Here is a 268,433-nt window from a genome sequence, read left to right as displayed (position 1 = left end):
TAACAAAAATGAATGAAAAGTTAATGGTTAAGGGCACAAAGTTCTGCAGAGACAATTCGATTTTCCAATGCAGTTCAAGCTGGTGGGAATGGGTGGAGAAAAGTGTCAGTCGTACGGAGTGATAGAAGACTTTCAGCCAGAAAGAAAGGAAAGGTGGTGAGACAAGCAATGCTGTACGGGACTAGAAACAGTTGCATGACGAAAAGACAGGAGGCAGAGCTGGAGGTCGCAGAGATGAAGATGCTAAGGTTCTCTTTGGGAGTGATGAGGATGGATAGGATCAGGAATGAGTCTATCAGAGGAACAGCACATGTTGGATGTTTTGGAGAGAAGTTGGTGTGAGTTGGTGTGAGAGAGGAGGATACAGAGAATAAGATTAGATGGAGAAGGTTGATTTGTTGTGGCGACCCCTGAAGAGAAAAGCCGAAACGAGAAGAAGTTTTGTAAAGTTTCCCAGCTTGGGATATGGAAATATTGACATATTGCATTTGGTATATGTATATGGCATATTGTATGGGCCAATGCATCATGAATGTGTGTGTGTTTCTGTGCAGTACATTAAAAGACAACAAACATCCAGCAGTCCTGCAATAAAATAAAGCCACATCCATCCATCTTCTACCGCTAATCCTGTACTCAGGGTCACTGGAGCAAACCCAGCTGTCATCGGGCGAGAGGTGGGGCACACACTGGACTGCTTGGTAGTCAAAAAACAACATCCACTCATCCGGGACAGTTTACCAATTTTTTTCCAATTAATGTATGTTTTGGAGGAAACGCACACAGACGGGTCCCCCTGTCGGAATCGAACCAGGGCCCTCCAGCTGTGAGAACAAATTTACAATGTGAATATGTACATTTATCCATCCATCCACCCATGATCGTGTACTTTTGGCCACAGCTCATGACCATAGGTGAGGTTGGGAACGTAGATCAACCAGTAAATTGAGATCATGATAAAGCCAACAGAAACGCATCATCTGCAAAAAACAGACTCCAAACCGCTCTGGCTGCGCCTGAAAATTCTCTCCGTAAAAGTTATGAGCAGAATCCTTGACAAAGGGCAGCCCTGTAGTGGGGCTGAATGTACATTTAATATAAATTAAATGAGAATAGAAGAGGGCGTCCAGGAACGCAGGAAAATATGAGAAAAAAAAAATCTCGCTGGGAGTGGGCTTGCCTTCGGTTTGGGGCAGAATCTTATCTCCCAAGGAGGAAACTATCCATCTTAAACTGGTTTGTCAGAGGCTGATAAATGTGGGATGTCTGTCATCAGCAATAGATGAACATCTGTTTGCATTCTGAGAATGTTTGTGTGTGTCGGGTTGTGTGGTGGATATGCAAGTATGAGGAAGCTATACATCAAGATCACTCACACACGCACTCCCCGATGTACAAGGGAAGCGGTGTTTCATAACGCTGGGATCGGACCGTGCCGTGTCGTTCTCACACTGCTATTTTCGGAGGGATGTTCTGGGACGTAGACCACGCCTCTGACATTCAAAATAATACGCCCCCACGCCCCAGCCGGTGCTTAAGCCAATCTTAAACCAAATCCGTACCTTAAAGTTAAGTATTAAACCTTAATTATTCCAAGAATTATTGAAATCTTCAGACATGATGGAATTTTTTTTTTTTTTACCAAACCTACAGCCAGTGCTTAACTGAATCTCAAACCAAACCCGTACCATTAAGTTAAATAATGAAACTTAATTATTCCCAGAATTGTTGAAATCTTTAGACATGATAGATTTTTTTTTTTTACCAAACACCCAGCCAGTGCTGAAGTGAATATTAAACCAAATCTATATCTTAAAGTTAAAAATTAAACCTTAATTATTCCCAGAATTATTGAAATCCTCAGACACAATGGAATTTTTTGTTTTAATTTTATCTTTTATTTTTTACCAAACCCCCAGCGAGTGCTTAAGTGAATCTTAAACTAAGTCAGTACCTTAAAGTTAAGTATTAAACCTTAATTATTCTCAGAATTATTGAAATCTTCAGACATGATGGAATTTTTTTTTTTTTCCAAACCCCCAGCTAGTGCTTAGGGTGAATCTTAAACCAAATCTATATCTTAAAGTTAAATATTAAACCTTAATTATTCCCAGAATTATTGAAATTGTCAGACACAATGGCATTTTTTAAATGTATTTTATTTATTTTAATTTTTACCAACCCCCCAGCCAGTGCTTAAGTGAATCTCAAACTAAATCCGTACCTTAAAGTTAAATATTAAACGTTGATTATTCCCAGAATTATTGAAAACCTTTTTTTTTTTTTTTTTTTGTTAAGGCCCTCTGAAAAGAATAGATGCTCTCTCCCGGATCCACCTGGCTGGAAGTAAAGTTGGGGTGATACATTCAACAAGGGGTTTGTGAGTCACGGCTGCGATGACACCGTAAGAGGGCGGGGTGGTGACACTGAGGCGCTAATTGGCAGTGTGTTGCCTTGGTGACCGGGTGAGAGAAAAGGCTGATAGCAAAACAAAAATAAATACAAATTCAATTAGAGGTCATAAGCGGGAAGATGACTCACCTAAAAGTTATATATCCGCAGACATCTAAATGACTTTACTTAAAAAAAAAAAAAAAAAAAAAAGCTATTTTTTTTTCAACTTTTATGGATTATTTTAAAAAGTTTTTACCAAGTTTGCGAGATAAAAATGGGATAGTGCACTTATATGCGATAAGGTGCTCGTCTTTTTCCTCATGTATAGAAGAGCTGCTGATAAACATGAGTGCAAAAAGGAGGGAGGAACTTTGGGCGTGGCTGTGTGTGCTCGGTGGATGACGTTTAAAATGTAAAAACAGGGACGATGGATGACATTTCACATGTTAGATTAAGTGTCTCTGTAAGGTTTGCATCCTGTGACTGAAGGAAGTAAAGTGTGTGTTAAACGAAGCCTGAATCCTGGTGGCCACTCCTTGAACCTCTTCCTGACTAAAACAGAGGCCATGAACCAGGTGAACATCCTGTGAAAACACCCAAATACATTGACCATTGACACACACATGCCTTCATGATGCATCGGCCCATACATTCTGCCAGAATACTTCCATATCCCAAGACGGGTGGACAAAACGGACCGCATCGGATCTCAGCCTTCCATATCATTGAATTACTTTTGCAGAACTTTGTACCCTTTTAAGTATTAATTATCATATCTATGATTGTATCCTTTCACAGCCCTGATTAGAATAATACAGGACACAATATAAAGTGAAAAGAAAAAGAGAATAATCAAATATCCAAATGCTTTTCAATGCATATCTGTACCAACAACTTAAAAAAATGTATTTATTAAATTTCCATTAATGCATAATTTGATACCGAAAATGCTTTATTTTTTATATTTTTTTAATTTCATTTTTATTTTTTTTTTACCCGCTGTCAACAACCTGCTGAAATTGAATTCTTTCCCATGCTGAGTTAATATGTCTCTTCATTTACCGAACAGTCCGAGATGTCATTCTGTGTATTTTTATAACGTACAATGTGTTATGAATGGGTGACAGGTTTTTACTGCAAGTTAGTTTGGCCTGTAACCCTCCTTCCTGTGCAGCGTGAGGCTTGGAATTTTCCTGCTGCACTAACCAGAGATGTCCCTGAAAAAGACATCATCTGTTTGCACATTTCAACATAAGAAACCCTTTCACAGAATGTAAAAAGATAGCTTTTTCTCCCATCACAGATTTGGGCTTTAAGCTGCGAGGGAAGTGGCTAATCTTTTCCTCTTGAGCATGGAAGGTGTCCAATCTATGATTTCCAAAAATAATGCGGGATGCAGATGGTTTTCCACCCATCACAGGAGATATAGAATTGGTTAATATATGGATTTATCAATGATTTTTTTTTTTTTTCTGATAGAATCCTAATCTGGAATATTTAAAAAAATCACATTTTTTTTGCACTACCCCACTACATCTTTATTTACCAGTCTTACCCGTGTAATATTTATATTTAGAAGTATATTTACATTTACATTGTATAGGACTGTCTCAGAAAATTAGGATATTGTGATAAAGTTCTTTATCTTCTGTAATGCAATTAAAAAAACAAAAATGACTTTTTCATTGTATTCTAATATTTTGAGATAGGATTTTTGAGTTTTCTTAAGATGTAAGCCATAATCAGCAATATTAGAATAATAAAAGGCTTGCAATATTTCAGTTGATTTGTAATGAATCCAGAATGTATGACATTTTTGTTTTTGTAATTGCATTACAGAAGATAAAGACCTTTATCACAATATTCTAATTTTCTGAGACAGTCCTGTAGTTAGACATTCTCCAGGACACCTTACTTATTATCATTTAATTTTTACTACCAACATGTCCTACTGGATACCTGTTAATTCTATAGCCATTACCTGCACAAGGCATTTATTTTATTTCTTTTTATACTTTGTATTTTATTGTACATATTGAATATAGGCTTTGTTCATTTTTTTTCATCTACATCCTTTATTTGCATTTTCTTTCTATTAATACTATCAGCACACTTTTCTACTGTGTAATACAGCGGTGGCAATTGAATATCTCTGTTGTGGGATCAATAAAGTCAATCTTATCTTATATAGAAATCTTATCTTGTCTTTTCTCACCATATCTCATCATATCTTATCTTCATATGAATTTAACAGATCCCTAATTCCCTTGCAAAAGCCGGTTAATTTTCATTTCAAGGACAGATTGAAATAACAACGCTTTCAAGGATGATGTAATTTTTTTGCATTTAACAACATGACGTGGAATATTCCACTAATTCCACAATTCTCTCTTTCTCATGTCGCCCATGTCTTGAGTATTTCGGATGTTTTTGCTGGCGTAAAATTTTGAATCGTCTATTACAGAACAAAAGCAATGCAGTTAGTAAGGTTCCATTGTTTAAATCGTAATTTCATCGTTTACCGCCAAAGTGAATGTTGAAATGAATAAACAAATGACATCTTATTTTGTCATCTTTTACATTGTATCCCAACTTTTGTAGAACCCCCATTTTATTTTTAGCTACTGTTTGTTGCTCAAACAAAATCAGAACAAAACACAATAATATAGTGTATCTGGTTTCCCTGCCTCTATCCTCATTACGCAGCCCTGCCTTTCCTTCAAATACAGACAAACAAGTTCAACCTTCATAGAATAAACATTGTTGTTTAGAAAACCAGGAAATAAGAGCGGTACACCACCTTTTGTGTGGGAATTACTTGAACTGGAAACATAATATTACAATGTTATTTGACCCTCTGTGGACTCAGAGGTCCTTATCAAGTTAAACGATGACATAACATTGCAATACAATGCCAAGGATTTCTTAATTCACTTCAATCACTACTGTCATTTACATATGAGATGTTATAGTCATTGAATATTTTCTTTTTGTATTATTTCTATTATTTTGAACAGCAATGTCAAAAGTTGACTGTCTTCTTTCTGATTTTCTCACAAAAAGATGAATTTAATATTTTTACCGAGCGACTTTTCTAGTTGACCTTTGTTTTCAACAAAGGATTTTAAACCCACTTGAAAGTCCCTGAAAATAGTCTCCGGGGAGGCTCAGTTTGCACGGTGGACACAATCACATTATATCCCAATAAAAGGGATGTTATTTATAGAAAGACATGATGTAGGATTCGATGTAAATGGAAGGGGTGTTGTTTCGGAGATGCTGTGTTTTTTTCCATAAATTTGACCAGTTTTTCCCTCTTTCCAGAGACACTGATATCTCAAGACACACCTTTTTAAGTCTTCTGTGGCTCACATTTTAAATGTCCCAGGGATTGAATAACATCTTGATCCTATCAAACAGGAGGGATGGGCTTTCTGACCTTCAAGATCCCTGACATGAAGTTACTGTAACCCTTTACTGCACAGTCGCTAAGACAAAGATATTCTTGCATTAATTAAGTGGGCTCTTTAAAGAAAAACATATCTATTGTCGTATATTATTATTTCAATATAGCTTTGCAGAAAAATAAAAACAGTGTGGGTTGGGGGCTGTTTTTTCCTGCTTATGATTTACATGCACAATTACGTGTGTGGAAGTGGGTGTGCATGTTGGGCTGTCTAACTGAGGAATTCTCGGATATGTTATCAGGGAGCGTGATATATTTCTAGGAAAACAGGCACCAGGCTGATGCAGAACACTCTGCACACTTTATGCACCTAATTCATAATGCCTCTACTTAAAACAAGTAAATTTGACATTTATATTCTAGTGGAACATACTTAGAGATGGTCTTTTTCACAAAAGAAAAAAAAAAAAAAAAAAATCTAAACAAACAAACAAACAAATAAATAGATAAATGAAATGAAATGAATAAATAATAACTTATCCTTCATTAATCACTGTGGGGAAATTTATTTTCTGCAATTCACCCATTATGGATGAACCATGAGCACTAGGCTGCCGTCCATCACCATACAGGGAATCAAACCAGGAATGTTTGATTCAGTTATATATTTTTAGTTTATAATATTATACATTATGTGATATTTTCTACTTTAAATTAGTTACTCAATAATATTTTCTACTTTAAATTAGTTACTGTGTTGCAGTGGGCCTCTCTGGCCCTGAGGTCCTGACTGCTGCAACATTGTGAAGCTCACAAATAAGATGTTTAAATATATAAATCATGATTCCAATGAGTAAAAGCAGTTCAGTATAAAACGGCATTAAAAAGGATTACATATTTAAACACGTAAAGGCCACGGCTAAGAGCAAACAGCCAATATCAGCTTGCACTTTTCAAGATGTTACATCAACTTCTGTCATCTAGTAACCAAAACAAGGTGGTTGCTGGGCGGCAATTATAAGTCACAGCAAAAAATTCAATTTCTTCAGTAAAAATTTCATATTTGAAAAAGTTTAGAGGGAAACGAGTTGTTCTGGTCCTAGCTTTTTTTTTTCCCCACATTTAATCCAGAAATACGAGTAAATGTATACCAGCAGAGTTGAGCCAGTCTTTCCCCAAAATAGTTAACCTGTGGTTTAAATGTTTAATTTAAATGTGCTGTAATTTGAGTTTTTTTTTTAGTATTTGAACAGTTTCCCTCCAAGCTTGGAGAACAAGCACATTGAATGAGAATTGAGGAAACACCATATGACACAATGGATAAGGCTCTCCTCTTATCTTATTTATCTTATCTTATCTTGTGTTAAATATTTTCCCCAACAGACAGGATTATTTTTTGTTTGTTTTTTTAGGAAACACAAAGCCAAGTTACTAAGCATGACTGACAAGATTTGAAAAGCTAATTAAAAAAAAAAAAAAAATCATTTCAATAAACACATATGAAATGACAAAGAACAAGTTTCTCTCCAAACTGAATTAAGTAGTATATTTTTTGTACGTCATAGATTTTATTTACCAAAATGTCTTCTGTCCTGAAATACATCCCAATAGTGCATTTCCTCGAGAAAGCTGGAACAACACTGAAGTCATGCAAGTGATTGACACGCTGCTTTTACATGCCTTACATTCAGTTTCTCCATTTTTTTTTCTTTCAATTTTCTGACCGAACCATTTATTGTAAAAGCATCGGCACTTGCAACTCATATCCCCTTACAATAAAATCTCAATTAATTGTTGGACCCACAAATTGTAAGTAACATGACTGAAATCCTGTTGTCCACGCGTTTGTGCTGCCATCTAATGGTCATTTAATTACTGGAGAATCAGCAATGTTCAAATTTCTTCAGTAATTGATGATGTCATCTTTTCAGGTAACATCAAACTCTTGTTGCCTGTTCATCTGTACAGAGTACATCTCCTTCAATAACATGACACACTTTTACTTGTATTTCTAATCAATGTGAACACAAACTCCATTTATGAGTTCCTTAGAAATTCTAATGTTTGGCATTGCACTCTACGTTTTCTGCTTTTGTCCACGTGTGTGTGTTTGGTCAGATTCCATCTACTTGATGTGCAAACAGAAGCTAAAAACTGAAACCCTGCTCTTTGAAATTATTATTGCAAATGAATAATGGTGCTCATTCATTCATAAAACTGAAATTCAGATTGATTTGTGACTAACTACTAGGCTTTGGAGGGAAGAAATCATATTCAAAAAAGAACTTAGAGTTTCTTAATTCTTTCGAAAGATGCTTGTATGTATTGTTCGTGTTGTGTTTCTTATATTTGTTGTTGGAAATAAGCTTAGCTTGTTGTTTCAAATTGGTAAAGTAATTCGACTGAATCTATTTCTTTATTGACTTCTAATGATAGTCAGTTTTTTATATTTTTTTTCCTGAAAGATTTCACTTCAATGATTAATGATGCCGCTTTTTTATGTGAAACAACAACCAAAAATCTGCCACATAATCCAGGACTGTCACTTGTTATGATGATTTCTGACTACAGGAAGAAAGAATCATTCTTTATTTTTGTATAAGCAATTTTAGCTGTTACATGCAACTATGAAATGATCTGACTGTGCCATGGCAAAATAGTTTTCACTTTATTTTTAATTTATTTAATGCCTGTTTAGCACTGTTAACCAAAGCAAATCCCGAGTAGTTGCAAAATTACTTGGCGAATAAAGCAATTCTGATTCTGATTCTGAAAAGCTATTTTTTTTTAAGATGCTTGAATCCTTTCTCCCTTTCACTTCCTGAACCCTTTAATGCTTTCACCAGGAAAGTTAACCCTGAAAAAAAAAACCCCAACAACTTGGAACTACTTTTGCAAGAGATAAAATAGAAATAGGCCACATAGAAATTGCTCCCACATTGGTTACACATTAAGAGACACTGTTGTAAACAGTTTTTGGCCCTGAGGAAGACAAATACCATCAAGAGTTGGTGTGTTAAAGGAAAGACAAACATCTCTCCGACCGACCACTTCACATTTGGGCGACACGCAAACATCGGAGAAATACTTCTTCAGACTCTGAAGAAAAATGATTCCCAGTACTTTTCCTCTGAGCCATGTCCTGGCCAGCAGAGGCTGCTCTTGTTTACACTGAGATTCACCAAGGTCTCAAAATGTGTCTCAGTCAGTTCAAGAAAGTATTTCTAAGGGTAAGGACTGCAAAGAAACGCATGAGCAGATATAAGTCGCAAAGATGACCTGAGAGGAATCTCAACATTAATCAACAAAATCACGTCAGCTATCAATTATCAGCTATCAACCTTGTATGACAGATTTCTTCTTCTTTTCGTGCCCCAGATCAACCAGCAAAACACATCAATGTGATGTAATCAGGAAACCCCTTTTAAAATTTTGAAGAACTGGATTTGTTCTTTAATGCACAATATTGTCATTTTACATTTTCCAGTATCAATTCCTATAAAAGACATAAAGGTTTTTTTCAGCCCAGTTAAGCCCAACAATTAATGTCAGTGGAATATATGAATTACTTTTTGATTAGTAAATTCTTGATTAATATTTTACAGATACATTTTCACAGGTGAACAACATTTCTAATCCTATCTTGTCATTTTGTCACAGAAATGGGTTTTGATATTTTGATTGGAAATTAAGTAGATTGGACCTTCTCACTGTAGGTGTATGATTGTAGCACTGGATTGTTGCACTTGAAACTGTCTAATTTCTCCCTCCTGATGTTTATTAATGTGCAAATCTGTGCGCCAAGGTCCTCCAATCAGTTCACCAGCTCTAAAGGGCCACCTGTGGTTCCAGTCCAAGCAGTTGTGGACTTCTATTGCTCTCATAAGATTAGCTCCTGTAACCCACATGGTGCAATGTGACTGGAGTCCAACCAAATTATCTTTTTTCAAGAAAAAGGAGAAATGCTATATATACACATATAGTTATTTTGTTTGTAGGGTTCATGGAGTGGCAGAGAAGTATGTCAGACTGGTGCAGGACATGTATGCTAGCTGTGAGACAGTGCTGAGGTGTGGTATAGGTGTAACAGAGAGGTTCAAGGTGCAGGTGGGACTCCATCAGGGATCCGCTCTGAGCCCCTTGTTGTCTGCAGTGTTGATGTTAAGGCTGACAGATGAGGTTAGACAGGAATCTCCGTGGACCATGATGTTTGCAGATGACATTGTGATCTGTAGTGAGAGCAGAGAACAGGTTGAGGAAAATCTAGAGAGCGGTGGAAGTATGCTCCGGAAAGGATGACGATTGAAAGTTAGTTGCAGCCAGACTATATGTGTGTGAATGAGAGGAACTCGGGTGGAACGGTGAGGCTACAGGGAGTGGAGATCAAGAAGTTGGAGGAGTACTTAGGGTCAACAGTCCAGAGCAACGGAGGGTGTGGAAAAAAAGAAAGAAACGGGTTCAAGCAAGTTGGAATGGGTGGAGAAAAGTGTCAGGGGTACGATTTGATAGAAGACTATCGGCCAGAATGAAAGGAAAGGTGTACAAGACAGTGGTGAGACCAGCGATGCCGTATGACCTAGAAACAGCTACAATGATGAAAAGACAGGAGGCAAAGCTAGAGGTCGCAGAGATGAAGGTGCTAAGGTTCTCTTTGGGAGGGACCAGGATGGATAGGATCAGGAATGAGTCTATCGGAGGAACAGCACATGTTAGATGGTTCGGAGAGAAGGTTAGAGAAGCCAGACTGAGATGGTTGGGTCATTTACAGAGGAGGGAGAGTGAATATATTGGTAGACGGATGCTAGAATTGGAGCTGCCAGGGAGGAGGTCTAGAGGAAGACCAAAGAGAAGATTTATGGACGAAGTGAGAGAAGATATGAAGGTAGTTGGTGTGAAAGAGGAGGATACAGAAAATAAGGTTAGAGAAGGCTGATTCGCTGTGGCGCCCCCTGAAGGGAAAAGCTAAATGAAGATGAAAAAAAATATATATATATGTATATGTATATATTTTTTTCTACTGTTTTAATCCCCTGAACACATTGTGAGATTAGTCAAATAAATAAATGTGTTATGTTGTTTCATATCTATGTGAAGCTGCCTCTGTCGGTGTCACAAAAAAAGTCTGCCAGTGGATCTGTGGTTTTAATTTATTTTGATATTTTACAAAATCTGAATATGGTTTGTGTTTTCCGTTTACGCTTTTTTTAAACCTAAACAATGCACCTCTCTATTACAGTGGCCACGTCTCACAATGCACAATGCATTCCTTCACATTCTGTATAGCTGTCAATATGCCAGACCTGTGTTAACCATATATTGCTGTCATCATTCAGAATCATTCAGTCAATTGATTACAGTCAATTGATGCTAAAAACCAAAAAATATTCTACTATGAGTGATAAATAATTATAATATTAATGATAAGGATGATAATAATAATAAAAGACTTCAAGAAGATAGCAGCCAGTAAGGTCAGCGGATGAGAAGTTAGAGTCAGATACTTGGGTGATAATATTGTCAAGGGAGACAAATACAATGAGGATGCCATCAGGAACATGCGCACATGCACACACACACACACACACACACACACACACACACACACACACACACACACACACACACACACACACACACACACACACACACACACACACACACACACACACACACACACACACACACACACACACACACCTTCAGTATATAAATAACCTATGGATGATGTCAGCTTTTCCTGACAGGAGCGATTTACACTCGGAGAGAAGTTGGCTATGCACTGGCATGGTCAAAAAATAATCTCTCACCTTCAAAAATAAAACAGTTTTACCATGTGGCGACACATCTACAGAAACAAACAGCAAATTCTGACAACACCGCATATAACTGTAAAAGATAGCAACAATATAATGGATTTTGTCCAGGGGGAACCAACTGATGAACTCATCTTCATTTAATTGGTTTAGGAGTCTTAGGGGAGAGTTTTGTTTATTTTATTATTTCTCTTTCTGTTTTTCCTGGCGTCTTATGAGCCATAGTTTTATAATCCTGTTGCAATCTTCAGTCCTCTTAAATCCTTTTCGGTGTCATCTCTGTACTCCTAATAGTCAATCTGAATTTAGGGGTGTTTCCGAATGGATATCAAGATGTTTCTCTGATTCCTTGGTTATCATTTTGAGGTGCTACAATCAAAAAGTGTTTTTAAAAAGTGTTTTGATTGAAGCAACTTTGAATATAGGGTACGGTCATTGCAATGTTTTATTAAAACCACGTTACCAACAATTTGCCTACTGCAATTCTATTTTTGAGCTCTATCAAAATGAAACATTTGTGGCTCTGCACCACATTTTTAGACAAACATACCACTTAGGTATGTGTGGAAACCATGTATGTTTTAGGCAAACAAGCACAAATCACTGCTACTATTTATCTTATAAAACCAGTTAAAATCCTTACCAAATAAGGGGCTACAATGTCCTGTACAAACATGGTCCTGGGAATGTAGTCTCCAGATTAAGGTCCTTACAAAATATTGTTATACATGCTACTGTTTTCTAAGAATAGGATTTTTGAAGCATGTGTCTGAATCACCGTTAATAACACGTATCAACCATAAATGTACTTCTAGATAATCCAGTGTGCTAATGAAGGGTAAAACGATGCTCTCCCACTGTTGCATCGTATCACGAAATACTACTATTGCAATGTACCTGAAGCAGTTCACCGCACCAGATGGAGGCAGACAGACATAAAGACGATTTGTTTCCTTAAGTTGGAGAGAAAGTGTCGTGCCATCAGTCCCGACATTTGAGATTTGATTCAACCCAAAAGCACAGTGTGGGAAAGGCACAGACGATGTTAATGTTTCTATGGGGAATTTGTGACATCCTGCGGGCAAGTCTGTGTGTAAATGTCTTTTACACACACACACACAGACACACACACACACACAAACACACACAGATCAATACAACGCATTCATCAGCCATTAATGTTGACCTAAAATTAGCTCAGTCCATAAGATGTATCCTGACAGATCCAGAGCAATGGGTAGATCCAACACTGGGCACTTTCATCTTGTTTAGACACACACACACACACACATTATTATAACTGTCCAACAAAGAGTAGTAGCTTCGCTTTCATAATCAATAGCCTGGTGGAGTTGATGGAGCCAAATTGTCACTTCAAGGCATCTGCAATATAACTTTTTCCTATCACATTGTCATAGAAAGAAGCCTCATCACATTAGGATGCATGCCTTTAGCAGAAAAACTAAACAAAAAAAAAAACGATGCTTGAGTTTAGTAGTATAGTTTCCTCTGCTCTGTCAGAGAACTGATAAAAACCACTCTCCTCTGCAGCCATATTATAAGACTCGGAGGAGATTACGAGGAAATTAAAATTGGGAATTGAGTAAATGTTAAGAAAGAGACAAATGAGAAAAACGGGGTGGGTGGGGGTGGTGGTGGAAAGGGCCGAACTACAGAGATCAATATCGGAATAATTACCCAGCGCTTCCCGGTTGCTAGGAGATGAAATACAGACGGATGACAGAGAAAGAGGAGAAGAGGATGATGCCACAGAGATACGTGGTTAAAAAATAATTTCAGTGTTGACACTTGTGTTTTTAATAGGGCTCACGTTGACATGGTGAAGAAGGGGCGAAGAAGCGGGGATGAATATGCGATAGAGGCGGGAGGGAGCAGCTGTGACGAGAAAGTCAGAAAGGTAGGAAAGTGTGTGGGGAGGCGTCTGAATTCCTACATATGGGATTGAGAGGAAAAATTATGGAGACATTATTTGCTCTTTCTCCATCGCAAGCTGCTCCTCCATCCTCTCTACCAACCCACCTATCCTTGTTTCCTTTGTTTCCCTTTCCTCTCTATCGTTTGTTTCTCACTGTCCTCTTTGTGTCCAGAAACTCAAGATGTCCACCCTCAAAAGACATGTATTCTCACATAAAATATGCCAAGAATTTATCTCCTTAAATTGTAACCAGCAAGAAAAGATCGATAAAAAACAGGCGGCCGGATATTATAGTTTATAAAACGCAAATGCAAAGACGTGCGTTCGTTAATAAGCCCGTCTGATGTTCGAGACTAAATAGACATCATTGCGTCTGTTAATGCACGTCTTTAATAAATGAATTTATTCAGATGCATGAAATGAAAGCCCACTGAGGGTAAAGGAATTGATGCACTGTTCCTTTAAATTGTTGGAGCGAATGGAGGGGCGGAAGGGAAGGGAGAGATGGGGAGACAAGGAGGGAGAGAGAGAGAGAGAGAGAGAGAGAGATTGTAGAAAAGAGGGTTTGGTTTGTGCACTTTCTCCTCTGACTGGGTGTGGGTTGAGTGTAACAAGAAAGATACCAAGAAAGAAAGAAAAAAAGAAAGAAAGGAAAAACGACTTCTGAGGGGAAATTGCCAAGAAGAGGCGCACGTCTTTTGAGGATTGGTTGATTCCTGAAGAGTTTGTAGGGCATGGAGATAATGGCCATGGATGACCTCTGTTAACACCGTCCGCTGACTTTGGAGGACTTGTAGGAATGTGTGTGAGGCCGAACCAAGAGTCTTTAGGGGGCTGCACTTCACTTTTGTTGATGGAGCTTATTACTTTGAGGCAAGGTGGAGACTTCTATATATCCTGGGGAGAGTGAGCGCGAATGTTATCGATATTTAAGGACAAAGAGTGAGCCGCAATCTGAATTTTTTGGCAGTAAAAATCTAGAAACCGGATTTATTTGATTCAATAGCGACGTATATGTACATATATACACTATATTACGAGTCATAAATTCATAATGTCATAAATTCATAATAATCATATGAATAATAAACAGACAGTGATATACTTGTTCACGTTTGAGATTGTCCTACTGCTCTGTTTTAGCAACATTTCAGCTTTTTTTTTTTTCTTTAATATTAATAAGCTTCAACTAGAGAGAGAGGGAAATCATCAGTTCTCCAGCTTACCTGCTTATCGCAGGCTATTTTTAGTCCGAAATCAAAAAAAAAAAAAAAAAAAGAAGAGGACAGAAGACATGGCTCAGAAGGAAGGGGGAGCAGAGCATGGCATGAAGACGGGGGACAACCTCGGAGCCAAAGCCATGCCTGGTGCCCCCCTGGCAGGAGGAGGTGTGGTGGTGGAGGTGCGGGAGAAGAAGGGACCCCTGAGGGCTGCGATACCCACGATGCCTTTTCCTCTAGCTGTTATCTGTCTGTTTCTCAACACTTTCATACCTGGACTTGGTGAGCAACATTTTTTTTTTTTTTTAATTTAATATCTCCATAATTGAGCATCTCTCTCACGCTTGTGTTGGAGTTGTCAAAGGGTCGAGGTGTAAACGTGCATGGGTTTGTGAAATGAGAGATGAAGTTGATGTGCGAGAGAGGCATGAGGAGTCGATAGGTGCAATGGGAGCCGTTTGGAAGTTAAAGCAACACAACAAGCGTTAGTACAAATATTGAATTAGAAAAATAGAAGATATTACAAGTGTATAACCACACATGGTGTCTGTCATATCTCACACAAACACACGCATGCATGCAAACACATAACAACCAAGCTCACAAAACAGACACTGCAAACAGACACTTTACTTCCTTTTGTTCAACAAAGTCAGTGACTCAAAAAAGTGTCCCTAAATATATATATTGACTGGATCTTCAAAAGTAATGTGACAAAATAATATACATCTAATCAACAACTTCAGAAATAACAACTTGTGTGTTCACTTGTATTAATGCATAAACGTGTGAGCGAAGGCTTTCAACAAGAGAGAGGCTGAACAGGCACTCTGTGTGACGTAAAAAGCGCAATGATGGAAAAAAAAAACAAAACCATACAAGCGCCCAGCGGTATACACTCAGTAGATGTACACTAGTTACCATGGGTACAAAAACACTTAGCATCGCGAACGCTCGTTTGCAAAGAATATCAGGTTCATTCACTGCCTCCTTAGAGGATTCTACAAGATGATCATTTAGAGCGTGCCTGATATTATTGGCATTATCTAATCTGCAGGCCCATTATGTTCTGAGCAGAAACACGCATGGAGGAAATGTCCAGTGCATAAACAGATATACTGGAGGTAATTACATTTACAGAAGGAGGCAGTCTTGTATATATCAAACCAGTCTGTGATGACTTCTTCCTTGGAGGAATTTTGAGAGTTATATTTAGGACGGAGGATATTTAGTGGAGCGTCTCGGATTCAACAGGTAACTTATATGTAGCTTAGCTAAGGAAAATAGAGGGATGAATCATTGCTGGGAAAGATGACGTTCCCATCTGCTCTTTATAGAGAACTCATACTTGCAAAAGTACGTTGATCTTTTAGCGCACAACAAACATACATATACACTTGAAACAGCACAGCATTTGTAAATATAAGAAAAGTGAGTTTACCTGCATCCCACCCATTAAAACCTCTACTCAGCTTTTCAGTTTATGTGTGTTTTTCCTCTAAAACACAGGTGTGTAATGAAAACAGGGTCTGCACACCTTTGGTTCAAACATTAGGATTCCACATGTTTTGACACCATTGTTTCCTTGACACACTTTTCTGACAGATTTTAATTCTCATCTAAGTGTGTCTGTGTGTATATGTGCGTGCATGTGTGTTTGCCTGAATGCCTTGACATTTCATTGAATAGGCACAGCCAGTTGCCATGACAACGCACACTAAAGGGAATACAATCGTCCATGTATTCTGGAGCGTTTGGGTGTCTATGCGTCAATGCCATTTGTGTCGAATTGACTGAGACTGATAACTGCATATTATTCTTTTCAACCTCGAGGCCAACAACAATTTAACTATTCAATTCGGACACAAATCCAAGTGGAGCTTGATACCCCTGCTATTATTTGTACACGGACGCACACACACACACACACACACACACACACAGGTGAATACATGCAGACATACACAGCAATTATAATCAATCAAACGGAAAAATATCACACCTTAATGAGTTTTTTTTTGTGTTGTCGTTGGTACGGGGTGTGGAAGCGGGGGTGGGGCGATCAAAGATTAAAAAAAGATTAAATACGATTGGTTAAGATGAAGACTCAATCCCCCGGTCTGATGTGAAAAGGCCCCTATAAACAAAAAAATTGGTTTATAATAAATGCAGCATTCATATACTTGCCTGCCTGAGCTTTGTTTTCCAATATATTTTGGGGGGGAAAAAAAGAAAAAAAAACACTTTTTCACATTCTTGCTGACAGTTTGATGAGAAGATCAATGCAAGCTCTGACGGTTGGGACAATAATTAGCAGTAAATGCGCAGAATCAAGAAAACGTTTGAGAGCCACTTTCTGTTGCTTTTTCCCCATTGGCAGATTCCACTGGCGCTAAAGCCACTGGGTGACGTGAATGTGTGCACGGATCAGGGTGGTGCTTTATCCATCCCAAAGGGGAAGGATCACACTAACATGGGAAAGATTGATGCCCAGAATTTACACTGAAATTGTATCCAAGAATCAATTTCAGGGGCGGCGTGATGCAAGAGGTAGCGCAATCATCTATGGAACCGAACATTCTCCTCCTAGTGTGTTGAAGTGTTGTTGAGCAAGACACCGAACCCCTAACTGGTGCCGACGGACGGCAGGCTACTGCTCATGGTTCATCCATGATGGGTTAATTGCAGAGAACGAATTTCCCCATGGGGATTAATAACGGATAAGTTATATTATAATTTGCCACAATGTGCGGTAATTGACGCCGCTTTGTTTTGACTCACTCAATTTTGCCACTCCGGGGGAGGCTGAGCATTTTAGAGACGTAAAAGATTCTTGAAACCACTTCTCTTCACAGTTCCAAATCTACCTCGAAAACTGTTCACCAAGGTTTTAAAACAAACAAAAAAAACAAAAAACAAAATGAAGGAATCATTGCACATTTGCTTATTTTTCAGCCTCTGAGAGAGGCAGCGCAGCCGTTCCCTCCTGGTTCTAGAATCAATGCTAATCTAAGATTAAGCTTTTATTCTACATATAATGCACAAACAGGGAGACTCTCTCTATGTATGTAATTTTGTTGCATTATACCTTTAAATTGAAACTAACTAAATAAAATTCTAGTTTGCACAACCCATATTTTCAATTCCAGTCAAACCAGATTCAAGCAAAAATTGAACTGCATCGCCTGTATAAATATTCTGATTTTTCTTTCCCTTAGCTAATGAAACATGTACATAATGAGTGTGTGTTTTGACCAAGGGCTTTACAGGCAAACTTATTTGTTCTATATATTAATGTTGTCTTAAATTATGTCACAAGAACAATATTTTTCCCCCACAATATAAAATACCGAAGATACAATCTGCACTGAGTAACTCAGTAGCTGGTATCCAGTGTTCTGCAGTTGCAGGGAAAGTGATAAATCAACTGTTGCCGTATAAATAAGTTATTGTGAGAGACTCTACAGCGACCAGGGAGTGTTGCAATCTTGCCATAACAGGACTGGAAAAGTGTGAGCTTTAACACACAACTAAAGTGAATGTACAATTTAGCTCACAGTGTGGTCGCGTGGGTGGATGTGTGTGTTCACGTGTGCATAATTCAATGCTATGTGACGGTGGGGACACACATTGGTTTAGTGCGTCATGCTAACATCTTGCCTCTGGATGTGTGTGTTTTGTGACTTATGTTATGAGGATCAAAAGACAGTTGAGCAAAAGTTACAGACAGCTTTTGTCCTCATTTATAGTGAATAGATTTGATAGTTAGGAGTGAAGATACTGTGATTTTAAGGTTAAAAGGCTCATTAAGGCAAAGAGATGATATTAGTTTTCTGAGGGTTTATAAAGAAGTACGAGGTGGAAACCAAGTAGAGGTGGTAAAATGAGGTGAGAGAAATCTCCAGAGATAAGCACTCTCTCATTATATCATGTAACATATTAAAGTAAAATTCCACATTTTAACTTGCTGCCATTACCAGTCGAGTGATTCTATTTCCACTTTTCTCCAAGTGCATTTAGTAAAACTCATTCCTCTCCCCAAAACCCATGATTCAAACTAAAATGAGGACATTTTTCACAACAAAACAACTTTTAAAGGAAAACAACTGATAATGTCTCCCAGATCTCTTTGTCTTTCATTTGCAGTTCATATACAGTGACAACAGTGACATTATAATAATCATGATTACATTTGACAGGCAGCAGTTTGAACGTTTATCGATTCAACCACTTTTCAACAGTTTTCAACATTTTTCGACGAAAAAAATAATGCACCCTCATAAATGTAATGGAAGTATTTTACCACTGAAAAAAGATAATCCGAGATCATTTTGAAAATATTATCTTACATAACAGTCTCCCCTTGTTTCACGTTAAAACTGAGTCTCCCTTTAGAATGTATAGTTTAAGATTATGTTTTAAACACATCACCACATGCTCTTTATTTAGTTTAAATATTAGTGTGGATGGTCAATGTATCATTGACATAATTAGTAAACACAAAAAGTCCTAAGATAAAGCCTAGAGGTACTAATAGGAAGGGAATGTAGAGAGGTGGGCTTCCCATGGAAGATTGTCTATTGTTTGAATTGTACCAGCAAAACTACTTTTGAAACTGATATAAACAAGGGTATAGAAAAAAAAAATAAAAAAAAAGGGCTCCAGCCCCTGCGTCCTCATGAGGAGATTGTGTTGTATTCATAAATGGGGAAAAAATAGAATAAAATTCACAGCTACCCCCTCACTGATATTTGCAGACTATATGACAAATGCCTATATTTTTCCTAACAGTAGCTTAACTGCAAATGATGTAAGTAGTAGTTACAAAGTACTAACATCTGAATGCATCAAGCTTTAATATCAATCATCCCTTGACCGAACACTGCGCTTTCGCAAATATTGCAAGGCTGTCCTTTCCGATTTAATTTACGAAACTGGAAAAAGCCTTTTAGGGAGGCTCAACCAATCCATTGTCAGGCCGAGTTTCAAACACATATTAATTTGTTTACCTGCAGGAGGGCTTGCGTGTTCTTTTATGCTACGGAAAAAAAAAATGTCTGAATTGAGATTTTTTTATTCCTCTAAAACCAAAATGTTTTGTGAACACTCCTGTAAACCAACCTGCACTTGACAAAATCTGTCTTATACTAATCAGGCTTCTCTCTATGCTCTAGTTATAATCTTTCTTTTCGTTCTTTTTGTCTTTCACACTCTTACACTCTGTCATTAACCTCCTACACGAGCAGTGGGTGCTTTGTAGAGTTCTCTTGGAAATTATAATCATTAGTCTGGGGGGCATGCGCGCACACACACACACACACACACACGCACACACACGCACACACACGCACACACACGCACACACACGCACAATCTCCCACATGTGACATAGATGATCCAAGAGCTTTTCGCACGCGGTTTGTCTAGATATCTCCCTCACAAAGGGAGGATTTAAGATTCATTACACCTTCATTGTTGCGGGGGTTGATTTGTTGTGTGTGTCTGCTTCAGTAGTACTAAAAGCATTGCATTTACAAGGACAAATAATTTACTTTTATGTGTGGATTTCCAGTTAATAAACCTTACATTAGTGGAGAACCCCCCCCGCCCCAATATATTATTCAATATATTTTTTTCATTTCTTTTTACACTGTTTAATTAACTGTTTGTGTACATTACAGATATAACACATCAGCGGATGTGTGATGCATATGTTTTTCGGGGCCTTAATTTAAAGAATGATTTATCAATGGGAATTAAAGAAAAACAAACTCAGCTGTGATCAACGTTTGAATCAACAGATGCAATAAGGAAGAAGAGGTGGAAGAATTCGAATGTTGTCACCTGACTGAATCTCTAATTAGCACTTCGGAGAGCAGTCACATTTTTAGACTACTGTTTTGTCTCTGTTCTTGCACCTTCATGGTTTTGATGTGCTCCTGCTGGAATAATCGTAAGCACTTTATGGCAGTAGCAGGTGTCTCTTTTTGAACACCAATTGCTCAGGGCTACAAGGCAGATGCAAGTTAGCGATTGGTGAAGAGACCTGCTAACACGCCAGATACTCCCGTAATGAATCAGTGTGAGCAAAAGAACAACTCCAACTCCAATGAGGTTATTCGTTTTGCATTGTATCGGCTAAATTGGTTCAAAAACAATAAAAGCACAGACAACCTTAGTATTATTAGGTGATGTTGTGCCATGGCTGTGCTGCCTACAGGTAACCATTAAGTTGAAATTGACAGTGTAAAACAATTACTCAGATAATGACTAAAGCAGGTAATTTCGCAAACACCTCCTGGATGATATTGAAATGGGTTTGACAGCTACCTGTTTGCAACACCAGAAGATGTAAAAAAAAAAATGTGTGCAAGTTCCCATAAATCCTTCGTCACATGCCAAGAACTCAGATGGGAATATGGTGTAGCCATCCAGCTTGCTGTCAGTCATGCCACATGTCTGGAGGTGGGCAACTCCACCGGCAGCCAGAGCATCTGCTGGTGGGTGGGTGGGCGGAGCCTCTGGTACCCCAAAATAACACCGATGCCCTATCTGTCAGGGAAATGTCTTTTTAGATGTTTTTCCAATTTATAATTATTCCATTTGGGCGTATCAATAGCACCATTTAAAATTGTTCAGACAATTTTAGACAGGGTCATCATGTAGTAAACGTTGTCTACTTTCAAATTTGTAAGGATAAAAGGATATACTGAGTATATTGGTGAAAATGAATTAATCTAGTTCCTCAGACAGTACAGTAATAGAGAAAAGTGGAGAAACAGCCTGAGAAACTCCTACATGAGTCGACTTTGGCTTTTTGATGCTCTTGAGGAGGATGACGCGCCTGGCAGCCTGGACGCTCTTTCTTTCTCCTCCTTTTTCCCACCTGCTCGACTCATTCCCTTCCACAAATATGACAAGAAATGGAGCAAACAGAAAGGGGAGGGTGGATGCAGCTTCTGCCTGACACTAAGTAATCATTGTATTCAGTCTGGCAAACTTTAAGAGAAAAGTTATATATACAATACGATATAATATAATATAATATAATATAATATAATATAATATAATATAATATTTTGAGACTTAATGAGTGAAAAAAAAATCATTTCACATCTTGACAATAAGACTGAATGTATACTACAGTAGTTTTGGTGATATAGATCACAAAAATGAATAAAAGGATTTTTTTTTTAAATTTATACCCATCACAATATCTTTTAAAAAAATTCAGTTTCTGTACTTTATTTACAATTTGGCACAAGTATTTAAAGCTTATTTCTGTGTGATTAATTATGTGATCAGAGTGCATTGTAAAAGTGTCCATATATACGTGCGTCTGGCTATGTAATAATTTTTAAAATCCTCAAAGTCCAACATACAATAATTATAGTTATTGTATCAAACCATAGTCAAGTGAGATGTGGCTGGTTGGTCAGTGAATGTGAATATGTGGTTGAAAATATGAGGGAGAAATCCAACTTGCAGAAGCCTCCAGGGAAAAAAAAAAAAGTTGTCATGGCAACAGGAGGGGCACTGGAAGGTCAAGGTTTACTGATTGCAGGAATGAGGACTGATATTGGATTTCGTTTTGGCAGACAAGTGTTGTCTATGATGAAAGCAAGTGCTCTGGTGTATGATGATCTGGTTTTTTTTCTATTTCAAAGGTCGTGTTTTTTTGTAACAATCTTTTTTCAGTGCCTCAACAGCATTAACCAAGTTTACCAATTTTTATGAAACTTGGTAGAGCACAGATGAAAGCTGAGACAGCGGGAAAGAGAGCGTGGTGGGGGATTAAATCTAAGAACTGATGTCATCTTTAATCAAATATAAATTAAAAGGAATAAACCTGTGACATGTATTAATACAAGCATAACTTTTCTTCATTGAACAAAATGTTGCCTCAATATCATCTCAAATGTTTTGGTCTGCCAGGTAGTTGGACCTCAGTTTATCTACTTTAACAAAACCAGCTGTCAAAACCGAACATAACAAAAACATGAGACACGTAGGATTCTGGAAAGTTACCACCTGAAAAGGAAACAGTCATAACTGGAAAATTTGAAACTTCGGGGAGACGTTTCAGTAAAAAGTTGCCCCTAAAAAAGTCACTGAAATTTAGTAAACTTTAGTAATCTCAAAATGAGCTCGAAGAAAATAACAAACCTTAACTTTAAATGACAAACAAGTTGAAGGAATTCAAAAGTGACCATGATATTTTTCAAAATAACATATTCAAAAAAGCATAAGAATCATAAAAGTAATCCCACCACAAACATACCCTGCAATTACCGGACAATCAACACAATATAACGTGGAAACCGGAGCTGGAAATCACTCTGAGGTTTGAATTTCATAAGAGTTGAATCTAAAACAGCTTTTGATTGATAGTTTGGGAAAACTTGTGACCTGTTCAGCCAAGCAGTGTAATGTTCTATCACGTACCAAAGGGATGTGTATTACAATAATGCACTCACAAAAGACTGTACAAGGGTATTGTCAATTGGACTAAATGTGTCTCTACAATGTTAATGTACTTGCCTTGTGACTATCATAACTATGAATGGATGCCATATTTGTTATTTGTTTAATATATATATATATACTTTTAAGTATAAGCCCTGTGCATTTCTATTCAATTGTCTGGACTGATGTCTGCAGCGCAGTCTCGTTTCAACACCAATGGTGACAACATATGAATGGAGCGATAGTTTGACATCGCTGACACTTAAAAAAAAAAAAAAAAACTCAGACAAATAGATGTTTCCCAACTGGCATTCTGACTTCAATGATGGCACAAAGGTGACATCTAAATTCACTAAAACAAGCACAGCAAAAACAAATCTACACCAGCGTCATAAATACTAATCCTAATGTCTACTAATGTCATTAATTGATATTGAAAGTTCAAAAATGACCTGAATGTCTTGTTCATTTTCTATTTTAGCACCACAAATACCAGGAAAATCGACTTTTAGTTGATAAGACTTTTTCACAGGCCTAGGGTTGCTAGGCTCAGAAACCACAAACATAACAGAACCAACCACCATGCACTGAAAACAAATTTGAACCTCAAGCTGTCTTACCATCACTGTTAGCTCAAACATACCATCATCACTACATCAGTGTTTTTTCTGAACCACCCTCCCCCCCTTCCTATTACATCCCAAATTTCAGAGATGATTACATTTTGACTGTTTCTCCCCCACAGGTACTTTCATATCAGCTTTTACCGTGCTGTGCGGTGCCCGAAGTGAGCTGATCTCAGAGCGAGGCGTTTGCTGCGTTTTCTGGCTCAACGTGGCGGCCGCCCTCATCCAGATACTGACGGCAGTTATCATGGTTGGATGGATCATGAGCATATTCTGGGGAATGGACATGGTCATCCTAGCAAGTCAGTACTCATTTGTCTGAGTTGATCTTGTGTGACAATTGTGTCTATTCTTTTACTATTACTTATTGTAAGATATCAAGAGCAACTGAAGGAATGTTCATTTCATTTGGAACAAACATCCACTTTAAATCAATAAATCAAGTTCATTAAAAGTATTAATGAAATTGAGTAATGAGTGTGTGAATGTCCATGGCTGCTTGTTCAAAAATCTTTATCTTATTTTAAAAGAGAGAAACATGCATATTTACATTTAATACATTGGGGGTGCCTGTCTTCCACACAGTTACCCTTTTAACATAGCTGTTCTGTGCGAGAAAAGAATTATTATTTTCCCTTTTTTTGTATTTTCAGTTATTTTTATCTGTACATTTCTTTTCCATCATTTCCCACCAATTTCTTAAAACTATTTTTAAGCAGAAAAATTAAGTCTACAAAAGGGAAAACAAGTGAGAAAGATTCACGTTGTCTTGAAACAATTATGCCGTAAAAGAAGACAGTGAATACAAAGAACAAAGAAAAAGGGGGAGGTTACTTTTACCTCCTCCACCATTAGAGGACTATCTTCAACTTGGCTGCTCATGTAGTGATATAGTGAACACACACACACACACGCACACACATGCACACACATGCACACACGCACACACGCGTATTCCTTCATTTGCTGAGACATCCTTTGATGCCCTGCCTGCTTACATGAGGTAATTGTGGGTTTTTGTACAAGCAAAGGGACTAGTTGTCTGTGCGCGAACTGCGAGGACGTGTGCAACCGTGTGCAATCGTGCTTGTGCGGTTAAAAAATAAAAAAGTAAATGAGTGTTTGTGTGCATGTGTCTGCGTGGGAGGGAGCATCCCTATGTGCATCATGCACCCCCCACCCCCCGACTCTCCCTGCTTTGCAGGCCTCTGGCCACATACATGCCTTACTCAACTGTTGCCGCTCAAATATATTTCTCTGGTAGCGCACACAACGAGAAGCTTCTTGAATATTTATACAGTACTATATTATGAAGGTAATTTTCTTATTAGAGCTGAGGACCGAGCTCGAACGAAGTATTTGCCAGCACGATGCAAATCCCTGCCGCTGTTGGGTTTAATGCTTCTTTTCAGCCCTTATCGCTTCTATTAAATACGATAATTATTGAACACCAGGTCTCTCTCCGTCGTTTTCATGCTCCCTAATGAGCCTGGGTTCCATGTTATCAATTATTTCTTTGATAACGCTTTGATAAACAACAGAAACACAAGTCCTCTGTTCTTTTCTCTCCTGCTCTCTCCCCGTTTCACCATCCATGTAATGATCGTATTTTCTCCGTCTCGTTGGTCGCCTTCCTCCTGGCCTTTCTTCTCCATCTAATGATTGTTCCTATTTGATCTTGCCATATCCTGGTCTCTCTTTTTCCTCCACTGTAACATCATTTCTCCCCCCCATCCCCTCATTCCCCACTCTCCAACTATTGGCCACCTTTGTTTCTTCTTTTTTTTTTTCCCTTCTCCTGTTCTAACTCCATCTCACTCTGTTACCAGTCTCCATCTCTTGACATATTGATCCAGGAGGCCAGTGTTTTGTTACCCTGTTGTACTCTATTTCATCGTTTACTGTACGAAGAGGGGTGAGGCCAGAATGACAGCTCTTTGGAAATGTTCCACGGAAACCCTCGATTGTACAGCAACGAATGTACATAATAGAAAATGAATCTCTGAAGGTATTGATCGCCTTTAATAACTGGTGCTTTGTCTCTTCTCACCCCTTGTTGCTCTACACCATCGCCGGACGAAGTTTCTGACGGTAGGTATTCCCTTTTTTTTTTTTTTTTTAACTCCCTTGCGATTCTCCAGTGGAGTCGCACAGTGGAAACAGTGAAAGCTCAGATGGTCTAAATATAACCAAGATATCAAGATTTACAAAGCAAGCAAAGGCTTTTCCCAGGATTCAAAATACTTGCAAAAACTTAAAGGCCCAAACTTTCTCATGATTTATTCACAGCAAGTATGTTCTACATGAACTCAGAAAAGTGAATCCGTTAAGGCTGACTGACCTTGGAAACCGCAGCCTTAAAGGTTCAAGACCACAAACATATCTATTATGCACTCGTTGACCCTGACTCACACGTGCCAAAAGCGGCATGCAAAACTACTTATTTAATTTCAAGAGGAAAACAGCCGAAATATGCAATATTTCCCGAGCAGAGGGTCAGTTTAGATGAAGATCTTGAGTTCAGAAAAGCAATGTTTGTAACAAAACTTAATGAACCTCTGCAAAAAATAAAATCAATACCCATTCATTGTCTGAATGTTGAAAGGATAAACCCTCTGATTTTTTTTTCTTTGTGTGTTTTCTTCATTAGTTCATGTTTTACCACCACTTAAGCATTGATTATTGATTCTTTGGGGGGGATATCAATTTTTTTTTTCCTTTTATCGATTCGGAACAACTTCCTATGTGGCATTTGGCCCTATATTTTTTGTTATTATGTTTATAATAGGTTTATCATAGGTTTGTCTTAAATATGTCCCACTCAAATGCTGCATGGACCATAGAATAGTTCATTATGGACATAATATGGTAGTATGATAGTGGAACAATGTTGTGCTTGGTGCTATAAAATAATGGCATAAATGGGAGTGAAATTCCTTAAAAATTCCAATAAAAGTACCTGAATAGCAACATTGCCTTAAAAATTAAGTAAACTTGGCTGGTAACTTAGGTCCAGGTTTAAGACTTTACCAAATGTGAAATTAATATTAAAGCTCAGCCTGCAGACATGAAATGCTAACCCTTTCCAGTTGTTACCACTGTCCATTACTTCAATTATCTCAACTGATTGATAGTAAGATATTAGAAAATACCAGGAGATATTTTACCAACATGTTTTATAAATGCACGCAGTACTTGAATACCTTCTTCGAATGAGATTCTGATATGAAATGGCTGTTTCACTCAGGCTGCAGAGACCAGGGAATTCCACAGGACGTCTGAAGGAGACCTGCTCATCTCTTGGACAGTGTGACCTCCAAATCCTGACAGCTGATGGTGACCTCTCTGACGTCCTGCAGCTGAGTGGGTGACAGAAGGACACGATTAAGATTACGGTAACTGAGAAAGAGGCGACGAGGATCAACTCTTTCTTCGACATATGTAAATGAGCTTTCTTCGCCTGGCCGGGGGCTTAATTTACAAACCAAAAGGAACAGGAGGAGAAAAGAAGCTACCGCCATAAGAGAAACATGATTCAGAAAATAAAACGGATGAATTTTGTCCAGTATCAATGATTTCACAATTGTTTGAGCTTTATCATACATGTTATAATAGAGAAAAAGAGAAGGTAATGGTAAGAAAAACTAAGTTGTATGTATTTACTACTTTTTGACTTGTGATTCTGGTGAAACTTAGTATGAAAAAGACATTGTGTTACTGTGCAATGTAGCTGTATCAGGTTTTCAGCATGAATAACTTTCATATGTATGGGTTCACTACAGAGTTCTAGCCCTTTGTTGGATCTGGTAGATTTATTTTTTAGAAGTTTGAGGATTTACAGAAGAAGAAAAAGGTTGTCCATTGAATTACCATTTCAAGTTTTACACAGATTTTCATTATATTTTATAATTTTTGTTGAAAATTATTATTTTAAACCCAGTGCTTTCATTATGTCATTTGAGGCTGCAAGTGTCCCCCATAGAGATGTGCTGTTTGCAGAGTTCGCAGTCATTTTAATGAGATTTTCACACTTTATCAGTCTCTGAAAGGGTGCTTAATATTGTAAGTGAAAATTTAAATAATTCCACAGTGTTTTAAGTGTCAAAAGCAAAAATCAAATAAATAAATCTTACAGTTACTGATCATGAATCAGTGGCAATTCAAACAATTTCAATTGAAATGAATAATTAGACATCTTGCAGTTGTAATGCCTGTCACTTCATGCAAGGCATAAACACATTGACATACTGTTTCAGAATGCAGCAAGTGTCATCACATGTTTACCTGAGAGTGAAGTAATCCATTTTCTCCGGTGATGATTTTAATCTCAAATGGGAAAATTATATTTTCCACCCAATTATATTGTAAATCAGTTTGATGTGATCAAACTGATGTCAAAATGTCTCTTACAGTACTTTTAAATATAAAGCCTTTGGCTGACTAGAGGATTAAACATTTAATTCTGATGACTTTATATCATCATCATAGATGAATAACCAGCCAGCTTTGCTGTGTATGGGCTCTAAAAGCCTGGTTTGCTTCCTCATCAAAATAAAATCATTCAAAAGATATATGACGCTAATGGCGCAACCAGTTAACTCATATTTATAAACGCGTATGACAAATGGATACTGAAGCATGTTCCTCTTCCTGGTGTATCTTGCAAAATTATTTTTTTATTTAAAGTTTTCAGTTTAATTTCTTGTTTTCATATAATTATCAAACAATTTTCAAGTATGTAGTATTGTGTTTTTAGGTGCTAGATTTTAGGTCATTTTGGAATCGTTTTTATTCAACACATGATTTTTTCTTATTTTGCTGATGTCATCCAAAGGTGTAAAATTGAGTGTTTTTTTTTTCCAGCATAACATTTTCAGGCCGTGCCCACAGGGGTAACGCAAACTGTGCTTGAAATTTCATGCTTTCCTTTTCTTCACTGACAGCTGAAAATCTTATTCTTGCAGGAAACACTGTCTTCACTCTGAGAGATAAACACTTGTGGTTTGGGTTGGATTGGTTGCAAAAGCCAAAAGCAAATGAAAAAGCTCCCACTTTAAACAGCTCTGTTTCCTTTGGTTTACAGTGGAGTTGCACAGCCTTGACTATATCAAAGAACATTAAATTCACCATTTTGTCCTGAGGATACAGCCAGTATTATTCCATTTTTTTTTTTAATTTGGAAGTACTACAACATGTATTCATTTCATCAAAACCATTATCACCAGACTTGCAGTGAAGGGCTGCTAAACTCACTTGTGCCATTTTAACTCACAATAACCCAGAAAAGTATTCATTAAGGGTTTTATATATAAAGAAGTTTTTGATGTAATATGTGAAGTTTCCAAAATTTTCTGGGAAAAAACAAGGTGGTAAAATACCTTCTTTCCTCAGTGTCAGATGTGCCTCTAAAGAAGACATACTCCATTTGTATAAGGAGATGTTACCTACATTTTCGGTCAGATTATTACTATCTATGTAGATACCGTTGTAACAATGACACTTTGCCATAAAAGCTTGACGCCTTTTAAATGTTTGATGCAGTAGTGTGTTCATGGTCTGAGTACAGTGCATAAATGTGAAAGCATTTAGTGTTTCCATCCTAACTGAGTCACAGTTCTGAAAGACAAATCTTTATATGCTTTGATTGATGATGTGTTGGCTGTTTTTTTTTTCTTTAGTTCATTAATTATGCCGTTGTGCGGTTTGTTTTGTTTTGACTGTAGAATGAATATCCTGCCATGTACAGATTTCAGCATGCGTATTTTGGGTTATTATAAAAATATGACATTTCTGTGACAACACTAGTTTTCAATTCACGTGGTTTGGTGGTTGACGAAAGATGTTGCAATTAAATAAGCTGTGGTTGTGATTATATGCCTTTGCTACTTGTTTCATTTCAATTATGGGGCCCGGCCCCTTTTCTGTAAATTGGGCAGGGATAATTTTGCCAAATTAAAAATCATTGGTCTCTTAAAATGAGATTTATTGTAGTGTTAAAGAAGTCACTGCAGCACAGGGAGTATTTCCTGTTTCCTGTGTTCCAGCTGGCTGAAGGATTCAAGGGATTATTTTCACCATGTTAGTGAGTTGTCATCATGGTCTATATGGACTTATGGTGCAAGAGTCTCTGACTGTTCTTTTGGTACGTACAATTCATAGGGGTTAGATGATTTTCAAAATTATTATGCATTCCTAACTTATTACTAACAGCCTATTTTGTTATTTAGAAATAACTTTCTTTAAATACACAAATTCAAGTAATTGTTTTCCATAGATATTTTTTCCATAGAATTAAAATTGTAAATACCAAAATATCAAGATAATGTCAAATGCACTATAGTTTAAAAAAAGGCACAAATAACCTAATAATCAGATATAAATCACTTTTGATCAAACCAAATAGAATTTGTATTTTTGTTTTGTTTTAAAAAAAAAAAAAAAAAAGCATTTTGGTGGTGACACGTTAAATTGATTAAAAGCCTGCTTGAAGATGCAACCCACCCAGTGACAATCAGCTGTGCTCCTTGAGGAAGCACTGATATACTTGTTTCTCTGGTGAATGTAAATATGATCTAATTTTTTTAAGCCAGTGGTGTTGGCTCTTACTAATAAAACCAATGAAAGCATCATTCATTTCCAGACTGCCAGAGAATTTGAAAATGGCTACTAAGGCACCTCTTTCTAAGGTGTCAGAAAGAGAGGAAGCTAAATGACAACAAAATGCATGAAGAATCTGCTATAAGCTGTATAAAAGAATGCCATGATAAGGATTAGTTCTCAATAAAACATCAAAAAAGGATTTACCTAAAAAAGCAGTGTTGAACTTCAAGAGAATATCCTTAGCAATACCATTGTCCCTATAAAGCATAATTTGCAAGAGAATAGTGAAAACATAAAAGAAGACGACACAAGTCTGTTAACATTGTGCCCAGGCTTACAGACCAAATAAGGACTCGTATGCACTTGCTACTCAATCTGTAAACAAAGTGGAGAGATTTTCACCTCAGTAAGAAGCATGATGTGATGCAGGGACAGTTGCAGTTAGAAAACCATTCCCTGCTGAGGACATTGAGCCCTCAACCACAATAAAACCAAATTGTGCTCAAAGTTTGTAACCTCCTTATTAGCTTATTTTGATAAAAGTATCCAATTTTCACTGAAACAATATTTTCAAATCAATTTTAGCTCTGCAAAAACATACCACAGCAGTACGAGAACACAACTGAAAGAGTATTGGAGGTCATAATGTCGGCCCTGGTACTGAAGGTACTAATCCAATTGGCCGTAATTGTTAGATCCATCAGTGCATCTGTTATTTCCCCCTGCCTCTGCTCACACAACATTGTCTGGTGAATTAGACATGATACTAAATGTCTCCCAGTAAGTAACGGAGGCTCCTGCAATCATCTTGTCTTGGATTTGTAATGTTTTGCTTTTATTACATTCATATTTAAGACTATTGCCTGTACTGGAAATGCAACAGCGCCTCCTGTAAGCTTGGTCAGTGAATTACAACAAGAAGATTCTGAGTAATAAGACATACTGGAAGGAGGACTCATTCAGGAAAAAATGAAACAATTTGATCATTCAGGTGGATTTTTTTGTATATTTTGTCCTCTTCTCAGGGGCTCTTTGGCCCATAATCAGTCGTGACAGGACACAATTCTGGCTCAAGAGTTACATCTGTACTACTGGGCATTACCTGCAACTGACACTCATATACTCATACTCCTGTAGCAGTTTATCATCTATTTTTAACCTTCCATTGTTGTTGTCTATGGCCTTTTTAATGTCTCTATTTATATTTATTGTTATTGCTTAATGTCTTTCGTTACCAGTCCCCTTCTCCGTACAGCTGCCACAACTGGATTTCCCTGATTGGGATCAAAAATTATTTTGATAAATTTGATAAATTATCTTGTCTTGTCTTACAATCCTACCCTCACTGGGCAATGCTAAATAAGGCAAGCTGTATCTCTTACTTACTTCATTTTATCTCTTCTGAAAACACTTGTTGGCCATGATAGTGACAGAATGTTGCTATTTACAGAGAAATCCTTTTCCTCAGGCAGTGACATTCTTTTTTTTTCCATTTCCTGCAAGAAAGACTCAGAACACAGAGATAGAGAAGTAAAGATCAAACAGTCAATTTTCCTTATTCACAACTTTAATTTAAGAATATACTTTGTTTAAAAAAAATCTCCTATTCTTCAGTCTTGATACAGAAAATAAAGGTGAGATTTTTTTGATCTCACCAAAAATCTACAGGCACATCATTTTCTATCTCCTCTATATCCGTCCCACAACAGGGATTTTTACAAAATGTATTCACATACCAGAGAGATCTTTTGCAGTTACACACCAGACAGGTTGGGAGAGATTAGCAACTCCAATAGGAAGGTTGAGGCTGTGAGCAGGGATTCAATGATATCATGAGGAGCCTCCTCCATCGTGTTAGTTTCTTTCTTACATAACAAGCAGCACATACATGACCAGTTTAACAGTCCTTTTTTGTCCCTGATCAGGAAGAGGCATGAGTACATGTGACTGCATTGGTACCAGCATACTGACATTTAAACAGAGAAAACAAAGGACATTACACAACTATATAAAATAATTTAAAGTGATATTCAACTCTTAGCCACACGAAAAACACCTTAGTATTTTTCTCATCTCACGTCTCAAAAACTTTACAGGAAAAACGAAGAAACCTAGATAATAGATTAAAATGAATTCTCTTTTCAGACAGTAACTGAGTTCAGTGATGCCAAACAAAGTGAAAAAAAAAAACAATTCTGAACATTATGTGAATGGTCATTTGAACAGAATACTTTTCTTGAAATAAACCTCTGCAGCTTAAGCAGCTGCTGAGAGCAAATTAAAGACAATTTAACATTGATGCAGGAGAACATACAAGACTTGGAATACGGGTTGTTACATTTTTCAACCTCCCGCCCCCACATTATAGATTCCAGAGACTTTTGACTGTTAGTGTGAAATTTCTCAGCTGTGGGGATAATAAGCAATTATCTTATCTAACCTGAAAGTATGTCTGGGCAATATAGGATAAAAAAAACCAACACAAAACCGCACACTGCAGAAGCCTTTCACAGGTATTTAAATAACACACATTTATCACAACATTGTGAATCTGAAATGTTGAGAAATTTCTGGCATTTCTTTACAGATAACATGGCAAATGTTAGTGCTATGTTTAATCTTATTAAATAATTCATTTCTGGATCATTTTAGAATTTAGTTTTGCAGAAAACATGATGGTCAAAATATCTTTTAACCTTAAGCATAACATAGGCATCATATGAATAATGATACTCACTTACTTTGAATCCCTGTAGGTAATAACTTTGGCTTTATTTTGGAGATTAATGGTTTCCCTTTCACACAAAAATTCATGTTACTGGTGACTTTTCTAGATAAAAGCACAGCAAGAGAAAGCATAACAAAATGCAGCAGATCGGAAAAACCTCTACGATTTTACATTCATTTCACACCTGAAGGGCTGTTGCTCTCTTCGTTTCCATCTGTCTCTTAGCCTCTCAAGTCTGTCATATCAGCGTCACTTAATAAGCGGCGGAGAAAAGTCTCCGCGATAATTAGTGCTATGTCACCGTACCATCTTTGACACTAAGAAGTAGTGACTTTACAATGACCTCATTCTAGTGGGATGCCTGTACTGGTGCTCAGTGACAGTTAAAGGAGAGTAACAGGGCCTCAACGGGATTCAACAGATCTGCACAGCCTGACAACCAACCGGCACCTTGCAGTTGGCCCCATGAGCCGTCCATCCATCCCATAGCGTGGGCTCAGGCGGACTGAGAGGGGGGAATGCGCCCCGCCCAGTACTTTTCATAAGCTGTTTGGAACATGTTTTTGCAGCTCAGCTTTGCATTTAGCCGAGAACAAATTAGGAAGGAGCCCCCCATCTTGCGGTGTAGCGAGTACGTCTCTTCGGGAGGCGGGGTGAGCCTATGTTTGAGCATCACTGGGATGAGATTATGAATTCTTTCGGTGGTCGACTGGGAGCCAAAGTCGAAAGCCTCTGTGGAGGCAAAAGCTTCACCGAGGATCATCACTGCATCCACGTGGGCATTCACCATTGCCTGGACATAAGGAGTGGGAATCACAACAACAAAGTTTATAAACATTTATAAAAAAAGGTCACAAGTTAATCCCAATTATTGATATTGGATCTGGGTTGGCTTGGGAAGATGGTTGTAAGGATCTATGTATCTTTGGACACAGGTTAATAGATTTAATAAAAGAAAATAAAAAAAAAAAAACATGACCAAAATAAGACTTTATGAATATCCATTGGTTATGTATGCAACTGCATGGAGGACATTTTTGTGCTTCTTAATGTCTTATTCTCTGAATAAAATTCATGTGAAAATGTAAGTAGACATTTAAGTCAAGATATATTCAAACATACACAGTTTAAACTCTTGAATATCATGTTGGCTCACCATGAGGAAAATTTGAACAAAAACTGCTGCCAACTCTTTGTTCCTCACATCTCCCCCCCCCACAACAATTGTGATGTAGAAAGACAAACAGAATGTTTACCTTGGACTCAAACCCAGTCAGGAACTTCATCTGAATGGATTTGTTTAGCACTCCCTCCCTGTCTCCCTCAGCAGCAGAACGGATCACCTGCCACCACAGAAACATAAGAAAGTCTTTATTCCGTCTCAAGTGCCCCTTTCCCAGCTTTGGGATGTTGCAGTATCTCATTTAAAGCACAGATTCTCATTCCCTCACAAGCTCTCACTAGGCATGAATTTGAGGAGTATGATATGGAATTCAAATTCCGATGGGGTTTCTATTTGCAGTCCAAGAAATACAACTTTTGTATGCTACAATCATAAACAATAAATAGTCTGTTGTATTAGTGAGCAGTATATTTGTACAGTAATGAACAGGGCAAAGTATTGAATAGGACATCACCTCTATGTAGGTATCAGTAAAACTTTGATCAAATCCTCTGGTGGCTCCAAAATCCAATAGCGCCACCTGAAGAGACATTTTGAACCAGTTCATTCTTTGTGACATGCACTCTTCACTATCATCGCTATAGTGAAGAGTGAGAAATATAGCATCAGCTATTGTATCAGCAGGATTCAGGCTTACTCTGTGTGTCTGTGGATCGTAGAAGAAGTTGGACCAGTTTGGGTCAGTCTGCATATATCTGAATTCAAACAACTCTCTGAGGCACAATATCAAGATGTTCTGGCAAATCTGAAGAAAAAAAAATATTGAAAAGATGAGAATTTGCCATTAAGTCTACCACACCAAGGCAAAAAAAGACATATGAAGAGGAGGAAAATAGGAAGAAAAACAATAAGAAGGAAGCATCTTCATTTCCTTCCACTAGAGGCCAGTGTGTGTGTGTATATACATATATATATATATATATATAAAATGATGTTTGAGTGAAACAGCCTCCTCTGACTCTATCAGTAAAACATCCATCCATCTGGTCATCTGCTGTACCTCATCCTTGAGCTCCTGAGTGAGACCTTCTGCCTGGTCTAGAGGAAATCCAGAGACCAGTTCTGTGGTCAGGACGTGGCTACTGCTAAGCTCCTCTATCACTTCTGGAACGTAGAAGAACGGATGGTCCTTAAGCAGCTCCCTGGGTCAGACAAATGAACAGACACATGGTTCAGCATGTAACAGCTTGACAAGAGGTTAACCTATAAGAAAAGAGTCGGCTGGATATATATTTGTCGACAATCATGCAAATGTTTTTGGGAATCCAACATGAGTTACTGGCTGCAATGTGTTGAGAGGGGGGAAGTGGCATCACCAGCTGGGATAAGAATATAACAGTAGAATGATAAGTGCAGTCAAATCATCAGACAAAAAAAAAAAAGTGACACAGAAATTGGGTGTCATGAGTATTAGAGGGTTTAGTGAGTCAGCGAAAACAATATGGTGAGTATTTGAGAAAGTACCCTGTAAGGACCTGGCTAGCAAACCAGATTCTTTATTGCTTAATCTGAAATCATAAACTTTGGAGTTGCTGAAATGTGGTAATAGCTAGTGGTTTAAAAGCAGCAACCACGTGCCGCTGCAAAGCACCTCCATAACTAACTCCTGTATTTACTGTGCTCTAATGAAATCTGATTTGTTTGTTCTCTCTTATCTTTTGAAACTTTCTCTTATGGCTCTACTTCCTCTTTAAGTCACTTAGCACATTCCCCTGCTGTGGGACAATTAAGACTTATCTTATTGCTTTCCCTCTGTTATGGGATTTGTTATCTTGCTCTCATGTGGCACCTTTGATGTGTGAGCGGCCGGATGGCAACTGATTATTAGAGTAAATAATGCTTTCGCCATATCGCAGGCCAAAATATATTAGAAGGAGAAGTTAAGATTTTGTAATTTTGTAGCTGAAGTCATACACCCAAAGACCATTTTTTTTCTTTGGATTAAACAATTCTAGTAAATCAAGAAAAGAAATACAAGCAATCGTTTGCATTTGTTTGCAATGTCTGATACAAGATATATAAAAGCTGCTGAGACCAACTATCGGAAGTGTCACAGTACAACAGCCAAATTTTCAGCCCAACACTCACCTAAATTTTTTTGCGCACTGGGCTTCTCTGATATAGTCACACTCCAATGCCAGTTCTCTTCTCATTACATCAATCAGGTGCTCTGGAAATAAACCTAAATAACCCCAAAAACAATACAAACAGAAAAGGAGAGAAAACGCTTGAAACAGATGCTATGATCTAAATAAAGCGGTAAAGAACTCTGGAGCAGATAGTGACTGTAAAAATGAAATAAAAAGATGAAGGGCATCAGCGTGTTGTGTTTGCAGACACAATTGTGTTTGCAAATCCTTATGACTTGTGGGAACGAGTACCTTCGGGCAGAGCATTGCTCATATTCAGCACGGTCATCAGATTGTTGACATCACTGTTGATACTCTGAGCCACGCCTGGATACTAGGATAGGACACAGAACCCAGTAGAGGGTAAGATATCTTTTCAACAGTTGTATCTAATAAGGATGGAAACACAGAGCTGGCTTAGTTTTTCAACTGAAACGCCAGAAAGTCTCATGCAATGAGGTGCAAGAGGTAGGTTGCTTAGACATTGACCACAACTTTATTGTCAATGTAAAATGTTTTTTGACCCAAAGATTCCACTAAAGATTTTTATGCACATGTGGATAGAAACCACATGTAATCCTTCATTCGTGATCATTTTAAATTAAAAACCCTTTCAACCTCTGCAGTAGAACGATGACTTATCCAGTTCTTAGAATGTCTTCTCGCACAAATGAATTGGTGAGAACATTAAGCATCTTGAAATGATCTATAACAGAATTATTCCCTCAAGGAAGAAAAGTAATGTCTTAATAATTTTAATGACATTTCAGATATTTTATGATTCCACACTTGCTGCTGAGTCAATTTCATAGAATAGGGAAATTTTTAGTGATTTCATGCAGATTTTGGGACAACCTCTTGCTAATTATTATTATGTATGTAAAAACATCAGTGATAAAGGATCCTAGATGAACACTTTTCCATCACAGCAAGAAATCATTAGTCTTTGGCACATTTACTTTTAGAACACAGAAACATTTGAGATCCCCTGCATTAAGTACCAGTATTACCTAGTTGCTGGCTTAGATAGTGCTTAGACAAAGCATGTGTGTCTGATTTAACAACACTCATCTTAAGATGTAAACAAAACGGACCTGGATCAGATAACGTGGTTTCTCTCTGCTTGACAGCTTGACAAACCACTCGGGTGGTTTGCTTTCATAACACAGAGCAGTGCTGCACGCACACGCACACGTGCGCGCACGCACGCACGCACGCACACACACACACAGTTACCTGTATTTTCATGGCCACCTCCCTGCCATCCTTCATCCTGGCTAGGTGAACCTGGCCGATGGAAGCTGCAGCAAAGGGGCGCTCTTCGAATGACTCAAGCTTGTCCCTCCAATTAGGACCCAAGTCGCTGTTTAATGCTTTCTGTGCATGGACAAAGACATGATGAGGAGATGGAACAAAAAAAACACTGTCTTTGACAATCAAAAAGTGAAAACGGAATTTACATATTTTGATTCTGATTTTTTGTCTTGTCTTCCTTTGATGACATGATACCTATGCTTGCTTTAATCGTGATGAATAGTTTTTGTTTGTTTTTTTACATTTTGCTGTGTGCCTTTCTATGGTTCTGGTGTGACAGCTTCAATTTTGTAAGGTCATGCATTTATTCAGCATCATTCAATATTTTGGTTTGTTTTTATTTGCTGTCATTTGAGTTACAAATTTAAAGTCGGTCATGTCAGGTACTTTAGTAATAGGTTGTTGATTAACTGATTAACTTGTTTGGATTAACCTCTGCAGAGCCCCTTAAAATATGTCTGCTGAATTACATAACATTTTACACAATCTTAATCTTGCTTTAAAAAAAAACAAAAATATTACAATATGGATATTTGCATCATGCATCTCAAAATGGAACACAACATTAGATTAATTGAACAGAACAAAATTTTACCGTCATTTGTTTGATGGGCATGAAGTCAGCGCTTTGCCGCACACGCTCAAATATTTTGGCTAGTTGAGGGTTGATAAAAGCATCATCTGAAAAAGAATAATAAAAAGAATTAAATAAACTCTCTTCAAGTGGGTTAAACTTTTACTGTCATAAATGGTCACTGTTGACTGTTTAATGCCAGAAATATCAGAGCCATGTTTCTAGTATGATTTTTTCATCGATAAATGGACCTCACAAAATTCTTAATGATTTAGATTCAGCCTAAAGGAAGCAAACTCAAATACAGGATGAGCAGTTTATGATTAAGTTGCTATTGTATTATCGGTTTAGTTTAATAAAGAACAGTGTAAGGAAATACAATTTCCAGTCTAGTCATTTTATTGGGCCTGAAAGCAGTTCATCACTGCTTTCATGAAAATGAGATTATATATCGTTTATTTATACCAACTACACTGCATAGTGTCAAAGGAAGTGACGGCTGCTGAAGTGGCGTGTATACAAGCTGATATAGTTATATTAGAACTGGAAATAATTTCTCTAACAGAAAGATCATCAAGGAAAAGTGATGAAGGCTACTCCATTTAAGACATATGTTTATAGTATTTAGTTTCACCTGCAGCAGTGACAATAGATCTCAAGTACTAAATGCCCTTCCTTCTCCAAACAGATTCCCTGGATCTCACACAGATGGCTGTTTCTCATAAAACCATCTGTCATTAGATGGGCTTTTGAACACCGAGGTGTGATTTTAACCTGCTGATTTAGAAGACATGTTTTAGTGATCAGATGACAAAGTGTTTCATAGCTTTTGAAGGCCAAAGAGGTTGCCTTGCGTTGTTCAACAACAGAAGATCAACGTGACTTTTTGTCCATGATTTATGTATTATTTTTCACTAGTAGGTCAAGAGGGAAATCTAAGGTTGAAATGCAAAGAATACAAACACCATGCAATGTCTCTTTGCTGAAACTTAATCAGTTAAGTTCCTTCTCAAATATTGTTTCTGATTTACTTCACCAACTACACTCTAAGCTTTGCATAAACACGTTTGTGATGTGGAACAAAGGGCATCGGCCAAGGTTAGGCTCATGGTCCTGCAGTCATAAACAAAAATAATGATGTGTTTACAGCTGTTACCCGACACGACCCTATTCACTGTGCCAGGATGTTTAGTTGACTGCCTTCTTTCCATCACCTGTTTTGGAAGTGTACAGTGTGTGTAGTAAGAGAAAGGACCAAAAACCTAAAATGCACCAACCACAAATGTTGAAAAAAATCTTTTTATAATAAACAAAATCTATACCCAGAAATCAAATGTATCCAGTCATTACACAACATCTTACTGGTAAAGAAAACTCAACAAAAAGTGATCTGCTGAAATTACTGTCCAGTATCAAGCGTTTTCTTTTCTGGGAATCTTCTACAATCCAGAGTCTCATGTGCTTTACAATTTTTCTCAACTGCGTTTTACTGGAATTTGGCACCGTTTCCATTTGGAAAGGAATGTGTGTTTTTTTCTGGAGCTGTTTCTTCCCTTGACTGTTAGTCTCTGGCAGACCAGCTCATAGTTTCTCCTCTGTCTTAATGTAAGTTTGCTGAACTTAATGGAAAAGTTTTACAATCCAGCTTGTTTGAAAAACAACATGCAGTACACACATGTCAGTAAGTTCCTCTTTGGCGAGCTAGTCTTCAGCCAGTCTAAGTCAAGAGGAAGAGGTGAATATATATAAAACAGATACATGATCAGCATTATATTGAAGAATATGGAAATGGTTCATCAGGTGTTTGGCTATATTTGAAACCACCTACACGCTTTTCTCTCTCTCCAACCTTCTTATTATCTGTCTTGATTTCACTCTCAATATGCATCTCTCATGATTTATTCATTTCATTCTTTGGGTAAGTATGCCTTTGGTACTTACCTTGAATGCTAAGCATCTGTCCAAGTTTTAGTGCTGCTCCTCTAACTTTACATAAAGTTCTGACAATCCGTTCAGCATTGGCCTCTGACAGAAAAGGGCTTGAGTCCAAAACAGATTTTTTGCCGTTACCTGCAACAGCAGCAGCAAAAAATAAACAAATACATAAATAAAGCAGGTTTAATTCAAAATAATTCCAGTATTATTCAATAGCTGTTAGCTATGAAATGTACGATAATAAGCTATCAAATTATGGTGCAACATTCAAAGGAACATTTGGTAAGCTGGTAAAGGTATTCATTGCTGACATACAATAATCAGTAGGTCAAAAGTTAAGATATGATTTAGTGTGAATTGAGTCTGTCTCAAATGGGCTTTAACTAGAATTCAGTCTATAGGCATGTACATTTGTGTACACACACTTGAATTAGAGTGTGCACAAACACACACGTGCGCGCGCACACACACAGCAATGCGCCAATGGCATAGACTTGCTGCTTTACACCGTTTCAGCTTAGGTCTGTTTATGGATTAGCAGCCTCACAGTGCAAAGCAGGAATGTCTGGTGAGGTGGCAAGGAGGGGGTAGGTGGCCTAATTCCACCCATAGATTGCATAAAAAAAGCGCACACTGGCTTTATCTTTACTTGCTTACTCATAACAACAGGTATTAGGAAAGGTACACTTTAACAACAATGTTGTTTAAAGGATCTGGCAGCCATAGCCTGGTTGGCTCTTACTTAAGCCCAAGTATTATGCTAAGGCTGACAATTGCAAGAAAAAAAGCACTGAATTTAGAAGGCATTTTAAAATAATTTCAGTGCAAATTTTGGAGTTTCACAGCTGATTTATCCATGCACCCATAACAAGCATTAAGAATCGACTCAATATGAAATGACATAACTGTATATGATCAAATATTTGTATTGAAGTTCTGGATATTATCCCAAGGTGTTACTAAGAAATCATGTTGATGAAAACAGGGCATTGGCAGAGGAAAAATTGGCAAAACAAAATACTTCAAGAGCATTAAAATGCCCCAATATTAATGTAAATGCAGTATGCACTTCTTTTCACTAACTATTACTCTTGGTTAGCATGTTTGTGTTACCTTCTGCACCATTATGTCGGATGGTCTTCTTTGCAACTTCTGCCAGAGCGCCAATACCCAAACCCACGGCTAAACCTTTGGCAAACACAAACAACACTGCAGATCATTTCAAGGTAACATTAAAAGCTATAAAATAACAGCACATGGAATAAAGTGCACATCATCATATACACAGGGATCTCCTCAAATACTTGAGCGCATTCATGTAAGGGCACATGGGACCAAAATGCTAATATAAGAAATGTAACACAACAGATAACTACCTCTATTCTATAGACAAGCACTGATTCACTAACAACTAAAAGAATTGCAATAATGCTGCAGAGCAGATGCACCGAGTAATCAAACTGCTAAAATAAGAGTCCCATACTAATTTTCAGTTGCATGGTGTCCCTATATCAAAATAACAAAAGTTTGACAGATCTATATTAAACAGAATTTGCAAAAATTGCATTACCAAACTTACTTAGCAACTATATTTAAAAACAACTCTTCATTTCCTTGTTCCCAATTTTTTTAATACTTGCAAGAGAGTTGGATTCTTCTTGCAAAGGACATTTTACTGCATGCAGTCCAGGAACAATTCGCTGAGTAAACGCATGCAGACTAATATGGCCTGTTTAAAAAGAAACTTGTCTTTTAGCTGCAGCCGTACTTTCCTTCAGATGCTCGGTCAATCGACTGTGTAGCTAAAAAAAGTTTTTGTTTAGATTGGACACCAGAGTTTTTTGAATTGCAACAGTAAGGTATCCTAGAATTGTTATTATGAGTACTATAAACTGCCATAGTAGGCGATCTTTATATTTCTTCAGACTCAGGGTATTTTAATTCATATGAATACATAATTCAGATGAGACAAACTCAATTTCTTATTTTTGAATAGTTAATAATGAAATATGATACATTTAATGTAGGGAGTACAGGAGACAAAAATCTGTCTGACAGGAACACTTGAGTTTGGGGCTGTTATTGTTTGAGTTCCTTTGAGTCTGGTCAGTGAGTTACATAATACAGCTTTATATAATCAGTTAGAGGGGCAGCCTACAGTGCCACAAACACAAAATGCAACAGCACACGGACAAATCGGGACGTAGTGTGCTGCAGATGCAATACCTATGTTGGCAGTGTATTTCATCATCTGTCAAACAGGACAGGTTTGCTGTCCATGTCCTCTTTCAGCGTGTTTGTGTGTATCTGTACATTATAACATAGTCTTTGTGACTATGTTTGTCTTCCATACTCAGGCTATATTTACCATGTATTTATTTATTCCTCGTCATCAGCATCCACATACTCTAAAGCTATCATTTTATATACACCATACTGTTGTGTATGAACTTCTGTTCTACCCAACATCTCACGTAGAGCCAAAAATGTTTTCGCTGTTCAGAGTTTAAAACAAGAAGATATGTAAAGCTGAAGAAGTTTTTAAAGTATTTTGTATTTGTTGTGTTTTTGCAGTTCATGAATAGCAAAACTAAATTTATTTCTAAAAATTAATTGTCACAGATATATTTAAACAGCACAAATCAATTATTTGCTTCTCCAACATGCATGAGGGTGTGCTGAAATATAACATGGAAATGTCAGTTATTTCAATACGTGTGTGTGTTTGTGTGGCTCCTTTCAAGTATGCATTTTCATGTAATTTGTCTCCATTTCTGGTGAACACTCTTCTCAAAATTTAAAATGCACAACAGCAAATTTCAGGGGGCAAATAAATACACTTACACAGCAGATGAGCCAGCATCAGGTCACCGTATGTAATTGTACACATGGAATACACTCCATACAGTCCATGACTACACCAAGCACAAGTGTCTGTCTATCATTTTCCCCCCAGAGTGGCTGCAGCATTGCTTTCGTCATATCTTGTATTCAGAGCCTGATATATCCAAGTAAATAGTCCTGAGCAAACCATGAGTTTCACTGACTCACGGGGAGACAGCAAAGTATGGTTGCCGTGACCAGTTCTTCAAGGAAACATTTCAAATGAACTTGAAGAGGGTTCTGTTTGAAATATGTCTTAGTAATAAAGGAAAAACCTTGAAAATATTGTACATATGTGGGAGTCTCTGGGCTGCCATGGGAACATTTTTACCACCCCTTCCCCTATTTTACACAATCTGAATGTTATTCCTAGAGCTAGAGATTGTAGGTTGCTTTTGTTTTTGCTGTTTTCAGCTGATGCAAGGTACTTTTTAGCTTATGTAATGTCTAGAATTAGAAAAGGGGACAATAATGAACTCAGTATTCTTTTGCTTAAATTTGTAAATCACTTCATCCAGCTAAGAATAATTTATCTTTGGCCACAACAGATTAACTACCCTGAAAAAAAACAGCAGTTTAGATGAAGTTTTGTGCTGCCTTTAATAGCCTGAACAAATCATAATCAGACTGATAGGAGTCTATTCTGGTGATTGTTAGATACAGCCTGATAGTTTTTGATGTTTTGAATGTTTCCTTCTGTGTAAAAGGAAATTTCTTCGACAGAGGACCTTAATAAATCTTAAGACCAACTTACAGATACAGTGTTACAAAGAGCCAGAGAAACAGCCAGATCATGTTACCTCCAAAGTTAGCCAGCCTGCTGAGTCGGGTCACTGGCACTTTCCTTTCTCTGGCTCTCTCACTCAACTGAACAAGACACAGCACAAGACAGACATTTTTAAAATGTTTTTACAAAAAGTAGAAAGCTCCCTGCTCTCATATGTAATTACCATCTGTTTGTGCGGTTTGCTCTCAGCCCTCTTGCTTTGTCTGGCTTTATCAATGTCTTGAGCAGTTAGCCCCCCCACCGTGGATGGGTCTTGATGGTAGTCTCTCTGTTGCCTGAATGAATGACTGTATAGTCGTCCCCACAAATGTCTGTTCAGATGGCAGCCATAAAGATGATGGTGTCCAACAAAACATCTGCCAGACGAGAAGCAATCAGGATGACCTTCACCCTCAAAAGTGCAGAAAAACCTGAGCTGGCTTCATACCTGGAGTCGTGGTGATAAGATCGGGTCTGTCCTCCAAACTGACTGCTGGGATCTTTGTATCCATCAAACAAGGACTGTTTCCCATTGAAATTGCTATCTCCTGTTGCAAAGCTGGGACTGCCTGATTCTTCATTCTTGCTTGACGGGTGATCTACCATGAAATCCTCCTCCTTGAACTCAGAGGCCTGGAATGCACTGTCACCCTGAGAGAAGTCAAATTCTGACTCTGAGGAAGAGGTTTGGTGCTGACCGGACAGCTCCTAAATAGCAAAAACAAAACACATAAATTCTCTATACAGTAAAAAAAAAAGACTGTAATGAGATTGTTTGCTGCATATACAAGTTAAAATAACGGATTTTTAAAAATACAATTTCGTTTATTTGTGATTTCTCCAATGAAACTTACATTTGAAGGAGACAAAACTAGATTTTGGGAGTGATAATGAATGGAGTTCAAGCCGTACAGGACATAAAAAAATCAAAGTTGTCATAATTCCTATTTTAGTCAAGTGTCATGTCTGCTTACATTGTGTTATAAAATATCTTATCTGACATATTTTGGTCACGTATGGGGGGAAATATAAAACAAATTTAGATACTTTAATAAAAAAAACTTTTAGACAAATGAAATAATACAAATTATTGTTGACTGACCACAACTTGAAAAGATCCGTTATATTTTTTTAAATACTGTGTATTTCCAAAGATTGATATGGCTTGTTGGAGAATGTAACATCAACTTTAAATTCCTTTTACATAGATAAGTGAATTAATTAAGGAAGGACATTTGAATATTGGGGACATGTACAGATGGGTTTCAATTTTGGGAGTTACAGGTAGAATTACATTAGAGACTAAATAAAACTGCCATTCTGCTGAATAGCAAAATGGCTCTAATGTGTAATAATTTGTTGCAGTACTGACTCACAACTCTCGGTTTATTACTATGCAGAGTCTGTGTAATGAGTTAACAGAAGGAGACACACCTGTGCTTTCATCATGGCAGCAGAAAGGCCTTGTTCAGCAGCAGACTGGATGTTTTGAACAGCAGCACCAATACCAGGAACCCCTGAGTTTTTTTGTTCACACACACAGGCTATATTTGGCTTCTTTGCCTCAATACGGTTTAAACAAACAGCTCAAAAAATAATCACAAATGTTTTTTTAACTGCTGAGGGCATCGCAATTACAAACAGGTAGTACTGGATAATATCACCATTAATATTATGACACAAAACTGACAGTGAATCAAATACTTTATTTAATACAAAAAACAAACACAATTTCACCTTCAACATCCAGTCAGGCTTTATTTCATGGTATTCAATATAATGGGAGAAAAAAATTTAACCCAGTTACTAACCTGTCCCAGTGCGCAGTGTGCTGGCCTGTGTCTCAATGATTGCTTGGCTTAACTTGACCAAGCCTCTCATCACTAACGTCATATCACCTGCCATGATGGACTGAAGATGGAGAGGCGGGGGGGGAAATACAAGGGAAAACACTTGACGAATATCAAATCAGTCATGTTATATCTTCATTTATAAATGCAAGGTCTGAAAGTCAAAGTGGGTTCGCATAGTATATTTTCGATCAAGCACGTAATGTTAGACACCTGAACTCATCATAAATAAAGTGAGACAAAAACAGGGGAACAATATCAGTGGGAATATCTGTCCTTGACAAAGTCTCAGCAGCCTTGAAAAACATGCACAGTCACAGCTGTCACATTTTGAGATAGCTTTAATACTTGACTTTAAATACTCATGACCTCTGACTCCTGTCAGCACATGCACGTATGCAAGAAAGGTAGTAGGAATCCTGTGTATGCACGAACACTGACGAAGTGTGAGTGTGAGCCTGGAAAAGATGAAGGAGAGCTATGGATGTCGCTGCTGCTGCCTGTACTAGCTATTTCTGTGCCTGTTTGGCTAATGTGGGCGCACGTGTTTGATTCTCAAAGACACCAAAGCTCCACTAATAGAGCCGAGAGGATGTTACAAGATCCAAGAGAGTGTGGTGCATATTGTTTTCACCTTGTAAATCTGTGCTTGTGTTGTGGGAAATGTTTTGCTGTAACTGTCCTACTGTAGAAGGAAATGCAACAGGTGATTTTGAGTATAAACCAAATTGAGTATGACTATCAATTTTACAGCAACAACAAAAGTTACAACAATACAGTGACACCGGTACATCACTCAGAAAAGGGTTTTATGACAGGGGCAGTCATTTGTATACAGTCAAGTTTTATATTGATAAGAGTATACAAAAAAAAAGCATCTGTCAAGGAATAATACTCTTTCGAGATACTTTTTTTAGGCCAAACTATAAATAAAATATATATATATATGTACATACACAAACACACACACATATATATATATATATATATATATATATATATATACACACATACACACACACACACATATATATATATATATATATATATATATATATATATATATATATATGTGTGTGTGTGTTTTTTATTAACCATAGACCATTAAGGAATGAATCTCAAATGTTAAAAATGTATTGTTTAGGGTATAAAAAAAACAAAATATGAGTTGAATGCCTCAAACAACCATTCTCTCAAGGTGAGCAGGGAGTAACTTCAGTGCTTGCAAACATAGAGCCCAATTATAACTCTACATAAGAAATAGAGACGCAATGCAACAACTTAAGCTAATAACTCCCTAATTAGATATTTATTATAAGCTATTTTCACCACAGACTGGTGCTCATTTCCTAAATTATAGATTTGTTCTCGATAAAATAAACAGGATGATTGGAATCCTTTTCTGCAGGTATGGCAAGCTGTCTTAAGCAGATTGATTCTTCACCGCTCCGCAGCTCTTATGGCTTCTCACATACGGTGACCCTCCCCAGGATTAAAATACTAACATGGAGGAAATCTGAACACAAAACAGGAGTACAGAAACTAAAGGGTGACACCATGTTGGCAGCATCGAATACAGTTATAGGGTGGCCAAAATACCAACAAGTCAAGTGCTAGGATGACGGGATCTATTGCAAGATAGCAGATGTCAATAAGACACCATTTCCCGTGTCAGTCATTTACCAAATGTTATGACAAAAAGAAAAGAATTCTCACAAATATATTGATCTGAATTGATGTTGATGAACAGCGCCACAGGTACATGTTTTTTTTTGCAAACGTTTTTGTAACATGGCAAGCATGCCATTCCACTGCTAGTTTACAGAAGTGAAAACATGCTCAAACACAACACTGCCGACAATTCAGACCAAGCAGGAAAAAAGCTGTTGCTCGAAGGGTTGTCATGAGTCAGTAAGAGACTCATCTACTTCTGAGCAGAGGGGTTTGCTCACTGCAGACTGACTGTGATTGGTAGGAAATGAATGACAGTCCTGCAGAACTATTTTGAAGCTTTTTTGGATGCTATAAAAACTTGTGCTTGCCAGCTTCAGATCTATCACTACCAGCATCACTTGTAGGAATTGAATGTGTCACTTTGTTAAAAGCCCTAAATAAACTGCACCCTCTCGCAAACGTTAGGACAGATTTCTTTCAGAAGTCATGCATTGTTAAATGGTATAAGTCATTTCATCATGATTTATGCCACCATACTGTCTTTATAATGTAATTCTGAAAGTAATGCAAAGTAATAAATGATAACTTAAATTTCAAACCCTCAAGAGAAGAAAAACACGACATGTAATGCATGAAATGAAAGGCACAAGGCAACCCTAGAAAGCATGCAAAACTTTGTTTTTGCAAAAGCTTACTTTTTCTCCAAATATCAACATTTTTACCCAGGTTTTGCAAATTACTGTTCTCCAACAAACTTAAAAACTACAGCTGCTGAAATCAACATGGAGTTAAAGTTAGAAAAGATGATTATTATATTCATAAATGTGATAAATTATATTCATAAATGTGACTATTTTGCTGCACAGGAGAGTTCCTTTACGAACATAGATAACAGCATTTACTCTTTTTCAAGTTAAGATTCAAAATTGGGCAGGAGGTATTTCAAAATGTAGTTGAGCAACTTCCCATTTCAGTGTGACTATGAGTGCCGTTTAAATGCATACACTTCTTCAAAACTGCAAGCAAAGAAACAAAATTGTGGGTCTATTTGGGCCAATATTATATGCACAAAGGACTGACAGTACAAAAATAACTTGAGGCTTGAATGGTTAGACCTTTTCAGTTAAACTTCTTTCAACCTAACATCCTACATATATTATAGGACACGCAAAATGAAATCGCGATGACTCAACCAATCATGAACTTATAAATTCTAATTAATCAGTTCATTGCTCTATCCAAGGGGACATTTGTGCTAACTTGGTAGGAATAGCCTTGATGGGTCAAGAGTTATTGAGTTTCAAATGGAACAGATGTGATTTTATACTGCATTGCCTTCCTTCAGAGCTATCACTGCAACATTACAAATATGAAGTAAAATAAAGTAGAGAGAAGGAAGGGATGAGGAAAAACCTAGTTGTGTTGCCCAGAGGGCCAGAGTCCTCCAGAAGACTTTTTGTGAAAGTGAACTGACAGAGATTAACCACAGTATTGTATAGCAAAAACAAATACACACCTAAAGCCTCAGCTGTTGTGTCAGCTCTGCTGTCATCCCCCAACAAGATGTTGACGGACTCCTTTGAAAATAGTCTTCTGTCTATGTCTGCACAAGGGCAGATATTGTTCAGAGCTCCTTCTGGCAACTGACCTCATTGTAAGGGTCAGGATTTAATAATCACATCCCATTCTGTAGAGGTTTTTTTTTTTTTAGTTTTTCTGCTTGTCTGCGTCTATATCAGTACAAAAATCCAAGAGGCAAACATTCATTTTCATTGCCTGAGTTACTGCCAGCTTGTCGTGGCTTGCAAAATCAAACAATAACCCATTTCAGCAACAAATTATCAGTCAAAACAAACAATCAAATCTTGACTTGGGTTGTAAATGTCCTAGTACTTATAGGCTTGCTATTACGGTTTCTGAAATGCAATATCCAAATACGTTAACACATGGTAAATTTAAAATTTATTAATCCAAATGTCTATCTGACGTTTTATGAGGGGAGATGTACACAAAGTGTAGTATTACCTGATAGGTTTAGCTCAGAGTACAAGCAGTTACATATTGATGATCAATGTGCCTCTATTGGTGTGTCAAAGAGAGAATTAGACACAATAATCACAATCATGCATGATTGATAAGAACATTTAAAGTATTTGCATGAATGAAGATAACAACTGATCAAATTGCAACGTGTTTGAGATTTCAAACGTCATTATGGTGGCAACAATTAAACAGTATAGAGACAAATATATGGTAATTTCTGCGCTTTCACACTTATATACGCTAGGTTAAAAAAAGGAAAAGGAAGGCAAAGTTGATTACCCTGATTCTTAGAAAGACACACGGGTTAATGAAGGTAAATAAACAAATATAGTTATAACATACACTTATCACTTAAAGTTACTTTTCGTGGCTATTTCTCGTGTAACCGTGTAATTTCTCCACATTTTGCTGGCGTATGTGTTTCTAAATTACATAACGAATATTTGACTTTCAGCAATGACAACAGTAAAAACATGGCTCCCCCCAGTTTACTGTGTACCAAAAGGTTACAATTAGGCCAGCAAGCTTTCCAACTCGCGGTTAGCTGCCCATTTTCCACATTACAGAACTGTTTAAATACATCATCAAAGTCATTTATTTAGAAGTTGTGTTAACGTGGGTGTCTTATAAAACAAATAAAAATAAAAATAAAACAAATAAAAAAAACTCCGTGGGCGTGGAAGTTAGCATCCCCGCGTTCAATAACAAGCCCGCTGTTAAGCTAGCAGGGAGAGATTTACCACGGCCGTCAGTCCGGGAAGCCGGACCGTCCGAACCGCTTCTCGCTCGGCGCCGCGGTTCGCACGTCGGCTTGAAAGTTGTGGGAGCTCGGCGTCCATAAACGCCAGGCGGGTCAGCACCGTTAACCCCGGGGGGTTGACATGTCTGAGCGGCTCGGAGTTTTCCACAAAACAAAACCACCGTGAAGGTGTTTCAAACTCTCACCTGCTGCTGCTGCTGCTGCTTCTGTTGTTGTTGTTATTGACCCACTCGTTCCTTCAACTCCCCGACGAGGTAAAACTCAATACACTTATCACTTTATTCAAATACGACAACAAATTGTCGTATTTTACCCCCGGTAGCGGTCAGCTAGCTCGGCGTGTCCCCCCCCTCCCTTCGCCGTGTCTTTGCCTTTTAATCCACAGCGTGTGACTGTGTGGCTCCACGCCACGAGGCGAGACTTATTTACCAACTCCACGCAGCAGCCTGAGCCCAGCGTTAACTCCACCCGCCCACGGTGCAGCCCACATATACGCTCATAGTCTATTTTAGATAGAAACACCCGAAATACACTTCTTACATGCATGATTCGATCATATATCTACCAGGAAAATGATTTATAAATAACGTTTTTGAATGTTTTTTTTTTAATGTTTTTTTACATTTCATTTTGAATGTGTTTTTTTTTACGTAAATGTCTCATCTGGACAAATGGAAATGACTTCATATTCGTTAAAAAGAAAAAAAAAGTGGAAGAGTGTATTTACAAAGACTGTATTGTATTTATGCATGATTCTGGTTTTGTTTCTTTCCCGCCTCAGACTGGCTGTCACTTTATTGACAGGCCAAGCACCGCCCCTCAGTGCTTCTTCATGAAACTGGGTTTATTCCAGTAATTTTGCTTTCGTTGAACTGTCCACCCCCTCTTTTTGTAAAAAAAAATAAAATAAAAAAATAATAATTAAGAACAATTAAGAAGTAGTACAAATAATTTATAATTTTCTGAAAACACCCAGCACTCCCAAATATGGAAACAAGTTAAAATGGCAAGTGCTGCAATGAGCCTCTGCTGCCATCTATTTGTAGGTGGACCTGCAGCCTCTACGCTCCATTAATGTTTTTACAGCTGTAAAAATGACAAGGGATATTAATAGTTGATTGGCAATTTTGTCGATTTATCACGCATAGTGACGCACAGTTGAAGATATGCCAGTTGACTTGCTGAACTAATAATATCCAAAAATTGGTCAAAATTCTTTTTGCACATGAAAAGTTCAAACTCTTTGCTGTCATTGAACAGTAAAAATGTTAAAATGTATTGAATAATTAACGTCACTGAACCTCTTGTCTGTATAGTTTGAGGCTTAAACAATTATGCTGTTTATAGAAAAACATAAACTTAAAGTAGTTATTATGTTCTGTTTTTCTGTTTTATGTTGGCAACATCAGATGAGGAAAGTGATCCACTGTAAATGGCTTGTTGGTCATTTGACAAAAGGTCAGATGTTTCTTAATGTGGTCCGTGTCATTTTGCACCGTTGTTATCAGACTGACTCAAGTTTCACTTAAATTAGTTGAACACCATTTACCACTGTCATACAAAGAACATTAGCTCAAAAATCTGGGATTTTTGGCCATAATATAGTAATACAGTAGATAATATAGTGTGTCTCCCAAATCCCAACATAAACATTATTGTTTGTTTTAAAATATCTAAAAGATCCAATATTAAGTAAATGTCCTTTCATCCTCCTCACAGATAGATAGATAGATGGATAGATGGATAGATGGATAGATGGATAGATGGATAGATAGATAGATAGATAGATAGATAGATAGATAGATAGATAGATAGATAGATCTGGGTTCACTTCTCTTCATCTGTCTCTGGGGTCCCTCAAACAGCGGTCAACTAAAATTGGGGATCAGGGTGCATATTAAATTTGACAGCTGCACTGCATTACGGGGATCTCAGCACCTCGAACATTGATATCTTGTTTCTTTTATCTGAACAAACATATGAACTAGTTCTTGATTTAGAGACACAGGATCATTTTTCAATTGAATAAATAAATTACTTATAGTCATTGCGTCTTGATTAAATAGGCATCCGGTTGCATACCTTATATGCACAGTCCTTTGTTTGCAACACTGTCAGAAGGCGCTGCATGGACTTTATTCACATTTGCATATCTCTAACTCCTCCAAGTATTAAGCGTTCACTCTTGCATTTTAAATGTATGGGTAAGGAAGAAAAAAAACATTTATCAAGAAATGCTTTACTATTTGAAGGAAGAGCACTTTTCTCCCGAACCCAAATTTAGTTCTGTAGCGTCTGGTGCTCCAGAATCCTTTGCAGCTTTGATGACCTTTGGGAGCTTCTAATGGTTCTGTGTAAGAGAACCCTGTGTTATGAATAGTTTTACAGTGTTGTTGTTGATGTGTGACATTAATCTGTACCATTAGTTGTCGTAACAGGGGGTGAACCCTTTGTTTAACTGTTGGTATTGTGAGATGGACCCTCTTGGGTTTTCTCTGTTTGTTGGTTGTTGAATTGAAACAATCTTTTAAAGAGCATTATCCTATGAGTGGTACAATCTTGACTGTCATTTTGCTCTTTGTCATTTTACAAAACCCAAGCTCAGCACATTGGTAGCAGAAGTGAGATCGCAAAATGACGGATGCAGCACTGCCACTAGAGCTCAAGATACCCAGAAGTTCACGAGCAGCATGAAGACCGACGGCAAATGAGAAGCCCGCCACGACCCACGGATGAGTGGAGGTGGCCTGAGGATCAGCAGTAAGATCGGGATCTGCACTTACCACTGGTCCTCTGGGCTGATCGGTCAGGAGTACAGGCATCCACTAAGTGGAAGGGAACTATGCACGCCTAGGGACTTGGTTTTTGGACCTCCGTCTGAACCTGAAGTGGAGGGCAAGCCTGGCTTAAATTACCTCTCAGAGAACGGTTCAAGGGGGTGCACGAGCTAACCAGGCAAGCCCTCAGAGAACCTGGGTCCAAACAGAAAAGGGCCAATGTGGTGGAGAGGATTTCGCTCCCGGGGCACAGGTGGGAGGAAAAAGGGCCTCTCCCCAATGCTAAGGAGCAACTGGGTTGGGCCTTGCACAGTCTTAGGCAAACTGTCACATGTTGTTTATAGGATGAGACTAGTGAAAAGGAGTTGCGTGCAATCCACTATGGTCCACTATGTTGCGTGTGGTGGGGGAGACTGGACGGCGGAACCCCAAAATCCTTTGCGGCTATGACGACATTTGAGAGCTTCTCATGATTTGTTGTCAGAGAACCTCGTTGTAGGAATAGTTGTACAATGTTGTTTTTGATTTGTGACGTTAACCTGCACCATTAGTTGTCGTAACAGGGGGCGCACCCTTTGTTTAACTGTAGGCATTGTGAAATGCACCCCTTTAGGTTTTCCCTGTTTGTTGGTGTTAAAACTAAAGCTGTCTTCTAAATAGCATTATCCTATGAGCGACACATCCTTGACTCTGTTTGTCCTTTTACAAAACCCCAGCTCACCGTGATGCAGTTCCCTGCATGTCCCTTCAAAATAGATGCAATTATTGTTTTTTGGCCACTAGGAGGAAGCACAGGACCAACACATCATCTCAGCAGCCTGAGGCAATTGGTTAAGTCTTTTTCACTTTGTTTATTTACAAATGTAGAAGTTATGGGGGGGATGTAGTCATATAGTTTTTGTCGTATTTGTCTGTCTATACAAATGCATATCTGTTCTTCTTTAGCTCTGTCTTAGAGCATTTTTAGATTCCCCGGGGACAGAGCATAAGTACATTTAAGCAGCAAATATTAATTTAGGGGAATGAAAAATGAAGTCATTGTTTCGCTGCCAAAAAGGGAAGTAAGCGCTCTCTTACAGCGATTCTATCGGAAAAGTAAAGCCTGAGAGTCTAACTGTGTTGATCTCAAGCACATGCTTTTATGTCAAAACTGAATCAACTACTGGACCGATTATTTTATCCTCTTAGTTTTCAAGTTCCCAACTTATTCATCAAAGTTTCTGACTGGCGATAGCAAACATGTACAGTTTTTTTTTTTTTTTTTTTTAACGAACCAAAGTGAGCCAGCGGAAAAGGGGGTTAGTTTATTTGTGTGCATGCTGGGATGTCATTTTAAGGAGGACTCACTTCTCCTTCTGGTCTACTTGGCGCCAGTGAACTAGGCACACAAAATTCATAAATTAAAGTTGATAGGTGCACTGCATCTATGGACGTCTACAGAGGTGGTATCAGCTGATTTTTTTTCAGAGTGGGCTATAGTCACCCAAAGTATTTGAACAATACATAGAATAACTGGAAAGGCATTGCCCGAAGATTTTTGTAATACATTTTTTTTTTTATACTATTGTTTATTCTCAGGGTGCATATTTTCTATACATAGAAATGGTTCTCAAGGACTTTACAGTGACCTTTGCCTAACCTTTAAACTTTTTCAAAATAAATGATTTTATCTTAGTAATTAAGAAAAAAAAACATCTACACCTCAATCACACAGCTGCACATGCAAATCTTTTTGTTTAGTCTGCGGATCCTTTTTTTTTTTTACTCATTCATTCCACACCACATTAGCCGCATACTCGGAACACTTGGACCAGTAATTTAGAGTTAGCCCAAGTGTGTAGACCTAAACACACTTTTGCTACACTTGAGGATGCATTTGCTGTATCAGGACGTTCCTGAGAAAAAAAATTTATGTCCTGCAGTGGCTCAGATGAATAATTTATAATTTTCTATATCCTGAATATCTCGGCTTTCGTGAGCAGCAGAGTTCATAAACTAATCCACAGCAATCGCATCACAAGAAACAGGAGCTGAAAACTCGTGCTTCTTCCCTCATGTGTTCAGCAAAAAGCCAAATAGTTGTTTGTAAAATAACATAATACGATAGTAGCATAGCCGATTAGCATTTAAATAGTATGTCGTTCATCAGTTGATATATTTCACGAGACCTTATTTATACCGAATATCAATATATTTTGGAAAAAAAAAGTTTATCTTAAGTTTTCCAACGAATGGAAATTGCATTTTAACTTACCATGACTTTTGCATTTATATTTTTTCATGAATGTCCAAACCTTCTAATGTGTTTCTACTTTCCGACAGTAAACGTGTGAAATTCACATTGTGCCTTTTTGAGCACAGAATATAGAGTTGCTGAGCACTGCTGAGAAGGGTTTTCTGTGGGGAAGCTTTCGATTATTTGATGGTCAAAATAGCCATTTGCGCTCCCCCCACCATGCCTTCTCTGTTAAACACTTTGGGTTGCCTTTCTATTGTTATATTTCTGGTCCCTTATCAAATCCAGATGGTAAAAGAATCAGTTTCTTTCACTTTTCTTACACTTTTCTGCCAGTGTGTGATCATGATGGCGATGTAAGTTGTGTTTTCCAGCGAGAGGATGGAGGAAAGCGGTGTAGAAATTGGTACTCGGTATAGAGCTCAGGAATATTTCTCGCCATGACATTTTACATTTGAAAAAACATATCGTACGAAGCAACTTTTTCAAACATCGACCTTTACTTTTAACTTATTGATAGCTTGATTCATCAGTCTTATAGGATGGAAAGCCAGTCTCACTCATTATCGACAACAGATCGACCCAAAGTTCCCAAAACTCACAGTATCTCAACAACACAAACTGTATATAATGCTATAAATAAAACAAAGTTGAATTAAGACAACGTTTTAGATAAACATGCACTCTGTTAAGACTATAGGAAGAAAGAGACAGTTTAAACTTGGAAGGAATAAAAGTAGCATTTGCATGTGAGAACACAATTTTAGTTGTCTGACTCGGCTTTGAATATCAAGGCACTATAGAGCTTAAATGTGAATATTCACGATTGTGAGTGTTCCACTGGACGTGAGCACACAAAAATGATATTACAGACTACATAAATCATAATAAGCCTTACCGTCTGTAAATTGTGACAAATCCCACATGTGACAAGAGTGACATGTCAACAAATGGTTTGGCTAGTGAGGCACAATGGACACCATATTAGCTAAAAACATGTCCCAAATGAGAAAAATAAACCCATTTAAAACTGCAACTTTAGTACAATGAGCAATTTATCTATACCTGATTCAAAAGTTAGAAACCGTTAAAGGGCATGTGATGTTTTGCACTGTAAAATACAAGTTATGTAATATTTGGATGAGGTAAAAACACACGTAACAGTGGGAATGTAATGAAGTGCAAAGATGTTTTTGGGAAGCAATGTTTTGATCCATCAGATCAGATTAAGTAACTAACTTCTTGCCGATCTTATTAAAAAAAATTGCAAGCCAGCACCAGGGCTTGCAAAATCACAAATAATCAGGGATGCTTGGGCTTGGGTTATATCCAAGAAAAGGTATGCTGTTTTCCTGTTTGAGATATAAAAACATTTTTTTACAGCTTTATCAATTTTTTTTCTCTAATAAGCACTTTAGAATTATAAACTTCCATCAAAAAGTTAAAAAAAAAATTGATTGACTGCCATTAGCAGCCATCTGAGCTCTATATTAGACTCAAACCATTTTGTTCCTTGCACATAAGAGGTTGTTTTGGTAGTTTTTTTTTTTTTGTCAGGAAATTGGTGATACAGAGAATACCTGTCTGTCTGGAAAATCCTGTCATGGCAGGGAATAGTTGGGTCATACACAACAGGATATATTTTCTATTGCAGAGAAAGAGTCAGGTCAGAAAATAACATGTGACTGATTCTGCAGTGAGTCAGAGTTATATTCTATTTCTCACAGGTGTTCACATATTCACAAAGGAAGTCAGGGGAGACTATTCCAAATAATTAGGCTGAAAATCCTTGGTATTTTAAAGCCACTATTTGCATTACTTTACTGAAATTACACATATAATTGCTACTTTATATGGATTTACTGATTTTTCTTCAGGCAGACTAATACCCAGGAGGACGACTGACAATTAATCACATTGCTGCTTTGAAAGTTGTCCATTGATAATCTGTTTTTTCCGTATTATATGCAAATTCCATGAAAATACCTAAGCCAGTGATGTGTATATAACATCTGTCTGAGTAAAATTAAAGTTTAAATTAATTTCTCCTCGACATTTCTTAAGCCTTCTAAGGTTTGCGTTTGACTTAAAAAACATACATACATGCATATATGTAAATATTTTTTCCCAGGACAAAAGGAACATTGATACATAGTTGATGTCAGTTTCTTCAGAGAATTTGCTCACAATAATAACAATACAGAGTATTCTGTCGTGTCCTTGAATTTAGATTAAACAAGTGATTCATAAGGAGAAGTACTTTCATGAATTAAATATTTTGTAATTATGATAAACCCTTTTTTACAATGACATCTCAAAATGTCATAGCAAGAAGAGCTGAGGTATAATTATTATTTATAAAATAATTGTGCACGCTGGCTAAATGGAACCTCAAGTAATGGAACTGGGCAATTCTTAATGTCACTTCTAATGCTTTTTCCCATTATTGCAAGATAAAATGAAAAGACTTATTAAACCCTGCACTCAAGAGACAATGGACATCAAGAAGCAGGGAATATGACCGGGAGAAATAGGTTTAGCTGAAAACTACATTGAATACAAGTAGAGAACTTTGATCCCATTAGTGGATTCAGCCATGTACCTACTGTGGAACGATCTGGTAGCCGACATGAATATCTACAAAGAAAAAAACCTTGACAGTGTCCGCCAGAAGAATCAGGAATGAGAGTGTTTGCGTGTCTAAATAATTGCTCGGATTAAAAAAAAAAAAAAAAAATTAAAAAAAGACCTAAAACTTTAAGTCTCTGAGGTCAGCATGGATGAAATGATGTCCACCAAACTGTCGAGTCCAGAAAGATAGCCATCTTCTCGGTTCCCCTCTGACCACAACGTTCGATGGGTCAGTTCCTCTCCAGCAGGAAGAGGCGTTGTTTTCCCAAAGTCAATCATCCACACCTTTGCCCTTCCCTTGCTGTCGTGGACGAATAACAAGGAGCTGCCAATCACCTGCAAAGTCAGAAGCAAAAACAACTTCAGTTCATTCAATCATCTGACGTGAGCGTTTTCAAATCATCCCACTTTCTGTTTATATCACCAGGGTCTACACGACTGTCTCAGAAAATCAGAATATTGTGATAAAGTTCTTTACCTTCCATTATGCAATTAAAAAACAAAAATTACTATTTCATGATATTCTAATATTTTGAGATAGGATTTTTTAGTTTTCTTAAGATGTAAGCCATAATCAGCAATATTAAAATACTAAAACGCTTGCAATATTTCAGTTGATTTGTAATGAATCCAGAATGTATGACATTGTTGTTTTTGTAATTGCATTACAGAAGATAAAGAACTTTATCACAATGCTCTAATTTTCTGAGACAGTCCTGTAGATTCTATTTGATATACTGCGAAAATAGAGATGACTTATTAATAATAACTTCTTGATCATGTAGAAATGCAATTTTGAGCTCAACAGTAAACTCATATAAAAGACCAGATTGCTTGATAAATGACATCACATTGCAAAAGCTATATTTACAGTAATGTAGCATCAGGAAACAAAAACATGACTTTATAACAATACTTAACATAAACAGATATTGCATAATTAGGCTTTCTGTCATATCTGATTAAGAAAATCCCAAATCAGATTGTTAACTTAATATTTCTCTTCACTCTAAAATCCATTCAATTAAAGACAATGATGAGTATTTCTACATGCACATTTACCTCATGGGTTTTAAAAAATGGCGAGATCTCCAGTGTGTCTCTGATTTCCTTTAGCCTGGCAAGATAGCTTTTCTGGAAAAAGAAAACACAAGAAGGTTTTATCATTGTTTGCCTCCAGGCCTCAAACCCACACAAACACACACACACACACCCAAAAGAATACAATACATTACATGATCAAATACAAGGTATGACCCGATGTTGAGTGTATTCAACTCTTATTTAGAGTACGCACACACACACACACACACACACACACACACACACACACACACACACAGGGAATACAAATAACACTGACACAGTTAACTTCAGCACTTACCAGGACTTCCTTATTTCCTTGGACAAAGTCTTGGAAGGCCGCGGTGACTTGCTCTCTCGTCTTTGTCTTCTTAAAGTCTCTATTCACTGTCCCGTCCTCTTTCTTACAGGGAGAAGGGAGAAGACAATCTGCATGAGAGCTGATTTCATTGGCACTGACTTGATTTTTTGACAGTTTGGTCAAGTATATCATTATAGGAAGCACTAGATTACCGGTACATGGAAAAAAAAAAAAGTTATATTTAGCTTTGTAAAGGCCAAGGGCCGAGGCAGGGGACCGGATAGGAGCGCTGGATCCAGAGGAAGGATGAGAGGAAGAGCGCAGGATAGGATAGACCAGAAAAAATAGCACAAATAATGTTAGCAGGAAAAGAAGTTAGTAAGGAAGGAAGGAAGGAAGGAAGGAAAGATATTTTTAGAGAATTGAGCAGGGAGGGTTCTGACCGTTTATGGGTCAGTCATATGCAACTAAACCTTTTAAACACATACAGTTGGAACATTGTCACAATCAATTTTTGAAAAATGTTTGTATAATAATAAGATTCCCAACAGGGGGTTATTATTACTTTTTTGCTGTGAAAATATCCATCGTTTACAAGTTGCGATGCCCAAAAACAAATTAACGTTGTCTAATGCAAAAGTAATTAAGCAACAGTGTGACTGTAACTAATATAATTATCTGATCACACAAAAAAAAAAATAATAGACTGACTTTTCCCAATCTTTCCTAGAGACCTTCTTTTCACATGAATATATAATTATCTTATTTTCCATTTACAGTGTCTTCACACAGAATCTCTGATAAAATAGCTGTGGCTTTTCTAAATTGCTGACCCGTGGTCAGTTCAGACCGGTATTATATTGTTTCTGATGTTCTGTTGGCTGCCTAGCAACAAGCTAATACTTTGTGACCGAACAATATTTCCCTTTATGGTTCAGGTCTGGGAACCTCTCATCTCACACGCATGCATGAGCGTGAGCACGCGCATACACACACACACACACACACACAAACTCTCCATTTCTGGGGATAACCCTCAGCGTCATGGCAACAGACCACCCAGAGGCTGTGAATGTCCTTATTTGGCCACAACTCTCAAATAATGACAGAGACAGACACAATTTGTGAGTGCATGTGTGCATGTCTGCATGTGTGTGTGCATGTGTGTGTGTGTGTGAGAGAGAGAGAGAGAGTGAGTGTAATGTCAGTGCCAGATGCCAATGCAAAAAGAGCTGCCACAGACAGGCCTCCTGTCTGACAAAGGAACTGATGCACAACCTTATACCTCAGAGGAAGTTTCTGTTGAAAACAGGAAGTTAGATCATGCCCCTGAAGGACAAACACACTCACACAAAAACAAATACCCCGAGTTGGAAGAAAGGAGGGAAGGAAGACAACACACACACACACACACACACACACGGAGTGTTACCTTGACTCCCTCTATCCTAAAGCCCAGCGTTGCAGTTGAGCTGATGGTCTCCCTCCATTGCATGTATCTGGGCTTGGTCACTGCTTTCTTGTCATTTTCCTCCGGTGATGGCGCCGCCGGATCCACCTCGATCATTTTCTGATACATATCCGGACGTGGGGAAGGTTTCTTACGAGCTTTGGTTAACTCTTCTTCGAGATATGTTCTAAAGCATGAGAAAAAGAAAAAAAAAACAAGAGTGGTGGGTGGAATTTTTTTATCAAAACAACACAGTTGCTCAGAAAAGCTTAAAGATCCCACTGTGAAGTGTGACTATTACTGTTTATCACAAATTGGACAACTAGGTCTATTTGTAGCACCAGCTTTCAAGTTAATCGCTGTGATTTGGGCAAGAATCGTGAGAAGGCCGATTCACATTTTTGAAAAACAACTCCGCTTGTTTATGTTTTAATACAAGATTACGGCCATATTCAAGCACGGGGATCCATCACCCTTCTAGAAAAAAAAAAGGAGAATTTGGAAACACTAAGTCTTTCCATATTCTAAACTGAAGATGTAAGAAGATGTGTGATATGTTGAAATTGTTTAGTTTAGCTACTTTAAATAGACCAAAAAGTGTTGATGAAACATAGGAAAACTCCCGACTGAACCCTGGCTAAAGTATCCTAATGTAATCTTCGAGTAATAATCCTGCTCTATGAAAATAGTTGTAAATAACCAGGATTGAATAAAGAATACTGGCAGCATGTTTTTACCTCACTCCCATCTTGCAGTCCATCACACACGGGAAGTCAAACTCCGCAAGCAGGTCCTCCATTTGATTGTATTTTTGGCCGTCCTTCTCTACATCTCCATGGTAACCAGGCACGTACGGCCGAAGCACATCTCTCATCAGGAGGGACAAACAGCGCTGCTCACATTCACAGTGTTTCTAAAAATAAAATAAAATAAAAAGACACCAACAACTTGTTGTTATTGCTTCACACTGCCGACTGCACTGATTTGCCATGGATATGGTTGGAGACGGCTTTTTTTTAAAAGAGTTTCTTACTTTCAATATGCGGCCATTTGCTCCGGCCTTGAAACTCCCTGTAAAGAGACATTATGGCACAAAATGTAGAAAATTTAAGTTAGAAGAGGAAATCTTTCGGTCTCTCCAGCAGTCCTAAAGAAGTTATTTGGTTCTAAGAAGAGCTGCAGGGGCTTTTCAGGGCCAACATGTTGTCTCATGTTGTCCTTTTTCTGGCCTTGATTTGACCCAAACATTCTTCTCAGTTTCTTTTTTTATGTTCTTTTTAATAAAATCCATCCCTATTTTAAATAGCTTGAGGGCAACACATTTGTCTGTATTTTGATTGATTCATGTTAATATTCAAGCAGTTCTACCTCATATTTGAGCCCCCCTCAGCAAACACATATCACTGTTTGTTTTATCTTTAGCCCGTTCCTTCATAATGTCAAGTTTATTTAAAGGATACATATTCCCAGCAGAGAAGGAGAATTTTCAGCGGATCTTTCGGATGTGGATTAAATATATCTCAAGTGGTGCTCTTTAGAAGAATATCGAGCAACTTAAGCCTTTAGGGTGACTGTAGAATCAATGATAAAATAATGAAAAGATAAATAAACTGGTCATTCTGATTTTTAGCTCTGACAGGTTTGCACCTTTGGAACCAAAAACAAAACACAACAATTGCTTTAAAATAAACCTGCCCCCCTTCCTGACTGGGCTGCTTCCTTGGCTACATACTAGTCAGTGTAACTTCCCTTTATTTTCTTTTAAGGAATACCAATAAGTGGCGGGGATCAGGGTTTGTTTTAATTCTTATCTTTTAAAGACCAACAAAGTTTCAATGTCGTTAAGTAATCTGATAAGTGCATCTTAAAAATTGCGAGATGGTCCATTCTCCGTTTTTTATAAATAATATAGTAGCCAAACCCCATTCACTGTAGGGCAGTGGTTCTTAACCTTATTGGAGGTAGTGAACCCCACCAATTTCTTATGCGCATTCACCGAACCCCTCTTTATTGGGAAAATAAAATGGGATTTTTTCAGATCCAAGACATAGGTATATGTTTTACTGGTGCACAAAACGAACCGTGCATCAACATCACTGTGTGATGAACCAAACAAGTAAAACATGAATTTCACACAAAAACACAAACATAATAATGAATAGGGAGGAATAAGGAAGCGTTCCCTTACTTTTGCCAATGCTAAACTAGAATTGCTCAACCTTGCATTGCAAATCATGCAGTTAGGACGCGTGAATCCATATCGTACATATTCGTCTCGACCGCTTTCTTTTTTTGCTCGACATAATTGGTACGAAGGGATTAAAATATCAAGAAAGAAATCACTCGACGTAATCCATTTTGGTAATCCCTTATGACCATGGAAACTAAAAAAAAAAGTTAAAATCTGCTAGAAGGTCACTGGAGCATTTTGGGGTCACCAGGGTGACGTGTGGGAGAGAAAGGCCATTCAGGTCTTTTGGTGAGAGTAACTTATGCGTCCACATACCTGCATGTCCAGCTAGTTGTATCCAGGGATATTTCTTCTTAAAGGACATAACAAATGGCGACCAGTGAACCATGTTTTTGATCTTCTTCCAAGACTTGTGCTGCAGATGATCACAAACACACACACAGATGCACATATTTGATTATGTTGAAATTTTTGTTGATACTTGAGAGAAACACTATCTCTGAGAAACGTTGACTTGTTTATTTCCATCTCTTGCGGATGATGAAACTACCATCACCCACAAATGTATTTTATTTGTATTTTTTAAATTTAATATTAATAGCTCTGCTCATAAAAAGAGTTTTGATCTGCAGTTTAAAGACCCTTCCAAAGGTCTGGAATGATCTTGTGGTAGTTTTGTTTTATTGTTTTTACAGCTATATTCAATTTCCACAAGCAACACACATTTGAACAATGCAAAAAAAAAAAAAAAAAAAGATCACACCCGGGGGCATTTCTTTTCAATCTCAATCTGCTCACTTCTCCCACAGTGCCGTTCTTTCTTTAGCTGCGGAATATTTTAACTTGGCAGGACTGAACATAGGTTTCCCCTGGTAACACACAAACACACAATGTTTCTCCAAGGGCTCTCCCCGTCCCTGGCAGGGACACACTGAACCGAGGGACTCCAGCCACACACTAATTCACAAAGGGCTGTTTCGAACTCCCCCACCCCCTCACCCTCCGACACACACACACACACACACACACACACATTGCATGTTGTTTCAAGATCAACATTTTTTTTTCTTAGTCACCAAAATGTTCAAGTCCAGTTCTCTTTTTTTTCGGGTGATGGAAAGTCTTGCACTTGACAATTACTCCATGTCTAACCGTAGACAAAATGCAGCTGGACAAATACATGTTAAACAGTGAATTCCATGGAGATACTTGTGGTCTTTATTATGCAAGGGTTGCACAAGAAAAGGGTTGCATTTAACGGGTTCAGGGAAAAAAAAAAAAAAAAACTGACCCGAAGACTTCATTGCACCCATAAATTGTTTCATTTTAGCAGATAAAATTGGTTACTTGTGAATCCACAATGTTGTAGTTGAATTTATGAAGCCGTGCTATCATCACATTAACACTTTGCCTACTTTGAAATAATTATTATACTGCATGTACCCTTACCGACACCATGTTTGGTTTTAGAGCGCTGCAATGTCGACTGGCCTTAAAACCCTTTTAAAGTTGCTCTCATATTTCTTCTGATTTATTTTGTTTGTGAGTGTTATTAACATTTCACATCTTATTTTACTGTATTACAAGTCATGATAACATTGTATAACATAGTGTTATTTTAAATGCTCATTTATTTGAATTAAAAGGAAACCTGGCTAGGGTTCATGCTATAAAGCTAAAATAGGATATGCATAATTCTGCTGGCATCAGTGACAGCAATTGGTTATGATGTAATAATAAATGTACATTACATTACATTGCATTATAGACATTGAATGATGAATGGGGTTTATTTGGAATAAAACTGTGCAGCATATTGTGTGTTAAATTGTTCTATTTAAATTATAGGATTAGGTCTCACACAAAATAATATAACTCCAAATATGATATAAAAGTATCATACAGTGGGAAAAACAGGTCAACATTCAAAAAAAGTTACTTTTAATTCACCACTCAAAACCGGCAAACCGTTAAAATTCAGCAAAGTCTTGTTCCACTCCAGTGCTATTGTAGTGATAATTCTTTTTTTTTTTTTTTTGCGCCAAATCCACTCAAGTGCTCTTAACTGCAAGACCAGATTATTGCAAATACCATTTTAATTGGGTTCAATGTTTAAACACAATGACATCAGATGGGGAAAAACTCCATGTCATCTTCTGTGGGTTTAAACTTTACCTGACTGAAGTGAGAAGTGGAACCAGCAGCACGGGAAATGTGAAAAATATATATGCAGTCACAAAATGACACGGACGAGTTACAACACAGATTTGAAGTTGAGTTCAATTATCGTATTGCATCTATGATATTATATAATGGAGGCGAGAAAGAGAAGAGATGAGAAGAGAAGAGAGAGGAGAGGAGAGGAGAGGAGAGGAGAGGACCATAGAAGGAGATACAGTATAGAACCCATGTCACATTATGTGGACTTGATAAAAATTCATTAACTGATAACATGACTATTTATGGTTAAATGGATATGAGCACGCGCACATACACACACACACACACACACACACACACACACACACACACACAAACACACACACTCATACACACACGTCTATCCCTCCCCTTTGCTCTCTTTGGCATTGAAGAGTCACATGAGGAAAATTTCTCTGCACCAGTGAAAAGCAGCAAAAAAATATACTCAAAACACACACACACACACACATACACGTACAAATCACATGGTGGAAACTAGTGTCAAAGTGGGTCAGCAGAAATGGGTTCTGACAAGAAGCAAGTTTTGACCCTGACATTTTATTAGGATTCTAACTTGTATTTATAGAAGGAGCTCAAAAGTAATAACATAAAGTAAATAAGGTGTTTAATGCTCCTTTTTTTATTTCTTATTTATAGCCTGAATTGTGGCGTACAGGGTTAGATAAAGCGAGTGAAGCTTATGATTTGTACTGATAAGCCTCCGCAAGAACTTGCAGTTTTTACTCCTATAAATGAGTTCAATTTGCCTACAAGCTAATATTCTATTCAGTGAATGTGTATAAATAATCATCTCACTACCATATAATTTCATTGAATTCTTACCAACTCATTGATGTAGAGTGTTACAGTTAACATCCAGTCACGGATCATTCTCTGTTAATAATCTCAGAAGGCTTCCTTAATCATGAGAAAAACCAGGAGTCACCTTAAAAAAACAGCAAAATATTATCTAAAAATGAGTCGGTAATCTGGTATAAAAACAGCAGCCACATACGCCAGTAACTATTATCCATTGAAAACATCATTACTGATAAAAGTTTCTCATCTTTTACATACAACACAACTGGGACCACCAGAATATAATATTTTTCATCTACTTGGTATGAGCAACAGTTTGGTAAGATACTTGTGTCTGCACTTTCTCTGTCAGCGCAGGCTGTCATTCATCTACCATAATGACCACTTACAGCTGGCGTGCGCAGTGTGTGTGAGGGGCAGGTAAAAGAGGGAGCAGAGAAAGTCTGGATTACCTCACGTGTGATTAATAACAGACGTACTCAGAAAAGAGCAAGAAATATTTGTGTTGCTAAGATCGAAGAATTGAAATTAAAAATAAAAAAAAATAAAATTAAATCACTATTAGGCATTATTATGGTATTATAGTATAAATATATGGTATTTGTCTATTCAAGCAATATTACAAGAGCTGTCAAATATAAACATGGACATAATCCAGATTTGAAAAACTCTTTCTGTGATATTCGAGCCTTGAACTGATAAACACACAGTGCTGGCGACGCTACCTGGAGGCGGATGATGGTTACAATAAGGACGGCTACAACTGACACGCCGCGTCACACCGAATACAACCATCCCTCCATCGTGCGCCGTTCATCGTGCACTCAGGGTCACGGGGGCGAGAGGTGGGGTACAACTTTGACTGGTCGCCAGTCAGTTGCAGAGGCCACATATAAAGACAGACAATCATTCACTCACTCATTCATTCATTCATTCATTCATTCGGGGCAATTTTCCAGATTTCTTTTTTAACAATTAACGTGCCGCATTTTTATGGACTGTGGGAGGAAACCAGAGAACCCAGAGGAAACCCACACAGACACGCGGACAACATGCAAACTCCACCGCTTCGCCACGTGCAAACAACCATCCAGACCAAATCATATGACCTGTGGGCTGCTGACAAACTCACAAGAATGACTATCAGCTCAGTTCTCCTGACACTCACCTGAAATGCTTAATTTAAAAACTGCATTCCCTACTTTCTCCCTGTGTGTGTGTGCGTGTGTGTGTGTGTCCAAGAGTTTTAGGCCATAAACAATTTTGGATCATTTGATTGGCAAAACAGAGGACAAACACAATCTGGTCATGCAAATACCTGCAATGGTGAAAACATTTGGAAGGCATAGATGGAGCTAAACAGAATACAAAATGGTGTATTCTATCTTACATATAAACACATCAGACTAAAAATGCTATGGATTTTCAGATGATTGATCTTATGTTTGTTTTTTCCTTAAATACATGAAAGTAATAGTTTAGTAGTCTATATAAGAGATTGATTGTAAAAAATCAAAATGGCAGTTCTTGACTCAATCAAAATCCTGTCATGGCTAAGATTGTTAACCCTACAAATAAAGGTTAGTGACCAAATAACTGATTTAACATGTATTTTTTCATCAAATCTGCAACTTAAATGCCTAATATTCATGTGTTTATATACAGCGAGATGAATGATTAAGAATAAGAATAAGAACAACTTTATTTATCCTGAGGGAAATTGTTTTGCCAGAGTTTCAAGTAAAACATAACAATAATAAATAATAGTAGGAAGGGGGGAGAATAAGAAATGCAAATAAAACTATAAAGTGTCAAAGTCAAGGCTATAAAGTGTCTTTAAGTCTTAAAAAGTACAAAGATTTGAATATTCCCGGCAGCTTCTAGATGATCATAATATCGGAGAAGGGGCAAAAGTAAAAGAAAAATTAAATATGGGCAATTTGTGCAAAAAACCCGTGCACGTAAAAATCCTGCATCAATGTTGTATTAGCACAAGAGGTCTGAAAAAAGGGTTTGTATGCATCTAGTTAGAGAATGAAGCCAGTGACAAAGATACTGTTTGTGTGCAGTCTGTGCATGATCATCTTACTTATGTAAGTGTCTTTGTTTTCTGTCAAATGCTATCAGTACGAGAATTATATTACGCCGTGGTAAAACATCAGATAACAACATGAAGTAGCAAAAAAATTACTCACTCAATGATACATGATATTCGCCCTGAAGTGATATAAAATTTAAATTGATCTCATAATACTACTCCACAAGAATACGATCCAATGAATATCATGAGATATCATGTCATGAGAAATAGTTTTCTAGATCATTTCCAGCATTTTTAGTGATACTTTCAAGGAAATCTTGGGATATTTCTTACTGCTTATTAGCTTACTTATATAGAGAATTACACATATAAATGTGTATGCATATATGGCTCTATGGATGTATACATGCATGCATGTATTTATTTATGTATATATGGATAGATGAACAGATGCTACTCCCTACTCTTGAAAATTATCTATCCGAATGGGAAGTGTGAGAGACATCATATACAGAAATTGATACACCTCTGCTTTTTTTAGACAGCGGGTTATTGATTTGGAAAGCAGTTATGTTTTTTCGTTTGTTTGTTTGACTAGGAGGGGCGAGCTTGCACTGTTTTTTTTACTCGCGAAGCTTACCGTGAGGGGTGTCCTGGACATTTCAAGGGGATATGTGAACCGGCAAATGTGCATGCTCTCTCTCCCTGAAATTCAGCTTGTCTGTCTTTGTCTCATCTCGTTCTGGCTCATTGCTCTCTCACGGCTGCTCCTATCTCTATCCCCAGACTGCCTGGATGAGGATGACAATAGGAGCGCAGGAAAAACAGTTTAACAGTAAAGTTTCCACTGAGAGAGCGAGAAAAAGAACAAGAGAGAGAGAAAGAGAGAGAGACAGGGTGGTAAGCAAAGGAACTTCTTACAGACAGGAAGTGAGGGGGGGTGCCGCTCGCTTCAGCGACAGTATTTTCCACATCCGCCGCTGACTACAAACAGAGGGGAAAAAAAAAAGGCCTTGCCCTCCAGAAAGAGCACAAAGGAAGAAAGTAGCAATGAAGCAAAGAGTATTTGGCCCCCTCATAATTATGTCTGGAAACATGCAACTTTTTTTTTTTCCCCATCACCCACAGTACAAAGAACTCTATGAACCACTTGAATAATCTACCTCTAATCGCATTTGCTATTGATGAGGTTGTTGCCATAAAAAAATAAAAAAAAAAGCTATTGCAATGGATGAAAGTGCAATGACACAATGAATCATATTAGATCTAATTTTACTCTCCTTTTTACTGCGAGGAGGAGTCAGAAGTGAAGAACAGCGAGGATGGGATGTTAAAAACTCGGGGCAAAGGGTATCTTTGGGTTACAAATGTGTGATGAGTGAGGAAGGGAAACACGGATGCAGCGCTGGTGTTTTCAGCCGGGAGGCACTGAGGAAACAACAACTGATATTGCTCACCACAAGGTCCCCTTGCACATACAAATATTGCAACTGTCTGAGTTTGCAAAGTTTACACTGACATACACACACACACACGCATGCGCGCGCAAACAGATGCGCATGTGTGTGTGCGCGCGCGACACCATTACACAAGGGGCGAATACGAATCGTGTTAAGATGAGGGCACAGACGGCGTAGACAATATTTGGTGATGCTTAAAGGGTGCAAAGTAAATTGCTTTGCAGTTTAAAGCAAATGTTTGAAAGATAAGGTTTAATGGTGGCAGTGCCTCTGTTTGACATACATGTTGGTCTAAATATCTAAATCATCTAACCATTTATCATGAATAGATGTTGTAAAAACAGAAATGCATCTTGAAAAATGATAAAATCAGAGACATTACAAGCATTTATATATATACCTGTCTCAGCAAGACTAAAAACAGCATGATAAAGAAGCAATTATTCAACAGTCAAACAACAAAACCTTCATTAAATGCGACCTGTGCGCTGTGTAATGTAAAAAAGATAAGACGTAAGAATAATATTTGATAATTTATTGGTATTTTGAAACATTTGGTGTTTTATTCTAATTAAAAAATATATATAAAAATGTCATAATTTATGTTATGAAAAGAGTGCTACCCTGCAAGTGCTGGTGAGCTTTATCCTGTGCAACATGTCAGTTAGCATTGAAATATCTTAACTCTTATGTTGGACATATGATTGATGATGGATTATTCTGCAGTGTCTTTTGCTAAAACATTAATGTAACTGAGTATCATGATATCATAAACAGCCTGGTGCAATCCAGCGACAAAGTTAGAGTTTTGGTCATGCTACAAACCTCCTTGTATGCATTTATTTTTATATTCTTGCATCACAGTCAGCAGGGTTTCCCTCTGACAGCACTAACAGACTGAAAAGTCCATAATTTAAAACTCTCCCTCAGCCATAACGTTAGTAATCATGATTCCTCCACCTTCAGGGCAACACACGCACACATCTGCATTCCCACCGCTGACCTCAAACACTTGCACGAAATGCAGAATTAACTGGTGTTTCCCCCCTCACAGAACACCAAGTGGCCAAATAAACAAGAATTAGATACACGCTGTTAAACACACACACACAGCTGTGAGAGGGGAACTCAGTTTGACGTCACAACATTGCTAGGCAACTGGCCGCCGTGGTCGTGAAGATTTTCCACTGCATACACAGTGCAGTGTATGTGTGTGTGTGTGTGTTTGTGTTTGTGTGTGCCCCGTTTTTTGAGTACGCTCTTTTTGCCCCGACCTTCTTGAACGGCAGTTATTGCTATATAAAAAAAAAACGTGTTTCCATCTAGTTGGGTCGACTGCTAAAACTCTTTTTTTGGTATTAAAGATGAGAACAGTCACGGCTGGATTAGCGGGAGATAAACCTGGAATGGCGAGGATTAATATTTGGGTCAGTTTGTGATCAAATATCAAAAGCTCATAAAAAAACAGGACATGTCAGGGTGCCTTAACTTGTGTTTCTATATATGTATGTCAATGCTTGTGCAGAAATGTGTTTTGGAATGCAAAGATTGAGAAGCGACACAGTGGTGTGTGTCAACATGTCTGTTTTACAGGTGGAGGTTCAAATAGCCTTGATGCTACACAGGATATGTGTTTACATAAATAATGCATCTTTTCCAGAACAACTGGTGAATCAAAATGAGACACGCACTAAGCATTACTTACAGTGCACGCAACATGGGTAACAAAACACCATCTGCATCATTTAGAGTCAACGTGTGCCGCACTTCCGTTCTACTGTTGCTTCTGCTTAAGACGTCTTCGCTTTTTCATCTCTCTCTTGCTGAAACACTAAAGGATGATGCTGAAATTTCCTTTACTCTGTATGTTGTGTGTGTATGTATGTGTGTGTATGTGCATGTGTGGGTGTGTATATATATATATATATATTTCTTGAAAGGAATGAACCTCTCTGAAATAGTGACTATTAAATGCAGAAGCACTAATACTACAGATGTCATCGCTGAGGTCTTTATTTTCATTTTTGATATCTTCAGTCTTACTTCATGTCAGTTTAACCAGACACAACTAAAGTGCACACATTTTTTCCCTCTGATGCTGCTTCCTTTGATTCTAACTCTTTTTTTTTTCTTTTCTTCACTCTCCTTCTCCTCTCTCCTACATACCACCCACATGATCAAGCATGCTTTATGAGTTTTTGCGTGTTTGCAAATTTCACATATACAAAATACCTTCTTTTTCCTTTACTAAGAGATAAGTTAACAAGCCCCAGGTGGGAACAAGAAGAAATCTATTATTTGACTGGTACAATGGGGCGAATCCAGACATTTACTAGCAACTACAGGCAACATTCTTCATTCATCTGGAAACACCAGAAGGATTCAGATGTGCTGCTTTCCTGGATGCAGTGGAAAACAAAGACCAGAAATATGCAAACAGCAATACAAACACTATTCAAATGCGGCAGTCAAATTCATTTAAACAAATAGGTTGGAATGCAATCCACTCGGCAAAGCGACCCTGGTTTATGGATATGTGATTTAAGTAGGTTGACTGTCGAATAAAAGGGTATTATCATCACAAAGACTTACAGGGCCATAGAAGTCTACTTAAACAACTCTTAAAGACATGACAAAACTATGTGAATCAAAATTAGATTGAACCAAAAGAACCAAAAGAAAGAGAGCATCACTACTAATTTAGCTCTTACTTTGGCTACTTATTCCTTATCTAATTCGTTTCGCTTCATTGAATTTCGTTGTAAGGGAGATCGAGAGAAAAATAATGGTGTACGGCCAAAACTAATTTTTCAATCCAGTCTTTGGACGGGCCATGATGGATCTATAACATTCATGCAATACATGCAAATCAGCTTGTTGTGTAAGTTGAAGAGTTGATCTGCAGAAACTGGGTGTAAAGGGGGGTTGTTATGCTAATAATCTATTAGCATAACAACATAGGTGTAAGGGGGGGTTGTTATGCTAATAATAAAGTAGCATAGCATTCCCCTCTTATGCCTAGTTTCTGCAGATCAACTCTTCCACTTACACGACAAGCTGATTTTCAAGCCGTTGCATACATTGCATGAATGTTGGATCCATCATCGGCCATCCAAAGCGAGAAGAGAGAAACTACAAATGCAACATGTATGCTTTCATACCCCCGTTGCACTTTTTGGGAGTTGCAGTTCTGATGAAAACACTAACAAAATTTCATGACAAGAAATAATGACGGCACACTGGAGTCTATATCTTTAACCCGATTCTGCCTTTAGATGAAATAAGATAAGATAAACTTTATTGATCCCCATTGGGGAAATTCTTTGTCACAGCAGCGTAACATTTATAACGTCAAAAAATAAAAAGGTAAAATAAATATGAATATAATGTACATAAATGTTCACACAACATGAAAACACTGAAAAATGTGTGTGAGAACGTCACAGCTTTCGTTTCGGTGAGGCGGATGCAGTGGAGTTGACCTTTGACCTTCAAAGACTATTAGCTTCCTCTTTAAGCAGACCGAAAGAATTTCCCCCCAAGTTGTTAATTTTTTTTCTGTTTTTTCCTTTTGCGTCCAGAATTATGTAGCGATATCAGATTCAGTAACTGTTGTACATTGTGATGGAATAACATTATTTATTGCAAATTAACAATTAATATGGACAACATATAATTGAACGTGTTGGAGTTTTTTGGGAGTCATATTGGACAACTGTCTTTTTTTAAAAATTCAATCTCCAAAGTGTGCAATAATAAGTGAGGAGGGACAACAATTTAATTGCATGAGAATTTGGCATTTGACCCATACCATGTTGCTTCCCATAATCAAAAGAAATTCATTTTTTGGAAGATGATATCTAGTAAAACATCCAGGGATTTAAAGGGTATCAATCTGAGTCTGGAAGCACTTAAAGGGCTTGATGCTTGTTGGCAGTACAACTAAAAAGATGTCATGTCAACACATTTGTCAAAACACAGAAGATCGGATGGACACTTTTGAGGTAAACGCTTTTGAGAGTGTCAACATGTGGGCAAAAAAAAACTGTTAAATCAGTTATACAATCCTGCAGAAGTGAGATGGCCTTGTGAACTTGTGCTGACTAAAAAAATAAGAACAAATCCACCAACCAGCCTACACACACACACACACACACACACATATATATGCACACATGCATCCAAATGTGTGCGTGGCAGACAATCTTTCTTGCTTTGCCCTTTTTATTTTTTATTTAATCGCCAACACTCTCTCTCACACACACCCTCACATTACCCACACACGAAAACACACCTACACACACACATAGGTCGGGGCTACAGTACCAGCTTTGTTACTTTGAATGTCAACCATTGCTGAAGGAGAGAACTCCAGCCAATTTGACACAGGAGCACCGTGTTACATGCACGGGCATATTCTCTCTCACACACACACACACACTCCAACAGAAACAAATTCAGGCTCCACTGATACCAAAGACCCACGCTAAGACAAACACAATCCATGATCTTGCAGGATTTCAAGCAAGATTACAAATTTGATATGGTTACGTAATGGTTTGTTGTGTTCACACATAAACTTTAACTCTTAAAGAAAAAACACCAAGAGCTGCTTCGGGAACCACAAACTAGATCGATAATCTGTCATTTGTTCTTCAAAAGGTGAAAGTCACTGTAGTGGAACAATTGAGCTTTCCATCATGCTAGAGTCATTATAGCAGCATGAAAGAGAGAAGATGACAAGCTGAGCCACCTTGAAGGCCTAGATAACGAAATTTCCCGTGCACATTTAATAGCGATCATCTGCTTTGTGTTCAGCATAAGCGTCAGAGCAAAACGAAATGGGCCTTATCCAGCGGTATTATAAAATTACTATCGTGATAGTTCTTTATTAGCGGGTCATTCATAGTCTGACTGGCTGGTGAGGCCACATGCGACAGACAATCAGCGCCGATTGCGATCTTTGACATCTATTTGTTATGATAACATGCGGCTCGTGGGCGATTCAGCGATACCGCGGCGGCTATTATACCATTACGTAAGCCGTCTCCAACATTTGGTTTACTTTTGATGCAGGACTACTTACTGCTTTCTGTTGAGAACTGAGGAGCGCGGGGTTAAGAAGCTGCTCCCCTTTTTCTGTATCGCTTGAAATATCCTCTTCCGACTCTTCCCAAGACGATGAGAATCCGGCCGAGGAAACCGACGAGGAAGAAGACTTCCTGAGGGAGCGAATTGAAGGGTTAGCCCCGAGGATTGGGCTAGAGTTCGGGCTCGGGTTGGAGAAAAGTCCCTGTCCCGAGCTGGAGCCTTCGGAAGTATGGTTTTCCAGTCCGTGGTCAGTTATTATGACTGCAGGGATCGAGGGAGGGATGGACGGAGTGTGGTTGGAGGTGTGATGGGTAAAGTCCGGCAAACAAGCGGAGCTTGTATTGCTTCGAGTCCCGGTTAACGCGGAGACTTTTAGTGGCGCTTCCAGTTTGTTCGAGTCTGACTGGAGCGGTGCATCGGGACATATTTGGTCGTCCCGCTTATCTCCCATATCTTTCTGCATCTGTTCTTTTTCATCTCGAAGCACTTGGATATTCTCATCCATCATTAGGTCTGTAAGTCCCTTCTTCTCTTGCAGGTGTTTATCCTCACGTTCCTCCCCGTCTCTTCCCGCGTCCGAGTTCGATATCTCGAGGGAACGATGAGCATCTTCACGTCCATCTGAACGGAAGGCTTGCATCGTCGTCTCTAAATGGCAGCCATTATGACCGACTGGCGTCTCGTTTTTGTCGTTAGTGCTACTTTCTTCCCTCCTTTCTCCCTCCGTTGCATCGCCCTGCCTTTCTCTTCCATTTTGGACGACGGGCAAAACTTTACTCTGCCCTTGTTGAGTCATTAGGCATTCGAGGGCCGTGTTTGGTTGGTTGGGATGGAAAGGGGTTTGGCTTGTCGATCGCCGGGGAGACAGAGGGCTGCGCTGGAGCTCACTGTTTAGAACTTGTGCACGAATTCCAGATATATGGGCCTCAAAAAGGCCCACTTTTCCACGGACCTGAAATGCAGTGGGATAAAAAGAAGGTATAAATGAAGCTGCAGAGACCAATACTTTGGGGAAATTGAGTTATTATTCTATCGCGAAATGACCGATGACATTTGTATTCCGTAGACCGTTGTCATTTGGTATGTAAACTTTAGATACCAATATTTTGCTTCCGATTCAACACCAAATATGAAATGTGATTAATTGAATAAATGTAATAGCGGAGGACACTTGAATATTGTAACTATATATACATATGTAGGAATATCATGCCCTCGGATTGATTAGTATTTGTAACAATGACTTGTAAAAGTCAGTTTAACAAAATGTGCAATTTCCCATTGAAAAATACCAAGAATGGCGTTTTCCTCTATGATTGAAGAGAATTTCTTTTGAAAATTTGTATGTTTCGGTTTTTTTTTGTCAGTTTCATATACAAACTTTAGTTTCCCCCCAGTTTCAGAAAAACAGCTTGGATTCACTCGTCCTTTCCTTTATTCATTGATAAAGTTGCAAATTTGGATCATTACATATGTTGAGGTCTTAAACTCACAGTTTCATGAACCTCGTGACATATTTATAAGAGGATCTTGAAAAAGGAATGCGCAAATACGCAATTGTTCGTAATCCTGCACTCTATGTGATAAGAGTCCAAAACTGCTGAAGAGGATGTTACCCTCCCTCATGTTAGTTTTCTGTTGTTTTTAACACTAAATAAATATCAAGCAAAATGTTCCTCTTTCCTGTGGTGCGTTTCACCTCTCCCTTAAAAGCCTAACGTTTTTATTATTCTGGCTGGAGCCAGAATAATAAAAAGAGACCCGAAGGTCAACAAGAAAGGCAAAACCAATTCAGGAAACTCTTTGCCTTCAAGGAGAGTGATGGGGAACAAAAAAAAAAAAAAGAAAAAAAAAAAGCAAGCACACATTTCCAAGGTCAATAAATAGTCAGGATGTCAATAGAATAGTGGTGATTATGATTTTTTTTCCGGTCATTGAGCAGCTTTTCCTCAAATACAGACAAACAGAAGGGCAGAGGTGGTCCAAAAACACAGGGAAAATACAGAGTATTACACAAGTATCCGATGGTATCACCTCGACATTTTGCAGCTCTTTGTGAATCTGCAACAGCTGCGCTTGACGTCTCTTCTCCTCCCGACTTTCCGCTCCTCCCGCCTCCCCTCTCAGCTCGTCCTGCCTCTCTCCATCCCCTGCCTCCCCTCCACCAGGTGAGCTCAGCCTTCGGACCCGCTGGCCCACGTTAACTCCCAAGAGCTCCGGTCTCCGAGGTGACGGGGAGCGCGCACGGCGGTCGGAGCTAGGGTACGGCGAAAAGGAATTGGGGAAGACGAAGGTGTGACCTAGCGTGCTTGGACTCTATGACCGCACACATGAAAAAGAAAATACAAGTAAAAATGCAGGCAAAGTGAAACAGAAGCAGTAATGGAGTAAAAAGTTGATGTCGTCTTTTGTTTTTTAATTGCGAAAGAGGACGGCCAATATTATTGGATAGCATTTAAAACAGACCTGGGTATTTTACGGCCCGCGGGCCTCATCCAGCCCGTTTTGCTTCTTTTTATTTCAAAATACCAATAAATTATCAAATATTATTCTTATGTCTTATTTTTTTCCTATTACACAGCGCACAGGTCACAGTATTTAATGAAGGTTTGTTGTTTGACTGTTTTCTTGGAATATTTTACTAAGTATTTTCAATCAATATTAAATCTAGAAAACCCTTATTTTTTCCATTTGTTTCATTTGTATGGATGATTACATACAAAATAATGACAGTACATTTATACGACCATTAATTATTTTAAATTGAAATTAAATCATTTATAATATCAATTATTAATATGATTAAAATTATAATAATATTTATTTATAATATTTAAACGGCAATTTTAATTTTCTCCAATTTACATTTTACCCAGTTGGCCCGCAAAAAAAAAAAAAAAAAAAAAATGAAAAACAAAACGTGGCCTGCCAGCCAAAATAATTGCCCACCCCTGATCTTAAAATCATTATTTTCATTTGAGTGTGACAGAAAATATGAGTTACCTTAGGGCTTGTTGGGCTGTAGACGCCTCCACCCATGGCCCCCCCACCCAGCAAATGGCAGTAGGTGCTGCGATCTGGGACGGGAAGCACCGGACGCCCGACCGGGCTGGTTCTGGCTCGAGAGTTAGAACTCGACGAGGACTGAAACTGATTACTGCTGAGAGGAGAGGAGATACCGCACATTGATATTATAAATGCAATATACTGTAATAAAACTTAATGCATTTTATTGATCTGAAGTAAGAAAATAATACAAGATTTGTCTAACCTGTTCATGACTCCAAGGCCGTTCCGGTTTAAGGCAGATGCTGCCATCCCCACGGCCAGGCCTGGGGATTTGTAAGTTTGGTGCACATCTGACAAGCTCCCCTGACGTGGAGGAAAGTCCGGAGAACGGCTTTCACTAATTCCTTAACATTCAACCAGCGGTTGTGCAACAGTGCAACACTTGAAAGTCAGGATCCAACACTGAAAAGGGCAAGAGAAAAAACACAGAATATCACTTAAAATGCTTAACAAATACATTTCAGAGAGATTTATTTTAGGGATATCATATATCAAAAGACCTAAAAGCTCTTTAAAAAAAAAAAAAAAACAGACGGTGGAATTTCACTTTTCCGTTCATGGAAAGATGTGTCTGACTGCGTCATGGACAAAGAAGATTATTCATTTGGTCTCGCTGTTAGCCCAAAATAAAAGAAATCATTGTTCATACCGGGAGGGAAACTAAATAAATCAAAAATAACACAGAGGGTGAAGGAGAAAGGAGAAGAGAGGAGAGACATATCGGGATGCATATGAAACAGTGAACCAACATAGATCTCACTCTCAGGGATTTAATTTACCATTTGTCTTAAACTAATACAGAATCGACACAATTCTTTACAATATCACATAACATCAATTTGATTACATTCCCATGAACCAATCGGTGAGGAACACTTTGCTTAGAGTTGAGAATAATTCTAGAAACACAAAGGTAACATTCTTTCCAGTAAAAGAAAAACTGTAAACCTTAAGAGGTTCAGAAAGAAAAAGGGCCGGAGGGGAGAGGGAGGAAGAAACAAAACATGGATAAAAAGCACCAGTGTGTGATCACAACAAGGGGTAAGGAAAATAAGACGAAAAGCTAAACACAGTGAAAGGGAGAGGACAGAGAAACAGTAAAAAGCCTTCAAGCTGTTAGAGAGATATTTCATTTTGTACTCCTTGTGGAAACTTAAATTCAAAATATTGCTCCACCAGCATGTGAGTGACACAGAATCTAGGAGTCAGAGAAAAAGCATTGACGAATAATACTATAATAATAACGTACAGGAAGACCAACGCATGTAAACGTTCCCTTCGTCTTTACTTTGTGACGAGATAAGAGACCGAATCATCTTTCAAAACCATCCCACGATTTTAAAATCTTATGATAATCACCGCGTTTGCTTTCCGACTTGAGGACTTGCGATCGATTCCAACAGCAGAAAGGGATGTTAAGTGAAGACGTGCTTTCGACTCATTCGTGTCCTGTTTGCAACATGGCTAGAATACACATGTCGGTCATTGGGCCACAATATCAGCAGGTTGCAGGTTTCCTTGTCAAAACAAAAAATAAATATGCAAAGAAGTTTGCTATTGCTACTGCCTGTTCAGTAGATAGCGGTTGTTCAACGCGTTTTCCTAAGTTTCTCGATGGTAGCCGATCCCTGCAGACGTTAAGTTTAAATGTAAAGAAATAAGCCTGAGAGTAAGGGGGATTTGCATCTGTAAACGTTTGCCTATACACACCTCCATGTGCTGCTTGAACTATAAAGTAACCCACCAGTATATGAAAAAAATAAATGACTTAAAACTTGTGGAAACTTCCAAAACCTGGAAAACAAGACCTCTGTTCATTCTGGTCTTGACGCTCATTTAAGCAGACTGGTATTTCTGTCATGTGCTGTTAAGAGCAGGCAGAAACTGCCTCGGGATGCGTTCTGATCTCAGACAAGCCAAGACATCGGATCATTAGCACTGACGTAAACACCGGGATTTCCTTGCTGCGGAGCGACGCAGTTAAAGAGAGGCAGGAAACCGTCTGAATGGCCGGTCTCCCCGTTGGCCAACTAAATGTTGGTGCAGATGTTTTTCCCCCTGAGAGATTACCCCTAAAGTTCAAGAGGAGGAAAGTTCCAGAGAGAAAGTTGGAAGGATGGAATCCAAAATGGGTAAAAAGTGATTTTGCAGGTCATTGTAGCTGAACCAATGTGTTTTGGCAAAATTGAAGCAAACTGGATTTTTACCCAGTCGCCACCGCATCCCGAAAACCTTTTAATAAAGCACAACAGGGTAAATCTGGATTTTGTGCTTTCAAAAATGTCAAGTTTCTCCAAAGGGATTCTCAAAATGTCACTAAATTAGAAACACAACAGAAAAGCTTCTCCTAAAAGACAAATCTCATCATTCTTCCTTAATTAATGGAATACCTTTGCACATGATTTATGAAACATTGGCAGAAGGTTGAAAAACTAGGGCACTTATCGTTTTGACAGCTTCTTGCAATAATGACAAGTGCAATGATGGTACTTTTCAAAACAAATCATTTGTAAGTTCATCGTAGAAGACTCGATTTTGAGCTGCGATCTCTTTATCTGAAGAGGTTAAAAGGCAAAAGGTCATCGCATACATTATTGTAAATCAATATATGGATTGAAATATGATTCATTATGTGAAGGAATAGATGCAATTGAACATTGACATCTATCATTTTGCATTTTACGGCACTGTAAGGGTATCAAACCTCCATTTTTTTTCAACTTTTTTAAAATATATTTTTAGAATTAATATCTCAGTTGAGTTTTTCACAATGATAAATATTTATCAATCACCTCAACTCATATCATGAGAGATTCTGTGAAATTTGAGGTAAAACCTTAAAACTTTACATCCACAAATGCACCGTCAGCGACATATGGACAAGGGAAAGTACAGAAATTCAAACATAACGCAAAAGCATCGGGAAACACCGAAAGCAGCACTTTCTTTTTCATTTCTTCTTTGTGCTTTTGAGTCCCCTTTTTCTCCATGTGTCTGCTCAACAAACACAATCCTCACAATTCAAATGTTCCAAGAGAAAAGATGGTTCACCATCATGAGACAACCAGATCATGACTCGACACTTATCAAAAGACGACATCATCGGACGCCGTTTCCACATGCAAAACTGCCAGTTCTACCAGAAAAAAAAAAAAAAAAAAAAATTAGGAATGAAAGATATTGCTGAACCTGTTGCCATGACGCTGGTAATGCAGCTTGTGGAAGCTCTACCTCTTCTCATCTGTGTTTTAAAATATCAGATGGCGTGGGAAATGTGTGAGAATTAAAACGGCCCACACAAGTAGGCGATAAACCTACACATGTTCAGGACAGAAGAAGGCTGAAGAAAAAAATGTAGAAGGATTTGATAATAAGGTATCTTTCTTTGGATTTCCAAAGAAAGGAGGCGTCATGGAAAACACAGCAGCTGATATAAGATGGAAAAATATCTTTACTTAAAAATTGATGTAATTTGACATCATCTAATGAAGGGTATTAACTTCTTCTTTTTTTTTCTTTTATTCCATAGTTAGGAACAGTAATAAAAGTTGATTTTTTTTTTTTCAAACAGCTTCATCAGCCAGGATTCATGTCATAAGAGGCGCCCCGTGTCCTGAACTTTAAATGAGAAGACTGATGGCAAATTTGAAGGAAATCTGGAAAAACCTGACTTTAGCCTTGCCTCCTGACACCAAAATATGAAATATGCATGTATTTGACTTTCTATCTTTCTATTACACCTCTGGTCTCAGACATGCAGTTGCTGATTTTTTTTAAATGATTTAGCCTAGTTAAATATTTGAAATGCTGGGTTTATTTAAGTGAGGTATCATTGCAGTTTTGGCCCTGAGGCACAGGTAAAGGTGGATTCACAGGATCTACATCTTGTAAATGAGCATAGAAATACTAAAAGTAATAAAGATGATGAAGTTAGAAATAAAACTTTCTTAATCAGGGTGCAACTTTTTGTTTGTTTGCAGCCGGAGGTCCGACCATGCAAGCGGGTCCGGTTGTTACCCACCTCCACGGACACCCGGGTGGGCCGAAGCGCCGACCACCGCCGGTCTGTCACCGCACACCGCACACGCACAGCCCCGCAAACCCCCCCACCCTCCCCTCCCAAAAAAAAAAAAAAAAAAAACTCAATCACCGTCGATACTCCTTTTCATTTCTTGCTCGAAGATCCTTCTTCACAAAAAAAAAAAGTTAAAAATACAAAAAGTAGCAGTAGTTTTCACTTTTCAATGGAAATAAAAGTCCGTCTCTCCCCCGGTGACTCCTTCCTCCGTCCGGGTTTTGTTGTCGGTCAGAAAGTCCCGAGGCGCGCCGGTCCAGACGACGCGGAGCTCCGCGCACTTCTAAGGATCCCCAGTGTTGTGATGAGAGTGCGTGTTCGCGTGCACGCGGACGTTTCTGCAGAACAAACTTGTGTCTGTCCGCGGAGCAGCCCAAGTTGTGTGTGTGAATGTGTGTGTATGTATGTGTGTGTGTGAGAGAATCCGGAAGCAGCAACTCTCGCTCTCTCTCGCTCTTTCTCTCTCTCTCTCTCTCTCTCTCTCTCTCTTTAATTGGAGGTTTGACCCCAGACCTGCAGACCTGGGTATTCTGCAAGCTCTTGAACTCACTAGAGGATTAGGGGCCAAAAAAAAAAACAAAAACTGGATTGCAGTCAATTTTTGAATTCAGATCCAACACTCCAATTTGATTCAAATCGAGTCATAACAATGACAATCTTTGGAAACGAACAAAGTGGGAGTGCGCTGCTCCTTATCATTGTTTTTTTCCAGTTCTTTCATAAACAAGAGGAGCTACGAGTTGCTTTCTGTTATTTTACATGCACTTCTGTCCCGTGCCCCACAAAAAAGTTATTCTTGTAAGTCCCCCATTTTTACTAAAACACGTCTTCTTGAGTATGAAACTTTGCTTTAATTGTAAAACCATTTCCTCTTCTGCTTGCGTTAGTTTCTTTGTGAGTTGCCATTGGTTTCATTATTATCACATTTATGTTATTCCGATCTGATACTGAGCATTAGGTTAACATCGATTTACCGCACTTGATGGATTGCGGAGAAGAACTGTTTTATAATCCAGAACATCCACATCAAATTGACACATCAAAAAAGCTCTTCTTAATTCATACATCAATATGACATTTATTGCCTTCAAAAAATTTCTGCACGTATCATTGCATTGGGTGTTTTCACACCGCTGCATTCATGCTTTAATTAGAAATAACTAAAAAAAATGTTTTGAAAAAAAAGTCAACACAACCTTGAAGGTCATCAGGATTCAAAGTATATATTGTCACGTGCACAGAATGGAAACGTGTCTCTCCACACAATGAAATTCTTTCTTCTCTGTCTGCGGTGAATGACGGTCAATATGAAATAAAAACCAAATAATGCACAATAAATGCGCAAATTTAAAGGAAGCATGTGGAAGATACAGTAGTAGTAGTAAATGATGCAGATGAGGCGATACACTAAGAATACATGAGTATTACGCAACAGTCAGCAATACATGTGCTAATTGGAAAAAAAGTAAAAAGAGAAAACAGTCTTGTGCAAGCGATTCATGACTATTCTTAGGCGGCTGTTTGACCGGTTCGCCAACTCTTGTGCAACATCGGGGACGTTTGCGCTGAAAAGAAAAAAGTGCATATTAAAAATGTAAACACTCAGGTAAAGCTCGTTTGTGAATTTAAATTCCGGTCAGTTGTTTCTGGAATTTGAGGGCAGTGGAGGGGAGTCGGGAGGGGGCTTCTAAAGGCTTCTGTAGCCTTGAAATCCATTTGGTGCTTGTGCACCTCTGGCCTGAGAGCAGAGGTGTGAGACGTCTGTGTTGGGAGTGGGTTGGGTTCTTGAGGATGGAGGTGGCTCTCCTGTGGACTCTCTGCAGTGCTGGATGCTCTGCAGAGAAGCGGGCGCACTTGAAATAACCAGGGATCTGTTGATGAAAAGAATCGGTTGTTTTCTCTCTACAGTATCTTCCACGGTCAATAGTTAACATCGAAACCCAAGGGGGCATTTTATTGGTTTTGCTCGTGAAAGTTTCAAGAACAAGACGTTCTCATCAGCGCGCTCACGGCAAAGGGAAAAAAAAAAAGCTCTTATTCAGTTTTGTCCAGGAACAGTTTGAACTAGAGGCTGTATTGAAGCTCAAACAATCTGAGTCTTTAGTTTTGATCGATTTCTGACGCGATAAAGTGAAGTCAGTGGAAACATCATCGCGCTGACATGAACAAGTGATTGTACAAGTGTCTGGATCTAATTAACAGAAACTGAAAGATCAAGTCATCAGATGATGATGTGATGTTTTTCTTCCATGTTTAGTGCAGCCATGTGATCTAACTCTTCAAGCATTAGCCTCATTCAATGACTATTCAGTGACTTTTTAATGCCACAACAACTAAGGGTTAGATATGATGGGATATTTTCCCCTCAAAGTCCCTTGGTATGGAACACATAGAATTCCTGACATTTTTGGGGGCAAGGCTTTCGGGATTACACTATGTTTTTGTCTGAAGCGCAAAAGAACAAGAGAACAACACTGACACAGATCCATTAAAAGTGTCTTCAAGGAAAACCTTTATTTTCATTTTTACCTCCTTTGCAGTCTGCAGAGAACTCGTTTCTTCCTTTAGGTGTTTTAAGAAGAGACTGGCATGTAAAGGGGAGCTGCTGGCATCTAGTGGCCTCTCAGTACCTTGCATTTCACCTTCCACATATTTTAACATTCACCCTCAAAAAAATTAGCTCCAAAATGCTGATTGTTATGATGAGATGGAAACTGTTACAGAGGGTAAAATCACACACATTCTTGAGAGCTCCCAGTTATAAGTCCATTTGAGTATTTTTATCTGCTCTAATACAAATACAAAGATGGGTTTTAATTTAAAAAATAGTATATTTGACTTAATACACAATGGTGATATAAAAATATTAACAACATAAAAGAAGATGGTTATCACCAAGAATTCCAGTCTGGTATATTTCCATCAGATTGCTGCATTACAAGTCGCAAGTTTCATCTCTCAATTTACAAACAGCTCAATGTTTGGGCTTCGCTGTGGAACAATGCTTGTACTGAGTTTGACACCAGAAGAATGTTTTCACTAAGATTTAGAGATTTTCTGTGCCTATGAGAAGAATTCATGACATCATTATCACAAACACACGGTCCCCACATAAAAAGAGACGTAAGCACGATGAAGACACTTCCAGATCGAGAAACCTTTGTCCCGTGTTCGATTAGGAAAAAACGTTTTGGGCAAGTAGGTAAAAATTTGAAAAGTATTTACACATCCATGGCCATTTTTTTGATACAAAATTCAAAATAAATTTTAAAATTGTGTGTGTGCTTCAATAATTGTGTTGAGAATTTTTTTATTTCCCCCCCTCCACAAACACTCCAGAAATTATCTATTAAACTTTACTTGACTGCACAGAACACCTTGTCATGCCCAGGTTTATTTATCAAGCTGTTTATATTGTTTATATTCTGTATACTTTTAACACTTGTCACTTTTGCTTTTATTTTTATTGTCAAGTAAGGTGTCGTCAATAAAATGCATAACAACAACAATAGCAATTATTATTATTATTATTATATAAAATAAGACCATACACAATATAATATAATATAATATAATATAATATAATATAATATAATATAATATAATATAATATAATATATTAATATTACATATTACATATTATTATATTTCATATTTTATCATTATTATACATATAATATATTATTTTTTTAATGTCATAATATTATCATCATTATTATCTTGATTTGATTTTATCTTCTATTGCTTCTACTAGGTGTCCATTGGGCCTAAAATAACAAATTTTGTTCCATTCTCATCAGAATGGAATGACAATAAAAATCCTTTAATCTTTTCTATGTTGACAATATTTGTGGGTTCGTCTCGCCCCCCTATCTTCGTCTCCGGTTCTTTCTTCGAGCTCTTAATCTCTGTTCCTCACCCTCATCTGTTTGACACCTGAGCCCGAAGTTTAGAATTACCACAAACAAAAAGAATTGTGAGACAGGAACAGAGAGAGAGAGGGAGTGGAGAGAGAGAGAGAGAGAGAGAGAATAGTGAGAGAGGTGCTTGAACATCACAAGCAAACAGGTGAGAAGTGAAAGAGGAGTGTGTGTTGTGTGTCTTGTTGTTTGCTAAGTACAGGTGGAGAGAAAGAGAGGAAGAAGGAGTGGAACGGGAGAATCGTTATTCATGACTGTTTGCTTCTTATCTGCTTTTCAGGTAAAAACTGTCAGCTCTTTTGTTTGCAACATTTGCTCTGTTGCGTTATCACATTACTGGAGGTGTTTTATCTGTGTTAAGGCTATGGCCGACAGTGTTGCAATTTTTTTCAAAATTCAGTTCAAATGTTTAAAGTTTAATGAATCTAATGCGTGATGGTTTTTATTGTCATGGCTGTGTTATTTGGTGAGCAGGTCAAATGAAACTAGATATTTATTTCCCTAAGTAAACATGTTTTTTGCAGTTATATTCAAATACCTTGTTTTTATTTCTTTTGGAAGAAATTTGCAAATTTCTTTATTATGCATTGCTTACACAACAGCAACATAGTTTTGCCTTTTGATTGATATTTCTTGAGAACAGGCAAGCATTCAGGGATCCTTAGACGACTTGTCTGTTGCTGACATGTATTTGCAGATTGTTGGGATGCATTTATTAGCCGTACAAACCAAATGCTTTATATATTCATTCGTTTTCCAAGTCTGTATCAGCAGTGAATGAATTAATCTACTTCTATATGTTTATACAACTTCTCATAAAGAGAAAATTTAAAGCAGCCCCCCAAATAATACATAGATTTTCTGTCTAATAGTGAAATTCAAATTTGCATTGACTTATATCTTTCCAATCATTTCTAGCATTTTGTTGCTGATGATAGTTTTTCATTTGATTCTCATTTCCCTGTTAAGCCCTTATTACATCATAAAATGTTGGCGAAAATAGAAGGGTGATGAAAGCAAACCGGGGTTCCAACAGGTGAAATTTGAAAAGACACTGGGAGTAAATTTATTTTACATATCCATTTCCAAAAAGAGCACGGCTTGGATTGAGAATGAGTTATCGATTTCAGAATAATTGAAAAACGACCCCAAAACTGTCCCGAAACTCTGCTGAATGAGGACAAACGACTGGGCAAACCTTTCTGTGGTCTTTTGACACGAGTTTAAAACTGGATTAAAGGAAATAACAAAACAGAGCTGATGCGTGTGAACATGATCAGCCAAAATTTATAAGACACACCAAACATCTCTTCAGTGAACCTTTGTTAAATATTGGACCAATCTAAGAGTCCAAAATACATAACATTGATCTATCATTATTTTCCCAAAGATTTATCCCTAAATTCTGTTCTTGAAAATAAGAATATTTTTGAGAAAAGTTAAAAAACTGAATGGGCTAATGCTGCCAGATAAAGTAAATGCTATAACGCAAGAAAATTAAATAATATTTTTCCTGTGCAGCGGTTCATGACAACGAACAGAGTAAAAATAGAACCGTACTTTGCATTTCAATACGCTAAACAAATATGACTAACAAACAGGTCAAACATTACAACTTATCAAGTGTTGAGCCTTCTGGGCTTGTTTAACATGTACTCATGTACTTATTTGTTGTTACTTGAGAGAATTTAATGGTATGTTGCCTGATATTTTGCCAGCATTTAACCGGTATCGAGTTTTACGAGATTGTATTACAGGTGAAGGGGAACGGATGTCCGGGGTTTTTCAGAACAGGGGCCAAGAATTGGCTGGGCAGCAGTTAGGCAGTAGTAGGTGGTGTTCTGCTGTCCAGATGGCTACGTCTGGGTAATTCCCCTCAGAAGAGCTCGACTGTAATCCTCCATAGAAGCTGCACTGCTGTGATCTAATGCCTGCATGAAACCTAACAGCCAGCCTGTGAAGGACACAGTTTCTTTTTTAGCTTTACCTCTTAGCTTGTACGATCTACATGGGGACGCTGCCACCCTAGGCAACCGACGCCGCATTGCCAGTCTTGTAAACCGGCGTAAGACAGAAAGACTATCTTGTTGTGGCTTCTTGTTCTAGAGAGGTTTTTTCAGATCCAATCGGGAGGAGATACCAGAAGAGGGAAAAAGAGAGGGAGAGACCGTAGATCAAGTTAGGCTGATTAATTAAGGTGTAGTCTTGCCTTTGTCTTAATCTTACTATGGGAACTATGTTTGCAGTGTAGGACATTTGACAGGTACTTCTTTCCTTTGTTAAATATTTGGTAAAGAATTTGCTGTATTTTATTGTCTCCCTGTTTTGAGCAAATGTTATCATGGCATTACACTTTGTGCAATTCCACAGCACTTGAAATTGCTACAAAAGTGCCTCCTATAGTGTCCATTCCCGAAATTAACGATAGCTAATTCTTTAATCAGTGTTAGCAATGTTTTGATGAAGAATTGAGACCGGTAGAAAATTTGTGTTCAATTTAAGGCCTGAAAAACGAAGTAAAGGACAATAATCTTCATCTACATCAATTCATGTGTGATAAGAATTTGATGTGATTGCTAACATGTGTCAATAAAATGAGACTGAGTCAAATGACAAACCAAATTATAGCAATTGTCTATTTCCTCGTGGCTGTCTGGGGTGATCGAGAATCTACTGCATATTTTCAAAGCAGACTGGATGAAAACTGATTAAATCCTCAGAATATGAGTGCTGTTTGAAGTTGCTATTTTTAGGAATCTTCATAATATGAGCCTCGTGAAATGAACTATGAGGAAAGACTGAAGAAGAAGGTTGACCAAATGATTAGACTTGGAGCTCAGATCGAATTTGTGAGACAGAAATGGATGAAATTACGTAACACCCTGTGATAGCCTCAACCTGATTTTTGACATTCGCGGAATACCGATACAGCTGAAGCAGATGCAGCTCATTTGAAAATCAATTTTGCCGTGAAACTTAATGAGTCTCAGTGTTTGAAGTAATGCCTGTCCTATTCTGTCCTGTTTGTATGTGAACGCTTCACTGGCTGCTGTGTTTATCTGCTGGATCCATGCTACTCTGCTGATGGTGAGTCCACTGGAAAACACCCCAAACACATCTCTTACTTATAATATGACTTTTGATCCGTATGCAGCGACCCAATGGGATGCTTGGGATGATTAACTGTTGTTTTCACATGCTACTACTGACATTTTCTTGTCTTTTGTAAGTTTGTATAAAAAAAAACAAAAAACAAATACGATTTCTATTTAACACCTTTAACCTTTTGGCTCAAACTTGCTTTCATTTATTCTCGTTAGAGTTCCCATGTATATTTTGTATTTCTCCTGGATGTTAAATCTCCAAGTTCTCTTACGCTGTAAGCCAATTCCCTGAGCTAATCTGTGTGAGCGTGTGTGTGTGTGTGTATATGTATGAGTGTGTGTGCCGGCACGTGTGTGAGAGTAACAATGTCAGCGACTGAGAAATGAAATATCAACTGGCTACATGACATGTATCAGTCTTTAATAATGAGAGTTAAACATCAGTAGTTACAATATATAAGCAAAGGTTTCCAGACAGGTAAAATATTTGCAGAAATTTCATTTGGAGGCTAAATGTGCCTCCAATTTGTATGAACATTCACTTCATTTTAAAAAATTCACAATAGAGCAAATATTAGTTTTAAGATTATGGCTCACAATTGAATATTTTGTGGCCCTATTTTATACTCATTTTGATGTTTTTAGTTTGTCATATGCCAAAATTAAACAGAAAATGGTACTTTTGTATTTTGCATCACTGATTCCAGATTTTTACTGCCAAAATCATCTAACAATAACCTTAAAAATGTATGAGACATAAATGTATACCCTTGTTATATCTTCATTTACTCCTGTGATTCTTGAAGCATAAATGTAGAGGTATAATATAGAAAATTAAAATAATCTTGCAATCTTTTCTTTAAAACATTTTCCAGACCCAAAAACATCACACAAACGTATATATATATAATATGTTGGTGGATTCCGCAGACAAAACATTGCAGTAGCATATTTACGCCTCTAGAGGTCGCTACTGTGCAGCGCGGTTGTATCCGCATTGAGCGTCCCTCCAACAGTGATCGACAGTGAAATTAACCAATCACACCTTCGAATCTGATACAGTAATCCCCGTTGGCCAATGATGGGGAGGAAAATGATGTTTTTTCACTCCATGGGGCGGGACTTGAGATGATCGACACGTCTGCTTTGAGCCTTAGCCAGATAGACGGTGTGGAGAGTAGTTGAGATTTTCTGAGACCGAGGCAGCGGGACGTGCTTTATTTTTTGCTGGAGAACAGATTAAAGAGGTCACTTTTGGAAGTTCCCCGTACGCATCGTCGGAAATAATCACAGGTAACACTCCATTTTAACCCCCTTTTAAATCACGTGATCCATGTATCATCAACTGCAGGATTATTCAATGAAAGCAACGCGTAAATGTTTCAGTTTTAATAGTAGGCTTTGCGAGTGTTAGTGTCCGAATATTCGACCTGCACTGAAACCAATAACTGGAAATTGTCATATATCCAAGCTAAACGAACCCCGATTCGCACGAAATCCGTTATTCGCGGTAGAATGCATCCCTTCGTTGTTGGGCGCTTCATGGCGCCTATCTCCTTCCATATTATCCCTTTTAGCATCACCTATGCCACTTTCATGTAACCGCTTCATCCCGCTTGGTCATTGTTTACGTTACTTACGCCGTGCTTTTCGATTAAGAAGTGAAGCCAATGCTAAATGCGCACATTTAGAGGAAATTTACGTAATAGAAGAGAATCCATTGAGTTACCGTGGTTGACAGCATTTCCTGGTGTAGGTATACTTCTTCGTTAACTGAGAGATAACGTTGGCGGTTGGTACTTCGAAACATGCTAGTTTTGGGGTAAAACACTAGCATAACTCCCCCAACTTTTTCAACATGTATGGTATCCGTTTTTTAAAAAAAACATTAATATTATTCTAATTTTTTTTTTTTTTAATTTACCAACAAGTGTTTCTTTCAACATCACTCGTATATACAGTAATCATTCAATCCAACAGAATGAACGGTGTGTTGCTAAAAGATAAATTGCCAGAGGCAGCTTGAAACTTCCGTTCTTTGCCATCTGTGATCATTTTAGGAGTGAAGTTAATAAAAACAGATCCGCAAAATGTTGTCATCTTGACATCCGGAATTATATTTATTGTGGAATGAAACTAAGATGAATGGTACATACTGTTCCTTGTGTTTTTACATGTAATAGTCACACATTGCTGAACAGATGGTACAGTCAAAACTACTTCACAGACTCATGGACAGGCAGGCTAACTGACAGGCTCATTTGAGTTTGCTGACATGCAAAAAGCCACTGGTGGACTTGTCTTCATCTATATTTTATTATTAATGTTGTAAAATTAAATTGGGTTTAATGTCACACCTCATCTTCCTATCTGGTATCATCAATGATCGAATCGGTTTGTCTTTATAGTGTCCTTTGCAATTCACCGCTCCTTATGTAAACCCTATCAAGAATGTGAGTGATACAAGTGATTGAAGCTCCATTTTCATGTATGTGAACTTCTGCTTGATGGGTTTGCAGAGATTGCAGCACAATTCATGTTTAATCTTTTTTCATTCCATCTCAATTCATCCCAGGTCTTTTTCCTGCAAAAGTAAAATAAGTCAAATAATCTGAAACTGCCTTGTTTCACATCAGCCATTGCTGTCTGTAAATGTTATTACAGCTGTGTACAACTGGATTACAGTCAGCATTGTTTATATTGGTTGATGCACTCCCCAGCACATTTGAAATTTGCATATCATTAATAAGTGTTGCTTTTTCTTCTCTGTATCTATTTTTAAATGTATTGTCTTTTCCGTTGCCTAACTTTTTATCAGTACTTTCATTATCTTTTGTATCAGCAGTAAAGAAGAAAAGCAATGCACGTAATAGTGTAATTTGTCTTCTATGATAATCAAGATGCTTCTAGTTACCCCTCAACTGATTATTTTTGGATGATTGGTGAACAAACTAACAATAAAGTAGATTATGCAGTAGAGAAAAGTAATTATTGTTATTTGTGGTTGTGCAGGAACCACATGTACAGTGACTGAACCTTGGAGTTGGAAAAAATACAAGTTTTTTCACTGTCCAGTTCTTTATCAACTCAGAGCATCGATTTGATGCGTCTTAGTGTAGGAATGCAATTTAATTCAATGCTAAGCTTTGCAGTTGATGTGCAGTGTTGTGCTGAAATTCCATACAGACTGATATACTCCCACGAAGCCAGAAATGCATGGAGAATTGAATTTGTTTAATTCAACAGTAAATCTCAAAAGGATTCGTACAGAACCGAAGATGCATATGATGTTGAAACAGGCATGAGAATATTTATCACACATGATCCATTGTTTTTCATTTCACGGTACGATTTACCATACATATTTACAGGGTAACGCCTTTTGAAGAGTTTGATGTCATTTACCACAGAGTATCTTGAATATTTGATGCCTGATAACATGAGAGTGAGCCATAGCTCTATCTTTTGGTATGATTTCTTTTTCTTTTTGCTCTTACCCACAACTATGCCCTCTGTATAGTTCATCTATTATCACCATGTTCATTTCAGACTCAGGATGTGTAGAACAGTGGCTGGTCTGTCAAACCCACTAATGAGTGACCTTAATTGGTTGTCCTGGTGGGAGAATCTCCTCATTAAAGGTAGCTGGATGTAACTCAATACTAGTTTAAATGAGTGCAGGATTTTAGTGTCTCACTAGAATTCTAGTTTCCATAATTTGTGTAAGGTTGAGTTTTGTTTAAGAGTATTTCCGAGTGTACTTCCACTGTCATGTGTATGTTATGCCACAAAACATGTAGAACTATTGTTGAAAGACCAATTTTAACTGTATTTTGCACGGTATTTGTCATAAACAGTTTTTGCCTTTATTCCGCGAAAAACAATTATTCAGAGAATTGAGCCAGAATCACTGTGAAGGGGCATAGAAATTTAATATGGTATCTTAATAAACCAAATAGCTAAGCTTAAGGTGAGATCAAGTGTGGTTGTAGCTTTCAACTGGTCGGTTTTGCTTGAGACAGTATAAATAATTGATTTTATCAAAATCTTCTATGGACTCATAATTGTCTGCACCCACATGGTGTATGGCATGAGTGCTTCTCTCTCGTCACACTGTCAAGGTGAAGAATGCAGATGGAGACGGAAAAAAAACATTAAAGAGGAAGTGACTAAGAGTCAGACAGAGGAGAAGAAAGTGTCTGAATAAGAGCGACAGAGAGAGTGGGAGATTGCTTAACCATTCGGAAAGGCTATGGGAACATCCTTGTGTGTGTGTGTGTGTGTGTGTGTGTGTGTGTGTGTGTGTGTGTGTGTGTGTGTGTGTGTGTGTGTGTGTGTGTGTTTGTGTTTTCATCCTGACCCAGTCGGCTCAGCGGGAGCACAAAGCATTGCATCCTCTTATACCCACATGGAGTCACACGCTGCCACTGCATGTTCCTAGAAAACATGTTATAACTTGATTCTTAATAAAGTGGTTTAAATTTTCATCTCTATTTAACAAAAAATCCAACCGTCCTGCCTCATTTTCTGCTTTCTAATAACATTTCAATCCTTTCATCCCTGTCATGATTGGAGTGACTCTGGAAGTGTCAAAACAATTGTTAAGGTGAACATATCGGACAATTTTGCAGTCAGCCATGACCACAGAGTATTAGTCTCAAGCTCTCAGGGCTTTTGAGTCAGTGGGACTCAGAGTCACACAGAAGATCAGAGAGTCACTTATGAATTGCAACCATAATGTAGTGTGGAGCTTATTACTGCTACGGAGAAAGCGAGGGAAAAAGAGGGAGTCAAAGCAGTGAAAAGTGAAAGAACAGTTGAAATTTGCTGAAAAAATGAAAAACCAGAGGGGTAGCGTGAAGTTAGTGTTCTGGCGAAAGGGGATCACTGTAATGAGAGTGATAAAAACAGTCAGTGTTACTGTCATGTTGCACCAGCAAGAAGGTTGGGGTTTTTTTTTTTCAAATTGTGGTTTGTAGTCTGATCTTTTGTTAAGTATTTAGGTCTATTAGGGGAGAATAGAAAATCTTTGTCTTGAAGGGTAATGCTGCATCAGTGAGGGAGAAAGAGAGGCCAAACTGCCTTCCCAGCAAGTGACCAGCTGAAAGGAATGATAGAATATAAAAAAAGAGAGTGGGCCTGTGGCTTTGGACTGGAGCCAGATATAGTTAAAAACAGATTAGTTAGAGGCTGAACAGAGCAGGGCACGACAGGGCAGAGCCTTCATCTTCCAAAAATCTACTTCCTAGGGAGCTACCGGGTGGAAAATCTTTTGTCTGAAGTTTTATCAGTACAAAAAATGATGATAAGATACTTTGATCACATCATTTGATTTCAACATTTTCATATTGTGCAAATTTGGAATAGAGGATTTATCATGTTCAAAATCAAGATACTGTTTTTTTTGTAATCATATCTGTCTGTTGTTATTTTAACCCAATTTGAGCAGTGTTTATTCTATCTGAGTTTTAAACCTCAAAATTTGACGTGTAACATTAGGTCAGAATATGATAGGTTTGGAGACACTGAAGACGCCACTGCGGATGTGGGGCTATTTAATATATTTTTTCAATATTTTCTAGCATTTAATATGACAAATAACAAAATATATATGAAAATAAAACAATAGGGTAATTTACAATGGAAGGAAAACATTTGATGTCTGTCTTATGGCCTTGCTATATTTTTACAAAAGGTTTTATCTGACATTGATGCTTGAGTAAACTGACTATAACATCAAATATTTATGTCCTAAACTAATTTTTTCTAATTATTCACATTAAAAAAAAAATATTTTTGCATCTTCATTTATTGCCACTCATTATTTATTGGACACGGTCATTCATAAGCTCCTCACTTGACATCCTCCATTCATCCTGCTTGAAAGCTTCTGTTTTGTCATTAGCTGTTAAAAGAGGGCTTGTGTTGGGGAGGTGAACTTCAATTGTGGAGAGAGAAAGAGGTGGTGAAGGGAAAACGACTGGGAAGAAAGGGGAGTGACTGTAACAAGTAGGGTGAGAGAGCACAAAAGCCACCTTGGTCTGATTGGCTTCCTCAAAGTGTTTCTAGAACATTTTGAAAAACGTATCTAAAAACGAGTGGATTTTGCATGTGGACGATGATTGGTAGAACAAACATTTTAGTTATCTTAATCTTATGAATGTTAAAGCTCTTCATTTGTTTTGTTTAGTTTCACAAAATGCAGGATACTTAAAAAAATATGAAGTCTAATACTGTTCTAGTGTGATTTGGAAATTCCACAATTGCATTTCAGCCTCAAAATTAAGTAAACCTTCTGTGAGATAGACAGAAAAAAACAAGAACTTTGTTTCAAGTAATTGAAACAGAGGTTAGTGACGGCACTGTATTTACTGTCATCATATTTATGGTCGCCAGGTAGCATGCCAAAGCAAAACCTCTGTAAAAAACACCAAATATTTGTGTGAATTGCATCTACATAAAGATAGCCTTATGTGATTTACAGTGCTTTGTATCTCGTCTCAAGCTTCTAGGACGCGTATCATAAGGGAGAGATAAATCTAGCGTTTAGGTTGCTGGAAATAAGAAGTGCCCAAGGACACAAAGGGACGGAAGATTCCTGAGGGAAACAGGGGGGTTGAGACCTGTTGCATTATTTCCTTCATTCTGAATATGATTTACAAGGATGAACTCCTACTACAATAGATGCCTAAGCGATCTGTCTGGTTATTTCATTCGTCTGAGCTGACTGCCTATTTGCCCTGTTTTTTACAAAATGAGAATATATTAAGGTTTTAAGGAAATTTTGAAGTTTAGAGCTAGAAAGCCAGAAAGCCAAGCTCTGTGTGTGACAGAGAGCTTCACATTCTCATCATTACACCTTTGGAGATGAAGTTCTTAATAAATAACAGCCTGTAGCATGGCCGCAAAACAACATGACCTAATTGATAAATCATTACCCATTAATGTAAACCAGCATATTGCTGCTGGAAAGGCTTGCAAGTGCTCACCATACTGTCTTCATTTTCAAGATGGCATCTTGCATCAACAGTCTGAATTAGGGGATGTTTATCGCCAACCCCTACCTAGCGCCTCTGGCAGTTTTGCAATATTTTTTTGGAATTAAAAAGAATAATTATGAGCCATGAGACATTGTGTTTATTATGAGACAAGGGAATCACATGTAATGACTGCTGCAGAAAAAAATCCCTAGTTGTACGCAACACAAGTTGTTTACTAATGTAAAGTTTTGTTAAACAAATGTTAAATAAAGGGTTGCAAGTGCTTACACAAATGTTAAACATTTTTGTCACAGACATATATTTCTGGCCTATATGTATGCATCCATAAAAATTTTAGTCTCTTAAAATGGGGAGGTAATCAAGGGCAGCGGTGTTGGATGGCTATTACAACATAGTGAGTTTGCCGATCCAAATGTCACATTTTTACAGTAAACAATTCACTTTAAGTCTGATCTCATCAATAATTATTTATCTAGGTTTCCTCCACACAATATTGGGGTGACAGCATGATATTCTCTGCCCTGAAGCTAACAAGCCACAGTGTCCATGAAGTCATTTGTTTTGATAAAGCACCTGTTGCTCACGCTCTTTGTGGGTTCTTTGTTTCTACAGTAACACCACACCCAGTGCTTTAGAGTAGAGACTTCACTTGGCTTTTAGATTTCTCTACGAGTCTACAAAGACACATCTCCCCTATGCTTTGCCACCAATCCTTCACATTTTATACTCATAGTTAACTATATCTTCCATTGATGCGACCCAACCATTGCCTCTCCTTTTGTCTCCCATACCCACACACTCTCATACAGACAGCATTCACGCCTGACTGCTGTAATCAGTGAATAGAGGTGTTTAACAGTTAACAATAGTAGTTATGAGCTGACCCATTATTCTGTCACACAAACACAAAGAATTAGAGGGATGTGAGAACGAGAGGTCTCACATGAGTAGACAGACTCCCTAAAGTAGATTTTGATCTCTTTGATTGCTGCTGTCATTTCATATTTTCTTACCTCAAAAAGCCCTCAGGAAAACAGTTTTCTATCCTTAGCTTGATTCTTGGCTGCGGTTGCTGGTGGTTTTTTTTTTTTTCACTTTCTGAATTATATACCTGGCAGCACTGGCATTCTGGAGGAGTTACTGTCAGTAGTTGTGTAGAAGGAAATACCTGTTATGACCTTGAAATATTGACACAGCTGTGGTGGCAGGTTTTGTCATTTATACAGCACCCCTGAGCTGACTGTTAATTTACTGAAACAGCAACTGCTCACGCTCAATGAATTTAGTCTTTCAATACAAAGAAATGTTAACAACTGTTCTCACAAGCTAAGGAGCCGTGTGGACACAGATAGACAGATTAAGGGATGGATGATAGACAGGCAGAGGGACAGACAGACACACTCAAACATACACAGAGATTATCCTTTGTGTAATCCTCAGTTTTAGGATCAGAGTGCAGTGTAAAGAGACCGGCATGTTCAGAATTTTCACACCGCCGGTATTAATGCCCGAAGATTGCAGAAAACAAAACAATGAAATCCAGACAAGCCATTCTTAAGATGAGAAACACACAGACATACACACACCACATATATATTCATATTCATGTTTTTTTTTCAATACATTTCACTGATTGTGCATCTTTGTAATGGTTTTTATCTGTTTCAATTTAAGTGTAAGAAGTCTTATCTGAAGAAGAACTTTTTCATGGTCTAATTGGTATACATTTACACGGTATGCTAGGATGAGTTTACATGTTTGTGTGTGTGAGATTGTGCTGGTCTTTCTGTGTGTCACTGCATGGCAGATGGACCGATTGTTCCAAGAGAACAGCACAGATTACAGTTCTGGACTATGTGTGTGTGTATGTGTGTATATTTCGGGGCTTAGCAATGCAGCTTTTGGACTTTAATGCAGAAATTTTATCGAATCTGGTCACTTGTTGCACCCATTACTTTCTGATCTTTAGAATTTTTCTAGTGAAAAAGTCTTGGTTTTATAAATGTTGATCTATTTCTCAATAAATGGTTCTGTAAGTATTGGAATCTATTGCAATTAACGCAATACAGTACAAATATAAGTGTCCCAGAGAGACTAAATATACCGGCAATAGTCCTCAAGAAGAAGGATCTTAATTGTTCAGTGTTTATGAAATGACTGGTGATTCTGACAGCTACTTCTTGACATGAAAAGTAACATTTCCTGTAGGTCCAGCATGAATCAGCTGTAAATCTGGTGTGATTTGAAATAGGTTTAGACACGGTCATAATCTCTATTGTCACTTCTATGCTTGCTCACTAATCTGTATTTTTGTTGTGGTAATCTCTTGTCTCCATGGGGATTTATGGTGGTTGACCATGAATGGGGTTGCCGTGGAAACCAGCTATTCCCCCCCATAGTATGTGATTTACCAAGATAGACTTTGCAAGGCTGCAATATATGTTTGCTACTTTGTTGCACATGTAGACAACAAAAATCAGATGTAATTAACTCCATGTATTGCAGTAAGCTTATTATTATTTTTACCCTTTTTCTCTTTGCTGTGCATGTGTTATTATGTTGTGGTCAAATGCCCAATCAGGAAGTTGTTGCTCATACTTCAACCCTAAAACCAAGACAGACACCAGTATTGATTACCTTGATGAGGCTAAGTTTTTGTATTTGTAGCTTTTCTTAATACCACTAGGGCTGCGGTTGTGCTACCAAGTGGATTATATAACAAAGCTTTGGCAATTTTCACAAAGCTCTTGTAATATAAAACTTATTGTAAATCCTCAACAACTAAAACAATTCAGCTTGCTGGAGTTTGGCCAGATGCCACAATATATTAAAAGTTCCGTGTCAGCAGTTATCCGCATGCTTAACACCCAGGAGCACCGTTATTTGCATAGCATTGTAATTTCACTGAAAAATCAGAGGTTGAAAATACAATGATAGCCATACCAACTGATCCAAGATGGAATGTAGAAGAAATGGGCATGAAGACACTGGTGCTTAGAAAGTTTAATTTGCTGTGTCTATGAGTAATGTAGCAATGGGTACAGCTACAGTAAAGCTTTTATCCATCATTCGCTTCTTCACTTCTGTCCCTCATTCCTCCTAGTTCTATTTTTCCCAACACAGTCTACCTCCCCTCACTCATTTTCTGCCCTCCTTTCTACAAATGCCAGTCCCGCGGGAAGCTGGTGCAGAGCACTGAGGGAAAGAGGGGAGGATGGAGGAGAGAAAATGGCAATGACACTTTGTAGGGCACACATTTGCTTGGAGATGGGAAGAGAAAATAAATGAAGACAGAATAATAGATAGACACCAACAAAGCAATTTACAGAATTAGCAAAAGTAAGTGATAAGGAAATAGTAAAAAAGGAGGTGAGATGGAAAGGAAAGAGTGAACACAAAAGGAATTGCAAGTGAAACGAAAGCAACTTTAGGTAAGGACATGATTACTTCGGTTATTTTATCAATTCATTTTCTTAGGAATGCAATTATTCATTCCAGAAATGAGCCTGTTCATCATGCATCCGAGGAAAATTGAGAATCAGGATAATGTCATGCTTGTCACAAAGCTTCAGAGACCCTTCTAATGAAACTTTCCTGCTAATGCACTCATGTTTTTTTTTTTGTTATTTATGTTGTTAGATCTTAGTCGCTGTAACAATCACGTACTCAGAATTATCTATTAAAAAGGCCTTTTGAAATATCTATTACTAGTCAAGCAGGTAACATTAAATAAATGAATGGACGGGTGAAAGTAGCCGTGATCCCCTTGTAACATGAATTAAAACACCTCTTGTGCGCACACAAACGCACTCGTAAACATTTACTGTACACTGTATGTAATCCTCAACTCATTTATATAGACATACTTCCTATCTGTTTGAGTCTTTCATGGATCTACAAGCTTCTCTCTTGCCCATCTGCACAATTGGGCTACTTGAATAGTGTCAATTGACTGTAAAATATTAAGATATGGAGTGCACCACGAAAGTACTGTAGTCCTTCCCTCCTGACAAAAGCAGTGCAAAGAGAAGCTTTGTGAAAGGAACTAAACATCTACAGACCCTGAATTACTGTAATATCTCTTTTGTCAAATGACAGGTCGTGAAGTAGACTTAGTGTATACTTGAGTTCTGTTCATATGAACCTACTGTCTCGTTTGAGGTTTACTGCTAGTAATATACAATCGTACAGTGCTGTGAGGACTGCCAATAAAGACTTTACTGACATGTGTATATGTATTAAGATACCCCATAATGATGTATCCCATTGTTTATATGGACTGTGGGAAGAAGAGAGAAAGAGGAGGGGTCTTAGAGGGACATAATGTGAGTGGGCGATTGGAGCGGATTGAAAAGGGGCCCGGAAGAAAGGGATTGAGAGAAGAGCAATGAGTGCAGAGACTTAGGCAAAAAGAAACAGGCACTAGTGACTGAAGAGTAAGAGAATGGTGAAAAGTAGTGGAGAAACAAGGAGGTGATGAGAGCATGAGTTTGAAAATTATGAGTGGTAGAACAAAGTTCCGAGTGTTAAATAGCTGTGGAAAGAAGGCCCAGAGTAAAGCAGGCCTAAGTGGCCGTGACCAACATCTTGCAAGAAGCTATACTTTGTTGCCAACACGCACTCAGACACAACACACACACACACACACACACACACACACACACACACACACGCACACACGCTTGTGAACCCATCCATTGAGAGCCAGTGTCTCAGAAGACAGGCTAGCAGAGTATACAGGCAGTAATAGACCTGTTTTGATGACTGGTTTCAGTCTGGTCAAAAGGACTCACACACTTTAGTGCCTCGCTGGCTCAATTTTAATACTGTAACTGAAACAAGCAGTATGATGCTTAAAAAGTGTGTGTCACCTCTGTTGTCATACGTGCATGCAAAGCTAAATTTTGCTTTGCTCCTCAAGTGCTGAGGTAGATAGAAATATGGAGTTGATATGACTCCTGTCCAATAGTACTTAAAATATTTTGACAGTGAACAAATCTGCTGAGCTCAAATTTCATTTCACTTCTAATTGTCAACAGCTTCACATAAGCTTTGTCAGTCACAAACAGAATCTTGTGCAGGACGGGTACTATGCAAAATAATGATTATTTCATTATGGCAGCCAATGTGTAAGTGGACTGACTTGGGGTTAAAGCAATATTCAACAAGAAAAACAAGCTTTGTTACATCATGCCTTCTATTATGACTGGTCATTCCATCACAACTTCAATTGCTGTTCGGTTGCGTTTATTTTGTATTCCGAGACGCGGAGCAAGGAAAAGCTTCCTTTACTGCCAAAAATTTTGGAACGGGTATCTATGCTCCAGTCTGTGGGGTTGCAATGAAGCAACGTCATGATTTCGATGTCAGATTCTGATCAGGGCTGATCGTGGCTCTCGATTTTGGGGTTGGTGGTAGCTGATCTTTCCTGGTTCAATTCACAAGTGCCCCTTTGCCTACCAAAGTGTTGTTGAGAAAGATAAAAAGTTCTCTGGGCGTCACTTGATGCCTGGTTCATCCATGAGCCAATGACAAATTGGCTGATTTTGGGCTGTATGTACAACCGAATGTAACAACATAATATTTTCTTGCACATAAAACTAATATTTGCCAGAACATAGCAATATATATATAAAAATATACGGTTTGGTAAATTGATAGAGATGTGGCTATATTTCAAATTGGTAAATGCCATCATGCAGACAGTCATGGGTAACAATGGCATTCCAGTTATTATTGGTATTGGATTCAAATGCGTTACAGGCAGACACTCAATTCCAAATGTGTTTTGGAATAGACTGTGGCCCAAAAAGTCTTAATCTGGACGTCTCTACTGTATGATTTAACGACATCTTCTCGGGGTTCAGATACAGACATATTTGACAGAGCAGATCCCAGTTCTGGGAGTTCGACCAAGTTTTGTTTTCAACATTGGCTGACACCGCTGCAAAATATCTCTGGTCACTGAAAGCGTGGACACTGAGAGACTATTCAGAAGTGCAGCAGCTCATACTTTAGATGCACACAGGGAAAAATTCTTTGATGTATCTAATTATTTTTATTTTTTATTTTTTTTCCACCTTTTTAGTTTCAAGTCATTGCTTAATGACAACCTCAATTGTCCAATTCTGGCTGTTTCTGCACATGAACAGGTGTGATATTGTAAATTATCCAACATACTGAAACATATTTTTCCTTTCCTAATCTAAGAATGTGAAGCAGTGTAGTGGGGAATCACTGGTAAGTTATTTATGTAGCACACACTGAATCATATCTCTTAAATTTGCACACACCTTCATACTTACTGCTCTTTATCCATCTCCCCCCCTCCCCTCTCTGCCTCATTAGCTGGTCATGCGTAAGGAGACCTGTCCTATTTTTATTCCTCCATTCCCTCTGCACACCTCTGCTTGGGCTGTGCGCATTTGTCTGACCTCTACTATTGAAGGTGGCAGGGCAGAAAAAATGTTAAGAAGTGTGAGTTGGATAGTGAGAATGTAAAATGCATTAGGTGTCATTAATGATGGAATCAGAGACTAGAGATCTGAGACTGTTGGACACTGTGAGAACAACAGAAACCACATGGGGACACATGAATTATTTGTCATATTTATTTTGTGTGGATACTCGCTGCTTTGAAAATAATTCAAATTTAAGATGATCCTTTATCAATGAAAAATCCTGAATGGATTCATACACAGTAGACTAGAATACGAGGTCATCACTTAATACCACTAATTATGTAATTTCATTTTCTTGTCAGTCAGTCTGAAGGTCAGCAATGTTACCAGTGTCAGAGAGATTGCAAATTTTTGATGATTTTTTATATTTTAGATGAATTAGGTTCTTTCACAATCCTGCTCTGTCCTTACTGTGGCCTCCAAAGCAAAACAGTGTTATATTTTGCTTTGTGCTTCTATTTGTCAATATCAATTCTTGGCATCTTTCCGTAGAGGATAGTGGAGCATCTAGGACTCACTTAGTAAATGAATGCAATAATAATTATAGTAAATTCATTATGGTTTATCCCAACCTGATTCTCTACATAAGTCCGAACAAACCATGTAGTGTATGCGGGTAGAGATGAATAATGAGCAGCTTTGCACATTCTGACCTCTACTTCCCCTTAAGACCAATGACAGGGACCGGTTCATGCTGTAAATGTGTGCTCACGCACATGCACGCTCGCTCATGTCTCCACCTAATGTTACTGACTGTCTATCTGTTAAGTGGGGCTTGTTTATGTTACCCCTTGGGAATTGTTTCTGGTGTAAACACTGAACATGTGTGGAACGGTAATCTTCAGTTGAAGTGTGACTAGAGGATAGGCTCCGACATGAATTTACAATGCCCAACATATTTATAATTTATAATTGTGTCTTCTAATAAGTTTAATAGTTGCTCATACGTGTGTTTGTTTGTTTGTTTGTGTGTGTCTGTCTGTCTGTCTGTCGGTCGCTGTGATGACAGCACTGCCAGAGTTATTTGGGTTGTAGAGTGTTTTGTATCTTGACCACAGCTGCGGGGTAAATCCAATGACTCAGATAATAAGGATTGAGGAATTCACTGTGTGTGTGTTTGTGTGTGTCTGTGTCTGTGTGTGTGTATGTGTGTGTGTCTGTGTGTGTGTTTGTGTGTGTGGTGTGTGTGTGTAACCAGCTGTTATACTGTTGACCCAGATGAAACTCGTTATATGTGATAATGACACCCCTCATTTTTGTATTGCTTAAAAGGTACATTTCAAAAGCTATTTTCAGACAGCTGCATGCTAAACAGACCATAATCTGTTTACTGACATAACCTGAATAAACTGCTTCGCAAACGTCCCTTCATAACTTTAAACAATTTGTAGTATTCTAATTCTTCAGTTACAGTTCTTTATCTACTCTTCAGTCTTTTACTCTGCTTATTTTTCCCTCACAACAGACGCCCACTTTGAAGCCACACTGTGACTGACTTATAAAAGATTTACCGTAATAAATTCCAAGTTGCATGGATAGAAACATAAATATTTATGTCAATAGTCAGTAAAAGCAGCCTGATGGTTTCTCTAGGTGTCTGTGATCTTTTGGCAACTTAAAATATACATATCATTATTCAGTATAAGCATACTGCAGCTTATTACTTTTGTTGTTAACTTTTCAAAAGTGTTATGTAAAAATAACCATTACAATGGAATGAACTGAAACATTGGTAAACATTGGTACAAAAATAATGTGAATCACAATTTTATACATTTCTCCCTCTTTTTTTTTTTTTTATTATTACTCCTCTCTAGGTTAAACGGTCACCATGACAACAGAAGGAGGCTCAGAGACAGAGGTGAAGGAAAAAGCAGAAGAGTCAGCTGCTCAGACAGACCAATCAGAGAAGACTACAGAAGAATCCCAGGAAGCCTGCAACACCGAGGGAGAGGACAAGGAAAAGGGAAAGGAGAAGGAGAAAGAGGGCAAAGGAATTTCTCGATACCTGCCAACATGGTTTAAGAAGCAAAAGTCTCAAAGTCAGGTACACACACTCTTTGATAGTATCCATATGAGTGAGTAGATTGGTGTCACTTTATCTGATATTCACCTGGTTAGTATACAATTCAGGTTGATGAAGCAAATGTACTTAAAAGATGTAGCAACAACAGTAATGTTCAAATGCTAGGATGGAATGGTTTGAATCCTACATGATCTGAACTGTTAATAAATGCTTGTAGTTTCTTTCTTTTTTTTTTGTTGTTAAATGAAGACCTCCCCCACCAAGGAAGTTCAATCCACAGAAGAGCCCACGAGCAAAGTGATTCAGGAAGAAGGGGTTCCCCCAGAAGTGAATGGTCACGCAGAGGAAGTGGAAGAGAAGGAGGCGGTCAAGTCGGAGCAAGTGACGGATAAACAAAACGAAAAAGAAGCAGAGTCTCACTCCAACGGGAGTGCTGACACTGAGGTACCATATATACTGTTGCAGTGCTCTGATCAGTTCACAAGGGGAAATTAAAAGTCAAAACAAATTTTCTACAAATAATCAAAAGTTAATAACTCTTTTGGCAATTGCAGTTTTTAACACATATTTAGTGACTCAAAGTGTACATTAAATTATCAGGCGCTTTTGACATTTAGACATGTAACATTACCATTTAATTATCTAGGTCCCAAAATTGATTAATAAAATGTTTTTTAAACTTCTGTCGAAAATCGAATTGTAATTTACAAACAGGTTCTTGATAACAAAATAAATGTTTACATTGTTGAAGCAGCCTATTGGGGCCTTTTTATTCACTCCTTTGTGACACTAGATTGAGAACCTGAAACTCACGACCATCCCGAAAATTGGCACATTACTATTTTTCAGTTTTAATTCTTGTGAAAATCAGTAAGCCGTCATGTGCTGGAACTATCCCTTGACTTGGTGGAGCAAGATTCAGGATGTTTATTTTGACAGCAGAAACAGTGAGACCTAACCGTTCGTAGATTAAAAGAAATTGACCCTGGCAGTTTTCTACTCATTTCATTTTAGTACTGACAGCACATTGAATGCACATTGACCTTCATTATTTCAGGTTACCAATAACCTCAGTGACAAATGACAAATATACATGCACAGTGTTTAAAAATCATACATACATGCATAAACAGACACATCAAGTGTTTTCCTTTCAATGATCACATTAGGGCCTCCCGGTCCCACCCAGTGACATCAACTTTTAGGCAATCAGACCAAAAGAAACGCCTGATCAGAACAGAGAAAACACCCACTGTTGCAGTTCAAATGTTCCTGTGTTGGTCACGACCGAGGAGTCTTAGCTGTGTGACTTTGCTTTTCTGCTTTCTTTTCTAAGCCTGCGAAGGAAGAGAAAGTGGACGAGAGCGCAGAGGACAGTCCTGAAGAGATCAAGTTGAAAGCAGAGGGAAAAGTAGAAGAGGAGAAGACAAAAGAGCAGGGAGGAGAAGGAGACAGGGAAGAGGAAGGAGGAGAAATACAAACATCGATTTTCCAGTCTCCCCTTCGTATGGTTAGGAAAACAAAGATGAAACTGGTGGTGTGTCACGTGAACCTCCTGGATGGCACAGACTTCACCTGTGAGGTGGAGGTGAGACTTTAAACAATAAATCCATTTCATCAACAGGGAATAAAAATCTTAGAAATATTGGAAGTATGATAAAAGTTTTATAAGTTATATATACTCCATAATACTATATGTTATGTAGTTGCATTGTTTATTGTTTTGCAAATTAGCACTGTCTATTGCAATGCAGATTTCTGCAGATGTTAAAGGGATGTGCCTAATTTTGCTGTCCTCCCCATAGCAATACAAGAATATCAATAGTGGCCTTCTCTCAGTTTGTTCTTGTTTAAAGGGAGCAAGAGTCCTGCCTCCTACTGTTTAGCCCAGCAAAACCAGCTGTTTGTAGCAGATTGGCCCATACTAATTTTATTACATTTATTGAAGTACTGCACAAGTATTACAGCAGTTCTGTTTTACTCTCATGGATTCAGACCTGTATTTGTCTCCATCTTTAAGACAGGGTTTTTCACTTTCTTTTTTTAAGATGTATAAAACACTTGATTTTTGCAGTGCATTGTAATGGAAAATCAACAAACTAATGTCAATTTGTCAAATTTAATATTTGTCAGTTAGAAGAGGAAACCAGTTGCTGACTGAGGAATGACACACTGTCTGAATTATTTTCTCTTGCTAGTCTTGTTGGCAACACATGGGCACCGCTGTGTCAGTGATGTAATCAGTAATAGGATCAGATCAGATGTGTGTATGTGTGTGTTTGTATGTGTGTGTCTGTGTGACTCAAAATGCTATTGCAGAGGCAACTACTTCCAATTCGTTGGGTGTGGTTTGGGGATAAATGCAGAGCAAAGCAGATCATGGTGCCATGGCAACACCACACACAGACACACACATGCACACATGCACGCACGTTCACGCTTGCACACGCACACATAGCACACACAGACAAGAGTACACGGATCTGCAAAATTTGCAGATCATTAGGGACCTCACCAGATATATATATTTTTTTATGTGTGCAACTACCTACTAGTCAAAACAATGTCCAATCCTATATTCAAGATGGTCTATTATTTTGAGTGTTTTGTTTGTTTTTTGTTTGTTTTATTATTGTGACCATGGAATAAATTGGACCACGGTTTAAAAAAAAAACACTTTTAAAGCATTATCCCTACTTACATTTCCACACTCGCTTAAAGTTCAATCAAGGGCCCCTCAACAGAATAGTCATTTATTCTCTGTTGCCTGGATTTTAACTTTTGCTTAAGTGGTTTTCATTTTCACGTCCACAAACCTTTTTCCAAATCTACACCGTGCCAACGCCCAGCAGTGTGCCTCTGAGTGTCTGTGGTTGTTTGAACAGTAGCTGCTTTGTCTCACAACAGATAACGCTGATACTGCAACTAGTTGCTATTGTCCTGAAGTGTGTATATGTGTCTGTGAGTATGCGCACGTGTGTGTGTCTGTGTGAGCGTGCACGCGTGTACACAAACACACACACACACACACATAGCCGTCTATCTGTCCATCCCTCCCTCCACACATTGGCACAGTTAGATTGGGAGAGACTAAGATGCACAATGCATTCCAGAGAATACATTTTCTATTTTGACCAGCAGACCTCCACGCACAAACACACACACACACACACACACACACACACACACACACACACACAAATTGCACTCTCTCTCACTCTCTTGTTTTAGCTCACAGCTTATTCCTCTATCTTGCATGCCATTCTGCCATTAAAAAAAAAGAAGAAAAAAAACTAAAGGCATCACATTTATTACAAGAATGTATTCTGTTAGTATTTTAGTGCAGTGAATATAATTCTTGGGTACGAAATTCCTGACTCTTGAAAGATTCTTTCATAGTGCAGTATTAGTGTCACATGGTCTTAATGCTATAAGCGTCCTATTAGTATCACTTTCAGAGGGATTTTGGAGTCACACGGTTTAAGTCCCGTTTCATACATTTCATTTGACTTCACCTGGACATGAGTCAAGTAGAACTAGAAAATATTCAGCACTGTTGCTTTTTTTTTGTCGCTTAACACACAAAAAAACAGACGTATATAAGCTTTTGACAAGAGTTTATCTTTGAAAGAAGAGTAGTAGCATGAGAGAAGGGAGAGTTTTACACAACAGTGGAAAGACTAGCCCTTTTGGATGGCTTGGAGACGGTGGCTTTGACTAAAAGACAGGAGGCAAAGCTGGAGGTGACAGAGCTCAAGTTGTTAAAATTGTCCTCGAGTGTGATGAGGATAGACAAGATAAGAAACATCAGAGGGACTGCCCATGTGATAAGTCTCTGCGATCAAGTCAGAGGCCAAATTGAGATGGTTTTGACACATGAAGAGGAGAGAGAGATTTGATATATCGGTAGAAGGATGTCTGAAACTGAGCTGCGAGGCAGGAGGAAATGGGGAACATCAATTAAAAGATTTGGATGTGGTTGTGGTGAAAGAGGACAATGCAGTTAGTGGGTGTGACAGAGGAATATGCAGAGAAATAGATGGAAATGTTTCGCTGTAGTGAAGCACGAAGAAAAGGGAGAGACATAAGCTTGTCTCAAACTTTTCTTTGAACACTTAATGGTTTAATTCCTCTTCATCAACTTAATGACTGTCATTTCTTTAAACGTCACAATTATAGTCGTTTGGTATGACAAGGGATTATAGCTAATTTTACCATTTAATCCATCCATGTTGCTAGGGGTTCCAGCTGTGAAATATTTGTGAAGTATTTTAGACCATTATTGGGAAATAATCCACATGCCAGTTCAAGGAGAGGGGAAAAAAAACAAACATTTGAGCTTTCCCTGCCATTTAATAATCCAAAAATCTAGGATTGCTTGTAGAATTCAGTCATCTGTCTTTAGGTAATGCCTTGGTATGAGACATACTGGAATCTGTGCAGAAAAAACTGAAAGGTCACATTCTAATGGGTGTTCAGAATTCATCTACACCGTGTGTGCGTGAATGTGGTGTTTGACTGAATACATGAAAATACCAAAGATGCTTTCTGCTGTCCCAGGGAAAGAGGAAAATGCGGCCTTTTATTCTATTTCATCCACTTTCACCACGCTCCCGGCCTCGTCAGTAACTGTTTTCAGAGTGCCATACTTTGTGTGTGTGTGTGTGTGTGTGCGTGCGCGCGCATGCAGACACTGAGACTAAATTTATTTCATCCTTTCAGTCACTCTTCTTTCCACCCTCTCACTGTCTGACCTTCTGATAGTCTAAAGGCCGCTGTTGTATATTTGTATGTGCGTGCACTCACTCACTCCCATCCACAGATGTATGCGAAATGTCATTGTCATAGTTCAGTGTGGAGGATTTTATGGCCAAAGCTCCCATTGGACTTATGAAGGAATGTTTCACCAGGGACAGATGGAGAAACTGAGACACAGAGAATCATGGAGAAAATGAGGATGAAACAGAGATGCATTGATTGAATATCTCAAGCAGGAAGTGCGCCTCAAATACATCTGTGTCTCTAAACCAGTTTAGTTTTTTGTTTTTTTTATTCTCGCCTGTACCAGTGTGAATTTCCCCTGCAGTCAATAGAAAAATTCTTTTGCAGTTTTTTACTTGTTTGTGCCCAGCAAATACTGAGTTTTTAGACACGTGAGTTTTGTGAATCCTAATCTTGCTTTTGCATTCTCAACAGAAACGTGCTAAGGGCCAATTCTTATTCTTCAAGGTGTGTGAGCACCTTAATTTACTGGAAAAAGACTATTTTGGTCTGACATATAAGGACATCCATGAACAGAAGGTAGGCTCATAAATACAAATACCTGATACACACATCAGAATTTTTATCAATTTATCTGCATTGTGTCTCATTTTATAATGGATGTTAATTGTCCTCTTGCTCTGTCATCTCTTTACTGCTCAGTGTTGGCTGGATCCCACTAAGGAAATCAAGAGACAGATTCGCAGTGAGTTTCATTTTTCTAACAGTATTTTCATAATACTACTGCATTCTCAAATCCAGAGATGTCCGCTCATCAATCCATCCGTCACCTTCACAGTGCCTTCCAAATTAAATAAAATTGTAATCCACACTATCTTACAGAGCAATTTATAAGTCAGTTAGTATTTTGTTTGGCAGCCTTGATACATATCTGTAAAAGTACTTTAGGGGGCCCCATGTCCTCTAAAATACTTTTTGAAATTCTCAACTTAATTGAAGCTAATAATGACTGAGAGTAAGCGAACGGGTCATATTTGTATAAAGTCAAATTTACAAATACTGCTTGAAAAAGAAAAAAGAAGCCAAAAAAAATACCAACACAGTAATCTCAGCCCAAACAGCAGCCTTCTTAGCAAAGCTGCCAGAATTTTGCTATGTAACAAATGGAGATCACTGTTCTCTCTTGGGCTCTTGAGGGTTGAACAATAAGGATTGCTCTATTGCCTGGGGCAAATATCGTCCCATATTGGGCCAGATTGACGATCAGGCAATAAAAAATTGCTGGGAAATGAATCATAATGGTGTTCTCTCATCTTACTGTTACTGTTGCTTGTCATCCAATACTGGTATGACAAAAAATAAATTGTATGAATGTAACTAAAATGGTAAGGTTTTGATAACACTATAAAGTGGTGTGAAACTGCCACACTTAATTTTCAGTTTTGTATCTGCAAGACCGATATCAAGAGAGTAGCATGATTTGATGCATATATTTTATTTCTTATTGGGCCACTACACATACATGACTGATATTATTTTTATTTCTCGAGTTTATCGTTACATTTTTACAAAGTTCAGTTAGAAGAAGTAGTCATTTTGAGGTTAAGTCTTTTCTCATCATGTTTGTGTAAATCTTGTGATGATGAAGTTGATACATGGTAAGAATATCTTTTTACCATATATTTCCATTGTAAGAATTAAGGGAAATTAAAACGCAGTCCTTACCTTGTTGCGGAGTGACATCTGTTTTTGGCTCCTAAAATTTTATTTCAGAAGTACTTTATGGGTCTTTATGCATATGTATATGATTGAGTAGTGTATGCGTTTATGTATGTATGCATGTATATAACTCATCATTACATCTGGGTACGTGCGCTCTCTGTTTTTCCATGTGACTGTTTGATACTCACCGATGGTGTCAGTTTGGACACCTTTTTTTTTGCTGCTTTGTCATTGTGTGTCATGAATGAGTAGTATACATATGGCTGTAGGTTTTTTTTATTGGTGTGTGTGATTGCTTATAGGAGGAGGGGCATATTTACCTCCTGATTTCAGGAGGATGCCTGTTACTGTGTAAATGACACCTATGTAACTTGATTATTTTATCCATAGCCGATAAAATAACACTGCACCCAAACTACCTCTAAACTGAGTTTTTCAATATTAGTAGATTCTGACATCTAAAACCCTTTTCTTTAATTAAGTCACATGCAAGAAAATGACTTTGTCATGTTCTTTTGTCTGAGTTTTTTTTGAAGTCCAGTGACTTTAGAAATCAACTTAATTATCAACCTGATCAAAGCATGTTCTTGTCGAGAAAATTTTTTACCAAAGAGGTTATTGTAATCATTATTATGTGCATGTGAATAAGCGCAGACAGCACAAGATTTATGCACACACAAAAGATGGCATATGCATTTCCGTGACGCATCAGATTTGTTGGAATGCAGTTCTTGTCAGTAAAGGAAGTGGATACAAAAAAGAAAATAAAGATGGAATCCTAGAAGATAGTGAGCACCAGAAAAGGTCTGGTGTTTAAATGTGGTGAAAACGCAACAGCAGTCGGACAAATACTCACGAATGCAGAAAGGCTGGGAAAGAAAAACAGGAAACATAAGTTGCTGAGATTTCTTCTGACAAGAACCATTGAAAATGAAAATTAATTACAAATCTCAAATGCCTGGAGTCATATCCTTTGGGAAAACATCTGATTCATACAATTTTGCAGAAAGCAATAAAACTTTCGTTGCTTGATAAAGGTCAACTTCAAAACTTTATCATATGGTAAACGCATTTCTACTTGACTGTGGGCTGATTTCAATCAATAAGTAAATTTATGTCCAAATGGTGCATCCATCATTCAGCCTTCACTGCTAAATGTACTCTGCCCATGGTACTAAATAAAGGAAAGAATTATTACCAAGGACTGTTTTTGTAATATAGAAGGAACAAACTACAAATGCGGTTAGTTGTTGGGGAGAGATGAAAAGTGTTAATATAGAGAAGAGAGGAAAAGAAAAGTGTGTGTATATTTTAAGTGTCAAGGGGAGGGGATGATGGAAAGCATGTGTGTGAACATAGAGATGGGATATTGTCACTGGAGACTGCCAAAGCACTTAGTGTTTCCTGAACATGCAACCACTCTCTTTTGCACATATCCCAAACAGAAGCACGCACTCGCTCAAGGATCCACCACAGTTTATGAAATGGTATTGCACTGATGATTTTTCAGTCTTGGTTTTTTGCATCCCTGTTGAACTGGCAAAACTCGAATCATTGCAAAAACATGGGACCTCAAATTGAAAGATATATTTCCTGCGGACTGAATTTTTCTCCTGGAAGGGTCTCTCTCATTCAGAAAAAGGAAACAGTCCCAATATGATGTCACCTTTTCCCAGATGGAACTGCACATCATGTGTGTTTGTGTTTTTCTGCACAGATTTGTGTGTGTGGGCTAAGTGATAAAGTATGGGTGGAGATAGATAAGAAGTCAGGCTTGGCAAAATGCATCCCTTAGGGAATGATAAATTGAAATATGAGCCAAAATGAGTTTCATATGAAATTAGTGGGTTGCAGAAGCAAAGAGTATCCTGGCCCAATAATGATGTCAGTTTATATTCCTGATAGTGCCTGTATATTTGTTTGTTTCCATGGCAAAGATTACACTTTGGTATTTGGTGATGTTCAAATTAGATTACGCAATGCCAGATCTTCTGTGTGTGTGCACGCGTTCGTGCGTGCATGCTTACGTTGCGTGTGTTTTGCATCAGGCTTAGTGCTTCCTAAAAGCTGTTCTGTATGTGTTGCTCTCATTCAAGCCAGCATGTATCATCCTCCCTCGCTATCTCTGAAAAAAACATGCAGATGGGACAGATAAGCTGTGGGATGGATTGAACTCGACATCCCCCCCCCCCTCAGTATTTTAGTAATGTTGTTGTCCCCTATTGTGTCCCCCATCATTTGTTTTTCTTTAGGCAATAACTGGCAGTTTTCATTCAACGTCAAGTTTTATCCTCCTGACCCCTCGTTGCTCACTGAAGACATCACAAGGTACGCAACCAAATACTGGTATATCATCATTGTCACTACTCACAAGTGTGTTCTGATATTAATAACATATTAAACAGACAGTAACAAATGGATGGATGGATGGATGGATGGATGGATGGATGGATGGATGGATGGATGGATGGATGGATGGATGGATGGATGGATGGATGGATGGATGGATGGATGGATGGATGGATGGATGGATGGATGGATGGATGGATGGATGGATGGATGGATGGATGGATGGATGGATGGATGGATGGATGGATGGATGGATGGATGGACGCACGCACCCTTTTAGGAACAACGGTATAGTAGACCATTACTCACCTGTTTCTTAAATATCCTTTTGTTATCAAAGTAGAATAAAAATGGTTCAGACCAAAGTTAGCTGTAGCCAGAGAACTAGCTTTGGCAGGTTTTGTGCAAAGGATATGTTGATTGATATATATATGTAAAAAGCCTGTAAACTCTTATTTTAGCTTATTCTTTCCTTCATCAGTTTGAATCTCGTAAGCCCACCAGGGTGCCTGTATGTTGTTAAAAATATTCATTCACTATTAATAGACATACCAAGCAATCTAGAGGCGCCGACAAATCCTTGGAATTCTTGGAAATGAAGACCAAATGACACAGAAAGATGTGTGTCCATCTCTACTTGTAGTTACTGCCTCAGACAAACCTTTACTCAAGCTTAATGTCTCTGTTTTAAAACGCGTCTCCGTCATAAAATATGTCAATATCATTAAAAGGTGATGCCTTGCTCAGAGGCAAATGACTCAGGTCCATCAGGCAGTTTTGATTTGTTTTGGAGCTCTTTTCTGTTGGAGCTGGAATTGTAGTAGCAGAATGAAAGGTAACATTCCTCAGCATTTGGCAGGAGGAAATACTGTGCGCCAGTACCTGTAGATTCTATTCAAGTAACTGTATTCTTTATTTACTTTATTTACAACTCCATTCAATTATGAATTAATTCAATAGCTCTCAAAGGGGAAGCCTATGCTCTAGTACCGGACAATTCAACAACTACAAAAGCAGATGTTATGCAACTCATAATGGTGAGGTTATGTTAAGGATTAGTTGTAAGGTTATCCCAACACACCAGCATACTGAGAAAATTATACAACAAACATCCCAACAACAAAGACATGTAATCCTTAGTAGCTGACCGTGCTTTGGGCATCCCAAAGGAAGAAGGAGAAGCAATTTGGTTACATGGATCAGAATTCTCATATTGAAGATCATTCCACTTAGAAGAAGTAGTAGGAAGAGTCAATTCTTTATCTGAGGAGATTTTACATAACATAAAATCCAAATTTCCTCCCACTTTCCCAAAGGTACCTGCTCTGTCTACAGCTTCGTGAAGATGTAGCGTCTGGTCGGCTGCCTTGCTCTTTTGTCACCCATGCTTTGCTTGGGTCTTACACATTGCAGGTACGTGACATGTTGATTTTAAATGAAATTGTATGCATGTGTGCAGCCATACTCTGCGTCTACCATTTATGTACGTGTAGAACTGATTGTCTTCTTATGGTCAACAGGCAGAATTTGGTGACCATGAACCCGACCAGCCCCGTCTACTGGACATCGCTCAACTGATAGTTGCGCCCAATCAGAACAAAGAAATGGAGGAGAAGATCCTTGAGCTCCATAAGTCTCATAGGTCAGAGCATGCAGATTGATATCATCCACTCCAGTCTTTTGCGAATCTGTAATAGAAGTGTTAGCAACGAGTGTAATGCACACAACACCACCACAATACTACAAGTCCCACAATGCACTCCCAGCACATTGCATGGCAATCATGGGTTTGCAAGCCTCACTTATTCATCAGCAGTCTCATAGAACTATTCACTTGTTTCAACTTTCAACCACCCCTCTCCCCAAAAAGTGACTAAAACAAAAGGTGGACTATGAAAATAGGGGTTTTTAAGGCAGGTGGGAAGCAGACATTGTGTGTCTTCTGTGGCTATAATGAAAGATGAGTGCCTAGCTCAGCCTAGTGAGCATCACAGAGCAGCAAACTGAGCTTTTTCAGTTCTTAATGCGGTTTTATATTCATATTTTTCTTCTCTTGTTACTACAGGACATTTGATTTTTCTTTGAAGGAAATTACTTTTGGCTGTTTGCCCGCAGAACAGTTTTTTCACTTGGATTTACTCTGGGGAAGTTGGCGATAGAGCAATGACAAATAAATGCAACTGATTTTATTTGGTTTATCTTTTTGTATAATTTATTTGGTGATTAATGTTGCCTTATAGGCAACCGCTAACTGTGCTAGATCCAGGTTTAATAGAAAAAGGTGTGTTAGAAGTTTATTGCATCTTTTCATTTAAATAGTCATGAAAATAGTTTTCAGTTGCCAACTGCAATAAAAGATTAATGCTGAAGATTTTACAAATATGGTGATATACTGTTTAAAGGAAAGATTTATACTTACAGCAAGTATATTCATTCATTGACTTTTTTCATAGGGGGATGACACCAGCTCAGGCCGACACCCAGTTTCTAGAAAATGCCAAGAAACTGTCCATGTATGGGGTGGACCTGCATCATGCTAAGGTACAAAGAAATCCAACCTTTTTTTTCGCCTTTTTCTCTACATCTGGTTATTCTTTGTTATTTATTTGAGATGGAGGATGGTGTGAGTGTGTTGGGTGGTTTTTGTTGTTTTTTTTTTTTTTTAATGCGTGCATGTATGTGAGTGTATGCGTATGTGTCAGCTGCACAAACACTCAGAAAGGCCATGGGAACAAGGGGACTTTCTCTCACTGGGATAGTAGGACATCAGCACGGTGTGTATGTGTTCCCATGTTTGTCTGTGTGCCTCTGTGCAAGCAGCACACAGAGGGGTAAATTTAAGAGAGTGAGAGGGGGTTTGATTTTGTGTGTGTTTGTGTGTGTGTGTGGGGAGGGGGTCTTTAAATAGAAATAAAGGATGCGCTATGGAGGACATAATGAGACAAAAATGAAGGAGCCAAGAAAAGGTTACAGTGTGCTGAGGTTAGATTTTTCAAATAGAAAGAGGCTGGTATCCTTAAGGGCATACTCCCGAATTGCTCTTATTCTACTGGAGCAGGGGAAAAGATGGGCAAAAGATATTTTAAATGTCAAAGTGTCACCATAATTCCAGAAGCATATCTGCTTCTATTCTGTAACATTAATTTGTTTAAATAAAAGATTTCTATACTAGGACATGCAAAGAGATCCTCCATGTGTAATTTTAAAGATTTCCAGCTTCCATCTGTCCTGTTGAGGAAAAAAAAGATACTGGCTTCACAAATATTGGAATTGACTCGAACTATTTGAGGAAATGTTTTGTAGTAAGATGCTTGCCTTTGCGTGCGAGCATTTTGTTTCGATCCCTGTTCGACATTATTCACATTCTCTCACTCTACATTCGTGATTGTGCGTCACACAATTGAAACAGAGCAGAAGCAAAGACCTGAAGCCATTGAATGCTTGTTATGCTAATATAAGAGCAATAAGGGCTTTGCAGCAAGTGTAGCCCCGTCTACACTTACGAGTTGATTATTCCAACCATCCAAGATAAACACATTTTCCAAGCTGAGTCTGATGAGACTTCTCATGAGAATGTCTGAGGCTCTAAAGATATCTTTTAGCTTGACCTGTTAGTACGGGAAGGGGTGGTGGGGCAGCTTTATATGAGTCTTTCATCATCCCCCATCAGGATAGTTGAAAATGGCCAATCTGAACATGTCTAGTTCCTCAAGAGTTCCCTGATATTGATATATCAGTCCAGGACACCGCTGGTTAGCCTTAGACGTTTTTTTCAATCTCTTGGAGCTGAATTGGTTTTCGGTATGGTCAGGACTGGACGAGGAGTGGTGTCTGATAAAGTTTGACTTTTTTTTCATACTTTGGCTCAGGATCAGGATCTTGTTATGATCTGTTTCTCAGATATGTCTTACCTGCAGAAACATTTGTCTGTTCTATTGGTGTGTTGTCAGCCAGAATGCTAAAACCAATCAGTAGCGGCAGATCAATGACTGGCTACAGTAATAGCATGGCAAGGCCATGTGATGTGTGATGTGCACAATAAAATTGTCCATTATCAACGTACTGCAACCTCCATTAGTCCAACAGATTTTTCCTGTGTTAATTCATTCCTGTAATCAATACCCCTTATACCATTACCAGAAGGCCTTGGACTTAAAAGCTTTGTAGTGAGTTACACTGTCAACTAACAATGTTACACTTGTGTTTGGGGAGTGTGTGGGTATACATGCATGTCTATGTGTGTGTGTGTGTTATTCAGGTTACAGGAAAGACTAATATAGATCTTAAAATATGTACACTATAATTTTATTTAAAAAGGGTAAATTCCGGTTATAATGCAATTTAATCTTTATTACTAACCATCACAGGACTCCGAAGGTGTGGACATTATGCTCGGGGTGTGTGCCAACGGTCTCCTGGTTTACAAAGACAGACTGCGGATAAATCGCTTTGCTTGGCCTAAAATACTGAAGATTTCATATAAGAGGAACAACTTCTACATTAAGATTAGACCAGGGGAGGTATGTATACAGTAGTATTAAGGATCTCTGGGATATTTTTCCACACAAATAACGGTGAGTTTTGTTTTTTTTTTCCTCTCTCAAATGTGCTCCTATATTTTTACTGCTGGTAGACGGAGCAGTTTGAGAGCACAGTGGGCTTCAAACTCCAGAATCATCGCTCTGCAAAAAGGCTTTGGAAAGTCTGTGTGGAGAATCATAGTTTCTTCAGGTAAGAATATTTAGAATCTACCTCAACATAGAGCATACTATCATACTGTATATTTCTCAGAATTGTATTTCCCAAGTTAAAAAGCCTTGAAACATGATTCTAGTATAATTCATGAAGTAAAGTGGTGTATCAGACTCATAATAAAGTTGAGTGTGTTTTACCTTCTGAAACCTGTCTGGTTACTAAGGCAATAATCACAATAACAAATAAATATACTCAGTACTGATGTCACTCCTGTGTCTGTGCGTGCGTGTGCACGGGAGGGCGGTAGAAAGAGGAATAAGCTTTAATATCCTGTTGAAGAAAGCAATGGCTGGTTACATGCACATATATACTTCATAGGTGACCGATTTGATTCTAGAGTAAATCTCCATCAATATTGAGTCGCCCCCCCCCCTCCCAATCTTTCCATTCATCCTGCTTTTTTTTTTTTTTTTTTTTTTGTTTTTGTTAGGTTAAATGCACCAGAGCCTCCTACCAAGGCCCGCTTCTTGACTTTGGGCTCCAAGTTTCGTTACAGCGGACGGACCCAGAATCAGACCCGCCTCGCCAGCTCACTCATAGACCGACCCGCACCCACCTTTGAGCGCACCTCATCAAAGCGCATCAGCCGCAGCCTAGATGGAGGTAACACACAAACATGAGAAGGGAATGCGTGGAGATGGGTATGTGTTTCGATGTAAAAGAGTCAGTGTCTGAGCAGATACAGGAAATAGCTACAGCATATGTTTCCTGTCACACAGAGCAGGAGAAAGAGATGAAAAGAAAGAATGTTGCATGTCTTAAAAGCATGTGGATGAAAATGAAAGACAAAACTTATATTGAAGGAATTTCCTTGTTTTCAAAGTTCAGCTCAAAACGCATCTTACAATCGCTGTAGTAATTGAACTGTATTCTCAAATGTTGTGCTTCAAATGACTTAAACACTTTTAAAACCAACAATCAAACCTGGTTACCCTTGGATAAGTTGTGGATCCATCCCCCCCGCAACTTTTCTTCACAAAAAAACTTTTTTTGTAATTTCAGTTGTTACCGATAGAGACATCATGTTAACATCATTATCTTTCCCATTATTATATTGTCCCCTGCTGGACACATGATTCCACTGCAACCCAGTGTCCCATAATTTGTGCTGTCGCGTAGACACTATGCTACAGAGTATTTTAGTTGAGCCACTTTTTAAATGGTACTAAACCCTGTGTAAGAAACAGAAGAAAAAGAAAAACTATGATGTCTTCGCTAATAGTTGTATATTCTTTTCCTATATCTTCATATAAACTTGTCTGAATTGCTTTGTAGCGTAGTGTACTTGGACTGTTTAAGTTCTTTATCAATGGAAACCACCCGTTTTTGGATCTAAAATCATTTTAGTAAAGAGTATGCCTGAATTACCAGATTCTATCTGTAGCAGCAACTGACTGACTTTGGGGAGCTTCACAGAAATGCCACATTTTCTAGAGGAAGGTACCAATTTCTCTTATATTTGTTTGTTTATTTTCTTGTGTGTGTGTGTGTGTGTGTGTGTGTGCGTGCGTGTGTGTTTGTGTTTGTGTGTGTGCGTGCGCATCCATTCATCTTTTCTCAGCGCCAATGATCAGCATAACTGAGGCTGGCAGGGACTCAGCAGAAAATGGACGTGACCCTCATCTGGAGCTTCACTCTGACTCCAAGGTGAGTGATTGTGTATGTTTCCTGTAGAAAATCTGACAGACAGACTGTTTTTACGTGTTAGAAAGATCAAACTTAGCATCTTTCCGTTTGACGGTACTCCTACCTTTAGATGTAGACAATAAGATTGGTGTTTTTTTTTTCTCATTATTGCTTTTTACAATCATGCGATAACAAACTTTGCATCCAGTAGGTGAAAAAAACACAAATGTATGAATGAATGACTGAGTGTTATAGCTCCGTGACCGATTCCGGCTGCAATGACGTGTGATTGTGTTTGTTCCTTTTCATATTTTAGTTCTTGCGAAAATTACTCGAGTAGCACTCTACGGTTGCCCTTGAAGGTTTACACTCTTTGAACTACCATCAGGTTTAAATCAGCTGTCTCCTTTGCTCGCTGCAAAATCAAATCAGTCTACTCTACTCTCATTATAGAATCATCAATATATATATATATTAGCAGCTTATAGCTGAATTTAATGCATGCTTCCTGTTCACTCCCCTCTCCCCACTCTCCATTCTATTTTCTAAGCCCCCCTGCTCACTACAAAGCAGTTGGATGTGTAGTAGCCTTGGTCCAGTGTCTGCACTGCTGAAACCGTTTCTGCACCCGCCGCACTTTACCCTGCTAGGCCTATTGTGCTGTGATTTTGTGATTCACTGACTAATGTTATGTCTCTTTCCTTCTCTTTTTTCCTTCACTTGATCCCCGTTTTCTCATTGCCCTCTCACACGATTTGATTTTTTTTTTTTAATATAATTTTACAAAATTTCAATTAATTTGAACTCACCGTGTGTTTATTTTAAAACAAATGGTAAACATTTTTTTGTTTCTTACATGCTTGCTCCATGCTTGCTACACCCCACACCGTGTATGTGTGTGTCTTCACTGATCCTGCTGTATTATGTACTTTGTGTCGCGTCCCTCTTCCCCTCTTGTCTTTTATCAATCCGTCCCTCTATTAGTCAATTTTCATGTTTCCGCCCTCCTTCTCCTCATCATCCTCACTCTCATCCATTCCCCCCTCACTTGACTCGATCTCCGAGTTTGACCACGGCTTATCCGACATCCCTGAAGATGATGACAAAATCGAAGACATTACATCATCGTATACACAACACGCATTTCCCTCTCCTCTTTCAGATCAGCTGTTAGCTGACCTAGAACACCTTATGCACAACTCCTCTTCAGCCACAAGCTCCTGGAAGACATGCAGTTCAGAGCTGCTGGTCTTGGAGGAGGGCTGCAAAACTAAAGTCAGAGTAATATCAGGATTACCAAACTGGTGTAGTTTGTATCCTCTGAGGGGTGTGGTCAAATATGTTTCTCTCGTCCTCTGTTTTCTCTCCCTTTTGGGAAAGAATGCAAGTAGATATCAGCCCTCTAAAATATTTTTGGAATTGACAAAGTACCTCAGCATTTTCCCCCTCACTGTGTCCAAGCTCATATGCAGATCAGCGAGCAAATTAAAGACTTTTACTGTTAGTGCCTCCAAATATATTGTTTCCTGCATGGGTTTATCAAAATTGTCAAAATGCTGCACTGTTAACAGTTTGACCTCAAAACTGACCCTGTCCGTGGCAGATTTTACCTGCCATCTGCCTATTACATTCATCAGTTTCCTCCCTGTTCTTGGTCCACGCCCACAACAGCTGCCGTTGACTTCGATTTCCCCCCTCGCACACACCTCTGCTGTGTCCTCCTTTTTTTCCCTCTCTTTGCCCTTCGCAGTCCCGTCTCGGACTTTTATCTGTGATCTGTTCTCCTGCTCTTGGACCAATATAACTTCCTCAGTGCATCGCTACCTCTTAAAGCCCTCTCCTTTGCTCTTGCCCGGTCTGTTAGTTGTATTCCTACTGGTTGTGATGCTGACTGCAAGTCAGTCTTTGGTCTTAGCCCTGATTTTAGCCGCACCCCTCGGCCTTACACTGTGCTACCTGGAGAACATAGTCTCCACCCAACGAAGAGCAGTTTTGCCAGTAACTGAGACCGAAAGTCAAAGTGCAGATGAGTTCAGCTCTAGTATTTACAAGCCAGCTTCTCCTCTTACACTAGCACATACACCCTCAAGTATCAGACGCCTCATCCACACAAGTGCTGATCGATCGCAGGAAATGTGTGATCCAGCTGCATAAAATCACACTTTCATATAAGCTCCACTGGTTCATACCTGGTCTTATCTGTTTGTTTGTCTATCTGTGTGTATGACTTTGTATGTGTAAGTGAATAAGTATTCTGTATGTCTGTTTTGTTGGTGTTGCCTCATTCCCCTCTACCACACAGCCATCTCCCTCAGGATATTTAACCCTCACCCTTTCAACTTCAGTAAAATTAGAACTGAAAAAAGACAAACTAGAGATTTGAAAATGAGAAATAAAGTTTTAAACAAATAGAATGTATTGTTGATAACTGTAAGATATAATGTTAACATGTATTCAAGGGATATGTATAGTAACAGATTTTGATAATGTCATTAAAAACTAGGGGAAAGAAGTTACAATATTTAACACTTAAAGGCAAAATATATTGATTGTAGGTATTGCACAAAGTATTTTGGTTGAACCAATTTACATTTTCTATATGTTTTCATGCCTAATAAGAAGTGAATTGATGAAAGTCAAATTATCGTCAACTGAAGTAACATCAAAGTTTAATATTGACTTATTCCTACTTCAAAACCTTTTTGATTTGCCATTGAGGTGCAAAGCACTAACAGGCTTAATGTAGAGAAGATATTCTAACTATACATATAGATAAAGGATCAGGATAGATTACCCCGCAACCTTTTAGCACTTTAAGCTATAAGCGATATATATATATATATATATTAAGAGATGTTGAGAAGAAGCAGTGTTACCCTCTACCCAGTCCACCATGTTCCCTGATAGACCCTCAGCCCTGATTCTCCACTTCCATGATTTTGGAAGAATAGCAGTAAATTTTATTTTGTTCTGGATAATTGAAGCAGATTTTTGAGTGATGATATTAACAAAGAGCTTAATTTAACCTCCCACTGATATAATTCCCTGGTTTTCCTCCAAAGATTTTCTATCCTACCTTAGTTAAATAACACAAGCACTGTTATTCACATTATTCAATATCAAAGCCATGCTGTAGATGTTTTGAATGTGTCCAGAGTACAGTATTGTAAACTTGTTTGCAGTAGCACCCTTGAAATGATGTCTTCTTTTCCACAGCAGGAGAATATACATTATCAACTGTATTGGAAGTCATCAGTGGTTGTGTATAAGAGAATTGCGCTTCAGCATTGAAATGTAGCTTTTTCCATAAAAACAAGTGCCACATCAGTCAATAGTACATGGTCCCTTCCCATTGACCCTCTCAGAGTTCTGTAGAGTTCCCCATCATCCATTTCATAAATTTCTTTCTTCATGCCCTCCTCATTTTGCATTCTACCATTAACATGACTGCAATACAAGATTAAGGAAGTGGACTTAAGCCCTGGCGATGTGGAAACCACTCCCACCCAGGTCTGTAGGGCCTGTTTTTGCCTCGCATGCTTTACATTTTGGGGGAAAACCTGTATATCATAGTACAGATAGTCACTATGAATGTCAGAAGACATTTTAGATGGTTCTGAATAAAAAGTGGAAATTGATTATTTGTGCTTGAGCAACCAAGCGGTATGCCTAACCTGTCCTTACTCTCTCCCTGACTTGACTGCACCAACAGTCGCTTGGACCCTGTGAGATTGCCCTCTCTCAGGTTCACTCATTGTTATTATTGTTTGATGATGTGTCAACCGTTCCCTTTAACATTGTTGGTCAGATTGATTCCCTCTGTTTTAGAAGGAAAATGCCCTGATGTGAGGAGTTCGCTTTACAGTTAATAAGACATCCTTTGCAATTCAAAAACATTAGGACATCCAAATTAATACAGTCAATTTTTCCTTGTCTACATCAATACATTTCATTTTATATTTGAATACAAAGTGATCTCATCTGGGCATTTTCACCTAAAACCTTCACATGGTTGATCTCTTGTGGCTTTTGGTTTCACACTTTGGCTTACGTTGGTTTCTGGATTTTTAATGCCTGCGGTTTGTTGGAAGTACCTGGGGGAATATTTGGTTTTTAAATGGCTGTTGGTGTTGTGTGATGTCTTGAATGTTTCCAGTTCACTTGGGGATGGGTCTTTTTACTGTAATAGAAAGACTGAAATGTCTTTATTTTGTCCTTGTACTCATTGTCCAGCCATAATCACAGATACGGGATTGTGGCCGTCACCAAATTCATGTTACATAGTATTCACTTGTTTTTGTTTTTGTTTTTTTTCAACATCCAATTTTGGTCTTTTTTTTTACATTGACATAATATTGATAAATATTGTGGGTTTTTTAATTTTTTTTCTCTAATATTGTAGTAACATTCTTTTTCAACTATCCATAGTTTACCATTGTAAACTTTTAAGTCCCTCCCACTATGTTCATTTTGCTGTATGTCCACCTTTCAGAGTCCACTGAGAGTGCATGGGGACAATATTTATGTGAGACACAGTAATTTAATGTTAGAGGTTGGTACTGGCGTCGACTGATGGCTGAAAATGAACTTTTCTCTGTACTTTTACGCCATCAGAACTACAACTTCCTCTGTACTTTACTGGACAATACTGCTACCCTCTCGCACTCTCAGGCTCTGTTTGCATGCTTCAATGTGTTTATTTGCAAATCTACACTTATTTTGAGATATTCAGTTTTTTTTAAAGTATTTCTGTTATTGCTGAACCTGTTTTGGATGATGCTGCAATGCTTATTGTTCTAATTTATATGGCAGCCATTTTTAATAATCACAGGAGGAAATCTGGCCACCATGTGATATCAGATGTACACGTTATAGGTGAATCAAATTGTATGGTGGCAATTGGACATAGTTTCTTTCTTTTAAAATGTTTCACTTCTCACCCAAGAAGCTTCCTCAGCTCAATTATAGCTGAACTAGGTATTATTTATAAATAAAAAAGGCATAACAGTGAAGCAATATTTCAAACTTGGTGGAGAACAGACTTCAAAAAGACTGGAAAACTCCCTAATTTTATCTCACTAAATGCTTTTAAAACCAAATTGAGAACACTAGAGGTCAACTTGTCAAAATGTAATTGCTTCTTTTAACTGTAATACTGTTCTGTCTGTAACTTATTGCTGCCTCTTGGCCAGGACCCCCTTGTAAAAGAGGTTTTTAATCTCAACAAGAATTTTTTTCCTGGTTAAATTAAGGTTAAATAAAAAAATAAAAAAAAATAAAAAAAGAATAGAACAGCTAATACCATAATTTGGAACTTCAAAAGTACATTGAGCAAATGTATGACCATATATTATTTCTGACTTTTATTGAAGGGCATTTCAATGCTCAACTAATTTCAACTAATTTTAGCTCTGGATAGTCCTTAACAACTCATATTTCTCTTAAGAATGCTTTTTTTAAGCAAGGGATTACATATTATCTGTTAGATTTCTACTCTGACGTCCTACATGCGATAACCACAAAAAACTGTGACCCCCGTTAAATGCACCTTTACCTGACATTCCAATTAAATTACACTAAACAGGGTAACTCCCAAAGAATCAGCTAAAGTGAAGAAATTGTGGGCGATACTGGATGTCTGTGAGACAAATTTATAATTACTAGTCACTGAGTCTATCGGGTTGAGTTATCAAAATGGCTGCTCTGTGAATTGGATCCCCTCTGTGAATATGCCGTCAGAGGACCTGTATGCATGCACTGTGCACGCTGAATGCCTGTTTTTGAGAACGTTATCTTGTTGTATTCACCGTGTTTGATGAAATTTCAAGAGTTTGATTTTTGCCAGGCAGCTATTTTTAACAAAACTAATCCTGCATCTGTTACCGACATAAAAACTTCCCTCCTATTTCTGTGTGATTGATTAAATGTTCTCTAGCATACTAAAACAACAAGATATCTTCTTATGCGACATGGAGCTGATAGTGGTACTTTGCCAGCTGGTATCTTTACCAGTTCAGTAGCCTACACTACATACAGATCATGATACCTGAAACCAGAGGTATTTTTGACTATACAAAGATGGTTGATTGGAGTATATAGGAGTTGATTTTTTTTTTTAATCTATCTGTTTACAAGACACCCTTATTGATCCTCCTGATATTCTGATCAAGATCCTAATGTAACAACATTTATCAACTGTAACATTGATTTTGTTTGGAGGTATCTATGACTAATATGAAACTCAAATAGAGGTGCAAAGTAACTCCAGGAAAGAACTCAAGGAATATGAAAAGGGCATTAAGGTCAATAGAGAAGTAGGTCAAAAGTGAATTGCAACCTTACCTTCCATGAAAACATTATGAAAAGTAGAAAAGTAGAGAAAGCATTGCTTGTGATTGCCACTGTCAGCTCCATGTTCTGCAGCGTGCCCTGCTGTTCCTGACCAGTCCAAGATTTATAGGCCCTGTCTCACTGTAGCCTGCTTTCCAAAATTTTTCCAAACTAAAACGGACAAGTGACAGCACTCTCACCTGGGCCAAATGCCACGACTTAATCCAGAAGTAAAATGAGGGCTCAAGTGAGGCATGGCATCTATCTTGGTTTCCTGATTAAAAGTGCTAATGTTCCTGTGACCCATTGAAACATATTTTTGCCTATTCCATCTCCCTCCCTCTTTTATCACCCCCAACCCTCCTATCCCCTATCTTCCTCTGCTCTCCCTTCTTCTCCCTCTCCCATTATATTATCTTTATATCTTATACCATACTTCTAACTTTTAATTTTTCCCGCCCCACTCTCTCCTTACCTGACCCCCATCCCTTACTCATTCTCACTTATTTCATCTACCCTCTGCCCTTTTCCTTCCCCTACTCCCTATTAGGACCATGATAAGACCCAAGAAGACGTTCTGAAACACCAAGCTAGCATTAGTGAGCTAAAGCGCTCTTTTATGGAAGCACCACCTCCCTCCCCTCCTCAGCCCAACCAGTGGGAGAAGCGTCTCACCTCCTCTCCTTCTGCAACGATACGTGTTCAACAGCAGCAAGTGGTACGTCTGTCTGGACGTCTCCGTCTCATGCTTCTAAAAATTTCACCTCTAAATACGGTGCAGGTGACGTGTTCTTCTGCTCAGGTTTATATGGAGGATGTAAGATAGAAGACCCGCTGTCCCTTGCTATGCCTGATTTCAAGCTAATTTATGTTGTCTTTTAACCTCAAGTAAAAAAGTTGCCATTACCAAAGCTGCCAACATCCATGCTGATGTTGCAGTGATAGTTTGTGGTGGTGAACATACAGGCTCGATCGACTTTTATTTCAGCTTTGTAAATGCATTATAAAAGTAGAGTATTTTAGAACTTGTACACCCTGCAGAGCTCAAAATAATGAATATGGAAATAGAGGAAATTCCTTTCTCTGACACAGGAGGCTTTTAAAATCAAGATGGTTGAAAAAGGATTTGGTTTTTGTAATTTGCTGTGTAAAAGGAACAGCTTCTGTAGCTAATGTTGTACTTCTGTCTTGCAAAACCCAACTTGTTCAAGCTGGATTTATATGAAAATAGTTTTCCTCATTGACTGGATTTTTATTTTCCTGTGTTTCTTTTCTGCTAGATTTTTCTTGTCTCTCATGTTCTTTAACAAATTATTTGCGCATGTGTGTGATCTTTCCTTTTGTTTTTTTTTTTGTTTTTTTTTCAGCACACTCTTGATTTGTCAGTGTGTCATGGTGCGACATGAATACCGTTTTTGTGTCGTTTTAGTGTTGATTGACAGGGGCTTTTTATCCTCTATCTGTTTTGCTTTCAGTCCTCCTCCCTCTGCTTAGTGCTGCTGTGACTTTTAGACAGAACGGGAATCATTTTGATCTTGAAGAAATCATACGTTGCCCCTGGAAAAAAAGGGGAACTTTTAGCTAAGAGTAGAGGGAAAGTGAAAGCCAATAACAAATAAACCCCCTTCCTCCCTTTCCTTTCATTAATCCTCAAATGCTGGTTGCCAATATATACAAACATTAAGGATGTAACGTTGTTCAGTTGTTGATTGTGTCGCTAACTTGTCTGTCATGCAGGTTCCCCAAACGGAAGAAGCCGCGTCTGATAATACTGACACCAAAGAGCCCGGAAAGGTGCTTCTAACTTTTCCTTACTCCATCCAGCTTGCCATTTCCAGTGCTTCATAACCATTATTTCCGTTTTCCCGCAATTCATTAGGCGAATGAAATTGTTATTTTTTGGACTATTCATTTATCTGTTTAGTTGTTAGTCATGCGCTCCCCACATCACGTTGTTTCTCTGTCCACAGTTGAATGTAACCATATTATATTACATTTATCAGTAGGCTTTTCAGGTATTTTCAGTCAATTTTATTTGTTTTATGTTCAGTGATTACATTTTTCTTTTTTTTTTCTGTCCCCATGCGTATGTCTGTGTATATTCATCACGTGTGCATGCTTGTGCACTATGTGTACATGGGTGTGTATGTGTGCGCGTGCGCTCGTGCATTTGTGTATGTGTGTGTGTGTGTGTGTGTGTGTACAGACAGCCGAAGTTGAAATTGAAGAAACCGTTGTCGTCCAAGAGGTTTCCAAATCAACCAAACCTGGACATGTCACAGTAACAACTGCCATCTCAGCAGAGCATGAGATCAGGCAAGACGGGAAAACTGAAGAGGGAGGGCAGGCAAATAAGCAGGGCAGCGTTTCATCTGAAAGCGAGAGTGAGGACGAAGCAGAGTATCATCCAAATGTCCCAGTATCTATATCTCATACGCAAATACTGGAGGAGAAAGAAGAGGAGGAAGACCAGGAAAGTAAGATGGCGGGACAGGTCATGTCAGCTCCAGACTCTTCCTCTACTCCTGTTTCAGTCAGTCAGGCCCTTCAAGCCACCGATGAATTGGAAGAAGAGCCCAAGACAGAGGTAGTAAATGAAAAAGGTCAGGAGAAAGAAGGTGAGCGCGAGACTGAAGAAAGCACAGATGATCCAATGGTGACACCAGATGAAGCTCCGAATGGAGTTGCCCTGTTTCAGGATGATGAGACTGGGCTGGTCGCCCCTGCAGTGGAAGGGGAGATGCCTAAAATTAACGGCGAGGCCTCTCTCATTGAAGCAGAACCACGGCCACAGGTTATTTGTTGCTCTGAGGTAAAGTCTTCACTCGGCCACCTGCAGAGCTTCCCTGGGTGTTGATCCCTCCTTGTAGACACCCATTTCTCTTTCCTTCCTGCTTACCACAGTGCCGGTTTCCTTCCTGCTTTCATCAGTGTATTCGCCTTATATGCATACCTTCACATGTCACTTTCCAATGAAAACTCTTTATCAAGCCCAATATGAAACAATTGAAACTCTTAAAAACAACTTTGCTGCATCAAGTAATCATTCCTGAAATAGATACTCTCATCTTTTTTTACTCAGATTTTTTTTTTTTTACATTTATTTTAATCGAAGTCACTCTATCGACATACTTCACATGATTTTCAACACTGCTAGTCATCTCCTGCTCCATAAAGTGTTTTTGGTTTCCACTTTTTCACCGCATGGTATTTGTTTGCCGTGAAGTAAATGGGGCTTAAGTGAGATGCATTGGGCTCTGTTTTCAGGAAAAATATCTGCTCTGTGCTCTGCATGCTCTATTTCACATTTGATGTGTGATTGTCCTGCATACTTGTGTGTCCTCCCATGTGTTTGGCACTGATGCTCATTCTGCTCATGTTTAATTGGCATATCATATTCACTTTGGTGAGGCTTTTGTGGAAACCATCATTGCCAACCACTTTGGAAATACTGCCTTCTCAGCTGTTCATCATCTTTGCATGTTCTCATTTCAGTCCATGGGCTTGTTTGCCAGTCATACCGGCATTGCTTTTGATATTGTTCATGTGTGTTGTTGAGATGCATGTTGATGTCAAACAGTTATTCGTAGTCATGCTGCTGCCGTTGCTGTTGCTTTTACAGCGTATTGCATTCATTAGCCCCGCTGTGGTTCAAAATGTCTCTTTGCACGAGTTCGAGAACACTTTATTCACCCTGACTTTATGTATGTATGTTTTAAGACAAACAGGATGATTTGATCACTTCCTTGTAACTTCAGTATTGTTACTTAGACTGAGATATACAGTTACATTTTTATATTTCTTCATTTTGATTGCAAGTTAAAAGCAAGAGGCACATGTCTTGAAGTGGAAGCGATATGTTGTATTTATTGTCACCTACCAAAGCCATTGTTTTACTATTTTTTTCTCACTAACTGTTTCATGTTTTAATTTATCCCCACTTATCTCTCCTCTTCCTCCCAGCCACCTGTGGTAAAGACAGAAATGGTGACTATATCAGACACGTTCGCAGCCCAGAAAACTGAGATAGCCACAAAAGAGGTCCCCATCGTACATACGGAAACCAAGACCATCACATACGAAGCCGCACAGGTGCACATTTTCTGGGCAGCTTTCATTCAAACAACGAGAGGTTCATGTATTAAAGCTTAATGCCCCTCAGTTTTCCATATGTTTCGTGTTGAAAAAGAAATTTGAAGAGCAAGGTTTCTTTTTTCCGACAAATGATGCCAAGATTCATTCTTCCTCATACAGGACCAGAGGTTGAGGACAAAATTCAATGAGACATTTCAATTTAAATGTCTGACAGCTGTCTTTTGAATTCTCTCTGTATTCTGTCTGTCTGCCTGCCTGTCCTCTGCTGTCAGTTGGACGGTAATGGCGATGGAGAGCCCGGAGTGCTGATGACTGCTCAGACAATCACCTCTGAATCTCTGTGTACTACCACGACCACACACATCACCAAGGTACAAGCAGATGCCCATCCAGAGACACATATCCAGGTCTAGCAGAGCTGTGTCTTTTTTGGCAGTAAGCAACCAGCTGGACAAAGCTCATGCGCAGATGTCCTTAAATATGAACCATTTTTAGACTGGCAAATATTTATGTCTTTGTGCACGGCTTTTAAGTGAGTGTAAAGAGTTGGTTAGAGCACAGCAGTAGAAGGTGCTAATTCTCCAGTTAGATGCCATTAAATCAATGGAGAAGAGAAGGTGCAGTGAGGGAGTGTTAAGAGGAGTTAACCTTCAAAATCACCAGACCTACAGGTAGTCAGAGAGTATAGGAAGGGTAATTTCGCTCAAAGCAACAAGATAATGTAAACAAAAAACAAAACTCACACACTGGACTTAGAGAATTGTGGTAACCCAGAGATTTTGATCGTTCATGATGTAATTTTTATTTGTTGCAGACACTAAAAGGTGGCCTGTCAGAGACAAGGATTGAGAAACGTATTGTCATCACTGGTGACTGTGACATTGATCATGACCAGGTCAGTTTTCTATGTCCTCCGGTTTCCCCTTTTTGGTGGAAAATTTGTGGAAACGCTTGCCAGGATCTGAATGAGAACTTCGGTTTTGCTGTACTTGAGGATCTTTGTTTTCAACAGCAGTTAGACATTATCAGCACTTTAGAGATGGTTCAATAAAGACAATGTTAAATGTATAATCTGACATATTTCCACATTTTCAGATGTGCCACCCACCTACAGTAGGTATAATCAAAATGATCTTCAATTTGTAGAGCAAGTGAAAGAGGCTAATAAAAATCAAGAGTGGAAAATGTTCTGCTTCCTAAAAGATATCATAAAGTAATTAATGTTCATTATCGATTGCTTTAAATTTAGAGGAATACATGAACCTCTGGTAATGCGTTGATCATGTTACTTACATTTTTACTGAACTAAACTAATCACATGTCAGAGATGTTGACAAGACAAAAGTCCCAACCATATCCCACCCATCCACTGATGTGGGCCTGCACTTAACTCCTCCATGTATCTGCAACATGGTGCTTTCACCTTATTTTTTATAGCTGTTTAAGTTTAATTTCCTGATGATGGTTTTCAGAGTGACATTTGATTCTGATTGAAATAAGGGACTTTACCTCCATTGCTATTTACATGATTACTCATAAACTGGTAATTTTTTTCTCCTTTTCAGTTTTAGTTTGATTGTTCATCAAACATTACCCTTTTCTAAGTTTATTGAAAATGTTTATCGATGCTAATTCTTCACAGTCCAGGAGATACGGTCATTATCAATAGTCACTAAATACAGTTTATTTTACAGCTCTGGTTTTCCAGTCCTCTGTTGAAGCCAATAATCTTATTAGTTAATTGTGAATTTTAACATCCTCTCAAACATAGATGTAATATAGTCTATGTTTCTAATAAGATGTTGTCTTATAGCTGATTTATAAACCTAGTCCTACCTCCGTATATGTGATTAGACTTTTTCTAAGATTTCTGCAATTTTCTTAGGTGAGACTCAACCTCCCCTCTGAAATTTTGAATGGGTGATTGGCTAAAATATTCATGAAAAATAAAATCTGAAGCTCATGCTGTCTAGATACATGTGTTATCACACAATGTTGCAAGCATTTGCCAATGTGAATTAGCTAAGGCCTGTATCTGCATGTATGTCTTTTTTGCACTGATTTGTTGAAGTTTCCTGACTGCTGGATTTACATAAAAACAAATGTAAGAATTCTGACATCACTTACATTTGATGATATCCCTGTTAAGCCGAAAAGAAGAGCAGATTTGTATTACATTTAATAGAAATGTGATGCATTTGAAGCCATTTTACCCTATGCATATGTCCTCTCTGTTCAATGTTCACTTAACTCTTAGATGTAAAATGGCACATTGAATGTAAATCCAGCATCATTATCACTTTCTTTATGCTTCTTATTTTAACTTTCATTCAACTCCACCATCTTCCCACCTTCTTTCCACTTTCACCACCTTCATTGCTTGCCATCCTCGGTGCTGCCACTTTGTGGGTTGCCTCTTGGTACATCAGGCACTGGCCCAGGCCATTAAGGAAGCCAAAGAGCAACATCCTGACATGTCTGTTACCAGAGTGGTGGTTCATAAAGAAACTGAACTGGCTGAGGAGGAGGATTGACAGAAATCAGGTAATAATAATAATGATAGTAGATTATTATTATTATTATTATTATTATTATTATTATTATTATTATTATTATTATTATTATTGTATGTAGCAACTCTGTTGTTCAGTCAGTTGAGGATAAATCTTAGAAAGTCAACATTGAGGGGTGCATTTTCGTTCAAGTGAATAAGATTTAGGGCGGTGGATCAAATTTTGTTGTCAGGAAACATCTCTTGTCGGAAAACAAAATATTGACTGCAGAGGATCACAGCAAAAATGCTGATTGCCTTCCAAACTATTTTTGCCTCCAATACATAGAATTGAAGAGGCCCTTGGAAACTCTTTGCTCCATTGATAGTGAATGACCTTCATCACCTTGCGGCGACCAACAGTGACTGACTGAAGAGGAGCAAGAGAATAAACAGAGGGGGTTTGAAAGTGGAGACAAGTCAGTCTTTGTAACATGTCTGTTGTTTATCTATATCCCTCACTCTAAAACCAAGGAAAAAAAATCCTCACTTTTGTGATGGAACAAAAGAACCACTTTGTTAGCTTAACATTCATAGTGTGTTTTTATTTTTATTTTGATAGTTAATTTTTTCTTTAACAATGTGTGTTTTTTGATTGTTTTTTCAAAAAATATTGTCATGTATTATGAAAGTAAAATACATAGGTATACACCAGTAACGGATGCTGATGAGACACAACACTAAAAAACTGGTCAGATTCATATGCGCACCAATCATTTATAGTCAAGTGTTCACATTTTCACACATTTAAGGACAATTTCAAATGAAGAAAGCATTTATTGCTGTCTACATCAGCAGTGAGAACACATTATTGGTTTATTCCTATGCAAAAAGAAACATTTGTGTAATGACAGCTCCCCGAATACCCCGTGAAAGTGAGGACTGAAAAAGCAACAGTAATTTCCAATGTTGTAGAGTAATCATTCAAGCATTTTGGAGCTTTTAAAGCGCCTTTTTCATATAGACACAATATAATGTCTGATCTAATTTTTCTGAGATTGCTAGCAGGCGTATGGCCTACCTAGGTTGACCATATCAGGTTTGCATCACATGTCAGACAGGGGCTCAAGTAATGAAAAAGGAGACAAAATATCTTCTTACAACGCATTCACAGTTAGATGATTGGTCAAATTTTTCATGTGTTGAATAACAGATTCACTACAATTAAAGAAAGGGAGCTGAAATCAAACATTTCCGTGAAAAACAATCAAGTTTTTGAATGTTTATGATTATTGTTTCATTTGTAAGTATAGTTGATATTCATCTACATTCCTTGTTTTTCAGCCGTCAGTTGAGTCAGTTTGCTTTCAGTTCAATGTCACTGAAACTTCAAAGTACAAATACAGAAAGGCGATTTTAATTTCGGTGGATATGGAGGACACCCAAGTCAAGATCCTAAACTCTGAAAGTCAGGTTTCCTTTCATGTGTTTTTATAAAATAGTAAAATAGGAAAAAAATAGAGTAAATGGGGAAAAAATGTGACTGAACTAAAAATTAACTGACTTTACGGCTGGTGTGTACAACTTTCTGTAAAGTAAAAATGGTTATCAGTTGGGAACGGTAACAAAGGTTTACATTCAAAACTGGCTCTCCCTGGACCGACCATTGTTTGACTAACTTTTTCTATTGGGGGGCTGGGACAAAATGGTCTTGAGCAGTAAACTGAGGGATGATCAGGATATAGAGGTGGTGCTGTTTGTGCCAAGTAAGAAAAGCTAGTTGGGATGGCACGAATTTTAACTTTTTTTTTTTTTTTTAATACAATTAAAAATAAATATTTCCAGATTTCATATAGCCCCTTTAAGAAATTAGTTTTTTTTTTTTTTTTTTTTTGTTTTGTTTTTAAACATAATACTCAATCTTTAAATCCTTAAATCATCCACAATCTCGACAAATACTAAAATCATTGGGGGAAAAAAAGGATGTCCCAAATTCAGAACCAGTCTGCCATCACTCTGCATCAGAGACCCTTTTTTCTTTTGGAGTCATTTTACTCATTCCAATAAAAGAGCAAATTTTCTTGATTAGAGGGTTTTTCATTCAGACTTCAGCATCATTTTGTGGTCAGTAAAATTTCAACCCCGTAAACGTTACGTGAAAACGCCTCAATAGAACACCGCTGTGTTGATTGGTTTTAGTGTGTATAGACAACAGGTTGTCATGACTCATACGGTTTGTCTAGATTAGATTATCTTAAGCCTGATCTCATTGTTGTTTGTTATTGTCACAGAAAAAAAACAATATTATCTGACCGTGCACTATAACTAGGAATGAAAACTAGTAAATTTCACATGGAAGCAGTTACAACACAAGAGTTGAAAAGAAACAGCCCAAAGGGAAATGTAAGGGAGGGTTCTTGAGCCTCTTAAATTGAATTTCACGTTCTATTCATTTGTGTAAGTGTGGCATGAAATGCATCCGACAAAGGCTGGTTTGCTCTGCTCAATGCATCCACTCGACGTAATTTGTCAGTGTGAACGGAGTAAAACAAACATGCATGCTCACACCTCCAAAAAGGAAGTGCCACAGATTAATGTAAACCACATTCCACCTGCCTAGATTTGTCTTAGCCGCACATCTGACTTGGAATACTAGCATTTTAAAACCGGAAATGTTTTTCATTAAATATATTTTACAAATGAAGATGAAATGAGGGGTTTTAATCACTTTTTTCTTTTTAAAACACTTGGGTCATGTTACAATGTCTTTCTTACGGTAGCGCTATTTCAAAATTGGGACTAAGACTGAGCGGTAATGACAGTCTAGGCTGTTTTATGGGAAGCACTGGTCAGACCTCTACTATGCAGTTAAATGACATTCCACACGAGAAGAAGCTTTAACCTCTAACATTCTTGCAAAGAGATGAAGCAGCAGAAAAAAAATGGAAAAAACTAAAAGTAGGCAGCTTTGAGGGCTTTTGCTGCTCAATTAAGTCTTAAAAAGAATCAGCTACATCACAAATATATCTGTAGTATTGCTTTCTGATAATGTTGTCATCCTCTGTGAAATTGTTGATGGGAATTATTGTGTGCTCTCTTCAGCATTTTTAATGTTTTCACTGTATTTTTGAAACTAAATGAACACCACTACAAATCAAAACATTTCTGCCACAGTTTTCTCCATATACTGAGGGATAAAAGGGCGGCAGGATCAGACTTTCCAGAATGTTTGTTTGGATTTTCCTTGGTTTTTGTGTTTTTCTTTTTTATACATAAATCCCAAAATTGTACCACCAAGAAATGTCTTATAAACTCAAATTTATGATGGTTTTAAATAGGTGTAAGGAGAGGACTGTTAAAAGGTTGGCGCAGTTGTCATGACAGATCTATGAAGACACCAAATGCTTTCCATAGATATCCTTCATATTTCGAACAAGGTTTGATGAATGGCAACAAAGCACTGTTCTCAACAGATATAGTTTGGGCTCTTTACATAACAGCTCAGCTATGTGAGACTTACAGGTGAACAAAAAACCAGCACCATTTTTCTACATATTATTAAACTTGTGAAAACAAAAATGCAACTCATTTTGGAAAGTCAACCAGCTGCCCCTCTTCCCCATTATAGCCAACCAATGACCACGGATAGAGTTTTCTATCGAGCAGCTTAACTGTCACATGTCCCCCCCACACATCCACTTCTCCCCTGTGTAACTCTTAAATAAAGGATTGTTATACTCTGAAATCAATGTGGTCACAGCCTTTCTTCTTACTCAAAAAAAAATTCAGTATGGTGACACCTGAAGTGAACCATTCCCACTATGTATGTGGCATTGTAAAACGTTTTGATTATAGTTTCTTTTAAAACAACCTTTTTTTTTCACTTAAGACTACTTTAGATGTTCAAGTTGTTGTCATAATCTCTTAATTTACTTCAATGAATAAACCACATGAAAGTACAACTCAAATTCCTTTAAAGTTGGTTGAAGTTAAAAATCAATAAAATGCAATGATTTTCACATCCCAAGCACATATTTAAGTCCCTATAGAACATAAACAACGTATCAGATGATGAAACACATTTTACTATTTCATGAAATATCTCATTTTGAATTTTATGGCAGCAATAAATCTTCAAAAAGTTGGAAAAGGGACAATTAATGCAAGAAAAGGCAAATTGTCCAACTGTTGTGGAACAATTTTAGAAAAGTGTTCAACATAGAACTGCAGAGAATTTGATGATCCTACCATCTGTAGTTAACAATATCAAAAGAGTCAGAATCAGTAGGAATCTGCAAGGGACAAAGGTCAAAACTGGATGCTGAGTTGTTCAGCTCCTCAGATGGCACTGCATTGAAATCAGCCATTGTTCTCGACTGGGGATCAGTTCGAGCTGTATTGTCTAAAGCAGGGGTGTCAAACTCATTTTGGTCCAGGGGCCACATACGGCCTAATTTGATTTGCAAAGGGGGCAGGACCAGTAAAATCATTACCCAGATGTAACACAAAGTCAAAATTTTTCCTTCGTTTTAGTGTAAAGGAGGTACACAGGTAAATTATAAGAATCTTTAAATGCAATGAACTTTTCCTCTAAAAAATACATGACAAATTAATATCAAAACAAAATTGATGAAATTACACCCTAAAAATACTGAGTTAAAAGACTTTATCTTGACACTGGAGGGAAATTTCCCACTAGAATTTATTAGAAAATTGATTGGTAGCATGTATAAGAAGAGGTATACTGTTTACAAGCCTAAATGTGACTATTCTGGTTATTACATCAATCTTTCATTTTGGGTTTTTTTCCTATCGCTTTTGTGGTTTTATAGAAATAAGAAAAGATCATTTTAACAATGTCACTGGACATTTTCATTCACAAGTCATTGTTTTCAAATTTTGAAGCAAAAAAATATATTCCAAAGTTACTTTTTCATTTTTTCCTTGCAGTTTTTTTTTTTTTTTTTTTTTTTTTGAAACCCACTGTATAAAATCCCCAGATGCATGTAAGAAAAACACGCGTTCTGCACTAACAGAAATATTTGATTTCAGACAGGGGGCAACAAAGTATTGTTCCAAGGGCCGCAAGGCTTGAGACCCCTGGGCTATAGTAAAAGAAATGTGAGCACAACTCAGAAATGGTCTTTTATGGTCTGAAGAATCAAAATAACATTAGTTTTTTCCTTGATATCATATCCCATGGCTTAAAAGGAGAAGGGCTATCCACTTTACTAGACAGGACAATATACAATTGACTGGGATCACGTGAGTGCCAGATACATGAAGGTACAGTCAATACTGAGAGGTAGAGGTTTTACAGCAACATATACGCACATCCAGAAAATAATATATACATTTGAATTCCATTACACTTCCATGAGAAGTCATCTATTGGCAGACACCTTTAAAATGCAGTTTTTAAATGCGCGTACTTAAATTAAATGTTAATTGTATGAGACCCGAAACAGCCGCCTGGAGGTCTTATCGGCTTTTAGGACATATAGTTGCCGCACAGTAGTGAGAAAGAAAAAATAATGTAGCACTGTTTGGCCTTTTGACAATTTGTGTTGAAATGAAAGTCAAATGAATACGGTTATAGAAAGTACACTCGTACATTTTTAACGATCGTCGTCAGGTGCATAGCTGCTGCGCGACTCTCCTCCTCCTCGGGTGTGCATTTCTGTGAAACGGCCTGTAGAGGCCGCTCCCCTCCTGAGGAAACGCCGTTAGCTCTGCTTCAACTATGGATGAAAAATAAAGACATTTATCGAATAGTAGTACATCTAAAGAACAGTTATATACGTTTCTTAGATTTTAAAAGCAAAATCCGTCTTATAAACAAGCCTACCACGCTTTTTGTTGTATTTTTAATGTCACTCCAAATGGAATGTTTAATTAATTAAGCTAATTAATATCACCTGTGTGGCCCCGCAGTGACACCTTAGCTAGGCTGACACTAAAAGAGGCTAGTTTTGTGCTTCGGGACCGTTAAATGACACCCGTGTTTTCGTCGTGTAGTTCCCGTATGTGTGTAGAAATGTGTAAACAAAATAGTAGAATATCGTTTAACACTTGTTATTCAGGGATGTCATCAGAAGTAAATTAGGAAACAAGTAAATGCAGCCTCTGGATGAGGTGAAGCGTCCTGGGGCTGGGAGGACGTCCACACTCAAATGTGTCACGGTATGCACAAAACGAGGCGGTTAAATCCCGAGAAGTTGTATTTTTGAGTCATTTATTCAATGTTCTTTAAACATTTAGTGTTGTTTTCTTGCCCTGTTCCAGTTTAGAGTGTGTTACAGCGGAAGGATGGGGAGTCTCAGAGGCACTCAGCAGTGCACCAGGGGCAAACATACACAGCCTATTGACACAGTGTAGTAGGGCCATTGTGTTACTGTGGCGTTACAATTTTATTTTGCGATAAAAGAGGAATATAATTGCAATTTTCCCCTTGAGAACATAGGCAGAGATAATAAAGCACTCTATGTGGCAATCAAGCTCGACTCACATCACTTAAGTATGGTAATATTGTATAATTTGGCCTTTGGTGAACTATGTACTACATTTTTCATCTCAGTTGTCAAGTTCAGTAAGGGAGACAGCACATTATATTGGTATATAATATATATATTTTAATTATTGATGGAAAAGTAATTGCATTATTTTTAGAACAGAATTGATGGCCCTTGATACCATCATTATTATCTGCAATGCATGATCAAAATACAGTTGTAGTTAGTAATTGGGATTCCAGTAAGTTATTTTGCTGTCCCTGATGATACAAAATTGTTTTGTAACGTGACATGGGTTGAAAATGTTACAAGGGAACAGCTGCAAGGATGTTGGCGTTTTAGTTTCCAGTGAAAATGCTTTGTGCTGTGTTATCTCAAATGCAAACTGTTTTTCTACTCTATGGCTTACCAAAGTTTTCCTTTACATCACAACTGAAAGATTTAGATAGTTCTAGCTATTTTCAGAATTAATAGCAGGTGACAGACAGCACACACTGACACAGCTGCCCAAAGGTACAACGTACATTTAAGGCTAGCGTGTCTGACTAATTGCCTTCAGCCTCCTCAGTTGTGACATGTGTTGAAGGGTTGTCATATATGACTAAGAGTACCCTGCATCTCCTGGTTCTCTCAACATTTTACAAAAATATTCAGTACTAATTTGCAATGTGAAAAATGCTCTTTATAAGAACATACATTAGATTCAAACTCCCCTCCCAAATGTGTACAAATCATCACAACTCAGCATGATAATTTAGATTGAATATTTGACGTTCTTCCGTAATCTGCACGATAATAACTCTTCATAGTCCTTGAGTATTAAGATGCTTTTAAGTCGAGCCTTTTCCTCGGACTTTGCAGGAAAGCAGGAAACACATGAGTGTACATAAAAAAAATATGCCTCATCCAAGAATAACATGTCAGTAAGTGAACATCTGCAATACCGGACTTCAGTTGATTCAGTCATCATTTAATGCTACCTGGGCCTCTCTGGTTTAGCGTGTGAAGATGTTTGATTTATTTATAATCACATACTGTGATTTTCATAGACGTGATTTTTATCAAAGAAGTAAAACTTTGCAGAGTAGTGTTTTTTTTTTTGTTTCCTCTTGTGGCCTATTTTGATGATTTTCATTATTTATAACAGGGCTTTATTTTAGAGACACAGACATTCATTTTAACCTAGGAGCGACATGAGCTGTCAAGAATTATTTATAAAACATGTTGAATTTTTGGCTACTTTCATGCCGTTTAAGTTGTCTGTGTGTATCCATATGAGTAAGTACCGTAATGCACAAACTGGTTCATTTTGAAATTGCATGAAATATAAAAGCCTATTTCTGCTTCATTGTGAAATTTTGCACAAGAGTTATGCTGAAATTCTTTCCTATACAGTTCTTGTATGCAGTGACAAGAGGAAAGGCATCTTCCTCTCTCAGGTATGCAGCTACATTGTAAATGTAACAACATAGAGAAACAGAAAGAGCACATGCTATGTATGAAAAGCTAATAACATGCATACCCTGTCGGAGTTTCCAGGAGAGGTAACTTATCAGTTGAAGCAGCAACACACAGACAGACAGGAATAACAGCAGACAGAATAGCCAGGCAGGAGGAAAACTGCCCATCTGTCTTTTTGTGCACAAGACTGTCTGTCTGAAGAGCAGAGCCAGGTCTGCCCAGGGGCCACTAAGCACTTCCATGCTGCTCCTGCAAGAAAGAAAGCAATTAAAGATAACATAACATGTTGCCCTTCCATTAGATGACCGCATCCTGAAGGCGTTGATTCGTTTTGCTTGAAAAGTGTTGACATTTTGTGGTTAAAATTGGATTTAATCAGACTGAAAATTATCATATGCTATTGTTACCATCTGAGGCCTTTTGAATTCTTATTCTTGGCAGTTTGAAAAAGTAAATTAAAATCCATACTCTATGTAGGGAAATACTATATATGAGGGCATCAGATAATCCCACGGCAAACAAAAAAAAAAAAATTTGCTTTACAAATTAGTAAAATTATTTCGGGGTTATCACGCATCTTTGGATTTTCAATATAACTGAAATTATTGAGTAAATTTAAGCTGTGTATTTTTATGAAGATGATGTTGCACATGGAGTCAAAGAAATCGTTTTCGTGCTTAAAGTTCATTGTTAGTCATGCATTATTTTACTTCGTTGTACATTTCCATTTTCTAAATGTCATTTGGCTAAATGGTCACCAGTTTGACATTTCGGTGTATTATTGAGATTGAACATCTCCTGTGCAGTTAAGTATATATAGATAATGTTATCTTAATATTCATTTTAACGTGAAGAATATCTACACCGTTTATATTTATAGTAATGTTTACACTACCTATTTACTGTCAGTACAAATCCAAATGCGCTGTGGACAGCAAAGTAAGAATTTCATTGTACAGGGAAATATGTTTCCACACTGTACATATGACAATAAACAATGTGAATCTGCATATAGTGTCAGACACTGAGATTTAGGTGCCAACAGGTCACAGCACAGAGGAAGTTGCTTTTTAAAGTAGCATGTCATGTCATTCCCAGAGACAAATGAACCAGTGAAATCAGCAGAAAACAAGTGAGCTGGCCTTTACTACCAAAGCAACAAGTGAAACCGCGTCCCTTGATGTGACAATGCATTACTTGCAACAAAACGTTAAGTATCGGCTGTGTTACACACTCACAAAAACCCTTTCACTTTACACTGGCAATCAAAACTTAAACAGAACAAAGACATCTTATCTAACCAGCAATTACTCATGACAAATTTATAACCGTTTCAAGTTGTCTTAAACAAATGTGAAGTGAACTTACTTGAAGTGCTGTCTAATACTCAGCTGTTTTGAGGATTTAAAAATCCAACAGCTGCCCTTTTCCCAAAGTGTATGTCTGACTGAAGCTTTTTCAAAAAATATTGACAAATGACCACCGAACTCCACTGCTCCAAGACAAAGTGACTTCAATTCATGTGAAATTGCCTCCAGTAACCACTTTCTGGCTCATCTTTCTTATCTATTTTTCAATGTTTTCAGTCTTTCCGCCTCTCTCCCATTTGGTCAGAAATCCAGCCCAGTTGATGATGTGAACTTTGTTCTATTCGAGCCGTCAGACCTTGTGATTACTAAGAGGATTAGCTGCATTGGCCTATCTGACTGTGTGTAAATGTGTTAATAGGAGGTAGCATTATAGTCAAACAATGACCAGCCCAAAGGTCTTTGTCCTTTGAAATTAAAAAGTAAAAATTGTTTTTACGTCCCATTTGTAAACATTCGTGTGAGCCTTGCGCCATGCTTTGTCCTTTGCCCCTTGTACTCACTGTCGTAAAACAGACACACCACATTATTTTCAGATATAGGCATGTGATCCGATTCCATTTTGAATTCTTGATATTACGCTCCTTGTCTACCTCTTTGTGTCTGCTGTATTCTTTAGCAGGCAAATGTGTGATATCTCCCAAATTGATTAGTCAGCAATTATCTTTTATCTTAAAAAAGGCTCTGATAGTATCAAATCTAAACAAACATGAGGACCCCTGAAATTTAGTCAAAAACAGGTGTTTGATGCCCTCTTCTGGACTAGTCATCATATTTGACAAATTATTGAATTATGCAACTTTTCACTGCATTATTGACAGCAGCAAGTGGGACTTCATTTGATTTTCTTACAAATTTCAGAGGAGACATGCTGTGGTTTCTCATTGTCCTTGAATAGAGACAATTGTCTGCAAATAGGTTTCTGTGGTGAGGTAAACACTTTCATATAAGCTGCCAATGGCAATAGTTTGCAATGACCAATCGGGGAAAAAAAAAAAATGTTTGCACCATGACCATTTAAACCAGCTTCTGCGAATAAGAGAAGCCGATGTACCATCATATCTGGACTTAAGCAGCTACTTATTTCACACGCTTTAAACACTGTAACTTAAACAATGTTGCAGCTAATTTATGGATTTTTTTGGGGGGCTCACGAGCTTTATGCCGCCAAAACATTTAGCCTCGTCACATCGGACAAATGAAATTACCATAAAATTCTGAGGCCGTTCAATTTGGGTACCGAAGAAGACGACTTCAATAGTTTTAGTTCGCAAAGGAAGACTATATCAATCAGCTGGAGTATGACAAAGCGGGGATAGAAAATGGATGGATGGATGGACTTTACCTTGTTATTTATTATTAATCTTTTTTTCATCAGTTGTGTTACAGGCACTGTTCAGGAAAAAAAACATTTCCAGTTCGTATTTGTGAATATTACCGGTATGTATTTAATCAAAAGTAAAAAAAAAGTTTCTGTGTAACATCTTTCTGTGTAAATATCTCATGTTACAATGTGGACACCCGCAGCTTATAGACAAGTGCGGCCTATATATGAACACATATATTTATTTATTGAACATAAGCAGCCAGTGCTGCTTATGTTCAGGTGTGCTCAATAGTCTACGGTATGTTTCCTATATATTTGATTCACCTGAAATTTCCTAGAAAATACACTGCAAATTATACCATCTTTTGACTCATGAACAAACTGATTTTAACACATAAAGCCTTTTTGACACACAAATCCTGGAACGTGAAAATTATTGATTATGAATTCCTAAAGCCTGCTTCAAGTTTTCATGCAAAAAATGTTTCCAAACAAAACTTACTGATCAAACTGGCTGGTCACATGTTATGGAAACATGATTCAAACACATGATCATTTGGTAGATGCCAGCTATACAGTGTGGAGAACATTTGTTTAACGGTAACTTAGACAGAAAACACTGTATGTATATATTACAATGGAAGATATTAGAGATATTTCCATTTCTTCGTTTGGGGCTAAAAGGCTCAGTGGCTCTCATAAGTGGGAGGACCGCCATTCTTTCAATAAATAATCTATAATTTGATGATGAAGAACATGCTCTACTATGTCGGTCCCAAGGTTCAATTGTCTTTTTCCTTGGTTGTGGGTCAAGTGACTGAAAGCTGTAGTCCCCGATTTAGATAATTTTTCACCTTTTCATTTTTAATTATTATTAACCTCTACATTGTGTTGAAACAGTTACATCTGTAATGTTTCTAGCGAAGTCAATTCAGTTTTTCTTTGTCAATTTTCAAAATTTGGCACAATTTTTGTTCTTGCTCGCCAAACCAATGTTCTCAGAGCATTTTGATTCTTACTTGCTCATCTCTCAACACTAACACTGTTCTCACACAGCTGCGCAATTTCGAATATTATAACACGGAGTACCAGTGTGATTTTGCTCAGGCCAGTGAGGTGTGTGTGGGCTAATTGAGTGATGCTATCAACATAATCAATGGAATTGATTGGCTTTGTTGTTGCTCTAATTGATCGGGAGATAATGGGCTTTTTTAGGATTGTATGTTTATTTTAAACAATTTGTGTGCTTTGTGCGTAAGTACTTGTTTTTAGATTGACTTAGGATAATAGGGCTATTTCTGGAATTTGTGTGTGTGAGAGAGAGTGAGTGATTAAGAATATGTCTGCATCTTCCATCTGCTTGTGAAGTCAAGTGAAATTTAGACAGGCTATTTTTCATGAAAGTAACACATTTGTTTCAAATAATTGAAATTCATAGATCCAGTATTTTAATGACTACTTTCCAGATGATGAAATTAAGGTGTGTGTGTGTGGAGGGTGCAGGGGGGGCAAAAAAATACCATACAAGATTTGTTGTGGCTCTTGTGGTTAAAAAACAAAAGACTATGTAATTTGGCCATTTCTGAAAGTATCTCCTCTTTTCATCTATATTTCTGTGCAAACCATTTCCTTTCCTTAAGATCATACTGGTCCCAAAGGCTCTGAGGAAGTTTGAATCCTGTCTACAGCTTCAAAACCATTAGTCATTTTTTTTTTCTTTTACGGTCTCTTTTTATCACCTGTTTAGGGATTTAAAAAATATAAGATCTTACATGAAATTAGCCAGATAGTTTTTTTTTCTTTTTTTTTTTGTGAAACAGGATTAAAAATGGAAGCTTCCATTTCTGGGTCGTGGGATTATCGGGGTGGCAGAGGATTTTGGCTCAGCAATGGAGAAGTGGGATATTGTGAGGAGGAGCTTCAACCTGACTGTTTTTCGTGTCCTCACAGGACTTTATCCCATTACACTTTGTTTCCTGAAATATATTTTTCCCTCTCTACTTGTTTTTTTTGTCTCAACTGCTATATAAAACTTCCATTTTTATCTGTCTGCCTTGAATAATTATTAAGCAGGATCTACTTTGATTAGCATCTAAATGTGCTTATGTAGCCCTGTGTCTGTGTGTGGGTGGTTTTGTGTCGTCATTGCCATGAAGATGGATCTTGTCTTCCATTGATTTTGCATTGATATGAGACATGCCCCCTCTCTCTCATGGCACAAAGACTGCAATTGGGAGGAACCAGAAAAAATAGCTGTGATTGTCTAACAATGCGTCATAAGATGTGAGAGTGAATCAATTAAATTAAATCAGAAGATTTTGCTAAAAGGGCATGTATATGTATACATTATGTGTATATATATATATAAATACATGAATAGTGTCTGTCTGTCTGTGTGAGAAGAGAGACAGAATAAAAAAATTAGAAATCACATTGTATGTTTTGTTTTTAACAATATATTTGTAAATTACAGGGTCAAATAAGTATTTGATCCCTTGCTTATCAGCCAGATTTCCGACCCTCAAAGCTCCTCTGCTTTTAAAGAGTCCAACTACACTCCGCTTATCATTCTAATTGAGTAGTACTTATTTGAGGTTGTTAGTTTTCTTAAAGACACCTGTGCACCCCACAATCTGTCAAAAGTGTAACAGCTAACATGAGTAAAACCAAAGAGCTGTCAAAAGACACAAGAGAAAAAAATTGTTGACCTTCACGAAGTTGGAAAGGGCTACAGAGCAATTACCAAGCAGCTTGATGGAAAAAAGAACATCTATTGGAGCCGTTGTCCGAAAATGGAAGAGGCTGATGATGACTGTCAATGTCCCTCAGACTGGGTATCAATGGGTATCAATGATGCTAAGAAAGGTGAAGAATCAGCCAAGAGCTACAGAGGAGAAGCTGGTCAATGTCCTGTAAACAGCTGGGGCGACAGTTTCCAAGGCTACTATCAGTAATATGTTGAGACATAAGGATTTAAAATCATGCAATGCATGGAAGGTTCCCCTGCTTGAGTCAGCCCATGTCAAGGCCCATGTGAAGTTTGCCAGGGACCATCTGGATGATCCAGAGGACTCATTGGGGAAAGTTTTGTTGTCAGAGGAGACCAAAATAGACATTTTTGGTTTTCACTCCATTTGCCGTGTTAGGAGGAAGAAGGATGTATATCATCCCAATAATAATATACCCACCCAGGGGTGGAAGCATCATGATCTGGGGGTGTTTTTCAGCACAGGGGCCGGGATGACTGCACTGCATTAAGGAGAGGATGAACGGGGACATGTTCTGTGAGATAAAGCTCCTTAGTCAGAGCATTGAAGATGGGTCGTGGCTTGGTCTTCCAACATGACAATGACCCGAAGCACGCGGCCAGGAAAACCAAGGAGTGGCTCCGTAAGAAGCATATCAAGGTCCTGGAGTGGCCCGGCCAGTCTACAGACCTAAATCCAAGAGAAAATCTTTAGAGAGAGCTGAAACTCTGTGTTGCTCAGTGACAGCCCCCAAACCTGAGAGGTCTAGAGAAGATGTGTATGGAGGAGTGGGCCAAAATCCCTACGGCCGCATGAAGACCTACAGGAACCGTTTGACCTGTAATTGTTAACAAAGGCTTCTGTACCAAATATTGAAACTTTTTGACACCAGGGTTGGGGTTATGGTTAGGATTGATTCAAGGGATCAAATACATATACATATTTTACGAATAAATTGTTAAAAAAATCATACAATGTGATTTCTGTTTTTTTATTTATTTATTTATTTTTTATTCAGTCTCTCACAATGGAAATGCACCAACAATGAAAGTTTAGATCCTGCCATGATTTCTAAGTGGGAGAACTTGCAAAATCACAGGGTGATCAAATACTTATTGACCTTACAGTACATGTGTTTATGTATGTATGTATACATATATTATTATATATGTATGTGTATATATATTTGTGTGTGCGTGTTTTTTTTAAAGAATTTTTAATGTGGAAACAGATTCAACATTTAAAAAACTTATTGACAGGATTGTTAAGAGTGAAACACCTACTATTACATTTGGAGTGGTGAGATTATTCAAAGGTGACCTTATATTTATTTATGCACATTTTGATACTCTTCATTGTAGTACAGCTGAAAGAAAAACTGATCATCTATCCAAATCCACAGTATAAAAAAGTAAATACTGGAGATGTGTGTTATTTTCTTGCTAGTGTTTTAAACCCTAGCAAATTTAATCTGCTCTGTTGGCTTTTTAATCATGCTTTTGGCTGTGTTCTTTTGGTTTTATATATTTAACTGGTCTCAAATATTGTATATTTTTGAACACATTTTTGTATTGCAGTATTCTTTATTTCTAAGCTAAAATGACTTTACCTCATTCAATGTTTCAATCATTTCTTTTTCACTGAATCAATTTCTTTTCATGAACTGCTTTGTTCTCGTTATTTTTTGCCATCAACTTGTTCTTGTTTTTGTCATATAACCACAACACTGTTTTTTGATGTCGTCAATTTGGAGATGCAATCGGTGAGCTGCTTGGGTTTGATAAACTTCTGCTGTGTAGCAGTCCATTTTTAAAAGATGGGGGCAGACACGTTTCTCAGTACTTTATCTTCTAATTAGTGCAAACAGTTGGCAGGAAGCTGTCAGATGTCAAGGCACAGACGGACTGCAGGGAATAACCAGCTCCCGGGTGGTCAATGATGCTTTTAAATTCAACAAGGCTGTTACAGTTCATTGTTCACAGAGCGCACAGATCATGTTGGTGATAAGCAATGTACAGAAAGATTTTGGAAAAATACACAGTGAATTTTTTTTCGATCGATTGAAATCCTGAATCCTAAATTGATGCGCTCAGAAATGATGGTTCACGTGTGACTATGAACCAATATTCCAATTATTATAACAAGCTGTTTCACTTTTAGTGTGTACGTGTGTGTGTGTTTGTGTGTACATGTGCATGAGTACATGTGAGAGAGAGAGACTTTCTGAGACAAAGGACAAATTTGCAGTTAATCTTAAGATTTTTGGTTTGGATTTCTTTTTTTTTTTTTTTTTTTTTTTTTAAGGTAAGGAGTCCAGTTTTAATGTTCAAGTCGGAGAAGGTGCCACTGGACTGTATGATATCGTGGAATGCATACAGGCTTCAAGAAACCCTCTCCAACTCCCCTTCTCTTGTTTTTCTTCGAGTTGTCATAGCAACCTCTTGGCCTTTTTACATAAGTTACATTGGGTGTTGTAGATAATGCAGACTGCTATTGTTATGGAGGCTTTTAGTAACGATGTTCTGTTTCTTCTTTATAAGTAACACTTGACATCTACCATGTATTGCAGATACTTAACTTCAGTGCTTTATTTAAAGATAATGAGTTATTGATACATACAGAGTAGAGATAGGGGACAAAAAAATTACTCACTAATTTTCTTTTGCCAAATTACCATTTAAGGTGCTGCAGCATACCCATGGAAATTACAACTTAATTAGGAAATTCAGTATTTTATCCTTGTTCCTGTCAGTTAACGATCACAATAAGGAAATCATCTGTTCACCTGATTTTTTTTTTTTTTTCTTTTTCTGTTCCACATTAGTTCACATTCTGGAGAGACTTATTCTACTTTATCTTTGTTCCTCTTATATCCATCACACATCACCAGCTTGTAAAACACAAAGCAGCACAAGTTTTATGAGATGAAATCCCTTCACCTAAAGTCTGAAGTCTCTTTGCCTGCTTGAGTAGTGACTTCTGATCAAAAGTTCTTTTATGCAACTTCAAACCTTGAGCAAGATGTTTTGTCATCAGTTGTAAAACAGTAACCAATTTCATTGTGATTCACTCAGTTCTATCTCAGACATAGAGTGTTCATGAAGAAGCCACAAAATGAAGGAAGAGAAGAGACAATCACTCCTACTTACTTTATGGGATCTTCTCTCATCACCAGCTGGAGCTAGTTAACACAGACAGACTTTATATTCAAATTCATTTTTGTTCTTGTCATTCCCATTTTGTCATCCAAATTGGATTCTTCACTTTGAATCCTGTGGTTCTTCGTCGAAAAGTTTTGGATAAATGGAATATAGCACGAACCGATTGCTGTATTGTGAAAAAATTGCAAGTATTTTTTTACGTCTTTATTTCTGTTATGTATTAAAAACTAAGTCATAAAATCTTTATTTTTAAAAATAGCCCGCTCATCTGAAGTGCTGGGGGAAATTTAATCGAAGATGCAAAATTTTGTCCTTTAAAAATCCCTATGAATGGGGGGAGCACTTTAAATCCACCTCGTCATCTTCGTAACAACCTCGGACAATTCCGATTTTGTTAATCTTGTGCTTTGCGCAATTTGCACACGGCTAGAGGTTACACTTATTTCCTATTGCATTTAGGGAAAAGACAGAGAAAAAACAAAGTAAAAAACACTTTTAAAGAGAGTAAGTAATCAAAGACAGTCAAAGTAAATGGATTAAAAAGTCGCAAATCATTTGTACCGTGCCACACATTTCCTCTTACCATCACACACAATCTTACAGTACAAACTGTTCATCACTGTTTCCTCATTCGATCTCTCCCTGACAGAAATCCAACTCCTGGTGGTCGAGTTTGAAGCGGGCAGGAAGGAGAAATTCAGGAAAGTAGGAGATGGATTTTGTTATATTAATCTGACCGATTTTAAGTGGTGGCGGTGGTACAGAAGGATCAGATAGTGTGCTCAGAAAGATCTGTGCTGCTGGGAGATTAATAGTGAAACAAGGTGAGAGGATAGTGGGTGGGAGTGTGAGGCTGGAGCAACGGTAATTAAATGTAGACAGAGAATGAGAAATAGGGCTTAAAATATTTAGCGTGTTAATTCTAACACTTTGTCAGAAAGAGGTTGACAGGGACCGGGGATTGACAGGAAGAGGCAGAAAACTTGCAGAAATAATTCATCCTTTAATTAAATCCTTTTTTTTCTAGCAATGGATTGACAGGGATGGGAGGGACAAAGAATGGGGAGAGTGAGAGAGAGTAACGGAAACATGAGAGAGAGACCTGGTGGGTGGATGTGTTAGAGAGAGAGATGCGATGAAAGAGACATGAAGGAGTGAGAGGGGGGTTGAGGAGACTGAAAGCACTTGGAATACAGCAAAGTAGATGACAGGAAAAAAAGAAAAGAGTGACCTTCCCTACTGCAATTTGCAAAGCCCAGTTACTTGGAATTTCAGCCGAGAGAGAAGGGGAAAGCGGTGAAAATAGTGAGGACAGAGAATAACAAAGCAGAAATGGGGGTTGGGGGGGAGGAGGGGTGCACAACACAGGGGGTAGAGCCAGAGAGCAGCTTTCCAGCAGCTAATTCTGTTGCCATGGCAATGATTTAGCATCAGGACCAGTGGGGTTGTTACATAAGAGTAGCCAGTTGCATCTTTTATTAAGTTTACACACACAATCTCCGTGATTATTACAATTCAAGATAGAGCTGGGAGAGATCCAGGCAGAAAGTTGCTGTCCAAGGAAAGCCTCCCAGTGAGGCACGATTTGATGGAAAAATCCTGATTTTCACTGACAAAACCCCTGGCGACATGTGCCGTGCACGGAATTTACGTTTATGTACATTCACTGTAGCTTACAATTATGGTGTTTAACTGTACAATGAGCTTTTAGCATGGTGCGGGAGGAAGAGCAATTGTCTTTGGAAGCGAACATTCCTGGTTTGATTCCCAGCTCCTCCAAGTGTGTCGAAGTGTTGTTGAGCAAAACACTGAACCCCCCCTAACTGCTCCCCTGGCGCTGATGGATGGCAGTTACCGCTCATGGTTCACCCATGGCAGAGAACAAATTTCCCCACGAGGGATTACTAAAGGATAAATTATTATTTTACAGGAAATTGTCGAATACAATTGTTAGATAAAAATGTTGAATAATTCCAAAAATAAGATTGTTTTTTTAAGCTTCGTTATCAGAATTTAGGGAGTAAATAACGAAATACTTGAGGAAATCAATCAAATATTCATAAACTAAGAGACATCAGTAATATCTGGAAGTAGACCAAATACCTTTTCAAGATAAAGAACACAGAATGGATTGAACTTGGATCAATGCACTAGTATCCTCAAGCTTCCTGAGAAATATTTAAATATTAATTTGGGGAAAGACCTGGGGGTCGTGTTCGGATAATAGTGTATTTTTCTTTGAAAATCGGGTTGAGGTCAAACTCCGACATTTGAGTTACATTACATTACATTCCAGTCATTTTGACGCTTTTCTCCAAAGCGACTTACAAAAAGTGCTATTTCGTCACTGAAGTTCGGAAGTACCAGTTGTCAGAAGTGACCACTCTACCAAATAGCCATCTCAGAACTATATACATGCATATATTCATTTCTTCTTTTTTTTTTTTTTTTTCCTAGTTAAATCCAAGAACATGAAATTGTTTTGTTGTCAAATTAATCTAGGGATTAGCCATGTTGTTTGGACGATTCTTTTTTTTTTTTTGTCACCTGATGTCACCGCCAATCAATAGATAATGATTTTGGCAGCCTCTGCTATTTGTGTTAGGACAAGGCTATAATATCGGCAGAAGCTGCCTCTAATAGATTTTATTCTGAGATTTCTGGTCTCCTCTGCCCTTCAGCGCTGTGGGAGCTACACGGCTATTTAGTGACTAAACGCTCTTTTTACCCTACAAGCTAACCGGGGGAGTTCTGCCTTTGTAGCCGGGCAGATAATGAACAGCAAGTTTCTAGAGCTTATCTCCAAAAACAGCTGTGTGCTGTCACAAAAAGAAAAACTGCTGGAGCAGAGGGTGATCTGAACCAGAACAGTTCAAGGCAAGAGAAATTAAATGCAGAGCTAAAACTGAACATGAGAGGAGCAGCAGATTCATTGTCACGCCCTCCTTTATACTATAAATGTAGTCATTAGTCATTTTTTTTTTTCAATATTAAAAAGTGATTATCATGGCATTGTGCACACACAATAGTGATTTTTTTAAATTTCTTTTTCATTTATTTTTTTATAAAGCCATTCAAAAATCTTGGATTAATGTATCATTTGTATACAAGCATTATCTTACCTCCAGACTATACCTCCGGTCTGTTTTATTCCCTCGGTCTGATTAAAGTATCCCTTGACACATGCAGCCACTCACAATTATGAATAAAATATCTTGCTTGCATTCTGTTACCTAACTGGAACTCCCGGGAGAGGCTGAAAAGGAAAAAATACGAAAGGATGCGCTTAATGAATATAGTCACTGAAGAATAAATTGAATAGAATAGTTCAGAGTTCTCAACCTGTTTCGCCTATATTACAGATTTGGGCTCTGATTAATAGAGGAGACTGGATGGGTTGTGAAAGAGAAACGTTGCAGGACAATTATTGATGGTCAAATAATGGTTTTGTGCTCTTGAAAGAAGTGTGTTTCTCTATTACCAAAACTAAAAGCACTTTTTGTGTTCTGTGGCCATATATGTATGTATATATCATTTTTCTTTCTTTAAATACTTAGCTTTTTTCTATCTTTACTTTATTTCTATTAATCTAATAATCCCGAGTGATGTTTTATGGTGGAGCCAACTGTTGAAATAATTGAATGGGAGACAGAAGTGGATGGTCCCATATCTGATCCTGGTTTCCGTGGAAACAACAATCCAAAAACCTCAAACACCTCAACAGTTTTTTAGAATTATGTGCCACGATGCAGGATGTCATGGGACTATATGCAGACCAATGCCTCAAAAATGACCAGTAAATGAGCACAAAACAAAGCATAAGTAAAACCTTCTCTTTATGAAGTTAACAGCTTTTGGTAACCTTTCCAAAGTATTTAGAAAAAGTGAAAAAAAAAAAAACTTTTCCTGACTTTGCTTTTTATATGCCGTTCCCCCATTGAATATCGGTCAAAAGTCACACTGACATGATTTATATGCAATGGTTTTTTTCTCATTTGTTCTACATTTACCAGAGGTTGGGCAGGGGTAAATGTTTTAGTTAAGAAAATGAACATTGAGCTTTCTATACATATAGTGAGCAAAAAGAAAATGTAACCCTTGATTTTCAGTTTTCGGAATCAAAGCTTCAGCTTGCTTGTATGTTAAGTATTTCACTCTGTTTTCCCCTCAGTCAAACACACATGCACACGCACATACACAACATGCAGCTTTTACCCTCTGTGTAGGCTGCTCTCTGTATAATTCATAACTCTGTGACTTAAGATCAAATATGCATTATTTTACCACTGAAAAGGAGCTCTGTTTGGCCGCATAATCTGCGATGAGACATAGACAAGAGCAAGTAAGGAAATAAAATGTTTCTCTGTTTGCCTGACCTAACATCGCTAATCTAAAAGAAATTCACAACCCTACAAAGCTGATAAGTCTGATTTGATGTTGGCGTCATGTTTTGTTCCTTATATTTTAGTTGTTTTTTTTTTTTTTGACAATTGAAAGCCTTTCCGCTGAGTTTTCCAAATACACGCCACGGAAATTGAGATTCTTGTTGTAATAAAGACAAAACACTGCAATAGCTGTCAGTGAGCCCAGGATTCATCTCAAATTGAAATTGTATAATGTGTCACCTGACCATGCCTGTAAGTGAAAGAGTTTGTACGGCCCATGGGATAAAATGCATATTAGTAGTAGAGATGTAAAGCATTATGCCTGGAATGATTCCTCAGCTCCAGAAAGGCATGCTGGGCAAATTGTTAATATGATAAAACTAATACGATAAAACATGGAAGCTTTGACGTAAGGATGGGGTCGATGGAAGAGAGGGCAGTAGGTTGAGTTGTGCAAAGAATAAACCCTGCTTCCAGACACACACACACACACAAATGGTCTTACATCTGGGGCTAATTCCTGTGAGTTTTAACTTTTTAGTCCAGCAACTTGAGTCTCTTGTGGAATGGTGTTTAGCAATGCGGCGAAACAAAATACACGGCTCTAATGATCCAACAAATTCTTAAATCCAAAGGAAGGAGGGGAGGTGGACAGGCAGATGAAAAAATTTCAAATCAAATGCATCTTTTTATCTGCCATGTCATACAAATTCAAATGGTCATGGTGAAAATGTGTGGGTCATTTTTAATAGTTATATGGCTTGAAAGAAACATTATTTGTTTACTTTGGTAAACAGTTGCGTGTGAAAATTGAAAATGTGACGATGCAGGAGCTGAAAAGAACATCAGAAGACTTTGTTTGGCTGTGTTTATGTCAAAAAAATAGCCTGTAAATAGCCAACAATAATGTGCTATTTTACATAACTAATATGTAAAATGAAAAAAAAGGATTTGTGAATTTTCTCTGTAATTCTGATCCATACCATAATGCGATAGGTTCTTTCCCAGCTCAAACGCCACGAACTTCTAAAAATTCAGCATCGTCGTTTTTGATAAATCCTGCGAACGGGGACACGGGCACACACATTGTTTGTTTGGTCGTGGTAAATAGAAGCAAAAGAAAAGTAAGAAAGTTCGAACTGTTAAACAGAAAGGGGACATTACTTGAACAGACAGTGAAGGCTGGAAAAAAATAGCAGCTGAAGACGAGAGGGCTATTGCCTTGAGGTCGTTCCTTTCAGCAGCACTAATTTAATTGGCCAGTGAAGAGGGATGTGGGATGCCTATGCTTGATTGGTTGAGTAGTCAGATGATGCCCATAGAGACAGGAAATAAAAGAGGGGGTGTTCAATCCTTCAGTAAAAAAATGCACACATGCCTATGATATAGATATGTAATATTAATTAAATCCATCTGTCTGACCCAAGAACAGTCACACAAAGCTGATTTTTTTTTTTTTTTTTCAAAACCCCATTCAGTCACAAACAAGATCATCGTGTCTGTCTTTTTAGTTTTAGTGAAGACAGAGACCAAACATTTTATCCTTCGGAGTGCTTTTATGAGGTGAATAAATGCAGACACTGAGGTGTGCGGTTGTATGGGTTCTGAAAAAGATGTCAGTTTGCTGACTCTTAAGAGCTAAAAAAGTCCCGCTTGGAGATCAGACATGCATACGAAGCACAAATAAATACATAGACCCAGTTGTGTGACCTCTTTGTCAATGTACCCACGCTCGCTCATACTCTGCTGTTGATGCATCGTCCACAAGCCTCTTAAATGCCTTAATTTCCCACGAGCCTCTTCCTCTTTGTCTGTCTCTGCGCTCTTCCTTCCGTCAATGTTAGACACCGAAAATGTATGATCATCTTTTCAAATAAGGTCAGGAGAGAAATAACCAATGTGTCTGTTTGATATTTTAATCCTGTATATGTGATGATGAATTAAATTCATCCCGTAGAGAGGAAAAAAAAGGCGGGTTTATCTAGCAGGAAATGTTGTATGAGTACGCACCTCATTAATTCTGTCTCATTTTAACAGCATTGAAATTCTGATACCGACCCCAGATAATGACAAACCAGGCTGCACATTGTAACAGTCAACACTCAGTCAACAAAGAAAGGTGCCTGGTTTTAATTCCGTCCAAGCTTTTCTCTGGGAAGTTTTCATATTTTCTCGCTGCCTCTCTAATCTGAAAGTTAAATTAACAGCAGTTATTTGCAAACTATAGGTTTATAGCCTTTGGTTCGAAATCTTCCCTTTGGCGATTGAGATCCGTTTTGATTTGAATTGACTGATTTTCATCATGCAACGTGTAACATTCTCTTGCAGTCTCTTTCGATGACATGGTGCATATTGACCAGGTCACACAAAGCTGATTTTTTTTTTTTTTTTTTTTTGGTGCGTATTGACCAGGTTTATCATGCCATTAATATTATCAATGATGACTGTCAGCCGAGCCCCGGGCTCAAGTTGCCCTCTACCCATTTTGCAGCCTTGATGATTACCTCTCCCGCCGCATCAAGAGCCAGCTGAGAAATTGCATCCCGTCACAGTGTCCATATCAGAGCCATGTAACAGCCCTTGGCTGATGCAGAGTTTTGCCTGCCTTGCTATGTTCTACTTTTCCCGCCAGTTCGGGACTATTTGGTCGAATGCCCAATGAATGAGAAGGATATCAAATGGAATAACTGTCTACTCTGGCCTCCTGCCTCAGTTTGTCTCCTGCTGCTTCAAATGTCCTCAAAGAAATGCGTCCCATTCCATCCCTTCCTTTTTCTGAACCTTTACAGGATTCTTGGTTTGTCTGTGAGATGTCAGCCAAGCTATTGATGATCTCTGGAGGATGTTGACTTCCTTCCTCCTTCACAGCTTTTTGAGATTCTACTTTTGTTGTATCAGTTGCCCTCCTGCTGCCTTCTGGACTTCTTCTCTCTCCTATACTCTTTACCGTCTTGTAGCTGCACATGATGGCCTCAATATCCCAGGCTTTTTTCTGGAAGCCCCTCATGCACTCGATGATACTGCTCTTATCTGCGTTGATGGTCTCCCACAGTGTGTGCGCTTCATTTTTTTCCTGAAGGTTCTGTCAAATTCCCATAGTTGTCTTCAAAGACCCTTTATATATCTTCCACATTTTTGTTGCTGAATGGGCTCCTGTACTTTAAAAAAAAAAATCTCAGAGGTGATCTCACTTTGTTCTAGATGAGAAGCCAAATTAACTAGAAATGAAACCTGAATGTTCGTATGTACAGAAGGAATATGTGCGTTTTGGAGCTTTGGCATTTACTGGAAATCACAGATCACTAAATAAAGCTTTCAGAATGGTTCCTCCCTAGACTTTATAATAAAAACACCATCAAACACTGATTGAGCAGCATTTAACACACCATTACTGTGTTTTTGCTTGCAGGTAAATCTCATACTAAAAAAAACAGAACAAAAGAGCATTTATGTTAAGAGCAATCTTAGCTGGTTCCAGAAAAGTAAAGTTAGATGATATTATGACATACTCTCAGCTATGGCTGTCCTTTGAATGACTTAGTCAAAAACACTAACACCTTTCCAACTGCTTTAAATAATATTCCACTAACATCTAACCCTCCGTTCATAAACTGAGTCATGGAAATATAATTAAAGTATCATTAAATGTCTCTAGAAGAAAATGTTATTCTGGAGGACTTTCTATTAGGTCTCAGAACCAGTCACTGTACATAAATCAATTACAACAATCATGTAACCTAATAATTAGCAACCTAAGGCTAAATATAGGTGTCAGTCAAATCAAAAACTTTTCTGCCTAGACCTCAGCAATCTGCTAAAACTGAGCGATTGGTACAGCTGGACATGATCCCTTGGTAAAACCCTAGAGTGTTGAGGTTCTCAGTCTTCCATGTCGTGGTTAATTCTTTTCAAAATACTTTTCTCGTTGCAACCAGGGCGACGTGGCTCGCGGAGCCGTCGTCCTTGGTACCGAAAATTTTAATTCCTGGTTTGTCCTAGCCTGAACCCCCAACTGCTCCCCTGGCGCTGTTCCTTAGGTGCCTTCTGCTCATGGTTCATCCATGATGGGTTAAATGCTGTGGTCACATTTCGCTCGATGTGAAACCGAATGTGACTGGACTGAACTTGATTCTCTTCTCTTGAAAAGTTAGTTGGGTTTTCATGTGTCAAACGAATCAAACTTGGGTCTAGTTTATATCTGGGGTTTAGAGATTTTGTGTCTGCAAAATATGACATCAATAAGAATATTCCGTTAATCATCCCCACAGTGGGGACATTTCAATTTCACTATATATATGTGCTTTCACAAAGAAACCGCCTTGGTCTGTTGCTGGTATTACATTGGTGTAATAAACAGTGCACAACATCTAATGCTGATTCACATCTAAAGTTAAGAAAGGAAATTTCTTTTATCATGGTTATGCAGATGCTCCACACTCATGCTTTATTTCAAAGCTAAATAATGCTGCAGATATAAAGACCATGTACTGACAAAGCGTACCTGGTTGTTAGTAATAAGTAAATGGATACGCCAAAATGTCTTCCAGTTAAACCAAGACATAGCTGAAATTGTACGTGTTTTTTTTTTTTTTCTGAACCTGTATTTCAGCTTTCAATCTGAAGTCTCACACATACCGACTGATGAAAACACATTTTTTGAATTTTCAGAAAAACAGCCAAAGAATGACTGGTGTTCAACTGAAAAAAAATGCTGTAAAACTCCTTCCTCGATATCCGAGCCAAATTGATTACTGGAGCTCACCTTTCACTGGCTTCTGGAAAATAAGTCTTCCGCTCCTTTAAAACTGCGAATCTCTAATGCTAAACAGAACAAAAGCGCATCATTCCAGTTGAAGCTGCTCTGTGCTTGCTTTCTGTAAAAGAATTCAAAATATTCTTGAACACACTCAGTGAGGATGAGACAAAGAACCAGTCAGACATTGAGTAATAGCTATCGTTTCAAGAATATGGCTGGACAAAAAAAAAAAAAAAAAAAGCTTTCATGGACACAGAGAGATAGATATACTGAATGTCTTGCACATCTTTGCAAGCAATTAAAATATTTTGTTGGGGTATGGGAGGCAGTAAAAATGTGCCACAGTCTGCGTGTTTCTATTTTGGGTATGCGAGCACGTTGACAGGTGTGGTTGCATCAGTGAGTGATGAATAAATCTAAATCTACTGTCATCTTTTGAACTAATGTGAGATATTAATTGGTGGGCCAAACATATCAGATTTATTTATTTTGAATCTCTTTTCTTTAAAGGAAAAATACATACACGTATTAGCTCTCAATTACAAAGTAGCACTCAACGAAAGAGCTCATAAAGCATTAAAACGGTCGGCCTTCCACCTCACAGCTCATGTTAGACTTATCTTTGTAGCACAACGGAGAAAATACAGGGAGGAAAAAGAAATTCTAAGAGAAAATGAGGAAGTGGAGGCGTACAGTCGGGGGAGAAATCCCAAAAAGTTGAGGAATACATTAGTATCACTGAGAGTCTGGGCATTCTGGAGAGAGAGCAAGTAACTGAGACACAGAAAGGAGAATGGATGATTAAGTTGGCAGCTGACTGTGCATGTGTGTGGGCTGGGAAAATCACAGGGAAAGAAAGAGTACTACAGGAGAGAGCAGTGAAAGATGTATGGCAAAAGACACTGCAAACGTGTATATATTATGACAACTCACAAAGAGGTTCTTGAAAGGTAGAACAAGCCATATGGTAATAAGGACGATACCACACCCCCTCCTCTTGTGAACGCCGTCATCATCACTATGAATATGTGCGATTGTCTTATTAGGGTGATACCTGACTGAACATACTGGAACACTATCATAAAAACCCTCTCTAAATCCTCACTCAACTGTGTGATCTTGGGTTTTCATAACAAAGCATTACAAAACAACTGCGTTAAAAATGTTTATTGGTTGATCCTTGAATTGTATGTGTATATATATATATATAACTCCCTTGGGGCCTAAGTTGAAAATCTGCCATTGGCTAATTGGCTAAACGGGTGCATTTACAGAAATGTTCATTACATTAAACTGTTAAAGAGAATACATATTTCCATAGGATATCATGCCAAGGCTCAGTCTGGAAAGTTCATAGGCATGTGTGCCAAAGCCAAAATAAATGTTTTTTTTTTCACTTTGGGAATGGGAATTGTTCCCAATTTTAATGGTTTTCACCACATAATAGTCCTGCACTGTATAATAGTGTTGCCAAATCTGCATGGCATTTGTGACAGACAGCTGGAAAGTCAGACTTACAAAACCAATAGATGTTAGTGAAAACTCTTTCTAGGGGTAATGAATTCTGCATACTCAAATTCTCAAAAAAAAAAAAAAAAAAGATTAAAAATTTTGTCGTGATTAATAGTCCTAATGGAATAGTTTTGACCATAGCACTGAAGCATTTCATGTTGTTGGTTAAAGACAATGTTTTTATTTGTTTGTTGTTTTAGTTTAGTTTTAGCTCTTTGTTTCTCTGTTTGCATTAAAACTAGGGTAAAATATTCTTATAAAGATATCCTTTCTTTTTCCTCAGCAGACATGACTAGGAAATATCATGCCAAATCATCTCTGCGTCTGACAATAATGTTTTTTGAACTGATTAAATGGCAGCTGCAACTTTTACTGTTTATGGCATTGCTCTAAAGCTTTTGGAAATTGATATGAAATCAGTGAATGTTTCCCTTCGAGAGCCAGGAGGTCGGTGAGTTCTGTCAGGATTCAAAGTTTAAACTCAAGGCAGGTCAAGAATTCTGCACCAGAAATCCATTGGATCTGATTTTTTTTTTTTTTTTTTTAAGACCAGAATATTGCCAAGAATAATGGCTATTAAACACAATATATCAAGGCCTTTCTTATATTAGACAGTGAAATCTCTGGGGGAAAGGCAGAGAAGGTCATAGACAGTTGAAGAATTTGGAAACTGGAACTTATAAAAGGTTCATTTAAATGATGGTAGACTTGCAGATCACATTTGGCTCTTGGATGAACCGATGTCACACATGAAGAGTATCAATGGAGAAAAAGTTTGAAAACAATTTTATATCATCTTACAGCTGTTGTTACTTCAGCACTTTCGCTTTAAACTAAACAATTCAACCCACTTTGCCTTGTCTATATTTAGAGCACAATGCATTCTATGATATATTTGTTATTCCTGCAATCAGAGATAGAAATTTCTGGCAAAGTGCACAACATAAATTCTTGTTAAATCTTATTGTGGCTTGATTTCTTCTCTTGAAGATAAGATTTAGGAGTAACCATGGAGTTTCTGTGACCTGAATGACATTGAACCTCCATAGATGCAGTAGAAATTGTACTGATCTCACTAGATCTCTCTATGGGACGGAGAAAAACAACTGAATTATTCATATTTCTTTTGATTTGCCTTTTGATTAAGTAGATGGCAGTTAGGAGAGGAAATGTTTAGCTCATTTGTGATTCTTTATATGTGTTTGTGTGTGCATGTGTGTTAACCCATAAGGGATGATGTCCAATAATACCACATTTATCAGGAACTATCAGATCCATCAACCAGAGTGCCATGGCTTTTTCGCCTGTAAAATGAATTCATTCGAGAGATACTGTGTATTCCACTATCCTTTTACAAAGAAATCTCAAAGTTGTGAGTCAAAACTCTGGTTCTGTGATAACACCAAAAAATTTGAGTGGCTTCTTCAACAGCATTCACCTTCTTCAGTGCAGTGAGAATTTTGCCCACCACAACAATTCACACTCCAATGATACCCTTTGACTTTGTCTGATAATTCTGGTCCACTTTGCTTTGGATCGGTCAGCAACCAGACCACACAATTTTTTGTGTTCAAGTTTTAAAATCATCACTTTTTATCTGATTGGAAAAACATTGAAAGCAACTTCATAGCGACCAAAAGCTTAAGAATTTTAAATTGAAATCAAGATTTTATATGGCTAGGAAATTAAACTTAAAACTTGTGCTCTCTCAGCAGGCATACCTTTCCATGTTCTTTGTCACTTTGACAAATACAGTCAAATGTCAGTGTGCATACTGTATGATAAATTAAAGGATGATAGTGAGCCTGGCACTGAAGGACTTGTGACTAAATGTTTTCAATTAGCTTCTTCTCATGCAGCAACTAGTCTTTTGAAAATGTACCTGTGATATACTCATGCTTCTGACATTCACTGATGCGTCTTTTCTGGACCTGACCAAAGCTAACCATTTTTTTTTTTAATCATTGCAACAAATATTTCCATTTTTCTTAATTTGTAATATATTTTGAAGTACGGTGATACGATTTCATATTATTGTATAATATTGCGTATAGTGGGGGAATCTGATTGAGCAGTACTCATAAATGCACATTTTTTGTCACTCCCCCTCCCGCCGGCACCCTTTATTGTCTCCCCTGTGGTGAAGAGAAATATCTGGCTCTGTGCGCGGCCTCATTTACCAGGCCTCATAATTGTTGGGTTCAACATGCTACGAGGGGCCAATTGCTGGAGCACGGAGCCTCTAAGGGTAAAACGTCTGTTATAGTTTAAGGCTCAGCTTTTGGCTCATAGCGTTCAACTGTAGTGGTTAGAGGCTTTTAAAGAACCAGCTACGTCAATGACTGATTCTCAGCCGTACTATAGTATCACCTTGTCCGTGTGTGTGTGTGTGTGTGTGTGTGCTTGTGCATGAGTGAGTGTGTGCCTCTGGCAGGGGTCCAGAGCACATCACACGCTGCTATGGCAACGAGTCCGACACGCCCACCGCTGCCTCGAACACACAAAAGGCTGTTAAATACAAACTTATTCGCCATCGCCACACGTATCTTTAGCGTGGAACCGGGAGCTTCAGTTTTCTGCTTATTTACACATGATTCAGCGAAGAGACGAGGGCCGACAGTGGAGTGGTTAACATGACATACTGTAATGACCACTGAGTTGATGTAAAATTCCATGACAGATGCCCCTGGCCACTGGGAACTCAGTGCAGAATAAATTGACCTTTCATCTGTAAGTAATGTGGGAAAAGTAATTTGCATTAAACAGCATTTTTTGCTGTTATCTCTCGAGCAGTGATTTCAATTTTTCTCAATAGATTCGTTTTACATTGCCAAAAATACGAATTGTCGCCTTTGCTACTATATCGAAGTATCTTAGTGGGTCAAAGATGTACTTCTTATCCCGATTCGTCAACGCTTCTCCTACCGCTGTGTCTTACGCCATGATCTGCGGCAGCTGTGTTGCCTCAAACAATAATGTGCTTATACAGTTTGCCCTCTGCTGCTATTCTCCTCAGCTAATCTGCAAACCATTCAATTTACCCTCCAGATGTGCCTCAGTAATAAGGCTGTTTATTATCTGATTATGCATATAAACGGCACACATTTCTGTAATTGCAACTGACAAAACCACAAGGGCATAACTCAAATCATAAACATTCATTTCAGTTTTTATACTCTTATGAAAAATGAGGGAAATACTCACAAATTCACACTGCTTTAAGAAGAAAAGAAAGAAATGAATACATGTGAGAAAAATCAATCCTCTCTGTTCCTCAGCCCTGCGGGAGACCTCACCTGTACCTCAGTTCTTCAAAGATGTTTTTGTATTGATGTGAATATAAATATGTGATCAATCAGGATCTAGTCATGTAATCTTCGTCCTTGCAGCTTCACATATGCAGTTACGATCTTACAATTTTTAGCCAGTGTTTTCGTTAAAAGTACAAATTACACTTAGTTTAATAAAAAAAAAAAATTGTCAACAATATTTAATGACCTTCAACTATGAATTGTGATGCCCATTTGTTACGCCCATATTTACATTTCTGATCTATCATTGTCAATGTTTTAGAACACTTAATGGAATATCATGTATATCAGTATATTACATTTGGTCTATTTGAGCTACATTTTTTCTTTTCTTTTTTTTTTTTTTTTTTTTGCAGGTGGGGTGCAAACTCAGGAAAAGTTCCATGGAATGATAGTTATATTATATTACAATATTGTCAATTATAATGAAATAGTTTCTTTATTAATGACTGCTAAGCTAAGAGGCCATAAGTGTCTTCCTTGAAGATTTTCAGCGTTGACTTTGTGGTTTTCTAGGATATCATCACGTAACAGTTTTTCCTCAAAAAGAGAGCATTCCTTTTAGTCTGGCTTTCAGAAATAAAATATTCAACAAGGGTGAATATGACCAAGGTGCTTCTACAGTGAACAAACCATTGCTCATACTACAGTTAATAACACTTTCTCTGACAAATTTTGGCTGTGGGTTTATGAAACGCTTCATGCTCAAGGTTGTGTTCACCTCACAAAGAGATGCTATTAAGGACAGGTTCATTACTTAAATGTGTAGATTACACAAAATTCAAAAGGAACAGCTTAATAGTCCAAGACTGTGAGCCATTCGCAAGCAGCCCTTCAGTCTCTCACCCTGTTGAAGTGCAGAACTGAGGAGTTGAGAAAGGACAAGCTGTCTTCTGATGAGTTACACCGGCAGTACAGAATGATGGAGTTCGTAGACTTGTCTCTGTGAGTTTGTTCACTGCTCCTTAAGACAGGAATGACATCCTGTGAATTTTTGAGAGACCACCTGTCACAAGGCTTAATAGGTTGCAAAAAAGTCACATTTATTTAATCCCTAAATATATCTTCTATGAACACAGTGAAATGTTTCAGCCAGTTAATTCAGTTGCCTCAAATTTAAGTCATCTGTCTTTATGGAGCAAATGTAAACCCAACCAAAATGTAGTTAGGGGGAACTAACAAAGGGTCTTCCTTTTACTAGATTGCTGTAACTTTGCGAATGGTAACTCGGATAAAACTTCACCCATCTTTGCTCCCTAAATTAATTCTAGACTCGATATGGTTTGATTGTCCTGGTTACACATACGCAATCAGCCAACCTGCTTTTAAATAGCATTAGGAGTATTCTTGTTGTGTGTCTGTATTTGCATTTTAGGAGTAATGTGCATGTTTTCATGGGATTTAAAACTGTCATTTGGAAATTGGGTTAGAGTTATTGAATGTATTGATCAGTGTGTTTTCCCTGCGATCATCCCAGAGAGCTGTAGTCTATTCTACATGCAGAATATAAAGAAGTGGTAGAACAAAGATGGTGGGGACGCCCCTAATTTGTAAGTGGTTTGAATTGGGCTGTGTGTTTCTGAGCTTATGTTCCTGAGCGTGTGCGTGTGTGTGTGTGTGCGTGTGTGCGTGCGTGTGTGTGTGTGTTTGCATTCCCAGAGGGTGCTCTTGCCTTTCGGTAACCCATTAGATAGGAAGTAGTAGAGGAAGTACTTGATACGTGAATCGACACGTAGCAATGATTCAGTCTAATATTATCACTAACATCACACATTTTTTTTGAAAATGCAATTTATTCCCACACAGGATAAAAATTTGACATTTGTATGACGTTGTTAAATAGCAGAATTCCTTGTTTTCAGTGTATCATACGGTAAATGAAAACAATAACGCACCGTGCCGTCAAATAAGGATTGTGTTATATTCTTGGTATAATTTGAATGTCATAATTATAACTACTTGGTTTTACAGCTAGAAATGTGTTAGCTTACAAATTGAAACTTAATTTTACCAATCAGTTAGAATTAAAGACTATCCTGAGTATAGACCATGGAATTACTTTTCTCATATTGCACTACTATTGCATGGAATGAAATGTTCTGTATCATAGGTGGTTTTTCTGGATTTTAGTAGCAGTAGCAGCAATTTGGATGATATATTCAACAGAAAAGACAAAAACATGGACTTCAGTAAAAAATGTTTGCAATCTACATAAACCATTATTCGACTTCTTTCAATTTTATACAATAATTTTGCCTACACTCTTTGTAATAACCTCTACATGTACTTTAAGATTAGACAAAAGTAAACAATCCTCAAATTCGGCGATACAACAACAGTGATAAGTTCCTTGTGACAGACAGTTGTATAATATAGGAAGGAAAAATATTTGATGGGACGTTCAATCGTTGAATGCATTTAGTAAACTGCCGGGACAGTGAAGGAGAAAACAAGTTTGGGTTGCATGAAAGTGTGTTTCTTCCCTGGTTTAAACAGTCGACTGTTTATCATTGAAATACATCTCTCTCACTGCCGAGAGCATGAAAAGGTGCCTACGGGTATTCCAGACCCATAGCACATTTTATTAGGCTTTTAACCCGAGGCACCCAACATTACAAGTCAAATTTAGGTGAAGATAATTGACTAATGTGAAGGTATGTGCATGCAAGAGTCACATCTATGGCAGACAAAAAAAAACCCAATGGAATCAGAAAATTATAGCAGATGGCAAAGACAGGTCACCTCGCTGGTCAGACAGAATTGATGGATTTTCTCATTTTTCCCTTTTTATTTTATGCTCTGTTTCAGAGGTTAAATTTAAAAATGGATGGATTATATTGAAAATCAGTACTAGCTGAAATGGAATATTTGAACATGTTTTTACCTTTGTCCCCGAGCCTTGTGCTACAGATCATGCCATCACGTTTTATTTGTATTTCTTATTCTCCCTCCTTCCTACTGTTATTTATTATTGTTACGTTTTACTTGAAACTCTGGCACAACAATTTCCTTCGGGATAAATAAAGTTGTTCTTATTCTTATTCTTAACTAAAAATGAAACTGATCAATGTAGTTCAGAGAAGTAAATGATCACAACCAAACTCTATAAATAACAATCTTTGAGTTCAATAGCCTTATTAGGAGTTTTTTTTTTTTTTTCCCCCGGATAATAATTTTGCAGTCTTATGCCTTGATGAAAGTTCTGTCTTTGTGTCATCGCGACCCATTATGGAAGAAATCTGCTGAAGGTGCTTTCACTGTGACTTTGGTTTCACCACATGGAAACACTTTTAAAAAACACTCACTATGGAACAGTGTTTACCTTAAAGCCATGTCTCTAGGGTTGATTATTTTTATCAAAGTTTGTGGATTTTTTTTTTTTTAAATTGCAGATTGATGACTTATTGTCCATTTTTGTCAAGATGTATCTAAGCAACATCTTTCTACACTTAGATGACAAAAGACAGCTGTAGGACTGCTGGTACAAATGGTCAAAATTAAGTTTGCGGAATTGAGGCCGTAACCTCTCACCCCAAAAGATGATCCAGTACTTTCTACTCTCCCGTCTGCAACTTGGAAGAGTTCTTTTTGAAATGTTTTAATTTCCTCTCCTGGGATGCAGCTTTTTAAATGTCATGTTCCCCTCGCAAAAGAACACTTCGGAAAACAATACGGAGGAGGCGGAACCGTTTCGGCTCATCTTCATCAGAATCGAGTCTCCGAGCTGCCTCTCTTCAGTCCGCCGCTGCTCGACTCGTCGTGCTCGAAACTCAGATTATTATGTGACCTCGATATCATTAGCAGCTGCTCCCGCTTACTGTAGTCACGCCTTACTGTCGCCGATGGCGGCATATCCAATAACCGCTCCCCTTGGTCTTCCCTGTCCTCTAGCCTCATGTAGCCTTTACTGCTGCCCCGATTGCCGCCGATACTCCGACTGCTGTTGCTACGGTCGAGGCGGGGCCAGCTGGGGTGCTTACGCTGCTCCGGATGCACTGTAAGCATGCTTGGCCTGCGCTCGAGGTCCAAAGATTTAGAGTGGCTGCTGAGCATGTGCAGAGAGGAGTTGGAGCCAAAGTCGGTCCTCGCCGCTCCAGGGGAAAGCCAGCAGCCTGAGGTAGAGGATGGGGCCGGGGAGAGTGAGGAAGAGGAGACGGTAGAGCACTGAGATGAAGATGAGGCTGAGTTGCTGCGTTGTAATCCTGGCAGTTTTGAGGCCTTAGCAACAGATGCTACAGGAACGACTAAGGACTCCATGGACCGTAGCGGTTGCAATCTCTCAATTTCTCTTCTGTGTCCTTCTCTTTCCTCCTCTGTGATCGCCTCCATCTCGGGTTCATCGATTACGCAGTTGTTGAGTTTTATAACCGGGAGTGTAAATGCAGAGATAGAGGAGGAGACGATGGAGCGTGCATGATGTCCTCCCTTCTCCCCATCTCTATCCATGGACCACTGGGAGTGCACAGAATCCGAGTGAGCCAACCCAAGCCCCGGGCCATAGAAGGGCCGATCCTTGTAGAGCGGCGCCAAGAGTCCCACAAAGCTACAATCCAGTTTAGCCTGCTCCTTGCATTTTTGAATCTCTTCGTCTCCTAACAGCACCTCCTCCTCTTCCGCGGGCCCTCCTCCGCCTCCAGCGCCGCCTCCGGCCCAAGAGGAGAAGGTGAGGAGTGAGTTGCTGGGCATCCGAACTATGCTGGCGTTCTCGGAGGCGAAGACTCGATTATCCCCAACGTCCCTTGCATAGCTGTTGTGCTGGAGGTGTTGCTTTTGCTCTCTCCGTCTAAGACGATGGATATCTATCACTGTCGAATACATGTCTCTCATATGGATAATCTACAACAGACAAGCAAATCTTTATTACTAGCGGCACGAAAACTCATGTTCGTCCCCTGGGAATTTTTAATATTCAATTTCTAAATTTGCCCCAGTTATGTCTACATTTGTTCACATATATATTGGTTGTTTTATGACCCCAGAGATCTTGATTCCTGGGGGTTTGCCTGGAAGGTAGAAAGGGAGGAAGGTGGGATTAATCCAATCGAGAGAAAGGAAAGAGCAAGTGTAAGGGCAGATGAAATATGAGCAGAGGAAAATCGCGGAAATACGGAAGGAAGAAATGTGATCTGCGTGTTATAAAGAGATGATGAATATCGACGACTGCTATGAGCATGTTTGTCATTGTTCTGATACCAGAAAAAGAGAAGACATAAAAAATTTTGATCATATATGCTGCTCCTGAATTTCGGAGAAATTGTTTTTAAAGGGCAATCACAGAATTTACTTAAACAAGGTGACGCCTTTTTTAAAAATTCAACTTCAGTTCAGTCTTTATTTTCCATAGCTTGTTGGCAAGTGGTCATTTTACTTTTGCAACCCAAGATCACTCTTATCAAATCAAAACACCCTCCAGACAACTGCCACTTCAAACACTTTGGACTATCATGTTGTATAAATATGTGTTGGATTATTCATAATTTCTACAAACCTGCATCAACGATGTAGTCATTTCAGCATTCCTTGAGGGTTTTATTGCTATTTAATCAAAGCTAAATCCAAGTTGAAAGCAGGAGTTATCCAGATTCAGCTCCTGAAGATAACTCTGAAACTCCCCTGGGCACAATATGTGCTCCTCACATTTCTTTTCATATTAGTTCTATCATTTTTACTGCTTACTGGGATAATAACATTATAGTTCCAGACACAATGGCATTTAGTGCTCAAATGAGACTTTCCAATGGTGGCAATATGTGTGTGTGTGTGTGTGTGTCCCAGACACTGTTGATGATTCAGTGAACCACTTTAAAGAAATTGTATATCTCAAGGGTACATTAGACCTGGTGCTCTTTGTGAGGAATAGCTCGTCTAAACGGCGTGAATATATTATTTTGTACACAAAAGAACGTACTCATCCAAAAGTAAAGCAAAATCATTTCCTCTCTTCTCAAACTATGTCAACTATGTTATGTATGTATTAAAAGATTGTTGGATTTCTGCCCTACCTTAGTTTCTCTGTCTCTATTTTCATGGAGAATAGCATTGGCACAGATGAAAATGAAAATCCCAATGCCCATTGTGAAGGGGCCAAGCATCTTCATCCTCTCAGAGTGACGATGCTGTTCCAAGAAACGTGTCAGAGCTCCCCCTGTATGCTTCGAGGGTGTAACTATATGCAGAAAATAAAGACAAGTACAATCAATAGTTTATCAAATTGAACCACTGTAAGGCAAAGATTTTAGCTCTTCAAGAAACGTACACATAATATTTGTATTTTGTCACATCGATGAGGGCGGGTGTGCGAGTGTCGAAGGGTTGGTATCTTACTTTGAGAATTTTTTTAGTCTGAAACTGAACGAATTTGACGTACCCCTAATATTATGACCCGCGCTGGAGTTTCCCGTGTCCCCTTCTGTGACAACCAACTTGTCTCCACTTGCTTGACCTGTGGCAGTTTTTTCATCCGCTCCAGCAGTCGAGGTCTTAGATCCTTCACCAGTTGGTGTTTTAGCCGAGGACATAGTTTCAGTTTGTGGCCAGTATCCCAGTGTTGCCATCCCAATCCCGATGGCTAGTATGATCAGTCCCAGGAGAAGGAAAAACCCAGAAGCAGAGTATAGCCGGAGCCTTCCACGCACAACCACAACATCAGCACGACGCTTACGCTTTCTGGTGGCAGATAATGATGTCAAGTATACATTTTAGTAAGAATCTAAAGCATTCTGTGGAAGCAACACAGTATGTTTAAACTTTCATAGCCGACGTTACGCATGCTCAAACATTTTACAGCATTAATGTTTCCTTGCAGTGAAGCCCGTGCATGCATGTGTACTTCTTAAACTGGAATTAACAATTGCTTCTTGTGACTGGTGGTAATTAATCAAAACCTAAATGGCAAACATTGCAACACTGCATTTGCATGCGATACCGACAACATACAAATATTGAGAGGCTACCAAACCCCTCCGTGGTTACCTGGGAGCCTCTGGGGTGGGATTACCGAGGCCTGGTGATGTGGGTGGTATGGGACGTTGCTGAGAGCGAGCAGAGTCTTGGCGTTTTAGCTTGGCCAAGCCTGTTAGCACACCTGCTGCAGCAGTCATGCTTATCCTGTAAATATAAGGAAAAGCATTATAAGTCAAATGAATACATAACGTGATGGTTTTTTTTTTTTTCCTTTAATTCCACGTAAGCCTTTAACACAGACCCGGGCATTTAACGGCCCGGGGGCCACATCCGGCCCGCTTTGCTTTTTTATCCAGCCAGTCAAACAATTTTCTTTTAATATTTTAATGAGTATTTTCAATCCTCATTGAAATAAATTTTTCCTTTTGTTTAATTTTGTGTAGATGATTGCATACAAAATAATGTTGGTACAATTATATGATTTTAAAGTTGAAATAAAATGCTCAAAATCTAAATATTAAGATTGCAATTTTCATTTTGTCTAATTTACATGACACCAAGTTGGCCCAAGCATAAAAATTGAATAAGAAATGTGGCCCGCCAGCCAAAATAATTGCCCACCCCTGCTTTAACACGTTATATTCATGGACCACTTAAGAGTCTGTCTGTATTTTTATATATAATTTTTAACTTTTCATTTTACCCAACAATAAAATTTCTCCAACTCTGTCGGATCATAAAGTTCTTCAATATCTGTCCCATTGGAACTGGGAAAGTTAAAATTTCGACTTTCAAAATGTCACTCAGAGTGCACGTTCAAGTGAAAATAGTTGCCGTGTCGATGCATTTTTAGAATTCTATTTGGAATTCAGAGAAAAATCAGTTTCCTATATAGGTATGTGCTGCACATGGGACAAGTGAAACCCTTCTTAGGCTGAGTTTTGGAGATCATTGTTCACAGTGCTATCCAAAAGTGTCGCTTAGGAACAGCGGGGAGATTCTAAAAGACGTATTCAAAGGAGCAGGGTGATCAAGAAGACACAACGCGTGGCTTTTAATTCTTATTTTGTGTGCTTTGTTTTCATTGTTTTAATTATCTACATAGATACTGCAGCAATAACATTTCAAATACCACGCTGCAATCCTCAGATAATATTCAAATGAGTCATCACCAGCTGCACGGATGCCTATTAATAGTTATTAATAGGACGAGGGCTTAAAACAAACAGGCTTATTGCATGAGCCTTCATTTGGTTTTAAGTGCCTGTTAATCTGGGATCACATGAACATTAGCTTTGTCCCGTTTCACACTAAGAAGATTAAAAAGGCTATATTTGATGTTGAATAACCAGAAATTTCATGTGTTCCCCTTCCGACTTTTGGGTTTTCTGTCAGTGGACTTTTGGGTTTTCTGTCGTTACCTTCTCCAGGATTCATATTGAAGCATCCTTGATCCAGACACAGATGCTCTTAATAATTCAAAAATAACAATCATGAGCAGGTTGCCGTATTGAGCGGTAGCCTCCATTATAAGGGTATGAGTGTATGAGTAAGGTGAACCTTACGTGATGGAACATGCAATCACGATCTGATAAAGCTCTAATACACTACAGTCAAAAGGCGTTTCTACAATTTGCTGAGATATTTAAAAAATTCTGATGTATTCCTCTGCATTTTAAAGTCATATTAAGTGGACTTTTACAGGCTACTCAAAAGTATAATGTGTTGAAATTAGTTCTACTATGCAGCGCCAACCTCTAGCTCCTGCTGACATGTCAAAAAAATACATTAGATATAGAACTCCTATTCAACGGTGTGGAAAATGAGCACCTGCGCTTTTGATATTTGAAACGTTTTGGAACCTGTACTTATTTAATAGACATGGATTTTCTCCCGTTTTTATGTGACTGTTTTAACACCCAAATATTAATATCGGCTTCAAAACCCAAGCCATGTTTTTTTTTCCATTTTTTTTACTGTATCTTTACCACCACAATACCTCTTTTCCGAACAGCGACATATCCAATACACCGCTTGTATGGAGACATTTCCATAGTAAGTGCATTTCACCGAGTGCCCATTTCACATGTCTGTGTGAAAAGATAAAACCGATCTGGCGTCAAGACCAGAATACATTCATGATCTCCGTGGCTCATTTTCTTTTCATGTCCTCCCTCTCCTTGTTTCTATATTGCCGTTTATTTCTTTCTTTCACACAAGTACCCTATCTGTGAATCTCTTCCTTTGTCAGCCCGCTAATGCATTCAGGTTGCGACCCCGTAGTTTACTCCTCCCTTACTTCATTTTCTTCCATTACGGCTCTGCACTCATTTATCGTACTCTGTTTATATTTTTCCTAACCCGCATTCTTTATCTGTTAGTAATTTGATTTTTTTTTTTTTTTTTTTTTTTCAGGTCCCATTTTTTCCTCCTTACTTTCCTTTGCTGTTCGATATCTTGAAACAATAAAGTCTGGTTTAAGATTTAGAATTAGGCAAAGCGTTAAGTATTCAAAGTAGCTATGAATCACACAAAGACCAAGCATGTTCTCCTCCCACTACCCTCGTCTCTCCTTCTCACATTATAATGTCTTTTTCATGTCAGTCAGGCAATGCTGCTGCAACAAAGTGCTTTACCACAGATGGTGAATGACACAGACAAACACAACCAGGCTCATTTCTTGGGTTCTTCTGTTTTCTCTTAAGCTGCCTCAGTTTGATTGTTTTCTCTCACTTTTTGGTGTGCGCGTCGAGCGGGAACCCACACAACGTTCCAGGAGCAGGTGGAGAGATTTCCTCTATTTACAATGAGAAAGTAGGGCTGGATCGCAGAAAAATATAGGACTGGTATTAAAGACAAGAGGAAAGATGACACTAGCAATACAGGTGAAAGTTGAAAGACTTAAAGAGGAAGATTTTCGTGGCGTGAAAATAAACATCTTTGCAACAGAGCTTCAAAACAATTTAAAACTCTAGCAGAAGCAATTTTTAGGCTTGTTTTTGTGAAGACAAAGTGCAAGTGATGAGCACACAGAAAGGCCTGACAACAATGGCGAAGACTTCGGTGTTTCTCCTGCCTCTGATGACAGGACTTACACAGAAAACAAGCCAAGTGCATCTGTCGGTTTAACAAGGCTGGGAAAATAAAAAAAAAAGTGGCGCAAAGAGAAGGCAAGAAATACCGCCGTAACAAACACTGGCAGCTTAATGAGAAACCACTCAGGCTCTGATTCAACAAGGCTTTCTGCTGTGGAGAAAGTGGAGGACCACGTGACATACATTATATTAAACACGTTAGAATTACACCCTGTCAATGGATCTGTTCCGGCTGTTCAAAAAAACATTTTATTATCTTTTCTAACATGGCATTTATTTAGTCGGAGGAGTGATCACATCTAAGTGAATCAATGCATTTTTTTCTCCCCCTATTATATGAAACATAAATAATGCTACGGGCACTATTCCATTTGCCCAGATAAATGAGCACTTTGCGAAATTAGTGTTCAATGAATAATTAATTTGCCTCTGTGTGATCACGTTCGACGAAAATGCTTTTCCGCTTTAATATGTTACTTATGGTAACACATTAAAACCAAATGATGTACACAGTCTTCAGGACATTGAGTCATCCTGCGTATAGACATCTTTTGACATTTGCAATTAGTCATCTATTGAACAAAAACACTCCTTTTACAATGAACTTCATCTCTGTGAGTACAGAGATTCCTACCCTTCAATGCAACACTTACTCCGCGTGAGGAGAGACCTATTGTGGCCCAATGACTATAAGTTGCTTAATCTATAGGAGATATCATGTGATGTATTGCCCCTATGGCAACCGCATGTGCTGCTGCTAGGTGACATGTTTCTATAGCAACTGCTTGCTGTGTCAGGAATGACAGGTATGCTATTAACACTGCATCCTATCAACAATGGGGATGCATTCCAAAGAATAATTTTGATTTAAGTGTTTATTTGGACGCCTCAGCAAGCTGTTGTGATGATCCCAGGTGTGATTGAAAGAAAGAGGGGAAAGGATTTCAATGTGAAGAATGCTGGATTTGAATCGGGATGGATGGGGATAGCGTAAGGGAATTGGAAAGTAGAATTAAAAAGGAGAGGGAAAAGTGAACGGGAGATAGCAGGGATGAACTGAAAGGGTGAGGGAAATTGGGTTTGACATTGAGAAAATATACTTTTTTTTTTTTCTGACAGTGTTGCTGTGTTTGTGTCCTCTCAATGTCCTCTCAATGTGGAAGACCATTTTTTTTTCTTTCTTTAAAAAAAAGAATGTTGAGAAAAGTTTATCTCAAATGATTCATTTCTGTGGAATAAGACACAATTGAGAAATATGTCATAGATGGAGTAAAATTTTCTCTTATTATGCTTAGAGTAGGCCATGTGTTTTTATTTTGGTGTCGTGCTGCGGTAACTGAGGCTTAATAACTGAAATAAATGCTTCAAAAAACAAACCCGGGTCACTTTTCCAACTAGAAGCAGCTTCAAATAGGGAGGCATATAAAGCCCCCTGATGTTACTGCTAAGGTCAACTGCCATAATACAAGGGGGGTGGGAGTCAAACAAAAACAATATCCCTTGAAACAAAGCCTTCCTGACAATAGATTTAAAGAAGCAGATTATTAGGAGTTTTAATCATTTCTGCCATAGAAGAAGTCAGATCAAGATGTAAAGCTCTGTGATACTTTCTTGACACTTAAATTTTACCTATACGAGAGCATTATCACACAAAGGGAAATTACTTTCTTATATTGCAAACAGTGTTTGTCTGGAATTCTATAATGATTTCGGAAGAGGGAATTTTTTCATGTTAATTTATGGGGTATTTTCATGAATCCCTTGCAGGAAAATGTTCTCTGCATTATTTAAAAAATCATCTACATGCATTTCCTCGAGTAGCATTAAGATTATTGCTATAGACTACACCGCTCATACAATCCAAATCATGTGCAATCAATATAGCTATCATTTCCCGTTTCTTTGCTCATCATGTCATTACTTGACTTGAAACTGAATCTGACAAGACTGCGCCTTGGAGAAAATGAAGACATCATGACATCCTTTGTTCTAATTATGGATCATCACTGATCTGGACCAACTGCAGCTGTTGCAGCAGTAAAATGCCCTTGCTAGAAAGTAGCATTAAATTACCAAGCAGCGGGTTAGGGTCATTTTTTTTTTTTCCAATTTATTCAAATGTCACAATACCAGAAGTGAGAATTGTGAGTTTATATTTAATATCAGAAAATGTGAAGTTATTTGGAGTTTCATGCACCTTCAACTTGTGCAGAAACATGATTTAGACCTTGAGGGAGGAATGGAAAACCGGTTTCATTATCGTCACAACTTCAAATCAAAGCGTTATTGATCGGCTACAAAAAATAAGTACATATGTTTTAAGGACCTAATTGCTACTGCCTTCCAACAGCTGAGCAGCAGTCAAGAAACACATGTTTGCATGGCAGTGATGAAATAATTTGACCCAGTAAATATCTCCTGTGAGGGAATAACTGAGAATGTTATTTTTGGACGGTTTGATCGCAGATGAGAATACAAAACGAAACCGCTAGCTCGAGGGACAAGTAAAAACATTGATATAAATAAAGAAAATGGAAATGCAAAGCCCCCAAGATCATGACTATGTCAACGATGAGGGTGTTTCTTTACTACGTACGACATGACGATATAAGTAAACGCCGAAGAGATATAAACTGACATATAAGACAAACTCACTGAATTGGAGACCTGTGTTTCTTAGAGCCACGCCTGTAAGTAATTGACTTTGTCGATCCCTGAAGTGGAAATCTTTGTTTGCTTTTCTAGAAAGGTCAGAGTCCTCTGCTGAGAAGCTTCCCACAGCCGTTTGAACATACAAGGCCATTTCAGTCTCCCCACTGCCCAAAAAAAAAAAAATCCCTTTACTGTCTTTAGAAATCCTGATATTCACTCCGTACAAGTTGTTATGGTCAGTCGTTTCTTTCCCGCCTGGTTTGGTGCAGCCAATTCCATTTCATATTGTTAGCTGGGAGAGGATGGTTTCATAGCATGCTTTATCACAACAGTATTCTATACTCAATTCTGCAAAACAGGAGCTTGTACTGCATATGCACCTTCATGTCTTTCTGATTCCCAGATGAACAGCTTACTGCAGAATGGTAGGTAGTTTAAACCAGACCAGCTCTCTGCTTGTGAACACAATTGTGTCTAAGAACCACCTCTGTGGATTCGATCCGGTTTCAGGTGTCTTTCCATTCATATATGTATCAACTAGTTTTATTCAAATCAACATAATTGTGTCCAAACATATTATTTGGTTTCATTTCTTTGGTACAGCGTTTAACGGAACAATCCATTGTTCGATAAAATACAAATGCTATTTGTGTTATTATTTATGTGGCATTTTCATGAGCACAAGTCTATGCAGCGGTGCTGAAGTTCATAGGTTTCCTTTGTAACCAGCCAAAATTATTTTCATATCTTTCCATGAAATATTTGACAATTTTGGTTGGGAAAAAAAAATCACAAAGCTCCACATAGCAAAAGCATACAATCACATTTTAGTCTTATCCGTCCATCACCTACTCTGGGTCACGGAGAATGCTAAAGCCTGACCCGGTCGGGTGAGAGGAAGGGTACGTCAATATCAGAGCCACATGTTTAGACAGACAACCACTGACTCTCTCGTTCACACATCTGGACAATTTTCCAAATTTATCTGCTCCATGTTTTAGGAAACCCATGCAGACAACACGCAAACTCCACACAGAAAAGGTCCCCTTTCGGAATCGAACAAGGGTCCTTCGCGCTGCGAGGCCAAAGCGCCAGCCACTGCACCGCCCCGTTTTAGTCTCACTTTAAGTTAAAATCTTCAGAACCCTTGCTGATTATAACCAGCGATTGCTAAAATATGTTTTGTTGTTTGAAAGATGCCAGCGTTATTATTCTTGCTTCTTTGAGAGAAAACGCTAAGTTGTCATTGGTTCTATTCGGACCCCTCTTCAGTTTTGTCATCTATATAACTTTGGTGGCTGTCCTTAAGAGTTCTTCGCCGGGTTATTTCCTGTTTTTTGTTTTTTTGGGGGGGGAATCGCAGCCCCCATTTTTAAATTCCCAGCTTTTTATTGTCTCCATCTGGCTGCCCTTTTAATCCCCTGGGTCGTCACTTCATACCAGCTGCCAGCCTGCCCTCGTGTCGGGCACCTGTTTCTTGAGTATAGAATCAGCTGGTCGTCAGCCTTCATTTGAGCTTTGAGTAAAGATTTGTTGACGTTAACTTATATCTTTTAATCTGCTTCATCTACTTCAACTCATATGTGATATCTCAATTTCCTCTTGCTCGTCAGTGGGAATAAACCACATGAGAATATGAGGTTTGGTCATCCAACTGAAGCGCTGACCAAACAAGATGAAAATGAAAACAAGGTAAACAAATACCTGGCATTGTTTTGGAATGGATACAAAAATGGATAATGGATAATGGATAAAAGAATACAAACTACTGCTCTCTGAAACACCTACAGAGGGCATTTTTCCATGTCGAGAGTTTTGAACCTACATCATATATCAATTTTTCAGCAGGAAGTCTGAGGCGTCCAGTGTATGGGAAATTACATAGAATGGCCACTCAATATAACTTGAATATTTAACGTTTCTGCATTGATGGCAGATACATTAATCATATGATTTTTATTTATGGATGATGTCTAAGAGGAATTTTCCCGTATTTGACTCCTTGTGTTTTTTTTCCTTCTTCCACATTCATGATCCATATCAAGTCAGTGCCGCATGAAATGACACAGTTTAAATCATAAATAGACTCTTAACTCTCCATTGCTCCTTGTTGGATGAATGATCGCATTCAGTCCACCTATTTCAAACACTTAACACAAATCTAATGGTTTAATTTAGTCAACTAAAGGAACTTAATTTCAGAGAGTCTAGTTCACGTCCTTCAAATCCCTGGTTCTACTGGCTTCCAACAACCATGATACACGTACCAAAAAAAAACCCACAGAATTCAATACACAAGCTCTGAAATCACTGTTTAAAATTGATGTACAATCTATCTATTCATCTTTTATTGTTTCCTGTCTGATCTGTCCTGTATAACAGACATTATTCAACAGTGAAAGAATCTCCACCTCCTGCTGTTTACCCCCCACTGTTGTCTCATTGTCCACCAGCTAGCAATATAATCTACTTTCTAATATTTCCACAATGCAGACTTAATAAGACACAACAACTGATTGGGTGTACAAATAATATTATTCCTCACTGATATAATGGAACTGCAGTCACCTGTAAAATTCTGTCATTGTTTAAAATACTCTGACCTTAACACAAGTTCTGCTGAAGTCTCTGCTGTGCTTACTGGGAAAGTATTACAGCCTGACCAGTGCGTCAGTTATTACAATAAAGAGCATTCTAGTCTATTCTATTTTCATACTTTTCTTTCGCAAATAGATCAGTGTTGGTGTATTTCGATGTTAGCGTGTAAAATTGAAAAATCAGTGTTATACATTGGTTTGTTATACCCGACGGACATCATCAGAACGTCTAATGTCAGCTATCTGATTAAGATAAAGAAGATGGATGATGATGATGATGACCCCGTGTTGTTGTGTTAAAATGTTATTATACATTATACCATGTTTTGACGTTGATAGTTTCTTTGTAAAAAAACTTTTTTTTTTTCTTTTTTGTCATCAACTCGATTCTCATTTCCAACTAAAACCTGATGAGTGTCTAAAATCTAATTGATGTCTCACTGATCTCAGTGTAGCCGGTTGTTTAGACAAACAACAAACATTTCAGCTGATAATTGATATTGACCTACAAATCCCCTGTTGGGCTATTTCTTGTTTAACCATAAACTTCTGTTCTTCTGATGAATATGTCAGTTTTTGACAGTTTTTGGCGAAATCTGAATTTAAAAAATGAGCTCAGAAAGTTTGGGCCTCCAGCTCAAAAACAATGATACTGGCTTTAGCGTTAAAGCGGCAGATGTCGTGCATCTGTGAGCGTAACTCTGAAAATTAAAAATAATTGCATATTCATATATTGAGGACTTGTTAATGAGAGGGACAGAGTGGCAGGCATTGGAGTCTTTAAAATTCATCAAACCTTCTTAGACACTCATTATACTTTGAGGAATTGTTTTGTTTGCCATAATATATGCATGTGGGGAATCTCTGAGAAATGGTCTATTATTGGAGAAGACAGGGAAGATGATCACAGAGAGCACTCATCAGATATGAGGAGAAATGACAGTCATTGAGTAAAAGGAAAAGCAATGGATGGACTGATATCCAGTGCATGTTTATGTTTTGTTTTACTCCATTGGACTCGTGATCAAGCGTGATTCATTTAAAGAATATGTCACTTTGCATTTTCTGCTGACCTTTTATCGCAGCATTTTCTAATGCAGCCTCCAAACTGTCAAATCCTAATAGGGATTTTACCATCTTATTTGTGTTTTTTTCACTCATTATTTTGATACATTAATGTCTCGCATCCCCTCACGCTGAATCAGTGTCATTGGCCGCTCCGAAGATTCAGCGCCGTTCAAAGTTTTCGACTGAATCATCCGACGCTCGCGCCAGGCGCGTGTGTTTGTGTACGGCCTCCAGCGAGATCCCTGTGGATTCCAACGGGATTACTAACCCTGTCTCCCCCCCGAGCCCTGATTGTCATCACCCGCTCTGTCCTCAAATATCTCACATTTGGGTTTCAAATTAGTAACCTTGACCTTAAATGTGTGTCTGAGCTGTAATTGCAGGGTCTCTAACCTTAATTTTTTTTTGCTTTACTATAGTTTAATAGATTGCCACATTAATATTTTTGTTTATAATCATTTGAATGTAATTTAATAAAGGTCATTTTTGGTTGCCTTTGTCACAGAGCATTGCATTTTGGATCCATCCATAACCCTGAATCCATTTGACCATTTCCATTTTCAGTCAACACTGTGCCCTATGATCAGCTGAATATGTTGGTGAGACAAAATGTAAGAAAAATCGAGCTTTTTTCAGTCGAATTTAAGTCCGTTTAGTGTTTGGCATCCCCAAAAATATATCATCAGACAAAATAACAACAACAAGTATGTCAACCTCCAGTCAGAATATTAAACATCTTGACACAAATATGTCAGATATGCAAGGTGGGTTTGGGTATGACAGTAAAACACTTGACCCACTACTGAGGTATTTAAACTGGATTATCTAATAACATGATATCCATGAAGGAGGATTAGCCAACATGTTACTTGACTTTCCAAATGATTCTTTAATTAAACTCATTTTCCTCAACGTATCTGACAGCAGAAAATGCCTTTGGGAAATCCAAGGTGCTCTCCGAAGCAGCTCTCAAGAGGAGAGTGACTGAAACCATCTCAGTCACAAGAACCCCAGCAGAAGACAAACCTGCTCCTCCTTGAAATGTTCTTTTAGCAGGATGTTTGACCTTCATTGTGTGGAAAGATGTCATGCCACTAGAAAGTTGTGTTTGCTGTTTTGGCATATGTGTCAACAATAAGTGTGGACTCCCTCCAATACTCAAATAATAAAAAAAATATATATATATATAATACATAGATAAATAAAACAACAACAAAAAAAGATGAATAAATAAATAAATATTGCACAGGTCTTGTGAAAGTCTGTCAGGAACCGGTTGTTCTTTCGAGACTTCCCTCTTCATCCAATATTAAACAACGCGCCATTAAATATAGAGGGAAATAAAAAGATAAAACCGAAGCAGTGACTTTCAGATGTTTGTGGATGAAGTGTCCACAGCTTCACCTCTCTCTCTCTCTCTCTCTCTCTCTCTCTCTCTCTCTCTCTCTCTCTCTCTCTCACCTTTTCAGGGAGCGTTCTTCTCTTTCAATGCGCCATCAGTAGTGGAAAGGGATCAAGCTGCAACCCGGGGAAAAGTAAAGAGCCATCTTTTACTTAGAAGGCTACTTCCAGGGAAACGCCATGCCAAAAGACATTAAGATGACAGGAAGCGGCGCAACCTCCGTGCAAGCAGGGTCAGGAGACAGCAGGCTTCTCTCCATCCAACTTCCTCTGGATCTTCTCTCTGTCTTTGTTACGCTCTCTGGACGCTTTGTGCCATTTGGAAATGAAGTGCGTTCCGATGGGAGGGAGAGGGGGAAAAAAAAAGGGGGAAAAGCTTGTGAAACTCGCGTTAGAGAGGAAATAATTCACCCAACTCCCCGGTATTTAAAAGCTCTGCTGTTTGTTATTCAACGTAGAAACGTTTTGTAGTTCACTGGACAAAAAAAGAACTACAAAACCAGCTGCCGGCGCGACGTCCGTCTCGGCGTGTCTTTGTGCGTAAAACTCGCTATCCAGCTACTCTCGCGTCGAAATCTAAAAAAAAAAAAAAAGTGCGTTTAGAAAAAAAAAGCCAGCGAATAAATAACTCTCTTCTATGAGCTTTTAAGAGGAAAAAAGAATAAAACATCTGGAGAAAAATTGTAAAGCGGATGAGAAATCAAGACGGAGAAGCAAGACGTCCCTTTTCCAGCGCGCTTCTGCTTATGGGAATGCGAGGGGGTTGTCTTAGAGGCGTGTGCGTGTGCGTGCGTGTGAGCGATGGAGAGAAAGAGAGAGGGGGGAGGCGAGTGTGTGTGTGTGTGTGTGTGTGTGTGTGTGTGTGTGTGTGTGTGTGTGTGTGTGTGTGCCTGCAGATGAAGGGGGGATGACTTGGATGTGATGAAAGACAGAAGGACGAGAGCGATTGCCGCCCAGCGTGGCATAAAAAAAAAAAAAGGAACCCACTCGTTGAACACGTCCCACTCTCCCCCGCCCAGAAATTGATTTTCCCACTCAGTTCCAGCTGTTAAATGTTCGGGACGGTTGTTTATAATGATTTGAGCGCAGGATCTGACATCAAATGGCTAAAAATGATGCTCCCAGGGGCCCGCAGCTACTTGCAACTCACCAAACCCAATGTTCAGCAATATGAGAGGGAATGGAAAGTTCATTGTATGTTTTTATCGAATTTGAATGATTTGAACGAGCAATTTCAAGTCATTATCAGATGGATTTGCTTTTTTTTTTTTTTTTTTTTTTTACCCCGCTGCCCTGATCCATGTGTGGCAGACGTGCTACATTCATACATTTAAACAGAGTGTTTGACAGTGATTGTAAGAATGATCGCTGGAGAGTCATTAGAGGTAAAACCGTTGTCGGTGCAGATCCAAATCTGCGATTTTAAAAAACTTCACACACACAAAGAGAAGGATTTACATGCTGGTATGTGTGTCATTTCCTGTATTTACATGCTGGAAGTGATCGGGTGAGCCGAAGAGAATGAAGGACAGATATTTGGGCAGCCACTAAAAGCTGCATGTGGGTGTGTGAGAGACTGTTATTTGTTCAGATGGCTGAGATTAAGTTGGCGAGAAATAAAACAGCCCCGGGCGTAATAATACATCTAAAAGCATGTACCGTGTGCGAACATTTACAGGACATTCTGTCTCTCATCTTTGTTGCTTTCCTTGGCCTTGGACCTCATCGTGACACCATAACCGGAGAACGACTGAAAACAACCCTCCAGGAATATGACCACTTCACAGCTTTGTCTGTCCTCGTGGAATCACTTGGAAGCTCTCTAGTCATAGTAAATCTCATCTTGTCCGCACACAATTCTACGCCCACCGGGAAACCCTGAAAGTTTGCTATCGGTAGTTTGTTGGATCGAAGTTATATCCTGGCACAGCGGTCAGCAACTGAATTTACATTCCCTGGGAGGTGGAAATGAAAACATACTGGAGCTGAGAGTCAAAAGAGGACTAATGTGGAAAGAGTGCATGTGGAAAAAGTGTGTGTCTGTGTGTGTGTGTGTGTGTTAGGGGAAGGGGGGGTTGACAAACCGTACTTTGTTGATTGTTGAATTGCTTGTTTACAAGCTCATGTGGGATTACGGGCATTTAAAAACATGTTGACTTTTATTAGGTATTGCAGGTAGCTATGGACATGCGTCTAAAGCTGAAGTAATTGAGTACATGTGCAAAGGTGTTACATAGAAGAGGACGGAAAGTGAAGTAAGAAGGAACACATGCACAAAGAGACAAAATATCCAGGTTTCAAAAAGTAATTAACTGGGAAGGTGCCATTCAGTCTTTTATAATTTAAATAAAATGACATAGAAATGTAAGATGTGCCATTTGCCAAATTGGAGCAACACCAAGCTTGTTTCTCAATAATAAATCTGTGCTTGCATATAAAGTATATATGCCTGAATTGTGGAGGGCATTTAGTAAATGGAAGTCAGATGCTCGTCTGTCAACCAGCCTATCGGGGTGAAGTACAGGGTGACAGAGCTTACATAAGTGATGACAACAGGTCGTAGGAGTCATCCATTTTTCTTCATTGTGCTTGCAAGATAATGAGAAATAGCAATTGGATCTGATGCATACGGTCCAAAAAAAGCAGAAACCCAAAATTCAACTGCACTATCTATATGATCAATGAACTGTTCTTTGTCCTTTTGTCTTTTTCTATTCTGTCATTCTTTAAAATAATGATTATCATTGTTTTTGTTGCTCAAATGTAATTAAATCTAGTGTACTGAGGTTGAATTTACTTTTAAAGGAAACATGCTGTAATAGAAATATTATAAGTGGGCAACATAACAATTATTTCAGTATTTTAAACATTTTGTTTAAGATGTTTAGATATTTTTACAGCAGGTACACATTTATTTCTGTGTATTTGTTAATTACCAGTTAAATATACCTGTGTCTGTAATACATGGAAATATAGTAAAGTAGAGGGTACATGGTTCAAGTTTTAATTGATCACCCAGATATTTTGTTCTGTAAAATCTCAGATAATAATGAAATTTCCCATTATAGTGCACCAGAAACTCAATGTGACTCAAGTTTATACAGCACCTAATTGGGGCAATTTCAAATCCCAGGTACAATAAATTTGAGTTCAATTTAGACCCATACGGCATACAACCTAAAAACGTAATCACCTAAACCAAGATAATGATGGAGAGAGGGTTCAATTTTCTTCCTCTGCGGAAACAATCTACTGTTGAGTCATATTCATTAGTCCCCCTTCTCCTTCTGCTTTCGTCGAGATTAGGACCAGATAAATGGCTGCAGACTGCAGTCTATTACAATACAAGTCTAGTCGAGACAGTAGTACTTGGTGGAACAGGTCGAATTTTTCATAGTAAAGAGGAATATGGAGGTTTACTCGAAGTTCTATTACTTTCAGCTATGGTTATTTGGCTGTCATTGCTATCCACAGATGGAAACTTGCAGTACTTGGTTTCAATGTGGGTTTTACACACTCATTATCTTTACATGGCTGATACTTGATATCACACATACAGTAATTTTATCTGGAAGGGAGCAAATGTTAAAGACAGTGGAGTATTTTTCAGAGGGTATCTCACTCATATTCCACGATCCCTTGAGTAAGACGAGAAGATAGATGCCCTTCTTACTTCACAGAGAATGTGCAAGATGAATTTGAGAACCCCCCCCCACACACACACACACACTGTAGCTTCGCATAATGAATGATAATCCAAGATATCTGTCGTCCTCCTCCAACAGTATTCAAATGCACTTTCTCAATACTCTGATGGGCATAATGCAATTCCTCCATTCAATATGTTCTGATATGATAGAAAAATTGTTAGCTATTGTCAGTTTTTAAGTGAATCTACAGACGGAACTGCCTCCCTAATGAAACCACTGGTTGTTGTGATTGCGCACAATATCTCAGTGAGACAAACGTTACCTTAATAGGGTATTTGGTAACAATAGCTTTGAAAAAATATTACACAATTACCACAATGATGATGCTTACGAAATATGAACTATTAAACAGAAAAACAGGTGGACAGTGTTTAAAATGCTTGTTTTCTTATGGAGTTCTGCTGATTGGTCATAAAGACCCGTATGCTTTACTTTGAAAATCACAATATCTTGTACTTTTCATGCTTCACATGCGGTACATGTATAAGTTACAAAGTGTTGATTGTAGATGACGTGATGACTTTTGATGCAGTTTATTTAATTTTTTCAATAAATCACCATCCGTTCTGGTAGGAAGAAGGCGTCTCCAATTGCATAGACATAGAAGTGAAAGGCTCTTCCTTCTTGTCTTACCAACAGGAATATCAATATACTGCAGTACCCGTTATCTATGGTGTATTTTACAAATACACAGTCAGGGGCACATGTTAACTGTGTACTTTTAACCACCCTCATGATATCAAGTAATGACATTATTGTGGTGAAATTAGAAACACTAATGAAAGAACATGATTTTCAAAATTTAAATAAACTTACTGTTTATCTCCCTCTGCTTTAAGTAATTAGAAGAAACATCCAGAGGTATAATGAGCAAGTAATGTGTGGGATTAGGTGTCTGCGCTGCAGAGTAATAAAATGAACCAGAACACAACTCACTCACACACACACACGCAGACACACACAATGTTGATACCTACCCTGCTTGACATGCCCCCCCCCCCCCTCACTCCCCTGCACTTCATTTCTATGGTTACACTGATGCAGGTTACCGTGGCAGCCAAATAAACCCCACTCACTCACTCAAACACAAAGGAGCACATACATGTGTTTCACCCCACACTCTGAGACATACGCAGGATGTGACGCCAAAGAGGTAAAATTAAAGCGTTTCTTTGCTATTTTCGGTAGGCAGGGAGGCTGAACTTTCGTCATCACTCCATCACTATCTTATTTTGTACATATTCTTTCATGCTTATTTTCTTCCCATAATGAGATGGTGGAAAAGCAGAGGTGGGCAGATTACTTACCCCTCTGCCCTGATTTCATTCATGATATCAAAGTTGAACTCAACACAGCAACGCAAGATTGATTAAACTATTATCAGAAATGTACACAAATGAACGGATCATCTGTTGTTGACAGTCCTGTGCAGGAGGCAGTAATCTCACTCCTGCCCTGGTTTTTCATTGCTCAGGCTTTTGACCGAGTGTGCTGCTGCCTGCTGTTCAAATAAGGAACTGAAGATTTCTGACACGTTCGAGAGCCAAGGATGACTCACATGCACAAAAAACAAGCTCAACAGAACATATGAATAATGTAATTAAGCTGTGTTTTTTTATCATTATTATTAGTTGTGTTGTGGCTCATGTGTCCTATTTTGTGGGATCGATTTTTTCTTTTTGTTTTATTTTTAAATGCGTAGGAGCCAAGAAGGGATATCATGAACACACTGAAGATGTCAAAACTAGATGGTGCTTGCAGATTTGGGAAACACACAAAAAAAAAAAACTGGGTTATGAGAAAAAGTGCACTGTAGTATGTTTACCTTTATCCCCCTGGGATTTACTCAAACTGCTTAGTAGTAATCCCATTTCTGCTAATCCCACCCTTCCCCCCTCCCAAAAGGCTCTCACATACAAATTATCTCATGCAACATACATTCTCTCTTTCAGACAAGCAGCTATTCATGTTGTTGGACTACTGCTGTCGTTGTTGTGGATTCACGCTCATAAAACGCCATGGACCTTTCTCCCTCAAGAGTACACCCAGTGACACCTGGGTAAGAAAACCCTATATGATGTAGAATTCTGCTGATGGCAGAGTGTTTACCAATATTGTCGTAGACTAATTGTCGTTTATAATGATATTGCTAAGGGTTTTAACTTTATTAATAAAATAAAAGGCAAAGTGACATGAAGAATATAATTGATTCACATATTGATAGCACATAGTTAATAATTCATATCTGTTTTTATCAAAATTCATCCTTATTTATTTATCTTTGGGACCTTTGAATGTTGCAGCAAGACCAGCTCAAACTCATCGGAGTTGAGAGTTTAATTGCGAGTCTCGAACCTTGTTCAGTTTTGTTTTTTTAAAACTCTTGTCTAGTCAAGAGATTGAAAATAAATCAGGGTGTTAGCTGAGGTGTTTAGTTGTCTCTAAGGGTATCAGCATTAGCTTAGCTGTGCATCTGCTTTGGGACCTGTCCATATACTCATGTCTAAACAGCTCCATTATAAAGAGAGATACCTTTACAATAAATAAATAAAATAACACTGATTGCCACCTAGTCACAAACAACCATTAAAGCATACTAGCTTGCCCAAAATTCCAAGTGAACTTGTGGGGTGTATTTTTCTTTTATTTTGATTGCAAAAAAAAAAAAAAACTTGAAAAACATGATTTCTCTCACCAAATGTATTAAGCTTATTTCAAAATATTGAAAATGTCATGAGTTTACTGGTAATTTATTGTCTTCAGAAAAACAGTAGGGGAACGTTATTAAATCTATTAAATAAAAAAATATTGTATCTGTATGTATGAGGTGCCTACATTACCATGATTTCCCTCAATATTAAACAGCTCCACATACATCCTAATGATTTGGACAAACCAATGTGTGTGTGCGTGTGTGCGTGCGTGCATGTGTGTGTGATTTGATTCAAAATACTGAAATACAGATATCTGATAAGAAATTATTTTTCCTGCAGTTCTGAAATAATTCCTTTTCCAAAAGAAATCTCGGGCAAGACTTAACCAACTGGTTACTCGTGTAATGACCAATAACACATTACATTATGTTTCCATCTTCTCAGGTTGTCCTCCAGAATCTGTTGATGTGCATGGTCTGCTTTTACTCTCTCTACTACATGGTGGTCAGCCTCTGCATTGGATTGTTCAGGTATGGGTCATGTGACTGAATATGCGTTCCAAAAAGATATAAAGCTGAGTACGTAAGAATTAAAGTGGAATACAAATGTGGACAGCTTATGCTCAATAGTAGCATTCTGTTTTGTCAACACAGGGTTCATGAAATCAACAGCCTGTTGGCGCCATTTGACTACACAACGCAACCATCATGGCAGAATCCAAAATACCTTGGTGAGCAGAAATGTTTGCATGAACTGAAGTGCATTTACGAAGAATTGTCACTGGGTAGCAGTTGAAGCTTTTCATTCATACTGCACTTGGATTTAATAATCTGGCTCACTGCAAAAATGGAAACTCATACCCTTTTGTAAAGCTAGTTGTTAAAATCCACATGTCCAAAATGCATTAGATATAGATGCTGTCTAATTAAAAACGAATGTTTGTTTTTAATATTTAACTAATGAGAAAGTTGGAGACATCAGATAAAGTCAAAATGTTTCTCAGAAAATATAAATTATAAAAAGAACATTCATAATTGAGCAATTACCAGATTAACCATTTTGAAAAATTAGATTATCAAGCATATTTTTCCTTTCTTTTTTTAAATACAAGTTTCGTCAATGTGAACCTCAAGGAGTTACTGAACTCCACTTTTATGTTACTTATATTCAATTTATCAATTTTTCCTCATCTTTTTTTTTTTTTTTTTTTTCTGTGTATCTAACCGCCTAGTCTCATTTAAAACATTTTTGGTCAGGGCTACTTTCCATTAAATTATAGCCAAACCAAGTGGAGGGGTTTAATTAGATCTTGTTTTATTATTTCTGCAGTTCACTTCATTTATATAAACTCACACCAGAAGTTGTCTCCAGTTTTTTCTGATATTGAGGTCTGACCATTTGAAAAAAAAAAAAATATATATATATATATAGTTAACAGTAAACTATAAACATATTGTAATACATTACATTACATTGCAGTCATTTGGCAGGCGCTTTTATCCAAAGCGACTTACAAAGAATGGTAATAATGGTTGTTAAGGAATTTAATATGACAAGCAATACATGGACTCAAAGTTTTTTTAAAGTTTTACTTGGGAACTTTTCTGCATTTAATTCTTCCCCGCTAATTATCCTAAGGTCCAGTCATGATTTTTTAAAACCTAGTAAATGAAAAAAACAGAAGAAATTGTCTTTGGTTAAAATCAAACCTTAAAATCAAGTCCTCATTCACTCATTTTGGTACCTCTGTTTAGTTTGTGTAATTTCCACAGAAGTGACCTATGTTTTGGGAGGGCTGATATTTGCTTGGATCGTGGAGGAGTGGGTTTGGGATTACGCCATTACAGTCACATTGCTTCACGTCGCCATGACTGTCGCAGGTAAACAATATATAAGGATGTACACAAAGTGGAGCAGAAGAGCTAATAGGATTGAGGCTCTGGTTATGTAACTGGGCACAGTTGTAGTTGTTCACAGATGAATGGACTTCCGCAGTATTTATTCATAAATATTTTAATACAGTGTCCGGCATACATTTTGAGCAGCCGAAAACTGTACAATAACAACTCAACTTAACTTCAAGCTTCATATTGCTAACCCAGCAAACTTATTGTCTTGCATGGGGTTGGAATGAGAAAGTCAGTTATTTGGTTCCATAGCTCATGAAAGACTTGCAATTCATACAATTCACTTCATTTTCTTGGAATGCTGACTTGAATGTCAACAGCAAGTCTAGAAAATGTTGAGGAACTTGCAGCATCCTCATGTCCCATGTACTTTTCTTTCTTGGAAGCTTTAATTTTTACATTTTATAATGTCTTTTTTGTTGGTTAACAAGCCTGGTCTCCTGTTCTTTGCAGTGATGTCGGACTTCCCTTCAGCCGAGCACTGGTGGATAGCACTGGGTAAGATGTGTTATTTCTTCATGCTAGTACTATTTCTGTTTCCAGTCCGAGTCCAGCTCTTGCTATATCTGGACAAGATCTCACCTTTTTCCTTTTCCCTGACTCACCTTCTCCAGAACAGCTGTTGTTATTAAAACATTTATCTGACGGATTGTTTTTCCCCTCTCTACACCTCTTTAGGCTCAGGTCTGGTGATGATGATATTTGGAGGACAGCTGTTGGCCTATAAACTCTTCAGGAGCAATTTTGTTTATCCAGCTGAATTGCAAAACTTCTGATAACAGCAACAAGGACAGCTAATAACAGGATAACTGGAATAATTTCACACCTGGATGCATTTAACGTGGTTTATTTTGTTTGTCATTGCTGCCAGTTCCACCTTAACACTCACCTGTAGATTTCTGTTTTTGTTAATCAACCACGAGGTACACTGTCCATCTGGGAAAAATAGCCAACACTCTTGGTTCCTCCTTTTATAAATAGATTTTTTAAATATATTCTGTACAGTTAAGTTATTGTTTTGTACCTTTTCTTATCAAACTACACACTGTAAAAGGCAAGGGATAAAATGAGTGCATTCTATGAAGAATGTAAACCTCTAGTTTTTCATTAGACACTAATAAAGTCAGACATTTGGTGTTGTAATACTGTCACACTTTTAGAGTTGACAGCAATTTAGTGTAGATGAAAGGGTTTTTCTTAGGAAACACAAAAAATAAACAAAAAAAACAAAAAGAAAACAGTTATACCTGCTTCATATTGTCAGGATATTTTTAATCCTATCCAAATGATAATATGGATTATTTCCTGTTTAAAGTTTAGCCTCGGTGATAATTATCAATTTATACCAAAAAGTCACAATGGCTTTGTAAATGTTATGTAGATATTAAATACTCGTTGCACAATGACTGCTGTGTCTCCTGTGTTTATGTGGTGCTGTGTTCATTCAAGAACCTGAGATTGAGTGCGAGACAATGTGGACATAAAACCCAAACACTTCATTACTGCAAGTTTTAAATTCAAGGATACCTGGGTTTCGAACTTACATTAAATGGATTAGCACAAATAATAAAAGACACTAACTTGCAGCTGTCACTTAACAAATGTCTTACTATTGACAGATATATGTCTGCGTGTGTGTGTGTGGGGGGGGGGGGGGTCAAAAAGTGGATTTGAATTAATTTCCTTCATCTGAAACAAGTGGTAAGTGAACAGATTTAAATGGTACGCTCAAGTTTTTTGTCAATTCAGTTAGTCATCTTAAAATTTTGAAATCTCTTTACAACACACCTGTTCAATTAAGCCTGTTCCTGGCCTCTAAATATATAGATTTAAATCAACCAGTCAGAACCAAATCCTTCTGCAATACTCAGCAGGCATAATGAAAAGTGAAAACCATTGGTGCGCACATGTTAAAAAGAGTTAAAAATAGAATTAAAAATGCAATGAACTTGCTTAACATCTTTAAACGAATCCCATGCATTTGAACACACCAGTTTATCACAAACCCTGCTCCCTTGAACTTGATCCCTCACTGACTGTCACCTGACTCGACAAAAAAAGGGGGTGGACCTACTTTCTTTTCTGTATCTTTTGCGACAATTTGCAATAATACGACTTTTTTCTGAAGGCTTCAGGAAGTCAGACGTTGGTCAAAGGTTAAGAAACGGATTTACAGCAGCAGCAGCCGGACGAGGATGGACCTGGGCGGGGAGCGTCAGGCGAGCACGGTGGTGAATCACATAGCTAGCTAGCTAGCTAACTAGCTAGCTTTTGCTAGCCAGTATATCGCTAGCTAGCTCGCTAGCTAGTTCAAATACAAATACGATACAAAAGTTAAAACACACCGCAGTACATTTGCCACTCTTTTAGTTTTCTGTGTTTTGGGGGAAATAGGAGTATTATATATGTATTTCTTAAAGTTTGTAATTCTTTAGACATACACCTCAATGATGGCAGTCGTTAATAGGTTTGCGTTTTGAGACTAGGAGACTCAGCTCCCTTGAGAAGAATGAAAGAGGAACACAGTGAAAGTTTTTTGTTTTAATCATTAAGTATTTATGTATTTGAGTAATAGCACTGTTTCTGCTCTTAAATAAATGAAATTAGAGATGTTGCAATGAGGCAGGGATCCAAAATTATAAGCATGCTTGTTTGTAGACAAGCATGTTAAAACGTTTGCCCACGCAATATGTAAAGTAAATAAACGGCGGGCAGCGACAATTGGATTTATCACTGCTTTCTTGTGACTCAGTCGGTTAAAGCATTGCCAAAATTTAAAAAAGACCGAGTTGAAGGATTCACAATATTAATCGATTCTTTGTGATTTGTTTTTATGAATATCGACTACATTACCATATTTCATATATAAAAACCACATCAGCATGATCTCATTTGGAATATTTTGTATTTATTCCACCTGAAAATAGATACATTTTTGCCTTAAATACATATACTGGTACAGCTTTATCTACTACTATTATAACACATAGCTACATGAATTTAGTAATAATGCTATACCACTGTCCATTGCTAGTGTTTGATTCAACAGGACAAAGGACACAAAGACATCACATTTTTTGAAAAGAGTTTTATCTCTGAAAAGGAAGAAAATGTAGTGCAGGGGATGCAAACACGCAGTGCCAATTCCCAGCTACTCCCAAGCCATCTGATGGGATAGCACTGGTGGAATGGGCTTTTACTGACAAAGTGTCAGAAAGGACAATTTCCTTACCCTGATTTAGCTTTAAAAGTAATCAGTGACCTAAGAAGTCGGGATATAAAATTGTAACTTTCGTTTCAACATTATTCCAATGCCCTACTATTTTTGAAAGATTTAAAGTAGTTTTACATCGGGGAGAAATGGTTAAAAAAGAAACATAACTAGAAACGTAAAACTTTTTGTCCAAATCTAGACACGAAATGTGTTCATAATTTTATGTATCTGGAGATATAATTGCAACATGAAGACATTTGACTGATTGCGCAGTCCTACTTATGTAATAAGTTAATATGTCCCCTGCTGCTGTAGAGTCCTTTTGAACATTTAGCCCAGCAGATGCAAGATGTGTTGGGAGATGGTGGAGTTCTGAAAGAAGTGATCCATCCGGGAGAAGGCCCCACTGTGCCTCAAAATGCTTCAGTGATATGTAAAATCCGTTCTCTGAAGCCACCACATCAATATATTACTTTGTTCAACCGTAAAATTGCCATTTTTTTTCCCCTTTTTACAGTGCATTTCTCTGGATTCATTGGATGTTCGGATCCACCTTTTGATACCACCACTAACCTCAGATATCCCCGGATGATGAAGTTAGGAAGAGGTCAGAGATTCATTCAGCAGTCAATACTCAATGAAGACTGTAGATGATGTTGGGAACCTGATTTGGAGGCTGACAGTCAATCTTTTACAATTCAATCAGACATAACCCTAGGTGGACTGGAGCTGGGTATCTTGACCATGAAAAAGGGGGAATTCTCTCGTTTCCTCCTCAAGCCCTGCTATGCCTTCGGGGACATGGGTTGTCCTCCACACATCCCTGCTTCTGCCATGGTTCTGTATGAGGTTCAACTCATCAACTTCCTCGACACTGGCCAAGTGGATGACTTTATCAGCTTGAGTGAGGTAGGACTGTTAGTCAGCGTGCAGTACTTCTCAGAATCAGATTCAAATGTTTGCTTTTTAACTGAAACTATTTTATGTAAACTAATAGAGGTTGTGTTTTTATTGGTGACTCTCAGCAGCATTACCAAAAACTACCTGGTTAGGCTTCCCAAAATGTCATGTGAGGGTCGAAATATTTAAATACAAAAGTTTAGAAAGAAAAACTGTTACCTTTAGGTGAAAAGTGGAGAGTTAGGTTCAAATCATAACCTTTGTTGGACATCATACTAAGCACGAGATCTAAAAAGAAAAAAAAAACAGTCAAAAGTTGTGCTGCATTATTTTCGTCATATTTTCAGGAGGAGCAAAACACTATTCCTCTGTCTACACTTATTGAAGTCGTCACTACAATCCGCAGTCTTGGCAACCAGTGCTTCATCAAGAGCCGATACGACATAGCCAAAGATCACTATAAAAAGGTGAAATTGTGGATCTCTTTAAGATTAGAGAAAAAAACACAAGCGTGTTAACTTTGTTGCTTTGCCCAGCAGGCAGTGATGCTCCTGGAGAAAAGGGAAACTCAGAGTGATGTTGAGAAAGAGAAGATCAGTACTTCACTGTTACCTCTCTACCTCAATCTTTCTCTCACTGAGCTGCGCCTCAAAAGCCCAAAGAAAGCTCTGAAATATGCCAACAAGGCCCTGGACATAGATTCCATCAACACGAAGGCTCTTTACCGCTGCGGACAGGTCAGACTGGACTCTTCTGTTTTTGCCATTATCTAGGTATCAGAAGAAAAATCTTAGATTGCCGAATGCAGTGCTGAGATGTTACTGTACATAGTTCAGCAATATTGTCTCATTTTGATTTTCTGTTTCAGATTTTTTTTTTATCTTAAAGTATTTCATAGTTTTTAATGCATCAGCTTACGTAACATCGTTGTCTTCTTTCTCCCTTTGGCTTTTCCCTTCAGGGGTCACCACAGCGAATCAACCCTCTCCATCTAACCCTATTCTCTGTATCCTCCTCTCTCACACCAACTACCTCCATATCCTGTCTCACTACGTCCATATATCTTCTCTTTGGTCTTCCTTTAGACCTCCTGCCTGGCAGCTCCAATTCCAGCGTCCGTCTACTAATATATTCACTATCCCTCCTCTGTACATGACCCAACCATCTCAGTCTGGCTTCTCTGACTTTCTTTCCAAAACGTCTAAGATTTGCTGTTCATCTGATCGACTCAGTCCTGATCCTATCCATCCTCGTCACTCCCAAAGAGAACCTTAGCATCTTCATATCTGCAACCTGTAGCTCTGCCTCCTGTCTTTTCGTCATTGTTACTGTTTCTAGGCCTGACAGCATCGCTGGTCTCACCACTATCTTGTACACCTTTCCTTTCATAACATATGGAACGTTGTCACCTGTGCAATTCTTGTTGTGTCTTTTGTTTTTCTGTTAGTCCATCATGACATTCCTAACTTTGTTTCTGGAAAAGAATTGTATATTTTAATTTGTCTGTCCTTTTATATCTTATATAAATTATGTATTTACATGTAAAAATGATTAATTTTGTTAAATACAGTCTCTAAAGCCCTGTGTACAAAATGCAAGTAAACAGTAGCTCATTGTTAAAACTCATGCCATCCCTAGGCATATCTGGAGTTGGGTGAGTATGAGAGCGCTCAAGGTTGCCTCATTACTGCCCAAGAAAAGAAGCCCTTTGACAGTGACATCAACAGCCTCCTGAAGAAAGTGACAATGTAAGCTTGAGTTTTTGTGTCACATCAGATGCTTGTAGTGTATGTACTGTATTTCATAGGTTAAATGTGAGGGGGAAATAAAGTCACAATATTTACTTGCCTTCTTTCTTATTTTATTTGAATTGAAAATCATGAATAGCATTCAACACAAATTGTTTAGTTGTTATCCCCAGTTTGATAACACTAGCTTATTCCACTTGTTAATTTCTGGGGTATTTAAAGGCTTTTTTGTCTGATGATTTTTTGGCAATGGCTTTTGCTGGATTTTAGGTAGATTTTGCATATTAAAGATATATATTATTAAAGATATTTATATATGTTTTTGTATGAAAGTCATGTCACACATTATTTGAAGAGAAGTTGTTGCTAGTCTCATGACCTTACTTGATTTGTGTGCATGGAAAAAATTCACATATTACCAAAAAATTGGAATTTTCTTACCATTCAATATCTATGAACATGGAGACATTAGATGTACCACATTTTCAATATTCAAAAAAAGCATTCACAATTCATTAACACAGATTTTTTTTTCATTATTTGTCCTTTGCTATATATGAATATCTAACTGTAAATTCACCTGGAGTCGCAACCATACCAAATGATTAATACAAATTGTTGTGGTAATATAATAATGTTATAGCATTTTCTATTCTGTTTTGCATGTATTCAAGCTTGTAAAGTACAGGTTTAAAATTTTATAACAAAATTCTTTAGCTTTTCTGCCCTCCTATAATTTGAGCTATTGCTCAAATTATATTGATATTAACATTTGTTGTGTAGTGCATTATGTGAGTTGAATTATGGACTCTGAATTTGAATCGGAGTGTAAATTATATTTTCAGATGCTACAGAGACTGCTTGGACAAAGAGAAAAAAATGTGCTCAAAAATGTTTTGGAAATTGAAGAAAGCAGCTGAGGTGTAAAGAGGAGATGGACAAGGTAATAAAACTGTTGGCTGAAGCCTGCTAGGGTGAACTACCAAATTTAAGGTCCCTTACAAGTTTCCCCAGACCACAACAAGAGTTCACTTGAAACTCTATATCTACTATATCTATAAAACTATATCTACATTAGTGGCTCTCAAACATTTTTCATGTTTTCAAATAATTTATATCAATAATTTCGTTTTGCAGATGGCAGATCACTACTGGATTTCTAGGTCCAACAGCAATTGGCACAATACACTGGTGAATTGAACATGTTTTTATTTTTGGTTAATATTATGCAGACACAGTGTACAGTTCTTTAAAAATAATGCTGAATATAATTCACATAAAATTCATTTGTTGGAACATTTTGAAAATATAATAGCGCAACAAATTTTCTTTCTGTCTAAGGAGTATCTGCAGAATTTCTGCTTGAGCATGAGAACAAAAATTTTTGGCCGTTTTGCATTCTTTATTCTGCTCGATATGGAATAAAGTATTTTTCATGGTTTAATCAGTCTTGATTTACTAATAAAACTGTCTTGTACTGCTTGTTTTGTGTGCTGCTTTTTTTGTTTGTTTTACTTTTCATACTATGCAATCCATATGCCATAAATAATCTAATGGTCTTAACTACCTAATAGAATACTTGAAGCATGTAATTTTTAACTAATAAAATTAGCCTAAGTTTAGTGATTTATAACTTCACTCCAGTAATTTAGCTATGTTTAACTGATGCACCCATATTGGTCATATCTCTGTGTGCACAGGTAGAAATAGAAAGAATTAGGCCAGTGTTCAAGAAAGCAGTCATTTAATCTGATTACTAGCAGGTGGAATGGGGAGGCTAGGGGGTGGGATAGGGGAATTTGTGTTTGTGGGTGAAGTACTTTATTTGTAACAAAAAATAGTTGGGCTGACAGAGACGGCTGGGAGTGCTTATCAGCAAGCTTCCAGAATAGAGAGGGGGCTAGAATGCAACTGACTTAAATGCAAAATTATACTTGAAAGGTGAATTAGATTGAATTCATTAAGTATGTCAGCACTCAGTCTGGCTCATGTTCAGCCTTAGTACCAGACATGCTGCTCCCCTGGTTTAAATCTACACGGTACATAATTGAATGATATTGCTCATTGAAGTTTACAATGATCAGACAAAGGAGGGCCATGGTGTGGATGATGGAAGAGCGCAAGCAGGAGTGTTTAAAAAGTGTCAAATGGAGCAAGGGGACAGGTGGAAGGAGGAGGGGATGAATTGGGATCAGAAGTGGGGAGGGGCAGATGAAGAAGCAGGGCAATCTCATTGACCTCTGACTAATCGACTTGCAGCTATGTGTGTGTCGCTGCCATCTCCAAGCACATGGCCAGGTCATCCTGTGAGGATGAATACAGCCCAACACAATGGTCTCAAGACTGACCTACTACCTTCACCTCAGGTAAACAAGAGCGTAAGAATGTCTGTGTTTGCCGTAGTTATGTGGATTAGTTCATGTGCAACACTTGAAGGCGGGCATGACTGCATTTCCAAGTCATAAACAGTGTTACTTGCTGTTTGGATGATTTTATTTTGCACTTGAATCTTTTGAAAAGATGACTGAGCCATAACAATTATTAACCATACCTATACATATTCTACAGCATATACCTTGCAATGTATGTAAATGGCACTTGGATGCAGAAGTTTTTGGACTTAATATTTTGAAAAGGTGGTTTGTTATTTAAAAGTACATGTTATTCAGAAATACATGTCAAGAGTGGAAACAGACTGAGCTTCACTGAACACATGTATCGTCTGAAATGCAAATCTTTAGTCCGAATGTCCAAAACACATCTCAGTTTATTTCGGTTTTGGAGGCGTGTCATATACAACGCGAGATGTGTTTCTATTGGTTAGCCTCGAATATTGTCCTTCAGAAAAAAGTGGCATTTTTTAATCCAATTGAATTTTAAGCATGCTAAAGGGAACCGTTTTATTACATCATACAGTCTGGGACTCCACTTCTGCCGCGTCACATTATTTGAAAATAGTTTCGCCTCTCAGCCCGTGTATTGAAAGTGTTGCGTCCTCAACTCCATTCATTCCAATAACAAAGTCATTTTACGAATATTAACCAATAAAATGCAACAATAATAAGCATGTGAACGCTTTCACGCAGCTGATTGGTCAGGGCCGTCCTGAGACACGGAAGAACCGGAAGATCAATCACATACACTGTTTGGTTAGCAAATTTCGTCAGGTGCGTTTGGTTTCGGGGGGTTGTAGATTTCGAAAGTTTAGTGCTATGGTCCAATTGCAGGTTCATTTTATATCAGGGTTTCATTAACCGGACGGCATTACATCTGGTACCACCTCCCCTCGACACAAGAGGACGCTGTTCTCCCTGAAACTTTTCCCCGCCGTGTCAGCCAATCCCAGTGTCGTGCTGTATCTGAAATCCAGCCCGTCCTGCCTTCCTGCCCTGCCTTCCTGACAGACTGACAAGTTAAAGTGAAAGACGAGAACAAGGAGGAGGCGGAGGAAAGAGGAGAGTTTTTGTGTCAGAATGAGTCGACAAGATAGTCCGGCGATGGAAGGCAGGGGCAGATAAACGGACAGAGCTGCGGGTATCCGGCCAGAGTGCGTTCTGTTCATCAGCATTTTGGGAAGAGAAACATGAGTCGACAGCAGCTGCAGTCCCAGGGAGTGGTGTTAACGGGTTACCACAGCAACGCAGAACTCTTGCCTAGAAGTGGACCCTGTGGCCCGGACCAGGAACCCAACATGGCCAGATCGTTAGTATCTGCGAGTGTGTGTGTGTGAGTGTGTTTTGCAATTCATGATGAGTTAATAATCGGGCAGTAGTGCGTGTGCATGTGTGGACCAAAGGTCACAGTGTTATTTTCTACTCGTCTGTCTTCAAGAGCAGCTCAAACCCAAGATGCTTCAGTGTGTTAAGCTGTGCAGCTGGTTACATCCAGATGTAACCTAATTTCACTGTTTAGTGCACATAAGCAACCTTTACTTCCGGGGCTGTAACTCCACCCTTTGCCTCAGGTTATGCTTTTTCCATTGCTGCCTAATCGGCATTTTAACCTTGCCTTGTTATATTTGATCAGATTGACAGAATACTCTCCCGTCCCAGCAAAGGTGTTTTTAGTGGAATGATACTTAAATAGATGGCTTGAAAACATTTGTAATAGTCTCTTAAATAATCAAGTCATCAGGAAAACATGAAAAAAAATCTTTCAAAATTGGCAAACCTATGAAAGCATTTGTAATAGTCTCTTAAATAATCAAGTCATCAACAAAACGTTAAAAAAAATCTTTCACAAATTGGAAAATATATGACTAAGCTTAAAATGACGTAGAATCGCCAAACTACTTTTTAGAAATGACAGAAAAGTCTGTAAACATCCCTTTTTTCTGTAAAATTTAATTCATAATGAAGAGAAAGTTGAAAGCCAGACAATCATCAAGAAGTTAAACAGATAGCTTACACTGGGAGCTTACAGGGAAAAAAAAACAAACTGAAATGGCCTACAATTTTACAAGAAACAGGAAATATTCTGTTATGGAATTTGTCAGTGAATGGGTTTCAAACTAACTTCTGCTTGTGAAAGAGTTTTGAATGGAGCCTTGTTTACTCTTATGAAATGTGCTATATTACTCCACGTTGTTCATTCAGTCAATACTGAGTCTTACAATACTGTTAGTTATATCCTGTCAAGATGAATTTTTAGCGTTGTTCCTATTTATATGTTATTGTTTGCCTTGCAAACAATGAGGAAAGGGCCCATCCTGAGACTGGAGCCATTATTTCAAAATATGCTGCTCTAGGGGATCCAGTGACTAGGAACTAAACTCTGGGAATCAGCACAGTTACTCTCTTTAATTCATAACAGTGTTGTCTTGTTTGTTTCGCGTGGTGCAGCCAGCTGTTTGTATGCCATGCCATCAACAATGGTGGTGAGCTAAAGTCCCAGCTGGAGGACAATACAACACATCAGCTCTTGAGCATTTGTGTGGATATACACCATATGTGTGTGTGTGTGTGTGCGTATGTGTGTGTGTGTGTGTGTGTGTGTGTGTGTGTGTGTGTGTGTGTGTGTGTGTGTGTGTGTGTGTGTGTGTGTGTGTGTGTGTGTGTGTGTGTTTGTGTGTTCCAGATGGCTTGATCCGGCTAGCAAGGAAAAAAACAGCATCAAGTTACAGTCTGCCGTTGTCACAGCAGTGCGTGCCCTGTCTGCTTTGACTTGTTAGTTTGTGGTAATTTTCTCCATGATCAAGAAATGTCACACAGCCAGTGCCTGACAAGTTCATAATAAATGTCCTGCAACTCAGATCTCATAAATCATTTCAATGTTTACATCTGGATATGTACCAGCATCTGTTCATCATTAATGTAATAAGGCTAGTTAATATCTCAAGTTTCTTCTTTTTTCATCAGAAAAGTCACTTCTGAGTTGGGGACAATATCATTTATCAATAACGAATTAAAACAACACACTATCTTGTAAACGTCGAGAAAATACCTCAGAAATTTCCTGACATTTACAGTAGAGTTGTGTAAAGATCAGCAAGATGTTAGTAGGTAGTTGGGGAAAAAAACAGCAAAGATAGCTCAAAAAACTTGGACTATTTCTTCAAACATTCACGTAGACCTACCCGGTAAAGATGACCACAAAAAACAGAGGTTGGTGGACAAACATGGATCAGTTTGATGAACTTTCAAACCTCTGAGCTGAAATTGAGTGCTGTGCAGGAAATGGCATATGCAAAGAGGAAGAGCAGCTAAGGAAAGAATCACTTCATAGCAGACAAGAAAGATTTGTAATAAAACCTTTCAAATGAAGGCTTTTACCCTGTGGCTGTGTGAAGGCAGGGCTGATAAACATTTTACTCTAGAACAGCTTCAAACTTATGATGAGTCTCTTTGTTTCAAGTTACTTTTTCACCCTCCCACAAAGAAAAAGGCTGTTCTTTCACTGCAATTTCCTGTATGCTTAAGTTTATTTTACAAATGAGGAAGAGTGAGAACCTGAATATATATGTTTTGCTTTCAAAGAAATAACCTCATTTGATGAATCGGCTGGATGTCAGAAAACAGTTGTTCTGAGCACATATAACATTGTTCTTTCATTTAAGAATATATGGACCAATTGATTGATTGGCTTTAAAACTGAATAATTTGCAGGAGAATCTATTCTGAAAGTGACCTGCTGTTCAGTACAAAATGATTTACATCAACTGCACCTTACCCGACCATTGCAAAAACTCTTTTTACATCAGTGCATTAGCATGTATTTCATACAAACTATTAATTTTAGCTGAGCACTTTTCCACTTTTTGTTGTTTCCTCCATCAAAAAAAATGTTTGTACCCTCGGCTCCAAATGTTTGGAAAAACAGGACCCCAAGCCAGAGAGACTAATGCGTAAGACAAATACAAGGGCCCTTAAAAGGAATCCAGCTTTCAGAATAATGATTTATAATGAAAAGGGTTGTCGACGCTGAGGCAGATCATTCATTCAACCACTATGTCATTGTGTGTGTTTGTGAGAGAGAGAGGTTGACAATGAGAGAGACTGTTCCCTTGGAGGGCAGCTGGCACCTGTTGATCTGAGTGGGAATAACACACACTTTTCATCCCCCCTTCTCATTCCCCTTCATTCCCCCATTTCGGCCACAATGGTCCTGCTGTTTATTTTGGTTATATATAACAAGGATTCCCAGGGGTCAACGGTTATTAGTTATTCTTAATGAAAAAATGAAGTTTACCAATTATTTCAAGACATAAATTAAAGAAATTCAGTCCAAATTGTTCCACAAGAAACAAAAAAGTAGTTATGTCAGTTGAAATTTGCATGTTTGTTTAGATCAGTAAATCCATACCTCAGTCAGCTATCTCTGATGATGGTGGTGAGTATTTTTATGATTTCTGCCCTATTTATTTCAGCTAATATTTACTTCTGTGTTTTCTCCACATGTAATAGTGTTGATGCACTTTTGCGTCATGTGAATATCTGTGGTTGCAAACGTTTAATCAGCCTCCGTATTACAGTGATAAGAGATGCAATACAATAGGAATAGCTGATATATCAACCATTAAGGGAAAAAAAAAAGCGATGTTCACGATCCTTTTCCATCTTCAATTCAAGAGTATGGACTGGTGTGAAATTTGTCAAAAGGGAAGAGTCATCAGCATGAATCCAATGTACAAACTAACTTTACACATTGGTTTACTAGTTATATAAACACATTTTATAAGTAAGCTTTTAAAAGCAAACCAACTCTGTAGCTTAGTTGTGAACTCATTGCTGGAAGCTGCAGTTTCCTTCTGTCCCTGTTTGCAGCTCACTGTGCTTTTCAAGGCGTTTCTCCACACATTGCAGATAAAAGGTGTGAGGTACAAAGAGTAGAACAATAACAAGCTGCTGTTCCTCTCTAAGGTCATTTGTGTATCTTTTTACGAACGTGTGCTGGAGAGAGAATGTTTGTCTTGCTAAAAAGGTCAGCCCACTTGACTTCTATGAAAGGCTACAGTGCCACGTGTTTTGGTGCAATTGTATATTCAAGTTTAAATAGTTACCAGACTTTTCAATAATGAGCTTGGGAAACCAATAATTATAGCAATCCACCAAAATTCTAAACATTTTCAAGATGACTTGAAGCACCTCATAGGCCAGAAGAAGTAGGAAAACTTAAAACAGTCCTTTCAGGCCTTCCACGCATTGTCTGGTTGATTGAAAACTCCCAGACATCGGTTTGAGGCCGTCTGAGCTTTTCAAAATCATTAGTTTGACACTTAATTTGCCCATTTGATTCGATGGAACTCCATCCAAAGTACTTAAACCCATTGGGCTTACATCCATCGTGGACAAATTTTGATTTGATTTGTGTTTCTATTGGTTTGAACTGTATTATGTTTTTTTGTTAATAAACAACCTAAATCTACCCAACCTTTAAATACTAGCAACTGAAATATCTAGTAATAATACCTTTGTTGAGGTAAAGCCGTTGAAAACAAGGAAAACTTTGACTCTACATATCATTTATACACTTCTTTTTAAAAGAATATATAAATGCTGTAACTACAGCTGGCTCACCTAAAATGAGTCTAAAGAGTGCCTAAACCCAACATATCATGAAATAAAATGATATAGGAGCTCATCAGGTTCAGTTAACCAATGTAATATGATCAATGATATTTGAAATGGTGTAAGTTGCATATAGTGACCATGTCTTAGTCATAGCACAGACCAGAGCACAAAGTTTGCATCTGATATACCATCCATAGAATAAAAGTCCAGACCAAAGCAGTGAGTTGTTCCATCATTGTGAAATTATGATATGTGTGCATGTATATTTGTGTTTGCTAAGCTATGATTTATGATTGGGTCAACTTTTCTGTTTTGACTGTAGTTGTTGATGATAGTAAATGATTAACATGTTCTTGCAGGTTCAAATGCTTCCTTGGTAAACAAATCTGTCCATTTATCTAAAGCGAAGAACATTTTTCTCATTCCTTACTGATGAAAACATTTTTGTAGGGTCTCGTAAATTTGGTCCTGTCCAAGCAACAGGGTGTCATAGAGTCTAGCTGTGTGTGTTGTCTTTAAGTCAATGCAGACAGGACAGGACAAGTAGAAATGCGATGTTGCCAGAAAAAGGGTGCAAGCTACACAAGAAGACCATCACACTTAGAGGAAGAAGAATCTAGGTTGGGTTGTTGATGTAGGCAGATCATGATATTCAGTTCACTTTTCAACACTGATAAAGATTTCAACTTATGAAAAGTATTGCCGTAAGATATAGCATGTGTGTTTGTGGCAGAAACTCTTGGAATGTGACCCTGGCTCAGCATGGAGCCTCACTGTAATGCTCCATTGATAATTCCAAATTAATTACTTCAGCACTTTGGTCTGACTTTTTCATTTACTTCATGTAATCCAACTTCAGTTGCTGAATGCAATGATTGAACATGGAGCCTGCTGACTTTGTTCCCAAAATGGTTAGTTTTCCAAATGAAATATATTACTAACTGCAGCTCAGCAGATCAATCATTTATTTGTACGAGAAATTTTCTAAGACAACTTAACACTTGGTTGATTACGATTATTGATTGAAACATTATTGCCAACTCCCACCACGGATCTAACCTTTTTTTTAATAGATTTATCATCTATACTTGACTTACTTTCATAACATCTTGTTCAAGGTCGTCATTTAATCTGTTTTTCCTTTGAATCACAACCTCATCAAGTTATTGATGCATTATCTCTTTATATCAAGTTAAAAGTATAGACATTTAAATGTACTGAAAGTATAGAATATAATTTCTTTAATTGCCAATATACTGTCTAATTTAAGTTGCCAAACCATTACTTTTTTGTTGCCTGTTCATTTCCTATTTGTTGTTGTGGGAGGCTTTTATTGAAGGAATTTCTTTGATAATCAAAGTTGATGGTTAAAAGTTGGGGTTAAGGTGCCCTCACAAGACAATTTTGGTTGGATTATCTAAGTAATGCCTTGAAGGACGCTCGCTTGGACTTGAGAATGAACTGATAACATTTTGACTAGACATGATCCTGGCCTTAACTTTTAAAATGTGCACTCTAATTAGCACAAAGGTCAAATAAGGGGAACTGATGGAGTGATTAAGTTTTATATTTCAGTCAAAGTTCAGTCAAAGTTGGTGTGACATCATTTAATTCCACAAAAGCACTCTTCCTAGCCTTCATTCAATGCCTTAGTAACAACTCGAGGGACTAATAATGACATCTGTTTCACACTGAGGGCTTAAGTTATTTTACAGTCTGCGGGACATAATCCATGTTGTAAGTCTGGACAAACATGAATATAAACTGCAAGCGGAAGTATACAATATTCACAAATACTTGAAATCTGCAACTAGATAGAGATTTTCAAACACAAGCTTAGTGATCACAGGACTGCTACATGCATTTGAAAATCATGGATTATTTTCAAAGTTTATATACACCCTCAAAAAAAATAATAATCCAGGAAGCATTCTTGTTCATTTTGGCAGTCAAACTAAAATGATAAACCTCAGGATAATTGTGTGTTTGTTTTGCTGTGACTATGCATGCTTCCACAAAGCTCACATCCACAACAGAAACTGAATTAAGCAATTTCTAACCACACCAACTGTAATGATTCACTCAGATTCAGTTACTTAACACTTAAGATGTGTCAGCGAAAGTGCAGCTGTATGAAGCTAATTTTAGTCCCTGCTGAGGTTTTCCTCACAGGTGGTTGTCTGTCTCCTGGCCATCAAATTAAAGGCGTTATTTGTTTTCAAAACCCCCCCTTGGAAGTGTTTCAACTAGAACCCCCCTCATATTTTAACATAATTTAACAGGGATACTTTAATTAGAGTCACTGCCGTTAGGCACCTGCAATAACTTCTCTGTTAAATAAGGGGCAAAGTCCATAGCTACAATAGAAACTGCCTCAGTAAGTATTCTGTTCTTGATCAGGTCCTGCATGAAATTCCCCATATCTTGATCGACAGTACTACTTTTATCATTGCTTTTCCGGTCTGTTTTATAAGGTGTTGATTTTTTTTTTTTTTTTTTTGCCATGTGATCCAGCCATCTTTGACCTTTTGTTTCCTGTGTGTTTGATTTAAATCTGCAGAACTGGCCAGTACACTGTCCAACAGAACCACTGCACACATCACCGAAGTATATCTGAGACCCCCAGCGCCGAACTGTCATCGCTTCCAAACCCGAGCACCTTGACGGCTCCCGGGTCTCAACTTTCCTCCAGCCCTAATCTCGGCTCCAGTCCCAGACACAGTCCTAACACCAGGTCCAGACCCCGCCCACCATGTGAACGCTGCAGCTCTCAGGTAGGCTGTGAATGAGGACATGTTGCACCTGCACCTACCTTATATATGAGATCAGGTTTCTTTAAAAACTTACTAGTGTAATTATGAAGTTAACAAACAGTCTGGCTTGTACCAGAGTCCAATGACAATGAAACTTCATAATCATACTCTTTCGCTTCTTTTTCTAACATAGTATATCTGCCATCTGTTTCAATAAAATATAATCACCTCTACATTTGGATACATTTTTTTATCTAGACAAACAAGCACTTACACAAGTCTAGTCCCCTCATTCAATAGAAATAGAAGTGAGTTGAATAGTACGGCTTGTAAGAGAGAATAAAAGAAACATCCTGAGATTCCTGTCTAAACTTACAACCATGCAAGCTATTAGTTAGTTGGTAATACAAAATAAATTGCATAGAAATTACATCAAACTGACTGTGAGCTGCTGTTTTTTTTGCTGCTAATTAGTAGCAATAGCATTAATAAAACCTTAAAGTTTCAAGTTATTCTTAAATGTCTGGTGTGCGATTTTGTAGGACTCTCTGGACGAGCTGGAGATGGACGACTACTGGAAGGAATTGGAGAATATCACGTCCTCTAGAGAGGGAGGAGCAGGGAGGGGAGAAGGTGATGTGCAAGAGGAGGAGCAGCAAAAAGTCCCAGAGGGTACGACCCATCACATCCTTGGACAGACCTAAATATTCCAAGCGTTTCTACCTCTTTTCTTGCATCCTGTCTCCATGTTGTTTTTCCATATTTGTTTGTTCATCGACTTAAACTTTTCTACTTTCACATGAGATATGGAACAAATGGACAGATGCAGTAAAGCCTATAAAAGTATCAAATCAGTAAGTCAGCCCCGATTGTCTTCCTAAGGTAGCTGGTGAAGCTTTTTGAAGCATTTTTACATATTATCAGGCGAACATCCGAGAGGAATCACATGTTTAAGTGGTTTCCACTGTTGATTAACGGCATCTTTGTTTTCTTCAGACTGAGCCAAATCTCCATTAAGGAATCAAATTCACTAAGGAAGATAAACATTATTTCCTCAAATAATCATCATTTTTCTTCTTTGCAGATTTGCCCCTTTTAATTTGCTAAATGTGATAATCTCAGAGACGGTCTGTCTTTGTTTCTCATACATCTGTGTCTTAGGAAAATTGGAAAGATTTTCCCACCAATTCATTAGCTCTGCCATGTTTCATTTTTATATTTTTACATACAGCGATCACAATACCATGTTATGGATTTTATCTATTCATCTGTTCGGGTCCCTTCATACTGGCTTTTGTGCTGGAGGAATGCAATTCTACACTGTCAGTGAGCCTAATTTAATTTGTTAAAGACTGACTATTGTTCTTTGGTGCAAACAAAGACTTCCTGAATGTCTATCCACCTCCATATTTGTTCTCCAACTTCCCTTTCCTGCACCTGCAGAAATGACTGTCTCTCAAAAAGGCCTCTGTCCTGTTGTTTTCTCTGTGCCATGTTTTTTTTTCTGAAATACATTTTAAATATGTAAAATATTTGTCAATCATTTTAGTTTTCACCTCCATTTGTCCTTTCAGAAGGGGAACAGGAGGAGGCGTGGCTCATGGAGGCAGGGCTCGCACGTTTGTTTGATGATTCATTGGCAGCTGACCAGGATCAGGTGTGAATCATGTCACAGAGTTCTAGTTAATCAGTCTCATATTTGCAGTTCACTTCAAAATATGAAAGAACACCATCACTGATTGCCTTTATCTATGTAAGTATGTTCTTTTGGTCGTCCAACAGGAAGTGGACAGCGATGTTTTCTTGTCTACACTGACCAGAACCCAGGCAGCCGCTGTAGAACGTCGCGTTACATCATTACAACAGACACTGTTACGGCGACGCAATCGACAACACGTTCCTGATGTTCGGGATATATTCAGACCCCCCGAAAAGGTTGAGACACAAACATACGCTAAGATACATTTGTGGGATTGTCTCTCATTGGGGTTTCTGCAAATCCTGAAAAATTAAATTTCCAAATGCAGTCCATTTTAACTTGGGCATCACCAGCGTTAAAAAGGTTTAATCTCCGAGATCCAGTTTGCTTAAACAGTTGGAGCTCTGACAATAAAATGAAAAACTACATATATACGCACAAAAATGTACTCCGATAAGATTTTATGTATTTGTTTTTTTTTTACTTTTTTCAAGATTTTTTTAATCGCATTGCGTCACAGAATCTCAGTGGGCATGAATTATAAGGCACAAAAAACAAAACAAGCAAGAAAAAAAAACTCAATAAGTTAACTTCCAACCACAACAAACATATTTCTTTTTACCACAAAAGGAAGTGGTTGCTCGTGACTTAGTTTGTGTTTATTGCTACTTCTCCAGTCTGATGAAATTTTCCCATTTTATTATTTTTTTTACTTTGTAAACATATAGCATTCTTCTTCTGCAAACAGTTATTTTTAAATGTCACAGGAATTTAACAGATTCGGTAGCTGTGTTAGTTCCTCGAACTGCTCTAGTCAGCAGAACAAGCTTTTTTGCATGAAATCACATTTTTTACTTGGGCACAGTTTATCCACTTATTAACAGACAGGATAATATTTAACGTGAAAAAATGTACCAGGGAACCGGAGAAGTCTGTTCTGTCGGAATTTGTCAGTGGTTGAACGTTACTCTATGTGGTGTGCAGTAATGTCATGGTGATGGTTTGTCTGCTGCAGGACAGAGAGCCACGGAAACTCAAAGGGGGAAATGAAAATGGACAAAACGATGTCAGTTCTGCTGGTATGAGCCACAACTCGCAGAGACACATAAATGCATGACTCAGCAAGGAAAATGACAAACATGTTAAAATAAGCTTAAGCCAAGTGAATCATTTTGAGAATCAAACCCATTTGTTTCATACAAACATTACAAAATTACATTACAAAACCCAACTTTTAAAAACCCACACTTGAGAAATATATGACAGTTTATCCAACCTCCAATTTGATCAAAGAACAAAAACTAGATGGGATACTCAAGGCATTTCTGTTTCTCTTAGCTGCAGAAATTCAAACACTGCATCATTTAACATCACATTAATTGTGTATCCCTTTATATATACAACTGTATTCTTCTCACATAAACACATTTTTATTGTGTTATTGTAGCTGTAACTTCTTCTCTTTGTTTTGACAGAAGTTGAAACAGTAATGAATGACGAAGTCGCATTTTCAGAGCAGGCGCTCAGTTACAAGGACAGTCACCAACGGTTAATGGTCTCCACCAGCCTGAACTCACCTGATGAAAAATTACCAGTGAGTCACGATAACATGCATATATAGATGCACGTCACTGTCTTTGTGGTAATGAAATTGGTGTAGCCTGAGTAAAGTTTTCTCTTACTTCCAATATCCTCATACTTGTTGTTCTTCTAGTTCCACAATGTGTCTTAATTAGTTTTGGTTGTGTTGCATTATTCTTTTTATTTAGGGCGATAGGTTTGAAAATACTTTAATTGCACCATTCAAATGCACCCGTAAACAATGGATAATCTTAAACCAAACATTTAGTAGGATGTAGTGAAATGTGCAATTTTTCCGTCATCCCGTAAATTGAAGGTTTGTATTACATTTCCTCAGACAGCGAAACACTGTGATGGAAAAGCGTGTAGGTCTGTGACGACACTTAGAGGCCAAAGATAGTATAGCAGCTTCAACTTGAGCGTCCACTTTTGATGCAGCTTCACATTAAACAAAACTGATTCACATTCATGACATTTAAAGCTTCAGTCAAACCATCTCCTCTTGACATGTTAGTTTATTTTTCTATATATTCTGCTTTATTATGACTATGCACTCCTAAGTTCTTTAAAGGTGTCATTAAATTTCTGATTGAAAATTATTCTTCATTGTGTCTCGGTAATGAAGATGATTAAGTTTGTAACTGTTTGAGCTTGGTCGTTCGTTTCAGTAGATATCTGATTCAAAATGAATCTTGATCAAAATGGAAGAAACTGCGCCCTTTCTTTCTCAATGTTTCCTGTAATGTATAATGTTTCTGTCAGTGACAGAAATATTTTTTTGATTCCATCTCCTTTTTGTGTTTCCCTTTTAGAACTTCACATTTCTCCAAGATAAAACGGGTCAGACCAGAGTAAGAGATCTCTCTCTTCCTGATATGAAAAAGGTAATTTGTTGAGGGCAGAAGCACTGCTAAGTAAAATAGAAGGCAAAATGCAAACATTTAAAGCTTGAGTCAATTTTGAGAGTTTGCTTTTTGATATTTTCTTTCCGTTGGTCACAAAGGAAAGCCAAAGAAGCCCAAACAGCAAATATAATGACATGAGTTCTTGAAAAATGATCTCACAAACATCTCTCACTATTACAAATTAGTTGTTTCTTATCCTTACAGCGTGAAATCTACAGTGCCACTCTTACTCTTTTTGAGTTACATTATTTTTATGTGTGATGATATTTTATTGCATGATAATGATTTTCAAAGTACCCTCAGTAAAAATGTTTTAATTATATATGGCAAAAAATGTATAAAAAAACCAACAATAAAAACACAGTTATCAATTATTCTAAATTTCTGTACTGAAAATGTTGTCTAAATACTTAATCTCATCATTCCTATTACACATATTTGAATTGAAATTTAGAAGAGCAAGAAGTATGTCCAGAATCTCCATGTCTTTTCAATCTGTGTGTTTTTACTTTCTCTCAGGTTCGCAGACTTGCGCTGGTCGAGATGACAGCCCTTTTTGACACCGCTGGAATAGACTTGAAGGCAAACAAAGCTGTCAAACTAAAAACCAAAGGTACATGCATCCAATACATGCAGTTTAATAACATGAACATCTAAGCAGCGATGGCTGCTCTATATATGCATACAAGCATAGATATACAGAAACATAAATTTAAATGAAGAGATTGTCTGGGGTGAACCTACTTAGTTAATAATGGACTTGAAAATTCTCCGATGTTTGTCTATGTCTTTGTGTAGAAAGCGGCCTATTTGGTGTCCCCCTTCCCATTTTATTGGAGCAGGACCAGAGGAGAGTTCCTGGCACCAAAGTTCCATGCATACTTCAGAGGGTGAGAAGTACAGCTATACCCAGAGGTTTCTGTGTCCATTTCAAATTTTCACATAAAACAGTCCCAAGTAAAAAAAAAAAAAAGGATCAATATGTTAACTTTTAAAATATCCTGATGAAACAGTTATTTTTCATTTCAAATTGAACAGAATTTCACTGATGTGGAAATTATGTTGTTCATGAGGGGAGAAAAGGACTGTTGGAAGGATCTTCTGCGTCGATCCATTGACCAATCTGATCTTGGTTTCGGCCTTAAACATTCTTTTTGTGAAGTTTTTGCCTCTCTGTCTCACCTCTAGCTCATTTGTCATATTGAAGAGGCAGGTTTAGACACAGAAGGCTTGCTTCGGATCCCCGGTGCTGCTACTAGAGTCAAGGTGGGAAATAGTTTAATTCTTCAATCTGTCATCCTGCAATAAAGCTCTGTGACCAGAATGCATTTTGCATTTGTAAAACTAGCTCTTGACCTTGTGTAACATGCTTGTCTGTGTATCTGTCCCAATTTCAGGCATTGTGTAAGGACCTTGAGTCATCTTTCTATGACGGAGGGTTTCCATGGCAGCAGCTGAAACAGCATGATGCAGCTAGCCTTTTGAAGCTGTTCATCCGGGAGTTACCGCATCCCTTACTAACTGTGGAGTACCTCAACGCTTTCATTGGCGTCAATAGTACGTGTATTTCCTGTCCTCTAAGGTCAATTTAAATGTATTTTACCCCACAAGAGCTTGACTGACGTGTGTTCACAGAGCTGCCCACGAAGAAGCAGCAGCTGCAGGCTTTGAACCTGCTGGTTCTTTTGTTACCTGAAGCGAATCGTGACAGTTTAAAGGTACTCTGGAGAGAAACTACATTTAAATGCTCAACTTCAAGATGTGCGGGGTTTCCCGTCACTAATGCATTTCCATATCGCTATTTTAAAGTACATCTCTGCTTCATTCTTTAGGCATTAGTGGAATTTTTCCAGCGAGTGATTGACCATCAGGCCAAGAACAAAATGACCCTCAACAATGTTTCTGTTGTCATGGCACCCAACATCTTCATGTTTAAAGGCTGCCGATCCAAGGTTACGGAACAACAGGAGTTCTCCATGGCAACAAGCACCGCCAACATTGTTCGGCTGCTGATTAGATACCAGAATCTTCTTTGGACGGTATGAATATAAGAAAGCCTACTGTCTTATTTGTTATATGTATCCAGGTTGATAAAAATATCAGAGAAATTTATGCTAGCATGAAAAAAGTCACAATTTTTACAAATACATATTTTTATCCAGCCTATCAAAAATTAGATAATTGTTGAAAAAAAGGTTATAACATAACATTTTTTTGATTACAGTTGCAAAGTAAGTGTTAACTGTTGCCCATGAAAGCACTTAAATCTGTGTGTATGTGTCTCTTTATCTCAACTAGATTCCCAAGTTCATTCTGACCCAGGTCAGACAGCAAAACATGGAGAATCAAAGAAAACAAAATAAAGAGAGAGCTGTACGAAAGTTGCTGAAGAAGATCACAACAGACAAACCGTCTGACAAAACTGTGTCTGAGGTATATCTTCAAAAGATTATTTAAATAAACAAAAACACTAACCTATAATTGTACCACAGAGAAAATAGCGTTGTATGATATAATTCAGATTTCATGTCATTTTCAATCAAAATATCTCAGCTTGTGCTTGAAACCAGGCCCTAAAAAGAAAGAAATAATTAAGATTTGTTATAATAACAAATCTCTGCTAAACCACTGGATTAAGAGAACGTGCCGTATTTTGGATGATCTGCTCTCAGGGAGAAAATGTTGCAAATGCTTAATTTCTGAATGACTGGGTCAAGGAGTTTGTGTAATTCATAAAATGGCATTATCACCATTGGTAATATTACAACATGTTTTTTATTGTTTACTTACAGTCAGACTGACCACAATCATTCAAGGTTAAGCCATCATTTACCAAAATAAGTTTAAAACAACTCAAAAATAATAACGCACCAATAAAAGTGCCTGAAATATACCAAAACATGACGACAGTAACAATTTCAAAAACATTACAAAAAACTTTTTTATAGATAAATTATCAAATAAAGATGAGATACTCTTCTGTCGTGTGTGTGTGTGCGCGCGTGTGTGTGTGTGTGTCTGTGTGTAAAAAAAGTACAAGTACCACCTATTTTAATTACTATTTTAAATGAAACCTTGTGTAAAAAGTCTACATTTTAAATTTTGTAAGTGTTAGAGGAAATATAATAAGATGCTAACTCATTTGACCACCTAACCTAAATAAAAAAAAAATCACACTTTGCCTACAGCTTAATTGTCGGTTAAGACTGCTTACATAGATAGGATGCTAAATTCTCTCTTCCTTTTCTGTCTGTGTTCACGTTCAGGAGAGTTCCCAGGGATTTATTCGTGTGCAGGCGCCACAGTTCAGCAAAGTTTCCATGGCTGTTCAGCTTACTGAAGAGTTACAGGCTGCAGATGTATTGATGCGCTTTCTCAGCCAAGACAGGTTATTTATACTCTTATCCCTTTATACTCAACATAAAGTCTGTTTGTATTTCCTTTTTCAAATACACATTCTTTTTGTGTCCCATACCCTGTTTACTTGTCTTCCCAGCTCAGTGGCGCTTAAACGAGATGAATTGTGTCTCTATGAGATTGGTGGAAACATCAGTAAGTCTGTCTGCTGTGTAGAGGAACAAACACTGTAGTCATTTCTAATGTTTTAATTGTATATATGAATAAAATGTGCAGGACGCAAGAGCGGCACCATTTAAAATTCAAAAAGAATCCCACCTATCACTCCATCACAGTTTTTGACACTATATCCCTTGTGTCTACGTGTCCCCTGTCTGTCCAGAGGAGAGATGTCTACATGGGGAGACCTACATGAAAGACCTCTTCCAGCTCAACCCCACAGCAGAATGGGTCATCAAGGCTGTGCAGTGATAGACTTCTCCATTATTCTTCCCCACTGGAGGCTGCTGACCTGCTCCATATTTTCTGCACGGTTTCATCTAGATCAGAGCGGCTGTTTCAGGTGTTTGGATGTCCTGACCTGATTTCGGAACCATATTTAAATGTATTGCTTTTGGTTAGTCCTATGGTCAAAATGACCACCCCTAAATTGAAATATATCACTTTTAGTTAAAAAAAACTAAAATGATTGCGTCTGTAAGACAAGTAGAAAAGAATATGGGGTATTAAGAAAAAAAAATCAAAACACCCCAACTTAAGCTATATGTTTATATCTTTTGTTAGTAGTCAAAGCGATGAAGGTAAGAAGAGAACTATTTTTATCCTTATCTTCATGAACATCGGTTCAAGCAGAGGACTGAGTAATGAGGTCTGTTTGATACTGCACTCGAGACACAGTACCATGATTCATAATATTCCATTACATATTAATATTTAATTATGACATTTGCATAGTGTGATTGCCACTTATCCGCGGGTTATTTGTCAAAATGACTGCCTTTATGTGGTGATTTTCTACCTTGATGGTACTGGACAAGATTAATATCAGTTGTCTTTCACCTCCTCCCACTGATTCACAAACCACTAGCACACATGCACATCCTGAGCCACAGGATTCACTCAAGTGATAGAGAGCGGGAGAACATGAATCACCTACAGAAGATTAATAAATGTCAAGTTTTCATCACAATTTCAAGACTGCTAGCTTAATATATGTTCTAATGAAATTTAATTTATGATAAAACTTAATGTGAGACTTTCTTTAAGGACTTCTGTTAAACTAGGACAGAGCATCTTTTGGGAGTTTGACCCTGAGTGAGACCCTTTGAGTATTGAGGCAATGACCTGCTACTGTGTTGTGTTTTGCTTTGTTTCATGTTGGGAAAGATTCCTAGTGTGGCAGAGCTGAGCAGTGAGCATCAACTATCTGAAACTGGCCAAAAAATGCACCAATTTTGTGATTACTGACCACTATGCTTTTGAATACATTGATAAAACAAAACTGAGTCACTGACTACGGTAACTTATGAAACAATGTCGTACGCCTTTAAGTAGAACCCAGTGAAGTTCATGTTGTCAAACAAATATTTTGACATTCATGTGTATTGCAAACAAAATGGAATTCATTGAATAAGTTGCCTTACAAGTTTCACACCAAAGACCTGATTGTTTTAGATTTAGAGTAGACTGTTATTTGATTATTTAAGGATAATGAACTCATAAATGGGCTTTTTAAATTATGGACTCCACAGGATGCAATGCAAATATATAAAGGCACATTTATATTTTGATTCCAGTTTGTGTGTTGGCTAGATTACTGTGTGTGTTTGTTTATTTGTGTGTGTGTGTGTGTGTTTGTGTGTGTATGTGTGTGTGTGTATATATATATATATATACACGATGCCCGCACCCACCTCCCCTGCCCCCGGGCAGACGCCTGTCGCTCCTTCCTCGTCGGGTAAGCTCGACGCAGACGAGATACGTATGAACGACAAAGGCTTTTGTCTGACGACTGGCCCCCGCGACTCTGTGATGCAGTACCGGTCGAGCTCGGGGTCGCTCGCCTGGGTCACTTTCTCGAGTCCTGCTCGCCTATGTCTTTGGATCAGCGGGGGGCGAGCTGCGCCGAGCTGGAACGCGCCTTCCACGAGCGTCTGATAGAACTGAAAGGAGAGGACCGAGTCGGCGCTCTCTACGACTCGGTCCTCGCCGACAAAGGGGAGGAGCGGCGCGACGAAGGGGGCGCCGGGGATGATGATAATGATGATGATGAGGGGGAGGAATCGGGGGTTGTCGGGGGGCCTTTAAGGGAGGGTCGTGACGGAGTGTTTAGCCGAGGCGCCAACGGTCCGTCAGCCGCTCTGACCGGACCGAGGCGAGTGCGCCTGCTGCGCGCCATCCTCTTTGAGCTGTTCGCGCCCGGGGAGTTCGAGGAGGAGGTGCCTCACGAGCCTGGCAAGGAGCCCTCGCACATGGTGTTCCTGTACGTGGCGCACATGCTCGCGGAGACGTTCGTGTCGAGCATGCCCGAGAAGGACCTGGCCGCAGTGCTCTCCGTGGCATCGGCCTGCTTCCTGGAGCTAAACATGGGGTCGATCTCGTACGCCGCCGCCGCGCTGAGGCCCGTGTTCGAGGTGACGTATCCGGTGCGCGTGCGTCGGGCAGACGCCGCGAGCGAGATCCCTCGCAGTTACCGAATGTTTAGGGGCTACGAGCTGAACTCTAAAGGCGAAGACACTTCCCCGGAGTACGACACTTCGTGGAAGAGCGTCCCTCTGGCCAACTCGATGTCCAGCGGCCGAGTGACGTACAGCGAGAAGGAGGCCGGCCGAGCGTTGTGGTTCGTGGCCCCTCAGCCGGGCGATCGGCTGAAAGACCTGAACGCCCTGGTCGACCCGTCGACGCTCACCGAGTCGAGAGAAACGGTGCGCCGTTTCATGTGCATCACCAACACCTTGGCCTACGTGCAGAGCGTGGTGTTCGGGACCCTGCGTAACACTCTGGCTCCGCAGATGAGCGCGCTGTGCACGAGCGAGATGCTGGGCAAGGTGGACGGGCGCGGGCTCGCCGAAATGGCGCGAGGGGTCAGCTCCCAGCTCAGGGCCTCGGCCGCAAACATCGAACCCAAGTGGCAGACGAGCATGCTGGTGGGCGCGTGGTTTTCCACGGAACAGCCGTCCAAGAGCTCCTCGACGATAGGCTCCGGGTCGCCGCACCCCCGCGTCGAGGTGTTCAAGAGTCCCACGGGGGCGCACGCATCGACGTGCTTCAAGTTCAGCGCGGGCGCCAACACGGTGTTTGCCGATGCGGTCGCCGCGTACGTGACTCGCGACGCTGAAGGCGAGGGCGCCGCCGCCAAAGCGAGGCTCATGGAAAAACTGACCGCCGCTCGCTCCTCGCGGCGGCCTTGGGTAGTCTCCTCGCGGCGTACCATGATGGCGTTGTTCAGGTACCACCGCATCAACAAGGGCACGTGCACCGAGGTGGGCGATGTGCGTACCCCGGCGGAGGCCGCTTCCGCTTCCGTGTCCGGAGGGAGCGATATGCCCACGTCGGTGACCGTGAACCAAAAATTCAGAGTGTCTTGCCTGAACGGAGGCATGCCCCTGTGCCCGGTGACCACGGGGTTCGCGGTGAGGCAGGCAGTGGCGGCCTTCTGCGCCTCGGTCTCGACTAGGATCGCCTGGACCATGCTCGAATCCAAGTCATAGACTTCCGGCGCTGCCTCGGGCGGCCGCCTGCCAGAGTTGCTCCTCACCGAGCGTCTCTCTCGTAAATCTTCTACTTTTCTTTTTTAATTTTTATCCACTCTTCTCCTTAGTGACAATTTAGTTAAGGTTTTTGCCTCAGCACTAGATGATGCTCCATTCGCTCTTTCTTGTTTTCGCGGTGTTTGGAGCACTTTTTTCGAGCCGGATCCCGGTCCTGGCGGAGCGGCGCCATGGCGCAATGGCGCAATGGCTCCATTGTTTACACCCGGGACCAGCTGATGGAGCTTCGACACAGCGGCGAGATGGGGGAGAGGCACGAAATCCCTAAGGAGCTACGGAGGAAATACCGGGGCTGCAGGGCCGGGAGGAGACGGTGGGTGAGGAAGAGGAGATACAGACCGTATCTCCCCTCCATTGTGATGGGAAACGTGAGATCGCTGGGCAACAAGTTGGAGGAGCTTACAGCGCTCACACGGAGCGACGGTGTGTTTCGTGAGGCCTCGGTGTTGTCCTTCACTGAGACTTGGCTAAACAACAACATACCGGACTCTGTGGTGAGTTTACCCGGCTTTCAGTTGGTGCGAGGGGACCGGAGTTGTGCCGGCAGCGGCAAGAAGAAGGGAGGAGGTGTCGCTGTGTTTGTAAACAACAAGTGGTTGTTTACAAACCCGGACACGTTACGGTGAAGGAGCGTGTTTGCTGCCCGGACATCGAACTGTTGGCGGTGAGTCTCCGGCCGTACTATCTGCCCAGAGAGTTTTCCCACGCAATCATGATCACTGTTTACATCCCACCGTCTGCCGATGCACCGCGGGCTAATGACGTCATCAGCTCCGCGGTCGCGAGACTCCAGACCCGGCACCCCAGTGCCTTCATAGCCATCTCTGGGGATTTCAACCACGCCACCCTGTCATCATCTCTGCCCACTTTCAAACAGTTTGTGGACTGCAAGACAAGAGACAATAAAACTCTGGACCTGCTGTATGCCAATGCCAAGGACGCATACAGCTGTACAGCTCTCCCTGCTCTGGGCAGGGCAGACCACAACCTGGTCCACTTGAAGCCTCGCTATGTCCCTGAGGTCCAGCGGCAACCTGTGATCACCAGAACTGTCCGGAGGTGGTCACAGGAGGCAGAACTGACTCTTCAGGGATGCTTCGAGACGACGGACTGGGATGTGCTCTGCGAAGACCAGGGAGACGACGTCAGGAAACTCTCCGACTGTATAACTGACTATGTTAACTTCTGCACGGACAACATCATCCCCACCAAGACTGTGCGTTGTTTCTCAAACAACAAACCCTGGGTGACTAAGGACATTAAGGACACGCTGAACAGGAAGAAGGCGGCATTCAGGAGTGGAGACAAAGAGGAACTGAAGAAGGTGCAGACGGAGCTGAGGGAGAAGATCGCAGAGGGAAAGGACAGTTACAGGAGGAAGCTGGAGAGCAAACTCCAGCAGAACAACATGAGGGAGGTGTGGAGTGGGTTGAAAACCATCACTGGCCATGGAAAACAAGCAAGCCAGATGATGGAAGGAGACCTGCAGGAGGCAAACAAACTAAACCTGTTTTTTAACAGATTTGATGAAGGTGCCTCCGCCCACCCTCCCCCCAGCTCCTCTCAGGACTTTCCTTCCCCTGTGCCCTCACCCCTCACTCTAAGGAGCTTTCCCCCTCCCCCACGCACCTCTTCTGCTTCCCTGGACGACGTCTCGTGAACACCTCAGCCCTCCTGCCCCCCAATAGGACTCTCTCCACCCCCTCCTGTCGCCTTCACCGCTGAGGAGGTGAGAAGAGAGTTCAGCCGCCTCCGTCCCAGGAAAGCCGCCGGCCCTGACGGCCTGAGCCCCAGAGTGCTGAAAGGATGTGCCTCTCAGCTGTGTGGGATCTTCTCACATCTCTTCAACCTGAGCCTGACCCAGATGGTTGTCCCCGACCGGTGGAAAACCTCATGTCTGGTTCCAGTGCCCAAGGCGAAGCATCCCAGCACACACAGCGACTACAGACCAGTGGCCCTGACATCACACGTCATGAAGTCGCTGGAGAGGCTCGTCCTGAGGCACCTTCGCACAGTCGTCGGACCTTCGCTGGACCCCCTGCGGTTCGCATACCAGCCCCGGATAGGAGTGGAAGACGCCATCATCTATCTGCTGCACAGAATCTACACACACCTGGAGGAGGCAGGAAGCACCGTGAGAGTCATGTTCTTTGACTTCTCCAGTGCTTTTAACACCATTCGACCTGCCCTGCTGAACAGGAAGCTTCTGGACATGCAGGTAGATGCTCCACTCGCGGCCTGGATCAACAACTACCTCACAGGCCGGCCGCAGTACGTGAGGCTGGGGAACATCACGTCGGACACCATTGTGAGCAGCACGGGGGCGCCACAGGTGACGGTCCTGTCTCCCTTCCTGTTCACGCTCTACACCTCAGACTTCAGGTTCTCCTCGCAGTCCTGCCACCTGCAGAAATTCTCAGATGACTCTGCCATCGTGGGCTGCATCAACGGAGGCCAGGAGGAGGAGTACAGGAGCGTGGTGGACAGGTTTGTGGAGTGGTGTGGACTGAACCACCTCCAGCTCAATGTCACAAAGACAAAGGAGCTGGTGGTGGATTTCAGGAAACAGAGGACCCATCCGACCCCAGTCACCATCAGGGGTACAGAGGTGGACATTGTGGACAGTTATAAGTACCTGGGTGTCCACCTGGACAATAAACTGGACTGGACTATTAACACCAACGCCAGCTTCAAGAAGGGTCAGAGCCGCCTGTTCTTCCTCAGGAGGCTCAGATCTTTCAACGTCTGCAGGACCATGCTGCAGATGTTCTACCACTCGGTGGTGTCCAGCGTCATCTTCTACGCTGTTGTGTGCTGGGGCAGCAGGCTCAAGACAGCTGATGCGAACAGACTCAACAAGCTCATCAGGAGAGCTGGGTCTGTCCTGGGCGTGGAGCTGGAGTCTGTGGTGCAGGTGTCAGAGAGGAGGATGCTGAAGAAGCTCCTCAGCATCATGGACAACATCCATCACCCCCTGCATGCCACACTGACGTCCTGTAAGAGCTCTTTCAGCCGTAGACTGATACCACCGAGGAGCTCCACTGAACGCCACAGGAGGTCTTACCTCCCCGAGGCGATCAGACTTTTTAATTCCTCTCCATTCAGCCGCCGGCAACCATAACAACCTATCTTTAACTTAAAAACAAACAAAAATGTGCAATATCTCATTTCTGTGCAATATTCAGAAACTGTGCAATATTTCATCTCATAACAGCTACACTGTGCAATATTTCATCTCATCTCATAACTGCTACACTATAATGTTCCCTTCTATCATACTATTGTGCACTCCTTACCTCACTTGTTACTAAGACACTTATAGTTTTATCACGGCTTACTAAGACACTTTATAGTTTCACTGAAACACTTTATAGTTTATTTTTATTTCTAATTCTGCCTCTCTTTTATTATTTATTACTGTTATATTTTCTGTAACTCTGGCACTGCAATTTCCTTCGGGATTAATAAAGTTGTTCTTATTCTTATTCTTATTCTTATTCCTACGAGACCATTGACTTTGACGTCCTCTTAGCTCGTTACGAGGACGTTCATTTCTACGAGACCATTGACTTTGACGTCCTCGTAGCGAGCTAAGAGGACGTTCATTTCATTGACTTTGACGTCCTCTTAGCGAGCTCGTGGATGAGTCGTGGATGGCCTTTTAGATAAGCACAAATGCGCATATAACGGTAGGTGTCACATTGTGGAAAAAAAAAAGTATATCATGTATATCCGTGGTAATTAAACTAAATCAATTCATCTTCAAATAAGTCGCAGTGTATACGATTTACCGATGCTTTGGTTTTTTTCTATTCCATCCATCAGGTATGATTGATACATTGGCTTTGGAGTATAGAGCTGCCGATGATGACATGCCTATTACTTCAATAACCAGAAGTGTATTTGATGATGGAAATATCAACTGGGGTAGAATCGCAAGTATTATCGCCTTTGGAGCCGTGGTCTGTCAGTACTATAAATCAAAGGGGCGGGGAAATATGATTGAGAAGGTCAGCCGAGATATTTCCACGTACCTCGTGTCTGATCAACAAGACTGGCTTATCAGGAACAACAGATGGGTAAGTGGAGAGCTATGCCGATAAGTCATAGCATGTGCTGAAAAAAAAAACAGTATAAAAAAATAAACAAAAAAAAACCTATCACTTTGACTTTTCTATCTTTGACAGGATGGCTTTGTTGACTTCTTCAGAGCAGACGAAGAATCAAAAGTTAGAAACACACTCATCGCTGTTGCTGGATTAGCTGGACTTGGTGCAACCTTGATCATGTTAATCAAGTGAATAAGTTACCTCTTTAAAAGCTTCTTTTTCGGATTACCTGGAGTGCAACCTTGGTCATGTTAATCAAGTGAATACGTTGCCTCTTTAAAAACCTTTTTCGTACCTGAGGGGAAGAGAAATAGATCGTATTCTTGATTGAGCGACATGTATTTGTTTTTTTTTATTAAGGATAACATTTTCCTTTTTTTTTAATTGAACAAATATTATTTTTCACTGTCAAAAAAAAAACAGAAATATGAACGCCCTCTTGGCCGTCAGGAGGACGTTTTAACCGGCGTATAATATAATGAACGTCCTCGTAGCTCATTTCTACGAGACCATTGACTTTGACGTCCTCTTAGCTCGCTACGAGGAAGTTCATTTCATTGACTTTGACGTCCTCTTAGTTCGTTACGAGGACGTTCATTTCTACGAGACGTAGAACTTGAATTGAAATTGAATTGAAACGCTATACCGGGGCCTCCGAGCGACGCCCTCGGCCGAATACTGGTGGATTTGAGGCGGAGCGGATCCCGGCCCAGGACCTGGCGCTTCGAAGACTCGTTCGGTGTCGAGATCGACGCGTTGTTACAGACGGGGCCGTGCGTACTGCTCGTCGCGACCGTCGTCTGCGCCCGGCGCGGGTCGATCGTCTCATCGCTCCCCGGGTTCGGTCGGTTGTTCGCGGTGTGTTTCTGCATCAGCGTCGTATGGAACTGGGCGCATCTGTACAAGAAAGCCTTCGCCGATCACCGTAACAACCTAGCGAAAATCGACAGTGTCGATTTAAGGTGCGTCGGATCTCAGAGGATCGACTGGAGCGACGGTTTAAAGGAGTGGCTGCGAAGCGCCTGGACCCTTCGCGATGACCCGTGTAAGCAATACCACGAGACCCTCGCGGTGAACCCTATTCTGCTGGTACCTCCGACGAAGGCTCTCTCCGTCACCGTCGCCGCCTTCGTCACGGAGCCGCTGAAGCACATCGGCCGAGGCATCGGCGAGTTCGCGCGAGCGCTCCTTAAAGACCTGCCGGTTCAGCTGCATATCCCCGTCCTCCTCGCCGTAGCGTTCTCCGTTCTCGTTCTCGCGTACGCGGGTGTGATTTCGGCCTTTCGGCACGGCATCTCATCGCCTTTCCGCGAACGTCGACCAGGTCCAAGTCGGTCCCCGGGTGCTCCTGCCCGGACAGGACCCCGGATCTGAATTCTCATATTCTTATGAGACCTTACACGACTTACACGACTCTTACTCCGTTGACGGGATCCGATCCGGAGGGCGATGAGAGCTCGGATCCGGACGGGACCCCGGAGCCGGATTCGCCTATTCTTACGAGGACGTACACGACTCTTACTCCGGTGAGATGTGACACGTCGAGGGGTAAGCATCAACGCTCTTGGCAAGAAGATGAAGAAAGGGCAAAAAGAATCACCGGCGACGATCGAGGACCGACGGCATCTCCCCACGACCCGAAGAAGCGCCGGCAGCGAGAACCGGATAAACTTGAAGGGCTTAACTCCGAACCTTTCGTGAAAGGGGTGAAGCTGATCATGTTCCACCTTCTCAAATCCTGCCTGGCCGATCTTCGCACGGACCGATGTTACGGTTGTCAGGTCAACCACCCCAGTCAGCTTCGCCATCCGTGCTTGTACGAAATGGAAAGCGGTTTCTTTTGCGCCAACTTTGAGGCCCTGGTCAAAAAACTGTTGACCTTCGGATATCTTCAGGCTGTCAAACTTTTCCTGTCCACTCGCAAAATTATAGCAGAGAGTCAGAGAATTCAAGCAGTGACCGACAATCTGCTCCGCGAACTGAGAGAGTTTGCTCTCCATTCGGACGGCGATCCCGTGAACATCATATACGACCAGATGACCGAAGCCGAAGAGGTTGACTTCTATCAACTTGAAGCCGCGGCTATGATTTGGAGTGCCGATACTCCTGTCGAATCGACCCGCGGTCCCCGGTGCTCCCCGTGTTTCTTTTAAAAGAAGTATCTATCGGTCTTCCGCGACTAAGGCAGCGTGGAATCGTGTTACGTATTGAAGGAATGTACTGTGATTATTATTTGTGTACGTGATTATTTGTGTACGATACGATGGAAAAAAATGCAAATAAAATATTTTACTCGAAACAAACCGTTTGCCACTAATTAACACTTGACACTTCCAACCTCGTCCTCGCTCACCTTGCGAGTTGATCGTAAGATCTCGGTGCAGCAATGGCCGGTAAAGATAAGACAATAAACACATAATGATGAGTGATACGCTTTTTATTTTTATTTACATTATTTACATTATTTGTCTCATTTATTCGAGACTGTAATTTCGTTACTTACAAAAAATAAAGACATATACGCATGCAATGAGACTAAGTGTGAAATAAACAAGCAGTAAAAATACATATGGGAAGAAACAAGCAATAAAAAAAATACATATGGGAAAACAAGCAATGCGAACTTGAAGCCAAAGCGGCGCCTCATAATCAGGGGGCAGGTCAGGATGATGCGACTAAAAAACGAACGTTGGGGCTGTTTGCAACAGTGAGCCGATATCTTGATTGCGGTTTTTTTTTTTAACTTAGTATTATTCTCCGAAGTCCTCGAGGCAGTCAAAGACATTCGTTTTCGAATAACTGCCTCCCTCAATCGGCTTGTGATCACAGCAGCTTGTCATGGACACTCGCGCCCAAGGGCAAGAGTCTCCCATGATAGCTAACACGGAATTCCTGAAATCCTCAAGAGCGGTGTAGTCGTTGTCTGTGATGTATTCACGGAGTGCTTCCAGTAGCCTCTGAGCCAGGGCCTTGTTTTGCGGGTCCGGGAATCTTTCCTTGCTGAACATACCCAGCCAGGCCTTCACGTTCGGGGGCTTCACTCTTTCGAATACGCATGCCAGTCCGTCCACTAACGCTTCCACCACGTACATGTCCGGCATCTTCTTACCGTCGGCGGTGAAGTACTCCGGGTGATGCGGGTTGTTTTCATAGTGGTGCTTGAAGCCGATGTTCGCCATCGGCGTGGTCATAGCGACATGATCCTGGTAGGCGGCGTCCGTCCTCGACGGGGTCGAGGTGCCGCTCTGTCGACACCTCCGGTCGAAGCTTGCCTCCAGATAAGCCCTGGTCATGTTAACGCCCATGATGCCGGAATACGCCACGTTTTCCACTTCGCTGGTCTTGGAAGAGTCATGACAGGCTATGTTTCTAACATAGCGACGGTCAGACAGCAAATCTAAGACGTATTCCCTCAGCTCCGAATCGTTTACTCTGGGGCCCGGTTTGCTCAGCGCCTTGTCCCGAGTAGCCTGCTCGAGAGCCCTGGCTATCACGGTTCCGATCATCGTCACAAACATATTGTGACTGAGGAACGCGACGTGGTGTTCTCTAACGGGGAGGTAGCTTACCAAGGCACGGTCGAACTCCTTCTCCCAGGCCTTATCCACCCGTAGCACTTTCTGCTCCCTGAGAAGAGAGGCGTTGGCCATCACGTGCACCAGTTTGCATATCCCCTCTTGGTCCCGATCGGGCATGGTGTCACTGATGCTCCGTCTGGCGGTTCTCGGGAGGATTCCGTCCAGCAGACTGTACGCGGCAGAAGTCGAAGCACCTGGCTTATGCGAGTACCGGTTGTGGTCGTGTATCAAGGGTTCGAGCTTGAGTTCGAATTTACGTCTCTGATCATCGGCGGTCTCCCTCGAACGCGAACCGGACGACTTAGGTGTCGAGGGGTTGTGCGAGCGAGCCTTGGACGCTGATATTCTTGTGCTGGCCATGGCTTTATTTTATACTTCTGAGCTCAGTTCACGGCGTGAACGTAACGGCCTGCGGTTTTCAGCGACGGTGGTAACAGATGCAGTCCCAGCAATAGAGATGAGTGTCAGTAGTAAAAAAATCAAAGAATGGGTTTTGTTTTTTTTTTTTATTTTACGATAAGCGTCGTATCGTATCACCTACCCCTCGGGTCGCTGTGAGCTCGGAATACTCGGAGGGGACGTCGTCATGCATGAAGTGAGGAGAGGAGCCGAGTGAATTGCCTTTGTGAAGTGTTCTGAAAAAAAAAGTAATATTATAAATATAAGTGTACCTTTTTTTTGTAATCCGCTAGAGTCCGCTGTTTCCCTGATTCGAGCTTCATGTCACACGGTCCATTTGAACCCGCTGATTCACCCCCCTCCAGTTGCTCCGCCCCTTTGTACTTGTACTGCCATTGCGGGAGGTCACGGTCCATGTTTTTTTTTTTACGTACCCCCCTATCTCGGTTGCGGCGTCAGACTGCCGCGCGGTCTCGGTGTCACAACCGAACATGTCGTAAGGGTCTCTCCATTCGCCGACCGCATGCTCCGTGATCGAGGACGCCGACAGAGAGGACAGTAGCAAGACAGCGACGAGCATACCGGCACTTTTCGGCGGGCCGTCTAAAGTGACGGTCGGGCATCCGATGTGAGAGAAAGATGCCGAACGCGATTTCATTTTATTTTATTTTATTTTTGTTTGTAAAAATAAAATAAAATAAAAGAAAACTTTTAATACAAAAAAAAAGTGTAGAACAGCGGCCTCTAGTGGTACAAAAAAATATTGATTAAAAAAAAGTGTAGAACAGCGGCCTCTAGTGGTAAAAAAAATGTAGAACAGCGGCCTCTAGTGGTAAGAAAAAATACAGGGTGATTAAAGTTAAGAAGTTCACAAAAAAAAGACAGAGGCCTGCTGTGAAAAAACACGGCCTTCGCCCGAGCCATTAATAAAGGGACTGTGTGAAGAACTAAGGAGCCTCTTAAAAAAAAAGTTACAGGTCTGTGAGAGCCAGAAATTTTGCTTGTTTATAGGTGACCAAATACTTATTTTCAATCATAATTTGCAAATAAATTCTTTAAAAATCGGACAATGTGATTCTGTCTCTTATAGTTGAAGTGCACCTATGATGAAAATTACAGGCCTCTGTCAACTTTTTATGTGGGAGAACTTGCACAATTGGTGGCTGACTAAATACTTTTTTGCCTCACTGTATGTCAAAACACACTGTTGCATGACGTTAGATATGTATATGTATATATACTTAAATAAGAAGCTTATTTAAGTGGAATAAATTATTTGGGGGACTAAAGAGTATGGGGCGCTATTAGATGTAGACTGTACTTTTTGGATAACTGCAAACATTTCAACTAAGTGATGCAGAATAGTGTTTGTTCTTTTTGATTTCCTTTCATCCAAGTATAACAATTATCCATTTGTTTTTCTCATATTTTGACAGAGGTAGACTCAAGATAAATGGGTTCCGCAAAAGAGGCCAGAGACAATACTATTTATATGCCACTGCTTTGGAATTGAATTTTGAAATAAACAAATGATAAGCTGCAGAGCCCCTCTAAATGTGACAAGTCACACAAACTGAAATAAACCAAATATGTATTTGCATAGCGCAGGACCAACGTGAATAGTTTGGTTCCGTCGAGATATTTAAATTTTTTTTGTGCTTATTTATTTATTTATTTATTTATCTATTTATTACTTTTTTTGCATGCATTTTAACACATCCCCTTTCTGCTATCAGTGTTGCGATATTTTGTGGTTTAAAGTCGAAAGTATGTACCTCTTTCAATTTTCGTCTTGTCTTCCAAGAGGTCGTGTTTTTCATTAATGCTGTTCTCATTTTAATCGTTACAGTTACAAATTAGTATCTCAGAAAGTCAATCAAATTACTCTTTGAGCTTGTTTGAGATCACCTGTATACATTTTTTATATCAAATGTATCATACAATCTAATCTTTAAACACACGTGCCAAGCGTCTACAACCAATACATTTGTTCCTCCATGAACCACCGGCGTGTTTTGTTTTCGTGGCGGAACCCCAGTTCATGAAATTTAATTGTGTACGTACGCGATTCGCTGAGAAATGTTGGCCCTCGCTAATTGGCTACTGTCAACTTGGACGCCATGTGATTGGTCCAATTGTGATAATAGGAAATGTCGATGAGTAGTAAGGTTCTTAATCCCCAAGTAGGGTCCGCTCACTGCAATTCAAGGATACGTACTTCATTAACCAACCGTTTATTTTAAAAAAAAAACAACAGCTCGGTAACAAAGCTTTACACCGTGCAGTTGCAGCTTCTGGAAATATTTTTTTCAGCCACGTCTCTGTATGGCTATGCAACACTAGCTTGTTAGCAAACCGACAGTCAAGCCAGTTGAGTAACTGCTAGCTTAGCTTTGTATTGGAATTCGTTAGCTTGGGTGACAGCTGTTGTAGCACTTATCAACAAAGTTGCTCACCATTGCTCTTGACTCTCCTCCCTGGTGAGAGTTTGTGATGACTTTATTCGCACTGTCTTTCGTGGTGTGACTGCTTTAACTGAATGTTTGCTAATAGAAATAGCAGCAGCTACAGCTAGCAATTTGTTAGCTTGTCGGAAGCAGTAACAATGGGCTTAAAGAGATGTTTAAATTCGGCAAAGACGTTTTTTATTTTCACCATTCTGCTGATAGTCCTTGCCGAAAGAATCACTGGCGGTAAGTACCAAAACCAGAGTAATTTCAACGTCTCGACGTAAAACTAAAAAAAAGTCAACTGCTCACTGTAGTAACTGCGTCTCAGTAAAGATGGCCTATATTTACCATAAACTTGTTAGCACCTTTTTACCTGTGGCGAGCAGGATTGCCTTACTGAAAACACCTAAAGTTCCTCTCCAATAATTTTCAGACGAAGAGCAACATGATAACGACCGACCAGAGCTGAAGGTAAGTCTTGAGTCAATACGTATTTCAGCACGTTAAACTCTAAGATTACATCACTTTACTTGTAAGATGGGTGGAAAGAAAAGCTGAGCCCCTGCTACGGTTGTTGCCCGAAACAAGGCTTATTTATTTCGTTGATTCTTATCTACCTTATTCATTAAGCATAACAATACACATTACTTTTATAAATCACTTGTTTTTCCTCTCCTCTCGAGGAAGCACATAGTAAGTGTGAAATAACAAATACACTTCAAAAACGATCAAGTACCAAATCTAGAAAACTGGAACTCAGTTGCTCTAGTTTTCTTTCACAATTATCTTTAACTTTTGTTTGTAGTCCTACCATGACTCAGAATCAGAAGAAGAAGATAACCGTCCAGGGCCAGAAATAGTTGCAGGTGCTTCTATTACCTCTCATCACGAGGCATCCACATCAGAAGACGGGCAGGAAAAATCTGGGGATGGACTGAAGGGAGAAGAGAAGGAAGATCTGCCTGAACAACCTCCTCCAGTGGAGGAGAAGGTGAAAGAAGGCAAGAGCTTATTTTTTAAACTTCAACAATAAGTTTGTTTTCAAAATAATTCTGAACAGCAAATCATTCGAGGTTGTATGTTAATCTCAAATATACAATCCGTATCTCAGAATGCATTAATTGGTGACCACATTTTGAAAGTGGAAGCTGTTCCATTATTGTGCCGACCACATCGACTTTATGTTAAGGCAATGCTAGTTGATACGGTTTTACTCTCTTTTTTTTTTTTTTTTTTTTCTTCCCAGTCATCAAATTAGACACCTGAAGCCTCACATTCACTTATCTCCCTAAACCTGAATATTAAGATTCCCCTGTCTAAATTTGTCAGCTATATAGAGTCTTTATGTGTTTTTTTTCACTTTTGCTGAGTCTAAGCAAGGGCGTCAGTGGTGTTTGAACTAAACGTTTAAACCCCATGGGAAATTAACAGCGCTTTGCACCTGTGGCTCCTCTTGCAGTCTGTTACATCATTGCCCTAGAGGGTACTTGGTCTCAGGACTTGTTGCCGCTACTTTCAATCACAAGTGTGATTTTTGAGTGGTAGCAACTGAATTTTTGAAAATATCAATGAACAGTATGACATCGCAGTGGCACAGTCCCACATGTGACCTTTCTGTGAGGAGTTTGCATGTTTCCTCTGTGTCTGCACGGTTTTCCTCTGGAGTCTTTGATGGAACATTAATATTTGGGACTTAACAGTCCCATGAGCCTTTGCAGGAACTGTTTCCAATCATGGATATTGCGCCAATGCTATTCACCACAGTATATCTCTATATTGACTGTTGTTTTTTAAACTGCTGATGTTTCTTCACACTAATGAGCTAACGTAATTGTTTTTTTGAATACAGTTCCTGTGGTCAATGGTGGCACAGCCCACGGGGAGCCCTGCCTTTTCCCCTTCTTTTTCCAGAAGAAGGAGTATTCCGACTGTACAACTGATGGAAGAAGAGATGGTCGGCTTTGGTGTTCGACAACCCATAACTATGATCTGGACAAAAAGTGGGGTTTCTGTGAAAGTAAGTTTGTTTGAACCCCCATACCACAATTTGAACAAAGCAATATATATATTTTTTTTCTAAATACTTTTAATTCTTTCCTCTTTCCGTTAGCGGAAGAACAAGCAATGCAGAGACTGGAGGCAGAAGAGGCTGAGGAACTGTATCAGAGTGTTTTGCACATGCTCAGTGCTACCACCAGAAAAGCCCAGAAGAAAGAGTAAGCTTCTTTCTTTTGCTTTATGCATCCTTTTCCTCCACATCCTGAATCCGTCTGAAAGCATCTGATATATTTTCATCGAATGCTTGATTTGTATTGTTGTCAGTAAAGATTAGAATGGTAAAATTTTAGTTTCCATGGATGAAAACCACTGTTCTGCAAGGTCTTAGATATCTGGAACCACCACTCTAATCATTTAGTTATAGCTTAGTGTTTTCTGTCCAAAGTGTATGTATGGTTTGGATTTGAAATCTATCAAAAAACATCCAAGGTCTGCCCTTGATTTTTTTTTTCTCATGTTTTACAGTTGTTTCTTTTGAAAAATACTCTTGTGTGAATTTCCCATGCATCAAGTTTAATCCTAACTAAGCTCAATATGAATAGAATATGGTTTTTCGCATTGTGGCTGGTAATCACATTTGATTATTTGAGCTGAATTTCAAGATATTCAAAATATTTTTCTTGCATTAAAAAAGAGAATGAAAGCAAAGCTGATTGCTGAATCATATTAACAATGGGTGTTTTGTATTTGTGCAAAATCCAATGAGCAAGAAGCTTGTCGCTAGCCTAAAGCATATAAATATCAGTGTAACAGCATCTGCTCTTTGAGTGAATTTAATTTTATCAAAGCTTTGTCATTTTCTATTTGCTTGGTATCATTCTCTGTTCATGTTTGTTTTCGATGTCAAGGAGACTTTTCGTGTACTCTTCCTTGTGTACACACTATATTGTTATACCTCTTCTCAACTGAGCCTCCTCTGCTTCTCAGACTTTATGAAAAACTACTGAAAGTAGCAGAGAAAGGCCACCAGAAAGCCACAGAGAAGGTGGCATATGCCATGTTGTTTGGGGACTACATGATCCAGAACATTACCAGAGCCAAAGAATTGTTTGAGAAGCTTGCCATTGAAGGTTCACCCAAAGCTCAGACGGTATGACTATTCTTAACTGATAATACATAGTATCACAAATGAAATGTTTGAATTTTAATATTTAGAATTAGCTTTTCACAGACTCCCTTGTGTAACACTGGGCTTTGTTCTCCCCAGGCTCTGGGCTTTCTCTATGCTGCAGGACTTGGAGTAAACTCAAGTCAAGCTAAGGTACTTTTTCAGTTAGTGTGGCTAATGTGAAGTTGTTTATTGGAATAATATTCTCTTAGATAAATGTGATTTATAGTCTTGTTCATTCCCATTTTTCCAGGCTTTGGTTTACTATACTTTTGGTGCACTTGGCGGAAACTTGGTTGCACATATGATTCTGGTGAGTCAACTATCCTGACACCTGAGCAATGCCTTACACTTACTGTGAAGTGTAAAAAAATAAATTCCTGTTTATTTAATGTATTCATTTAGGGATACAGATACTGGGGAGGTGTTGGTGTCCCCCAAAGCTGCGAGTCAGCTTTAACACACTATAGACTTGTGGCAAATCAAGGTAAGAATAAAATTGCAATTGATTAAATGTTGAATACAGAATTCAAATTGTCTAGTTGTTCATTGACACATGCATAGTGGTGCATCCGGGTTAAAGTATTTCTCCTTCCAACTGCTCCATGGTGCCACCCCCAGTGGCCAGTGATGTGTCCCTGACAGGGGGCTCAGCTGTGCAGAAGGTCAGGTTGCTAGATGAAATAGAAAATCCAGGTTCTACCAGTGGTCTGCTGGAGGAGGACCTGATCCAGTATTACCAGTTTCTTGCAGAGAAAGGAGATGTACAAGCCCAGGTAAAATTGGAGTAAAATCCTGAATGTTATGTAAACCTCACATCTGATACCAAGTTGTGTGCTCATAAGAGCTGTAACAATGTGATTTTGTTAAGCTGAAATTAGTAGGAGTGGAGTACGTTTTGGGTTTATGTCACTGATATGTCTCTTATCCTGATGTTGGCTGAAATGAAAAGGAAAAACTATATTATGTTGCATTCTATGATGGAACATTGCTTAATAAGAGCTAAAATATGTATTTTTCTCCTTCTACATCTTGAGTGTGAACTGTCTTTTTTTTCATGAAATATCCAGAGCGCAATACTTTTTTCATAATTGAAACTATTGTATTCATATGCTTAATTTTTCATAAGATATTGTCATGTTTGCCAATGAACAGAATATCTCATCCCTAAAATTCCAATCATCAGTTAAACAAGTGTTTTCAAGTGTAATTGTTAGCGATAAAAATTGTATGATGCCATGAATAAAACTCATTCCCATGCAATAACTAAAATGAAAGGTAACAATATCATTTTTCGCCATGATAGCTGGGACTAGGTCAGCTTCACCTGCATGGGGGCCGTGGAGTGGAACAGAATCATCAGGTATTTAGTGTTCAGGTATTTTCAAATACTGTATTCTTGTGGTTGGGGTCTGTGTCAGTAATTGTTATGCTTCTTAACCAACAGAGGGCATATGACTACTTCACCCAGGCTGCAAATGCAGGAAATACACAAGCGATGGCTTATCTTGGCAAGGTGTGTGACCACTCTTTAACGCAGGTTGCCCATTTATACAAAATAGCCTAGTTTCTCCTGGCAACCTCGTTTCTTCACCTATAAACTTCTGCTGTGTCTGAATTTTTATTATGACAACGGAGCAACATTCAGATTGTGGAAAAGCAGGGAAAATGCCCAAAACGAAGCCAATAATTTCTCACTGCTGTTTTAATATAAACGAGACACGAGAGGTTTATTGTCCTTGGGGGCTTGCCTTTTTTTTTTTTTTTTTTTTTTTGGCTAACGTTGGTGCTTTCTGTTTATCCTTTAGATGTATACAGAGGGCAGTGAGTTTCTCCCACAGAACAATGAGACAGCCCTACAGTACTTTAAAAAGGCTTCTGAACTGGTAAGAATTGTCAGTTATTTAGGAGGAAAAATGACTGTATGTTGTAATTTCTTTAGTTAGCTGTCTTATAACGTTGAAAAGAACATTTTCATGAATTGTTTTTGCTTGTCACTCTCCAGGGTAATCCAGTGGGACAGAGTGGCCTGGGTATGGCGTACTTGTATGGAAGAGGTGTCCAAGTGGTAATTTACCTTTTTGTACATGAAAAAATTATTTGTGCCCTAGTAACTGCCCTTTCTGATATTTAAAAGATCTACACTACGCCTAGATATTTTTCAGACAACATAAGAAGAGTATCATGCAGCAATTAGAAGAATTGCAAAAAACACATTTCTCAAAAGATATTAAAAAAATGCAGGACAGCCCTTGATTTTTCTCTTTTAGTTTACTATTAAAAGGGAAATGGGGTAATGGAAATTCAAATTTTTATGTCTTTCTAGAATATTACAATTTTATGAGAATTTTCTAAATAATATATTCCAAATCTGGCTTAGATAGTGCACTACGGTCCCTCCCGACCAAGGGAGTCAGTGTTAGATTGTCCAATAAACATTTCAGAAAATATACCCCAGGAAGGGAGCCAGTGTGAAGTAGACAACAAAAACAGTGTTACCATCCGATAAAGCATGTCTCTGTTTACAGAACTATGAGCTGGCATTGAAATACTTCCAGAAGGCAGCAGAGCAGGAATCTGTAGATGGTCAACTCCAACTGGGCACAATGTATTACAGTGAGTGTGAAGCCGTTGCCGTTCCTTTCTCTGTTGTTCTTGGTAAACGTTATGGTTTGATCATGTTTTCATTTTTCCCTGACTCAAATTCTCAGTTTGATATTGCATCTGATTCACTGGATTCCTCTTGTTTCTCAGATGGCATTGGGGTAAAGCGCGATTACAAGCAGGCACTGAAATTCTTTAACCTGGCCTCACAGGGAGGCCACATCCTAGCCTTCTACAACCTTGCCCAGATGCACGCCACTGGTACTGGTGTGATGCGATCGTGCCACACTGCTGTTGAGGTGAGCCATATATCTGGATAAAATGTGGAGGAAGAACAAATACTTCTGTATGTAGCCAATTATTTACATTGCTTTTTCGAGTCATTTTCCTGCAGGCTGTCTGTAAAGTCATTTGTCTTTTCGAAACAAAAATCGGCAAATTCAGCAGATGAAGGTTTTTCTGAAAAATTGTAGATTTGGAATTATCACATTGTCTGTAAGTGTTTCTCCATCTGGTCTCCAGCTCTTCAAGATCGTGTGTGAACGCAGCCGTTGGTCTGAGCGGCTCATGACGGCCTACAGCAGCTTTAGGGACGGAGACACTGACGCGGCTCTCGTACAGTATCTGCTGTTGGCTGAACAGGGCTATGAAGTGGCTCAGAGCAATGTGGCCTTCATTCTGGACCAGAGTAAGACAAATCACGCCCTGAGGACCGGTACAATTGATTTTACCGTAAATCTACCAAACCTGCATTTTATTTTGTTTAAAACTCCCACTTTCTCCCAGTGTCAGCCGCATTTTGTCAAACAGTTTGAAAGTAGAATGCAATAAATTTGCTTGCCTTTTGTAACACAGATGTCCTAATCGATTTTAGCAGTATAATTTATCACAAGTTGATGTCATTCGTAGCCTAGATACATATCTAATAATTATGTTAAGTTGGGTTCTGGCTAAATATTAAATAAAGACTTACCAAAAACTGTGGTAATAAGTAATTGACTTTTAAAAAATGTTGGCAGGGTATTACACCTGTAACATCCTGGAAAGTAAATATTTACTACTTTTCATCAAGTTAATACATATTGCCTTGTTATGATTTTTACTATCTGCTTATTATTACAAGTCTCTCTTTCATATTAAATGAGTTAATCATGTTAATAATTCCCTGTTGTATTTACATATGATTTTATCTGGCCTTATTTGCACCTGATATTTTTTCTACTTCAAAGTTTCAACACGTTTCGTTGTTTTTTTAATCTTCCTGCAAGCAGAAGGTGCAAAGATCTTCAGTGAGAATGAGACGTATCCCCGTGCTTTGCTTCACTGGACAAGAGCTGCTGCTCAAGGTTAGATCATAAATTGTCTCTCACTTTTATTTTAACCCACTTCTGCTGGGTCAGGTTTATTTTTGGATGTTTTAACCAAAGATGGGATTCTTATCCAGGTTACACAGTGGCAAGGATCAAGCTCGGGGACTACCACTTCTATGGCTACGGGACTGATGTGGACTATGAAACAGCTGTCATTCACTATAGACTAGCCTCAGAGCAGCAGAAGAGTGCACAGGCCATGTTCAACCTGGGCTACATGCATGAGAAGGGCCTGGGCATAAAACAGGTGGGCAAAGACTCACTAGTGATAAATCGGTTTTCTCATGCACTTCGCAGTTACTAAAGAAGTGGGTCTTGCAACATCACATGACATTTTTCCAGATTTTGAAATAAATAAAGTGACTTTTGGTGCAAAAAAAAAGAGCAAAACAATTGCACAATTACCAAATATGTGTTTTTTTTTTGGTTTGTTTGTTTCTTGAAGCCCTCTTAACCCCACAATGGGAACCATGGTTATGATGTAGATTTGTGATCCACAGTTTAAGTCTGACAGATGGACAAAAGTCAAATTGCTTTGTTTGTGCCTTACAGGACATCCATCTTGCGAAACGCTTCTATGACATGGCAGCAGAGGCCAGTCCTGATGCCCAAGTCCCGGTTTTCCTGGCCCTTTGTAAACTAGGTCTGATATACACGTTGCAGTACCTTCAAGATCTCAATGTGAGTCCTTTTGATTTTCTGACACAGCTGGAACAGCACAATCGAGAATTTGAACAAAAAATCCTTCCTTTAGCAAACGTGTCAAACACAAGGCCCGTGGCCCGCCACGTCATTTTACGTGCCTTGCAAGAACGTCTTAAAAGGTCTGATTGTTTTAAAATAAATAAGTCAAATGCATGCATTGACCGTAAACTACTTTTCCCACAATTCATGCCGATCATGTTACCCGCAAAGTGATGGCATCCCACCATTAGATTGGAGTGTATCCACATCAGTGCCTTTTTCAACAAGTGGAATTGAGAAATACAAATGATCCCTAAATGTCCAAAAAGAGAAAAGTTGATGCAGATGGAAGGCTGTTTCAAGAAAGATATAACATTAAGGAGTAGTTAGGTTTATTTGGTTACATTTAGTAACTTTATACTGTTACCATTACATGTGGCCCTTTGAGGGCAACCATTATGCTGATATTGCCCTCGGTGATAATGAGTGTGAGACCCCCTGCTTTAGCAAGACCAGAGACCAGTTATTGTTTTTTGAGGCCTCATTGTTTTTCCTATTTGTGGCTTCTTTCAGGTGAAGGAGCTGATTTTTCAGGTGGACCTCGACCAGCTTTTGGGCCCCGAGTGGGACCTCTACCTCATGACAGTAATCGCCTTACTGTTAGGCACCGTCATTGCCTACCGACAGCGTCAACACCAAATTATAATGCCCCCTCGTCCTCCTCCACGTATGCCTCCTCCTCGACCACAGGAACTGCCAGCAGCCCAGGCAGGGCCACAGGCTCAAGCAGAAACAGAACCTCCTCGCCCAGATGAAGAGGAGCAGCAGCAGCAGCAGCGGCAGCAGCAGTAAGAAGAAATCTCAGAGGGTGAGGGCAGTAAAAGACTGAGGCTCTACTAGTGTGCTCACTTGCTGAATATTTACTTTGAGCACTAAACCCACTCTGCCTCGTCCCCTCCGCATCCTGAAAAAGAGACTAAGATAGCTCCTGAGCTGTTCCATATCCAAACTCCCTTTCCCCATTGAAACATGCTGGTAGTGTGGTGCAGCTACACAATGGGGGCGCTAGCGGACAATTCAATGGAAGATTGTTAAGCGGAAAACAGATTTGGGATGTCGGTCTCTGACTCAGGATTCTGTCAGAAGTACCCCTGATTTTCCCCGTGGAAAAAACCCCTGTTGCCAGATAAAAAGGCAATGTGGACTTGACCAATCAACGTTGTTTGAATCTGTTCTGTAAATTACTTTCTTCTCACACTCTTAAGAATTTATTCAGTTGAACCGCATCATCCCCGAGTTTGCGCTCTGACAGAAACATGTGTAATTAATTTTATTTTCAAGCCACTGAGTAATGAAATCATGTGTTTGCATGGTTTTTCGTATTAGGCAGACTTAATTTTTAGGCACATTCTACAGTTTTGCAGTCACCAATTTTCTTCTTCTTACCTTGGCTTGTGTGCAAATATTGGATTGTCTTCGTAAGAGGGGTTGGATCATTTTTAATACAGTGCTGAATGTAACCCATCATCAATATAGGACTATTGTGTAATTTATGGACAAGGTGAGGTTGATGCTCTTTTTCTTTTGGATAAATTATTTAATTTTTGGAGCAGACGATATTCATGATTTTATTGCAGCAAACATTTAGGAAAAGATAAGAAGCATCTTACCTGTCACCAGATTTTTTTTTTTTTTTTTTTTTTGCCTGAAATTCCTACTGAAGTCAAATCTCCAAACACTTTTTTTTTCTCCCTACCCAGAAGCAAAAGAAATCTGCTGCAGAGGAAGCAGGCGGATGGATTGTCTTGTGATGTACTGGTGTGATATTTTTCTGTCCAGTCTTTGAGAGTGGTTATTTTGTTTTTTGAAAAGTGGCTCAACCACTCTACATCCCAATTTTGGAATTTTTTACACCTTAATTTTGATGCGGTAGAAATGAGTATAATGATCCAAACTTTGGATTGTTGTTGCTGTAATGAACAAGGACAAGTGTGTGTTTTACACTACTTCAAGTGTTGGGATAATATCCACCCCCTCACCAAATCCGAACCCTACGCTCTACTCACAGTCAGCTCAGATGGGTGAAAAATCTGACACTGAAATGGAGAAATAGAAGAAGCCATGGTGAGGCGATACAGTATTGAGAAAAACAAGATTAAAGCTTCTCATTTTGTCACATGCAAATTCTTCTCAAGTCATTTTTTTTGCTCAGTCACAGGACTTGTGCTTTTTATTGAATATTTTCTCTGGCAATACATGAATGAGAAGGATGGTCTTTTTTTTGTTTTAATTTGAAGGATGGACAGAATATGTCCGACAGTCGTTTGCTTTCGTTAGAACACTGATTTAAGAACTACATTAACAATAAACCACTGTCAAGACAGCATTTTTAATATGTTTTTAAATAAATAAATAAATGATGGAGATATTTAATAGCATACAAATGGCTCTTCATAAATCGGATTTTTTTTTTTCTTTTTGATGAGTGAAACATCTTTTAGAACGAACAAAGACTTAAAGTCCAACTAAAAATAACAAACTGAAAAAAAACAGCAAACCCCTAAATGGATCATCAGGCTGTCAGTCAACATTATGAGGGCGGGCAAAACAAAGTGACATTGCTGAAAAAGTGAGCATCACATTGTGCAGTCTGTAGGGGTGACCCATTAACTGGCCCATACACTACTATGGAGTGGCTTCGGATCGCCGTGGCAACATGTGTGCTGGTGTCCTGCTCTGTCAAAGGTAAGTGCTGGAACAAGCAGGAGGGCAGAGCACATGTGAGGCCTGGATTTATTGTTACAACAGCCTCTGACTGGGCCTGTTTTTTTAGTCACATTTTTCTTCTACCTGTTGGGGGGAAAAAATGGAAAACTTTCAACTTCCCTGGTCCTCACACTAAACCCAGATCCTCTGTGCTGAAATCTGAAAAGGGAATCACTTTGTTTAGTCGATGCACAATTAAAATGTTGAGCCTTTATTTGACCAGTTTGGAAATAATTGGTATCTCCAAGGCAACGACTGGTGGAGGAAGTATGAGGAGGGGATACGACACTACAGCAAGGAGGAGCTCAACAAGGTACCATTTATATCCACCTTTATCTCTGAAAAAAAATGTGTTTATGTTGTAACACGCTAAAAAAGAAAAATCTGGTCCCGAGAGGACATGGTTTCTATCATTTGAACATTTGTTCCTGAATTTGTTTAGATTATGCTTAAAGTAAGCATAGGAATAACCCAGACAGGGTTTCCACATCTTCTCACTTCACACAGAAAAGCTTTTAAAATCCTTGCTTGAATAATTGCGGGAGCAGAAGACTTTTGGTGTTTCTTTCAGTTTTTTGCTGATTTTATCTTTAAATCAATTTTTGGTACTTTTTGGGAGGTATTTATTTCCGGCGCTTCATCTACATTTTTGAGATTCTGAATTTCAATTTGTATGTTTAATCTCATTTAAAATAATTAAATAGGATCTTTTATTTTACATTCTAGTACGTATGTATGTGCGTGTGTATATGTAGATGTATACACTGTATATGTTACCTACAGTTTTGTGTCCCGAGGCCTTTTGTATTCCAAATACTAACCAAAATGTATTTTTCTGTTATTAGTTTAAACCCCCTCGATCAAATTTCCAGCTCATAAGCAACAGCCAACCTTATTTAACTGTTAATGCCGGGTTTAAATGAGGGGACTCTGAATGCCACATGGGCCAGTAGGCATCCTGAGTATGTGCAAAGCAAACACAGCTGCAGCACTTTAATTAAAAAAAAAAAAGGCTTTCTGCTTTCTTACAGAAAAAGAGAAATTTCAAGCAGCCAAAATTCTCTTTATTTTTTATCGGTATGATATAACGGCAGTTATTTTAAAGCCGGTCACTTTTGTATTTATTCCTCAGGAGCATCCGGAGAAAACCCGACCGGTAAACTTTAAACACGCGATTTTCCAGTGTCCAGACATGAGCCCTTCTCCATCCGTCCCCTCCTCAGGTTCGTCAAGCTCATATCTAAATCCACCCCAACCCCCTCCATCGATCTGTTAAAGGTGATCATCTCCTACTTTGCTTCCCTCCTCTTTCCTTCACCCAGTGGAGTTTGTGAAGGCGGCTGATATCAAAGTCATCGCTGCCCTGGGGGATTCTCTGACAGTAGGTGCTGTTTATTCTGTCTCCTCCCAAACGCAGTTTTGACCGTGTATCTACATTGGCAGCTTGTTTTTTTTTTCGTTGTTTTTTTTTTTTTTCAGGAAAAAGAACATCTTTAAAATGCAATTCAAGAAAAGTCCAAGATGCGATTTTAGTCGTGTGGAAGTAAAAACAGTATTTGCAATTGATTACTTACAAATTCAAATGCAATGTAATATACATTTTCAAATGCAGTGTTACTCAGGTATGAGTGTATCAGAGGGACAGCACATGTTAGATGTTTTGGAGAGAAGGTCAGAGAAGCTGAACTGAGATGGTTCGGTCACGTACAGAGGAGGGAGAGCGAATATATCGGTAGACGGATGCTTGAATTGGAGGTCTGGAGGAAGACCAAAGAGAAGATTTATGGATGTAGTGAAAGAGGATATGAAGGTAGTTGATGTAAGAAAGGAGAATACAGAGACATGGGTTCGATGGAAAAGGTTGTTAAGTGTGGCGACCCTTGAACGGTAAAGCCGAAAGGAAAAGAAGATACAAATTCAATGTGACTAACATGAAGAACACATCTATTAAATTCTTCAAATCCAAAGTTTCAGTGACGTCCTTGAATCCTCTCTTGAACTGAGACTTGGCACTGACCTCAGTTTGAGATGAGACTTGCGGAGCAACATCTCGATTAGTTCCTCGTAGAATAAAATAACATGCTTCATTTCAATCGGTGATTGTACGCCGAAGCCAAAGAATATCGGGTTAAAATACAATCACTATCTGCAAAAACCAAAGCGGGGTATTTATCAAATAACATGTCCTTCCCTTTCAGACGGCCATCGGGGCGAATGCCACCACGGTCCTCGGGATTCCAATAGAGTTCCGTCATGTTTCATGGAGGTGAAAGATATCAGCGTTTCTCAGATCAATGGCCACTTAAGTCGTGTTTTCGTGGTGATCCATCATGTTACGACTTCAACTAACCCTCATCCATTCTTTTGTTCGAAAATATTGTGGTTGCATGAAGTGAAACACTATGACTTTCCAGATGAGCTTTGATTAAATTATATCAGAGAAGTTATTTTATCATGCCTAAGGTATTTTTCTTCCCGTAGCATCGGCGGCTATGGGACCTTCCAGGATGTCATTACTTTGGCAAGTAAGATGTTATAAACATTGATGATATTTCAGGCTATTTAAGTGCTTTTTTTTAAAATTTTTTTTAGAAATATATATTTAACACCGTGTCTAGCCCTATTTCTCCCGATGTATTACAGATATCATCAAGTTATTCAATCCCAATCTGCTCGGTGCAGCTCCTGGTAAGACAGTTCACTGGATGCAGGCCCATATCAGTGAAACAGGCTTCAACTTGGCTGTGACTGGACACAACACCTTGTAAGACTCATGGATCATGAATCATTCTGCTTTTTAAATTCAGGCTTCTTAAAGATCCAAACTTAAAATCCATGTGAAAGAGACTCAAGAGCCTTTGACAATGCTGAAGTACATAAAGTCCCTTAACTGTTCCTACGTTTCGGAACAATTCCGCCTCAACTGAATGTGTGTGTTTTTTTCCAGCAATCTTCCCGGCCAGACAAGGCATCTGATTGACACGCTACGAGGATATGAGGTAAAATATTGTGACCGTTTGATATAAATGAGCTGCCGACTGAAGAGAAGGCTGCACGGATTTAGTCTGAAATGTGTTGCCAGAAATCCCCTAAATCCAAATTAACCTCTAGTTTCACCGATAATAGGGCTTGAACTTTGAAGAGGACTGGAAGCTCCTGACTATCCTGATGGGCATGAATGACATCTGTGATTACTGCAAAGACAAGGTTTGATTTTTATACCCATCAAATCCTCACTTGTCCTTTGTAGCCTCGCAGCTAATCTCCGTATCCCTTTCAGGATCTCTTTTCGGTGGATAACTTCATTCACTACATGACCGTCTCCTTGGAGATGCTCATGAACGAGGTGAAGGAAAGCAAACTCTGCATTGTCACTTCGCTTCTGGAGTGTGCGTGTTGCATTTAGAACAAGCTCGTATCTGCGTGTTTTGCTCCAGGTTCCTCGTATGATTGTTAATGTTGTTCAGATCCTGCCCATGCAGACACTGAGGGAAGTGCAGAAGCCCACCCTGGGTTGCCTGCTCCAGCGGTGAGCCCCTTTTTAACGTAAAGACTTCTTATAAGGGTATAAATCCCGAAGCATATTTACACTGTTGTGGCTCTGCATTTGCAAACTTTCATCTCTCCTTGTGCTCATTTCATATAAAACTCAGCGACCGATATCCAGAATTTAGAATATTCTGGCGCTTGTTTGTAGCAAATCTCTTTGACTGATTCAGGTCTTTCTGTTCGTGCCTGATCGAGCCAGTCGCCCGGTCTCCTGAGCTGAAGGAGCTTGTGGAGGTCAATCTGGAGTTCCAGGTACGCTCAGAACTTCTTTATAGGGCTTTCAACCTATTATTTTTATTGTTAAAATAGACATACAAAATCTATCAAAAAAGGGGAAAAAAAACAATGAATTGCATTTGAAATTAAATCTCTATTTCAGCATTACCAGTCCTATTCTTAATCCCTTGTCCGATGGCAGGTTGATCGAAAAAAAACAAAGAACGAAATTATATGGCTTTTAAGCCATAGTATTTAAGAGACACAGGTCAGAAAATGTCAGATGAATTTTTACCCTGTTTGCAAAAACTGTTAAAAATTATTCTTAAATATATAAATATTGTATGAATAAAACATAGTTAGATATTCAGTTTTTTATCATTTTTTTTATATATATATATATATATATATATGCAGAGCGTGTAAAAAAATTGGCGAAAAACATTAAACTCATTAATTTTAACAGATGGATTATTAGGTGTAATAAATCACATATACGCTGAATCCTATTCATTAATTGCTTTTTCTTGGTCTCCCATTTTCGTGACATTTTTTTTAAACATTTCTTGCAATAAGTATACCAACATAGAAATATACTGAAATAGCGCATACTATTAAAATCCCTTGTGTTGCGCTTTACGTATTGTTATTGGTTGTAAATTTGGCTTCTAATGGGTTTTGAGAAAGCAATACACAAATAGAATATAATGATCTTCCCTTCACAGAGAAGGCTGGAGATGCTGCTGCACAGCAACCGTTTCTTCAGGGACGACTTTGCCGTTGTTCTGCAGCCCTTTCTGAAGCACGCCGACCCCCCGCGTCTCCCGGTAACCATCCCCACTCCACGCGGCGCTAGCATCTTGTTTTGGGAGATGAATGAGTCAGAAATATTACACAACGATGATTAATTTATTATGTTCGAAAGCTTTGTTAACAACAAATTCCGTCAGTAACGCAGCCCGTCTGTGAATCAACAATGATTGGTGTTTTGTCTGTGAGCAGAGCGGGAAGATTGACATGACCTTCTTCACCCATGACTGCTTCCACTTCACCATAAAGGGCCACGAAGAGCTCGCCAAGGGACTGTGGAACAACATGGTGAACCGCAAGTCACCCCCTTTCCCTGATAAACAGTCGATTCATGTCTACTAATTCGCGTGTTGATAACGCCTCGGTGTACTACTGGTTTTTCAGTTAAGTAGCGTTCAATTAATCCACTCATCTATTTCTAATGATTTCTAGTCCAAGAAAGATCTGGACGTGAATCGGGTCGGATAAGAAAACAGAATAAAACCTTCCAGAGCAGAAAACAGGATGATTTTAAAAAATTTGAAAACCTTCACTGTTTATAGTACTTTGTAATTTATAGCAGGGGTGGGTAATTATTTTGGTTGGCGGGCCACATTTTTTATTTAATTTCCATGTGCGGGCCGACTGGGAAGCATGTAAATTGAACTAAATGAAAATTGCAATTTGAATATTTCAATTTTTTGGCATTTCATTTCAACTTTAAAATCATTAATGATCATATAAATGTACCGACATTATTTTGTATGTAATCATCCATACAAAATTAAACAAAAGGGAAAAATAAGGAGTTTCTAAATTCAGTATTGCCTGAAACTTATGAAGACTTATTAAAATATTTAAAGAAAATAGTTTGGCGGAACGCATAAAAAAGCAAAACGGGCCGTATGTGGCCCACGGGAAGTAAAATGCCCAGGTCTGGTTCATAGTAAAATGAATTAAAGAGGCAATTTTCCCCAAAAGACTAAAAGCTCTACTGTCAAAAGTTTGGAACAATGCCTTTGTGCCTGCTTGCATCTGCATAATGTTCTGCATGATTCAGTTATTGCTGATAAATGCCAAAGAGACCGTTACCCAGATAATAAGCTATAAATGAGGTCAGATGTCAGCGTTAGCTTTATGTGTGTTAATGACCGTTATCTAACACATGTTTTCGATGATGCTCGGCTCTTTTGGCCAAAAAAGTAATTAAATCAGGGGTTCCGGCTCATTATTTTTGCGTGCAGTAATTATGAATACATTTTCACAGAAGCAACACATGTTCCTTCTGACTTGTCCAGAAAATATCCTCTTTTCCAAAGAGTATGTGCATGCCATCTGTTTTTGTAATTCAACATCTGTTCAGAAAGAACAAATAATCTGTGTTCTATAAAGCCTTATAATGTGTGTGTGTGTATGTTGTAAAACAGCTCGTTTTTGGCTATTTACTAGTCTCTAACTACTTTCTCCCCATATTAAGTCTTCATATTATCACCAACTTTTAATCCTGCTGCTGTTGTTGCTACTGCTTCCGCTACATCTAATAATAATGATTAAGATATCAATAATTTTAACATTATTTTTCTTAATTTCTTTTACAAATGCTGACACTGTGTGTCTCTTCGCAGTTTCAGCCTGAGGGTGGGAAGATGATAGTGAGCAGTTTTTCTGACCCCATCACTCTCATCTGTCCACCGATGGTAAGACAGGCAGCTAACTGTCATCGCTTTCACTGATTTCAATTGTACTATCTACTGTATGTGTGTGTGTGTGTGTGTGTGTGTGCATGCATGCATGTGTATATATAAAGCAATTCTGCCTTCCTGTTTTGATATCATTTTTAAAATATAGTGATATTCTTCTGCAGCACCTGAAGCAAGTGTTTGTTTTTATAATTCTCCTTTAAGCCACAAGAGTGCAAGTTTTAAATCATTCAAAGTCATTGGGAGTAAACAAAGCTCAGAGAGAGGAGACATAAATACATTTGTTTATACATAGATGTACTTTCAGAAACAGAATAATACCATCTCCTGTTTTTGATGCAATCATCATCCATCAAGTAAGTTAACTTAATGATATGTACAGAAAGTAACACAAAGAAAATATAAAAAGTGCAAGCGTATAAAGAATGGTTAAAATATATCATTTTATTTATCTGTTTATTTAGATTTTAGAATAGTACACCAGTGCAATTAATTGTATTAGAAAACTGCGTCCATTATGCTGGGCGAAATGTCAAATCGACTGAAATATTGGATGTTTTGGGACAGGGGCCTCAAACAGTCGAGCCAGAGACCTGTTCTGGGCCAAAAAAATGTAGTTTAATCCTTAATTTTTCATGTATTTCTAATTCATCAGCATGAGTATGCTTGTTAAGTAAAACCGACATAAAACACTTGCTTGTGCTCAGATTATTTGGTTCAGCCAAGATCAGGATTTGAGGCTTTGTTCCCTTAAACTTTAACAGGCTGCAGACGAAAAAACTCAATTTGTATCCGTAATCTGCTGTGAATAAGCTCTTTTTAAGAAAAAAGAAAAAATCTCAATGAACTCAGACTGAATATCTATTTTTCATGGTATGATCTTTAGGAGCATCCATACATCTACACCCGGCCCATTGCAGCCACGTCAGGACAGCCTCCCGTCCAGCCTTCGTGTCTGGCTGGTCTCCTCCTGCTGCTCTTTCTGCTCTGTGGTTTGACGCGACTCCAGGGTTACGTAGCTTTTTCACTTTGTTGAAAATGTGCTACGAGGACATCATCGCTGAATTTGGTTATTGCTGAACCAGCTGATGCGGTGCTTAAGAGGTTTCGCGTGCCACTCGTTGCAACTCTGCATCAGACGGCCGTGAACACTTTCAATTTCTCCAAAGCTATATGGTAAACTGCTGACTGAACCCATGTATTTTTCGTTTTGAAAATGGAGGGACAGTGATGTTTTTGATGAGCAGCTTCCCTGCTGCGATTGCTGCTCATTTGATGGAACTTTTCCTTTTAACTTCTCATATTTATCATTTCTGCTGCAGGGCAATGTCAACGTGATGGATGATGTGTTTCTTCCTCAGGCCAATAATATTGTTGTATTTTTAATGAAAGTCTTGCCTTGTTACATTCAATCTATATTACAGATATAGTTATTAATGAAAAAGGCTGTATTTAAAAAATGGTGCTAGTGACATTTATATACTTCTGCATAAATTACTAAAGTATGGTGCCTTAGCCCCTACTAACTATGTGAATTTAAGATAATATGTAAAATGGGTGAATATTTACTTAAATAACCAATATTAGTTAACTTTATCATCATAATCCTGGAACTTCGAGTTATTTCCCTTAGTATTTTGTACATTGTGGTTCTTGTGTCAAATGGGTATTTAAATACAAAAGCTATTTTTACAAAGTAAAATGCTACTACTACTTTGTCTTCTTCAGGATAAAGAAATCCAAAGAAGACAACAGCACAAAAACATAATAAATTAACGAGATAAATAGTCATCCATCGTGGTTTCGAAAAAAAAAAAAAAAAAAAAATCAGAATCACAAATAAAAACTATGAATGCTGAATGAATAATGAGTGATATAAATAGCAGGAAACTGGAGTTTCTTTAGTTGCTATGGAGGCATGAGATAAAACGAAAATGGTAGGAAAATTGCCATTTAAATACACACTCAAAATGTACAATCTATGCATGAACAACGTAACAAATATATAATCTCGCTCAAAAAAAACATTGTCAATTTCCAGAGTTCCCAGAAATAATACAACATATGTTTATATGAATGGAAACATAAACATCACATGAATATGTTGATATGATAATTGTCCCTCTCAATAACAGGCTTATCTGGCCAAAAATATCCTCACCTTGAGATTTGGCATTTATATAAATAAAAAAAAAAAAAAAAAATGTACATTAATTAATCCAATAAACAAGCAACTGAATGATAAAGAAAAATGGTCTGATGTTAATAGTTATGTTGTTATACGTTATGAATTTAACATTAGTGGTTAATTGGGATCCGCTAAAGTGAAATGCATTTAAAATATGCATCCACCTGGGAGTCGACTGACAGTTCTATTCCCCATCACATGCGCACAGCAATGAAATTATTTATAAATTAGGAAAAAAAAAAAAGTCTTCAACATCACCCATCACAGATTTCCCAAATAAGATGTGACCGTTTGAATCAGCCTCTTCCTCAGACGTCTGGCGCGCTTCCATTTGGCTGCACCTTCGTCCTCTTGTACCTGCATCGTTACACAAGCTGAGGTAAAGGGAAAACACTTCAGTGGCTGCAAACACACTCTGCATGCTCCAGGACAGAATTCTGATCCGCTCCGACACAAAGAAAAGCTTCTCCGCTTTTCATCCGCTCCTCGTTCGACAGCATAGGCTTTATTGATTCTGTCTAATGAGCATAATTCCACAAAAGGAGAAGGGGCAGGTGGAGGCTATGTTTGGCTCATCTCAGGTTACTTGAATTTGCTCAGAAATGTAAATTCAAGCTGTTGAATGAGAATAAAGAACCATTCACTTAGCAGAGCAGAGCTTACTTTATTTCAAGGTAAACTCATCTTTCAGCGTAACATAGGGGAGCTCCATTTTTAATATTTGAAATCTAAGATATTTAAGTCGTTTTGTGCCTATATTTCTTGCCCTCCAAATATCACTCTAAACTGAACCGGACCAGCCCTTCTCTGCTGTCGGATTGCGTAATGATCTTCTTATTGCATTCAAAGAAAAACCTTTTCATGTTTAAACAAAGCCCCCGCTGGTTTATGCAGGACAAATATGGATCAGGCTCTGACGCAAATCAGCTTTTATTGCGCAACTGAAAGCATAATGAGATCTTTGGGATCCCGGTCGGATGGTGCAGTTGTGAATTTGAAATGGCAAACAGTCCAACCTGGACCTTTGAAGCGTCTTTGTGTGTGCGTTTTTTAATGACTGCATCAGTAACAAAAGTGGAAATGATCTCATCCTCCTGCCACTATCTGCACTTGCGAAACAAAACTGGAGCCAGCAGGTATTTTCCTGTCGGTTTTAGTGTTTCTACAGTGTACGTATCTCATAACCTTGCATCGCTTATGTAACCAGACCATGAAATTAAACATTTAATTGTCTTGACAAAGGACACAGCAGGGGAAGTGATCCACTTTCTAAAAACAAATTTTGCCTGAAAAACACAATTTTTTTGTTGTTGTGGTTTTGCTATTCACAGTTGTTTTGATCCTTTTTACAGTGATTCCAAATCTCCGTCCACAAAACTCCAAGATAAACAAAAAAGATTGGAAAATATACATTAAATACAATTAAAATGTAAGGGTGCAGCGGTTACCGCTTCCGCCTGGCAGATAGAAGGTCTCTGGCAATCCTGGCAAGGGGTCTTTCTTTTTCGGAATCCGTTTGCAAGGACAAAAAGATTTTGACAAGAATGATAAGCAGTACAGACAATGAATGAATGAATCTGATCACGCTGCAGCATTTACCAGTTCGTGTTCAACTCTGAGAGAAAGTCTACAGGCAGCTCTGCCGGTGTTCCCAACTTGTGGTTCTCAGGAATTTTCAGAGGTACAAAATGTGCTGAATATTTGCCAAAACACCACTCTGAGTAAATGTGTCGCCGTGTATATATTTCCTGGCCGACTCAGGATCAGACCACTTCAGTCTCCTTCAAATCCCTGCAAACATATTTATCTGACGTTTCCCATGGAGACTGATGTCGAAATAAGCCTCCCCCCCCCCCCCCCATATCACTCCTAAAACCGTTTCCGTTTCGGTCCAACAAGGCTCAGTCAGATATTTCAAACATGCTCAGCCTTTGGACTGTTTAAAGCAGAATATGGAAATAAGTGATATTAGAGACAAGACAGTGGTTTTGCAGCAGTAATTAATCCAGCTACTGATCAGTGCTTATAGAATTTGATGTAATTTAATCACAAAACAAAAACAGGAAAGGACTGTTCTGCACAATCGCTACTTCTCAACTGTCCAATGTCATATTGTTTTAACTGTATTTATCTTGTCAAGCTCACTCTTCTGTGTTTTATTATTTAACCTCACTGTTACCAGTTCTTTAACTCTATAATTATGATATAAAACTCCTGGATGGCCTGGTTTAACAGTGACCCCTCCCCCATCATACTCTTTACTCTAAACATCTATTCAGACCCGTCTGAGTCTAATTAAAAAAAAAAAAAAAAATCTAATTCCTACTCTGTGTTACTGGAAATGATAAATGTTTTTATACCTCAGTTAGTTTATCCTTATCCTCAGGTGATATCCCTGTCTTTTTCTTGTAATATCTGATGCTGCATAATTTATCCGCCATTTACATTTATAATTTAGACATTTTGGAAACTTCAAACTTCACATTGGAACTATCGTTGATGCCCAGGGGGCCTCGTGCATTCTGATCTACTCTCATCTTTCCCTCCAAGTTCATTTCCATAGAAATTAAGACAAATATTTAACGTTGTATATGGCTGCGAGTGTACCTGGTGTTAATCTGGCCGATCATATAACCTATAGTGAAATTGCAAGTGATTTGTCCAATCAAAAGGTCTCGATATAAAATCATTTTAGTTGCTCGGATATTTTTCCAATTAGATTTAAGAAAATATTTTTTCCCCTGAAGGTTATTAGACACCTCGGCTGCTTCGCAAGACAGACAATGAAGCCGGTTAAATGTTCTGCCTCTGGTCAGGAGTTGAGAAATAGGACAAAATGTGTGTTTGGACCACCTGCTCACAATGGCCGCGGGGACGGTTGAAGCAATAACCGTGTTCACATTCAATAAACAGTCACCTAGTTACATGTCGGGATATTCAGCAGACGCTATCAGTTAATAAACCCACGCTTTGTTCAGTGCCGGAACACAGAATGGCGGAGACAGAAAATAATATTTGCAATCAGAAAATCAAAGACCTGTTCCATTAAACACACTGGACCGTGATACTGATACTTTGGTGTGAATGTGTGTTGTCATATAGAAGAGCTATCAAATGTTAGACACACACTTGGACGTCGGGTGGCTGGTGGTGTGTGTTGGTCGGGGGTGGGGAGGTATTTATTGAAAGCCCCATGAAAAGGCCTGAGAGGCTGTTTAACTTGCCTCCTCTGTATCTGATTAAACATGTCATGCCGAGTTGGAGGGAATCACTGACATCGCTATCTCATTGCTATTATTACTTTGATCGAAAAGATATGTATTTATGTTTATCCATCCCAAATGCAAATACTCCTTCGGAGACTAATTTCAAATTGAATCCCATCATCCTGCTTGGTACAATTTATTATGGAAGTCAAAATATTCCAAGTTATACCATAAGCACATATCTATCCCCAAACTACTAGAACCTCTAAGAGAAGATAAACTTTATTGATCCACATAGTGGAAATTTCTTTGTCACAGCATCGTGACATTATAATGTCAAAAAAAGGAAATAAATATGAATATAAATTTGAGTAAAAATCAAAATAGAAAGGTAGAAGACAGGATATAGCAAGACAAAATATACATGAATAAATAGATAGCAGATAAGTAGACAACAGCAACAACAACAGGGATGACAAGGAACATCAAGGACAGTGAGGTTGAAAAATGCACAACTAGAACTAAATAACAATATAAATGGAGTATCAAAAATAAATAGCATAGAATAAAATAACAAAAATAGGCAGGATATGTGCGGGCTGGGACAAACAAGGAGAGACAGAAGAGTTCGGACATGATGTGAATGGGTGAGGTGGTGAATGTGGAAGGGTAGTGAGATTGTGGAAGCTTGAAATGCTTTAATTTTACATATATATTTTATCTGACCATTTCAATATGAGTCAGTGTGTCATTTTAACAAAAAATACTGCATCTACCTGTGTGTATGTATGAATGAATGCATTATTGTTGTCGTTATCATCATCATCACTGATATCAAACCTCATCATCTTCAGCGTTATTGTTATTCCTATTGTCATTATTATCTGCGGTTGTTGCTGCTTTTGTTGTTTACTAGATATATGCATACATATATTCCAGGGGTGTCAAACTCATTTTCACCGAGTGCCACATCAGCATAATGGCTACCCTCAAAGGGCCACATGTAACAGTAAAAGTGTAAATGTAGCTAAATGCACACAAATGTAATGTAAAATAAATGTAACTACTTCTTAATGTTAAATAACTCAATGTCTGACATATGCTTTCTTGAAACAGCCGTCCATCTGCATCAACTTTTCTCTTCCTGGATATTTTTTAGGGATCATCTGTATTTCTCAATTCCACTTCTTGAACATCGCATTGATGTGGATACACTGCGATCTAACAAAGGAATGCCATCACTTTGCGGGTAACATGACATTACATTACATTACATTGCAGTCATTTAGCTTTTATCCAAAGCGACTTGCAAAAATTGCAATTCAATAACCGAAGATCCACAGCACCAGTAGTCGTTATTCAGAAGTCACCACTCTACCAAATAGCCATCTCAAAACCATATACAGTCCATACATACATTCATTTCTTCGTTTTTTTTTTTTTTTTTGGGGGGGGGGGGTAAGGGATCAGGAAGTTTAGCGTATGTTTGACTTATTCATTTTGAAACATTCTCGCAGGCCACATAAAACGATTTGACGGGCCAAATTTGGCCCGCGGACCTTGAGTTTGACATGCGTGATCTACACACATACATACATCCACAGACATATTTACACATACATACATATATAAATCATATATATATATGTAGAGAGAGACTCAAACACAAATATATACATGTATTTCGCTGAAATTTCCATATCTTTAATTTTTAAAAAGGAAAAAACGAGTGTGTGTTAACCTGTACACGCCCTACAACCTCCGTTGGTGCGTTCAGGTACGGTAGTATTTCTGGATGACGTCATTTCCGGCTTCCGTGTGCCTTTATAAAAGCAGGCGGCGTTTGCGCCGGGGGTTGTCGGCGGGAGGAGCGGAGAGGACGGAGGGTGCTGGCTCCCGCTGTTGCTCCCGGGCTTTTAGCTCTCCAGAAATTCAGAAAAAAAAACAAGTTTTTGCTCAGGATGCGTCCATAATCCGGCGTTTTTTTTTAGGAGGAGGGAAAATTAAGAATATCGCAACCTGCCCCCTCTTTCTGAGAGAAGCTTTGCAATTTCTCTGTTCCTGGAGAGCTTTTACCGTCTCCAAACATGATCGGGGAAGGATTATTAATCGTGGCAGTTTTGTCCAGCAGCGGTAAGAAAACACTTCTTTGACTTATTTTGACATTTCTAAGGGTTTCGGCTCGCCGATCCGAGGAGACTCGATCCTCCCGGCTTTCAGCACCAAGGACAGCGACCGTCCCTCCGGAGCGCTGCGGGCGGAGGAGCCGCTTCTTCTGCGCAATAAACGCGTCGGCCTTTTTTAATTTATTTATTTTTTTTATTTTATTTTTATTTTTTTGTAGTGCAAGGAAATCATTTCAGAGAAAGAAAAAAAAAAAAACTCCTATTCTTCTTCCTGCAGTTCTGTCATTGCCGGTGACTTCGGGTCAACTGGAGAATGACGACGTAGAGGTGAGTACTTTTTTTATTAAAATCCAATTTTTATGGTGTATTTTTGGCGCTTTTGACTCATTGAATAGATGAATCTTCCTCTCCCCTAAAGATCAGTGATGATCACATCCACTTTAATCCGAGCCGTTTAACTCGTTTGATGGACTTTCCCATCGGGATATCCCTGTTTTGGATTAAAATCAATATCTTTTCAGCCGCAGTGGAGAATGGATCAGTTAAATGAGGGGATCTGGATGAATGCAATCACCCGATTTACTGTTAAACGTTAATTCCTTTTTATTTTTTATGGTAAATCAATATGTCCTAGTCACTGACCTCGAGGATTTGTCAACTATTTATTTCTTTCACAATGTGTGTGTGTGTGTGTGTGTGTGTGGGGGGGGGGGGGGGTCTTTCCCAAAGATCAGCCATGCAGAGGCAGGATGCTTAGAAAAGGAGAGTCATCGGTCATGAGGGATTTGAAGCAGAACGCAATTTGAAAATCATCTCTGATTTCCAGAGTCACATCTTTGAATTGGATCTGCAGCGAGGACAAGAGGAGAAAAAAAAAAACATCTCCCAAAACAAACAGAAAGGAAGTTCCATTAGTGGAAATATTCTTTATTAATTATTAAAGGTTATGTTCTGGTTTAAAAACTGATTGTATCCTGCTCGGGCGAGCCTTACAGTGGTTGTTGATGTTTTCACCTGTGCAGGTGATGAAGTGCGTGGTTGAGGCGCTGGCAGAGGTGTTGTCGAGGCCGCACCCCGTGCCTGTCAGTGAGGAGTGTCTGCTGACACTGAGGACAGGTAAGGTAACGTGTTATTCCGTTATGAAAGAAAAAAAAAAAAAAATGTATATTTTGTAAATCACCTCATTTTGTTAGAAGTCCTGGAAATATTACAGGTGCATCACTCATCCCCGTCTTCGCACATAGCTTTTCGTCGGTCAGCATTTTTAATTTCTCTTAGCTATTTGGACCGATCGAGACCCGATAAGTATAAATAAAAAAAATAAAAAACAACAACACAATTATCAATTGACATAAAAATTATGGCGACATATGGAAACACCCTGGGTCAGATTTTCCATATCACGCTGAGGATAATCTTGATTTTTGATCCAGATTCTAGTTGATTCAGACCTGGTTCCACGACTGATATAGCGGGTCATAGCCGCCCGCTGGCGTCCTCCTGGTGACCTGACAGATCTTCTGGAAACCTCTCTGTTTTTCCTCTCCTGTCACCGGCAGGGAAACTGGGGGATAAATATCGTGGCCCTGACTTTCACTTTCCTTAAAGTACATGATCTCTTGCCACGAGTTCACTGATGATGTTGAGCTAAATCTGCTGTAAGATCCTGGTTGATGACGGTAAAGTGAGTCACCGTCTTGAATTAGAATATTGAATTTACACAGAATTGATATTAAGAAGGGCGGTACTGTGACACCCGCAACAAGCCTTGTGAGCAGGATAAGCGTTATAGAGAATAACAAATGATATTAAGTTTGCGCTGATTGTATTTGGGCGCTCTAAATGTGTTCGCAGTTTAGATGACCTGAAACATGCGGTCTCACCTCGATACGTTCCCAGAAATCAATCGTTAAGAAAAGCCTAGCGACACTTTTGAACCGCAATATTTGAGGAAACAGAATAACCTTTCACGACACAAAAATCCATAAAGCGCCCCAACCTTTCACAAAGTAAAAAAAAAAAAAAAAAAAAAAGAGACATTTTAGATGAAAACCATTTGTTGTGATTTCTCCAATGTGATTATTTTATGGCGGCGTGTCGGTGGATGTCACCGTAACCCTCTCCCAGAGACGCCGAGCAGGAGCTGTCAGACATTGTTTGTTCTTCTTCTCTCTGATCATCACGCTTCTTATTATCATCTGTCAGTTTTGCTGTCTTGTTCGAAGCATTCCCGCGGGTCACCCCGACACCGGATGCGGGCGTCTCGGCCGCAGAGCGTGATATATATATATATACACACACAACAGGTCACCGGCGCTTGGTGAAGACTTTTCACTTTCACGGCCGGTGAATTACCTTGATGCCGTCCTTGCTGTTAAAAAAAATCAATGGGGGCATTTGTTACCGATGAGCGATGTGAGAGGGGAAACAGAACACCACCCGAGGGAGGAAAGAAAAGAATCAGGAGAAGAGAGAGGAGTCTAAGTCGCGGAAAGAAAAGCCTCGATGAATGATGTTTGCTCAAATTGAATGGATAAAATGAAGCAGCTTTGAGATTTGGTCAGTTATTCTCTCTATATCCATTTGTTTTGTTGGGTGCTCAATGACAAGGGGAAAAAAAAGGAATATTGTGGCCGTTATGTTCATGTTGGATGTGAAAAACAGGTATTCTTACAAATAATGGAGAAAAGTGAGACGTCTTCTGAAGCTCATCTAAGTTTCTAATTAAAAATCAATAACAGAAAGAAAGAGCGACCAAGGAGCACGGGAGGGTCTGCTGGCGGTTTTGTGCTTTAGCACATATCGCCGTTTATGGGTCAGCAGAATGTCCAGATCTCACTGCTGCTGCAATTCACCACAAAGTGTCTCCGTGGGCCGAATGATTAATTGTTCACTTGCTATTGCAGTAAATTTCTGGGCAATTACCTCTGATGACCCATTGAAGCGTGCTGCTGAGTCCTTTTAAAAAGTGCAGAGCAAGAGACACGCACGTGTTCACTGCGGCAGCGTCGTCGGACTTTGTCTTTCTCGCTCAATGGGCCGTTTGCAAGCATCTCAGTGCCCTTGTTTATCTATGTGTATCTGCGTGTGTGTGTGTGTGTGTGGGTGGGTGGGTGCAGACGACAAGCTGGTCGCCATCCTTCGCCATCGCAACTTTTTGAAGGAGCTTCAGGAGATCGCCGCACAGGGTGAGTCGGAGATCTCTCTCCGCTATAGATGATAAGATCTCGAGTTCAGAAAAAGAATGAATTCCTCTTAACTCCAGGTGGTCTGGAGAGAGCGCAGCTGCAAGGAGGCACCGACACTCCGGAACACGTCACCCAAATACCTCCAAGCTCAGATGATATTGCCGGTCAGTTCCTTTTCGCTACCCAAACCTCTGTGAAGACGCGAATAAATATAGTTTGCTGCTGTTTCATGTCTTTGCACTGCTCAATACTTGCCTTTAAATTAGATTTTTCAAGAGGTTTCATGTCAACTGCCAGCACGTCTATCAAACTCAATTGAAACATGAAAAAGCAGCGAGTGAGTTAATACAACTATAAGAGTGGGAGTAACCGAAGATGGATGTAGATCATTATAACATCATCCATTAATAAAAAAATAAAATAAGAATGAATAAATAAAAAGCAACAGCTGTGAAAAGGATAGTTATGTGTTAATATTTCCCATTTGATGTTGGTGGAAGTGGCAAAAAAAAGGTAGCTCAGAGTAATTTCATTCATTTAAATGTAGTCCAATGGATTTGAGTTAAGAAATATGTTTCACCTTTGTGTCTGTAATCGTGCTCTGAAAGCAGTGGAGTGACAGTTTTACTGTTTGTTTCACAATAAACAAATATTGATAATATATAACTTCTCAGCCCATGATACCCAAGCTTATATAATTGTTTATAGACTCTAATTTTTTATGGAAAATTTTGATTGAGGTGTTTTAATGCTTTGCTTGACCTAAAAATGTTTGATAAGGAGTCTCCTTTTTTTTTTTTTTTTCGGAATAAAAGCCCCAAACTCATGGATGAAAGAAAAGAAGCATAGATAAATAAAATAGGATTAACATTTTGGAATTTAAAATTCGCCTAAAAATAATCATTCTTCATCAAACAATTCTAATACTCAGATGACCACAGGGAATAAATGTAAACAAAATCGGTCCAATTTTTTCACTATTTTAAGCAATAACACAAACATATACGCGCACATTCAATGTCCTCATCACATCTTTGACCTTCTTTTTTTCCTCATTGAAAAATCAATCTCGTCTAGCAAACTGAATTTGCCATCATCTCGTTTTCAGATCGATCCATGTTGGAGGCTTTAGGAGGCCCCGGCGAACGATCCATCCTGACCCAGGAAAGGAAGAGGAATCGGGATGAAGGGAATGAGCAGGAAGAGAATCAGAGAGACGGAGAGTCACAGCGGGACAAAGACGCCCGTGGAGATACTGAAGCGAAAAGGGAGAGCGGCGAGATTTCGGAAAGTCGTGCCTCTGAGTCTGTGGATAGCTGGCTTCGGGGCAGGGATGAAGAAAGCGACGGGGAAGAGCAGCGTGAAGCGAAGCGGATAAACAAAAAGATGGAGGACATAATGAAGGGTAAGACTGCAGACATTACTCCATTACTTATGGCTTTTGTTTATCATTTCACTCAGGATACATAAACAAACCGGATGACGCGCATATTCATAATTATATATATATATAGCCGCTCAGATTTATTTTCACTAAAATAATAAAAGGCGTAAAGGAGAGCGGCGGTGTAAATGAAACCTCCTGCCACCGCGGGCCTGGCTGATTGATGGAAGTGCTTCCATATTCGTGATGAAATCCAGGCCCCGCAGGGAAGCGAGGCCGGCCCTCTGACAGCACGCCATCGGATCTGATTACATATCTTCACGTCCCGGAATTCAAATGAGCCGCTGTGCACAGCTGGAACGATCTAGGATACGATCCTTATAAGAACGTAGACGGTAGAACACAAAGGTATAGGTAGACCCGTTTTCCTCTCCGCCACGTCGAAGCCGAGCTTCAGCCAAGTTGGTCGCTTTCTGCCACCGCGCTTAATTCCCATAAAGCACGTCCATCAGTGCTAATGGAAAACCTGCCAGTTGGCAAGACGTATTTCATTACGAGAAGTGGATTCTTGCTGATGGGCGAAGGTGGTTGACTAATATTCTTATGCTCTCAGGTGCAGGAGCTAATGAAAAGAGGGGCGCAAGCAAAAACAAATCAAAGGAGAAGAAATTCCACCGCGAAGGTGATGAATCTGCAATCTTTTCACGCAACCAAGAGGATGACGAGGGCGAAGTGAAAAGAGGGAGTTCGGAGAGCCCGAAGCGCTGGACTAAGAGAGCCAAAGGCTTGTTGTTGAAGAAGAAAGCTGTTGCCCAGGAGGGAAAGTCGCCAGAGCAGCCCAGCCATTCGAAGGAGGTCACTGAGGAGGATCTTCTCCAAAACAAAAGAAACATACAGAGGAGCCCGGAGGAGAAAGAGCTGCACATGATCGCTCAAAGGGCTCCAGAGGAGAGGAGGGTGTCTGAGGAGGAGGGAAGTGCCGGACGAAAATCGGAGGTTTGCTGTACTTCCCTTTTATTTCCAAACTTTATTAGCACTTAGCAGCTCTGGGGAATGGAGATGTGGGCAGAGATGTTCGGATCTCCATTCATATCATGCTGGTGTCAGAGCTTGGTTAGCTTAGCTTAGCACAAAGCTGAAATAAACAGCGCGGCCTTTTTAAAAAGCCAGGCGAGAAATTTTAAAAAACGAGAAGTTTATCGGCTGCTTACCGGAGACAAATCCGCAATACGGGCTTTTTAAAGTTCTATTTTATTTTTTCTATTTGAGTGTCTCCGCTGACTCAGGTCAAAGGAAATCAGATTTTGCAAGAATGGAAGAAATTATCCTTGGCCCGACTTTAAACACAAGCTTTCAGTCTAGCCAGACATCTATTGCGGTTTTGTAGCGAAAGTTAAAGATACGAACTGACATCTGATTTTGGACACACACAAAAAAAAAAAATCTTTTTTCAATCCTTGAATTTTCACAGGCAGAATACTGCCACTCGCTGGCGTGTTCGATCACTTCCTCTCACCGAGTCGAAAAAGAATTCTGGAATTACATTTCACTGGAAAAATAATTTCACCAGCGACAGAAGAACGTTATCAGTCAGTTATAATCCTCAACTCCAAATGATTAATGCTATCTCATACATTGCTGATGACTTTTAATCTGAATATCTCACAGTTCTCAGTGATTACTTGTCAAAATCAATCCTAAGCTGCCCTCTTTGCTATTTGTCTTCAAATGCAACTATTTTGATTATAACTAGACTTGAAGACCACGAGCCGTTTAAGACTAAATTCCATTTTCCAGGTGAAGGAAGAATGTGGAAATAGTTCCAGTGCTGTTGCACACGAACGCTAAAAGATGATTTCTGTTTCTCCGTTTTTTTTGCTGTTTTTTTTTTCCTTTCATTGTGTCTGCAGGAGCCAGAGATTGAAAGTCTGGCAGCCATCGAATCAGAGCTTGAAAACGTTGCCCAGAAACTCCACGAGCTGCGGCGAGGCTGAGACAGAGAAAGAGAAAGAGAAAGAGAGAGAGAAAGAGAGAGAGTGAAAGAGAGAGAGAGAGAGAGAGAGAGAGAGAGCTTGGTCTGTGGTTGACATTATGATCTTCCTCGCCCTCCTCCGCTTCCCAGCTGCCTGGTTGCTACAGATAGAGAGCATGAACATGTGAAGATTTTATCTTTTTCTATTTTTCTGGAGGATGCCACACTTCTGTGGCGTCCTTCCCTCCTGACATTGTTATTCACGCGGTTTAAAAACACTAGATTTCACCCACCAGGATCCTAAATTGACCATTTTACACAAACCTAGTGCAAGGCTCCTGCAGAAATATCTCTCTCAGCGAAGAATGATAATTTAGTTTCTTTGATTTTTCACCGACAATCATTTGTGTATACACATCTCAGCTGCTTTGCAAATTATTTTAACGGTGATTTATGGGAAATTTAGGCAGATCAGGTCAACACACGCTCATGAAGTGAGTGGAATTCTCACTTATTGCAAAGCTAAGGGAGAAAGAGGTCGTAGCTGCTTACTTATTCTAATAGAGCTAAATTATAAAATCAGTGAACATTTTAATGAAATAAAGGCTGGACGAAACTTATATGAGAATAGTAGTAGACGGAATGATTTCTTTGCAAACCTGTTTTGGTAAATAATTTTAATGCCTCTCAAATCAGATAGATATTTGCATACTAGGGTCAATGCAATAAAGTCAGCGTGTCAGCACACTCACACACGCGTAGGTGTCTTAATGACTTTCTCAACAGGGATTTTTTTTTTTTTTATTATTTTATCTAAAATCTAGGACGCTGGAAAAAACAAATGTCTGAAACATATACTCGCTCATGCAAACGTTATTGGTATTTATATCTCTTTGATTAAATTAAGTTGTTTTCCACCACGCTACCACAGTGAAGGTTAATTTAATGGTTTACTGTATCATGCACATTTAATCTTTTTTTTTTTTTTACGACTCCTTTTTCGCGCACTTTGAGGCCGCGGTCATTAATATGAATATTAATCGAATGCACGATGTTTATGGCTGTAGAAAATATACAGCCTTTACCATCCTTGTGTTCCACGGGCTGCTTACAGGCTCGCCGCATTCCTTTGGCATCGAATTCGCACCTATCGGAAAGCGTTAGCGTTGAACTGAATCAAACTGTTTGACGTCTGCCCAAGGAGGGAATTTTAAAATCAATTAAAGAGGGGGATATTGGAAATATAAATTGCAAAAAAGCATTTTTTTTTTTTTGGTCATTTTTATGATCTTTTTCTGGCCAAGCTTACTTCCTAAGTTCTCATATTACAACCGAAAACAAGGTTTTCCTCAAAAAAAAAAAAAAAAAAAAAAAAAAAAAAGACTTCATTTTTTCCAAAAAATATCCATGTAACTTATTAGGCCACATTTTGCTTGAGAAAACTTTCAAACTTGAGCTTGGTGTCGGCAAACACAGAGCGCCATCTGCAGGAGTGGGGGTGGGTGTATTGACATTTGGGGGCAGGGGATTCAATAGAGTTTTGTGTCCTCTCAGCAGGCCCGTCTTTTATTAATTTAATCTTAAAGGACTTACATCACCGAACAGAATCTCCTCAGCGAGAATGAAGTCCCGTCCGCTCGTGGTGGAGGTGCTGCCCCGTCACCTCAGCGAAGCGTGTGATGATAAACAGTCACTCCTGCTGTATGGAGATCTTATGGTTGTAGGTTGGGACTTTTCCTCTGCAGCCGCGCTGCAGCCGGAATACACCCTGGAGCCAGCTTTATTCACCGGGATGAATTTTGTTCGTGACATCTTTGATGCTTGTCGATCCTCCGCATTTTTTCTTATTCTGATAAAAGACAGGGATAAAGCATTGACGTCATTTAATAATAACTCAGTTTATCAAACAAAACAAAAGGCAAATTAAATAGCTGGGGTCGCTACTCGGGTTGACAGAAACAATAATAAAGGAGCATTATTATGAGATTAGGAAGAGAAATGCTACTAAAGATATAAAAATAAACCAATTTTTTTCACATTGGATAAACATGTGAAATGATGTGAAAAAAGCTCAAATGTCTAAAAAGATCTATGAAAAGATGACTTTTTCATTCTCGCATCACATAAAAACATACACTAATTTACTCACTCACTGACTTACTCACACAACCATTCACTCTCTCCTTCCTTTAGTGTAAATTATATTAGGTGGAACACAAGATAATCCGGAGTCATAAAAGTGAAGGGACAATGGAATATCTGTGTTCCCTCCATGAATTAATTCCTTTGGATTTTGGCCACGGGTAAGCAGCTGAAGAAAATTGTAAAACAAATATTTTTAAAAGAAGCAAATGTCAACGTTGTCAAAAATAACAGATAAAGTGATGCCGCGTCTTCCCGTAAACAGATGGTGGATATTTTAGTCATGAGCTCGCAGTGTAGAATACATTAACACATTCCTTCATTGTGCCAAAACCGCTTGCAATCCCTCGCAAAACTTCCTCCGTCTTCTGCAAAAATACCAAAACACAGAGTTTGAACACACATCGGAACTTTCTGACTCATTTTGAAGCGACCACTTTGACAAAAACATCCAATTATTAGATAACTGCCTGCATAATAACGATTACTTTTTACATTAGTGTTAGGAGTTATTATAATGTCCACTTTTGGCGAAGCAGATGTTTTCAGAACTCAGATTTGTGACTGAACTCTACATTGCAGGGTGCATATTTTTGCATGGATATAGTTCAGCGTGCAATATCCTGAATACTACTTGTTTCTATGGTGACAGAATGATGAACTGGAACTGGTCTTTGTTGCAGTGAGCAGGATTAACCTGAATGGAGACAGAAAGAAAAGATATATAGAAAATGTGATATTTCCCTCCAGGTAAAGAGACTGTATAAGTGAGAGAGAGTGTTATGGTCGCCTCATAAAGTTCCCTGGAATACCTACGCAAACACACACAAACACACCGAGAGTTCGGGGCGCCGCAAATCCCCGGTCGTTGAACTAAATTGGGAGTGATTAGGAATGAAAATTGAGCGATTACATAAGATGGAATATGCGTAACATAAAAGGTGGAAAGAATAACTCAGTGGATACGAGAGCGGTTTGACAGGGCCACAAAATAACACAGAAGGGAATAAAACAGAAAGAGAAACAAAAAGGAGGATTCAGGGATCAGTAGAAGAGACAGAACTGGGGTGATATTAATATTTCCTACCAGTGGATTCTGAGAACTACTTTTCAGGACACTGATTACACTTTTTTTTTAAATCATCCTATTTGTACATTGTTTATTCCTTGATGATATTACAGTTGTTTCACGCCAAAACAATAAAAAATGGAAATACCGCACTAACAGTAATGTTTATGTGATGCAAAAACATTATTATGCAGAAAAGCATGGTTTCTTTCCTTCAAGCAAGAAAATCAAAACAAAAGGAATACTAGAGTTAGTGTGTATCCACTGTTATTTCACATCTCTCACCCCTGAGCAATGTACGAAAACACGGATCCATATATATATGGGCTACTTGCGATTCAAAATAATCAATTGTGCAAAAATAAATCTGCTATCATTCCTACAGTGAGAGCAGTTGGCTCGACGAAAAAAGGATAAAAACAATAGACCGAAAGGCGACGACAGATTGTAACTTCACCACAAGAAAAGCCAATTTACAGAGTTACCGTTCACCAACAAACAGCTAAACAGGACTCAGAACAAAAGAGCAGAAATGTTATTACAGAGTTGTTACACGAAGAGAAGATCACGCTTCAGGTTCACGGAGGTTGTTGAGACTGTGGCGTATTTGTTTTTGTATTTTTGGATACCAAGAGAAACTGGAAAATATGAACCTTACCAAAAAGGAAAAGGTCACCAGATGGCGACATCAGCCCGCCAGCGCTATTTGCTCCTGGAGCTTTTCAATTTGTGCTGCACGCTGGTTGTTAACATTTACATTTCTCGACCAAGTTTTTATATTTTCCGTGTTATTAAGACTCATCAGCTGCGGAAAGAGACATCCTGTTTTTTTGGGTCGTTCGTCCATCCCTCTCTAATTATCCCATATCTCAGGAGTATAATTTTCTGGAGACATGGTTGTATTTTGCACAGACTCAAGGATGAACTGACGGTGAAAAGAACATTGTGACCTTATGAAACACTTCTATGGCCATACCTCAAGAATTAATGATCTCATGACAAAATCCAATGCAACCCAGTAGGGCAAAACAATTATGTGATCACTTCTAATATCTGAAATGGCAAAGGTCAACCGGACATAATAATGATCTGCGGAAACACTCTCCTGCTCATTGCACGGATGTAAACGTGATTGCCAGGTTAACAGAGCAAAGTGTGGAGGGGAATCATTCAAAAAGGGCCAGAGTGCAAAACTGCTAATGAAAATAAGATACTGAGATTCAGCATATAAAAAGAAATAACAGATATCATTTGCCACCCACTGTACTGAATCATCATTATCAACATTGAAACAATTGTATTTTTTTAGAAGCGAATAAAACTCATAATGATGCTGAGCGCCCCAGGGAATCAGGAAAGGGAATTTCTTTATATTGTGCTTTTCACACATGGAAAGTCTGAAGTGCTTTATTTTAAACCTAGACTTAAAAGTAGTGCCAGAGGATGCACGTGGAATACAGGAATAACTGGAGAAAGAGGACAAGCCTGACATTCCAACAACAGCAAAGATGTAAGGTATTGTTAAATATTTCTTTGAATATAGAGCAATGCTGAGTTTAATTAAAATTATTGTCGTCTGATTGTTTTGGGCATTTCATAAAATTACAATATATCTTTAATGAAAGGTTGCTACTAATATGCATTGATGCTAGTATTGCTGTGCCAAGTACTGTTTCCTTGTCTAAAAATAACTGTCTTTTGTTGCCTGAAGAAAAACAATAGTTTCACCAGAATCGAAGGAACAAGAACTTATCAATGTGTAAAAGGCTGATCATGAAATCCAAATTGATGATTTGGAGGTAGATGTTATGATCAATTTTTTCCACATTTTTGGTTTTTGTACATCTATATGTATATATGTATATATATAAGAATAAGAATAACAACTTTTTCATCCCGAAGGAAAATTGTTGTGCCAGAGTTTCAAGTAAAACATAACAGTAATAAATAATAGTAGGACACTGTATAAACAGTAAAAAAAAAAAAAAAAAAAAAAAAATGTATCTATCTATCTATATATATATACATTTACATTTATGTTGTTGTTATTACTGTTGTACAAGTGACTGTGAGCTTCCCTTTTTAGACATGATTATTTTTTTTTCAGGTTTCAGTTATTTGCACCAATCAAATGTGTCTGAAACTGCAGAAGTAAACATGTTTATGTAGTTACTGTAACCTGTAGGTCACATTCCTTTTAAATCTGCTCAGGGCATCCGCTTAAATATGACATGTTTTGGAACAAAGAGGGTTTTAACCAAAGTTCAAGCTGTTTTTTTAATACCAGAATAAAAGACAGAAGGATTCGTGTTTGTATAAAAAAATATAACATTTTATTTCCAGCTACAACAAGAAACATGTAACATTTGTCACACTTCTCAATAAAATAGTAAAAAATACAGTTGACAAAAAATACACTATTGATACCTTGAAGCATGGAACACATTTGGCTTTTAAATTAACTTAAACTGTACATTTATATACACAATTTACACATCCACAATAAAATAGGAATGAAATTACAATTCCAGTCTTTTCTTTCTATTTTTATACAAAATACACTATAGACACTTGGTTTCCTTTTTCGGACCTGAATCAGTAATCGTCGAAATGTCTTTTTTTTTTTTTTTTTCTCTATTTTTCTCAGTGCCATTGCAAAGCAGACTGTTTCAGATCGAACCCCAAACACAGCGTGCTGCCTCTTCCTCTTCCTCATCCTCACGCCGGACGGAAACTCTGACCTTTCCTCCACTCTGTGAGCGGTTAACAGCGTCGACACGGAGACAAGGCTGACATTCAGGGCCTGTTGCTAACAGATGCATACACTCATACGCACACACGCACACACAAGGACACCTTCAGACCTGTTTGGACAGGGGAACACTAGCCTGCTGTGGTCTGCCGTGCTCCTGCAACAGCTGCTTAGAGTTTGCAGATCTGGTTCTGGGTCTGAGGGTGGGGGGGGGAGTTATTACACACCTCATTTAGAGAGGACGTCAAAGTTTAGATAAGGTATAGAAATGCATACAGTAAAATGGACGGGTGGGGGAAAGGTATCTCGGGTAGAGAGAAAGGAGGGTGGGTAGGGGTGGAAACCTGACAGTGGGTTTGTCAAAATAGAAGTTTTAGTGCAGGAATCTCTTAGGCTTGCTATGCAACCCTTTGTTTGATCTCTATGTGGCCGATCTCCACCGGCCGTACAAAATACACGGACACTTAGGTGTCCGGACTACTTTTACAACGAAAAAAATGTAAAGATAAAAACAAGGAAAAATATATATACTAAGCTGCAAAAATGAGATGGAGTTCTGTTTGTTTTTCAAGTCATCAGCTCTGATCGTCCTTCAGCCGCTCACGCCATATCTCCCATCATCTTCTTATAATACATGGACTCGAAGATGTCGTTTTCCCCAGGACAGTTATGGTGGCAGGCGCAGGACTTGATGAACATCATGTATTTCTTCATGACTTGTCCGTCCGGGCACTTGAACTCCATGGGCAGGGTGGTGGTCCTGTGGGGTGTGCAGCAGCGACCGTCCAGGCAAACACCACAGAACTTGGGCCTGTAGGATTTGGTGGTGGTGCAGCCAGATATTTCAAACTTCATGGGTTTGGAGAGTCTGGGAGTGCGAATGCACTTTTTCCCTTTCTGTTGCACGGAGACAAAGAGACAGCGAGTTTAGGAAAACACTCTTGAGCGATCTTAAGTTTGCATAGTGCGTCTGTTTCGTTGTAACGGCGCTCACCTTGATGCTCTGCTCCAGCTGGGATTCGCAGGGTCGCACCATACACAGCCTCGTCTGTTTTTCCAGGCGGCACTCGCGGTTGTCGTTGGTGACCCTGGTGGAGATCCCGAGGCCGCACGTCTTGGAGCAGGCGCTCCACTCGGTCGTCTGAACCAGGCAGTTCTCCCTGATCATGGAGGGATCCGGACCGTAGGTCTCCTCCTGTCTGTACGCTTTAAAAAAAAAAAACGGGTGAAACACCGGATTAGAACGATCATTCATTGTGGAGCGATTGGTATGGCGACCGAAAAGCAAACGTAACTTACCGGGTAAGACAGATCCCATGAAGCTGTTGGTGTAAGGGCTATCGCACACCCACTCCTCGCAGCACTTCCCCGGCACCTTAACTCGTCTCGGCATGGGGCAGTCAGGGCTGGGCAGCCTCACGTCCATGGAGCAAAGAGGGACACAGCCCACGGCTCCATCCAAGCAGGTACACTGATACTTGCAGCTGCTCTGGAAGCTCTCTCCGCTCTTGTACACCATGCCTCCAAACACACAGGTCGCTCCCTCTCTCGCTGTTGTGAAAAAAAAAAACGGGCAAAAAGGGAAAACGTCGCGATTTAGTCCGTTGCTGTTTTAAAGACGGGTATCTTCACGGCAAATGAGCGAAATAGAAACGTTCGGGCGCGGCAGTTCGTCGTCTCACCTGTGCACACCCCGATGCGTCTGTTGATGGGGGCTCCGAAGTCACAGTAGAGGCCTTTGTGCGGGTCGCACAGGTCCCTCTCAGTGCAGAGCTCCCCCATCTGTTTGGCACACACCCTGCAGCAGCCGCAGCCGTCCAGGACCAGGCTCACTCCCGGGGGGCACTGGGGAGGAGCAGAGGGGCACGAGCACTGGCCGTTGCACTCCTGAGCGACAGCCTGAGCACAGAACACACAGAGACACGTGCTCGGTTACATATAAACTCAAAAAAAAAAAAAAAAAACTGCATTATGGATCGACAATGTAGCGTCTTTCAAGTATTTAGTTTTCATTTGAAAAGTTAAGCCCACTCACCATGTATGAGGACAGGATGCACAAGAAAGGAAGCAAAATCATTTTCTTCATTCCAGCAGACATGCTTCGGCGTTTCAAGAGGTTAGGATTCTTCTTTCAGCCTCGTTGAGAAAATCTTCCCTTAGTCTCAGGAGTTTGAGCCGGAGAAACCTTCAGTGATCAAGTCGATCTCTTGTCTCGTCGTGGAGTTTCTCCGTCGTCGTCGCTCCGGTCACACTCTTTCTTCCTTCTTTTCTTTCTCGGTGAAAGCTAAAGTTTAGCTTCGGTAGTGGAGTTGATCTGAGTTCTGACTGGAGAGCCGAGCTGCATTTATAGTCGCCGGCCCTCGTTGCACGTCACTGGGGGCTGAATGGAGAGCCAGCCCTGGACAAACATGGACATACTTGGCATTCTTTCCTCGCTACCTGACCCCCACTCCAGACATCCCACATTCCTGCTGTCTGAAGGAAAGGCTCTGCTGCTCGGGCCAAACAACACTGTCTCTCTCACAGAGGCTTTCATCTGGAATGGGAGGTTAAGTCTGGTTAGAAGCCTGGGACCCCACACTGGGAATTCCTGAAGCCTGACTTCACAAACAGACAGCCTATAAATATTAATTTAAAAAAAAAAAAAAAAAGCAAGGCATGGCTCAAGAGTGACTGTACAATTTATTTTACATGGGAAGAAAAACTGGAAATAATGGAATAAACCTGATCATCAGCTTTGTATTCAAAGACGCAAAAACAGCGTGTAGCTTTGTATATGAACGGTGAGCGGTTTGGAAAGGAAAAACTTATCGGACTCGCCAGCGTGCGCCGGATTATCATCGAGGTGCTCGTTCCGGCGCAGACATTTGGCCACTGTTGTTGTCTTGTAACTTTGTCTTCTGCACTCGTGTGGCTCCGTCTGGGACGCTGCACTTGCATATTTGTGCAATGACATTAGTGCCCCAGTTGCAGCTTTTACTACAGCACACCTAAAATGAAGAGGTTGCAATTAGCATAAGAAATTATCATATCTTTTTATGCATGATTGGTAAGTCGGATGATCGGCATCCGTCGTATACATATATATATACTGCTCAAAAAAATAAAGGGAACACTTGAACAACACAATGTAACTCCAAGTCAATCACACTTCTGTGAAATCACAGTGTCCACTCAGGAAGCAACACAGATTCATTTTGACTTGTTTTAAGGACATTACATCAAAGTTGGATCAGTTTGTTTTTACACTTTAATTTTGAGTGTGATTCCTAATCAGACCTCCATGGGTTGATACAATTGATTTCCATTGATCATTTTGTGTGATTTTGTTGCCAGCACATTCAACTGTGTAAAGAGCAAAGTATTTCACAAGAATATTTCATTCATTTAGATCTAGGATGTGCTTTTTAAGTGTTCCCTTTATTTTTTTGAGCAGTGTATATAGATAGATACACAACAGATAGATAGATATACATCTACATGTCCATGCACCTGGATGTTTGCCATTTTGGAAAAAAAAAGAATGGTCTGGAGCAGGAACTGACTCTGAGATAAAATGTTTTCATCGCTGGTGAGGGTCCAGCTGGATGTGTGACACATTACGTAACCGCCTAGCGATTTTCATTTGATTCTCGCTGACTGATAGATCAGGCATTGGAAACGCTATAAAGTCGACCCTTTGTTCAAAAAATATGAGTTTCTAAGTCCCATAAACTCAGATGACATCATGAAGGCTATACTTCTTAAACTTTAAAACGATCCCTCCGGAGCCACAGAGAAAAAAAGCCAGTAGGTTTGTATCTTTTCTCTTTTATGATTACGCCGGACACAAGTCGGGACTTTTTTTTTTAAATCGTCCGATAGAAATATTTTTGGTAGTCGGTATTGTTGAAGTTTTCTTTGGTGAAGGTACAGGCTGCACCGTGAAAGTGTGCTGCACAGCAAATATGTGATGGGAATACAGGCTACATGTTCTCTGGTTGCTCACCTGTCTAATGAGGTTTAGTCTAACTTGAAAGGCCAGGTGTGCCCCGTCCCTGGCCAGGCTTATTTTACTACATCAAACCCCAAAGTGGAGGATTGCAGGAAAGAGGCTAGACAGAGGTTTGTGTATTTTTTTGGAAAAGGGATCACACACCAGGCCAGACTCTTATGAAAGGCAGCCCTGCTCCTTCTCCAGCCAGCGAATCGGAAATGAAAAACTCCCAGAGAAACCTGGTGCAGAAGGAATGTGCG

General features: G+C 38.9%; 12 protein-coding genes and 1 long non-coding RNA gene across 25 annotated transcripts; 8 read left to right on the top strand and 5 right to left on the bottom strand.

Annotated features, from left to right (window-relative positions):
- Positions 1–14,076: 14,076 nt before the first annotated feature.
- stum (stum, mechanosensory transduction mediator homolog) lies at positions 14,077–24,183 on the top strand. The gene is made up of 2 exons (XM_086167205.1): positions 14,077–15,051; positions 23,981–24,183. The coding sequence occupies exons 1-2, from the start codon at positions 14,628–14,630 to the stop codon at positions 24,181–24,183; spliced, it is 627 nt and encodes a 208-aa protein (XP_086023331.1). The 5' UTR covers positions 14,077–14,627.
- A 7,827-nt stretch (positions 24,184–32,010) lies between these two features.
- On the bottom strand, positions 32,011–50,702 carry coq8aa (coenzyme Q8A, genome duplicate a). Of its 2 annotated transcripts, none has more exons than XM_086166605.1 (17): positions 50,486–50,702; positions 45,785–45,884; positions 45,408–45,490; positions 44,422–44,681; positions 44,158–44,350; positions 44,008–44,074; positions 41,438–41,512; positions 40,331–40,459; positions 38,411–38,496; positions 37,738–37,878; positions 36,754–36,835; positions 36,461–36,554; positions 35,373–35,514; positions 35,010–35,117; positions 34,827–34,892; positions 34,446–34,532; positions 32,011–33,982 (listed from the first exon to the last, which is right to left on the bottom strand). In XM_086166605.1, exons 2-17 carry the CDS (start codon positions 45,876–45,878, stop codon positions 33,686–33,688), a joined length of 2,004 nt encoding a protein of 667 aa, XP_086022731.1. In that variant the 5' UTR covers positions 45,879–45,884; positions 50,486–50,702; the 3' UTR covers positions 32,011–33,685. The 2 variants fall into 2 exon arrangements, with proteins under 2 accessions (XP_086022731.1, XP_086022732.1); XM_086166606.1 differs by having other exon boundaries at positions 45,785–45,887; positions 50,495–50,702.
- A 6,150-nt stretch (positions 50,703–56,852) lies between these two features.
- On the bottom strand, positions 56,853–81,793 carry LOC147222639 (uncharacterized). Of its 2 annotated transcripts, none has more exons than XM_086166604.1 (12): positions 81,673–81,793; positions 77,854–78,053; positions 77,586–77,739; positions 76,617–76,898; positions 74,578–75,534; positions 63,285–63,384; positions 61,812–61,849; positions 61,516–61,691; positions 60,761–60,965; positions 59,329–59,430; positions 59,007–59,078; positions 56,853–58,280 (listed from the first exon to the last, which is right to left on the bottom strand). In XM_086166604.1, exons 2-12 carry the CDS (start codon positions 77,898–77,900, stop codon positions 58,071–58,073), a joined length of 2,343 nt encoding a protein of 780 aa, XP_086022730.1. In that variant the 5' UTR covers positions 77,901–78,053; positions 81,673–81,793; the 3' UTR covers positions 56,853–58,070. The 2 variants fall into 2 exon arrangements, with proteins under 2 accessions (XP_086022730.1, XP_086022729.1); XM_086166603.1 differs by having other exon boundaries at positions 77,586–77,742; positions 81,673–81,766.
- Positions 81,794–89,913: 8,120 nt separating this feature from the next.
- epb41l2 (erythrocyte membrane protein band 4.1-like 2) lies at positions 89,914–136,073 on the top strand. Of its 7 annotated transcripts, none has more exons than XM_086167386.1 (23): positions 89,914–90,043; positions 104,030–104,259; positions 104,488–104,682; positions 105,575–105,826; positions 109,435–109,539; positions 109,663–109,705; positions 112,935–113,010; positions 114,348–114,444; positions 114,552–114,673; positions 115,485–115,572; positions 117,399–117,551; positions 117,665–117,762; positions 118,217–118,389; positions 119,348–119,433; positions 123,905–123,964; positions 126,293–126,460; positions 127,480–127,536; positions 127,949–128,554; positions 129,706–129,834; positions 130,110–130,208; positions 130,652–130,732; positions 132,267–132,381; positions 132,678–136,073. In XM_086167386.1, exons 2-22 carry the CDS (start codon positions 104,044–104,046, stop codon positions 132,369–132,371), a joined length of 3,009 nt encoding a protein of 1,002 aa, XP_086023512.1. In that variant the 5' UTR covers positions 89,914–90,043; positions 104,030–104,043; the 3' UTR covers positions 132,372–132,381; positions 132,678–136,073. The 7 variants fall into 7 exon arrangements, with proteins under 7 accessions (XP_086023512.1, XP_086023513.1, XP_086023514.1 ...); XM_086167387.1 differs by lacking the exon at positions 123,905–123,964 and adding an exon at positions 123,125–123,157; XM_086167388.1 differs by lacking the exon at positions 123,905–123,964.
- Positions 134,073–141,994, bottom strand: LOC147222637 (uncharacterized). Its single transcript, XR_015107700.1, has 3 exons — positions 141,670–141,994; positions 140,363–140,550; positions 134,073–138,069 (listed from the first exon to the last, which is right to left on the bottom strand). It is a non-coding gene; the product is annotated as an uncharacterized LOC147222637 (long non-coding RNA).
- A 22,599-nt stretch (positions 141,995–164,593) lies between these two features.
- tmem200a (transmembrane protein 200A) lies at positions 164,594–181,430 on the bottom strand. Of its 2 annotated transcripts, XM_086167423.1 has the most exons (6): positions 180,802–181,430; positions 180,644–180,700; positions 169,840–169,974; positions 169,235–169,533; positions 168,870–169,033; positions 164,594–167,703 (listed from the first exon to the last, which is right to left on the bottom strand). In XM_086167423.1, exons 3-6 carry the CDS (start codon positions 169,965–169,967, stop codon positions 166,573–166,575), a joined length of 1,722 nt encoding a protein of 573 aa, XP_086023549.1. In that variant the 5' UTR covers positions 169,968–169,974; positions 180,644–180,700; positions 180,802–181,430; the 3' UTR covers positions 164,594–166,572. The 2 variants fall into 2 exon arrangements, with proteins under 2 accessions (XP_086023549.1, XP_086023550.1); XM_086167424.1 differs by lacking the exons at positions 180,644–180,700; positions 180,802–181,430 and having other exon boundaries at positions 169,235–169,435; positions 169,840–169,954.
- Positions 181,431–186,226: 4,796 nt separating this feature from the next.
- On the top strand, positions 186,227–190,247 carry tmem244 (transmembrane protein 244). Its single transcript, XM_086167252.1, has 6 exons — positions 186,227–186,352; positions 187,392–187,477; positions 187,601–187,677; positions 188,702–188,827; positions 189,308–189,352; positions 189,533–190,247. Exons 1-6 carry the CDS (start codon positions 186,260–186,262, stop codon positions 189,628–189,630), a joined length of 525 nt encoding a protein of 174 aa, XP_086023378.1. The 5' UTR covers positions 186,227–186,259; the 3' UTR covers positions 189,631–190,247.
- Positions 190,248–192,590: 2,343 nt separating this feature from the next.
- On the top strand, positions 192,591–196,027 carry fkbp6 (FKBP prolyl isomerase 6). Its single transcript, XM_086167309.1, has 7 exons — positions 192,591–192,675; positions 192,775–192,977; positions 193,316–193,435; positions 193,505–193,705; positions 194,607–194,716; positions 195,562–195,659; positions 195,854–196,027. Exons 1-6 carry the CDS (start codon positions 192,657–192,659, stop codon positions 195,641–195,643), a joined length of 735 nt encoding a protein of 244 aa, XP_086023435.1. The 5' UTR covers positions 192,591–192,656; the 3' UTR covers positions 195,644–195,659; positions 195,854–196,027.
- A 982-nt stretch (positions 196,028–197,009) lies between these two features.
- arhgap18 (Rho GTPase activating protein 18) lies at positions 197,010–214,209 on the top strand. Of its 2 annotated transcripts, none has more exons than XM_086167129.1 (18): positions 197,010–197,082; positions 205,286–205,499; positions 206,021–206,150; positions 207,053–207,135; positions 207,261–207,413; positions 208,193–208,256; positions 208,653–208,771; positions 209,571–209,642; positions 210,183–210,276; positions 210,462–210,553; positions 210,852–210,929; positions 211,061–211,220; positions 211,299–211,381; positions 211,496–211,702; positions 211,962–212,096; positions 212,930–213,051; positions 213,160–213,215; positions 213,403–214,209. In XM_086167129.1, exons 1-18 carry the CDS (start codon positions 197,048–197,050, stop codon positions 213,489–213,491), a joined length of 1,986 nt encoding a protein of 661 aa, XP_086023255.1. In that variant the 5' UTR covers positions 197,010–197,047; the 3' UTR covers positions 213,492–214,209. The 2 variants fall into 2 exon arrangements, with proteins under 2 accessions (XP_086023255.1, XP_086023254.1); XM_086167128.1 differs by lacking the exon at positions 197,010–197,082 and adding an exon at positions 198,144–198,418.
- Positions 214,210–227,034: 12,825 nt separating this feature from the next.
- Positions 227,035–237,588, top strand: sel1l (SEL1L adaptor subunit of SYVN1 ubiquitin ligase). Of its 2 annotated transcripts, none has more exons than XM_086167088.1 (21): positions 227,035–227,569; positions 227,760–227,797; positions 228,132–228,327; positions 229,176–229,343; positions 229,437–229,542; positions 230,312–230,474; positions 230,592–230,645; positions 230,746–230,805; positions 230,898–230,979; positions 231,114–231,268; positions 231,799–231,855; positions 231,940–232,008; positions 232,301–232,378; positions 232,498–232,560; positions 233,021–233,108; positions 233,247–233,395; positions 233,619–233,784; positions 234,368–234,442; positions 234,541–234,713; positions 235,019–235,147; positions 235,724–237,588. In XM_086167088.1, exons 1-21 carry the CDS (start codon positions 227,482–227,484, stop codon positions 236,000–236,002), a joined length of 2,436 nt encoding a protein of 811 aa, XP_086023214.1. In that variant the 5' UTR covers positions 227,035–227,481; the 3' UTR covers positions 236,003–237,588. The 2 variants fall into 2 exon arrangements, with proteins under 2 accessions (XP_086023214.1, XP_086023213.1); XM_086167087.1 differs by having other exon boundaries at positions 233,619–233,811.
- A 249-nt stretch (positions 237,589–237,837) lies between these two features.
- On the top strand, positions 237,838–245,412 carry LOC147222631 (phospholipase B1, membrane-associated). The gene is made up of 16 exons (XM_086167090.1): positions 237,838–237,895; positions 238,165–238,229; positions 239,049–239,139; positions 239,239–239,297; positions 240,115–240,182; positions 240,398–240,441; positions 240,560–240,680; positions 240,864–240,915; positions 241,043–241,123; positions 241,197–241,262; positions 241,354–241,445; positions 241,636–241,717; positions 242,407–242,508; positions 242,684–242,779; positions 244,096–244,167; positions 245,057–245,412. Exons 1-16 carry the CDS (start codon positions 237,838–237,840, stop codon positions 245,204–245,206), a joined length of 1,299 nt encoding a protein of 432 aa, XP_086023216.1. The 3' UTR covers positions 245,207–245,412.
- Positions 245,413–251,407: 5,995 nt separating this feature from the next.
- On the top strand, positions 251,408–258,985 carry chga (chromogranin A). Its single transcript, XM_086166892.1, has 8 exons — positions 251,408–251,697; positions 251,968–252,017; positions 252,713–252,806; positions 254,810–254,878; positions 254,956–255,042; positions 255,987–256,283; positions 256,876–257,258; positions 258,173–258,985. The coding sequence occupies exons 1-8, from the start codon at positions 251,652–251,654 to the stop codon at positions 258,254–258,256; spliced, it is 1,110 nt and encodes a 369-aa protein (XP_086023018.1). The 5' UTR covers positions 251,408–251,651; the 3' UTR covers positions 258,257–258,985.
- A 4,770-nt stretch (positions 258,986–263,755) lies between these two features.
- ccn2a (cellular communication network factor 2a) lies at positions 263,756–266,513 on the bottom strand. Of its 2 annotated transcripts, XM_086167228.1 has the most exons (5): positions 266,233–266,513; positions 265,880–266,096; positions 265,497–265,748; positions 265,192–265,403; positions 263,756–265,094 (listed from the first exon to the last, which is right to left on the bottom strand). In XM_086167228.1, exons 1-5 carry the CDS (start codon positions 266,293–266,295, stop codon positions 264,798–264,800), a joined length of 1,041 nt encoding a protein of 346 aa, XP_086023354.1. In that variant the 5' UTR covers positions 266,296–266,513; the 3' UTR covers positions 263,756–264,797. The 2 variants fall into 2 exon arrangements, with proteins under 2 accessions (XP_086023354.1, XP_086023353.1); XM_086167227.1 differs by having other exon boundaries at positions 265,192–265,748; positions 266,233–266,438.
- Between the last annotated feature and the right edge of the window lie 1,920 nt (positions 266,514–268,433).

The sequence above is a fragment of the Fistularia commersonii genome, chromosome 20, assembly GCF_037954325.1.
Source record: "Fistularia commersonii isolate RoL2024-O1a breed Wild chromosome 20, RoL_Fcom_v1.0, whole genome shotgun sequence".
Taxonomy (NCBI): domain Eukaryota; kingdom Metazoa; phylum Chordata; class Actinopteri; order Syngnathiformes; family Fistulariidae; genus Fistularia; species Fistularia commersonii.
This window is presented reverse-complemented; position numbering and strand designations above follow the sequence as displayed.

Excerpts from the sequence above, each read along its gene's own strand:
- chga (XM_086166892.1), top strand. The coding sequence starts at position 251,652 with ATGATCGGGGAAGGATTATTAATCGTGGCAGTTTTGTCCAGCAGCG. Across the intron at positions 256,284-256,875 it reads GATGGAGGACATAATGAAGG|GTGCAGGAGCTAATGAAAAG; the intron begins GTAAGACTGCAG and ends TTATGCTCTCAG. Across the intron at positions 257,259-258,172 it reads GTGCCGGACGAAAATCGGAG|GAGCCAGAGATTGAAAGTCT; the intron begins GTTTGCTGTACT and ends TTGTGTCTGCAG.
- fkbp6 (XM_086167309.1), top strand. Across the intron at positions 193,706-194,606 it reads CTCTTTACCGCTGCGGACAG|GCATATCTGGAGTTGGGTGA; the intron begins GTCAGACTGGAC and ends TGCCATCCCTAG. Across the intron at positions 194,717-195,561 it reads CTCCTGAAGAAAGTGACAAT|ATGCTACAGAGACTGCTTGG; the intron begins GTAAGCTTGAGT and ends TTATATTTTCAG.
- LOC147222639 (XM_086166603.1), bottom strand. The coding sequence starts at position 77,900 with ATGGCAGCATCTGCCTTAAACCGGAACGGCCTTGGAGTCATGAACAG. Across the intron at positions 63,385-74,577 it reads TCAGTTCTCAACAGAAAGCA|CACAAGTCTTGGAAGAAGAT; the intron begins GTAAGTAGTCCT and ends GATCATCTGCAG. Across the intron at positions 58,281-59,006 it reads CATTTTTTAAAACCCATGAG|GTGATTGGCAGCTCCTTGTT; the intron begins GTAAATGTGCAT and ends CTGACTTTGCAG.
- ccn2a (XM_086167227.1), bottom strand. The coding sequence starts at position 266,295 with ATGTCTGCTGGAATGAAGAAAATGATTTTGCTTCCTTTCTTGTGCATC. Across the intron at positions 265,749-265,879 it reads ACGCATCGGGGTGTGCACAG|CGAGAGAGGGAGCGACCTGT; the intron begins GTGAGACGACGA and ends TTTTCACAACAG. Across the intron at positions 265,095-265,191 it reads AGCTGGAGCAGAGCATCAAG|AAAGGGAAAAAGTGCATTCG; the intron begins GTGAGCGCCGTT and ends TCCGTGCAACAG.
- coq8aa (XM_086166605.1), bottom strand. The coding sequence starts at position 45,878 with ATGGCAGGTGATATGACGTTAGTGATGAGAGGCTTGGTCAAGTTAAGC. Across the intron at positions 36,836-37,737 it reads AGGTGGCCATGAAAATACAG|TATCCAGGCGTGGCTCAGAG; the intron begins GTAACTGTGTGT and ends GTCCTATCCTAG. Across the intron at positions 36,555-36,753 it reads GAGCAATGCTCTGCCCGAAG|GTTTATTTCCAGAGCACCTG; the intron begins GTACTCGTTCCC and ends GGGGTTATTTAG.
- LOC147222631 (XM_086167090.1), top strand. The coding sequence starts at position 237,838 with ATGGAGTGGCTTCGGATCGCCGTGGCAACATGTGTGCTGGTGTCCTGC. Across the intron at positions 241,263-241,353 it reads TGGAGATGCTCATGAACGAG|GTTCCTCGTATGATTGTTAA; the intron begins GTGAAGGAAAGC and ends GTTTTGCTCCAG. Across the intron at positions 241,718-242,406 it reads AGGTCAATCTGGAGTTCCAG|AGAAGGCTGGAGATGCTGCT; the intron begins GTACGCTCAGAA and ends TTCCCTTCACAG.
- stum (XM_086167205.1), top strand. The coding sequence starts at position 14,628 with ATGAATAATAAACAGACAGTGATATACTTGTTCACGTTTGAGATTGTC. Across the intron at positions 15,052-23,980 it reads CACTTTCATACCTGGACTTG|GTACTTTCATATCAGCTTTT; the intron begins GTGAGCAACATT and ends TCTCCCCCACAG.
- tmem244 (XM_086167252.1), top strand. The coding sequence starts at position 186,260 with ATGTTGTTGGACTACTGCTGTCGTTGTTGTGGATTCACGCTCATAAAA. Across the intron at positions 187,478-187,600 it reads CTCTGCATTGGATTGTTCAG|GGTTCATGAAATCAACAGCC; the intron begins GTATGGGTCATG and ends TTGTCAACACAG. Across the intron at positions 188,828-189,307 it reads CGTCGCCATGACTGTCGCAG|TGATGTCGGACTTCCCTTCA; the intron begins GTAAACAATATA and ends TGTTCTTTGCAG.
- sel1l (XM_086167087.1), top strand. The coding sequence starts at position 227,482 with ATGGGCTTAAAGAGATGTTTAAATTCGGCAAAGACGTTTTTTATTTTC. Across the intron at positions 230,980-231,113 it reads TAGACTTGTGGCAAATCAAG|TGGCCAGTGATGTGTCCCTG; the intron begins GTAAGAATAAAA and ends TGCCACCCCCAG. Across the intron at positions 233,109-233,246 it reads ACTGGGCACAATGTATTACA|ATGGCATTGGGGTAAAGCGC; the intron begins GTGAGTGTGAAG and ends CTTGTTTCTCAG.
- arhgap18 (XM_086167128.1), top strand. The coding sequence starts at position 198,300 with ATGAGTCGACAGCAGCTGCAGTCCCAGGGAGTGGTGTTAACGGGTTAC. Across the intron at positions 208,257-208,652 it reads AAACGATGTCAGTTCTGCTG|AAGTTGAAACAGTAATGAAT; the intron begins GTATGAGCCACA and ends TTGTTTTGACAG. Across the intron at positions 211,382-211,495 it reads CGAATCGTGACAGTTTAAAG|GCATTAGTGGAATTTTTCCA; the intron begins GTACTCTGGAGA and ends TTCATTCTTTAG.
- tmem200a (XM_086167423.1), bottom strand. The coding sequence starts at position 169,967 with ATGACTGCTGCAGCAGGTGTGCTAACAGGCTTGGCCAAGCTAAAACGC. Across the intron at positions 169,534-169,839 it reads CCCACCCCAGAGGCTCCCAG|AAAGCGTAAGCGTCGTGCTG; the intron begins GTAACCACGGAG and ends ATCTGCCACCAG. Across the intron at positions 167,704-168,869 it reads ATAGAGACAGAGAAACTAAG|ATTATCCATATGAGAGACAT; the intron begins GTAGGGCAGAAA and ends TGTCTGTTGTAG.
- epb41l2 (XM_086167386.1), top strand. The coding sequence starts at position 104,044 with ATGACAACAGAAGGAGGCTCAGAGACAGAGGTGAAGGAAAAAGCAGAA. Across the intron at positions 114,445-114,551 it reads TTGGGTCTTACACATTGCAG|GCAGAATTTGGTGACCATGA; the intron begins GTACGTGACATG and ends TATGGTCAACAG. Across the intron at positions 130,733-132,266 it reads GTGACATTGATCATGACCAG|GCACTGGCCCAGGCCATTAA; the intron begins GTCAGTTTTCTA and ends TTGGTACATCAG.